Below are 273670 nucleotides of genomic sequence, written 5' to 3' on the forward strand. Positions count from 1 at the left end.
AGTCTCTTGGACTCTGTGGGAGAGTGAGAGGGTAGGATGATTTGGGAGAATGGCATTGAAACATGTATAACATCATATATGAAATGAATCGCCAGTCCAGGTTGGATACATGATACAGGATGCTTGGGGCTGGTGCACTGGGATGACCCAGAGAGATGGTATGGGGAGGGAGGTGGGAGGGGGATTCAGGATGGGGAACATGTGTACACTCATGGCAGATTCATGTTGATGTATGGCAAAACCAATACAATATTGTAAAGTAATTAGACACCAATTAAAATAAATAAATTTATACTAAAAAAAGAAGAAAAAAAAAGTCCTAGAACTCTCTTGATTCCTGAGACTCAGAGTCTTAATTCGCAAAATAAAGAACATTCTTGTGCTTTGCAACTGCACCTGTTTTTAAATTTAAAAAAAAAAAAACCCTCAACATTCAAAAAACTAAGGTCATGGCATCTGGTCCCATCATTTCATGGCAAATAGATGGAGAAACAATGAAAACAGTGACAGACTTTATTTTCTTACACTCCAAAATCACTGTAGATGGTGACTGCAGCCATGAAATTAAAAGACATTTGCTCCTTGAAAGAAAAGTTATGACAAACCTAGACAGCACATTAAAAGGCAGAGACATCACTTAGCTGACAAAGGTCCTTATAGTCAAAGCTATGGTTTTCCCAGCAGTCATGTACCAATGTGAGAGTTGGACCATAAAGAAGGCTGAGCACCAAAGAATTGATGCTTCACACTGTGGTGGAGAAGGCCTTTGAGAGTCCCTTGGAAGACAAGGAGATCAGATCAGTCAATCCTAAAGGAAATCAACCCTGTATATTCATTGGAAGGACTGATGCTGAAGCTGAGGTTCCAATACTTTAGCCACCTAATGGGAAGAGCTGACTCACTGAAAAAGACCCTGATGCTGGGAAAGATTGAAGGCAGGAGGAGAAGGGGATGACAGAGGATGAAATGACTGGATGGCATCACTGACTCAATGGACGTGAATTTGAGCACACTCCAGGAGATGGTAAAGGACAGGAAAGCCTGGCATGCTGCAGTCCAAAGGCCGCAAAGAGTTGGACTGAGCAACAGAACAACGACAAGTGGAGGAGGGAATGGAGTCCCCTTTAAGAGTGGATAAGAGATTCAAGGATGAAAAGAAGAGGATCCAACTACCAATTTATAAGAAATAAAGAAGACAAAGGAACATCTTAAACTGCAGAAATACAATCAACAAAATAAAAATTGCAGGAAACTATATCAGAGTTTTGTCAACAACATGAATTATAAGAAAATTTAAAAGGGGAAAGGAAAGCTATAGATTAAATGAGACTTAAAAAGTACATCAATCTACTGTAGTGTGTAAACCTTATCTGGATACTGATTCAGGCAAACAAACTGTAAGAAAAAATTATAACACTTTACAGACAATTGGAAATGTGAACTCAGACAAGATAGTTTCAAATTTTGGTTTGCAAAATAATACCAATTTTGTAATTTAAATATTTTTATATTTAAAAAATTATAAAAATATTTTATAGTTAAAATATTAATAATTTTTGTTCACCTAAATTAGTAAATATAGATAATGGTATTATGATTATGCTCTCTGAATGACTCATCTTTTAGAGAAACATTCTGGTATATTTACAGATGAAATAATATAATCTTTAGTATTTGCCTCAAATAAAAAAGCCTCTTGATGAAAGTGAAAGAGGAAAGTGAAAAAGTTGGCTTAAAGTTCAACATTCAGAAAACTAAGCTCATGGCATCTGGTCCCATCACTTCATGGCAAATAGATGGGGAGACAGTGGAAAGTGTCTAGACTTTATTTTGGGAGGCTCCAAAATCACTGCAGATGGTGACTGCAGCCATAAAATTAAAAGACACTTACTCCTTGGAAGGAAAGTTATGACCAACCTAGACAGCATATTGAAAAGCAGAGATATTCCCTTGCCAACAAAGGTCCGTCTAGTCAAGGCTATGGTTTCTCCAGTGGTCATGTATGGATATGAGAGTTGGACTGTGAAGAAAGCTGAGCGCTGAAGAATTGATGATTTTGAACTGTGGTGTTGGAGAATACTCTTTAGAGTCCCTTGGACTGCAAGGAGATCCAACCAGTCCATCCTAAAGGAGATCAGTCCTGGGTGTTCTTTGGAAGGAATGATGCTGAAGCTGAAACTCCAATACTTTGTCCACCTCATGCAAAGAGTTGACTCATTGGAAAAGACCCTGGTGCTGGGAGGGACTGAGGGCAGGAGGAGAAGGGGACAACAGAGGATGAGATGGCTGGATGGAATCACCAACTCGATGGACATGAGTTTGAGTGAACTCCGGGAGTTGGTGATGAACAGGGAGGCCTGGCATGCTGCTATTCATGGGGTCGCAAAGAGTCAGACACGACTGAGAACCTGAACTGAACTGAACTTAATACAGTAGAGGGTAGGAGAGTAGAAATACAGATGAAATAATATTGATAATGAATAGGTAACTGAAGAGGCTGATTAATATATGTTTACATTTTCTATTATAAAAGAATTAAAAAATTTTAAGACATAAAATTGAGATACAAGATCTAAATCTGCCTCTGACATCATTCTGCTCTACACCTACAGACCAATCTCTTCTCTCTAAGCTTTAATTTTCTCTGCAAAATATGAAATGTAAAACCCATTCCAATATACTTTCAATATATCCATTTATGAGCTATGTAACATTAGAAAGTTCTTTAATCTTTTTACACCTCAGTTTCCATATCTGTAAAAAGTGATGAAAATAAGTAGCTGGTGTTTGGGACTACTGTGTTAGTTAAATTACTCTGTTAACGCCCACATCATGGTGCTTGGCACAAAGTAAGCACTGAATAAATATTATCTATCATTATTATTATTACCATCTATTGTTGCATGTAAGAAATACCAATAGACAAGTTCTATTTTTTTAATGACAGGACTTTATAGTTTACTATTCCCTTATCCTTTCCTTCTCTCTGTCTCCTTTCTTTGGGACAAAGGCAGGAAAATCTGAAACTTCCCCTCAAAAATCTTTGCAACAATCTGTCCTCTATCACAAGCCAGGAAAGAAAGAGTTTGGCTCTCCTTCTCAGAGTCACTGCTCTGGGTCTGGAAAAACAGAAGCGTCACTTTCATCATTTTCAGAATATAGTATGCAGCTGTTCTTCTGGTATGCCACACATCCTGAGGTTGCTCCCAAGGGCTAAAAACAGAGCTCAGGCGATTAGCCCAGTGCAGCCAACATCATTCTTTTTCAAGGTGGCTCCATTTCAAATATAATGAGCACTTTGAATGTACCCCTTTTTTAACCAACAGTTGGTCTTCCCCACCAGACTGTGAGCTCCTTGAGGGCAGGACTGTGTCTAATTTATAGCTTATGCTCCTAGCATAACACCTGGGACAGAGGAAGTACTCAACAACATTTGCTGAATGAAGGGATTAACTGTTTATTCTTTAGCGTGGGGCAGGAATGGGAAAGAAAAATTGATAAGCACACAGAGAAATAACTGTTGGAAAAATCCGTTTTTGTCAGGGTGTACAAAGTTGTTCACAACTTTGAATTTTTTTCTTCTCCCTTTTTCCCACTACTTCCCACTATGTATCTTTTTAAACTTTCCTCTACTCCCATAAACTACCAAATACACCCTGAATATTCTTCCTCCAGAGCAATTTTCATGCTGTTCCCTCCCTCTGTTAATCTCTCTCTCTCTTTCCATCTTTTTCTCTCATTCTAATCTTAATATAATATATACGTCCTTCAAGACTTGGCTCCATATCTCTCCTTCCAAGAGGCTTTTCTAAATCACTATAGCTTAAAGGGGTATCTTCTTGACTTCCTTTAACACTTCAGATTTAGCTTCAGGCACTTGTGATATTATATCATATGCTGTGGTTAGCTGTATAGGTTTCATAACATTTACAAGATTGAGGGAAGGAGTCATCTTGGAATTTCTTCAGCATCTAACACAGTGCTTTGTACACAGCAGGTATCTGATGAGCATTTAGTGCCTTTACTGGTTAAACTTTGCAGAATAAGTAATATGATCATTTGACCCAATTTAAAGTATAAAACAAGTGAAACTTAAAGTAAGCCTTTTATCTATAATATCTTTTTCCAAACAACTTAGCACATTGTTTTTGGAAGTTTGGGTACTCTATTATTATCTGTTTTATTAGGCAATATCCTCTGTTTTTAGAAACCAAAGGAAAAGTGTCATGTAGCATATATTTTTAATCAAGTGATTTTTTAAAATTTCACATTATTAAAAAATAATAATTTCACATTTTCTTCAAATCACAGGATAAGGTAGTATCAAAAACTCAAGATTGAGAATCATTAAACAACTATAGAGTGCCTGATGAACTATGGAATGAGGTTCATGACATTGTACAGGAGACAGGGATCAAGACCATCCCCATGGAAAAGAAATGCAAAAAGGCAAAATGGCTGTCTGGGGAGGCCTTACAAATAGCTGTGAAAAGAAGAGAGGCAAAAGGCAAAGGAGCTAAGGAAAGATAAAAGTGTCTGAATGCAAAGTTCCAAAGAATATCAAGAAGAGATAAGAAAACCTTCCTCAAAGAAATAGAGGAAAACAACAGAATGGGAAAGACTAGAGATCTCTTCAAGAAAATTAGAGATACCAAGGGAGCATTTCATGCAAAGATGGGCTCGATAAAGGACAGAAATGGTCTGGACCTAACAGAAGCAGAAGATATTAAGAAGAGGTGGCAAGAATACATGGAAGAACTGTACAAAAAGGATCTTCATGACCAAGATAATCACGATGGTGTGATCACTCACCTAGAGCCAGACATCTTGGAATCTGAAGTCAAGTGGGCCTTAGAAAGCATCACTATGAACAAAGCTAGTGGAAGTGATGGAATTCCAGTTGAGCTCTTTCAAATCCTGAAAGATGATGCTGTGAAAGTGCTGCACTCAATATGCCAGCAAATTTGGAAAACTCAGCAGTGGCCACAGGACTGGAAAAGGTCAGTTTTCATCCCAATTCCAAAGGAAGGCAATGCCAAAGAATGCTCAAACTACCGCACAATTGCACTCATCTCACATGCTAGTAAAGTAATGCTCAAAATTCTCCAAGCCAGGCTTCAGCAATACGTGAACCGTGAACTCCCTGATGTTCAAGCTGGTTTTAGAAAAGGCAGAGGAACCAGAGATCAAATTGCCAATATCCACTGGATCATGGAAAAAGCAAGAGAGTTCCAGGAAAACATCTATTTCTGCTTTATTGACTATGCCAAAGCCTTTGACTGTGTGGATCACAATACACTGTGGAAAATTCTGAAAGAGATGGGAATATCAGACCACCTAACCTGCCTCTTGAGAAATCTGTATGCAGGCCAGGAAGCAATAGTTAGAACTGGACATGGAACAACAGACTGGTTCCAAATAGGAAAAGAAGTATGTCAAGGCTGTATATTGTCACCCTGCTTTTTTAACTTATATGCAGAGTACATCATGAGAAAAGCTGGACTGGAAGAAACACAAGCTGGAATCAAGATTGCCGGGAGAGATATCAATAACCTCAGATATACAGATGACACCACCCTTATGGCAGAAAGTGAAGAGGAGCTAAAAAGCCTCTTGATGAAAGTGAAAGAGGAGAGCAAAAAAGTTGGCTTAAAGCTCAACATTCAGAAAACGAAGATCCGGCCCCATCACTTCATGGCAAATAGATGGGGAAACAGTGGAAATAGTGTCAGACTTTATCTCTTTGGTCTCCAAAATCACTGCAGATGGTAATTGCAGCCATGAAATTAAAAGACACTTACTCCTTGGAAGAAAAGTTATGACCAACCTAGATAGTATATTCAAAAGCAGAGACATTACTTTGCCGACTAAGGTCTGTCTAGTCAAGGCTATGGTTTTTCCTGTGATCATGTATGGATGCGAGAGTTGAACTGTGAAGAAAGCTGAGCACTGAAGAATTGATGCTTTTGAACTGTGGTGTTGGAGAAGACTCTTGAGACTCCCTTGGACTGCAAGGAGATCCAACCAGTCCATTCTGAAGGAGATCAACCCTGGGATTTCTTTGGAAGGAATGATGCTAAAGCTGAAACTCCAGTACTTTGGCCACCTCATGAGAAGGGTTGACTCATTGGAAAAGACTCTGATGCTGGGAGGGATTGGGGGCAGGAGAAGAAAGGGATGACCGAGGATGAGATGGCTGGATGGCATCACAGACTCGATTGACATGAGTCTGAGTCAACTCTGGGAGATGGTGCTGGACAGGGAGGCCTGGCCTGCTGTGATTCATGGGGTCGCAAAGAGTCGGACACGACTGTGCGACTGAACTGAACTGAACTGAAACAACTGTATAAACCTGGCTAGGCCCTTGGTTTTCCCAACTATCATCCCCAATCTTCTGCTGTCATTCAGTCACTAAGTCGTGTCCAACTCTTTGTGACATCATGGACTACAGCACTCCAGGTTCCTCTGTCCTCCACTATCTCTCAGAGTTTGCTCAAATTCACTCCACTGAGTTGGTGATGCTATCTAACCATCTTATCTTCTGTTGCCCCCTTCTCCTTTTGCCTTCAATCTTTCCCAGCATCAAGTCTTTTCCAATGAGTTGGCTCTCTACATCAGGTGGCCAAAGTATTGAAGCTTCAGCATCAGTCCTTCCAATGAATATTCAGGGTTAATTTCCTTTAGAATTGACCGGTTTGATCTCCTTGCAGTTCAAGGACCAAGCTACTTCGCAGCAAAGTTATAAGACACAAAGGAAACGAAAGCATTGAGAAGCTATATAAAATACTGAATATCTGTAGGCTATGATGCTTCTCAGCAGTGGCCACAGGACTGGAAAAGGTCACTTTTCATTCCAACCCCAAAGAAAGGCAATGCCAAAGATTGTTCAAAATACTGCACAATTGCACTCATCTCACATGCTAGCAAAGTAACACTCAGAATTCTCCAAACCAGGCTTCAGCATTATGTGAACAAAGAACTTTCAGATGTTCAAGCTGGATTTAGAAAAGGCAGAGGAAACAGAGATCAAATGGCCAACATCTGTTGGATCATAGAAAAAGCAAGACAGTTCCAGAAAAACATCTACTTCTGCTTTATTGACTATACCAAAACCTTAGACTGTGTGGATCACAACAAACTGTGGAAAATTCTTCAAGATATGGGAATAAGAGACCACCTTACCTACCTCCTGAGAAATCTGTATGCAGGTCAAGAAGCAACAGTTAGAATTGGACATGGAACAATGGACTGGTTCAAAATTGGGAAAGGAGTATGCCAAGGCTATATATTGTCACCCTGCTTATTTAACTTAAATGCAGAATACATCATATGAAATGCTGGGCTGGGTAAAGCTCAAGCTGGAATCAAGATTGCCAAGAGATGTATCAATAACCTCAGATATGCAGATGACACCACCCTAATGTAGAAAGTGAACAGGAACTAAAGAGCCTCTTGATGAAAGTGAAAGAGGAGAGTGAAAAAGTTGGCTTAAAACTCAACATTCAAAAAACCAAGACCATGGCATCCAGTCCCATCACTTCATGGCAAATAGATGAGGAAACAATGGAAACAGTGAGAAACTTTATTTTCTTGGGCTCCAAAATCACTGCAGATGGTGACTGCAGCCATGAAATTAAAAGACACTTGCTCCTTGGAAGAAAATCCATGAAAAACCTAGACAGCATATTAAAAAGCAGGGACATTACTTTGCCGACAAAGGTCAATGTAGTCAAAACTATGGTTTTTCTAGTAGTCATGTACTGATGTGAGAGTTGGACCATAAAGAAAGATGAGCACCGAAGAATTGATGTTTTTGAACTGTGATGTTGGAGAAGACTCTTGAGAGTCCCTGGAATAGCAAGGAGATCAAACCAGTCAGTCCCAAAGGAAACTAACCATGAATATTCATTGGAAAGACTGATGCTAAAGCTGAAGTTCTAATACTTTGGCCACCTGATGCAAAGAATGGACTCATTGGAAAAGACCCTGATGCTGGGAAAGATTGAAGGAGGCAGGAGAAGGGGATGACAGAGGATGAGATGGTTGGATGGCATCACCAACTCAATGGACATGAGTTTGAGCAAGCTCCAGGAGTTGGTGATGGACAAGGAAGTCTGGAATGCTGCAGTCCAAGGGGTAGAAAAGAGCAGGACATGAGTGAATGACTGAACTGAACTGAACTCATGATGTTTCTCAAAGGTAAGGGTTAAGACAGAATCCTATCTTAAAGGGTAAACTGAGGCTTCCTTGTTACTTGGATAGTTGCCTTATTTTCTCTTCTAGATGATACACTCTGCCACTGCCATCATACATCTATCACCTTGTTGCCCTTTCCCTTTTTCACTCCTTGTTGATTAAAGACTAAGATATATACACCAGTTACATTCCCCACTACCCCATCCTCAGCAAACGAGTTCATTGTTGCCTTATCAGTGCCATTTCTTAAAGTTATCATAGTTTATTGCAGGAGTACACTTAGATTATCTAGTTCCATTTTTCACATGAGGAATCCAAAATCTAGGAAGAGTATATAATTTATTCAAGTGAGTGTCAAAATCCAAAATAGAATCTCATTTTCTTAATCCCCAGTTCTCAACATTACACCCAACAAATGTCTGAGCACACAGATGGCTATTAATAAATATCTTCTTGAACTGAAATGAATTATTGCTTCCTCTCTGTTTGACAAAAATACCTGGCCACCCTGTAGAATGTGGAAGGAAGAGGTGAAAGTGGGGCTCTGATTACTATGGCTTAAAAGGCAACTTGCTATAGATTCTGGAGTGGGCTGCCTGAGTTCTGATTTAGGCTCCACCACTGTCCAACCTAGATAGCTTGTTAAAAAGCAGAGATATTACTTTGCCAACAAAGGACCTAGTCAAGGCTATGGTTTTTCCAGTGGTCATGTATGGATGTGAGAGTTGGACAAAGAATTGATGCTTTTGAACTGTGGTGTTGGAGAAGACTCTTGAGAGTCCCTTAGACTACAAGGAGATCCAACCAGTCCATCCTAAAGGAGATCAGTGCTGGGTGTTCATTGGAAGGACTAATGCTGAGGCTGAAACTCCAATACTCTGGCCACCTCATGTGAAGAGCTGACTCATTGGAAAAGACCCTGTTGCTGGGAGGGATTAGGGGCAGGAGGAGAAGGGGATGATGGAGAATGAGATGGCTGGATGGCATCACCAACTTGATGCACATGAGTTTGGGTGAACTCCGGGAGTTGGTGATAGACAGGGAGGCCTTGCATGCTGCGATTCATGGGGTTTCAAGGAGTCAGACATGGCTGGGCAACTGAACTGCCCATCTGTATGATCTTGGGGAAACTGCTTTACATTTCTTAGTCTCAGCCTCCTCATTTGTAAAATGAAGTAATCACAGAAACTACCTCAAAGGATTGTTTATTAATTCAGTGATATTTGTTGAAAACCTGCTCTGTAATAGGTACTCTGTTAGATGCTCTTAGAAGCATGGACAAGAAAAATGAGAATCAACTCTTAGAAGCTAATAGTCCACCAGGATTAAGTGATATAATCTACATAAAATGCCTAGTAGAGAGTCTGGTATCCAATAAATAGTCAACAAATGTTAGTCATTGTTATGGTTATTATTTGAAATATACTACTTGCTGCTAAGTCACTTCAGTCGTGTCCGACTCTGTGTGACCCCACAGACGGCAGCCCACCAGGCTCCCCCATCCCTGGGATTCTCCAGGCAAGAACACTGGAGTGGGTTGCCATTTCCTTCTCCAATGCATGAAAGTGAAAAGTGAAAGTGAAGTCACTCAGTCGTGTCCAACTCTTAGCGACCCCATGGGCTGCAGCCTACCAGGCTCCTCCATCCATGGGATTTTCCAGGCGAGAGTACTGGAGTGGGGTGCCACTGCCTTCTCCAAAAATATACTACTTACCCACATTTTAAAAGCAAATTAGCAAATAAATCTTACAAAGAGATGGCTCCAAGCAACACTTTAATGGATGAAACAGCTCACATGGTGGTATTTCACAAGGACAGATATTATCACCATGGCAACATTTCTCTGAGTTCCTGAAGAGCTCTTGCTTGGTACTGTGAAGGTTCAGGTATGGTCTGTGAAAACACCCTATAAAGAGCATCATGTGGGGAGCAGAAAAAAATCCTCTCTAATTTTGTGTAAAAATGATAACTTTGTCTATAGAATCATTTAATAAACTCACTGTATAAAATCTTAAATTAAAAAAATATAAATTAAGGGATAATTACTTACATTGCAATGGGAGTTATCAAAGCTTTCTTTTTAATAGCCAGCTTACCTAGCATATTCAAAACATGATGCTGTTCAAAATTAACAAGAACATGAAAAGATATGCATTATCTTTGGTCATTAGGGAAATCAAACTCAAAACCACAATGAGATACCACTTCATACCCAGTAGGGTGGCAATGATTTTAAAAATGGAAAATAACAAGGGCCTTTGAGCATGTGGGGAAATTGGAACTTTCATACAATGCTGGTAGGAATGTAAAATAGTTCAGTCTCCATGGAAAACAATTTGGAGGCTCCTCAAAAAGCTAAACACAGAATTACCTATGAAGTTACACTGTTGCTCCATGATACATACCCAAAAGAATTAAAAACAGATGCTTAAACAAGTAGATGGTCATGAATGTTCACAGAACCTCTATTCACAATAGACAAAAGCACAGAAATAGCCTCAGTCAGTTCAGTTCAGTCGCTCAGTCATGTCCGACTCTTTGCGACCCCATGAATCACAGCATGCCAGGCCTCCCTGTCCATCACCATCTCCCAGAGTTGACTCAGACTCACGTTCATCGAGTCAGTGATACCATCCAGCCATCTCATCCTCTGTCATCCCCTTCTCCTCCTGCCCCCAATCCCTCCCAGCATCAGAGTCTTTTCCAGTGAGTCAACTCTTCGCATGAGGTGGCCAAAGTACTGGAGTTTCAGCTTTAGCATCATTCCTTCCAAAGAAATCCCAGGGTTGATCTCCTTCAGAATGGACTGGTTGGATCTCCTTGCAGTCCAAGGGAGTCTCAAGAGTCTTCTCCAACACCACAGTTCAAAATCATCAATTCTTCGGCGCTCAGCTTTCTTCACAGTTCAACTCTCACATCCATACATGATCACAGGAAAAACTATAGCCTTGACTAGACAGACCTTAGTCGGCAAAGTAATGTCTCTGCTTTTGAATATACTATCTAGGTTGGTCATAACTTTTCTTCCAAGGAGTAAGCGTCTTTTAATTTCATGGCTGCAATTACCATCTGCAGTGATTTTGGAGGCCCAAAAAATAAAGTCTGACACTATTTCCACTGTTTCCCCATCTATTCACCATGAAATGATGGGGCCGGATGCCGTGATCTTCGTTTTCTGAATGTTGAGCTTTAAGCCAACTTTTTTGCTCTCCTCTTTCACTTTCATCAAGAGGCTTTTTAGCTCCTCTTCACTTTCTGCCATAAGGGTGGTGTCATCTGCATATCTGAGGTTAGTGATATTTCTCCCAGCAATCTTGATTCCAGCTTGTGCTTCTTCCAGTCCAGCGTTTCTCATGATGTACTCTGCATATAAGTTAAAAAAGCAGGGTGACAATATACAGCCTTGACATACTTCTTTTCCTATCTGGAACCAGTCTGTTGTTCCATGTCCAGTTCTAACTATTGCTTCCTGGCCTGCATACAGATTTCTCAAGAGGCAGGTTAGGTGGTCTGGTATTCCCATCCCTTTCAGAATTTTCCACAGTGTATGGTGATCCACACAGTCAAAGGCTTTGGCATAGACAATAAAGCAGAAATAGATGTTTTCCTGGAACTCTCTTACTTTTTCCATGATCCAGTGGATATTGGCAATTTGATCTCTGGTTCCTCTGCCTTTTCTAAAACCAGCTTGAACATCAGGGAGTTCACGGTTCACGTATTGCTGAAGCCTGGCTTGGAGAATTTTGAGCATTACTTTACTAGCATGTGAGATGAGTGCAATTGTGCGGTAGTTTGAGCATTCTTTGGCATTGCCTTCCTTTGGAATTGGGATGAAAACTGACCTTTTCCAGTCCTGTGGCCACTGCTGAGTTTTCCAAATTTGCTGGCATATTGAGTGCAGCACTTTCACAGCATCATCTTTCAGGATTTGAAAGAGCTCAACTGGAATTCCATCACTTCCACTAGCTTTGTTCATAGTGATGCTTTCTAAGGCCCACTTGACTTCAGATTCCAAGATGTCTGGCTCTAGATTAGTGATCACATCATCATGATTATCTTGGTCATAAAGATCTTTTTTGTACAGTTCTTCCATGTATTCTTGCCACCTCTTCTTAGAAATAGCCTAGATGTTTATCAATAAACATATGGACAAACAAACTGTGGTATATTCATACAATGGGATGTTATTCAGTCATAAAAAGGAATGGATTATAGATATATGCTACAACATGGATTGCTGCTCCTGCTCAGTCGCTAAGTCATGTCTGATTCTGCAACCCCATGGACTGCAGCACACCTTCTTTACTGTCTCCTAGAATTTGTTCTAACTCAGGTCTATTGAGTCAGTGATGCTATCCAACCATCCATCTCATCCTCTGTCTCCTCCTTCTCCTCCTGCCCTCTATCTTTCCTAACATAGGGTCTTTTCCAATGAGTTGGCTGTTCACATCAGGTGGCCAAAGTACTGAAGCTTCAGCATCAGTCCTTCCAATGAATATTCAGGATTGATTTTCTTTAGGATCAATTGGTTTGATCTCCTTGCTATCCAGCAGACTCTTAAGAATCTTCTCCAGCACCACAATTTGAAATCATCAATTCTTCAGCGCTCAGCCAACTCTCACATCCATACGTGACTACTGGAAAAACCATAACTTTTATTATATGGATAGTGTGGATAGATTTCCAGAATATTATGCTAAGTAAAAGAAGTCAGATACAAAAGGTCACATAATGTATGATTATGCTCATATTAAATATATACAATGGATAAATCCATAGACACAGAATGCAGATTTGTAGTTTCCAAGGGAAAACAGTTTAATAGATAAGGCGTTCTATCAATACTTGGAGTGATGGAAATGTTGTGGAACTAGATAGAGGTGTGGCTGTACAACACTGTAAACGTCACTGAATTGTTCACTTGTAAATGGTAGTGTTATAACAAACTTTCTAAAAAAGAAAATAAAGTTATATTTATGTTACATGAAATTCATCTCAGTGAGGTTTTTAAAGATGTTATCCAAGTGGCCTTTAAACATAAAAATGTGACCCAAAAAAATTTATAAAGTGATAGCTTGGCCATCTCAGAAACCCATGTAAACAGGGCCTACATCTATTCACAGGAAAGGAACAGAGAGCCCTTACTAAAATCCTAGTTCCTTCCTATTAAAGGATAATTATAAGGTAAAATTATTACTTTCAGATAAATGTAAAAGTAATATATATCAATGATTTTATTTAACTAATTAATTAAAGACAATCAGAAAATGTAAAAAACTGGTTCTAGAGATAGCCAGAAATGCTGAAATTAACTTGTTAATTAGCAAAACTAGCCTGTTGGAGGGAGTGGTCAACTACACCTCCACAAAGCACAATTGGTTTACTTTTTTATAAACAAGAATAATTTGCATTACCCTTAGTTTTCTACAACTTCATAGAGTTTAAAACAGTTCAAAGACATTGAAAAGTATAAATCACTACAGGATCAAATAACCTGGAAGAAGGTACAGTCAATGCATAGCATTCTAAAAGATTCTCAGTAATTTTTTTTTCTTAATTTCACAATTTTTCCTGACATTCTTCTGGCATTTAAGGTAATTCACTACTTTGGCAAATGGTTTCTCTTCTTTGGACTTGAGGTCCTTGTCTGTTTTTCAAAAGTTTTTTAAAGAGGAGTTGGCTTGGATGACCTGAAGCTTGCCTTGATCTTTGATAGCCTGTTAAGAACCAGTTTCCAGGGGCCAGATGCTGAGTCACATATTCCTACAGCTAACAGAGCCCTTTAAGCCATCAGCACTCGTGATTACATCACATAAATTGCTTCCCTTCTAATGGGACATGCCATCCCTTGATGAGGGAGACCATATTTCTAATGAATCATCCCAAAACAATTTGCCTTTTTACACTACTACTGGAAATAGGATTATACTGAATTTCTCCAGCTTCTGTCAACCAAAAAGCATCATTTAATTTTTAAACAACTTAATAAAACTAGACAGAGAAGTAGTCTAGAGCTATGAAAAGAAAAGAAGGTAGTTGACCTACATGAGATGCTCAAAAAAATACTGGCTGAATTGAACGGCTTTGGAAATTTTATACCCTGCATGTGGAGCTGCGATCAACTGCACTTGCTAGTTTACTGTATTGTACTATAGTACTGTTGCATCATTTACTTTTGGATTACTTACTCGGACACTAAGGACTGAACTTGGGATTCCCTTAGTTTACTGTAAATGTAGCATGACATCTATATTTCTTCCTTTTGTTAGCTCTTCCATAGCATTCTTTAGCCGCTCAGTACTGGGCACACAGCAGCTCCTCAAGAAAGCTTGCTGCTTAATCGTAATTTATGACAGAGTGAAAGTCTATACTTATCACAGAGATCTTCAGCTTATTCATGATAACAAGAAGTTTCCCCATTTATTGGATCTAAACTCTTTATATTGTATTTTAGGTGTATTGATCAATTCAGCACAATCAAAAGCGTATCTACAAACGGCATGTAAAGCAGAAGTCAAGCTTCAAAGAAAAAATGTGCTGTTTTACATACCACCTCAAAAAGATCTACAACCCCTGCATAGATCCTCCATCAAAGTCAATACTGAGATTAATATTACATTTCTGAAATCAGTAAAATTGTAATCCTGACCCAAGCAACTGTGAGCTATCTCCTGTCTTCTGGATTGAGAGGAAGGGCAGTTTGAATTTCCTTGAAATGCCAATACCAAAATTCTTTACATTCCAGCTAAAAATGCTTCACTCACCATGAGACTCTGGCTTCTGCCCTGTCTTTTATACCCCAGTTTCCATTTAGATTTGATGTATAACTATCAGTGGTTAATTCAGGGTCACATATCCCTCAGTCTTCTGTTGTAAGGATGGGTACTCCCCAACTGTGATTAATAGAAATACAGTGGAATAGGGAGACCCTTCCACAGTCCTTCCAGTTGATACCCTAGCCTCTCTTCTGACAGCTGTCATTCCAGTTTATGCCCCTCCTTGCCAGAGAGCAGGGATCTACCTCAAACAAACCCAGCCGCGAGGGGCTCTTCCTGTGAGGACAACAGGAGCAGAAAAGCAGACAGACAACGTGGAGGCTGTGAGTACCTTTGAAACCAAGGCTGCTGGTTGGCTGGGTTTTCTCATATCATAGTGATCCTACAGATGAGGAAAGTCAAATATTCTAATTCCTTGGGCTCAGGACATGGGGAATATAATCCCCATGCTTTTAATTTATAGGAAGTCAGTACAGTGACTTCCCACCTCAACTCACGGGACCAAATATATTCACTCACTCACTCACTCACTCACTCATACACTTGTCAAAGAACACTTGCCTAAAATCTATTATTAAAGCACTAAGAAAAACACAAGAGAGGGTTCAAAGATATACTGGAACTCAACATTTCCTGGCTCCAAACATCTGGAGCTGCTATAGTCCCTGCACTTTCCAGCAGTCCTCTTGGTCAGATGTACCTTTTCAGTGCCAGGTCAAGGGCATGGCATACCAGAGAAAGAACAGCCCTTTCATTGCATCAGTGTTACCTGGCCCTTTACTCTACTCTGAAGAAGCCAGGCAGAATTTGAAGAAAGGTCTGCAAAAATGTTGCTGGTGACTTTAAGACTGGAAATTACAACTAGCAGGGGGAAAGATGAAGAGAGGTTGTACTGACACAGCCAGAGGAAAGGAAGAGGGTTTTGTGGAGGAAAGAAAAAAAAAAAAGAATAATGAAAGGACAACAGTGAATAGCTGGTCTCTACCTGAGATGGCACTTTTTAAAGCTCAGTTCAAAATGTTTAGCACAAACACCTGCCTGCAAAGGATCCTTGGAGGTAGCTTAACTAAAATGTCTATAATATATATTATGCTAAATGCAGGGAAATGGGTAGATAGATATCAGCATTACTGAATATCTACTTCATCTCGCCTTCCAGCCCACAGATTTAGTCAAAAAACCTAAGGAAACCAAAGGAATTTGTTTTTGTGTACTTGGGTGTGTGGCTGATTTTTTTCTCTCACTTTTCTGCCATATTTTTCAAGTTTTCTAAAATTAAAATGCATTTTTATAGAAACATTTAAATATGTTATTTTATAAAAATAGAAAAAATCTCCAGGCTCGGAGAAAGGGCCCTGGGTCAATCTGCACATTGCTGAGTAGACCAAGAAATTCCAGAGCTCCCAGGACTCTTAATACCAATCATTGCCAGTGTCTCAATCTGTTGGCTTTTCTAAGTCTAGCAGTTAATAAGGGGATAATAACATCAGTCTTCCTTAAAGACTTGTTCTGAAGGTCACAAGACAAATGTGTGAAAGTGTTTCTTGAGTATCAAGTACTTAATGAGTGTGAGACAGTATTATTCCAGTATTACTCCAAAGAGACAACTTTCTATAAAATGAAAAGAGAATAGGGATAAATATAAAGAAGGTAGTGATTTCCATGAATTTCCCCTCCATTTGAGTTCAAACAAAATCCACAGAGTAATTCTGACCAGCGAAAGTTCTCTCCTAAGACATCTGAAGCAACAACAGAAAGAGAAATTCAGCATCAAGAATCTATTCCATGTCAGGTAACTTGGTGATTGTGAAACCTTCAAGTCCTAGAATTAGAGAGGTCTTCCCACTTTTCAACCCTGGTGGACTCTGATCCCTTGGGGGAAACACTGAATCCCAACTGACATGGAAGAGACCTAGCAAAGTTATATTTGAAACTGGAAGAGATTGAGTGATTTCCCCTGAGACTGGCCCTGTGTTTGTTTCGAGTTCTCACCCTGAGGTATTTAGCTCTCTCCCACATGAGTTGGAGAAACTAATTAGTTAAGTCTGACAAGAAGCAGCAGTAAGTACAGGGCTACAGACTTTTACTGACACTAGTCCATGGCCAAATATGTTTCTCACTCTGACTCCTATTTTCAGTGCACATTAGAATAGATGATGTCAACACCAGCCGAGAAGACAAGTTATCTCAATACTCAAACCCTGGCAGGAGAATCTGTGCCCTGACTTATTTTTAGTGCTTTTCTACCTTAGTAATCCAGTCAGCTAAAGAAAAGCTAGCAACGGGACTGTTCTCTGAGCTCACCACCCTTATTTATCCCTTAGCAATTAGCAAGACATTTAATCACCTGGGGAGAATCTATTAGGAGTTTGGGGTCCCATCACTCACAGATTTTGAGAGGCCACAGAGGATCATTATCCTAACCCATGTGGGCCTCACTATCTCACTGGTAGCAATATTTTACTTGGAGGAGAAAGACACGAAAGAAAGGTAGCTAACAAAAACAGATATGGATAGCCTATCATTTTTATCAGCAGGGTGGAGGATGGCATGAAAAGAAAGAATTGTGTTTTACCTTTTATGAAATGTTAGAACTTCAACTAGTGCACACATTCTCCCTGTCTTAAATTTCAAACTGGACTGTTGCTAGGAGTTCACAGTGAATAGTTAGTGCCTGTTTACCAAGATGCAGAAAGTGAAGCATCAAAGATTAATCAGTACTTTCCACGTTTTTCCATTTGGATTTAACCCCAAATATTTAACTTTATTTCAATCTCATACAGCTTGTGAGGACAGATTTATCCAACACCAGCTGTCCTCATATTTAAAAGCTGCTCCACAAAGATAAATTTAGAATCAAGGATCATATTCCTCAGCAAGAATTCTGCTCTGTGCCCTACTGATGCCCTGAGCCACAAATGACAAACCAAATACCAGCATTATTGTTGTTTTTCTTGGACATTTCTTTAGAAGCCACAGTGTGGCAGAAACAGCATACACCACACCAGGCATTAGCCCTAAACTCAGAATTGCACACACAGGTATAAATTTATTCCCAAGGTTATTTCTCACCAAAGTGGGAGGAAGGTATGTATTGTTTTGACAGAGCAGGGAATGAAGTCACCTATCACACATATCCATCCCCTTACTTTTTCTTTTCTTTTCTTCTTCTTCTTTTTTTTTTTTTTTTTTTGAGCTTTCCACTCCAGGAATTTTCCAAACTTGCACAAGGCTCAAATTAGATTGAAGTCTGGGTAAGATACAACTGTTCATTAAATCAAACAGAAAGACTAAATGTCATCATCTTAACATTGGATATTTAGTATGATAACATATTGCATTAAAAAAATAATGAAAAATAATCTCAAGAATCTAAAAGATTATTAAATATTCTCTTTGAATGAAGTCTAACTGTAAAAGTATAGTTGTAAAAACACATCATTAATGTTTTATGTGCAATTTGAATGTCTCATGTCTCTCAGTTGTGCCCGACTCTTTGCTGCCCCATAGACTGCAGCCTGCCAGGCTCCTCTATCCTTGGGGATTCTCCAGGCAAGAATACTGGAGCAGGTTGCCATGCCCTCCTCCAGGGGATCTTCCCAACTCAGGGATCGAACCCACATCTCCCACACTGCAAGCGGATTCTTTACCGATTGAGTCACCAGGGAAGTCCATGTGCAGTTTGGAAGATCATATTTCTCAACAGGCATTTTTCAAGAGTAGAAAGCAAAAGTGACTAATAAACACACAAAAGATATACAACCTCATTCAAGATTAAAGAAATGCAGGTTTACAAAATGATAATATGTCAAATTATAAGGACTGTAAGGAATGATTCTCAAATAACTACTGAGAATGTATCATTTTAGAAAAGGGGAATTTGGCCCTAACTATTAAACTTCAAAATGCATATTTTTCCCCTGTAATTCCACTGCTATAGATAAACTTACAAAAGCATTCAAAGGTGTATTTATAAAGATGCTCACTTAAGTATTGTTTTTAATAATCCAGATATTCTGCAACAGGAAAATGACTACATTATTATAAACCATATAAAAATTCTATGTAGGAATTCAGAAGAATGAATTAGATTTTTGTGTGCTATTATCAAATGATGACCCAGACATATTAAGTGGAAAGGCAAAGTGTAGAATACTATAAATAGTATGATTGTATTTATGAAAAAATAAAATGAAATTATATATATATATATATAGCTGTATGAATGTATAATTACATATATAAGTGGCTCAGACAGTAAAAAATCCACCTGCAATGCAGGAGGCCTGGGTTTGATCCCCGGGTTGGGGAGATCCCCTGGAGGAGGGCATGAGAACCCACTCTGGTGTTCTTGCCTGGGAATCCCCATGGACAAAGGAGTCTATCAGGCTACAGTCCATGGAGCCACAAAGAGTCAGACATGATTAAGCATAGCACAGCACATAAAGGATATTAAAAACTGTTAAAAATAGAAATTAGAAACTAGAAGGGATAAGCTTTTTTAATTTTTTTATTGAAATATATGTGATTTATAATATTTCAGGTATACAGCAAAGTGATTCAGCTTCTTTTTCAGATTCTTTTCCATTGTAGGTCAGTATAAGATATTGAATATAGTTCCCTGCGCTATACAGTAGGTCCTTGTTGTTTATTTATTTTATGTCTAATAGAGTGTATCTATTAATCACAAATTCCACATTTATCCCTCCCCCCACTTTCCCCTTTGGCAACCATAAGTTTGTTTTCCATGTCTGTGAGTCTATTTCTCTTTTATAAATAAGTTCATTTGGATTACTATTTTAGATTTCACATATAAATGATATCACATGATATTTGTCTTTCTCTGTCTTACTTCTCTTAGTGGACTTACTTCACTTAGTATGATAATCTGTAGATCTATTCATGTTCCTGCACATGGCATTATTTTGTTCTTTAATGACTGAGTAATAGTTAGTTATATTTACACACACCACATCTTTTTCCATTCCTCTGTTGACACTTTGGTTGCTTCCATGTCTTGGCTGCTGCAAGTAGAGATGCAATGAACACTGGAGTGCATGTACCTTTCTAATTAGAGTTTTATCTTTTCTGGATATACGCCCAAGAGTGGGATTACTGGATCATATGGCAGTTCTATTTTTTTTTTTTTTTTTTTGAGGAACCTCCATACTGTTTTCCATAGTGGATGCACCAACTAACATTCCCACCAAGAGTGTAGGAGGGTTTGCTTTTCTCCACACCCTTTCCAGCATTTATCTGTAGACTTTTTGATGATGGCCTTTCTGATTGGTATGATACCTCATTGTGATTTTGATTTGCATTTCTCTAATAATTAGCAGTGTTAAACATCTTTTCATGTGCCTTTTGGCCATCTGTATGTCTTCTTTGGAGAAATGTCTATTTGGATCTTCTGCCCATTTTTTAATTGAGCTGTTTGGTTTTTTATATTGAGTTGCATGAGCTGTTTGTATATTTTGGAAATTAATCCCTTGTTAGTTGCATTACTTGCAAATATGTTCTCTCATTCTGTAGGTCGTCTTTTTATACTGTTATGGTTTCCTTTGCTGTGCTGAAGCCTGTAAGTTCAATTAGGTCCCATTTGGTTATTTTTGGTTTTGTTTCCATTACTCTAGGAGATGTATCCAAAAAATATATATTGCTGTGATTTATGTCAAAGAATGTCCTGTCCGAGTTTTTCTCTAGAAGTTTTACAGTATCCAGTATTACATTTAGGTATTTTACCCGTTTTTGAGTTTATTTTTGTATATGGTGTTAGCTGCTGTTGCTATTCCGTCACATCCAACTCTTTGCAACTCCATGGACTACAGCACAACAGGCTTCCCTGTCCTTTTCCATCTCCCAGAGTTTGTTCAAACTCATGTCCATTGAGTCAGTGATGCCATCTAATCATCTCATTCTCTGTCGTTCCCTTCTCCTCCTGCCTTCAATCTTTCCCAGCATCAGGGTTTTTTTCACTGAATCAGCACTTCGCATCAGGTGGCCAAAATACTGGAGCTTCACCTTCAGCATCAGTCCTTCTAATGAATATTCAGGGCTGATTTCCTCAAGGATTGACTGGCTTGATCTCCTTGCAGTCTCCTTGAGACTCTGGGACTCTCAAGAGTCTTCTCAAACACCACAGTTCAAAAGCATCAATTCTTCAGTGCTCAGCTTTCTTAATGGTCCAACTCTCACATCCATACATGACTACTAGAAAAACCATAGTTTTGACTAGATGGACCTGTGTTGGCAAAGTAATGTCTCTGTTTTTTAACATGCTGTCTAGGTTGGTCATAACTTTTCTTCCCAGGAGTAAGCATCTTTTAACTTCATGGCTGCAGTCATCACCTGCAGTGATTTTGGAGCCCAAAAATATAAAGTCTGTCACTGTTTACATTCCCCATCTCCTCTGCCATGAAATGATAGGGCTGGATGTAATTTTCACAATATTGATTTTTCTTATCCAGGAACATGGTATCTCTCTCCATCTGTTTATGTCATCTTTGATTTCTTTCATTAGTGTCTTATAATTTTCTGTATACAGTTCTTTTGTCTTCTTAGGTAAGTTTATTCCTAGATATTTAATTCTTTTTGTTGCAATGGTGAAGGGGATTGATTCCTTAACTTCTCTTTCTGATTTTTCATTGTTGGTATATAGAAATGCAAGTGATTTCTGTGTATTGATTTTGTATCCCACAACTTTGCTAAATTCACTAATTAGCTCTAGTAATTTTCTCATACTATCTTTAGGGTTTTCTGTGTACAGTATGTCATCTGCAAACAGTGACAGCTTTACTTCTTCTTTTCCAATTTGGATTCCTCTTATTTCTTTTTCTTCTCTAATTTACTGTAGCTAGGACTTCCAGAACTATGTTGAATAACAGTGGTGAAAGTGGACAGCCTTGTGTTGTTCCTGATCTTAGGGGGAATGCTTTCAGTTTTTCACCATTGAGAATAATGTTTGCAGTAAGCTTATCATATATGGCCTTTACTATGTTGAGGTAGGTTCCTTCTATTCCCAGTTTTTGAAGTTTTAATCATAAATGGGTGATGAGTTTTGTCAAATGCTTTTTCTGCATCTATTGAGATTATCAAATGGTTTTTATCTTTCAATTTTTTAATATGGTGTATCACATTCATTGATTTGCATATATTGAAGAATTCTTGCATCCCCAGAATAAACTCAGCTTGATCATGGTGTATGAGCTTTTTGATGTGTTGCTGAATTCTGTTTGCTAAATTTTTTTTGAGGATTTTTGCATCTATGTTCATCAGTGATATTGGCCTGTAGTTTGTGTGTGTGTGTGTGTGTGTGTGTGTGTGTTTTGTCTTTGTCTGGTTTTGGTATCAAGGTGATGAGACCACCTTTTCTTCATTGTATATTCTTGCCTCCTTCGCCACAGATTTATTGACCAAGAATGCATGGGTCCTTTTCCATCCTGTTCCATTGATCTATATGTCTGCTTTTGTGCCAGTACCATTCTGTTTTAATTATTGCAGTTTCAAGCATCAGTTCTTTGGTGCTCAGCCTTCTTTATGATCTAACTCTTATATCCTGTACATGACTACTGGAAAAACCATAGGGTACCTGATCCCTCCAGGTCCATTCTTTCTCAAGATTGTTTTCAGCTATCAGGGGTCTTTTGTGTTTTCATACAAATTTTAAAAATTTTTGTTCCAGTTCTGTGAAAAACACCATTGGTAATTTGATAGGGATTGTGCTGAATCTGTGGACTGCCTTTGGTAGAATGGTCATTTTAACAGTACTGAATCTTCCAATCCAAGAACACGGTATACCCTTCCATCTGTTTGTGTGGTCTTCAGTTTCTTTCATCAGCATCTTATAGTTTTCAGAGTACAGATCTTTTGCTTCCTTAGGTAGGTTTAGTCCTAAATATTTTATCCTCTTTGATTCAGTGATAAATGGGATTGTTTCTTTAATTTCTCTTTCTGATATTTTGCTGTTAGAGTACAGATATGCAACAGATTTCTGTATATTAATTCTGTATTCAGCAACTTTACCAAATTAATTGATGATAGTTTGTTTTCTGGTGGTGCTTTCGGATTTTCTATGTATAGTATCATGTCATCTGCAAAGACTGACAGTTTTACTTCTTCCTTTCCAATCTGGATTCCTTTTATTTCCTTTTCTTCCCTGATTGCTGTGGCTAAGACTTCCAAAACTATGTTGAATAGAAGTATCAAGAGTGGGCATTCTTCTCTTGTTCCTGATCTTAGAGGGAATTCTTTCAGCTTTTCATCACTGAATATGCTGTGAGATTATCACATATGGGTTTTATTATGTTGAGTCAGGTATCTTCTATGCCCACTATCTAGAGTTTTTCTTTTTAATCATAAATGAATATAGAATTTTATCCAAAGGTTCTTCTTAATCTACTGAGATGATCACATGGTTTTTATTCTTCAGTTTGTTAATGTGATATATCACATTGATTAATTTCTGGATACTGAAAATCCCTCACATCCCTGTGATAAATCCCACTTGATCATGGTGTTTAATCCTTTTACTGTATTGTTGGAATCGGTTTGCTAGTATTTTGTTGAGGATTTTTGGCATCTATATTCATCAGTGATACTGACCTATAATTTTCTTTTTTGTGATAGCTTTGTCTGGTTTTGGTATCAGAGCGATGGTGGCCTCATAGAATTAGTTTGGAAGTGTTCCTTCCTCTGAAATTTTTTGGAATATTTTTAGAAGGATAGGTATTAACTCTTGTCTAAATGTTTGTTAGAATTCACCTGTGAAACCATCTGGCCTGGACTTCTATTTGCTGTGAGGTTTTAAGTTACTGGTTCAACTTCAGTACTAGTGATTGGTCTGTTCATATTTTCTATTTCTTTCTGATTCAATCTTGGGAGACTGAAACTTTCTAAGAATTTGCCCATTACTTCTAGGATGTCCATTTTATTGGCATACAGTTGATCACAGAAGTCATTTATGATTCTTTGTATTTCTGTGGTGACAGTTATAACTTCTCCTTTTTCATTTCTGCTTTTATTGATTTGGCTTCTCTCCTTTTTTTTCATAATGTCTCATTAAGGTTTATCAATTTTGTTTATTTTTTCAAAGAATCAGCTTTTAGTTTCATTGATCTTTTCTATTGTTTTTTCAATCTCTATTTCATTTATTTCTGCTCTTATCTTTTTTGAGTTCTTTCCTTCTAATAACTTTGGGTTTTGTTTGTTCTTCTTCCTCTAGTAGGTTTAAGGAGGAAAGGATCAACTTTTGTTTTTCATTTTATACCTTCCGTACTCTGAATTTTTAGAGTTTTTGCCCTAAGCATCTACTGCTTTTATCATTTTAAATCTTTTGGCACTCACAGGTTTGTTTCAATTCTCTGAAAGATTCAGTTGCATAGAAGTCCCAAGTTCCTAAATATATTTTAGGAATCAAAAGCATTAAGTTATACTCAGGGTAGTTTTGGAAAATTCAGCAGTGGCCACAGGAAAGGAAAAGCTCAGTTTTCATTCCCATTCCAAAGAAAGGCAATGCCAAAGAATGCTCAAACTACTGCACATTTGCACTCATCTCACATGCTAGTAAAGTAATGCTCAATATTCTCCAAGCCAGGCTTCAGCAATACGTGAACTGTGAACTTCCAGATGTTCAAGCTGGTTTTAGAAAAGGCAGAGGAACCAAAGATCAAATTGCCAACATCCACTGGATCATCGAAAAAGCAAGGGAGTTTCAGAAAACACTTATTTCTGCTTTATTGACTACGTCAAAGCCTTTGACTGTGTGGATCACAATAAACTGTGGAAAATTGTAAAAGAGATGGGAACACCAGACCACCTGACCTGCCTCTTGAGAAAACTGTATACAGGTCAGGAAGCAACAGTTAGAACTGGACATGGAACAACAGACTGGTTCCAAATAGGGAAAGGAGTACGTCAAAGCTGTATATTGTCACCCTGCTTATTTAACTTATATGCAGAGTACATCATGAGAAATGCTGGGCTGGAGGAAGCACAAGCTGGAATCAAGACTGCCAGGAGAAAAATCACTAACCTCAGATATGCAGATGATACCACCCTTATGGCAGAAAGTGAAGAAGAACTAAAGAGCCTCTTGATGAAAGTGTAAGAGGAGAGTGAAAAAGTTGGCTTAAAGCCCAACATTCAGAAAACTAAGATCATGGCATCTGGTCCCATTACTTCACGGCAGATAGATGGGGAAACAGTGGAAACAGTGGTTGATTTTATTTTTCTGGGCTCCAAAACCATTGCAGATGGTGAGTGCAGCCATGAAATTAAAAGACACTTACTCCTTGGAAGGAAAGTTATGAGCAACCTAGACAGCATATTAAAAAGCAGAGACATTACTTTGCCAACAAAGGTCCATCTAGTCAAGACTATGGTTTTTCTAATAGTCATGTATGGATGTGACAGTTGGACTGTGAAGAAGGCTGAGTGCTGAAGAATTGATGCTCTTGAACTGTGGTGCTGGAGAAGACTCTTGAGAGTCCCTTGGACTGCAAGGAGATCCAACCAGTCCATCCTAAAGGAGATCAGTCCTTTAGGTGTTCATTGGAAGGACTGATATTGAAGCTGAAACTCCAATACTTTGGCCACCTGAGGCGAAGAGCTGACTCATTTGAAAAGACCCTGATGCTGGGAAAGATTGAGGGCAGGAGGAGAAGGAGACGACAGAGGATGAGATGGTTGGATGGCATCACCAACTCAATGGACATGGGTTTGGGTAGACTCCGGCAGTTGGTGATGGATAGGGAGGCCTGGCGTGCTGTGGTTCATGGGGTCGCAAAGAGTCGGACACGACTGAGCGACTGAACTAAACTGAACAGGGTAGTTTTAGGACCTGGGCTTCCCAGGTAGCTCAGTGGTAAAGAATCCACCTGCCAATGCAGATGCGTGTTGGATCCCTGGGTCAGGAATATCCCCTGGAGAAGGAAATGGCAATCTACTCCAAGATTCTTGCCTGAGAAATCCCATAGACAGAGGAGCCTGGTAGATACAGTCCATGAGTCACAAAGAGTTGGACATGACTTAGAGACTAAAACAACAAACATTTTAGTGTATCCTACTTCTCTGAAAATTGGTTATTCCTATAGCTTGGTAGAATTGGCCAAAATTTCATTCACTTTCTAAGACAGATAACAAAGAGGGAATTGTGTTCATATAGCTCTTATATTCTGAAAATGGATTTGACCCTCCAGGTTATATTTATGCCTTGTTGTCATTTCAATGATTAGGAAAGATTTAGTATCACACAATCTAATTTCAGGAGAATATTAAGTATAACAATACTCTGAGCATACTAAATCACCAAAGACATTCATAAAGGGACCTATGATCTCAGGTTCAAGAATCCAAAGAGGTAACTCTGAGTAAACGGCAGGAAAGCATGTTCTGATGTGGGAGAGCACTCTGCAGATTATAAAATGTAATAGAGATTTAGATAGTAGAATGTCAGAATACTTTGTTGGGGCTGCTGCCTAACCTGATTTCACCAAGCCTTAGGCTGGACATAGGATAATTACTCAAATGTTACTGCAGAGAAAATCCCACCACAGATGTAGGCTGATGTGGTGATTTTAATTTCTTTTTGGAAGACCCTATAGGATGGATTCTCCATATTTCTTTTCAGTATATATGTATGTGTGTGTGTGTGGTTTTTTAACAGACATCAGGTACATAACACATAATAACTCATATTTTGAAATTATGAATTAACATACATGGTACTCTTCCACTTTATCTTATTTACTGGTTCATTTGCTTAATGTTATAAACCCTTTACTCAACCCAAGAACTGAAACAAAACCAATAACTTACAATATCTATGTGCTTCTCCCCTATCTCTTCCCTTCACTGTTCCTCAATTGTTATCACTATCATATTTTTGTGTGTATTACATCTTTACTTTTTAAACAGTCTTATCAAGGTATATTACTGTACCTTAAAATAGGAAAATTAGACAGAATAAATTCATTCATCCATTAATAGTACAATGAATTTGATGAAGGGCAGGACTCTGCATTAGACATTATGAGAGATATACAAACACCGGAGATAGCAAAGCACTGTACCTAGCACTCAATATATTTTTCACTGAATTGGATCAAGCAAAAAATTTATCAAGTACATATAACATGGCTGCATTCTTAAGTAAAGGGATTGGCAGGGATCTCTTGGAATTTGGACAAAGAAATCGATGATCCAAACAACTTCCCAGGGCCAGTTTTTATCCTTGGGTTGCCAATCTCCTCCATTTTCCTTTCTGCAATCTTTTTCATTTAGCATTAAAGGGCCAGGAGTTGAGTCTCTGCTACTTGATACCCATAAGAAACTTTTACCCCATCTGTTCTATACATGATGACAGATAAATCTCCCTTAAGTTCCTATCAGATCACTCTATACCCAGTACAGACCTGCAATGATTCCTTAGCTCATTATATGATCTAAAACCTTACCCTGACATTCAAGGCTCTGAGGGATTTGATACTAACCAAACCTTCCAACTTTCTGTCTTCTGTCAAAATGACTTACTTATACTTCTTATGAATGCCTCACACTTTAAACAATGTTAAGATGCTTTGCCCTGCTATTTGTCGAAATGTGCTCTATGGATCAACAGAATCAGTTTTATCTGAGAGCTTGTGAGAAAAGCACCATTTCAGGTCCTTACCCAAACCTACTCAATTTGAATCTGCATTTTAGCAAGATTTTCAAGTGATGCATATGCATATTAAACTTTGAGAACCACAGTAAAATTATAAAGTGCTTTTCTCTGGTGCTTAGGGAACTGTTATCATCATTATTTATTTCCCTACAGAACATGTATGCACCTAGAAAGCAAAGGGTTATCCAAATTATGTTATCCAATTATGCTGTCCAGCCCTCAGAAACAAAGGACTACACTGGATTAACTAATTTGGTGTCAGTTCTGCAGCTAAAAAGGTAACTAGAATCATCTTCCTTCACTCTATTGTCTGACAAACCAGACCCAACATAAATAACACACCGACACAAACACACAAGAACATACACACACAAGGTCTTCTGTTAATATGATTTTTAGCAGGAGAGGAAACTGCGAAAGAAAGGAATGTCAGGGACTTCCCTGGTGGTTGAGTGGCTGGGAATGTGCTCCCAATGTGGGGGGGTTGGGTTTGTTCCCTGGTCAGGGAACTAGATCCCATATTCCACAATTAAGACTGGCACAGCCAAATAAATAAATAATTTTTTTAAAAAAAGAAAGAAAGGTGTGTTAAAGCCTGACATGCATATCAAAATTGTTTGAGATCAATTAGACAGTCACTGTAAGTCCCCTTTAAACTAAAACTGAGTGGCTAGATTTACTTGATGTACTCCCAGGTCATGGTCAATGGTCTATGATTCCAGGGAACAACACTTTTGCAGTCCCAGAAGTGACTGTAGGGACCAAGGACAGCCCTGAGATTAAGTCTGAAGCTGCAAAGCCTGATTTCCTTTCTCGGTCATCTCTAAACCCCAGCTTCTTTATAACCTCCTCTAAAATTTCTGCTCTACACGTGTCTACTATCTTGACACTTTCATCTCCTGACATTTCTAACTGCCCTTGCCTCCATGAGCTTGTCACTGTCAACACTTTTTTCTCCTACTTTCTGCTCAACTTCTTGGTCTTTTACAGGGTTCAATATTGCCAAGGTGACAACAAGCTAATTAAACTGTGCTAAAATAAGGAAGTTAGGGAAGAAATATGTCCTGATTAACCTATGCTAATCACCTTCACCCCTTCCCCTTGTGCATTCTTTGGTAACTTTCTTTGTTTTTATTTTTTACTGAAGCATAATTTAATCAAATGTTGTGTTAATTACTGTTGTACAGCAAAGTGACTCAGATATACATATATATATATATACATATATATATATATATATATATATATATATATATATATATATATATGCTGCAGCTAAGTCGCTTCAGTCATGTCCGACTCCGTGTGACCCCACAGACGGCAGCCCATGAGGCTCCCCTGTCCCTGGGATTCTCCAGGCAAGAACACTGGAGTGGGTTGCCATTTCCTCCTCCAATGCATGAAAGTGAAAAGAGAAAGTGAAGTGGCTCATTCGTGTCCAACTCTTAACGGCTCCATGGACTGTAGCCCACCAGGCTCCTCCGTCCATGGGATTTTCCAGACAAGAGTACTGGAGTGGGGTGCCATTGTCTTCCCATATATATATATATATATATATATATATATATATATATATATATACACACATATATACACACACATTCTTTTTAATATTCTTTCCATTATGGTTGATTACCAGACATTGAATATAGTTTCCTTTGCTATACAATAGGACCTTGTTGTTAATCTATTACATATATACCAGTTTTTATCAGCTAATCCCAAACTCCAAGCCCAAACTTCTCTTACTCCTCTCCCCTTTGGCAACCACCAGTCTATTCCCTATGTTTCTGATTCTGTTTCTGTTTTGTAGATAGGTTCATTTGTGTCATATTTTAAATTCCACACATAAGTGATATCATATGGTATTTCTCTTTCTTACTTCACTAAGTATGATAATCTCTAGTTGCATTGATGTTGCTGCAAATGGCACTATCTTGTTCTTTTTATGGCTGAATAGTATTTCACTGTATATATGTACAACATCTTTTTTTACTTCAAAAGATTTCATATTAATTGCACAACATCTTCTTTATCCATGCATCTGTCAATGAACATTTATAATAGGTTGTTTTCATGTCTTGGCTATTGTGAAAAATGCTGCTATGAACATGGGATGCAACTGTCTTTTTAGATTAGAGTTTTGTCTAGATATATGCGCAGGAGTGGGATTCATATGGTAATTCTATTTTCCGTTTTCTGAGGAGCCTCCATACTGTTTTCCACAATGGCTGCATCAACTTACATTCCCATCAGCAGTGTAGGAGGGTTCCTTTTTCTTCACATCCACGTTTAATGATGGCCATTCTGATCGGCCTGAGGTGGTACCTCACTGTAGTTTTAATTTGCATTTCTCTAATAATTAGCAATGTTGAGTATCTTTTCATGTTCCTATTGGCCATCTACATTTCTTCTTTGGAGAAATGTCTCTTTAGTGCTTCTGCCCAATTTTTGATTGGGTCGTTTTTTTGTTGCTGAGTTGTATCTGTTTGTATATTTTGGAAATTAAGCCTTTTCAGTTGCATTGTTTGCAAATATTTTTGATAACTTTCTGGAAAGAACTGACCTGGGGTATCATTATACCATATTCTGGGGCAGGGGCTGGACCTAGTGAGAATTTGTCCTTTGGGTCTCAATATTTTTATTTATTGAACACACTTTCAGCTCTGCCTCTCCCAAGCTCTCTGATATGGGTCTTTGGAGATTTGACCCAAAGCTATTTCATATCTCCCAAATGAAATCAATACAGTTACCACACATCTTTCTAATACTTTGGAATCAGCTTTTTATACACCACTCAGTTGATTAATCTCAACACCACATCTAATTTCTTATATATCTAAGCATATATATATATATATCTTATGTATCTAAGATTTCTTATATATCTTGTTTATTCTAATGAACAAGACCACTGTCAGAGTTAAGTTTCTGACCCAGTGTCCTGTATATGAGAAGATTATTAATGGAAATCTCTGTTCATATGCTTATAAGGTCCCTCCTAAACCCAAAGCTATATAGATACAGTAAGAAAGACAGTGGGGCTATCAGAAGAGACACAGAAACACAGAAGAGAAAATCATGAAATAGATTCATACAAGTAAAACAAACCTGAATTTTGACAAAGGCTAGGCTTTTCATTGGAACCTAGGTCCCCTTTCCTCCTATTTCTCAAAAAGTACACAGGTCAAGAAAGTATAGTTCATATAGTAGAAGTTAAAAGCTCACTGCTCTAGAAAAAGACTGTGTTGATTTTATTCTTGACTTCACCGTTTATCAGCTATGTGGGTTTGGGCAATGTGTATAACCTCTTTAACCTTATGTTTCCCAATATATAAAATGGAATAATATGTCTATATCTTGGAATTTTTGTAGGAGTGAATGACATAATGTATATAATGTGATTAGTACAGTGCTAGTGATCAATCTCATTTTAAGTTGTTAAAATCAAGCTCAGAGAGGACTACTGTACATGCTGGTTTGGTCGGCTGGTTTTTTTTTTTTTTCCTCTAATTTGCAAAGCCTGCTTAATGCTACAGATTCCCCTCTCTAGGACTCTTTTAGTTACACACAGCTCTAGCACATGCCGCTGTCCATGTGGTGGGTAATCTGACTCCCAGCTAAGGACAGTATGTGGTCTTAACTGTCCTGGTGCACACAACATTCCTCTTGGCAATAACTCTGCATGTGTGTGATGAGGGCAAACAGAAATGGAAGAGCCGTTTTTAAAAACCGAGCATGATCTTATAACATAAAAACTTATGTACTTAAGCCAATGGTATCAAAAAGGACAAACATCCTCTTTCTATTTTAGGCTAAATATCAAAGGAAATAAAAATTTTAGCATTAAATATCAGTCTCTTATGAATTTAGCAGGATGTGAAAGACATTAGAAGGAATCTAATCTCCTCCACCTCTAAGATGACTCGACAACTGGCCTGTCTGCTTCAGAGTGCCACCACTGGAAAGGGTATCATTTGTGTTAAAGTAATGGCTCTTTCTGTTTAAAGACAAATGGAGGACTGGAACGTCTTCACAGAGAAATCTGTGTCTTTGTCTGAACAAGTCTATCAAAGGATTGGTATAAAACAAGTCAGTGTTGATGTGCCTTGATGGTATGATAACTTTGGAAGTCTAAAGGAAAAAAACATTATAAAGTGTGTACAAGAAAGGGTTCTACTCTCTGACATAAATCACAGCAAGATCCTCTATGACCCACCTCCCAGAGTAATGGAAATAAAAGCAAAAATAAACAAATGAGACCTAATTAAACTTAAAAGCTGTTGCACAATGAAGGAAACTATAAGCAAGGTGGAACAAGGCAGCCTTCAGAATGGGAGAAAATAATAGCAAACAAAGCAACTGACAAAGAATTAATTTCCAATATATATAAGCAGCTCATATAACTCAATTCCAGAAAAATAAATGACCCAATCAAAAAGTGGGCCAAAGAACTAAAAAGACATTTCTCCAAAGAAGACATACGGATGGCTAACAAACACATGAAAAGATGCTCAACATCACTCATCATCAGAGAAATGCAAATCAAAACCACAGTGAGGTACCATCTCATGCCAGTCAGAATGGCTGCTATCAAAAAGTCTATAAACAATAAATGTTGGAGAGGGTGTGGAGAAAAGGGAACCCTCTTACACTGTTGGTGGGAATGCAAACTAGTACAGCCACTATGGAGAACAGTGTGGAGATTCCTTAAAAACTGGAAATAGGACTGCCTTATGACCCAGCAATCCCACTGCTGGGCAAACACACTGAGGAAACCAGAACTGAAAGAGAAACATGTACCCCAATGTTCATCACAGCACTGTTTATAACAGCCAGGACATGGAAGCAACCTAGATGTCCATCAGCAGATGAATGGATAAGGAAGTTGTGGCACATATACACAATGGAGTATAACTCAGCTATAAAAAAAAATGCATTTGAATCAGTTCTAATGAAGTGGATGAAAGTAGACTCTCTTATACAGAGTGAAGTAAGTCAGAAAGAGAAACACCATTACAGTATATTAATGCAAATATATGGAGTTAGAAAGACATTTATATAATGACAACCCTATATGCAAGACACAAATGTAAAGAACATTAGATTTAAAGAGACACAGATGTAAAGAACAGACTTTTGGACTATGTGGGAGAAGGTGAGGGTGGGATTATTTGAGAGAATAGCACTGAAACAAGTACATTACCATACGTAAAACAGATGACCAGTGCAAATTCGATGCATGAAGCAGGGCACTCAAAGCCAGTGCTCTGGGACAACCCCAACCAGAGGTATGGGGTGGGAGGGAGGGGGGAGGGGGGTTCAGGATGGGAGGACACATGTACACCCATGGCTGATTCATGTTGATGTATGGCAAAAACCACCACAATATTGTAAAGTAATTAGCCTCCAATTAAAATAAATTTTTTTAAAAAAAGAAAGGGTTCTGGGGGTGAGGAGAGTTTGCAAAATACAAATTTTGTCAATCTGTCAAAGCTGGATTGAAAGTTGCTGTTTACAAGACAGTAGGACTCTTAACTCTCGGCAACAATCTCTGTCCAGCAGTCACTGCAGGTGCTGGAGAATGAGACCAGAAGTATTGCAAATTATTCTCCTGGAGTCTAGGTTTCTGCCACCACTGAAAACTTGTTTCAGTATTTTATCCTCAAATAAGAGAAAAAATGTCAAGTCCAATCTTTAGCTAAATTTGAAAATTTTCTAACAAAGTAAAAAGTGGTTTGCCATATAATTCAAACCAAATATCTGTTTATCTTAGTATTTGAGCCTTAAGGTCTGAATTTTTTGTATAGAAGAACTCTATAAACTGGGCCTTTTAAAACTGGTTCCTATACCACCATATATAAGGGTCCAAGAAATAAAAACAAAACCAATTTTTTCTTTTAAAGAGAGATATTCTTGGAATACTTGCTCTTAGAGCCCTAAGCCTCCATGTGAGAAATCCAACTACCCTGAGGTCACTATGCTATGAAAAGACCAAGCCGTACAGAAAGGCCCAGCCCAAGAGGAAAAGATATCACGTGGAAAGAGAGAGAGAGGCCAACTATCACCAAGATGCCAGACTTGTGAGTGAAGGAACCATCTTGGATAAATGTACTCTCAAGGCCCAGCTGCCCTAGTTGAAAACACATGGATCAGAGATGAACTGCCCAGTTGATGCTTCTTGAATTCCTGACCTAAAACATCAAGTCACAGTAGAGAGATCATATGCCCCAAAAGAACACCTCAGTGAGCAAGAGTTTCAAGATAAGTCCCAGTTGTTTCCAAGCCCATTTAGGTTCTCAGCATCAGGGGGAGGAAGTAGTAACATTCCTAATACATGATCAAGCATCCTATTCTTTGATGGAGAAGCAGTCTGAGAAAGGTCATGAACAATGTGGACCTTGACAATAGGAAAACAAGTATGGTGCAGATATCCAAATAGAAATCTGGATGCTAGTTATGTATGCTAGTTGGGATCTTCCCAACCTAGAAATCGAATCTACGTCTCTTATATCTCCTGCACTGGCAGGTAGATTCTTTACCACTGCGCCACCTGGTAAGTATAGCTAGCATGTTACAGTTATCCTTTAAAACAGGTTTATATCAAAATACCATTTAGCTACTGGAGAAACCATGAGAACCAGGACAGTGAGTATTTTACTTTAACATGAAAAAAACGTAATTGATAATCTCTTTGGCACTGCATAAAATAGAGAAATTTGACAAAACATTAGGAAAAGGTAAAACAATGAGTGTGATTAAGTAAAATTTCCAGTCATCTAGAAAATAATCCTACCCTTAACATTAGTGTGTTGAAAATAAAAATAAGAGATTTATTTTTCTAAAAAGCAAGAGAGGGGTAATTTCCTACTGATCTAGTGGTTAGGACTCAGTACTTTCATTGCCATGACCCTGTTGCCCTGGTGGGGGAACTAAGCTCCTGCAAATCATGTGGTGCAGCCAAAATAAACAAGCAAACAAATACATAAAAATAAATACAAAGGACTCTTTCCTGGTGGCACAGTGGAAAAGAATCCAATGCAAGGGACATGGATTTGATCCCTGGTCTGGGAAGATCCCACATGCAGTGGAGCAACTAAACCTGTGTACCACAACTACTGAGCCAGTGCTCTAGAGCCCATGAGCCACAACTACTGAGCGTGCATGCTGCAACTACTAAAGCCCTAGCACCTAGAGACGGCTCTGCAACGAGAAGCCACCACATGAGAAGCCTGCTCACCACAACCAAGAGCAGCCCCCACCTGCAACTAGAGAAAGCCCACACTCAGCAATGAAGACCCAGCACAGCCAAAATTAATAAATACAATTTAAAAATACATACATACAAACAAAGCAAGAAAGAGAGAATAAAAGACAAAGAAACAGCCAAGCACAAAGACAGTATGATAAATGATCAAGAGATCTGGAAAAATAGAACCCATTGTTACTGAGGAATGGTCTAGATAAACTGGGGAAGAAATGATAAGGAATTTCTAGAATTTTTAGAATTTCCTATGTACCTCATCAGAGCAGCCAGAACAGCCATCATAAAAAAATCCACAAACAATAAATGCTGGAGAGGATGTGGAGAAAAGAGAATTGTCCTACACTGTTGATGGGAATGTAAATTGGTACAGCCACTATGGAGAACAGTATGGAGGCTCCTTAAAAAACTAAAAATAGAGCTACCATATGACCCTGCAATCCCATTCCTGGGTATATATCCAGAGGAAAACATGATCCAAAAAGAAATATGCAACCCAGTGTTCATTGTAGCACTGTTTACAATAGCTAAGACATGGGAGCAACCTAAATGTCCGTCAACAGACGAATGAATAAAAAAGATGTGGTACATATATATAATGGAATATTACTCAGCCATAAAAAAGGATGAAATAATGTCATTTGCAGCAACATGGATGGACCAAGAGAGTGTCACATTGAGTAAGTCAGACAGAGAAGGAGAAATATCATTACTAATATGACATCCCTTATATGGGGAATCTAAAAAGAAATAATACAAATGAACTTGCTTACAAAAGATAACAGACTCACAGACTTCGAGAACAAGCTTATGGTTGCCAGGGGAAAGGATAGGGAGAATGGATAGTTAGGGAGTTTGGGATGGTCATGTACACGCTACAACATTTTAAATGGATAACTAACAAGTACCTACTGTATAGCACAAAGAACTCTGCTCAGTGTTATATGGGAGCCTAGATGGGAGCAGGATTTAGGGGAGATTGGATACATGGGGAGATTGGATACATGTATATATATATGGCTGAGTCCCTTCACTGTTCACCTGAAACTATCATAGCATTGTTTGTTAATCAGCTACACATCCATATAAAATTAAAAGGTTTTAAAAAAGAATTTCCTGTGTACCAAAATATCCTCAGGAACTTTTCAAAACCATCACCAAAATAGTCAGTTTATGTCAAATACTAACCTCTCTTCAAACAGCTTAAATATGTTCACATGCCAAATTCATTTTTGCAGAGACTAACAGTGGGCCACAGAGTATAGAAGCTCTAGACTTGTTCAAAAATGGCAGAAATCATTAAACACACACAATTCACAACACCTCTTCTGACTTAACTCATGTATCTCCTTCCTCAACTATTTTGCCTCCCTCACCGTGCATGAAAAATACATGTCTTCCACAATAGCTGTTCCTTTGTGGACAATTCATATTAATTATCATTCTGTAAATAAAGGTAACTTATTGTTTAAAATACATACTAAATCATACAATAGGCAAACAAAAAAACTGGAAATTCAAACTCATCCATCAAATAATTTAAATAACATTTAAAAAGAATGCACCAAATTTAGCTTATTGTGTGAATTTTCACTAAATATTCCCACTAAGGTAACACTTTGAAACATTTTATGTTGCTAACCTACCTGACCTCCCTTCTCTTTCCCCAATTTTTGCCTAATTGTAGCTACTATCAGATTCTTTCACTGTGTACTTTTAAACAAACCTGATGTTCTACTTCTCAGACCACTGAACTTATATTACATCCATGAAGCTAGTCTAACTCTGCAGACATCCTATTCAGGCAGTGTTATGAGAGCCTCATCATTGTTCCTGGTCTCTATGTATCTTGTCATCTTTCCAGAGTAAGACTGCCAAAGTCTTGGACTCTTCATTTGGTGGAGTCTAATTCTGTTCTCTTTACAAAGAGCTAGGGTTACACTCAGCAAAGGTTACCATTTACGTGAGACGTGAAGCCTGCTAGCATAACTCATCACCAAAGTGAAATCCCTAGCTATTTTTTCTCTCAAGGACATCCTCAGTGCTACCTAAAATCAAGAAGGAACACTTCAGGACAGGTCACACATAGGGCCCACACATATTCTGAATCCACCATATCATTTTGATAACTCTAGAGTATAGCATTATTTCACAGCAGTTGAGCAAAAGGGTTTTTCTTCCTGAAAACCTCCTTTTCTGTCTCCTAGAGGAAAATACATGAGTATGAAATGTAATGACTACAGTGGCTTTAGCAAGAGAAGAGTGAGCTTTCTTTTAGAAATATTCTTTTTCTGGAAGGAAGAGGGGTGGTTCTCATGCTTGGTTTGGTTTTATAACTTACCCAAATGAGTTCTGAAAGGTTTACTTGCATAAATAAATCACATCTTAAGCTGTTACCTAAAGCACAGCTCATCTTTCAAACTTCTGCATTCTGGAATGGCAGTCTAAATCCCAGTCCTAAGTGCTGACTGCTTTTGCCTTTAGTGCCAATATTCATTTTTCTTTCCCTCATCCTCTGATGGAATTTCATCTATTCCAATAAATATGAAAATCAGAGATTTTAAAAGAGAAAAATTTTTTTAATAAATTATTTTAATTGGAGGCTAATTACTTTACAATATTGTAATGGGTTTTGCCATACATTGATATGAATCAGCCATGGGTTTACATGTGTTCCCCATCCTGAACCATCCCTCCCCATCCCATCCCTCTGGGTCATCCCAGTGCACCAGCCCTGAGCTCCCTGTCTCATGCATGGAACCTGGACTGGTGATCTATTTCACACATGGTAATATACATGTTTCAATGCTATTCTCTCAAAACATCCCACCCTCGCCTTCTCCCACACAGTCCAAAAGACTGTTCTTTACATCTGTGTCTCTCATCATTATCATCTTTCTAAATTCCATATATATGCGTTAATATACTGTATTGGTGTTTTTCTTTCTGACTTACTTCACTCTGTATAACAGGCTCCAGTTTTATCCACCTCATTACAACTGATTCAAATGCATTCTTTTTAATAGCTGAGTAATATTCCATTGTGTATAAGTACCACAGCTTTCTTATCCATTCATCTACGTTGCTTCCATGTCCTAGCTATTGTAAACAGCACTGCAATGAACATTGGGGTACATGTGTCTCTTTCAGCTCTGGTTTCCTTGGTATGTATACCCAGCAGTGGGATTGCTGGGTTGTATGGCAGTTCTGTTTCCAGTTTTTAAGGAATCTCCACACTGTTTTCCATAGTGGCTGTACTAGTTTGCATTCCCACCAACAGTGTAAGAGAGTTCCCTTTTCTCCACACTCTCTCCAGCATTTATTGTTTGTAGACTTTTTGATAGCAGCCATTCTGACCGACATGAGATGGTACCTCACTGTGGTTTTGATTTGCATTTCTCTGATAATGAGTGATGTTGAGCATCTTTTCATGTGTTTGTTAGCCATCCGTATGTCTTCTTTGGAGAAATGTCTTCTTAGTTCTTTGGCCCACTTTTTGATTGGGTTGTTTGTTTTTCTGGAATTGAGCTGCATGACCTGCTTGTATATATTGGAGATTAAGTCTTTGTCAGTTGCTTTGTTTGCTATTATTTTCTCCCATTCTGAAGGCTGCCTTGTTCCACCTTGCTTATAGTTTCCTTTATTGTGCAAAAGCTTTTACAGTTAATTAGGTCCCATTTGTTTATTTTTGCTTTTATTTCCATTACTCTGGGAGGTGGGTCATAGAAGATCCTGCTGTGATCAAATTTTTAAAATATTTTGAAAATGCAAACAGACCTAGAAGAAACCTTCTCACTTCTTATTAGATATGTGATAACCAAGACTCCAAAGGGTCTTGGCGTAGGAAATGGCAACCCACTCCAGTATCCTTGCCTGGAAAATCCCATGGACAGAGGAGCCTGGTGGGCTACAGTCTATGGGATCGAAAGAGGCGGACACAACTGAGGGCACATGCACATGCACACACCAAAGAGTTTTGTCCAAGGCGTGTAGCTAATCAATGACAGATCCAGAGCCAAAATCCAGATTTCCTCAATCCTGAACTAGTGCTCTCTCTCCCACACTATCTGGTGTCTCTATATTTTTATCCATTTCTATATCATCTTCAGACACAAATGGTTTAATTCACACTAACCAGCAGTATATCCCAAAGTAAGATTCAGGACATCTCATGGTTCTATTAGTTATCACTGTCTCCTTTTATCAGCTGGAAGATCATGGACAGAAGATGGGAAATACTGCCTGGCCTCTTCATGCCACTGATGAAATGACAGCACCGGCTGTCTAGCGCCTTGTGCATGAAGTGTCATTGTTCATGCTTAGAACAAGAAGCATCTGAGATGTTGAGTACGGTGGAGGGGCTTCCCTTTATAAGAATTGGATTTCCTCTTTTTTTCTCATTAGCCAGTGAGCATAGGACAATTTGAAGGTGGGCAAAAACTTGAATTTCACTCACCACCAAAACTACTTTGCTGATGTTTTCTAGCTTCTCCTTCAAAATATGCCAAGAGGCTTGAATGAAATTCTAGCCTCTTGGACCAAATGACCTTTTATTTATAAGGTATGTTTCTTCCAAGAAATTCCAAATGTTTCTTACACTTTCGGTTAACTCTTCTCTTCCCATGAGGGGAAGCATTTCATTTTTATCTTCCTGCCATAGCCAGAGTTTCCCTGCTGTCTCCAGGGTTTCTTTCCAGGGTCTGATACTTAAAGGTTAGAATCTCCAGAAGTCACAAACATTCTCAACTGACATCTCAGCCAAGATTGCTAACAAAAGTATTCATTCAACAAATATTTATTGAGTATCTCCTATGTGCCCGGCACTATTGTAGGCACTAGGGATACAAGAGGAAACAAAACAGACCTTTGAGAAGCTAACACACAAATTAAAAAGATGGTTTCCATTACCCAGTGAATTCCGAACCACAAAAATGCTCTATTCTGATAAAAAAAAATTTTTTTAATCACTACCGTCTCAACTACTCAGACTAATATCCACAGTTTTACATTTATCCGGTGATACAGAGTTCATTTGCTACAGGCCTATATGGATTGCATTAGAAAACATGAAATTTGGATTCTAATCCTGACTCTTCCACCAACAGATAGCATGACCTTCAGCAAATACATAACCTCTATGACCCTTAGAGTTTTGTTCTCTGAAGATGTTAGACAAGATTTCCCATGTCTTAGTCTGCAATTCTGTGATTGGTTAACTTCACCTAAGATGGCTATATTCCTTTTTTTTTTAAACTGGAATATAGTTGATTTACAATGTTGTACTAGTTTCTGCTGTACAGCAAAGTGTCAGTTATATGCAAACACATACCCACTCTTTTTAGATTCTATTTCCATATAGGTCATTACAGAGTATTTAATAGAATTCCATGTGCTACACAATAAGTTCTTATTAGTTATCTATTTTATATATAATAGTACATATATGTCAATCCCAGCCTCCCAATGTATTCCTTCCTCCCCCCTTCTCCTTGGTAACCGTAAGGTTTATCAAAATCTGTGACTCAATACTGTTATATAATAGGTTCATTTGTACCACATTCTTAGATTCCACAATAAGTGACATTATATGATATCTGTCTTTCTCTGACTTACTTCACTCAATATGAAAATCTCTAGGGCCCATCTATGTCTCACAAATGGCATTAGTTCATTCTGTTTTATGACTGAGTAATATTCTATTGTGTATATGTACCACATATTTATCTATTCCTACATCAATGGACATTTAGGTCACTTCCTTGTCCTAGCTATTGTGAATGGTGCTGCTATGAACACAAGGGTGCATGTATCCTTTCAAAGTATGGTTTTTTCTGGATACATGCCCAGCAGTGGGATTGTTGGATATGGTAGCTCTATTTTTAGTTTACTAAGGAATCTCCATACTGCTCTCCATAGTGGCTATACTAATTTATATTCCCACCAACAGTACAGAGGTTTCCCTTTTCCGGAAGAGGTGGAATCTTTCTATATCAACTGCTTTTATTTGTGGAGTGGTATTGAGGGAAATAACACAAACTAACACACACCTCCTAGGACAACTGTTAACAGCATCTGCTCATGCAATAATCTATAAAATCAATCAGCTCCATGCCTATAATGTCTTTAACACTGGACTAGATACTTTGGGGATGGGAGACACACAGAAAGATGCCTGATCGTAAGGAACCTGATGTAAGATGAAGTACACAACAGTAAAGAATTGGAAACAAAAGTGTATTATAGGAGTTCCCTTGTGGCCTACTGGCTAGGATTCTAGGTTTTCACTGCTGTTGCCCCAGTTTAATCCCTGGTTGGGAACTGAGATGCCATCAAATGGCATGACGAAAAAAAAAAAATCAGAAGTGCACTATTAATATAAGGACTGTAAGTTCGCAAGAGAAGAAAAATCAAAGACAACTAGATTTGAACCCTCTGAGGAAAGGTGGAACTCTCCCTGGATCTACATATAGCAATCACCATCACAATAATGATGATGTCCAACACATGGACATCACCAGATGGTCAACACCGAAATCAGATTGATTATATTCTTTGCAGCCAAAGATGGAGAAGCTCTATACGGTCAGCAAAAATAAGACCAGGAGCTGACTGTGCCTCGGATCATGAACTCCTTATTGCCAAATTCAGACTTAAATTCAAGAAAGTGGAGAAAACCACTAAACCATTCAGGTATGACCTAAATCAAATCCTTTATGACTATACAGTGGAAGTGAAAAAATAGACTTAAGGGACTAGATCTGATAGACAGAGTGCCTGATGAACTATGGATGGAAGTTTATGACAGTGTACAGGAGACAGGAATCACGACCATCCCCAAGAAAAAGAAATGTAAAAAAGAAATGAGGAAGCCTTACAAATAGCTATGAAAAGACAGGAAGCAAAAAGCAAAGGAGAAAAGGAAAGATATACCCATTTGAATGCAGCGTTCCAAAGAATAGCAAGAAGAGATAAGACTTCTTCAGTGATCAATGCAAAGAAATAGAGGAAAACAACAGAATGGAAGAGACTACAGATCTCTTCAAGAAAATTAGAGATACCAAGGGAACATTTCATGCAAAGATGGGCTCGATAAAGGACAGGAATAGTAGGGACCTAACAGAAGTAGAAGATATTAAGAAGAGGTGGCAAGAATACACAGAAGAACTGTACAAAAAAGATCTTCATGATCCAGATAATCACGATGATGTGATCACTCACCTAGAGCCAGACATCCTGGAATGTGAAGTCAAGTGGACCTTAGGAAGCATCACTACAAGCAAAGCTAGTAGAGGTGATGCAATTCCAGTTGAGCTATTTCAAATCCTGAATGATGACGCTGTGAAAGTGCAGCACTCAATATGCCAGCAAGTATGGAAAAGTCAGCAGTGGCCACAGGACTGGAAAAGGTCAGTTTTCATTCCAATCCCAAAGAAAGGCAATGCCAAAGAATGCTCAAACTACCGCACAATTGCACTCATCTCACATGCTAGTAAAGTAATGCTCAAAATTCTCCAAGCCAGGCTTTAGCAATATGTGAACCATGAACTTCCAGATGTTCAAGCTGATTTTAAAAAAGTCAGAGGAACAAGAGATCAAATTGCCAACATCCGCTGGATCATCGAAAAAGCAAGAGAGTTCCAGAAAAACATCTATTTCTGCTTTCTTGACTATGCCAAAGCCTTTGACTGTGTGGATCACAATAAACTGTGGAAAATTCTGAAAGAGATGGGAATACCAGACCACCGGACCTGCCTCTTGAGAAACCTGTATACAGGTCAGGAAGCAACAGTTAGAACTGGACATGAAACAACAGACTGGTTCCAAATAGGAAAAGGAGTATGTCAAGACTATATATTGTCACCCTGCTTTTTTAACTTATATGCAGAGTATATCATGAGAAACGCTGGACTGGAGGAAGCAGAAGCTGGAATCAAGAATGCTGGGAGAAACATCAATAACCTCAGATATGCAGATGATAACACCCTTATGGCAGAAAGTGAAGAACTAAAGAGCCTCTTGATGAAAGTGAAAGAGGAGAGAGAAAAAGTTGGCTTAAAGCTCAACATTCAGAAAATTAAAATCATGGCATCTGGTCCTATCACTTCATGGCAGATAGATGGGGAAAACAGTGGAAACCATGGCTGACTTTATTTTTCTGGGCTCCAAAATCACTCTAGATGGTGATTGGAGCCATGAAATTAAAAGACGCTTACTCCTTGGAAGGAAAGTTATGACCAAGCTAGACAGCATATTAAAAAGCAGAGACATTCCTTTGCCAACAAAGGTCCATCTAGTCAAGGCTATGGTTTTTCCAGTGGTCATGTATGGATGTGAGAGTTGGACTATAAAGAAAGCTGAGCACAGAAGAACTGATGCTTTTGAACTGTGGTGTTGGAAAAGACTCTTGGGAGTCCTTTGGACTGCAAGGAGATCCAACCAGTCCATCCTAAAGGAAATCAGTCCTGGGTGGTCATTGGAAGAACTGATGTTGAAGCTGAAACTTCAATACTTTGGCCACCTGATGCAAAGAGCTGACTCATTGGAAGAAACCCTGATGCTGGGAAAGATTGAGGGCAGGAAGAGAAGGGGACAACAGAGGATGAGACAGTTGGATGGCATCATCGACTCGATGGACATGGGTTTGGGTGGACTCTGGGAGTTGGTGATGGACAGGGAGGCTTGGCGTGCTGCGGTTCATGGGGTTGCAAAGAGTAGGACTCAACTGAGCGACTGAACTGAATAGCATCTAACATTTATTGAGTGATTGATCTGTGGCACAAATACGAGTTAAGTGCTTTTGTAGGCTATCTCATTTTTCCTCAAAACAACCCTAGAAATAAACACTATTTTGTGCCTGATTTACAGATTGGGAAACTGAGGCTTATAGAGGTAATAGAGGTAAACCTAATATACCTAATAAATGGTAAATACAGGCAATCTGATCCTACAGCATTCCATATCACTGAATGGATTTCCAACACAGGAGATAAAGAGAAAAGGACAGTACTGGCACAACAGTTCAGTTCAGTTACTTAGTCATGTCTGACTCTTTGCAACCCCATGGACTGCAGCACACCAGGTCTCCCTGTCCATCACCAACTCTCGGAGTTTACTCATACTCATGTCCATTGAGTCAGTGATGCCATCCAACCATCTCATCCTCTGTCGTCCCCTTCTCCTCCTGCCCTCAATCTTTCCCAGCATCAGAGTCTTTTCAAATGAGTCAGTTCTTCGCATCAGGTGGCCAAAGTATTGGAGTTTCAGCTTCAGTATCAGTCCTTCCAATGAATATTCAGGACTGATTTTCCTTTAGGATGGACTGGTTGGATCTCTGTGCTGTCCAAGGAACTCCCAAGAGTCTTCTCCAGCACCACAGTCCAAAAGCATCAATTCTTTAGCACTCAGCTTTCCCTATAGTCCAACTCACATCCATACATGACTACTGGAAAAACCATAGCATTGACTAGATGAACCTTAGTTGGCAAAGTAATGTCTCTACTTTTTAATATGCTGTCTAGGTTGGTTGTAACTTTTCTTCCAAGGAGCAGGCATTTTTTAATTTCATGGCTGCAGTCACCATCTGCAGTGATTTTGGAGCCCAGAAAAATAAAGTCTCTCACTGTTTCCACTGTTTCCCCATATATTTGCCATGAAGTGATGGGACCAGATGCCATGATCTTAGTTTTCTCAATGTTGAGCTTTAAGCCAACTTTTTCTCTCTCCTCTTTCACTTTCATCAAGAGGCTTTTTAGTTCCTCTTCACTTTCTGTCATAAGGGTGGTGTCATCTGCATATCTGAGGTTATTGATATTTATTCCAGCAATCTTGATTCCTGCTTGTGCTTCTTCCCATCCAGAGTTTCTCATGATGTACTCTGCATATAAGTTTAAAAAGCAGGGTGACAATATACGGCTTTGATGTACTCCTTTCCTGATTTGGAACCAGTCTGTTGTTCCATGTCCAGTTCTAACTGTTGCTTCCTGACCTGCATACAGATTATTCAAGAGGCAGGTCAGGTAGTCTGGTATTCCCATCTCTGGAAGAATTTTCCAGTTTGTTGAGATCCACACAGTCAAAGGCTTTGGCATAGTCAAAAAAGCAGAAGTAGATGTTTTACTATAACTCTCTTGCTTTTTCGATGATCCAACAGATGTTGGAAATTTGATCTCTTGTTCCTCTGACTTTTCTAAATCCAGCTTGAACATCAGGAAGTTCATGGTTCATGTACTGCTGAAGCCTGGCTTGGAGAATTTTGAGCATTACTTTACTAGCATGTGAGGTGAGTGCAAGTGTGCAGTAGTTTGAGCATTCTTTGGCATTGCCTTTCTTGGGGATTGGAATGAAAACTGACCTTTTCCAGTCCTGTGGCCACTGCTGCCTTTTCCAAATTTGCTGGTATATTGAGTGCAGCACTTTCACAGCATCATCTTTTAAGATTTGAAACAGCTCTACTGGAATTTCATCACCTCCACTAGCTTTGCTTGTAGTGATGCTTCCTAAGGTCCACTTGACTTCACATGCCAGCATGTCTGGCTTTAGGTGAGTGATCACACAATTGTGATTATCTGGATCATGAAGATCTTTTTTGTATAGCTCTTCTGTGTATTCTTGCCACCTCTTCTTAACATCTTCTGCTTCTGTTAGATCCATACCATTTCTGTTCTTTATTGAGCCCATCTTTGCTTGTAATGTTCCCTTTGTATCTTTAATTTTCTTGAAGAAATCTCTAGTCTTTCCCATTCTATTGCTTTCCTCTATTTCTTTGCATTGATCACTGAGAAAGGCTTTCTTATCTCCTGCTATTCTTTGGAACTCTGCATTCAAATAGGTATATCTTTCCTTTTCTCCTTTGCCTTTAGCTTCTCATCTTTTCACAGCTATTCGTAAGGCCTATTCAGACAACCATTTTGCTTTTTTGCATTTCTTTTTCTTGGGGATGGTCGTGATCCCTGCCACCTGTACAATGTCACATACCTCCGTCCATAGTTCATCAGGCACTCTGTCTATCAGATCTAGTCCCTTGAATCTACTTCTCACTTTCACTGTATAATCATAAGGGATTTGATTTAAGTCATACCTGCATGGTCCAGTGGTTTTCCCTACTTTCTTCAATTTCAGTCTGAATTTTACAATATAGAGTTCTTGATTATACCAGTCAAGCTCCTGTCTCCTTTGAAGTCATAGCACTTATTACTAGCAGCCTGTGGGGTGATTACACGCTGTCTTGTGGTGTCACTGGCATTGTTAAATGTCTTCCGACATTAGTGTTTTTGATGTCTTGTGGTATTACTAAGATGTTGTTGCTGTTGTTCAGTTGCTAAGTCATGCCGAACTCTTTGCAACACCATGGACTGTAGCACAGCAGGCTCCTCTGTCCTCCACTATCTCCCAGAGTTTGCACAAATTCATGCCCAGTGAGTTAGTGATGCTATCTAACCATCTCAACCTCTGCCACCCGCTTCTTTTGCTTTCAATCTTTCCCAGCATCAGGGTCTTTTCCAATGAGTTGGCTCTTTGCATCAGGTGGCCAAAGTATTGGAGCTTTAGTAACAGTCCTTCCAGTGAATATTCAAGGTTAATTTCCCTTAGGATTGACTGGTTTGATTATCTTGCAGTCCAAGACAAAAGTCTTCCCCAGCACCACAATTCAAAAGCATCAATTCTTCAGCTCTCAGCCTTCTTTATGTTCTACCTCCCACATTCGTACATGACTATGGATAGAAAAACCATAGCTTTGATTATATGGACCTTTGTCAGCAAAATGATGTCTCTGTTTTTTCATACATTGTCTAGGTTTGTCACAGCTTTCTTTCCAAGGAGCAAGCATCTTTTAATTTCATGGCTGCAGTCACAGTCCACAGCAATTCTAGAGCCCAAGAAAATAAAATCTGTCACGGCTTCCACTTTTCTCCTTCTATTTGCCATGAAGTGATGGGACTGGATGTCATGATCTTAGTTTTTTGAATTCTGAGTTTCAAGCCAGCTTTTTCACTCTCCTCTTTTACCCTCATCAAGAGGCTCTTTACTTCCTCTTCTGCCATCAGCATATTATCATCTACATATCTGAGGTTGATGTCATTTCTCCTGGCAATCTTGATTCCAGCTTGTGATTCATCCAGCCTGAGATTTTATATGATGTACTCTGCATATAAGTTAAATAAATTACTAAGACAGCACCTATATTATTATTACCATGTATCTTTTGCAGTATTGAGCTTTTCATATACTTTTATTGTGCCAGCTAACTCTAAACTCCTTTGTATTGCTCCTGGGGTCTTGGCTAATTCAAAAGTTTGAGTGTTTGCGAAGCTTTCATTCATTAGAAAAATTATCCAAATCAAACAAATACAGCTAACACTGTTTGATTCTACCCTATTTAGAGAGTCTATAAGTATAGACTCTTTTTGTGCCCAGTTTTGGGCATAAAGGTAATCTGTGTGTGTTTGTAACCCCTTCAGCCCTTATACACTCATAGAGTTAAAGCTATCTTCTGAACAACCAAAGAAAAATTCTATCTGTTCTTTGAAAATTAAAAAACAACTAACTAACTCAGTTAAAAAGTAGTTCCAGTTTGCAGGTTTATTTTGTTTTACAAATTTATAATATAAATAAATAGAAAGGAATTTATTATATATAAATAGAAAGGAATAGACATAATATATATGTAATTTTTAAATAATAATAAAATGCATACTCTGAAGCCATTATCCACCATAGGAAATAAAACATGAAAGAGTAAAAGATATAAAAGATTTATATCATCAAAATTTTTAAGTAAATTAACTCTAAAATGATTATAAAACTTTAAGATGATAAAGGGGGTTTTAAGACTTAAAAAAGACACCAACTATTACATTATTATATGGTGAGATCAGAAAGAGATTACAGGTAGCTCAGTGGTAAAGAATCTGCCTGCCAATGCAGGAGACATGGGTTCAATCCCTGGTCTGGGAAGATCCCGCATGTCAGAGAGAAACTAAGTTTGTGTGCCTCAACTATTGAGCCTGTGTTCTTGAGCCTGGGAGCCACAATTACTAAGCCACAACTTTTGAAGCCCACACACTCTAGAGCCCAACAAGAGAAGCTACCACAATGATAAGCCCACACACCTCAACCAGAGGGTAGCCCCTGCTCTCCGCAACTAGAGAAAAGCCAGCGCAGCAACAAAGACTCAGCATGGCCAAAAGTAAATAAATGAATAATGATTTTCAAAAGGAGATTAGATAAATCTAGCCCTAATGATGATATCAAATACTTCTGCTAAAGATTTTGTAAGTGGGAACTATTTTATGTCCATTAAAGAATTGTAGTGTAAAGTGACTATATAGCCTGGATTTGTGGAATAATTATAATTTCACCCCATTTCCATAAACCAATGGCTTTCTGGAAATTACAATATTTTTTATTCAAGCTAGTCTACATCTTCCAACGTACCTCTTCTATCAAGAAATAAAGGTTCTTGTGGGGTCATGCAATCTATGCTGATGTGGGTAAATAATCAACATAGATAAAATGAAAAAAAGAAAAGCATCAGGTTAGAGATTTAGAAGATTCTGACTCTAGTCACTGTTGAATTACTGGCTTTCATGAAGTGAGCATTAGACTTTCAGGTAGCTAATACAGAGGGAAATATAACCAATATTAAGATCCACAATATCTATAAGGGAAAACTAAACCAGTTGCACAGGAGAAGCCCATTATTCCTGATTCTAAGAACTGAGATGTATTTCTCTACTAAATCTTCACAGAAATAATATGATCGTTTACATCCCTTCCTTATAGTAAACACAGCAACGTGTTTCAAAGGGTTTTGCTTTCAATTGAGTTACAAGTGATGTAGAATATTATATAAGTTACATGGCAACCCACTCCAGTATTCTTGCCTGGAGAATCCCATGGACAGAGGAGCCTAGAAGGCTACAGTCTATGAGGTCACAAAAGCTGGATACAACTTAGCGACTAAACTACTACAGGTGTACAATATAGTGACTCACAATTTTTAAAGCTTATACTCCATTAAGGAGACGGCAATGGCACCCCACTCCAGTACTCTTGCCTGGAAAACCCCATGGACGGAGGAGCCTGGTAGGCTGCAGTCCATGAGGTCGCTAAGAGTCGGACACAACTGAGCGACTTCACTTTCGCTTTTCACTTTCATGCATTGAAGAAGGAAATGGCAACCCACTCCAGTATTCTTGCTTGGAGAATCCCAGGGATGGGGGAGCCTGGTGGGCTGCCGTCTATGGGGTCGCACAGAGTCGGACAGGACTGAAGCGACTTAGCAGCAGCAGCAGCAGCAGCATACTCCATTAATTGTTATTGTAAACATTGACTATATTCTTTGTGTTGTACTATACATTCTTATAGCTTATTTTATACATAATAGTTTGTATCTCTTAATTCCCTATTATTATATTGCCCCTCCCCCCTTCCCTCTCTTCACTGGCAATCACTAGTTTGGTCTCTATGAGTCTGCTTCCTTTTTGTAATATTCACTAGTTTTCTGTAGCTTTTAAATTCCACGTATAAGTGATACCATACAGTATTTGTCTTTCTCTGTCTGAACTTATTTCACTTAGCACAATACCCTTCGAGTCCATCCATGTTGTTGCAAATGGCAAAATTTCATTCCTTTTTATAGCTGACTATTCCAGGAAATGGTAACCCACTCCAGCCAGTATTCTTGCCTGGAAAATCCCATGGACAGAGGAGCCTGGTAGACTATAGTCAGTCCGTGGGGTCGCAAAGAGTCGGACACGACTGAGCAACTTCACTTTCACATTCACTTTCATTCCGTGTATATATATCATTATCCATTCATCCACTGATGGACACTGATTGCTTACATATCTTGGCAACTGTAAATAATGCTGCTGTGAACACTGGGGTGCATGTATCTTTCCAAATTAGTGTTTCTGTTTTTTCCAAATACCTATCCAGCAGTGGATATTCCTGAGTCATATAGTAGTTGTATTTTTAGTTTTTTGAGGAATCTCCATACTATTTTCCATAGTATACCTTGCCAACAAGGTATAAAGATTCCCTTTGCTTCACATCCTTGCCAACATTTGTTACTTGGGTTCTTTTGATGATAACGATCCTGACAGGTATGAAATGATATCTCATCGTGGTTTTGATTTGCATTGCCCTGATGATTAGCAATATTGAGCATCTTTTCATGTGTCTGTTGGCCATCTGGGTTTCCTCTTTGGAAAAATATCTATTCAGATCTTCTGCTAATTTTTTAATCGAGTTGTTTTATTGATGAGCTGTATGAGCTTCTTATATATTTTGAATATTAACCCTATCAGTCATATATTTGCAACCATTTTCTCCCATTTAGTAGGTTGTCTTTTTGTTTCACCAATCATTTTCTTTGCTGTGTGAAAGCTTTTAAGTATAATTAGGTTCAATGGATTTCTTATCATAACAAATATGCTGAGGACCTCAAACCAAAATGCAAATTCAGAGATACTAATATATGCCCTCTGAAATGGCATTTTTGGGAAATAAGTCAGCAGTTCTTCTGGGTACAAGCACATAACTTCATAAAGGTAAACATCTGGAATTTTTACACTGCAAATATTAAAATAGTTCCATCCTTAGTCAAGAATTCAGATGTTTTGGATTGATCTGCGATTTGTAATTAATTTGCTGGTCCTAGTATGAATATAATATACTTGAACTACATTTCATTAAATTCCCATCAGATTTAGATAGAACTTCTTTTTTTCCTTTTTTATAGGTAAGTACCCAGAAAAGTAAGAAAACATTTTTTCTCTGGGATTATGCTTGGCATATGTGACAGAAATGTCAGAGTAAGTACAAAATGTGAATGTGCATTTGTCATGTATGACTATAGGGGGAATTCTACTTTTTAAAATATATACCAATCAATTTATCAACTTTCCAAAGTACAATTTGATTATTTGCTTTGGAAGTTTTTTCTTCTGCAATTTTAAGTGTTCAGTAAGAGCCACTGATTATGGGCTGGAGGAAAGGACAAAGGAAATCTAAACCAAAATGACGAGGAGTCATAATCTACTAATACTTGCTCAAAGAGAAAACACTTGAATTATTATGCAAACCAAAAGAAAAATAAGAATTAAAGGTAAAATTTTCATATATTCAGTATATACTCATATTCAGTGAGGCATTTGTATCAAAGCCACCTCTAATCTTTCTTTAACTGGATTGTGTTTGGTTTTGTTTCCCCTACAGGATAAAGAAGAAAACCACTAGAGTGTCTCTGACTATCAACTCTCCTGTTAATGAAACCTCTAACATCAGATCAAGTTATTCTACCTTAGTTCAACCACTGTGTATTGACCCCCAGAGGGTAGGTTCAACTTTAAAAGCTTTCTGAGGGGTTTCAGTAATGGAGACACAGGCCCAGAGAAGAAGGAATCAATGCAATTTTCTTGAAAAGTATACACAGGAAAAGCTTCCAGCTGCATGACCTCAGAAGGAACAAGAAAGAAATCTATGGGTCTCAGAAATAACTCCATGGTAGTTCTGTGGGTTGGCCATTTGTCTGTGTGCCAGACCATAAGGGACAGTTGGTTTCCAGGAGCTCAGTCCCATAATAGAATATTCCAACTATCCAAGGAATGAATTCCCTTGTAATTAAAAAAGGAGAGACAGATGTTTTTCAAAAACCTAAAAGATACAAGAACAACTGTAAGGAAGAAGGAAAAAAATCTAGTCAGTAAAATTTAGAAGTTATTTAAACCTTTAGTGTACAGTCTCTAAATAATCACCAATACTCATTTCTCAAATGTAATCACCTAGTGTTGTATTTCATCATCTCAACTAACGGAATGCTGGAGGAGAGAGGAAAAAGAGGTGGCATTGGAGTAGATATCCAAACTGACATTTAATTTAGGAATATCACCTCTTTCATAAAGTAAATTTATAGTGTGGGTAGTCACAGCTAGCCCATGGCCACCATTCAACTAAGGTTTCAGAGCCTTGACAATGTGGATGACAGTGTCTCTTCTGTTTCTTAACCAGATGCAGAGTCCCTGCAGCAGCCTGTTGGGATCCACTTGTGTTGTAGCCCCTGTGTTCACCAAGGTAATCTATGCACAGTGTATAATGGAGTTTGCATTTTATAGACAAATTGTAGGGTTTATCAAAGGTGTAGGAAGAAGAAAAGAGAAAACTAGAAAGGACCTCAGGGATTATAATTCTTTATATATGAGAAAACTGAGTCCCAGAAAACATGAAATTATTGTTCAGGGTCACAGGGCAATTCATGGTTCATCCTATGCTCTTTAGACTTTTGCTCTGTGTCAATCCTCCAGCGCTGGAAGGCAATACCTAGACGGTTCTCTCCAAGCAGACAATGCTCTGCCTGACCTCAAGGTCCAATTCATCACATTAACTGGCCACAAGATGCCCTCTGAAGAAGTCAACAAGCAAAACCATATCTATTTCTGGCTTGGGTCACAGTCAGAGATCAGGATTTAGACGCCTCCTCTATCATTCACTGGAAACAGCAGGATTCAATCAACTAAGTCAAACCAAGCTAAGGCTGCTATCTTCTGCAGGCTCTCTGTCTCCCAGTTTTCAAATCTAACAGAACTGGAACTATTGCCCCTGCTGGCCTAAGGTATGAGAAGTACAGCTGGAACTTACCCAGATACAGGATGGGAGACACAGGAAACAGTGTCATTATGAGTAAGGAGCATTGCTATCAATTCTGGAAGCCCACTTTCAGTAGCTGCTATCAGGCACAAGTCTTCTCTCCTGCTGCATTCCTTCCTTATAACATGCAGCCCTGGACATCAGGCTCAAGGCCTGGGCTGGTGATCATTATGTCTTACCTACATCTCACCAGGCAGAAGGACCTCAGGTCCTTTCTCTTTGGTCTGAGGGCCAAGTTATAATCTGAAATGTGATTCCAGATTCCAGAGGACCCTGGAGCTGAGAATAGGAGAGGAGGGAGATTAGAACTTAAGGGGTAAATTTACCACAAATGTCACTTGTTCATGTATGAATTGTGAGACTGTACTAGCTGTTGTTAATACTTTTATATATCAATATAACTCTTCATTCTTTAAAGAAAGTTTTCAGATTATGTCTCCGAAATGACCCTCAAAACCTCAAGTATGCTGAGCATTTTGCTACCCCTATTTCACAGACAAAGAACAGGAGTTCCACAAAAGAGTTCCACATAGTCTTCCAAGTTCCTACGATGAGCTTCAACCCCCTAGTGGAAAAGTTGTGATTTTGGCCTGGTTCCTCTAAGTCATGATTCAGAATCATTAACAAATTACAATACTTCCCATAAATCTGTGATTTCATAGGTACTAAACAAAAAAAAAAACACAAAAAAGCGAAGACTTCTGAACTAACTGGTTTTCTATTTTGAAAAGCGGTTCTTGGGAAAAAGAGTAAAAGCTTTCTCATTAAACACAACTCCACGAAATTGAGATAAAAACTTACAGCTGACTATAAAGCACAAAAGATGCCCAGCAAGCTCCTTATTTTGATTAAGGTATAATCAGTTGTCAATAATTATGATGAAAAGCACGCACACTTACTGCAACTGACACCCCAAATCACTGCATATGGTGAAACAGTTTCTTCCATTCTGTGAATTCTGTGTTTGTTCTTCAGCATCTTCAAGATATCTCTACAACCAGAGGTCAGTTTGTCGTGTTTGAATGCCGAGTCCAGGCCACAGCCGCAGTTCAAGTTCACTGGTACAGAGAGAAAGAGCAGATAGCCGACTCAGATGACTTCCGAATTCTGAGAAAAAGTACAGTGATAAGCTTTATAATTTACTTTTAATTCCAATTTACCTTGAAATCTAATTCATGTTTTAACGTTTAATAACTGATTTGTTACAGGTTCAGAGATCGCTACTGCTAAACAATTACTTAAATACAAATAATTCCTCAGCATAAACAACCAAAAAAGAAAAGACAGCTGTTTTGTTCTGATGAAATAATAATTTTAATAGTTGTAAAAAGACTAGTCTGTTTTCACAGATTAATCTAAATTATCTTCCCAATGAGCTTTTGGCATACAAACAAGAAAATAAATGCGAGAATAAACATACCTTTTAAAGAGTAACACAAATGAAAACTGATGCATAGCTTTCTAAAACTTTATAGTTTAAGTTTACTGTGTGTACATGCTAAGTCACTTCAGTCATGTCTGACATGCTAAATGCTGTTTATAAATAATTTCTAATTTAATCCTCACATCAATATTTTGAAGTATGTGTTATCATCTCCATTTTATAAGCAAGAAAACTGAAATTAGAAATGCTAAACATCTTGCTGAAGGTCACAAGGCTAGTAAGTGCTATAGTCAAGGTTCAAGCCCAAGATATTTCTTGCACTATGTGAAGAAAATATACTCACTTAAATATGAATTTAAAACAACTGCACATTTGCACATCACCTTTAGAAAGAAACATCTCTATTATGCCACATGGTATTTCTTTTAAAAGTCACATTTATTGCACTTTTGAAAGTAATAAAATTTATTACAATAAATATAAAAAATATATAAAACCTAGAAGAAATGTAAAGTTACATTCTTACCACCCAGAGAAAACTATTATTAATCTTTTGTGTATTTTTCTGCAGTAATACTACAGTATTTTTATAATATTCAACTTTAATTAGAGAGAGTAAAAGAAAAGGATTTTCTTGGAAGAAAAAGGCCACCTCAGGATTAGTGTTTCAGCAACAGTTTACATTCAGAGAAGAGATATAGCTGTTCCTAGCTCACATTAGAGATGAATAACTAAGGCCCAGAGAAGTAATTTTCACAAAGTCACAGAGCAAGCTAGTTGTAGAACAGGACTGAAATATGGTTTTTCTAGCTTTAGCACCCTGCCAAGTATTTATTCCATATCTTTTCTGAGTTTCTACAGAATTTGCAGTCTGTGATGCAAGATTTCAGTCAATGTTGTACTTGTTTCAAGTTATTTCTTGTATACACATGGCACCTTCTCTCAACTAAACTGCCATCATTTAAATTCTCTATTCTCTTGTTTTTTCTTTCAGAAGCTTGTTTATCACCCATTCCTGGTAAGCACAATTTTTCAACATCTTGATAATAAATAATTAAACCAAATAAGCATCAGAAGACTTTGTCTCCTAAACCACTATTGCCTTCAGAAACAGTTTTGAGGCTACCTTATGCCAACTCCTCTACAATGGAAGAAGCAAGAAAACTGGGATTTATCAGTATATCTGCTCGTTTATTCATTCACTCAACATTTACTAGATACAGGCAATGGCCAGGTTCCGTTCATGGCACTGTGGAATCCCTGACCTCACAGGGCATGAATTCTTCCTCTAATTCCATTTGATGTCCTCTTATTCCATGTTTGCCTCGTGAGCAACACACAGAGGCAGAAAGAAGGTGTCCTGACATCAAACATCTAAATTGCTGGCTGTCCAAGAAGTACATGTGATGGCCACCACACAGTGGCCATCACTATCCTACCATCAAGTCTAGTTACCACAGCAATAACAACGTTTAGGTCAGTTCAGAAAATCGTCCTTATAGGACCTCTATGCTAAGCACTAAGGCTACAGAAATCTAAAATTCAAAAGGTAAAGTGTAATCCTTGCTTTTAAGAAGCTGATAGTCTAGTAGAGAAAACAGATGTGTCTAAGAAGTAGGTGTTAGGGACCACACTGGGGTTACTTTAGGGTGCATTTTTAGGATTTATCTTCATGAGCCCACTCAAAGACAAAAATCTAATCAGAGGGATTATTTTTTTAATCTCAGGGATACACTATTTATTCCCAATACCTACTCTCTCTAATATCCTCCCACACTGTTAATTTGGGGTACCTAAATACTCTGCTCAAGATGAATCTCTCCCCTTTCCAGAGGAAGTGTGCACCTTAATTATCACAGAAGCATTTCCTGAAGATTCTGGAGACTTCAAGTGCATTGCAGAAAATGAGGCTGGGACTGCAGTCTCCACAGCAAGACTCTTTGTTTCTCCAGGTAATTACTCCTCAGGATCACCCTGCTTAAATTCAGCCCTGAGCCAAGAGGAAGACTCTCACTGTTTCTATCTGAACTTTGGTGACTAATTCTATTTTTCAGAAGGAAAAGTGGAGAAATCAGAAGGTTCTCGAAAGTCACCCACAAGAAAATTCCCTCCAAAACTGGTCTCCTTTCCCTGGAGCAGTGACCACCACACAAAGGATAAAAATCCAGACAATACTCCAATAAACCTTATGCCAACTATTCCTGAAACAGCCAGTCACAATGAACATGAGATCCAGGTTCCAAAGGAGGAGTGCTGCACCATCAATGAAAATTCCTCTGAGCTACAACCACAATGGTAAGGGCAGACAGACCTAACATTCACGCATCCAACAAACATTCTTGGCTCTATATAGAGAACAGTGAACATGACAAAGCTCCTGCCCTCAGCAAGCTTGCATGGATGAATCACTTTACCTTGCATGGATGAATCATTTCTCCATCATGCATTTCACCAAGGCTGAAACAGTAAGTCATGTAAGTTGTAGAAATAGTAAGAAATAATAAGTCTTAGATATATATTTAAGGGTTTGCTACAGAGACTTGTTGGGAGAAAACAACAACACTGAAATGGCAAAAGTTTCTGAAGAATGGAGTCTTTTCCCAAATTAAAATTCAATGTCCTATCTCAATACAAATAGGTAAAACATTTTGTGATACAGATTTCTACACGGTTAGTCTTAGAATTGGAGAAGGCAATGGCCAGCCACTCCAGTACTCTTGCCTAGAAAATCCCATGGACGGAGGACCCTGGTAGGCTGCAGTCCATGGGGTCACTATGAGTCAGACACGACTGAGCAACTTCACTTTCACTTTTCACTTTCATACATTAGAGAAGGCAATGGCAACCCACTCCAGTGTTCTTGCCTAGAGAATCCCAGGGACGGAGAAGCCTGGTGGGCTGCTGTCTACAGGGTCACACAGAGTCTACTGAAGCGACTTAGCAGCAGCAGCAGTCTTAGAATACAGACACAACTGTCCTTGCATATAAAGGACAAAAGTACAAATGGAAAGATATATCAGTATGTGAATTTGCCAAGCAGGCTGTACTTTTAAAACAACACAATCCACCACCATCCCCAGCCCCCAAACACAAACATCAAACCAAAATACTGATTTTTTACAAACCTAAAAACTGATACTTAAAAGTCATTGGAGACTAACAGACCTGAAACAATGTGTGAAATACATAGTAAGAATTCAATAAATAGGAACTATTACTTCACTGCATTGTCTTTAAACCAAGGTCAGTGTTATCTCCAGTAACTGTGAATTCTCAGTTGGTCTCCTGGAATCCCTTTAGCTTAATGGGATCACTAGTCTTCTGGGCAGTAGCTACCCCTATAAATAGATTCCTCACGGGATCAAGGAAGAATAGGTGTGTGGAAAAATAAATAAGACCACAATTTATTCAACAAACAGTTATTAAGCACACCGTATGTGTTTGTCAGTTTCTGTGCCTTGGTAAAATGGACAATACTCACATCCACAGTTCTTCTCCATAAGTACCTGTGTTTATCAGTGAGACTTTAGGACTTAAAAAGGCCTTGAATTTACTATTAGTATCTTTCATATAAGACTACTATCTTTTTCATTAATAAAATCATTTGTGGGGATAATTATCAGGTAAAAGTTCCATGAATGTTAGCAGATTTTTCCTGAATGTCTACCAAGAGCTACACTCTCCTAGACAAGATAAATAAGTAATAAGGAGTTCCTTCCTCAGAAAAAAACCTAGTTGAAGAGACACATTATACCACAAAATAGTCCACCATAGGATTTCTTGTTTCATTTGAGTCTCTGCAACACTGATTTAGTAAAATAGATACTATCATTGTTTTTCACTTAATTATTAAAGTTCAGAGATAGACAGTAGAGTGAGTACTTATACTCAGGTCTCCAAAATAGATAATAAAAAGGTTAATGTGTCTAGAAAGCTGCAGAGCATTAACCAAATTAATACTATCATTTGTACTGACTCCAAATCCAGTGGAGTATCCATCATTATTTATTGAGAAGAATAAGACTGAGTCCACTGCTCCAAAGTGATTCCCTTTTGCTACATGTCTATGCAGAACTTCAAAAATCAGTGATTAATGCATAACCTGAAAATGAATAAAACATTCTTCATTCTTTTGTCCTTTCATCTTCAATATGACATTTTCCTTCTCAGTTGATATAGCTGAGAAGGATAGAAATTAACCTCATCACACACATCTGACCTCTGAAGAAGGTCAGAAGTTTAAAGCACCATTTTTACAATCACATATATACTTCACATTTTAAAATACAAGAGATGAAATGAGTGACAGTTAAACAGCTACCCACTGATGATGAGGCAAGAAGGAATTTCCTGGACATGTAGCAGGAAATATTTCAGTAGAAAACACCTGCAACAGTAGGAAGTTACATACATCTTGTGAGATATTAGAATGATTTACTAGAGGCCCTTACTGATAATTTAGAGACAGAAATGGGAAAGTTGTCTTTAGTGGGTAGGCTGGAATATGGTTCACCCTCCAGACATCTTAATTCTTTCAGTTTTAGGATGATTTTTCTCAAATAAGCACCAAATCATTCAAACAGCCATATTTGTGAGGAAAACATAAAACACCATTTTAAAAAGCACACCAAATATTTAAAGGCAGAAGAACAGATTCATGGTAAATTACTGAATATAGACCCTTAACTTTTGAGAATGGTGTTCTAAAACATCTTATCTACTTTTCCAAAATCATCTCTTGATCCCCTAATTGTAGCAAGAACCTTAGCCTCAATGTACCGTGGAGCTACCACACTGTAATGAAAGTTTATCTTACAAAGGTCAAGGGAAAAGAAGAGGAAAAGTGTAAATGATAAAGAATAAATAAAAACTAAAATCCTTCCTCAACTACGGAACATTTAGAATCTGCTCCTGGTGAAAGTGGGAATCTAAGTTTGTCCTGAGCATCTATCGCACTTGGCTGGTAGGGCATATCTCAATCAAACTCTGTTCCTGGGAAGAATCAAGTCTCAGTCACAGGTATCACATTTAAAGTGCCTAGGACAGGGTCTTGCTCAAACTAAAGGCTGTATGTGTCTGTTATTCTTGCACTTACATTTTAAGTCTAATTTGGATTGAAGGCTTTGCCCATATTAATGTAAACTGAAATATCAGTGAGCAGAAGTGGAGAAGTATTTTGGGTGACTGCTTATAATAAGACAGTAAGTAAGCAAATGCCTATTCATCAAGTCCAGCATGCTTTTTCTACTAAGTAATGCTCTTTCTACTAAGGTGGCAGTCATCAAACTTTCTCTGAACACCAAAGGAAGGTACACCTACATGGTCAGCTGTGAATAATTTTAAGTGGCTCATTTGTGCTCAATTATCTATTTGTTGGACCCTGATGTACATAGCAATTACATCAAGGCTGGAGTATCCATGAGGGTTGTTGTTCAGTCACTCAGTCATGTCCAACACTTTGTGACCCCACGGACTGCAGCACGCCAGGCTTCCCTGTCCATCACCATCTCCCAGAGCATGTTCAAACTCATGTCCATTGAATCAGTGACGCCAACCAACTATCTCATCCTCTGTTGTCCCCTTCTCCTACTGCCCTGTCTTTCCCAGCATCAGGGCCTTTTCTAAGACCATGAGGGAGGGGAATAAATAATTATGTTTTAAACAACAGAATCATACCAGAGCTAAAGCCACTAAATATGGATAATTCCAATTGATTAGCCTGATCCTCATGTCACCTACCCCTCTCTACCACCTCTTGTTGATCTGAAGCTTTCTTCCTAATTTTATACTTCTCTGCATACACACACACACACACACACACACACACACACACACACAAATGGAAACATAAAAGGCTAAGATGGTCTCCTTGGTGAAAAGAGAAAGGAAACTGTGTTACTATAAGGAGTAAGGAAGATAAAGAGAGCTAGAGGACAGGGCCCTAATTGTAAACACTGCTTGATGGGTAGTTTCTTAAGTGTTTCAACTCTTTTAGAATAAAAGTATAAAGGTATAAGGTCAATAAAAGTATAAGGTCAAGGATCTGTATGCCATACAGATTCAGAGAACTTGCTATACAGACCAAATCGTGTTTTTCCACTTCCCCACCTTCCCAGTGACATGACACCATCATTCTGCTCTTGCCTTTGCCTAGACACACTCCCTCTCTTGAAACAAACTGCTTGAATCCCACTCCACCTCTCCTTCCATTTGGCAAGAGAGGAAAAAAAGAGGTCTTCATATGAATAGCTATCTAACAGAAATCAATTTGAAGCCCATCCATCAGTGGTCTTATTTCTGGAGAAGTCTTAGTAGTCAGGTGTCAGTCTTAGAATACTATTTCCCTTTCAGTCCTTTTTTCAACAAGGAAGATCAAAGCCCCCATCACAAAAAAAAATGAGTTTTCTCTACACCTTTTCCCATTTCTCAGTTCTTTGCTGTCCCCCCTACATGTGCTTGCTAAAGCTCCTAGTCAAAGTTCACATCTAAAATAAAGAGGCTTGCAAGAGAAGCTCATGTAATCCCACTCCTTAAATATCACTAAGACATCTGAGATATTGTTTATCGTGGACTCTTACTTTGACATGCCAGCATAGGTAGATGGACAGGCAAGCACATCAGATGTCACTGCTTGGCAGCTGATAAAAGTCAGTGGTGCTATAATACTAAGCACAGAGCCACTAGATTAGTCTGCGAAGGAAGGGGATGCCTCTTCCTTCCCTTTAGTAGTAGGTTTAACCCAGCTGGCACTCTCTGGACTCGGGTAAGTCCCTTCTTTATTCCTGCTTCAGTTTTGGGTTTTGTTTTTGTCTTTTGTCCAAATCAGAACAGTATGTAAAAGGTGATTTTCAGATAAAAAGTTCAAAAGCCACAAGATCATAATGGCATTATACAAAGATTTGAAAAGAATGAGACCTGTTCATTCCACTGAAACTATAAGGCATTAAAAAAGGTAGAAGGAAAGATAGTTGTGTGTCATTATTTTTCAATCATCAGTTTTCTTTGAAAAAGGACACCTGGCCTAACTGTAACTGTGCAATGTTCTATAGCTTCAAAATATCCTCAGTTTTCTGTTTAAGTTTGTGGTATATTAGAGATAGGGGGAAAAGTTAAGATTTTTCTAAACAGGAGAGTTAATAGAACTTTATTTATTAATAAAATCTCTGAAATTTATTTAACATTATTTGGAATAAAATGATACTGTCATAAAACAAGGATTATAGAACTGATTGTTGAACAGTAACTACAAACACAAAGAAAAACCTTCCAGAGTTATCTGCATGAACATCTGTACAAAATTTTCTTCAGACATGAAAATGAAACATTTGAAAGAACATATTTTAATTGAATTTTTTTAAAAATAACAGTAATTGTTAACTATGTAAGCTGATATCAAAATGTACAAGACAGTTGACATTCTAAAAATACACGTAAAGTAAAACAGGGAACTTTCTGGAAAATATCTACTGGCTATTTGTTTAACAGTTTATTCCCTGCTATTTGAAATTAATCTGAATGATCTGTCAGCCCAAAAAGGAATTTAGAATCAAACACTGGATTCAATTCTGCAATGGAGTAAACCCATAGTATAAAACTACTTGCCTTCAAATAGTCTCTTTTTTTAAGAGTATCTAATTAAAGCCTCCTTTTGGATGTTTTTCTCCAGTAATTTCAAGGCTTAATAATAGTTAATTACTAAAATGCACCCTAGTTGAATGTGCTTGTGTTCATAAATTCAAAATTAAGAAATATATGACTTTTCAAGTGCCTTTTTCAATAGAATCTTTCTCTTGGCTGTTTAGTTGCATTTTTTGTTCTTTCCTAAAACTGTTTAACTCTAAACTATACATACAACCTGAAAATCAAGTTGATGGGTTTAGAAATTTTTCACTAAAAATGATACTTTATTCAAGAGAGGACATTAAATAATTATAAGACTATGATTCAATGATGACAATTTGGTAATTTTACTAGCTAAAAGTTTGATTTATCATTACCTCAGTGTTGGTTTATACTATATGAAGCAAACTAAACATATTCTGAACTAAATTACTTGATATTTTGAATAATAACAGAATCCATGTTAAAACAATTTATGGGGCTAGTCTTTTTGTGTGAAGTATATATATAGTCCTTCCCAGATTTACCATACTAATGGAAAAAATCAGGTGAAAATATGTCTTTGAGGCTGATTTTAGTGGCAAATGATCCATCAAAGGAAAAATGGGGACCTACTGTCAAAAGTCAGGAGTGCCAATGCACTGTTAAGTAAGAAAAATGGCAACCACCTTTTCCTGGAAAAGTATAGGCTAGCTTCAAAGCTGCCTTAATTCCTTCTGTACATCCTGTTTGCCACTTCACAAGAAAAAAATAATACAGGAATGAAAGCAATTTCAAAATTTAGTCTAAAATACATACTAAACACAAAAATAATTTAAAGTGAAACCAAATAATCAAGAGAACAGCAAGACCAATAACTAGATAATAAAATCAAAAAATAACAAAAACTACAAAGGGTTCTGGAATACAGTAACTTATATACATACAGAGATACTTGAAAGCAGTCACTCCTTAATTATCATCTAGTTTGGTACTATGGTCAATTGGGAATCAAAGGGAGAAAAAGAGGCAGTGAATTATAAGGTAAAACGAAATCCACTCATGGTTGACAACAGTGAAGTACAGGCGTTTGCTGTACTTTGTGAAATTGTAAAAGGATGAAGGAGCAAATATGAACAGTAATGTTCTTTAGAAAAGCAGCACACTGCTCGCCTGGATTCACCATGTGATTCATCACAGATCACCAAGGCATGAATTAATGGTGCATCAGAAGAGCTGTTCATTGGTATTGATGAGCAATGGGAAGAATTCAAACTGAATAGAAGCTAATATATTTAACTGTTAATAATTTTAAATCAGTAACTCTCTGTGGCTAATGAAACTGCAGGCTTTTGTCAAAAGCTAAATATGAAATAAAATTATCACACTGAGCAACATCACAAATTTTTTTTTCATCAACAAACACTTGGCGAACTCAAAATCAAAACTTTTCCTACATCTTGAAGCCCCCAGGTGTGCTTGAAGAATCACCCAGAGGCAAACAAACACTAATGAATTATTTTTTCTTATTCCCAAGTGGAAGTCATTTGTGCAAAGGCAACGCATAAAGGAATGGAAAGTCTATAAGCCAGAAAAGTTCCACCTTGAGATGACTTTGAAAGTACATAAGCTTTAAGAAAAAAAAGCACATAAACTCCTAAAGATCTTAAACAGTACCATTTTTATGTAAATACTGTAACTGAATCACTTTCTTCTTTTGAAGGAACAATATTCTTCAAGAGAAGGCCACTCCATCAAAGCCAGGAGCACTGTATTCCCAGGATCTCAACAAGGAGGCACAGACCAAGGTCGCTTCTGATTCACTGCAACCTTCTGTAATTCCAGGCTTGCAGACCCAGATTCAAGACCCCACCCCTTCAGGAGCAAGTCATTACAATAATAAGTTGCCTTCAACTTCCATAAACCAGCTAAGCATGTTTAACTACGAACGTCCAAAACACTTCATCCAATCCCAAAATCCATGTGGCTCCAGACTTCAGCCTCCCGGACCGGAAATCTCCAGCTACTCTAGCCAGACCAAACAGTCTTCCATTACCATCCAACCCCGCCAGTGCACAGAGCAAAGATATTCTGCCTCCTCAACAGTGAGCTCTCACATCACTATGTCCTCCTCTGCTTTCCCTGCTTCTCCTCAGCAGCTTGCTGGCTCCAACCCAAGCCAAAGGGTTACAGCTACTTATAACCAGTCTCCAGCCAGCTTCCTCAGCTCCATATTACCATCACAGCCTGATTACAGCAGCAGTAAAATCCCTTCCACGGTGGACTCCAAGTAAGTGAGCTTAAAAGAAAAAAAAAAAAATATATATATATATATATACACACACACACACATAGAGAGAGAAAGAGAGAGACACAGTTAGATTGAACTGTGAATCCTGGGAGCTAGTAACTGGGGGAGAAGAGGGATGGGTTATGTACGTCATTCTTCAGTATCGAAAAAGTCAATGTGACCTCATGGTCTCATTCCATATTTCTCCTGGAACACCTTGAACCAGGGTACTGGCAATAAGTCATCTGATCCATTCTCCAGTGTCCAGGTTGAGTTAAACCCAAATCACCTATTACTTCATATTATACAATTACTTACCTATTATTTTCTGTCTTCAAAAAAGATTTCTAACATACCCAAGATCAGTGAACTATTTCCCCAGCTTTAAGTTCCTCATGCTGTAAATTTGATCACTCTGGTTCTAAGCTTAGCTGAGGTGAACACCTGTCTGCTCTTCTTCAGATAGGATTTCCTCTCACATAAGCAGAGGCTATTAAGTTTCTTCTCAGTTTTAGTCTTTTCTTACTATCCGTCTTCCTCTCTGATCCTGAATATCCACTTAGCTAAAAAGAAAATATGGGATTCAGACACTAAAGTATGTGAATTTTTCCAATGATCAGAAAAAACGGCTTGAATAGATAAAGGTTCGTGACCTTAAAGTTTCAAAGATCATTAAAACCACACTTTGTTCCAACTGGTCAGACCAATCTAAATACAGGGAAGAATACCTGCAGACTTATGCAAGCATGTACTATTTCCACAGCCCTAAAACTGTCCGAGGAGAAACTGATATGAAGAAGGACACAGTGGTTGTGCTTTTTTTAAAACATGAAGTAAATACTTTGTGCTTATGCAAACTTTGGGCTATCAGTTTTCCTATTCCTCGGCTGGCTAGAACGTCAAGAGAATTAAATCAGAGGCATCTGAAAAACTGATGGAATATGTTTTGTTGGTTACAGGCTTATCAACAGATATGCTGAAATTCTTGCTAATTTCTCTCAGTTTTCTCTAGAGGCTAATTTTTCAAGAGATTCCAATTGTTAGTGGTCTAACCACAGCAAATCAACTTGCAAAGAAAATTTTTCAATATTTTTAAAAATAAAAACCAAGAAAGCCAAACACATTTGTTAGAATCCTATAGATATTAGGTAGAACCATCTGAAATGGCTGATAAAAATTTTGACCTACAAAAAGGCATTCTCACAGGTTTGGCCTAAAAATTGTAAAAGATACCTTCAGGAATTAAGAGCCCTCTTCTCCTCTTCCATCCCAAATTCCCATTATACCCATTATCACACACTCCCATTATACCCATTATCACACACTGTAGATTTTTCTTAGTTACATTTTACCCAGATAATCTTTTTCCATCTAGCTTTCAATTATTTCTAAATTTCCTGTATAAGCATATTTAAATCTAAAATAACCTTTTCTGACTACTATATTCTTCTTAGTAAAGTCTTTAATCCTATTCCAAACTCCTGTCCAGAAAAGAAGGGCATCAAATAAATACTAGCGAGCCATGACCATGTACTTAGTTCCGTGCATAGAACTAAAGAGAGGAAAAAAGGATGAAATGGAGAGGATGAGAAATAAAGCACAGAAGGACCCCAAACTAAAGATCAAAGATCCAGCTTTAGCTGTTCCATTTTCAGCAATCATAGATAACTCTTTTAATCTTCCCACAGCCACTTGATACCCATTCAGTGTCCAGCTGTACAGGGTGGAAAGCTCTGGCCCTTTGAACATTTGTGCACAACTCCCTCATTGTGATGGGCTTAAGTTTGCCCTGTCTTCTAACGTAATTCCTTGGATTCTGACCTAGAGAAGCTTGAAAGCTTTAGTTAGCTTTTCATCAGTAAGGAACCCTTAAGCAAACGTTTCATACATTTGCTCGAACCAACAGACTGGAAATTTAGAGGAACTCTTTAAGTACTCCTTTCAAAAAGCTTGCTGTGTGACATTCAGCATGACTACCTTACCTGCTAGGTGATTCAGTATGTTGATCTATAACGAAAGTTAAGGATTTGAGTGATTAATGTTAGGGGGAGAAAACCCTATAAAGCACTGTGCAAGTATAACGTTAGTTTCTAATTATGAACAGATAGCAAGTCTTAACCCTTAAACCATATAAAATGGTAATAATGCAGGTTTTCAGTGAACAAAGTGACTGAAGTTACATAAATACATATAAGTAACTCTCAGCCTTGGTTTTAACAGTCCTTTAGGATTTCTCAGACACATTACACTATAATATGGCAACGTGACAAAATTATTATTTAATGCTAACTCACTTTACCAAACCTTTTAAAAAATGGTAGGCTAGCTCAAAAAAAAAAAAAAGGCAGACTATTCTAACTTCATACATTTGAAGAAATAGTAGATCTATTCCCTATTCCAAGGGAATTTTAACACTTTGACCTGGGAATTTAATCTTAAAACAAAACCACCTTATTATTTACTTAAACACTTTGTTTGGCTATTTACTTCACCGAACAAATCAGACTTTAGCTGAGGATTGATATATGCAATCCTGAATATCTGGAATACAACAAGGGAAAACGTATATATTCAACTTTCAATAGAGTATCTTGAATACAATGAAAAATATTCATTCATTGAACTAATAGTATCACTTCACTATTTTGAAAGCCTTGGGTTAGTAAATATAAACAATACAACAATGAGTAACATAACATCTTTTTTCCCTCAGTATATTTACAATCTAGAGATTGCTAACCAAGTCCCCAAAGTCTGCAAAAATTAAAACCCTGGCTCCACTCAGAGGAAATATATTTCCCCTTAGCTTACAAGTTCTTTAATGATCCTTGGGAATTTTTGAACACTAACATATCAGAGAACAGACCAAGGCTTCCTCATCTGGATATATGTAGAATGTTTATTATGATAATGGCAAAATATTCAGAGGGCAGTGGCCCATTTTCCCATATAATATCTATTATACTAAATGGGTATAAGCTAGCACCTGCAGTACCCTAAGTAAATAAACTAGGTAAAATATGAATAAATTTTGTTAAAAGCATGAGCTATCTAACAGATCTAAAAATACAGGACTCCCTAAACACCACCCCTGCCCTCTATCAGAATCAGCAGGGAAACTCTGAGGGGTGCAAGGATGTCTTAGAATAAAATTTAGGATTGGAATTTGAAATAAGGATTTAAACCAAGCTCCTCAAATGCCATTCAAACTTTTTTCCAGACCCCCTTTTTTCTCAGTTTACATTTCTTTCTCCTTCCTCCTCTAATCATCTCTTTCTCTAAAAATCACTTTAGCAACATTAAAGAAACTATTACTTTAGAAGTTGTTATATAGTGCCATACTTGGATTATCTAGAATATGAAATTAATAGGAAGTAGAAATTAAAGCCAGAGATTATATAAACTGTAAATTCAATTCAAAGCAAGAGAATTTTCATTGAACACCAGTAGTCATGCTGGTAAATGTTTAACAATCAGCTCTGGAGGAAGGTGGTAATTGTGGTACTAACCAATTTCCCTAGTGTATATACTCTCACCAATCAATTTCAGACTTTCAACATGAGATCACAGTGAGTTGGGAAGAGACACTAAAAATCATTCTCTTAAGCCCATATGAGTCAGCTCCAGTACACTAATGCTTACTATCCACCCATAAATCAAACTTAGGAAATTCAACTGGAATATTGGAAGAGCCCTCATGTTGCCACTACTTTCACTTCTTTGGGGAAGATCTTCAGGGAAAAACATTCTTCTTATGTCTAATCTAAATTGCTCCTCCTGCTACTTAATTTTCATTTGCAAAGACAAAGAGGAAAGAAAAAACAGCTGGTAACCATTCCTATAAAATTCTTCTTGACTGTCATTAAGGCAATTGGTATTTTAATAACACCAGCAATACTAAGTGGTAAATTCAACCTACCTAAAGGTGACTGACAAAAAGATGCCAATTCTATTTTACCACTTCTTAAAGATCTTATTTTTTAAAAATCTTTTTTTTATTTTTAAAGCTACCAACAACCCTCAGTAGGCCAACCTGTAAATGTTAAGTCATCCCAAAATGCAAATGCTAAACTCACACCAAGGACTCCTGACCACGAAATACAAGGATCAAAAGAAGCTCTTATTCAAGATTTGGAGAGAAAGCTAAAATGCAAGGACAGCCTTCTTCACAACGGAAACCAAGTAAGCAAGATGCCTATTTTGTATAAAAAGACAATAGAACTATAAAATCTAATCTCAGTAAGAGAGTTGTTTCTGTCTCACAGAGCTATGTCCATATAATCAGCAAGGGATAGGATTATCTAAAAGGAGGGAATATTTGGATCCTATACTATATTTCTCTGCATGAAACCCCTTTTAGGAGTTCAGTAGTAAAAGAATGAAGCAAATGGAAAAAAAAAATCTGAATGACTTAATTCAAATTTTGTTTTAAGCGTTGCCCTTCCATAAAAATGTCTGATGACCAAATAACTAATGGGAAATACTGTCAACAGGACTTCTTCATGTACTTTGGTATATACAGTTGATGCAAAACAGTTACAATTCTTATTTTGCACATTGTATTATTAGTCACTGATATCTGAAACAGTGCTGTTATGTGCCTTTAATCCACTATTGGATTGGCCAAAAAAATTGTTCGGGCTTTTTGAAAGGAAAAAAACACGAGTTTGAGTAAACTCAGGAAGATAGTGAAGGACAGAGAAGCCTGGTGTGCTGCAGTTCATGGGATCGCAAAGCATCAGACATGACTTAGCAACTGAACAACAACAAAGCTTGTCTTTCCTAGGAAAAAAAAGAAAACAGAGATGAATATTTACAGATGAAGGAAGTGGAAATGCTTTGAATGAAAGAAAATGCTTTCTTAAAAATACAGTGTCTATCATTCAATAGGCATAATTATGTTTCTTTGTGGTGGTTTTAATAAAGTCATATAAACAACTTTTATTAAATCTCATTACTATCTCCTTTATGATTCTTTCTTTAAAGCGGCTAACATATGAGGAGAAGATGGCTCGCAGATTGCTAGGACCACAGAATGCAGCTGCTGTGTTTCAAGGTCAAAATGACAGTGAGGCACAAGATTCAGCACAGGTAAATTAAACTAATCTTTATCTAACTGGAGCACTTTTCTTTCATGTGATTTTTAGATGTATGCTTTTCTAAATATTTATAACTAGCATTTAAAGCAAAAGTCAATTACTTCAATGCTGCATTAGATATAAAAAGGGGCAGGCCATGACTGGTTGAATACGTACACAAAATTTTTTAACTTTACCCTATTTTCTGGTGATTCTAATATCTGCATATGAAATATTACAAAGTCAAAACACCAGAAGGCTAATGGTGTCACTTTTCATCTAGACATTTAGAGGTCAGTTAGACCCAGGACTCTCCCTACAACATCTACATGGACAGAAAATTTATGAGTTGTAAATCTTTAACAGGATGGAAGTTAAAACTCTAAAGAAAGTAATTGCAACCTTTTCTCATAAGCTGTTTATCATTTCAAAGTTTTAAAATAAACTCGTGTACTAATGAAACATCTAATTCCTTTGACATGTTCCATGTATTTTGAAATGCTTATTAAAAACAAAACAGACAACAAAAACCTTATGAATAATGGCTCCAGGATTAACAAAAGCATCCTTTCCAAGAAGGGATTAACTTTATGGAGAACATAAAGTGAATATTCCAACTCAGGGATCAAACCCCAGATCTCCCACATTGCAGGTAGACTATTCACGCAGGAGATCCAGGTTCAATCCCTAGATCGGGACGATCCCCTGGAGAAGGGAATGGCTACCTGTTCTAGTATTCTTGCCTGGAGAATTCCATGGACAGAGGAGCCTGGTGGGTTACAGTCCATGGGGTCACAAAGAGTCAGACAGTACTGGGTAACTAATACTTTCACTTTTTCACCAAATGTGACTAGATCTACTAAAAAGGATACAGTGGGGTCTATCTAGCACAGTAAGTAACTAGAACCTGAAAAGAGAACTTAAATCTCTCCTAGCTACTGAACAGTTCACATGCTCATTTATTCAACTAATTTATATGAACCATCTACTGTGTGTTGGGCTCTGGAGTTGGAATAGGAGATTAAAGCAAGAATAAGATATAAATATATCTCTATAAGAAGAAATAACTCAAAGTAACATCATATTGATGATGGTTTATCTTACAAATTCAATGTATGATTTCAAGGGCAAGGATGTATTGTTTTTCTCATTAGTTCTTCAAAAACTTTAAAATGAAGATGATAGTACCAAGAAAAGAGATAGCAGCAAAATACATTATGAAATCAGAAAAGAAAAATCTTACATTTCAAATAGTCTACTTAAATAACAAAATGTCATCAAACTATTGGGTTGGCCAGAAAGTTCAGTTGGGTTTTCCCTAAGAAGTTATGAAAAAACCTGAATGAACTTTTTGGCCGATGCAATACATATAAGCAAAAACATCATACCTATGAATACAAATCTATATATATATATATTCAAACCACTATAGGAAAAAGTAAAAAACTTAATTTGGATACTATGATTTTAAGTGGATTTTTTTACTAAAAAATTTATTGATTGCTCTTTTTTATATTTTATTTATTCCTAATTGGAGGAAAATTCCTTTATAATATTGTGTTGCTTTCTGCCATACTGATTGTTCTTTTGACATTTTGCTTAGAGAAACTCAAAGCCTCACCAACAATTATTGCAGTTATAAGAATTTTGTTTTAGAATGACAAAATACAAACAAAATTAAAGTTCATCCCAAAATAAATTATCTGTATTTATTTGCTATGTTGCTAGATAGATGTTTTTCATATGTCCAGGTAAGGACTATATTTTCTGCTTCTTTGTATCTCTCACTATATCAAGTACAATGAAATATGAGAAAGAGGCACACAATATCTTACCAATTAAAAGCATCCTTTCCAAGAAGGGATTAACTTTATGGAGAACATAAAGTGAATATTCCAACTCAGGGATCAAACCCCAGATCTCCCACATTGCAGGTAGACTATTCACGCAGGAGATCCAGATTCATCAATTCCTGATTTCATCCTCAAATATGAATAACTTGCTAGTGCTCAGATATAAATCCTGAAAGATGGTTGCTTAAATTAAATACATCATTATTAAGCAGGAAGTAATATTGTTTTCCAAAGGCTATTCATAGCTTCCAGAGTATCCATCAGGATTTTGCGCCCTGAGCCAAAAAGAAAAGTATTTTCCAGTCTAATACGTGTTTATTGCTGTTGGTGCCACATATGAGTAATAAGCATAATGCCCTGTTATCTACTGCCAGTACGAGTGACTTCATGACTATTACTGTTTTACCAAAGGACAATCTGTACTATGTGCTCCCATTTCAAATACACCAGGGGGATTCATCATCCTTTGACATAAAAACAGTCATTTGAAAAATGAACCACCATCAATCCAAAGTTTAGTTAATTTTCATAAACCATATCTACTGAATAGTCTTAATTCTATAGACTTCTTGCTAGAATACTAGAAGGTTAGTATACCATATTTTAAATGCTTAACAGCTAAATATATAGAACTATCTATGACAATACAAACACAACCACAACAGAAATGTTCCTTTCAACTACAACTACTAAATTCTGCTTAATTTCAAGCTAACAGTGGCATGTTAACATTATCACTTTGTTTTAATTTCAAGCAGCACAATATAGAACATGCGCGACTGCAAGTTCCTACATCACAAGTAAGGTAAAAAAAATGTTTTTAATTTTAAAGAAGTGTGTATTTTGCTATCTAAAATGTGTTCATATTTTTTTAATGTAATATTTACAAAATCCTGAAGTTTCTTACAAACCTTTTATAGAAAACAGTGTCACCAGAGGGGATAGTGGGTTGGCGGGTGGATAAATTAGGAATTTAGGATAACATACACACACTTCTAGGTACAAAATAGATAAACAAAAATGACCTATTGTACAGCACAGGGAACTATATTCAATGTCTTGTAATAACCTATAATGGAAAAGAATCTGAAAAAGATATATCTGTATATAGCTGAATCACTTTGCTATACACCTGAAGCTAACACACTATAAATTAACTATGCTTCGGTGGTAAAGAAACTGCCCACAGTGCGAGAAACCCAAGTTCGACCCCTGGGTTGGGAAGATCCCCTGGAGAAGGGAATGGCAATCCATTCCAGTACTCCTGACTGGAGAATCCCATGGACAGAGGAGACAGGCGAGCTACAGTTCATGGGGTCACAGAGTCAGACACAACTGAGCGACTAACACACACACAGAAAAGTATGGCTATAAAAAAGAAAATAATGTTTATACTGCTTTGGAACCAATAGAGAAAAACAATGTGAATTTTCTAACGTCCAAGATGACAATAAAAATTTTTATCTGTTATTTATCACAACTGTCTCAGAGGAAATTTTTTAAATGTCTTGGTCAAATAAGCCAGGACCATGTTTCCATACCAAACTTTCTCATAATGAAAACCCAATCCTAATTTTACAGTCTTTGCATGTTACTAGAATCGTCCATGCATTTTAATAGATTAGTTTCTTCATCAATTCATGGCACTGAAAAAAAGAAACAAAGACGTATCATTTGTACCAGATGTTTCTAAATTGCTACCATTTCTAATAGTCATCAAATATGCCACAGATAAATACAGCTCTGCAGCCTCTCTCCATTGTTACTACACTATCAGATCAAACAACATAGCCTCTGGGGTTTCAAATGTGATGGCTAAATTATATTTGCATGAAAGGAAGAGTAATGACAATTCTTCTGCATAGTGATTATTAAAATGTTTTTGTAGAAGCAGATCATCTTCAAGGGGAGACATGAGTGATCAGGATGCAATCCAGGAGAAATTTTACCCACCTCGTTTCATTCAAGTGCCAGAGAACATGTCAATTGAAGAAGGAAGATTCTGCAGAATGGACTTCAAAGTAAGAAAAAAGTTCAAAAATATTGGAGAAAAATTAAATGGGATACTAGGTTTTGAAAAATGTCTCCTCCTCTTCATAGCTCTCTACACAGCCTGACAAGTAGTATGTATGTATGTGTGTGTGTTAGTCACTCAACCGTGTTTGACTCTTTGCCACCCCATGGGCTGTAACCCACCAGGTTCCTCTGTCCATGGAATTCTCCAGGCAAGAATACTAGAGTGGGTAGCCATTCCCTTCTCCACAGGATCTTCCTGACCCAGGGATCGAACCTGAGTCTCCAGCATTGCAGGCAGATTTTTTACTGTCTGAACCACCAAGGAAGCCCAAGGAGTATGTATAGTGGATAAGAACACTATACATAAGTTTACCTGGGTTAGAATCCTGGCCCTGCCATTTTCCAGCTGTGTAACCTGAGACAATTTAATATCACTACCCTTTTGTTTTCCCTGTAAAATGGGAATAAAAATTGTACCAATGTCATAAAGCTATTTGAAGATAAACTGAGTAAATAGGTATAAGGTACTTACAATAGTGCCAAACACCTAATACCCTATATAAGTGAAGCTTTCATAACAACAGGATTTCCTAAGTAAAATGCCTCTTCAAGAAATTCAAGCTGCCCTGCCCTCTCTTGGCCTAGAAGAATTCTTCAGGCTAAAATAACTTATTAGAAAGGCCTACATTTTTATTATCATCATTTTGGAGAACTTTTTCATCATAAAATATTTTACCAGATTCCTTATGAGTGAAATTCAGTGTACAGATTTGACTGTTAAGGCATATATGAAAACACTTAACAAAATGTCATTCATACACCAGAACTATAGCTCAAGAACACTCTGTTTTGGAAAGGTCATGAATTAGATTAGCAAGATTCATATACATGTGTCTCTAGGACTTCATTTGCATTTGCCATTAGCCAGAAAATCCATGACTTCCATATTCCTTGTGGAAACCAATATAACATAAATTATTGTCCTTAATATAGTAATTAAGAGATCTTAAGGAGCCTGAGGCTGTATATGAAAGAGCTAGATGTGGTTTGAGATAGTCTGAAAATACTATATTAATTTCAAGGATTATCATTTTTACTATTTTGTTAAAAATTATTGAAAGAAAATCTTTTAAGATCGTACTCTGCATTTTTAATCACAAACCCACTCAGATACTGAATTGTTAAAATTCATAAATGGACAAAGGGGTTCCAGTGATCTGTAACTTAAAATTCTATCATCTTGTTCCTTTCTAGGTGAGTGGACTACCAGCTCCTGATGTGTCATGGTATCTAAATGGACGACCAGTTCAATCAGATGATTTTCACAAAATGATAGTGTCTGAGAAGGGTTTTCATTCACTCATCTTTGAAGTGGTCAGAACTTCAGATGCAGGGGCTTATGCATGTGTTGCCAAGAACAGAGCAGGAGAAGCCACCTTTACTGTGCAGCTGGACGTCCTGGGTAAGCTTTCAAAGAGATACCAGAGAGCTCCTTAAAAACATGTCAAATCAAAAAAGAAACTGTTGAAAAAGACTTTACATTTAAGGTTAATGTCTATACTATAGACTCTAGTAGAACATCAATTTTTATGTAAAAGCCATAGTGGGCAGAGGTTGAGGGAAACTCAAAGAAACTAGAAGAACAGATCTACCCCTAAAGTTTTTCTGGAAGAGAAATAAGGTAACATTTCAGACAGACCAAAGAAGGTAGTGTACTCTAGTTACATTTTTAGATGTACAGTATTTGTAGATTAAACATTAAAGTGAAAATTTTTAATCTAATCATATTTCTGGTCTATAGTCTAAAATAATCAATCTGATTCACATTTTCACAGGTTGTTACAATCACACATAGTTTAAAATTGAAGAGTAAATGTTAACTTTTAGCCTTAGGCTATGCACTTTTCATGCAAAGATGGGCTCGATAAAGGACAGAAATGGTATGGACCTAACAGAAGCAGAGATATTAAGAAGAGATGGCAAGAATACACAGAACTGTACAAAAAAGATCTTCATGACCCGGATAATCACGATGATGTGATCACTCACCTAGAGCCAGACATCCTGGAATGTGAAGTCAAGTGGGCCTTAGGAAGAAGCATCACTACAAACAAAGCTAGTGGAGGTGATGGAATTCCTATTGAGCTATTTCAAATCCTGAAAGATGATGCTGTGAAAGTGCTGCACTCAATATGCCAGCAAATTTGGAAAAGTCAGCAGTGGCCACAGGACTGGAAAAGGTCAGTTTTCATTCCAATCCCAAAGAAAGGCAATGCCAAAGAATGCTCAAACTACCGCACATTTGCACTCATCTCACATGCTAGTAAAGTAATGCTCATAATTCTCCAAGCCAGGCTTCAGCAATACGTGAACCGTGAACTTCCTGATGTTCAAGCTGGTTTTAGAAAAGGCAGAGGAACCAGAGATCAAATTGCCAACATCCGCTGGATCATGGAAAAAGCAAGGGAGTTCCAGAAAAACATCTACTTCTGCTTTATTGACTATGCCAAAGCCTTTGACTGTGTGGATCACAATAAACTGTGGAAAATTCTGAAATAGTTGGGAATACCAGACCACCTGACCTGCCTCTTGAGAAATCTGTATGCAGGTCAGGAAGCAACAGTTAGAACTGGACATGGAACAACAGGCTGGTTCCAAATAAGAAAAGGAGTACGTCAAGGCTGTATATTGTCACCCTGCTTATTTAACTTATATGCAGAGTACATCATGAGAAATGCTGGACTGGAAGAAACACAAGCTGGATTCAAGATTTCCGGGAGAAATATCAATAACCTCAGATATGCAGATGATACCACCCTTATGGCAGAAAGTGAAGAGGAACTAAAAAGCCTCTTGATGAAAGTGAAAGAGAGTGAAAAAGTTGGCTTTAAGCTCAATATTCAGAAAACGAAGATCATGGCATCTGGTCCCATCACTTCATGGCAAATAGATGGAGAAACAGTGGAAACAGTGTCAGACTTTATTTTGAGGGGCTCCAAAATCACTGCAGATGGTGACTGCAGCCATGAAATTAAAAGACGCTTACTCCTCGGAAGAAAAATTATGACCAACCTAGATAGCATATTCAAAAGCAGAGACATCACTTTGCCGACTAAGGTCCGTCCAGTCAAGGCTGTGGTTTTTCCAGTAGTCATGTATGGATGTGAGAGTTGGACTGTAAAGAAGGCTGAGCACCGAAGAATTAATGCTTTTGAACTGTGGTGTTGGAGAAGACTCTTGAGAGTCCCTTGGAATGCAAGGAGATCCAACCAGTCCATTCTGAAGGAGATCAACCCTGGGATTTCTTTGGAAGGAATGATGCTAAAGCTGAAGCTCCAGTACTTTGGCCACCTCATGCAAAGAGTTGACTCACTGGAAAAGACTCTGATGCTGGGAGGGATTGGGGGCAGGAGAAGAAGGGGACGACCGAGGATGAGATGGCTGGATGGCATCACTGACTCGATGGACGTGAATCTGAGTGAACTCCAGGAGTTGGTGATAGACAGGGAGGCCTGGCGTGCTGCGATTCATGGGGTCGCAAAGAGTCAGACACGACTGAGCAACTGAACTGAACTGAATACACTTTTTACAAGAAACTAGTCTTTAATTAAAATATTACAATTTAACTGCTTTAAATATATCAATTTGTAATGACTTAAGATATACTGCATCAGAGATATTTTGCTGTAATTCACTGTTTATTATATAAAAGCTTGATCAAGTTAAAGGATGGGCAATCCTGAATTTGTATTCTATCCAGATGAATGAAAAAGCTGTAAGATTATTATATGATATAATAAAGGACCTCAGACTAAGGGAAAAACTAGTGATCTAGAAATTTTAAACACACACATACCACACACAGAATTCAAGGGATTATGCTTAGGGCAAAACCTTTCTATGCCAGTAGCTCCAAAAATACTATAATGTTAGAGCTGAAAAAGACTTCAGCTGGCATTCATCCAATCTCCTCATTTCTCCTTCAGAAAAGCTAGGGTTATAGTATTATAGTACCAATTATTCTTCCCTCAGATATTTGAAGAAAAGTAAAGACATAATAATTACTGGCATTTGTATATTATTTTATAATTTACAAAGTGCTTCTTCATTCATAACCGCAACTGATCCTCACATAACTTTGTTCAGTGTGGGCAGAGCAGTCACTATTACTTGGGTATCACTTTATAATAAATAAAATTTAGTCTCAGAAAAACTAAACAAAATTTTCCCCAATGTGCATGGCTGGTAGGGAAAACAGAATCTGGACCCAAGTTGTTGGTTCTCTTTCCACCACTCAGTCTGTCTCCCTATAGGTAAGATGATGACAACATAACTTAAATTATTCAAATGAAATGTGATTATAAAGTCAATTCATCATTACATTACTGTTTTAGAATTATAAATAGTATACAACAGTACTGCATATTATTTTAACTAAAGCTGAAACATAAACCTTCTATTCCTGTTGTTAGTACTTTCTAAAACTTTTATATCAGCATACAGACTTCATAATACTTTGGTTTTACTTAATATTTTTATAATATTTCAAATACATGAATTTTTTATTAATATGTAGCAAAAGAACACAGAAGAGCACCAATGTTCATCTACAAACCACAGAGTAAAAAAGTTTTTGAAGGAGAATCAGTGAAGCTAGAATGCCAAATCTCAGCCATACCTCCACCAAAGCTTTTTTGGAAAAGAAATAATGAAATGGTACAATTCAACACTGATCGAATAAGGTAGGATAAGTATTTTGTATAGTTACTATACACTAACTATAGTATACTTGGGTGAATCCAGTTATCCTTTGAAATGCATTATAAGTGGCATGCATTTGTGACTTCAATTTGTCTAATTTTAAATATATATATATAAATGAAACTAACAACCATACTGTAAATCAACTATACTTCAATTTTTAAAAATATATAGAAATATATTTAAATATATTTTAAAATATATAGAAAATATATAGAAATATAAGCCTCACTAAACTAGATTCCACTAATCAGAAATTCAGCAGGTAAAGTAGGCTAGGATTTACCTGTTTACTAACAATAAAAGAAGATGACTCAAGGAAATAGATGATACAAACAAGATTAGGGGGATGTTTAATTCAAGAAAAGCAGTAGTTATGCAATGACTGGCTACAGACTCAGAATTTCCAAAGTCTTTTTTTCTTCTTACTAGTCTGATTCTGTAGGTCACAGACATCATAAGTAAAATCTCACAGAAAAACTAATTCCTTTACTTGCAACTTGTAATTATCTCTTTCCAGTTTATATCATGATAACTCTGGAAGAGTTACTTTATTGATAAAAGATGTAAACAAGAAAGATGCTGGATGGTATACTGTGTCTGCAGTTAATGAAGCTGGAGTGACCACATGTAACACAAGATTAGATGTTACAGGTATGTCACACTCTTATAAAGTGCTATGTCAAGTGTTACAGAGAACTTAACTGAGATTTAGTTAAGAAACACAAATTCCAGCATAGTATAAAATCTGAGGGATTCTTCTCATACATAGTCAGTTTTCTATTTTTTCTTTTCCTGTCTCATAACGAAAACCTAGTGCAACCCACGTGTTTAGAACAACTTTTCTAAATTAACTTTTATTTGATCTATTTCAGCCCGTCCAAACCAAACTCTTCCAGCTCCTAAACAGTTACGTGTCCGACCAACTTTCAGCAAATATTTAGCACTTAACGGGAAAGGTCTGAATGTGAAACAAGCTTTTAACCCTGAAGGAGAGTTTCAGCGGCTGGCAGCTCAATCTGGACTCTATGAAAGTGAAGAACTTTAACCACTCTACCAACACTGGAAAACACAACAACTACACTATCAATAATATATTCAATTAAATTTTTGAAATAAATCCATAGCTGTATTAACAGATTATGGCTTTAATTAGGTAACACAACTAATATATATTTATAATACATTTATCCTTTGATTCCTGCACATTCTATTTACCTCTCTGGTTTGTGAAGCCTACAGAAAATCTGGATTTGTAATTGTAGAAGATCTTTAACAAATGTGAGATTTTAACATTTAAGTCATACACACACCTATGGGTTATAAATTAATATCAACATTTTAAACACATCTAATGCTTAATAAGATTTACTGATACTGCTTTCTAAATAGTTTTATCTGTTTTTTCTGATGGGAATACTAACATGGTATAGATTATCTGAGTGTTCCTTAGTTTTACAGAATAAAATTTAAAATATTTAAAACAGACTGTCTCCTCTTCACAAAAGTCTAGATCTTTAAGATAAAACTTCTGGTTTATGACCCTCAGCAAAACCTATGAATAAGCTCCAGAAGGGCAACAATACTATATCCTAGAACAGTTTATCTTGGTGAAGCTCACGGCTCAGTTTATTCCTCCTGATACAAAGCTAGACTTTTTATGTTTGCACCTCAAAGGCAACCACAATAACTTAAAGCATGATATTATCTCTCCTGAAATTGTGGTTTTGTTTTAACCAAATAGGTTTCTAATTTTTCAAGATCACTGAGCTCAATGGATTAAAAATAGTCTGCAGTCCTCTGCCTAATTCTTATAGTTCATGTAAATTGGAATACTTATATGGGAGAGGGGTTTCCTCCTCCATTTCCAGTTCAGATAACCTATTACTTTAGGAAACATAATTTTGCCGGCCTCTGAGAGTCCCAGTACAGGAAAGGGCAAATCCTGTATAAAGGTTAGGCTAGTAGCCGTCTTTTTCTCAGGTCTCTGCTCTACTGGCTGCTGGCCTGCTGCTGCTGCTGCTACTCCTCTTATCATTGATATAGTCATTGACCCCTGCTGCTGTGTGGCCTAGTTTTCCTTTTTACCTGACATGAAACAGCATTTATCAACAGTATTCTATATCTCTTTCAGAGGAATAACAAAAAGTGGCTTTACTTTTTACTTTCAAAACAGCTTGACGGGTTTCTCAGCTGGCTAATCTGGGGCTTTTCAGTTTATCCCTTTTTATTTTCGTTTTCACCAACATGAGAATCCCCTCCAGTCTCACATTCTGGCAAGCTAGTGGATGCCTTAATTTACAGTCAAATTTGGTTTTTTCTATCTACAGCTAGTTTACAAATTTCATCTTTGCAAAGCTTCTGTGTCAGATATGAGTCTGGGCTCCCAAGAACTACTGTTTCGGCCTATCCTTTTACATCATCACTGCTAAACAGATTTTTTCCCCCCAATATATGTATTTCAACATTCTCTTCAGCCATATTGGGTGGAAAGCGGGGTGGAAGCTATTTCTAGCAACAGCTCTCAATTAGTAATAATCTGTTTCTTAAAGCTGCAGCGGCGGAGTGGGGTCTCCGTTACAATTTCGGGCATCGGCGTTGAGCAATCCTTGCCTCAATGCGACTTTGGTAATTTATTCTCCTCAGTCTCTTCAAGTCAATACAAGGACAAAACACCTACCTTTCAGGAAGGGGCAGTATGAAGACCAAACAAGCCAACAGATATTAAAGAGTCAAGAAAAAGTAGCCCATTATAATTAGTTACTACGATTTTTATGATTATGCCCAGGCCTAACGCCAGGTTTGCCCTAGAAATCGACAACACGCAGGAGACAAACGCCGCCATGCGTACACCGGTCTCTTGCCTCACGCCAAGCCATTCCACGCAGCCCTCAGTGCGCACGCGCTTTCGCATCTTCAAGCCCGCATGCGCCCGTTGTCAGAGGACTCTCAGGCACGCAAGCTAGGGGCGCACGTGCACGAGAGTATTGCGCAGGCTCTGAAGCCCTAGGAAGGCGAAACGGGCGTCGTGGTCCAAGTCGGCAATGGCTGAGGCTTCCCGGTGGCACCTAGGCGGTGAGTGGCGCTCCTAGGGAGTGGGTGGGGAAGGGCGGAACTGGCAATTCGAAATACCCTGCAAGAAAGTTTGTAACCCCGCATGATTTCTGATGAGAGATATAATCTCCAGATCGGTTACCCTTCACAGCCTCTTCTTGAGAATCAGAAGAGGCTCATTGTGTGTGACAGGAAAAGAGAAGCCTCGAAGAGACATCTCATCCCTTGCCCTTGCATGAAGCTGGATCTGGGTGCAGCCGCTTGCTGTACACTGGCCTTCGCTGAGCCAGCCTTAGAAAGCCTTTGTTGATCGAGGGAGTAGCAACCTTAGCAGAATCCCAGGCAGAGTCCTTTTTCCTCCTCAAACAGGAGCCAGCCATCCCAAGCAATGTTGACGGATGGTGAAAAACGATTAGGGACAGATGAGGGGATTTTGTTTGGTTTGTATTTTGCTTTTTCAGTTTAAAATAAGACTGGTGAGGAAACATCCGGGTTATAAAATTCATTATGAACAGTCATAAAATGATTGCCCACTATCACCATGGGAAAATGTTACTAATTATTCCTTCTTCATAAAGTGAGAGTAAAAACATAACCAGAAGCTATTGGAGCTTTCCTTCACAGTGTAAACAGCTAAAATTGCCTGTGCTTTTCCATCCCTATGATTTACATACATTATAAATTAAGGAAATTTTTTGTTTTATGTCTCACAGGAACTCCGAAACATAAACTGCATTACAGAGAGGACGTAGAAATTAGAACCACACTTCAGGAGTTGTTACTCTACTCTATTTTTTTAATAAACTTATGTATATGTAAGTACACAGATGTAGATGAAGACATAACTAAAGTTATCTGCAGATGAAAAATAAAACATGGGTTTTATGTTTAAAAATAGGCTTTCAGACTACTGAAACCTCTCAAAACATAGTGACACATTTTAAACACGTTAAATTCATTTATATCAACACTATGACCATTTCTTTAGGGGCACAACTTTAAGTCACAGATGTAATAAAAAGCTTTCATACTCAACTTTGGTTGAATCAATTATTCCTGTTGGCAGTTCTATCTTGAATATAATTATTCCCTTGAGTTGCCAATTCTTGATTTCTTTTAGAGCCATACAGATATATCAGCTTCACCCTAGTCAGACTACAAATGGGTCAGACAACAAATAAGGCCTAAGAAGTTAGTCTTGATGTCTACTTTGATCTTTTCCCTAGCATGTTACACAGTTAATAGTAAAATATGCTAGTTCTGAGTTACAGGAGATAGAAATCAGTGCAAATCTTTAGGGAGGACCAGGAAAACATCTCAACCTACATTCCTCCTATCTGTGAGTTAATAGCATGATCAGTATTAAAGAGCATTTTGTCTTTATAGGACCCAGTATACAATATATGTAAGCCGGACTTATGTTGGTATGGCAGTTATTGGGCTGGCAAAAAAAGTTCATTCAGGTATTTCTGTAAGATGGTATGGAAAAACCCATACAAACTTTTTGGCCAACCCAGTATTTATCAGTTAAGTAATTGATTGGTATGTGGGAGTGAGCTTGAGTCAGATATTGATTAAAAAACAGCTTTAACCATCTCATAAGTTATCTTAGATTAGTTTTTAAATGCTTATTACATAACATTTGGGGAGTGGAAAATATTTAAAATCACTCAATCACATTATTCAGGAATTTTAAAAAAAAAACACCTTTTTATAATTAGGAAGAATGGGAAACAAAATCTCCAAAAGAGGATTTTTTAAATATTTTGGTGTATATAATGACATAATATGCAACATTAAAGAATGGCACAGGTTCATGTTTGCCATGGAATAATGTTGAAGATGTATTATTACTAAAAATAAAGGTCTTCTAGCAAAAAAGAAAGACATATTTAGTCTATGCTGCTGCTGCTGCTAAGTCACTTCAGTCGTGTCTGACTCTGTGCGACCCCACAGACAGCAGCCCACCAGGCTCCCCCGTCCCTGGGATTCTCCAGGCAAGAACACTGGAGTGGGTTGCCATTTCCTTCTCCAATGCATGAAAGTGAAAAGTGAAAGTGAAAAGTGAAAGTGAAGTCGTTCAGTCGTGTCTAACTCTTCCCGACCCCATGGACTGCAGCCTACCAGGCCCCTCCGCCCGTGGGATTTTCCAGGCTCTATACCCTGATCTAATAGTCCATGGGATGGCAAAGAGTCGGACATAACTGAGCGACTAACGCTTTCACAGATCTAAAACCTATTCACCTACCCTAAAAAGAGTGAGAAAGAATACTAGTTAATGTTCTTTTCAATCTTATCATGTGCCAAACATAGTTTTAAGTGTTCCACATGAACTATCTCACTTCTCAAAACGTTAGAAGATATCCCTATGTTGGGACTCAAACCATTCTGTTTGATTTTAAAGTTCATATCCTTAACTACTCACTATATTGTGTTGCATACTCCCAGTGTTGGAAAAAAGCCAATTTGCATGATAGTATGAAAAATGTAGTCTCAGTTTTGTAAAAATAAAGTTGTCTTCTCTATACTGTGTATGCATTTAGAAAAATCTGAAGAATATATGCCAAACCTAACTCTTAAGTAGTGGGTTAAAGGAAAGTTCTTCATGTTTTGTATTTTTCTATTTTATTTTTTTATTATTGCTTTTATAGTTAGCAAAATAAAATTGAAATTTCAAAACGAAATTAGGAACAAATTACAAGTACATTTTTATCCTGATAAAAACTTGAGTTTTTTTAACATAAATTTTAAAATAAAAAATTCTTTTCCTTAGTGACTTTTGGGATGGTAAACCCACATATGTATTACTTAAACAAAGTTATGTCATCTCTATTTTTGGACACATCTGTGGCTGGTGAAGAAAGAACCAACTTTAAGTCTATTCGCAGCATAACTGACTTTTGGAAGGTAAGGTGTGATTGGATGAAATAGTTGTAGGTATTGCATAAAAAAGCCTTTGGCACACATCATAGGGACTTGATACTTATTTATTGAAGGAATGAATAAAAATAAATGTCACTTCTTGAAACTTATAATCAACCAGTGTTTATTGAGAACCTGTGTTCTCAGTGTGATATAGTTCTTACAACTTTAAAATTGTATATGGTGAAAAATACTGTTAAAAATTCCTTGAATTGCCAATAAATTCTTTGCCCATGTTGTGGCAAAGGGTTTTCAGTATACCCCTCAGAGAAGAAAGGTTATAGAAATGAGTTAATACTTGTTAAGTGCTTAGAACAGTACATAGAAAGTACTCAGTAAATGTTAACCATCTTCATTATAATCATCATCTACCATTACCATCACTAATGGTGGCTTGGCTAGTAATTTTCATACGTGTCCTCAAAATCACTGATTTTTATATTCTTATGGATAACATTATGAATGTAGATTCTGTTCACAGTTGATATGAAAATATTTTTCCCATAACATGTATTTTTCTATATGAAGTTTATGGAAGGACCCCTTTTGGATGGTCTGTACTGGGACTCATGGTACAATAATGAGAATCTGTATGATTTAAAGAACAGCAGTCGCATCTACTATGAGAACATACTTTTAGGACTCCCCAGAGTCCGTCAACTAAAAGTCCGCAATGGCACATGCAAGGTCCATGCATTCTTTCGGTCTTTGATGGATGAATGTTATGACAAATACACTTCTAAAAATGAAGATATGGCTGATTTTGGCCTTAAACAGCATACTGAGTAAGTAGTGTAAAATTACACATAACTTTTGTAGCACTTAGCATTGTATCTTCAAACAACTGTGAAAACATATTTATTTTCTAAATGATACCAACAGAGAGCTGGCAGGTAAGGAGACTCTTTCAATAATAGTATCAAAGGAAGACTCAGAGATGCAGTGTTGACAAAAGGAAGAGTAAACCTGTTAATTTTTTGTTTACCATAAGATACAAAGTGGGTTTTCCCTCCCCTCAGCTGCGGTAGATGAAGTGTTCAGTTCAGTCGCTCAGTAGTGTCCGACTCTTTGCAACCCCATGAACCACAGCACTCCAGGCCCCCCTATTCATCACCAACTCCCGGAGTCCACCCAAACCCATGTCCATCGAGCCAGTGATGCCATCCAACCATCCCATCCTCTGTCGTCCCCTTCTCCTCCTGCCCTCAATCTTTCCCTGCATCAGGGTCTTTTCAAATGAGTCAACTCTTCACATCAGGTGGCCAGACTATTGGAGTTTCAGCTTCAACATCAGTCCTTCCAATGAACACCCAGGACTGATCTCCTTTAGAATGAACTGGTTGGATCTCCTTGCAGTCCAAGAGACTCTCAAGAGTCTCCTCCAACACCACAGTTCAAAAGCATCAATTCTTTGGCGCTCAGCTTGCTTTATAGTCCAACTTTCACATCCATACATGACCACTGGAAAAACCATAGCCTTCACTAGATGGACCTTTGTGGCAAAGTAATGTCTCTGCTTTTTAATATGCTGTCTAGCTTGGTCATAACTTTCCTTCTAAGTAGTAAGCATCTTGTAATTTCATGGCTGCAATCACCATCTGCAGTGATTTTGGAGCTCAGAAAAATAAAGTCAGCCACTGTTTTCACTGTTTCCCCATCTATTTGCCATGAAGTGATGGGACCAGATGCCATGAGCTTAGTTTTCTGAATGTTGAGCTTTAAGCCAACTTTTTCACTCTCCTTTTTCACTTTCATCAAGAGGCTCTTTAGTTCTTCTTCACTTTCTGCCATAAGGGTGATGTCATCTGCGTATCTGAGGTTATTGATATTTCTCCGAGCAGTCTTAATTCCAGCTTGTGCTTCCTCCAGCCCAGCATTTGTACTCTGCATATAAGCTAAATAAGCAGGGTGACAGTATTCAGCCTTGACATACTCCTTTTCCTATTTGGAACAAGTCTGTTGGTCCATGTCCAGTTCTAACTGTTGCTTCCTGACCTGCATACAGGTTTCTCAAGAGACAGGTCAGATGGTCTGGTATTCCCATCTCTTTCAGAAATGTCCACAGTTTATTGTGATCCACAGTCAAAGGCTTTGGCATAGTCAATAAAGCAGAAATAGATATTTTTCTGAAACTCATATTGAATACAAGGCAAAGTGCCCATTTTTGCTTTTATAATACTCAATCAGCTTCTCTGGCTCTAGCAAGATGCCCTCATACACATCCTAAATGCTTTTTGGGATTCCTAGGGAGTGTTTCTGAAGTATTCTGCTGCTTTCTCACTCTGGCTTACTTCAGTGATATCTTGTATTGTTGCCAGTAGGGCTTCCCTGGTAGCTCAGCTGGTTAAGAATCCACCTGCAATGCAGCAGACCCTGGTTCAATTCCTGGGTCAGGCAGATCTACTGGAGAAGGGACAGGCTACCCACTCCAGTATTCTTGGACTTCCCTAGTGGCTCAGCTGGTAAAGAATCCACCTGCAATGCAGGAGACCTGGTTCAATCCCTGGGTTGGGAAGATCCCCTGGAGGAGGGCATGGCAACCCACTCTAGTACTTTTCCCATGGATAGAGGGGCCTGACAGGCTACAGTCCATGACATCGCAAAGAATCGGACAGAACTGAGCAACTCAGCACAGTATAGCATCTTGAAAAGGGGCAGTTAGGTTTACAGACACTGCATCGGATGATCCCTGCCAACGATATTTTGGCCATTGTTCCCCAAAGTGGCTGTGGTTAATACTAGTATAGACTCACGTCTACACTTTATATTGAAAATGTAAAAGCCCAATGCCACTGACACTACCTACCATTAACATGGAAGGTGCTGGTATCATTGCATTTAAGGTCATATGAAATCATAGAGGCAAAGTATCTTTTTTAGAATTTTATATTTATCAAAGTGATGCAAACATTTACAAAGGTCCACACTTTCCTGCTCATAATTTCCATTCCACAAGCAACCACTTTTAGTTGTTTCTTCTTGTATATACTTCATATTTCTAAACAGTATGCATATACTGCTATTACTTGGCTTTATAGTTTTGTATATGTCATCTCTATTATAGAAAGTGCGTGTCATATATCCTCCTTATACCACTCCCTCCTCCAACAAACTTCCTTATTCCTCTTAGCCTATGGTTATATCATAATCTTTGTTAATCATTAGTCAGTGTTTATTTTAATTTATATAAATATAAATACAGTGACTACATTTCCCTTCTTGAGTAGTTTCCCCAGTATCCCTAGGACTGATCATTGCTTTGTGGGTTTGTTAACTTATTTTCTCTTTGTATGAGTTTTGGCGTTCTTGAGGACCACAATGTGCTTGTATAATTCTCTTGTTTTGTATATTAAGTTCTTAAGTACAGTGACACATTCTCTTAAATTTTATACTGCTATAATAGTACTACACACTATTTCCCTTTCAGTAAAAAATGAGATGTCAATTATTTAATTACACATTTTAATTTGATCTCAAGACTAATCTGTTAGGTAGTCTAACATTCCAAATTATAACAACTACAAATAATTTACATTCCAAAATTAACATGGATTTAGACTTTTAATATGTGTCATTTCCTAACAACCAAAATACAAATCAATTTGTTTGTCTTTCTAAAATGTAATATTCATTATTAAAACCAGTATTAAAAATTGGAAGTAGAAGAGGGTTAGCATAACAAACATTCTTGTTTCATTTTAACAATCATGTGGAAAACATGCAAACATGCAACTATGGAATTTTCATTAAATGAGTATTTTTTTTTAGTGTTATAATTTTTATCTTCTCTGGTGAAAGGAAACATGGTATTACTAATAGGAAAACAAGTTTAAGCAGAGCATCTTTGGATAATTGTTCAAATCTGTTTGGGGAGACTAAATAGGAACTGAAATGAATCAAAGCTTAATTTTTTGATATCCCATAACTAAGTTCGCTGAGCTTCCTGAATTGCTCAGGGGGTAAAGAGTCTGCCTGCAATGCAGGAGACACAGGAGACACGGGTTCAATCCCTGAGACAGGAAGATACCCTGGAGGAGGAAATGGCAACCCAATCCAGTATTCTTGCCTAGAGAATTCCATGGACAGAGGAGCCTGACAGGCTATAGTCCAAAGGGTCATAGAGTCGGACACAACTGAACACACACAGGCACACACAAACAACTAAGTTAAAAGTAGAAAGAATGGGAATTACTTTGTGTACTTTCATTAAAATGAGGTACCTATATAACAACACAGACATGTAATAAAGTTTTTATTTATTGGACATTTGTAAATGGTATATGATTGTTAGAAGACAAACTGTAAAGCATCTTTTTCCCCACACTGAGACAGATATCTGAATGAAAACCCTGGATACTCTTGTCCTCCTCAAAGACTGAAGATCTGATAAGACAACAGGGACTCGTTAATGAAAAAAATTCATCATTTTATTATAGATTCCAAGTTCCCTGAGGCAACAGATTAAAATTTTTTTTCTTAAGCACTTGTATTGTCCATAATAAGCACTAAAAAATGAAAACATATACAACCTTAATCCTTTTAGCTTAATCCTTAACTCACCACATTGCTTCAAAATTACTGTAATGCTTATGAACTTAGTACTACTTTTTTTAAACTATTTTTGAACCAAAAGTTAACTTAAAATCTTATTCTTGGTCAAGCTTTCTCATCTCTCCATTATTCTTTTTATGTCTAACAGATGGAAGTACTCTTCTCCTCATACGAACTCCCTTTGGCACTGGGGATTTGTTGGTGTTTACCGAGATGGGGGGTATATTTTCACTTTATCAAAATCAAAATCTGAAACCCTAAACAAGTTCATTAACCTCCGAATGAACAGCTGGATCACAAGAGGGACTAGAGTTATTTTTATTGATTTTTCAGTATACAATGCTAATGTAAATCTATTTTGCATTATCAGGTGAGTGACTCAAGACCTCTTATTAGTATATTGAATTTAAAAGGCATCCAGAGCCCTCGTGAGAGTTTCCAGTTTGTGCATGTTTGTACTGAGATTAAAATCATAAGCTCCAATATAAATATAATGTAGTTCCTCCAATAATGATGAAGAAAAAGCAACATTATATTCACTGTTTTACTCTTTCAGGATATATTGCAGAACATGAAGAATTACATACAGTAGGTTAGTTTTATATTACTTAAGAATATATAGCCTTATTTCTTGTCATTCTGCAGCTGGACAAATCTAACATTTAGCCCTAACGATTTCTTCCTTTAAATCAGATCACTCAAATCTGTTGATTTCCTTTCACAATGAGCTTCTTTATTAAGTTATTAATTTTTGTCTCAAGAATGAACAATTTAAGATTCAAACAATATATAACAACAGCCAACATCCTAGACATGATTATAGCCGATGGTGATTTGCAAATGGCCCCAGTCCTTCACATCTTTGCCATGTAAACTTGTAGTACCCTGTCACCCAGGGCAGGGTGCAGAACCCCAGAACTAGATACTAGGCTCAACTATGTGACTTTCTTTGGTCAATGGAATGTCAGCATATATGATAAAAGCAAGGGCTTCCTAGGTGGCACTAGTGGTAAAGAACCCACCTGCCAATGCAGGACACATAAGAGACAGGGGTTTGATCCCTGGGTTGGGAAGATCTGCTGGAGGAAGGTATAGCAACCCACTCCAGTATCCTTGCCTGGAGAATCCCATGGACAGAGGAACCTGGCAGGCTACAGTCCATACGGTCACAAAGAGTTTGACACAACTGAAGTGACTTAGCATGCACACACGCATGATACAAGCAGAAATTTGAAAGGGGTTTGTACATTAAAACTTGCTCTCTTGCACATCTGCTATTGCATGAGAATAACAGGCCAGGGCTAACCCGTTGGACCCAAGGAAATGATGAAAGACATCCCCTCTCACGAGGAGGAGGAGGAAACAGCCGATAAGAAAAAAATTATTTCTGTAGGTCTGATTATCTTAGATAATCTGCCTAACCTGGACCATACTATCTGGCTTAGGCCTAAGGACTGGCAAAGCAAATAGCATTACTGTGATTGAATCTGCCTGAGGATTGAATTGGCTTCTAAGCCATCTGGGAATGGGTGAATGCCTGACACAATTAAGGTTCTGTTAGAAAGGAGAGATAGGATAATGAATACTGGACAGGTAAACACTAGTGTCCATTGAGTCTTAGTAAGCCACTTTTTTCTCTTGAGTTTTACATTTTTCTTCTGAATGGAATATGGAATCAGCCTTTAGTCTGATTGGGGAACTTGGCCCTTGTACAACAGTGATGGTGAAAGATAGTCACAGCCTTTAAAATGTATCAAAATGAAAGCAAATGAATTACTCTCAGCAGCATGTTATTGTATCTTCTTTCAGGGAATCAGCTTCTTACCAACATTATTCACCTTTCCCGATAGTCCTGGTAGGGATAAAGTAAAGAATACAAATCACTCCAATGTCCTAAACAAGAATGGAAACATTGGGGTAATTGGCTTACAGTCATACAAAGAACTCCTTGTAATACTACATTAAGTCCATATTTTCTGTTTCTAGGTTTCATGCTTATTTTATTTATCTTTTAAATGTTTTTTAGAAATTTCAGCAGATTTTGAAACTTTTAACTGGTAGTATAATCAATAGTTGTATGGGAGCATATTGCTTACATTATGACCTTATCCACTTATTTTCCTTTTGTACACATATCTGGCAAACTAAATGCCCATCATTTTTTGCTTTTTGTTTACTAGTCTACACTTCAGGTCAAAATACTGTTTCTTTCACTTCACTCACTTGCTCAAATTTGTGCACCGACTATATGCAAGGTGGAAAAAATTCCTGTTTTCTATTTGTTAACTGGAGGTTTTGTTCTTGATTTTGGTGAGGTATTTTTGGGGTTAAGGGGGGGAGCACCTATTCCAGTACCAATTTGCTAACACCTTCAGGTAGGAATAATTACATTGTGAATTTGTGATAGAGATCCTGGCTCCTTAAATTACTGCCAATTCTTAATTACCTGCAGTTATGGAAAAAACTAGGAATACAGGGAATTACCTAAAAATCTTTTTATATTTGGTACTAGAGTAACTTTTATATTTCTACTTGCATATAGATCTTTGTATCCAAAATCCAGTGCCTAAAGTTAAACAGAAAACGTTGGCTTTAGTATAGTATGTTATCTTGAGATTTAGAAGCAAGAAGTATCTCTGATAAGCTAAAGGGGGAGAGTGTATTTCCCTCCTCTGAAATATTTGGGGAGTCCTGAATAATAACAGTAACAGTACAGCATGTTCTTGAGCATCACCCCTCATTCTGTGGGGATAAATTAGCAGCCGAGTTATGAATGCACAATCAAAACATAGAGTAAAATAAATGTAAAGTTACATCTTTCTTTCTTTCTCATTTACACTGGTCTTTGACCACTATGAATTTTCAGAGCACCAAAAAAAGTGGAGTATTAAAAAAGAAGTATTTCCACAAGAATTTTTTGAGCCTGTTACCCTGAGAAAACATATTTTGTACAAAATAACTATTAAAGTATACAACATCACTGACTGGAAATTTCAATCGAGTTAGGTACTGAAATAAATTCTTGAAATGCAGTTACTTTCACAAACCTCATTTTACAGATTGGTGGCAGAATTCCCTGCAACTGGAGGAATACTTACTTCATGGCAGTTTTACTCTGTGAAGCTCCTCAGATACGTTAGCTTCTATGATTATTTTATTGCTTCCTGTGAAATTATATTTTGTATTTTTATTATTGTCTTCACAATACAAGAAATCAAAAAACTGAAAGAATTTAAATTTGCCTATTTCAAAAGTATTTGGAACTGGCTAGAATTATTACTTTTGGTGGTAAGTATATTTTCACAGATATGGTTGATAAAAATCACATCTGAACTCACAAATGAGGGAGCTGTAAAAAAAAAAAAAGGTAGAATTTTCTATTCATCTGGGATTTATTCTAAAAGCTGTATCAACCATAAAATGAACTGTCAAAGTAGATATTAATGGTGTGCCTCCAAAAGGTAGAAGTCCTTTTCTTCCTCTGATTTGGTTCTTGTGACTAGCATAAACCTAGAGGAATAGGTGATTTCATAGGTATTATGATTTAATTGGCACAGTTAAGTCTCCCTCAGTTCAGTTCAGTTCAGTCGCGTCCGACTCTTTGCGACCCCATGAATCACAGCACGCCAGGCCTCCCTGTCCATCACCAACTCCCAGAGTTCACTCAGATTCACATCCATCGAGTCAGTGATGCCATCCAGCCATCTCATCCTCAGTCGTTCCCTTCTTCTCCTGCCCCCAATCCCTCCCAGCATCAGAGTCTTTTCCAATAAGTCAACTCTTCGCATGAGGTGGCCAGGTACTGGAGCTTCAGCTTTAGCATCATTCCTTCCAAAGAAATCCCAGGCTGATCTCCTTCAGAATGGACTGGTTGGATCTCCTTGCACTCCAAGGGACTCTCAAGAGTCTTCTCTGACACCACAGTTCAAAAGCATCAGTTCTTCAGCCCTCAGCCTTCTTCACAGTCCAACTCTCACTTGGGGGCAAGGTCCCTCAAAATGTATTCTTCTACATTGCCTAAATATGCTATCCTGAATTTTTAAATAGGTAAAAGACAAGCCTAGGCAGAATGCTGAAGGTGTGGATAAGATTTGAGAAGCCAGAGGGGGTAGCTTGTAGGCACAGAGGCACCACCAGGATTGGGGGAACAGTCCTTGAAAGAAGCTCCAACGACTGCCAGTTCTTAACTAGAAAATACTAAAATAAATGGAGAGGGCAGAGCGAGACAAACTGTTGGATTTTAGTTTTAGGAACAATGAGCAAATATTCGGGCTTATACAATCTGATCTCTCACTCTTGTTGGCCCTTAGTTATAGCCAATTGAGTGTGTGTGTCTGTGTATTTGTGTGTATATATATTTATATTATATATAAATATAGATTTATATATTTTAGCCTGACAGTGACAAGACAGGTCCAGGTCACCTGTTCCCAATAGCAGAACTTTACAGACTTGCCAGGCCTCCTACCTGTTGTATGTGTATATGTGTGTGTGTGTATACATATATATAAAATTTGTTTCCCAAAACCAAATTGAAAGTTTTTCTGGTACCCCCCCCCCAGTAATGCTTAACATAGGGCATAAGGCTTAAATGTTTAACTGAGTATTTTAGGGAAAAGAAGTCAAAGGAAAATTTTCATAATAGTTATAATAGTCACATAGCTTTATAATAATAATAGATAAATAATAGATAGAAGATAATCTGGTCCTAAAATCCTCTCCTAAAAGAATTGTTAGACACAGCCGCCAGCCCAGAGCTGGATCACGTAAGTGCAGTTGCACACCCCCTGCTCCAGAATCCTCCAGAGTCAGGTGGAGTGTCCTGCATGGGGTATTTGTAAACTCTGGGATAAAGCCAGGCAGAAAGAATTGGATCGCGATGTCCCAGCATGGCCCTTCACTATTCGGCCCCAACACACACCTCTTTACCTGGATTGGACCTGGAAAGAGCTGCAACCAAATCTGCCTTCCTCCAGTCCTACCTGGTGGTCTCCAACCTGCCCAGACCTGCCGTAAACCACTGAATCCCAAATGATGACAGCATTCTTCCATGTTCCATTATTTCAGAACTAGTTTGGAGAAATCAAGCCCTGAGCCTTTGGAGTGGGAGCACTGACTCCAAGATCCTAGACTACCAGAGAACTAACTCTAGGGAGTATCAAATAGTGAGAACTCACACAAAGGAAACCACTTGAATACAAGACCCAGCACCCTCAAAGCACCAGTAGCACCCCGTGCAGGACGCCTCATCTAAACAACAAACAAAAAAAAATACAAACCTAATCATCAGCAGACAAGATTACCAACTCACTCAGCCTTGCCCATCAGACAAAAAACAAAACAAACAAAAAAACTCAGCACAAATCCCACCCTATATGAAACTTACACAAACCACTGGACCAAACTTGGGAGGGCCAAACCAAAAGGAAGAAAGAATTCAACCCTGAAGCCTGGGAAAAGGAGACCTCAAACACAGTAAGTTAAAAAATAATAATACTGAAAAGGCAGAGAAATACTATACAAAAGAAGGAACAAACTAGAAACACAGAAGTCCAAATAAATGAAGAGGAAATAGGCAAACTACCTGAAAAAGAATTCAGAATAATAATAGTAAAGATGATCAAAAACCTTGAAAACAAAATGAAGAAAATGCAAGAATCAACAAAGACCTAGAAGAATTAAAGCAAAAATATACAGAGACAACACAATGATTGAAATTAAAAATACTCTAGAAGGAATCAATAGCAGAGTATCTGAAGCAGAATAATGAATCAGTGAGCTGAAGATAAAATAGTGGAAATAACTTCTGAAGAGCAGAATAAAGTAAAAAGAATAAAAAGAACTGAGAATAGTCTCAGAGACCTCTGGGACAATACCAAATGCACGAACATTCAAATTATAGGGGTCCCAGAAGAAGAAGAGAAAAAGAAAGGGTATGAGAAAATTTTTGAAGAAATTATAGTTGAAAATCTCCCCAACATGGAAAAGGAAATAAGTCCAAGAGGCACAAAGAGTCCCATACAGGATAAACCCAAGGAGAAACAGGCCAAGACACATACTAATCAAACTAACAAAGACTAAACACACAAAGAATATTAAAAGCAGCAAGGGAAAAGCAACAAGTAACATACAAGGGAAACCCCATACGCTTAACAGAAACCCTATATGCTTTCAGCAGAAACTCTGCAGGCCTGAAAGGAAAGGCAGGATATATTTAAAGTACTGAAAGAGAAAAATCTACAACCAAGATTACTATACCCGGCAAGGATCTCATTCAAAAATTGATGGAGAAATAAAAAGCTTTTCAGACAAGCAAAAGTTGCAAGAATTCAGTACCACCAAACCAGCTTTACAACAAATATTAAAGGGACTTATATACTCAAGAAATACAAGAGAAGGAAAAAGATCTACAAAATCAACCCCAAACAATTAAGATACCCAGAGAGATGTTATGGGGAGGGAGGTGGGAGGGGGGTTCATGTTTGGGAACGCATGTAAGAATTAAAGATTTTAAAATTTTAAAAATAAAAAACTAAAAAAAAAAAAAGAAAATAGCAGTAGGAATGTATATATTAATAATTGCTTTAAATGTAAATGGATTAAATGCTATAACCAAAAGACAGAGACTGGCTGAACGGATACAAAAAATGGATACAAAAGACCCATATATATGCTGTCTACAAGAAACCCACTTCAGACCTAAAGACACATATAGACTGAAAGTAGCGAGAGGATGGAAAAATATAGTCCATGCAAATGGAAGCAAAAGAAAGCTGGAGTAGCAATCCTCATATCAGACAAAATAGACCTTAAAATAAAGATTACAAGAGATAAGGAAGGACACTACATAATGATCAAGGGATCAATCCAAGAGGAAGACATAACAACTGTAAATATCTATGCACCCAACATAGGAGCACCTCAATACATAAGACAATCACTAACAAAATAAAAGGAGAAACTGACAGTAACACAATAATAGTAGGAGACTTTGAACACCCCACTCACACCAATGGACAGAGCATCAAAACATAAAATTATTAAGGAAAGACAAGTCTTAAATGATACATTAGAGGAGATGGATCTCACTGATATCTTCAGAACATTCCATCCAAACGCAGAAGAATACACTTTCTTCTCAAGCACACATGGAACACTCTCCAGGATAGACCACATCTTGGGTCACAAATCAAACCTCAGTGAATTTAAGAAAATTGAAATCATATCAAGCATCTTCTCTGACCACAATGCTATGAGATTAGATATTAATTATAAGAAAAAAAACTGTAAGAAACACAAACCCATGGAGATTAAACATGTTTCTAAATAACCAACAGGTTACTGAAGAAATAAAAAGGGAAGTTAAAAAATTCTAGAAACAAATGACAATGAAAATATGACAACTCAAAACCTATGGGATGTAGCAAAAGCAGTTCTAAGAGGGAAGTTTATAGCAATACAATCCTACCTCATAAAACAAGAAAAACATTGAAAAGACAACCTAACTTTATACTTAAAACAACTGGAAAAAAAATCAGCAAAAGGAAATAAATCATAAAGATATGAGCAGAAGTAAATGAAAAAAAAGTGAAAGAAACAATAGTAAAGATTAATAAAACTAAAAGCTGGTTCTTTGAGAAACAAAATTGACAAACCTTTAGCCAGATTCATCAAGAACAAAAGAGAGAAGAATCAAATCAACAAAATTAGAGATGAAAAAGGAGAAATTACAACAGACAATGCAGAAATACAAAAGATTATAAGAGACTATGATGAACAACTATATGGCAATAAAATGGATAATCTGGAAGAAATGCACAGATTCTTAGAAAAGTTCAATCTTCCAAGACTGAACCAGGGAGAAGTTATGAACAACCCAATTACAAGCACTGAAATTGAAGCTGTGATCAAAAATTTCCCAGAAAACAAAAGCCTAGGACCAGACGGCTTCAGAGGAGAATTCTGTCAAATATTTAAAGAAGAGTTAATGCCTATCCTTCTAAAAATCCTTCAAAAAATTGCAGAGGAGGGAACACTTCCAAACTCATTCTATGAAGCCACCATCACCCTGATACCAAAACCAGACAAAGACAACACAAAAAAAGAAAACTACAGGCCAATATCACTGATGAACATAAATGCAAATATCCTCAAGAAAATTTTAGCAAACAGAATTCAGCAACACATCAAAAAGCTGATACACCATGATCAAGTTAGGTTTATTCCAGGGATGCAAGGATTCTTCAATATATACAAATCTATGTGCATATATGTGATATACCATATTAACGAACTGAAAGATTAAAAAACATATGATAATCTTAAAAGATGCAGAAAAAGCCTTTCACAAAATTCATCACCCATTTATGATTAAAACTCTTCAAATAATGGGCATAGAAGGAAACTACCTCAACATACTAAAGGCCATATATATGATAATGAAATCGCTCAGTCATGTCTGACTCTTTGCGACTCCATGGACTGTAGCCTACCAGGCTTCTCAGTCCATGGGATTTTCCAGGCAATAGTAATGGAGTGGATTGCCATTTCCTTCTCCAGGGGATCTTCCCGACCCAGGGCTCGAAGCCGGGTCTCCCACGTTGTAGACAGACGCTTAACCATCTGAGCCACCAGGGAAGTCTATGATAAGCCTACAGAAAACATTATTCTCCATGATGAGAAACTGACATCATTCCCCCTAAGATCAGGAACAATACAGGGTGTCCACTTTCACCACTATTATTCAACATAGTTCTGGAAGTCCTAGCTACAGCAATCAGAGAAGAAAAAGAAATAAAAGGGATCCAGATCAGAAAAGAAGAAGTAAAGCTCTCAGTGCTTGCAGATGACATACGGTACACAGAAAACCCTAAAGATAGTATCAGAAAATCACTAGACCTAATCAGTGGATTTAGCAAAGTTGCAGGATACAAAATCAATACACAGAAATCACTTGCATTTCTACATACCAACAATGAAAAATCAGAAAGAGAAATTAAGGAGTCCATCCCATTCACCATTGCAACAAAAATAATTAAATATCTAGGAATAAACTTACCTAAGGAGACAAAAGAACTATACACAGAAAAATATAAGACACTAATGGAAGAAATCAAAGATGACATAAACAGATGGAGAGATATTCCATGTTCCTGGGTAGGAAGAATCAATGCTGTGAAAATGACTACACTACCAAATGCAAACTACAGATTCAATGTGATCCCTATCAATTTACCAACATTTTTCACAGAACTAGAACAAAAAATTTTACAATTCATATGGAAACACAAAGATCCCAAGTAGCCAAAGCAGTCTTGAAAAAGAAGAATGGAGCTAGAGGAATCAACATTCCTGACCTCAGATTATACTACAAAGCTACAGTCATCAAGACAGTATGGTACTGGCACAAAAACAGAAATATAGACCAATGGAACAAGATAGAAAGCCCAGAAATAAAACCATGCACCTATGGGTACCTTAGTTTTGAGAAGGGAGGCAAGAATATACAATGGGGCAAAGAGCCTCTTCAATAAATGGTGCTGGGAAAGCTGGACAGCTACATGTAAAAGAATGAAATTAGAACACTTCCTAACGTCATACACAAAGATAAACTCAAAATGGATTAAAGACCTAAATGTAAGACTAGAAACTATAAAACTCTTAGAGGAAAACATAGGCAGAACAGTCAACGACATAAATCAAAGCAAGATCCTCTATGACCCACCTCCTAGAGTAATGGAAATAAAAACAAAAGTAAACAAGTGGGACCTGATTAAACTTAAAAGCTTTTACACAGCAAAGGAAACTATAAGCAAGGTGAAAAGACAATCCTCAGAATGGGAAAAAAAATAAGAGCAAATGAAACAACTGACAAAGGATTAATTTCCAAAATATACAAGCAGCTCATACAACACAATGCCAGAAGAACAACCCACCCAATCAAAAAGTGGGAGAAAGACATAAACAGACATTTCTCCAAAGAAGACATACAGATGGCTAACAAACACATGAAAAGATGCTCAACATCACTCATTATTAGAGAAATGCAAATCAAAACTACAATGAGATATCACCCCACACCAGTCAGAATAGCCATCACCAAAAAGTCTACAAACAGTAAATGCTGGAGAGGGTGTGGAGAAAAGGGAACACTCTTGCACTGTTGGTGGGAATGTAAACTGATACAGCCACCATGGAAGACGGTATGGAGATTCCTTAAAAAGCTAGGAATAAAACCACCATATGACCCAGCAATCCCACTCCTAGGCATATACCCTGAGGAAGCCAAAATTGAAAAAGAAACATGCGTCCCATTGTTCATTGCAGCACTATTTACAATAGGTAGAACATGGAAGCAACCTAGATGTCCATCGACAGATGAACAGATGGAGAAGTTTTGGTACATATACACAATGGAATCTTACTTAGCCATAAAAAGGAATGCATTTGAGTCAGTTCTAATGAGGTGAATGAACCAAGAACCTATTATACAGAGTGAAGTAGTCAGAAGGGGAAAGATAAATATTGAATTCTAACACATATATACAGAATCTAGAAAATGGTACTGAAGAATTTATTTACAGGGTAGCAAAGGAGAAACAGACATAGAGAATAGATTTATAGACATAGGGAGAGGGGAAGAGAGGGTGAGATGTATGGAGAGAGTAATATGGAAACTTACATTACCATATGTAAATTAAATAGCCAACAAGAATTTGCTGTATGACTAAGGAAACTCAAACAGGGGCTCTGTATTAACCTAGAGGGGTGAGATGGGGAGAGAGGTGGGAGGGAGTTTCAAAAGGTTTATATGTATACCACTGGAGAATGGAATGACAAACCACTTCAGTATTCTTGCCATGAAAACCCCATGAACAGTAGGAAAAGGCAAAAAGATAGGACACTGAAAGATGAACTCCCCAGGTCAGCAGGTGCCCAATATGCTACTGGAGATCAGTGGAGAAATAACTCCAGAAAGAATGAACGGAGCCAAAGCAGAAACAACACGCAGTTGTGGATGTGACTAGTGATGGAGGTAAAGTCCCATGCTGTAAAGAGCAATATTGCATAGGAACCTGGAATGTTAGGTCCATGAATCAAGGCAAATTGGAAGTGGTCAAACAGGACATGGTAAGAGTGAACATCGACATTTTAGGAATCAGCACACTAAAATGGACTGGAATGGGTGAATTCAACTCAGATGACCATTATATCTACTACTGTGGGCAAGAATCCCTTAGAAGAAATGGAGGAGCCATCATAGTCAACAAAAGAGTCTGAAATGCAGTACTTGGATGCAATCTCAAAAACGACAGAATGATCTCTGTTCATTTCCAAGGCAAACCATTCAATAATCACAGTAATCCAAGTCTATGCCCTGACCAGTAGTGCTGAAGAAACTGAAGCTGAACGGTTCTATGAAGACCTACAAGACCTTCTAGAACTTATACCCAAAAAAGATGTCCTTTTCATTATAGGGAACTGGAATGCAAAAGTAGGAAGTCAAGAGATACCTGGAGTAAAAGGCAAATTTGGCCTTGGGAGTACAGAATGAAGCAGGTCAAAGACTAAAGGAGTTTTGCCAAGACAACGCACTGGTCATAGCAAACACCCTCTTCCAACAACACAAGAGGACTCTACACATGGATATCACCAGATGGTCAATATCAAAATCAGATTGATTATATTCTTTGTAGCCAAAGAAGCAGCTCAATAGTCAGCAAAAACAAGACCAGGAGCTGACTGTGGCTCAGATCATGAACTCTTTATTGCCAAATTCAGACTTAAATTCAAGAAAGTAGGGAAAACCATTAGACCATTCAGTTATGACCTATTCAAATCCCTTATGATTATACAGCAGAAGTGAAAAATAGATTCAAGGGATTAGATCTGACAGAATGCCTGAAGAACTATGGATGGAGGCTTGTGACATTATACAGGAGACAGGGATCAAGACCATCCCAAAGAAAAAGAAATGCAAAAAGGCAAATGGTTGTCTGAGGAGGTCTTACATATAGCTGTGAAAAGAAGAAAAGTGAAAGGCAAAGGAAAAAAGGAAATCTATACCCATTTGAATGAAAAGTTCCAAAGAATAGCAAGGAGAGATAAGAAAGCCTTCCTCAGTGATCAATGAAAAGAAATTGAGAAAAACAATTGAATGGGAAAGACTAGAGATCTCTTCAAGAAAATTAGAGATTTGAAGGGAATATTTCATGCAAAGATAGGCACAATAAAGGACAGAAATGGTACAAAACTAACAGAAGCAGAAAATATTAACAAGAGGAGGCAAGAATACACAGAACTACACAAAAAAGATGTTCACGATCCAGATAATCAAGATGGTGTGGTCACTCACCTAGAGCCAGACGTCCTGGAATGCGAAGTCAAGTGGGCCTTAGGAAGCATCACTATGAACAAAGCTAGTGGAGGTGATGGATTTCCAGTTGAGCTATTTCAAATCCTAAAAGATGATGCTGTAAACATGCTGCACTCAATATGCCAGCAAATTTGGAAATCTCAGCAGTGGCCACAGGACTGGAAAAGGTCAGTTTTCATTCCAATCCCAAAGAAAGGCAATGCCAAAGAATGCTCAAACTACCGCACACTTGCACTCATCTCATATGCTAGTAAAGTAATGCTCAAAATTCTCCAAGCCAGGCTTCAGCAATACGTGAACCGTGAACTTCCTGATTTTCAAGCTGGTTTTAGAAAAGGCAGAGGAAACAGAGATCAAACTGCCAACATCTGTTGGATCATTGAAAAAGCAAGAGTTCCTGAAAAACATTTACTTCTGCTTTATTGACTGCGTCAAAGCCTTTGACTGTATGGATCACAACAAACTGTGAGAAATTCTTCAAGAGATGGGAATATCAGACCACCTGACCTGCCTCCTGAGAAATCTATATGCAGGTCAAGAAGCAACAGTTAGAACTGGACATGAAACAACAGACTGGTTCAAAATCAGGAAAGGAGTACATCAAGGCTGTATACTGTCACCATGTTTATTTAACTTATATGCAGAGTACATCATGAAAAATGCTGGGCTGGATGAAGCACAAGCTGGAATCAAGATAGCTGGGAAAAATGTCAATAACCTCAGATATGCAGATGATATCACACTTATTGCAGAAAGCGAAGAACTAAAGAGCCTCTTGATCAAAGAGGAAAGTGAAAAAGTTGGCATAAAACTCAACATTCAAAAAACTAAGATCACGGCATCTGGTCCCATCACTTCATGGCAAATAAATGGGGAAGCAATGGAAAGAGTGAGTGACTTTATTTTGGGGGGGCTCCAAAATCACTGCAGATGGTGACTGCAGCCATGAAATTAAAAGACGCTTGCTCCTTGGAAGAAAAGTTATGACCTAGACAGCATATTAAAAAGTAGACATTACTTTGCCAACAAAAGTCCATCTAGTCAGAGCTATAGTTTTTCCAGTAGTCATGTATGAATGTGAGAGTTGGACTGTAGAGAAAGCTGAGCACCAAAGAATTGTTGCTTTTGAACTGTGGTGCTGGAGAAGACTCTTGAGAGTCCCTTGGACTGCAAGGAGATCCAACCAGTCCATCCTAAAGGAAATCAGTCCTGAATATTCATTGGAAGGACTGATCCTGAAGCTGAAGCTCCAATACTTTGACCACCTGAAGCGAAGAACTGACTCATTTGAAAAGACCCTGATGCTAGGAAAGACTGAAGGCGGAAGGAGAAGGGGACAACAGAGGATGAGATTGTTGGATGGCATCACTGACTCGATGTACATTAGTTTGAGTAAACTCCAGGAGTTGGTAATGGGCAGGGAGGCCTGGCGTGCTGCAGTCCATGGGGTCGCAAAGAGTCGGACACAACTGAGGGACTGAACTGAACTGATATGTATACCTATGGCTGATTCTTTTTGAGGTTTGACAGAAAACAACAAAAGTCTGTAAAGCAATTATCCTTCAATAAAAACTTAATTTTTAAAAACTAGTTGTTAAAGAGTCCTAAAGGGGGTTATTTTTTTGGAACTGTAAAAAAATTTCTTAAGAGTGAAAAATATTAAACTCTTAGGTAACATGTAGTTAAATGGAGCAAAAACTCTTATAGCCTAGTCAGAATTATATAGTCATTTTATATATTTGTGTTTTATGCCTCAAAGAAACAAAAAAGCATGTAGATTTGCCAATATATATAGCCAATATTTTGTTACTTTTATGATAATTATGCTACCTTAAAGTTCTATAAATTGAGGCTTACTTTATATAAAATCCTATGTCTTATCCCTTCCTTTTGGTTGAACTTCTGATGAAGTTTTTCATGTATTTGCTTATAGGCTACACATTTAGAGGTAGAAATTATATCTAACTCTTCTTATTTTCCCATTTAGTTATGTTTTTTGACTGTTTTCTTCAGCTTATACTCTAATATGAAAATTTATCACATGCTTGGACAACTGTTAAGAAATACTGAAAAATATTCAGACTTCTATTTTCTTGCATACTGGCACATTTATTACAATAACATAATTGCCATAACCATCTTCTTTGCATGGATAAAGGTATTTGTATTTTATCAGATATAACAGATTAGATATGTTTTATTACATAACGACCTTCCCTGGTGGCTCAGATGGTAAAGAGTATGCCTGCAGTGTGGGAGACCTGGGTTCAATCCCTGGCTTGGGAAGATCCCCTGGAGAAGGAAATGGCAACCCACTCCAGTATTCTTTCCTGGAAAATCCCATGGATGGAGGAGCCTGGCAGCTAGTCCGTGGGGTTGCAAAGAGTTGGACATGACTGAAAGACTTCACTTTATTACATTAGATAAGAACTCAAACTACAAAGTTATGAAAAAAAAAAAACAAAAAGATACTCTTAACTATAATTTTTAAAGTAGTTTGGCTTTGTGATGATTGCCAGCAAATCCTCAAACATCCTTAACTATCATTAAGCATTTTTTTTAATTTGAAGCAGATTACTTCTGAAATTAACCTACTCTAAGTATAATTTTTAGTATTCTATTTCAATTAATTTTGTTCTTTTTCAGATATTCAAATTCATAAGCTTTAATAAGACAATGTCTCAGCTGTCATCAACCTTGTCACGATGTATCAAAGACATAATAGGATTTGCTATCATGTTTTTTATAATATTCTTTGCTTATGCTCAGTTAGGATTTCTTGTTTTTGGATCACAGGTTGACGACTTTTCCACTTTTCAAAATGCCATGTAAGCTCTTAGTATAAATGTAATTATTTTTTCCAGTTTATAACTAAAAATCATGAAAATACCTATAAGTAGCAACATAAGCTTTAATAAATTTTAAAATGGTTTGATATTCTCACTGATGGCTAAATATCTGTTATATTCAAAGTGCAGTTAGGCATTGAAAGATCCAAATTGATGGTGTTATCCACTCTTCACATGTTACTAGGTCAAGTTAGAAAAATAATTTTTTACTACTCTAGAAGTGAAATTTTTATTAAAGTTAAAAAATATTGGCTCCATTTCTCCATAGTATCTATTCTCTGGGCAAAAGAAGTGTTTTCTTTCGAGGGCATCCTTAGAATCCTTTCACTGATATTGACTTGATTGTCCTTTGCTGATCTGGCAAAGCTGAATTTTAAAAATAGCTTTATATACATAAAGCAATTAGCAGATAACTAACTTATTATTATGTAGAATGCCTAGAAAAGTATTCAGGCTCTTCTTTAGAAGTCAGTAATTTTAATAAATTGACTTCCATTTTTGAGTACGTAAAACAAGTTATCTGTATAAAAATAATTATATATATATATATAATATATATATGATTGTCTAAAACAGGGGTCCCCAACCTCTGATCTGAGGTGGAGCTGATGTAATTAATAACAGAAACAAAGTGCACAATAAATGCAATGTGCTTAAATCATCTTGAAGCCATCCCTGCTTCTGCAGTCCGTGGAAGAATTCTCTTGCACGAAACTGGTCCCTGGTGCCAAATACTTTGGGGTCTGCTGGTCTAAAATATCAGGTCTCAAAAATGTGTTCTGTATAATCTAGACTAAGATTGTCTGGGGGAAACAGTTTCATATTTAAGAAAGTTTAGGAAATTTTCCATCACTCTTGGAAATTTGTAGTCCATGGTAACATATGGCTCTGAGAAAAACTGTACTCCTTTCTTCAGTTCAGAATTCCTCAAACTGTCCATGGTCCTTTGACTCAACTGGGGGTAAATTTTAGTGCATTCCATGGGATCACAAAGAGTCAGACATGACTGAGTGACTGAACTGACTTAATCGGAAAAATCTCATTATCTGCATGTAAACAAATGAAGTACCACTGTTTGAAATTTAATAACATTTTTTCTGAAATAATCCTTTACTAAACAAGAGAATAGAATTCTACTTTCTACCTCTGCCACTAGCTATTTAATTTTTCTAGATCTTAATTTATCTGTAAATGAGTGGGCTGAACTAAATCACTCCCAGAGGTCCCTTCCAACTACAAATGAGAAGTCTAATTAGTTTACCCTGAGTCAATGTTTGCAGTTTCAACAACTTCTTGGTCCCTTCCTAGGATCTTAAGTGTAGTAGTAAAACTAATTAATACTGGACATTAAATATGAATGTAATAATCTACAGAACCTTGAAAATGTGTCTTACCTCGGATAATGGGAGGAAAGAAAGTTTAAGACACAAATTAAGCAGACAGAAAAGTTCAGAATGGATTGAGGGAACTTCTGCTCCTGGTAATGATGTGCAAGGCTATTCAAATCAATCTCTTCACAACTTATGAGTGTCCAAAATTAGAAAGCAAGAACCCAGAGAAGTAGCTCTAGCATCCAAAGCTATTCTTCCCTGAAGGCTTTTTTAAAGCTGATAAAGATTTTAAAATGTTATAAAATTTAACATCTTAACCACTTTTAAAACCATTTCTAAGAGTGAGGTACATTCGTATTGCTCAATCATCACCATCATTCACCTCCAGAAATCTATCTTGCAAAACTGAAACTCTCATATTCATTAAACAGGAATTCTCCATTTCTCCCCCTACTCCAGCCCCTGCAACCATCATTGTACTTTTTGTCTCTGATTTTGATTACTTGAGGTCATTCTCATAGAATCATACAGTATTTGTCCATTTCTGACTAATTTATTCCACTTAGCATAATATCATCAACAATGTTGCAGGATGTGTCAGGATTTCCTTCCTTTTTAAGGCTGAATAATATTCCACTGTGTGTTACACACATACACATTACATTTTGCTTTCCATTAATCTGTCAATGACACTTGAGCTGCTTCCATGTTTCCATTTTTCTGAATGCTACAGTGAGAACAAGGTGCACAAATTGCTTTGAGATCCTACTTCGAATTCTTTTGGGTATATACCCAGAAGTAGAATTGTTGGATCATATGGTAATTCTATTTTGAATTTTCTGAGGTACTGCTATACTGTTGTCCACAGTGCACACTGCATTTTACATTTCTTCTAACAGTTTATAGATGTTTCAATTTCTCCAGTCTTTTATCAAAAATTTTGTTTTGATGGTAGCCATCCTAATGGGTGTGAGGTATGGTATCTCATTGTTTTGCATTTGGATTTCTCTACTGATTAGCAATACTGAGCATCTTTTCATATGCCTATGCATATGTTGGTCCACTTGATGATGTCTCGTAAGTCGCTTAAGGCTCTGCTCACTTTTTCTGTAAACTCTTCTCTTTCTGTTCCTCAGACTCAGTAATTTCAATGGCCCTATCTTCAAATTCACTAATTTTTTTTTCTGCCTGCAAATCTACCTTTGAATCCGTCTAATGAATTTTCATTTCAGTTATTGTACTTTGCACCTCTAGAATTTCTTTTTGGTTTGAGGTTTTTTCCTGAGATTTCCATTTTGTTCATACTTACTTTTCTTGATTTTCTCCAACTTCTTTTAGTTCTTTGAGAATCTTTAAAATGGTTAGGTCTAGGAGATCTACCATGTGGTCTTACTCAGGGGTAGTTTTTGTTGATTCGCTTTTTCCCTTTGAATAGGTCATATTCCCATTTCTTTGTATGCCTTGTCATTTTTTGTTGAAAACTAGATAATCACGATGGTGAGATCACTCACCTAGAGCCAGACATCCTGGAATGTGAAGTCAAGTGGGCCTTACAAAGCATCACTACGAACAAAGCTAGTGGAGGTGATGGATTTCCAGTTGGATTTTCCATATTTCAAATCCTGAAAGAGGATGCTGTGAAAGTGCTGCACTCAATATGCCAGCAAATTTGGAAAATTCAGCAGTGGCCACAGGACTGGAAAAGATCAGTTTTCATTCCAATCCCAAAGAAAGGCAATGCCAAAGAATGCTCAAACTACCGCACAATTGCACTCATCTCACACACTAGTAAAGTAATGCTCAAAATTCTCCAAGCCAGGATTCAGCAGTATGTGAACCATGAACTTCCTGGTGATCAAGCTGGCTTTAGAAAAGGCAGAGCAACCAGAGATCAAATTGCCAACATCCACCGGATCATTAAAAAAGCAAGAGAGTTCCAGAAAAACATCTATTTCTGCTTTATTGACTATGCCAAAGCCTTTCACTGTGTGGATCACAAGAAACTGTGGAAAATTCTGAGAGATGGGAATACCAGACCACCTGACCTGCCTCTTGAGAAACCTATATGCAGATCAGGAAGCCACAGTTAGAACTGGACATGGAACAACAGATTGGTTCCAAATAGGAAAAGGAGTATGTCGAGGCTGTATATTGTCACTCTGCTTATTTATCTTATACACAGAGTACATCATAAGAAACGCTGGGCTGGAAGAAGCACAAGCTGGAATCAGGATTGCCGGGAGAAATACCAATACTCTCAGATATGCAGATGACACCATCCTTATGGGAGAAAATGAAGAGGAACTAAAGAGCCTCGTGAGGAAAGTTAAAGAGGAGAGAGAAAAAGTTGGCTTAAAGCTCAAGATTCAGAAAACTAAGATCATGGCATCTGGTCCCATCACTTCATGGCCAATAGGGAAACAGTGAAAACAGTGTCAGACTTTATTTTGGGGGGCTCCAAAATCACTGCAGATGGTGACTGCAGCCATGAAAGTAAAAGATGCTTACTCCTTGGAAGGAAAATTATGACCAACCTAGATAGCATATTAAAAAGCAGATACTACTTTGCCAACAAAGGTCCGTCTAGTCAAGGCTATGGTTTTTGCAGTGGTCATGTATGTGAGAGTTGGACTGTGAAGAAAGCTGAGTGCCGAAGAATTGATGCTTTTGAACTGTGGCACTGGAGAAGACTCTTGAGAGTCCCTTGGACTGCAAGGAGATCCAACCAGTCCATTCTGAAGATTGGTCATGGGTGTTCATTGGAAGGACTGATACTGAAGCTGAAACTCCAATACTTTGGCCACCTCATGCAAAGAGTTGACTCATTGGAAAAGACCCTGATGCTGGGAGGGATTGGGGGCAGAAGAAGAAGGGGACGACAGAGGATGAGATGGCTGGATGGCATCACCGACTCGATGGACAGGAGTTTGAGTGAACTCTGAGAGTTGGTGATGGACAGGGAGGCCTGGTGTGCTGCAATTCATGGGGTCACAAAGAGACGAACATGACTGAAAGACTGAACTGAACTGAACTGAGACATTTAAGTGTAACAGTGTGATAATTGTGGAAGTCAGCTAATTTTCCCTCCCCAGGGCCTGCTGTTTTCTGCTGTTTTTTTTTATTATTGACTGTCTCCATGCTGAGGATCAGCCTGAGGTGTAAATTTAAAGGTCTTCTCAGGTCTTTTCTGAACCTGTGCCATTCCTTGGGCATGCATGGTGATTTTCTAATTTCCTCCACATATGCAGGGTTTTTTTGTTTATTTGTTTTTTCAGTATCCTAGTCTTTAATGTCTATTTCCCAAAGGGAAGAAAGAAAAAAATGAAGAAGGAAAGGGCATTGGGCCTCCCAATCCCAAGGACATTGCTTCGGCCAGAGAGAGAGGGACTTGAAACCAATGTAGTGAGATACCTGCCTCGTCATCAGCAGCAGCAATCAGAACACAGACCCCTGATGTTTGGACAACCCAATCCTTCTTGCCCACCCTGGCTCCCACAAGCCATGCACAAGCTGCTCCAGGAATACATGCAGGGCCACCTGCCATGGGCTGAGGGATTGGAAGTGCATGTGCACGCACACAGATGCTCACTCAGTCACTCAGTCACGTCCAACTCTTTACGATCCCATGGACTACAGTCCATGGCTATACATCAGGCTCCTCTGTCCATGGAATTTTTCTGGCAAGAATGATGGAGTGGGTTGCCAATTCCTCCCCCAGGGTTATCTTCCCAACTCAGGAATCAAACCAGAGTCTCCTGCATTGGGAGATGGATTCTCTACCACTGAGTCACGTGGGAAGCCCAGGAGATGGGTAGCTGCTGTCAAACTGAAAGTTTAAATTCACCCAAATTGTCCAGTCCTTTCCTAGATGTTGCAAGCCTTCAGCAGACTTTAGAGTTCATTTCAAATGTTACATCAGATTGTGCCAGTGACTGTTAAAGTGGTGAGACAGATTCCTAGTGCTCCTTTACTCCATCTTCCCCAAAATCTCCACTGTGAAGGCATTTTTGCTGATCCAGAGGAAACAGTTAAGAAATTGTGTTCCTAGTTACTTCTCAAGGAGGAAACAGAAGAGAAACCCAGAGCCTTTGTGTGTGTGTTGGAAAGTGGGGTAGGGGGAGAAGAGCAGTGTCTGATAACCTTGCCACACATAAAGCAGGGATCTGAAGTGCTACAGCCTTAAGTTAAAAATAAATCCCTCAGTGACTTGAAGTCAGGGTTTAATCACCTAGGTATCCAGGGAACCTCATTGTCTTGAACTTGGTTTAAGATAGCCCCAAGCTCGAATGTCCATATACACCTGCAGACACATATACAAATCTCTCTGGAGAACAGTATCTTCATCCCAAGTCCTTCAAGTATAATTTTCTGCTCATGGTCACAGATAACCTCGTATAAAAGGAGGAAAAAATCGTAAGAACTAACAGATACAACGGACAACAGAAACAGACTCAAAGACTTCAAATATAGTAATAGTAATATATTTAGAGAAATAAAACACAAGTCAGAAAATATCTTTAGAGAACAGGATAGTGTAAAAAGTGACGTATTTGCAAAAGTATCAGATACTTATCGTTTCTTAAATACAACCTAAACATAAAAAAAAATCATATTAAAAACACTTAAACAAAATCTCATATTCTCCTATGCCAGAGAGAAATGTTTGATTTGCTGAGAAACTTTGGTCTCCTAATTCAGCATTTCTCTGTTGTATGTAAAAAGCATTTCAATCCAGTATTAGAAACTAGATAAATACTTTACATATGATTTAGTCAGGTATCAGGTACCAAGGATGAAATTCCAGAAAACTCTTGAGTCCTAGCACTCCAAATAGCTCATTTCTTTGAATACATTTTCTTCCTTTATTGTACACGGTGCTATGGTTCCCTTCATGTGACTGGCTCAAAAAACAAGAAACATTCTTTTTCAGTCAGTCCTTTGACTGAAAAAACCATGCAAAGTGTCTGTTGTTCAGTCACTAAGTTTTGTCCAACTCTTTGGAACCCCATGGACTATAGCACTCCAAGCTTCCCTGTCTTTCACTGTCTCTTGGAGTTTACTCAAACTCATGTTCACTGAGTCAGTGATGCAATCCAAATATCTCATCCTCTGTCGTCCCTTCTCTTCCTCCCTTCAATCTTTCCCAGCATCAGGGTCTTTTGTAATGAGCTGGTTCTTCGCATTAGGTGGCCAAAGTATTGGAGCTTCAACTTCAGTCCTTCCAATGAATATTCAGGGTTGATTTCCTTTAGGATTGACTGGTTTGATCTCCTTGCAGTCCAAGGGACTGTCTAGAGTCTTCTCCAGCACCACAATTGGAAAGCATCAATCCTTTGGCCTTCTTTATGGTCCAACTCTCGCATCTGTACATGACTACTGAAAAAACGATAGTCAAGTGTCTACATACTAGTAAAAACTCCTTTCCAGGTTTCCCCTTAAAATATATATATGAATATATTCATATATACATTTTTCTAATTTTCTCTGGTATGTCTGACAATACCACTGCAAATCAATGAGAAAATAAGACTTCAGATTATGAGATCCTAATTCTACCTCTCCTACCACTATGTTCATTTGAAGCCTTAATTTCTTAATTTTTCCATCTATAAAATTAATGAAGCTTTATAATATTTTCAATGCTATTTCACATCAAAGCCAAGTTTTTATATTTATTGGAGAAAACAAAACAAATCTCAGGTTCATGTTTGATGATCATTATCAGCACTTGCTTGAAACTTGACAAGTGATAAATTGTTGGCATCCTTATACTTCAGTAGAGGAGAAGCAGAAATTAAGCATATCATTGATAAAAGAAGTTGTAGCGTTCTTGAGTCTATTTCCAAGATGAAAGTCACTTTTTGGAAAGGTCAAAGTATCCTAAGTTTTATAAGGGCACAGGAACAGCTAAGGAGATAACTGTCAAGACAAGCTGGTGAGCAGGAATCTCAAGGTTCAAAACTTGGAGGTGAACACTGGGTTCACATTGGTTAAATAAATTGAAGCCCATCATTTCCTAAACTATCTGTTCAGCTAGTAAGTCTTGCCTTCAGGGGAATTTTCTACATCTGGTTGTATGCTAACAAAACTAAAGCCAGAAAGCACATACCATATGCAGTTAGCTATTTTTCCTAGACACATTAGTAACCATTAGTTGTCATGTATGTATGAAGAGATATAATATTTTCTAATGCTTTTCTTTATCCCCATAAAAGATTCACGCAATTTCGTATCGTTCTTGGAGATTTTAATTTTGCTGGCATTCAGCAAGCCAATCGTATCTTGGGACCCATTTACTTCATCACTTTCATCTTTTTCGTGTTCTTTGTCCTGCTGGTAAGAAAGATCGAATATACTCCCTTTTTTTTGCTTATAGAAAAATAGAAAATATAATTACTAATTTAGAAGAAATTACAGTATCACTGCTTAGCTGTCAGAACACTTACATTTATTAAGAACAGTGTAGATTTCTAGTAATCCAGCAAGTCTAAGTGATTCTAAGTTGTCCAATGGAGGATGTGACCATAATAGTTACCATCTGAGTGTTTACTGTGTGCCAAGAGTTGCTAAATCTTTTACACATATAACTTGAATGCCCCAGGTCTCTCCAGCCTGGGATATTTCACACCAGTAAGTATGAATCAGGTCATTTATATTCTGCCCATCACAACAGCTTTTGGCCCTTAGGGCTGAAAGCTCACACCTGTCGTTTTTATGAGCCGCCAGAATTCATGAGTCTCTCACATGTGCTCGGGACAAACATATTTGGCCTTCCTAATCAAGGAACTTGCTTTTCTACTCAAAGCAGTGCTACTGTCCTCCATGAAAACTTTTTTTTGGTCATGCACAGCAGTTATACCCTGATGGTAGGCAGGAGTCCTCAAAGCAACAGATCTGGGCCACAGTGAAATGTGGAGAGGTGGGCTTGAGATTAAGAACACTCTCTCCACAATTCTGTTTGTGTTAATCTGGACACTGGTAGTTTTAAGAGCCCTAGTAAAATTATGCATTTAAACAACTCTACAGAATTTTAAAGGAAAAAAAAAACCCCTATGAACACATATTATTCTAAGTTTTCTTCTGATATCTAACATTAATAAATTTCTATATATTAACCAGTTTATATGCACTATTTTACATTCTGCTTTTCCCATTTACCATAAACATACTTGCCCATATCCACACACTAAATATTTCCCATTCCACTACATTTTTTTAATATATAGTCTGCATAGCCATCTCTCTCTTACTGAGCACGTGTTACTTTTAAAATTTAAATCTAATTTTACAAATCCTAGCACTTGTCAAAGCCATTATTTTAAACTAAATACTTCTTTTGACTACTTCTCCTCAGAACATGTTCTTGGCAATAATTAATGATACCTATTCTGAAGTGAAAGCAGACTATTCAATAGGCAGAGGGCCAGATTTTCAACTTGGTAAAATGATTAAAAAGGTACGTATGTCAAATTCTCCTACTCAGAATTCTGAGGCCAATCTAGTTGGGTTTATACCCCAAGTGGTAGTGCAGGGAGGGGTTCTAGGTTTTTGCTTTGGTCTAGCGTTATTCATATTTGTACTGTTTCACTACCAGGAGAAATGTTCTCTGGTTTTAAAAATGTGACCAAAAAGTATTTCAGAGTTCAGTATATCAAAAAGCTATTGAGCACTCAATGCAAAGTGCTATTTTCTGTATGGTAATATCTTATCTGTTCTAGCCTCTTTCCTTGCCAGCCCAGTTTGGATCATATCACTTCTCTGCTCAAAATTCTTCAAAGTTGCCCTGGGCTTGTCAAAATTAAGTCCAAATTCTTTATTCGAACATTCAAGGGCCTTCTCTAGTCTCCAAGTGTCAATGGATCTTTATTCATTATCATTTAAGTATACAACTTTTACTTTCTGTGCTTCCATTTACAGCGCTGCATGCACCAGCTAATATTCTGAGCACATGCTTGCTCTCATTGTGTCCTCTGGGCCTCTGCTCATGTCATTCCCCGACTCTGCAGGAATATTCCCTCTGCTCTCTCACTGACACTCTATTCTCCCTGTCAGAGAGGAATCTTCCTTGTCCTCTCAACATGTATTATGAATTGTAGCAGAGTCATGTGTGTACCATTCTGTTTATCTCTGCACATCCTCAGCTCTAACCACAGCATTTCACATAGAAAAAGTCCTATTAGCTGTGGGGTTAAGGGGCACTTAAGAACTCTGTCCAAGAACTTATCTGTGAAAGTAATCTATTAATATGTTCCCCAATGAGATTCCCATGAGGCTCAGCTGGTAAAGAATCACCTGCAATGCAGGAGACCTGGGTTCAATCCCTGGGTTGGGAACATCCCCTGGAGAAGGGAAAGGCTACCCACTCCAGTATTCTGGCCTAGAGAATTCCATGGACTATAGTCCATGGGATGGCAAAGAGTCAAACATGACTGAGCAACTTCCACTTCACTTCACTTCATTTCAGTGAGCTTCACTGTGGGGTTATCATCTTTTATCTCTTGATTATGATGTTGGTTATGTGCATTAAAGTATTAATATCATCAATGCAATAAACAATAGTGTTTTTAAAGATTTTCCCCAAAATTCAAGTGTGACGCCAACTTTTTCACCAGCGGCAGAAACTCTAAGTAGTGACAAGGTGAAAGAAGGATAACCATAGTATTTGCCTCTGCATTTCTTAGGGCAGCAAGCCCCTAAAGGCAAGCATTCCCTCCTTCCTTTACCTTAGTCAAAAATTAAAACTACAGAATATATTTCTTATGAACTTTTAAACTATTTTAAATTATGCCCAGAGTTACAACAATGCTCTCGAAAAACTCAAACTAAAAAAACCTGGAACAGATGAAGACAAGAAACGGTAAGATGACTTTTCTTCAATTTTTAACTTACCATTTTAAAGCTCTATATTAGAAACTTACAGTGAGAGTAAGGTTTTGATTATACAACCACCACCATTCGATTCGATATGCTGATTCTAAATAAGTTGTCAAGACACCCAGTGGCACCTCATAAGTTCTGAGTGTCATGAAACTCTAAACTAATTTAAAATTAATATAAGGCATGCCATGCCACTCAGAGAAAGCGTTAACAGATAGTAACAGGATTTAACAGCTTTAATAGGAAAGTAATGTTCCCCTTAAAAAGGTAAGAAATTATTTTAGTACATGCACATTAATACATGTTTTTAGCTACTGAAGTAAAGAAATTTTTACACAAAATATTTAATATACTTACATTTATTGCATCATTTTGGTGTCAAAATGCTTCCCAAATACAGATCTCTGGAAGTGGGACATAATATAAACATGTTTTTACAGCTAGAGATATGATACTCTAGAGAACTTATTAATGACAACACTGTCTAAATAATTCATGTTATCAGAAAGAACAGAAATGCAATTCATGACCTTAATAGATCTGGTAGTATTTTATACTGTCATTTTGCTTTTTACTATCATATGCCTCTGTTTTTTATTTCATATTCTCAGTACGGAAAACAAAGATTTGGCTGAAAAAGCCAGAAGAGAAGGTTTTGATGAAAAAGTAAGATTTTAATTTTCTCATAAAGGAGTGATAGCTTTATTAGAAAAAGTTCTTATGAAGAACTGAATGATTTGCTTTCTTCAGAGCAGGAGTTGCTACCTCCAGATTTTCCCCAGGATCTAGATCCTTTTTTTATTTAGGACAAATTGTTTGGATTCCAGATATTCCTTCTCCCTATCGGTGCTCTTTGCCAGATGCCCTCATCCTATAGCTGTCCCCTTCACTATGGGATTAGCACACAGAGTTTAGTGAGTATATTCTATTGAGATGATTAATCATTCTCTTGGAATCATTAATGTGATGAATCACTTCAATGATTTTTCCTGTATTTCAAAGTTGTAACATACATATTCAACAGATGACTAAACATATGTATGTTTACTAAATAATTATTAAGCCAATCTTCACATACCACTACCATCCAAGTGAAAAAATAGAACACTGCTCTACTTCTGGATGCTTCCCACTCTCCAACATACTGAGAAACAGAACAGCAAGATTGAGAGATTAGAATAAACAAACAGGTATGTATACTGCTCGAATGAGGGTTCTCATTAGCAGATAATGGAATTGCATAAACGAAAAGGTTGAAGGTTAAAATGAATGTTGTGTTGGATTAGAATTGCAGCAGTGTCTGTGTTTCAAAGTATCTTCTAGTTCTGTACATTGAGAAAGCTGGAGTGACATCCTAGTAGCAATGACGCAAGTGTCGAGACCTTGGGTTTCCAAATACCATGCTCTTCTAAAAGGAACCAGTGCTCCTTGGAAATACAGTTAATTCCACAACTGGAAAGTACAGGTGCTTTATACTATATCCTCCACACAGAATGATGGAGATTTCATAAAAGGACACAAAAAGTCAACATGAATGGGGCTCCCACTGGCCAAGTCTGGGACTACTTAAGTACTGTAATGAATAAAAGAGGATTCCATGAGTCCACACTGATCTAAATATTTACATGAATAAAAGTCTGAGGAAGAACAATCCATTTCCATACCTCTCCACAAAATACTTACTACCAAAAGAAAAGGAATAACATTAGGGTAGAGAAGTCTGGAATCAGTACCATTAACAGTACCAGAACTAAACTAAAAGCACATGCCACCTGACGCAACACTGAGAGAAAACACAATCTCTTCTGCAAAATTTTAAGATGCATAACATGACAAAACACTACACAGAAGAAACTGAGGGACATTTCTACAGAACACTGGCCTATATTCTTCAGAAGTGTCAAGGTCATGAAAGTCAAGGCAAAGCCGAGGATCTACACCAGACTGAGACTAAAAAATAGGTAAATACAATGCATAATCATGGACTGGATCCTTTTACTCTAAAGGGCATCATCGGAACAACTGGTGAATTTGAATGGGGAACTGGTGATTTAGATGGTAATAATCCATCACTATTAATTTTCTGATTCTGATGATTATACTGTGCGTATAAAGGAGAATGTCCTTATATGAGGAAAATACACACTGAAGTATTCAGAGACAATAAGGCATTCGTGTTGGCAATGTTAAATACTTCAAAGGATAAAAAGTATTTGTGCTGTTCTCACAACTTTTCTGTAAGTTTGATATTCTTTTAAAAAACAAAACTATAATTCAATAAGCCATTTTGGAAATAAAAGACAATATAAACTTTTAAAAGACATCTACTGTGTACCTGGGAGAAATTACCTAAAATGAACATAAGACTTGCCCAAGTAAAACTTAGATTTATTTAGAAATCTAAGAAAATTAGATTAGCACATCATTCAGCACCATAAATCAACAAAACACCTACAATATATGGTAGGAAAGAAAATGTAAGCCAAGGTTTTTTATATCCAGCAAAGCTGTGCTTCAAGTAGAAAGGCTCAAACAGTTTTGAAATGTAAAAACTTGGGGAATACCACTGTATTCCTGAGGATTCTATGCGAGGATCATCTTCAGCCAAAGAAGAGATGTTTGAGATATTTTAGAAAAGGAAGGGAGAAGATACAACATAGAAAAAGCTGACTACTTATTTCATATGTAATAGCTAAAACACTGAAGAATTATCATTTAGAGTTAATAACCAAAAAGAAGAAGCTTTACATATTTAAGAGTACAGTAGTAAATATGATATTGTTTTATTAATTTTAAAACATTTTTCCATATTTTCATATCTCTGAAATTAAGATGTACCTTATAATTGATAATGAAACATTTTTCCATATTTTAATATCTCTGAAATTAAGATGTACCTTATAATTGATAATGTGCCATATTTTAGCTGGTAGCAATATTTTTTCTAAATAGCACATAGAATGGTGTAACAGGTTTTACGATAGACTCCATCTCTTAGATACAACAAAATATGGTAATAGGATTAAATATGCCTGGGAAGTAGAGAGGAAAGAAATGAAGAGGAAGAAATTACAACTCAATTTTTGTTGAACTTCTTTGGTTCTTGTGGAGGGAACCAAAACAAGAAAGGGATGACCTAGGATGTATGAAAAGAAACATGACCACAAAAACAAAAATACATACATTCCTAAAAGGAAGCAGTACCAAACCTGAAGATATATCACATGGTAAGACTTTAAATATACCTTAAAACAATATAACTGTGACCAGATATATCTGATATATCAGTAAAGACAAATAAGCTTAATTTACTTTAAAAGAAAATGTTTTCAGATTGAATCACAGAGCAACACTTGATTCTATGTTATAGCCTAAAATATATACCTAAAACAAAGTGACTTAGAAAAGTTAAGTATAAAAGCATGAGCCAAGGTAAAAAGGCAAGCAAAATTATCAGCAGATATAACTTAATATAAGTCAAGGTAGAATTCTAAACCAAGAGTTCTAAATGAGACAAGGGGCACTTTATAAGGCTAAGATCAACTTTAATAGTCATGATTATCTATGCACCAAATAATATGGCATCAACTTCCATAAAGACTACTAGACTTAAGAAAATGGAAAACACTTAAGAATGCACTAAAAGCAGAGAATAGATCAAGAAAAAAAAAATGAAAGCATTAAAAAATATGTCTGTAATGAATAAAGCGATTGTACAGTTATGTATTAACCTGCGTACTCTCAAAAGATATACCTGGTTTTTCAAAAATCCACTCATGAAAATAGATACTTTGGGGCCATAGAGAAAACCTCAATAAATTGAAAATAATATTTATCAAAACTGAGCCCAAAAGAGACTTTTAAATCCATTCTATGGAAGAAATAACGTCATCAAAGAACTACTTCTAAAGAAATTCAGGCCCAGATGGTTTCACAAGGGAATTTTACCAAATTTTTAAGGAATAAATAATTTCAAGCTATTTGAATTGTTCCAGAGCGAAGAGAAAACTGAAAACTTCTAAATTATTTTTATAAAGCAACTATATAGTGATTCTAAGAACTGGTAAAGGTTGTATTCTTCAAAAACCAAAACAGAAAAAGAAAATATTACATATATCATAAAGCAAAAATCCTAGATAAAGTATTAGCAAACAGAATCCAACAGAATACAACATGACTCAGATAGGGTTTATTCTAAGAATGTAAAGATGATTTTAAACTATATAATCAACTAATTAACATAATTCATTCTATTTATAAATCAAAACAGGAAAATTACATTATTATTTTCCATAGATGCTAGGTATAAGATTCGATTTTGAGGGGGAAAACAAAACAGGAATCAACGGACTCTTACTTGACATGATAAAAACAAATTTACCTCACCCCAAAGCTAGCACCTTACCTAACAGGGAAACACTGGACATGTCAAGGACAAGACAAAGATGTATTAAAAGGATCAGTCAAAAGAATTAAGCAGGACAATTACACAAGGAATACAAGAGTTGAAAAGGAAAAAGTAAAAACTACCTCTATTTGAGATATGATTCTCTTTTTCAGGTATACAATGAAATGAAAAATTATGACAAAAACATTAAGTAGTAGGAAAAAATAATTTACATAAATACAGTCATCATGTCATACATGCAAACATCAATCAGTTCATTAAATATTGTAATAGGAGAATCTATAATAGCAACAAAATAGAAAATGCCCAGGGATTAATTTTTAAACATTTCAAACCAAGGTAAGGAAAAACTGAAAACATTCCTTAAAAACAAAAATACAGCTGACCAAATGACATACTACATGTCATACTACACTCATACATGTATGAGTGAGGACCTAGTCAGGAAAATGGAAAATGATACTATGTATTTCAAACAGAGAAAATTACAGAGAATTGGTTTCACAGGTATTGGAAGAGAGAAACAGTAAAAACACTGAAGCAACTCACAAATAACAACTGTAGGAGGATACTACCACTCCCAGGGCTAAGGTTACAAAAAGTGGGTTTATCAGAACCTAAGACACTTAAGAAGGGGCCTGGAGCTGTTGCTCAGACCTCTGGGGTCACCTCCATCCCACCTCTGCTGCTCCTGATAGTTCTTAGGGAGTGTGATGAATCTGCTTCTGGGGAAGCCAAAAGAAGCTGGACCATCGCAGCCTGGAGCCAAACACTGCTGGAGATAACTATCACTTGCAGAAGCAATGCTGATAGAAAGAAAACCAGAACCTTCTCCTTGCCATCATCCAATAAGGCAGAACCTAATAAATCTGGAAGCAAGAGAGTCTGGCGAATGAGGTTTGCAAAGCATGAGACCCAGCATCAAAGCGTATAAAAGAGCATATGTAAGAGTATAAGAGGGCAAATTTTCAGTTGAGAGATATTAAATAAATGGTCAGCCCAATTCACCCCTTCAGCAATTTAGTACACACTTGAACTTCCATAAAATGACAATATTTCTAGTTTCCATCTAATAAGATGGAACTATCCTATATACAAATGAAAGCACTCTTATTTTTCCCCCAGAAGGGGAGAACCAAAGTACCAAGAGTAACTGTGGCCATCTCTGGATGACATTAAGATCTTTTCAACTTGGATCACAATTCCTTAAGAACTCAATGTGTAAACTAAACGAGTTTATTTTTAGACATGGAATTATTAAGAGGCACTGCTCAAAGAATTCCCTGGCTTCCAAACATAGCCCTCTCCGAGCCCATTTTGTAGCAACACCAATTTCTCCTTGGTAACTGGGATGAGTCACCTCAGTCACTTCTTTGCCTGCTCATTCAGTAGCCTGAGGAATCCCAAATAGCCAGGTGGTGATCTAAAGCTCAAGTCAACTGTGTCCCTTGGTGGAGGTTACACTATCTACAAGGGTCTGTTTCTTTGGACCTTCTCGGTTACCAAGCATCAGTTAGGGTCCAGTCCGAAAAACAGAAATATGTTAGGTAGTTCAAATAGGGGGGTTACATCACAGAATTCATTTCTGAGCATGAAAGGACAGCAAGAACCACTGCAGAATGCCAAATTAATCCACAAACAATTTTAAGAAGCAGTTACCACCTACAGGGAAGAGGTGGAGTGACTAGAACCTAGGAGCTTGTGCAAATGCCCCCACCTAGTTGCTGCTCCATGAGGAAATGTATTATTTATCTATGAATGTCAAGGAAAGCTTCATAGAAAAGTGATGGTTGAGATGGGTTTCTTGAAGGATTTATATTTCACCAGGAAGTGAAATGGGAATAAGCCAATAATATTCATAATTTTAAAAACCCCTAACCCTGCTAAACAGTTTTAACACCAAGTTCTCTTCGTGACTCTGCTTATGCATAAACCTCAAACCAGGCAGGGCAAAAAGCCAGAGCGGCTCAAAAATCACAGCCCTGGAGAGTAAAGTTTAAGATTCTCAACCCTGTGATGCTTATGTGCCATAGGCCTGAAATAGAGAAAAATATAAAAGTTGCAGATACACTTTTCCTCTAACTTTACAGGAGATTCAAAGTGCAGAGCAGATGAAAAAATGGAAAGAGAGGCTTGAGAAAAAGTATTATTCGACAGAAATTCAAGATGACTACCAGACTGTCACTCAACAAGAATTCCGAGAGTAAGCATTTGTTCTAACCAGGGTACTATGGAATATCATGATATGAGGACTGGGGACATCCCACAGTTTTCCTGAACCCAGAATCTTATTCTATTAAGATGCCACATTTTTTCCCCCATTTTTTAACCCAATTTTAAAGTAAGAGAGAAAGCATAAGTCTCCATTTATTTAAATGGAAGGTGAGAGTAAAACCAATTGCTTTTGTCCTTACATCTCTAAATAACAGGAAATGCCATTTATACTTGACATGCATAGTAAATACTGTGCTCCACACAGCTTTAGAATATTAGATCTGTAACTGGCCATACTAGGCATGTTTTGAGACCTTAAAATACTATCATCCCACTCAAAGTATTTCACAATAGACGCTAATAACCTACTGTCTCCTTAGGTACAAAAATGTTACTAATTCTCTATCTCCTTCTAAATTATCCTCTAGCCTCTTTTTATATGCTGTGGAGCTGGAGAAAGAATTACACTATGTCAGTTTAAAACTAAACCGAGTGATGAGGAAGGTTTCAGCTCTACAATACTGAAAAAAAGTGAAGGTGAGAATCTGTGATACAATCATGGCACATTTCTAACAATTTATTCCTGAACTGAGTTAGTTCCTAAATTTGTCCCCATTTCAGGTATATTTTAAAAGCATAAAACCAGCCACCATCAAACTGTCATCAGGGTCAATGATAATCATCAGATTATTTCTAGGAATGGGACACAATATACCTTCTATGCACATTACAACATGCCTCCAGAATACATACACACAGGTACAGGTAAAGGCTTTTATAGTGAGATTATTAAATTCTAGGAATGAAAATGCAAAATATAAAATAATACTGCTTGGGGCAGTATTCTTGGGGCAGGTCTCTAAGTAAATGGTTAAGTAAGTAAAGACACTTTTCACAGTGTTACACAGAGTATAAGAACTGCTGGTATTCTCATCACACACCATGTTCTAACTTCATGGGCCAATAAACGTTTAGAATCCTAGAAAACCATTATATAAGACCCCAGGTAAAATAATCTCACTTCCATTCTTCCTAGTTGGAAGTCTCCTGGAAAAAGGCAAAGTGCAGAACAAACTTCCCAACCACCTACAGAAATTTCACTAACATCTCCAAATGATAAATTCATCTAGATAGTTTCTAAAGTAACACATTTGAAATTTCTCAAAGGTGCTTCCTCAATTACTTTATAAAGCAAAATATCCTTGAAAAAGAAAATAAAAGAGCAAAGCAGGGGCTTTAGGGTTATAAAAATGCAAGTTATGTTTGGAAAGTATAAATAAGGGTGCTGCAAAAGCCCTGTTTGGATGGTTGGGAAATTGTGAATGGCTGGCATTTGGGGAACTACAAGGAAACTTTTCTAATAGAGGTTACATAAGCCCTCCTAGAAGAGCCACATGTTCTCTTAACCTAAGCAACATTATTTGACCATAGACTCCCACATGTGCTCAACAGTCCCTGGACTGTAAAACTCAAATAAAGGAACTGTTCAATATACTCACCTTCCTCAAACCAAGCTCTTCTCTTAAACACTGTATTTCAAATTTTCTTAATAAGATAACTGACTGCAACAAGAAACGAAGACTATTCTCTCTGCACCTTCTCCCTAGATTTCCAAAGAGAATCAACAACATGGCTCTTCTCTGTCTTACCACTCCTTAGAGCTATAGCCAGTCACATGGTTTAGTAACTCTGCAGTCTCTCCACATGGTCTCTGGTTGGGATAATTCAAACAGAGCCTAAGAACATTACGGCAAGGGAATACTTGAGGTTTCTATTTTTTCTTTTTTAACATCTAGTGAAAAAAACAAAAAACATTTACAGAGACTTAGAACACTGAAGTTCTTTTATTACAAAAGTCTATACAATGAGGTGCCAGACACAGCAATGCAATGATACTTACAGTCATATATATCTATATATTATTTGTATATAGATATACAGTTTTTACTTGTACCAAAGTAAAATTATCACAAACTGTCTAATTCTACCACTTACTGCTGAACTATGACACACAATACTGTCACAGAGCATGCGTGCTGCTATGCTACTTTTTATCTATTCTACTCACAGCCAAACATTAACAGTGAATAACCAACATCATGAAGCAGCTGTTAATTCTAAAATGAAACCAGTCAGGCCAATGACTTATAAAAATATGGTACTAATATAGATTTAGCATTATAAAGAAGGAATATATTATTTAAAACATTTAAATAGTGCATATGGACATTTTTGCATGTGGTATATAAAATAAAACATTCATATAAAACAATACACAGTGCACATTAAATAAGATGTTTGGATATACTCCTGTCTGGAGACTAAAAGACATTAACTAAATGCACACTGCATGATGAATTCAAAATGAAAGTGATAACATCTTCTGGTATTTTCAATTTCACGATTCTAGGTGTACATTATGAATAACCAAGCTGTATCAAAAGGAAACCACATGAAAAGGGCTGGATTTAGTGCTTTATTCCCCAACGTGTTCACTACCAAGGACCGTTCCCTCCCCCCAAAAAAGGCATTGCACACACAGGTGAAATGTGAAGTACTAGAAATGCTACTTGTTATCAAGCTACTTCATGTGCTATGTAATAGTGCCAGAAGTCTGAGGTTCATGCTTCCCTCACCTTATTAAAGGATGTTGCAAAAGTCTGTTTTTGTATGAAACAAATCATGAATATTAGCTAGTTAAGAAAACCATGCATGAGTCACTGCATGCAAAACATGGGCACAAAGTGAGACACACATCAATCCAAAAAAGCACCAGGAAAAAAATTAACAAGTAGATCAAGCCTGATCAGAATATGCTGTAAATGACTATTACATTGTTAGCACAAATAAAGTCACTATTCTGTGAAATTAATTAGCAGAATTATATCAGGAAAGAACCTGAAGAAAAGCCATGCAAACCCAAAGAAAAAAAGATATGCTTAGAGTGTATGACAAGGGGCATACCACAATAATCACATAGCCAGGTGCTTTAAATAGCATGTGACTGAGCAAATCCCTTTAGAGGATGTTTTCTTTATGGATTTTGCTAATTAACAAAGAAAAAGAAATAAAGATGCACCCCCCCAAAGGTACAAGAAAAAATGCAGTGGTATAGCCCTTGTTAAGAATAGATTCACTTCAGGCATAATGATTCTTTTGCCAATTTAAGCCCATTTGATTGAACAACACAAATCTGAGCACCATCAGTTCCTACATGCTGACATGGCTATTTTCTCACATTATCTGGAGGTGGGTAGGGGGAAAAAACGCAGGATCTAATCCAGACAAATCACATCATCACCAACTGATAAACTGCAAGTGAGGAAACAAAGAGTAACTTAAGTCCCAAAGGCAGCATGTGATATAATTCAGTTCTGTGTGTGATGTGTGGTGTGTATTTTCACTACACTAATAAGCAAGGTCACTTTTTGGTCTAGCCATTGTTATCTTCATCCAGGAGCTGTGTGACCACTGAACTGCAAAATTCTGCTAACATACTATGGATGAGAAAGCGTCACTTTGGGCATTTAACAGAAATATGTTCCATTGTAGGACTTGAAATTTCAGCTGATTTTGGTTTTTTAAGAAAACATAGAACATAGTTGCATATGTGCACATTTATAGGCTTTTCTTTCAAATTTTCAGTCATTCTGTAAGAAAAAGGCAACCGAAGAAGAATTCAATGTGAAGATTTTCCTCTCAATTTTCTTGAGTAATGAGAAACAAAATAATAAAGTTGGTAATAACAAAAAGCTTCTATCTTCAAAGTTCTTAAAGTTGAAAAGATAAAATATTAGTCTTTTAATAACACGATGTATCTGCAGTACAAAACAATGAAGAAAAGTGGATGTTTGCTAAAGGTAGAGAGGACAGTCTGTGGTTAATACGGAACATCGCACTCCCTAGATAAGGTCTACTTACCCTCCCATCATTTCTCTAGTGGCACCACCAGCAAGTATAAAATGAAACTCTCTTGAGTGCCTGACAGAATGAACTTAAGTACCAGCCAAGAACACACGATGACAGCTTCAGGGAATACAACTGATTTTATGATGTTTTCAAGGACCATATTTTATATGGATTTTGAAGAATCTTGTTTGCTGATAAGAACTTCAAGAAGCCTAAGCTTGGCTTTAATTTTCTTGTACTCCCTGTACTCCTCAAGCACTGGAACACGATCCTCTTTCTGAGCATTCCTAAGGGAGAAAATAAAACTTTGAGATCATCTGGAAAATAAAATCCCAGAAGTAGTCATAATGTGAGACAGAATATTACCCAATATAAGCTCAAATAAAAAACTGCTCCGCAAGAAAAAAAGATTATTGGACTATTTCCCTTCAACCCAACAGAATATTCCTAAAACACTTCAAATTCTGATCATTGATACTGATAATATCCATTAATGTGTTTGGATATAATGTATTGACACATTAATGGATATTATTAGTATCAACGGTAATTGGAGGTTATTGGAGATAATCAAATATTTTAATAAGACATACATTGCTAGACTCTGTCAGGTCTGTAAGTGTATTTTAAGTTCTAGAGAAGTACAGTGAGTCATTTCATATACTACTTAACTCTGGCTTCAGTGAATTAAGATGTAAAACATCTTACTGGTAGCAAAAAAGTCGTCTTTCTCACTTTATATTAGGGATCCAATGCAATTCAGTTTAATAATCAGGTAAAACATTGAACTACACTAATTATAAGCAAAGGTTTTTTCACCAATAAGACAAAGAATTAGAAAGCACTTGAAAAATGCACTTGAGATTTTTTTTTTAACCATATATGCCACCCTACACAGAAGTGTCTCATATACAGTAGTTTCCTCTTATTCATGGGGATACATTCCAAGACTCCTGTGGATGCCTGAAACCAAATCCTATATATACTTTACATTCATACCTATAATAAATTTTAATTTATAAATTAAGACACAGTAAGAAATGAACAATAACTAATAATAAAACAGAATAACTATAACAATACACTCTAATAAAAGTTATGCCAATGTGGTCTCTCTCAAACATCTTATTGTACAAATTTAATGCCTTTTTCATATTATTAATAACTAAACATCTATCATGCATTGGGCCATAACTTTTAATAATAGCAAAATTAGTATGAATTTCTTTTTCCTTCTTCACAATTTCATGGATAGATTTGTTCTTATTATAGTTCTTAGCAACCTCAGCATATGATTTTTTCTTCCTTGACTGATTAAGAATTTTCTTTTTCTTTCCCTCTTTCCACCCCTCTTTTCACCCTTCTTTTCACTTGAAGTACTCTATGGCTTCTCTTTGGCATATCCGAATTGCTAACATATCTACTCTTGTGCTTTAGGACACATTAAGTTAAATAAGGATTAATTGAATACAAGAACTGAGATACTGTGATGGCTAATCTGATAAACGATATGGATACTGAGTGACTAAGGGGCAGGATATCCTGGTCAAAAGGATGATTCACGTCTTGGGTAGGACAACACAAGATTTCATCACACTACTCAGAACAGTTCACAATTTACAGTTTATGAATTGTTCATTTCTAGAACATTCCATTTAATATTTCTGGACCACAGTTAATCATGGTATAACTGAAACAGACAAAAAACTGACGTGGGAGAACTACTATAGAGTTAATGGCTTGGTAAGATCATCTGGTAACATGGAAAAACTCTTCTGAGGCCTGAGATAAATTAATTGTCACTTCTGGCCACAATCTGAATTAGAATGTATTTCCCTTACTTTTAAAAAAGTCCCACTGGGTCAACTGTGCATTACTCAGTTAGATAAAGGCACTGGCCATATTGTATTATAGGAGCCACAAGACTGCCACAGTAATACACACCTTAGAAGTATGTGTCCTAGAATGAGACAACACAGCCTAAGCAGCCATGGTCTCAGTAGAAGAATCCAAACTAATTGAGAATAACAGGCACATTTGGGACCCTTTCTAAAAGGAGATCTCATTCACAAACACTTCCAAAAGGGTAAAGATACTGAATTAAGAAACTTAAAAAACTGCCACTCAACCACACCTCTCCAGGACAATAGTGATTTATTTTGTCAGATGTTGTTTACTCCAGCTCTACCTTTTTCTTTTCATTAACAGCAGGGCCACAAGGAAAAAAGGAAGGTTTTCTACTTTTATTTTCAATGCTAGCATCCTTAAATGCACAATTTATTTCTATTCTTATTTATTTATTTCAACATATGGGCAGGACATGTGACTTAAGAAGAAATAGGATTAAATTTTGTGATGCTCAAACAAACCTTCCATTTTGTTGATAAAATGCTTCTTCAAAGTCCCGTAATGTTTTACGTAGTTTCTTTTTTTCAGCCCTGGCTTTCCAAAGTTGTTCCAGCAATTCGGGCCTAAAATTGAAACAGGAAGAAAACATCTGAAAGGGTACTTTAAATTCATCATGCTCTTAACAGTGTTTCTAATCCTGGCTGCAAAATCAACTCAGCTGGTGAGCTTCTGGAATAACCAATGTCTAAGATTCACCTGGAGCAATTAATAGGGCTTAGCATAAGTACTTAAAACAAACACAAAACAACTGCCCACATGATCCTAAAGTGATGCCAGAGCTAAGAATTAGAATCCAAGTCCACATCAGATAAAGAAGCTGACAGAGCATAAACGAACAGATAACTCTCAGCTGGTTCCAGCACTTTGTCATACAGCAAATGTAGGACTTTAGTTTCTTTTAATTTTTATCAAACACTAATTTTCAATTCAGAAAATGTGAATGACAACACATTTTGTAAAGCACACTTTCTAAAATCATTTTTTTTCTTGAGCACTGTATTCATTCTCTCCAAGTATCAATTATTTAACACTGAAATTTCTTTAGCATCTAAATTTTTGAGTATTTCTTACATAAATAGGCTAAAATCACAAACTAGCACACATACATAGAAGCTGCTCGAGTACTTGACAATCGGAGATCTAGAGCCAGTTTTTCCTGATTTTCTTCAACATCAGATTCTGAGTTTTCCAATGACTGTGCCTGTACAGCAGTTTTCAAGATATCACTTAACTCAGAGGACAGACAAACACCATCTTCTTCTTCTTCCTAAAATATATATGCAAACAGAGAATCAAACATGCCATGGTTTCAACTTTTCCTTTAGGAAAAAGATCACAGAATGATTTCTGTTAAGGATTACCTTGATTTCTTCAAAAAAATGTGCAGTTTCTCCCTCTATGATTGGCTGTAACATCTGACCTCTTCGCTTGGTGGATGGAGATCCCTGTGACAATAAACATACAAATGGGTCACATTTTTATTATTCAAGGGAGATTCACTTCACTATTACAGATAAAGTATAACAGATCTTAAACTTTATTTTAACAGATCTTAAACTTTATTTTCAAAATCCTAACCATATGCTTTAAAATTGTTAGGAATTTCTGGCTATATTTTTGCTTTTTACTTGTTATATATGCATAAGAGTGATAAATGATAATTTATGTCTAGGTCATTCTAAAGAACTCATTCAATAAATGCTTTTAAAATTCTAACTAATGAAGTGTCACTGATAATTTAATTGGGAGCATTTTTTCTTTTTAACAAAGTGGACAACTTCCTTGGTCTGAGGACCCCTTCATATTTCTTTTTAAAAAAATAACAGTTCATTAACATGTAATTCATATACCATAAAATTCACTCTTTTACAGTATACAATTTAGTGGTTTTCGGTATATTCACAAAGTTGTGCAACCATCACCACTATCTGTTTCTAGAACATTTCATCACCTTAAAAGGAAACTGTACTCATTAGCCCTCTCTCCCTAGCCCATGGCAAACAACAATCTATTTTCTGTCTCAATGGACTGGACTATTCTAGATATTTCATACAAATGGAATCATATACTAAGTGGCCTTTGTGTCCAGCTTTTTTCACTTAACCTAAGTGTTTTTCAAGATTTATCCATGTAATAGAGTGTACCAGTACTTCATCCCTTTGCAGAGCAAATATTCCACCATACAGATACACCCCATCATGTTTATCTATCAGTTGGCTGTATATCTGGATAGTTTTTTACACTTTAGCTATTATGAATGATGCTACTTCTAAGATATGCCTACAAATTTTTATGTGGACAAATGTTTTCAATTCTCCTGGGTACATCCAAGGAAGAGAACTGCTATGTTACCTAGTAACTCAATGTTTAAACTTTTGAGGAACTGCCAGCACCATTTGTTGGAAAACCGATTCTCTCCTATTCTCTTGGCTTAACTTTTAGACTCCAAACTTCTCTTTATCATAGTCAAATTTAGGAGTCCATAAGATCTAGAAATGCTTCCTATAGACTCAGTTTTTAAAGACAAACCTGTGGAATTCTAAGGTGATTTTCATAAATAAATTCAAAGACTACTTATACTATTATGGAATTATGAAAACATCAGTGACACACAGAAACACTTTTGTAATCAAAAGACAAAATCAGTATTAAATAAACTAGCTATGTGTGAAAACAGTATAAACTGTACATGATTCACTGTTCTAAGAAAACTGCTTATATCTAAATAAAGTTCTGTTGAATGACAGCCAACTAAAAAATGGCCAGTTTAAAAAAGAATGTTTTTGTAAGGGCTAAATGTAAAAGCCTAAAGGGAGCCCCTATTCAAGAGGAGTTTAAGCAAACTATAAGCTCCAAAGAATGAATTCGCTGATGCAGAATGGGCTACATGCTATCTTCTATTTGAGCCTGAGACACAGCTAGAGCCCTACCATCTAATGGTTAACTTGGAGATAGCACTCAATATGCACGTAAGTTATTAAAAGTTTTCTTTTTTAAAAAAAATGCACATATATATGAATATATAGTATTATTTTAATAGACTTTTTCATTTAAAAGGATGAAAAATAGGTTTATATTATTCTGCAATTAAGGGAACTGATGGCCATCACAAGAGTGATGTATTTTCAAAGACTTGAATTTAAATGGAAAGAAATTAGGCAACGGTCTGAAACATGAGTTTTTAATTCTATAAGTAGATGACCCTGGGCACATCACTCCCGAGTCTCAATTTCATCACCTGTGAAATGAGGCTACCATCCTCTATCTGTGGTAACTTAACTTGTCAGGACTTAATAACATAATCATAGATTAAAATGCCTGTAAGAGTGCCTGGGAGATAGTATTAGGCACTTATTAATTTCCTATTATTTTAAAAGCAGTAACCTCACCTTACATACACAATCCTTGTTATCTTGGCTGTGTATTTCTCCAATATACTACCGTATGGATTTTTTTGGAAAAAGTGGGTCTTGGTAAAATGAACTAGATAAATACTCGCATGTTTTACTTACAAGGACAGGAGTGATGCTAGCTCTTGTCAGCATCTGTTTTACAAGTCTGTATCTATCATAGAGAGGTTTAACAATATGCCTTTCTTCCCTGGTCACCTGAAGCAAGAAAAACGGAAATCACCTAGTTATCTGAAATCTAAAATTTCTAAAATATTAGGCAATATGACTTTCCCTCCAATTTTTAAAAAGATATTTTAAATATGCAGGTAATCATCTAAATGTAGGAAACAAGGCTCTATGAAACAGCTCAAAGATGTGGGCCACAAAAGTGATTCATGTTCTCTAAGACAGAAAATCAAATCTTTTCATCAAGAGAAACATTACCGGCCTTCCATGTTGACTTTCATAATAAAGAAGACTTTTCTGGAGAGAAGTTTTCTCTTCTACCAGATGATCTTTTGTCATTTTCTAGAATAAAAAAAAACAAAAACAAAAAAACCCTCCCATTAGCTACATCATTCCCTTCAGCAATGTAAGTAATTTGGTTAAAAGGATCAGCCCATTACTCTAGCTTAGGTTAGTTAAGAACACATCTTTTGCTTATGGATTTGTAGGCAACGTTTTTCAGCCTCCTAGAGAATCTGGTCTTCTAGTAACTAGGTACCAATTCCCTTTGGTGGTTTGATTTATATTTTATCTGAATAAGTTATGAACACAAGAGCTTAGTGACTTGGGTTAGTTACCTTCTTTTTGTTCAATATCCTAATCTGTAAATGGGGATAACATCACCTATCTCATAGGGCTTCCCTTGTGGCTCAGCTGATGAAGAAACTGCCTGCAATGTGGGAGACCTGGGTTCAATCCCTGGGTTGAGAATATACCCTGGAAAAGGGAAAGGCTATCCACTCCAGTATTCTGGCCTGGAGAATTCCATGGACTATAGCCCATGGGGTTTCCAAGAGTCGGACACAACTGAGCGACTTTCACTTTCGCCTACCTCACAGAATTCTAATGAGGACTAAACAAGTTAATACATTGTAAAGGCATTTACAATGCCTTCTCAGCACACAATAAACAAAATAAATGCCTGTTATCTTAATTTTGCACATAATCTATTAGAATTATAATTTTTGTGTGTTTGAGCACATATTCAAAATGCATGCATACACAACTATAGATCTTGTAACTTGGTATTTCTCCTAAACTATTAAGAAAATCTGGTACTAGTATAGTGGAAAGCCCCTGAAAAGAGCTCAACAATATCAATTTGTGACCCCAGACTTCTACGCTATGATTTCTGCTCCCCTTCACCTGGCATTTAATACTGAAAATAAGATACTCTTCTGACATCTTTTAGTACTCCAATGGTAGTAGGCAGGAGCCCCAAATTTATTTGCCCATAACCCCCTTTCCCTCTGTTTGACAGCATGACCTTTAACATACCAATGAACCAATGTTCCACAGACTATACTTTAATCCAAACAAACTCTCCAGTTACTCTCTGTTGTTGTTTAGCCACTAAGCCATGTCTGACTCTCTTGTGACCCATGGACTGTAGCCCACCAGGCTCCTCTGTCTATGGGATTTTCCAGGCAAGAATACTGGAGTGGGTTTCTATAACAAGTTTTTTATATTAAGTACATTCAGTAGTGTAAACTTTGTAAAACACTGATTTCAACCTCAAGTTCGAATCTTAAACCTAGGAGAATGAATGTGAATAAAGCTGCTGCTGCTACTGCTAAGTCGCTTCAGTCGTATCCGACTCTGTGCGACCCCATAGATGGCAGCCCACCAGGCTCCCCCATCCCTGGGATTCTCCAGGCAAGAACCCAGGACTGGGTTGACATTTCCTTCTCCAATCAAAATCATTTATAGGAAAGGGAGTGGGGAGGAGAGGAGGTTAGTATAACATAAAAGCAAAACCAAGAAAAACTGGGGAGGGCAGCTATTAGAATTTCTAAGCCAGCTCTGTTTGAAGGGAAAAAGACTCTAATACTGAGACCATGAGGTGTACTCTGTTGTCAAGAGGGGTGCACATCAGGAATCATCACTAAAAGTTCACCTGAAGCAATCTACCTCTGCCCTCTTTCAGCAAACTTCATCTAATAAATGATCTTGGGTGCCAAGTACCTTGACCAGGACTGCCTAGGCATAGGTTATACTGAGTAATGGTTCATCACAAAAACGCATTGTTAGTCCTCATAGCCATACTGTGTTATTTTAATGGACATAATCACAGTCACATGGCTACTGAAGGGATTCACTGGAAGAATGCACAGTCAGGAACTGGCATAAGCTAAGAGTTTAATACATGCAACTACTAAGATACAAGGCCAAGATTCAAACTCAGGTATGTCAAACACACTCATCTTGCTAACTGCTTCCAATGTAAGTGAACAGATCACATTCAAGTTTTTTTAGTTTTATTCTTGTGACTCAGGCACTTCTGTTGTGCTGATAAAAACATTTTTCTTAACTGCAAACTTGTTGACTCAGGGCAGCAGACTACCTAGACATCATTATGCCTCTACCGTAATTATTTTATTTCAGTGATTCTAAAGGCTAGTCTGGGCAAAACCACAGCTCAAGATTACTTTGATATCTTCTGGAAGACACCTCTCGACACGTTTTTCTTTGAGTCTTTTCAGAATAAGTTCAAGTGTTGCTTCCTTAGATGGCTTCTTCTCCTTGTGAATGACCTTGGAGTCATCTTCATTCTCTTCATCTTCATGGTCTAGAGAAGAGCCAAAGCTTTTTGGAAGAGTGTTACTACGTGGACGTGTCTGAGGTACAAATTCTCCATCGGAGGTTTTGTGTTTTGCATCTACATTTTAAAATCAAGAGGATAAATCAGTACCACTGATTTTAGCTAAAATGCAACTAAATCAAAAGAGATGAAAGACATACAAGAGGAAAGTATACATCGACAACACACAGGCTCAGGAATTTCAAGGTCACATGAAATATTTAAATTATATATATACCAGGAGAACTGTATGATTTTTCTTTCAACCAATATTCACAGAATGCCTACTAGAGTAAGATGCTCTGATGAGTAAACAAACAGACATGGTCTCTGTTGTCATATATTCAGGAAGTAAAAAATAAAAACTAAGTAATTAGATTCATAAAATAATTTCAATGAGTGCTAAGTGCTATAAAGAAGATAAAACAGAATGATGTCACAATGTTAAAGAGACATGCTTTTTGAAAGAGCAACTCCTTTGGATGGAACTGACAAAGAAGGCCTTTCTGAAATGGTGACATTCTAGCTGAACATGGAATAAAAAGGGACTAACCTAATATAGAAGAACATGGAATTAAAAAGGGACTGACCTAGTATAGAAGATTTAGGGGAAGAACATTTCTGCTCCGTTGAGGCAACAGTCAAGCCAATGTTCTTAAACCATGACATATTTTTTTAAAAAAAACAGAAAATAAGGAAAAGTGATAAAATGGGGGAAAGGGCAGACTACAAAAAGCCTGGAAAGCCAGCAAAGGGTTTGAACTTTGTTCTAAGTGGAAAAGGAAGCCCACTAAAGAGCTACAAATAAGACAGTACATAGTTTTTTAATAAAAAATAATTCTGGATGCAGAGAATGCACTTACTGTAGGACAGTAAGAGTGAAAGAAAACTGGGAAATTAGGAGGCTAATAATTTAATGACACTCATTAGTAATACATTCAAAGTAGTGATTTTCATTGATGCTTGGAAACTGGTGTTAAATGAGAAAATTTTTTACAGAATTGTAAAGGAAAATTCTAAATAAGTAGAACTTAATTAACCGTAAGAATGTAAATAAACTCAAATGACAACAGGGACTCTGTCTTGTTCACTGCTACAACCTCAGATGTCTTCAAGTACTTGGTACTTACAGACATTAAAATTTTTGTTTTATAAATTCAAATGAGTAAACCAAATGTGATGCTCCACCTTATACACACATACTTGGTACAGATAATTCTTTAAGTATTAACAATCATTAAAAAGCATGTTCACTAAATACCCACAAAGTAAATGTATCTTAGCAACTGCTATACTGGGCTGACACCCAGTAACACAAGAACCAGTTTTTGATTCAACACAACTTACAATTTAGTCTTTGTAGTATAAATGATTGATGATTAGATATTCTCAATCTTAGATGAAATACCCATCAAAAATTCTTAATACCTACCCAAACTCAAAACTGCTTAATATTTGAAATACTCATATAAACTTCACAATACAATACAATACCATCTAGAGCACCTATCAAAAGACTATTACTAATAAAAGAGGAAAGGCATTTGGAAGAATACAATATACTATTTCAACTTTGATTATAACTAATAAAAGAACAAGAGAACTTTTATTTTGCCAGTGTTCAAGATTTAAAGTTATCAAAAATTATAACTATAATGCTCAGATATTATTATAAAGAATACTTTAAAATGCAATTATACTGAAAAATGGCCCATTTTATACCTTTAATTTGCTTTCGCAGTTTGGTGAGCTCTGTCATCCATTTTAATACCTTTGGATTGGCTGCTATATCACTGTAGGAGGGCTGAAAAATTAGAAAAACAGAATCACAGATTATGTACTCATCAACCCCTATCTGTGCTAAGTCCGTCTCTGGGAATTGCCTTTGCCCACATGAGCTGCCTGGCCCAAGGTTACAACCCCCTCCTCCAGAGCAGCTCACATCCATGACTGGTTATATAGGATTAAAAAGGCCTGGCTTCTTCATCTTAATTCAGTCAATCCTGAATCATCTTAATTCAGCCATCCTAGCTGGAAACACTGGAATCAGGCTGAGGCCATTAATGCAACTATATCCCAGGTCTACATTCTCCTCTCAACCATAATGCCTTACTCCTTACAGCTTTAATTCTCCCTAAACACTCCCTTGGAAACGGTATGCACTGAAATCTCTGTCTCAGAATGCTTCCCAGATAATCCAACCTACAACAACTCTACAACTAAAAATCTACTCATAGACTGCCACTGTTCCTTCATAAAGATAATGTTTTAAAGAAATCTGTTAATACCTCAGTAAAATTAATAAATGAGATTCTAAAAAAAATAGGAAACAATCATTAAAATCTTTGTGGGTGTGCAACGTGGGGTTTTTTGTTATTATTGTTGTTGGGGTGTTTTTGGGGGGTTTTTTTGCAGCATGCAGTGTGGCATGCAGAATCTTAGTCCTCTTACCAGGAATGGAGCCCTCACCCCCCTACATGGAAGTATGGAGTCTTAACCACTGGACTGCCAGGGAAATCCCAAAGGTTATTTTAATTTCTGCTCAAATAGTATTTGACAGTGTTCACAGCAGAGAGTTCACTCAATCTTCATTTATCTTACTTTAAGTAGACAGGGCAAGATAATTAAGTAAAGTTCTCTCAGAAAAGGTCTAGCAACTGGCAGAAAGCAGATCTAACTAAACGTCTTCTGACTTCAAGTATAAGACTTTTCCTACTTCACATGTTCTAACGATTAAATATCTCACCCCTTCACCCCCACCTCCCCTGGCTACCTGTGGTTTTAAGGGAGCAGAAATAGCATTAATATAATCTGTCAACGTAAAGTATTTGCCTTAAAATTTGACAAACTCTTTTCCAACAGAAATACAAAAATTCAGTGGTACAATGGCAAGAATACTAGTCCGGACTCAGAATGCTAAGGAACTATATAATCTCAGATCTATATGAGTGCTATTTTTCTGGACATCTTAGATTAGTTCTTTCTTCCAGGAAAGAGATGGGAGAATGTCCTCTAAGTTCCAATAGATCTACTTTACAATGGACAGTGCTACAAACTTACCTTGCCATTTCTTTCCCTTTCAAATTGTTCCTCAAATTGTCTGATTTTTTTCTGAAGTTTCTTGACTAATTGATATGGTGTTCTGTCCTCTCTTTTTTCATCTTTTGAACTAAAGGATGATCTTCGAATCCTGAATTAAAACAAGAGGTAAACACTGTTAGTTAAATTTTCAAGTTATCAACACCATCTCTCCTATCACCCTGATAAAACATCATACTATTATCAAGAAGTAAATTTTTTCAGTGCAATTAAACCCCTAACACTGAAGGGCAGGTGGTAAAAAGAAACTTGAACTACGCTGGAGACCACAAAAAGCTAACACAGTAGCAATGAAAACAATCTGGAATTATTCAAAAGGCGTTTGGGCAAATGCAGAAAAAAAACAAAGACACCAAGCAGCTTAGAGCTCTTTTGGTGTCCAAACTGCAAAGGAAACGTTTTAACTTTCAGGATCAATTTCAGTCATGAATGAATAAATAAGTACATCACGGAAAGATGTCTATCAGAAAGCAAACCTTAATAGACACTCAATGAACTCAGAATTTGAAGGCACTCAAAATAATAAACCACAAAAGCAGGCTTCATGAAATTGGGAAGAAAGCTTTCAACTATAGGCCTAGAGGATTAAAATCTCTCAAAGGACCTGGGTATGTGATAGGATTCACTGCCCATAAGAAAATAAAAATCATTTACCTAGCAAAAGAAAGTGCTTTAGATGAGGACATTTCTGGATCATGTAGGAAACGCTGGCTTTGCCCAAAATCTAAACTTCGATGTGATAACACTGGAGGACAGTCTTCTTCCAGAGGGTGATGATTCATTCTTCCAGCTTGTGGAGACAGCTGAGCTTCTCCAGACTCAGAGTCTTCCTGCCAAGACTTAAAAGCAGGAAATGGCTCTGGAAAACAAACACAAAGAATAGTACCATGGGTCTCTTGGTTCTGTATGAAAAAAAGTCACACAGTATCAGCTATACGTTCTTTAAACCATATCACTCTGTAGTGGTTCACGTAATATTTATGGGATCCTAGGATCTTCATATAGCCTACTACAGTTTAAAGTTGTCTGAGCTTCACTTTTTACTTCAGTTCTAATTTCACATAAGGAGTTACACTTTAAATTTCTGAAACTAGTCACAAAGCAAGAAGGGACACTGTCAAGCTCTTCAAAATTATACTAAATGCTATTTTTCCAGTAGGGAAAAGTCTTCATTTAGAAACAGTAAACATTTAACAGTCCTTAATTGGGAATTTAACTAAGCCAAATGCTGCCAGATGAATAAATTGTCCCTCACTATCAAGTGACTATGTTAAGAAGTGGAAGCTATTCCCCATGCTATTCAGAATACTCAGCAAATGGAGCTCTTGGACTCCAACAAAAGAACTGTTACATTTATAAACAAGCAGCTAATTCACCTGACAATACCTGGACTCTAACATTAAACAGAGGTGGTTATTTTCTGCTACAGGATTCCTGTGTATAATACTTATGTTAATAATTAAACCCAAAAGTATTAACAAGACAAAATTTAATAGCAGTACTCCTTCTTAAGCACATTTATTTCATCAGAGTTATCCTATAAGTTCTCAAATGAAGCCGTGTTGAGGTATCTGATGTCTCTGCACAAATAAGGCTTGATTACATACAGAACACATACAGATAAACACACAACCCACAAATATACTCCAAATACAAAATTATCTTCAAGTATCCCTTGATTTGGGGAGGGGGTCAGGACTTTTCCATCTACACATTAACTTAATATAGACTATAGTGTAAATTTTTGATGCTATGGCTTTTAATAGCAAAAATGAAGTGTTTTAGAATGCAAAAATTGGCTTGACAGTGTCAAAAAGCAAGAATGACATTTTTTTTTCGCACAATACCTATGAACTGCTACTAATTTAGTTTAACTTTATGCATTAGCAATTTAAAGCATTACATTTTTTTAGGATAATAAGAACATAATCAACTTAGTTTTTAAAGCCCAGATCAATCTGATAACTAAAAATTGGGTACATAGCGTGCAATCCCATAATAAACCCAGCAATAAAGTGATTTTCAAAGCAACCCTTGTACCTGCTTCCCAGAAAATAAGTAAGTGGAAATAAACATTTTATGAGATATCTCCTGTTTTAAGAAAAGAGGGAACTAACAAAAAACAGTATTTTCTGGGTATCATTTTTAACCCAGAACAGTTTTCCTAATATTTGGGGACAGCAGGAGAAGGGCTAATAAAAAGGCAAACAAAGTGAACCATAAAAAGGCAAAAAAGCTAAACTATGGTGAACCATACTTACCCTCCCCATCTCTCTGCAGATGCATTGTTTTGAAATCAATGAGGGGAAAAGTGATAGGGCATGACGCTAATAAAATGGAAAAAATGGCAAAAAATACTAAAGTGAACACACAGCACAGTCAGAACAAACCATACACATAACTAACACAAAGCCAAAGATACCAAAAACATTTCCCTAAAACCAGTTAGGCATTCTGCTCAAAAACTTTATTCAAAGAAATTACTACTAACCAAACTTTAAAAACAAACACAAACATACATTTCCATGTCAGCAAGCAAGGCAAGAAAATTAAAGTAGTGCTGTTCTATTAAAACTCAAACATAAAACTGAAGAAATGGAAACTTAATCAGGTACTGTGAAAGCTTTTCAGTATAAACAATTTGACAGAAAAATATTTCCCTTAGTTTGCTCTGCAAAAAGATTCTACTGTTACCTCATACAAGAGTAAGCAGGAAAGAATCTGAAGTAAAGATGCCCACTTCCATTAAAAACCAAGACCTCTGGATGGCTACAAATGCATACTGGTGGCAGACATGTGCTACCCACTCACTAACTGCATTTTGCTGACTACCCTTGGAACAATACAAAAACCCAAGACCCACATACTTAGGAAGAATGAGATGGTCCTCCATTTGAAGTCACCCTACTTCTCTGTTGAGTCATTTCAAACGGGGTACATCTTTTATTCCAAGGTATGCAGATCTAAAGTAATTTGGTTTCTTGAGGAAGACTATTATTTTAGAATATCCTAAACTCCCAGTTAGAGAAAATATGTCTCTGTATTGTGGGCACAAGTGGAAAGAGCAACATGGTCTGCTAACAGCCACTCTCCCAAGCACATGCAGAGTTCATGGCTGAGAAGTTCACTCAGGTGTTGACTACTGTTGGCTCTCTGAAAGTCAGTGACCCGTATTCCTGGAAAAGACAGGAGGAGGTCTATGTGGACTTGTCACAGCTGTTGAGCCAGGGCAGCTCAGACACTGAAAATCAGGGATCAGGAGTACATAGTGACCTTCCCTTCCCTACCATCACAATCTGTAAACGGTGGATTCCGAACAAGGCAACAAAAGACAGCCTAGCATCAGGCTCTCTTTAGGGAAGCCCTCAGAAAGCTGAAGCTGGACAGAGAATGTCCTATCTTCTCAGACAATGGAAAACAAATGGCCTTCTATTCTTAAAACTTAAGATCAGGACCCTCAGGCCAAGGACTATAAAGGGCTATTTATCTGCATCCTCCAAAAAGCAGCAGCATTAAATACTGTGCCAGAAGCCCAGCTTCATCTTTCAGAGACTCCTTTCCTAACTTTCAGCTCAAAGGATGCTCTGATGACCACCACTCCTTCTCAGTAACCACGCCAGGATGAGTAACTTAAAGGGACATTTGATCTTCATTGCCACCAGAATGCTAATATATCCCTAACCCTGGGGAGCATCTTCATAAATCCCAGACATCCTGAATAACCCAGAACAAAGTAAATGGAAGATAACTTCCTGATTTAGTCTAAGTTATGACACATAACACACCGCTGGGCATGCCAAACATCTAGGCCAAAAAGGGAGGAGTGGGGTTGAAAGACAACAGTAAAGATTGGCAGAATGACTTGGTTGGGGCTTTTAAAATATTGGCTATACCTTAAAAATAAATAAAAATGCTCCAACTGTGACCAGGTGTGTAGACTTGAGGTGGCAAAAGGAGTACATGATATTGGCGTTGCAATTCCTTGTTACTGCCACTGTATGTCATTAGCTAACTTGCCAAAGGTGAGATTACGAAGGGATCTTCATTCAAGTGAACAAATATGTAACTTTACAATTTCTGAGCGGTCTCCTTATCTCTTTACATAGGAAAGGATATGATCCAGAAGCCCCCCTGGATCCAAATATGCTTCTTATTTCTACTCCTCAACTGCAACATTTTATTTGAACGTTTACAAATACACAGCAAAGTTTTTAGAGAATTTTACAAAGGACATCCATATACCAATCCCCTAGATTCTACTACTAACATTTCACTATACTTGCTTCATAACATTTCCATTCCATTAACCACCTTGTTTTCTTCATGGATTTCAAAGTAAACAGTAGATATCCATATACTCTTCCATAAACCCTTCTGCATGCTGATCATTCACTGAAGTTTGGTATTTATTTCTAGTTTTTGCTCCTTTTGATTAAAAAAAAAACTAAGGTCTTAAATACACTTCTGCTGAGTTTTAACCCGTGTGGTTTTGCCTTTTTAGTTAAAATTAAAATTTCTCTCCTTTGTGAAACTTGTTAGGACCCTCCTCCCACACCTTCAAAACCTAACAGAGATACAGGGACATAGTACAATATTTGCTTACAAATACCTCTGAAAATAATCTCTTTTAAATGTATTTCTGATGATTATAAAGAAAAGGTAGCTGTATTCTAGGCTCTTTGTTTAAAGTGGTGAGATCCCTAACCACTAACATACTGGACTTTCAAAAACAGAGATAGCACCTGGTTTGGTGTAACAATTAACAAAAGCCTACCCTTGATTTTATTTTCTTTATGTTTTAACATCCATCCTCAGAGCTAATGGATCAGATAAGAATTAATTCAAATAAGATAACTGCCCCATAATTTCATTAGTGCATTTGAGTAAAAATAATCACTCACTCTTATATGAACCAAATAAAAATGAATAAGGTTGCTCAGAAAAGAGCAGTAATCTCATTATTGCCTTGGGTAATTTCAGTTACAAATAACATTATCAGGAAAATAATGTGTGTGGGTAAAATTACCTTCCCATTTATCACCATCAGAAACATTCTTCAGATCTAAAAGTGGAATTTGGACACATGCTGCTTCCCCTTGAACACCAACACTTTGACTTCCTGGCACTTCTGATTCAGTGTTGGCATTCAAATCACATATCTTGCTACTAGAATCCTGTATTTTAAAATAAAGAATACATTTCACAAACAAGAAGCTTTCCACGCCCTATTTAAAAACAACCAGCTTATGTTCTTATACGGTCCTCATTAGTTTACTGTGCCTACTTAGGCAACTGTCCCAGTCCCACCATTCAAGACAAAGTCTGGATCCCAAACTGAGAAAATTGTTTTCATAACCAAGTTTCTTGCGATCAAAAGTGGCAAATTAGAAAACAAAAGCAAAAACAAACCAAAAACCAAAAGTGGCAAACAAGTGGCTGCTTGATTGTAAAACAACTGGTAGGAGTATTTGCATTTAAATCTCCTTTAAACCTATTAAACCCAAGAGTCAAAGGCTAGATACAATAACTGGTAGATTAAACCTAGTCAAACTTTAAAGAACCATAAAGAAAAGTAATTCTTACCAGAATCAAGTGTGACAATTTATCACTGTCAAGTGACAAATATTCATTCCTAAAAATCAAGTAAAGTTATTAGTCTTTTAAGAATAAATTGGTTATTATCACTACATATTTCTTATCTAGATTCCTCTCTTTCTCATAGAGTTAGCATTTACAGTGTGAGAAAAGAAAATGACAACTGCACATATGCCCATTCTTTGGAGCCCTATATCTGGAAAACACACACTACTGAAAATATGCAGAGAATCAGTTCATGTTCAGAAAAATTATGTACATTCACCACTCCCTTACACATCTACTCCCCAAAACGAAAAACACTTTAAAAGGAAAAATATAATTCACAATAATTAAAAAACAAAAGAAATGAATATATAATGAAAAAGGTTTTATAAAATAAGTAATAGTTTTAACCAATTGACTTCATTCTTCCATATTCTGGAACATCTTTTTCCATTTAAAGATATTTTTAAAGGTAAAGCTATGTCCTAAATTTTAAATCTGATGGTATTCTATTACAATCAAAACAAAGTTACTACTTCTAAACCTCTCCTTCTTCAAAACATAATGGTAATAACATAAAAAGGAAATTTTATAAAATTTCAATTCATTTATTTCCCTATAAAAACTAATCCCTATCTAGAACAAGTGTTAAAGCAAGCTGTCACAAATCATCTCTACCTACTTGACCTCAACAGAATATCTAGTATCGCAGTAAGTTATCAACATGCTGACTGTAGGAATGTCCTCCTCCCCAAAGACACTGTGGCAATGCAATCTACAGTGATACTCATAGGTGCTGCTCCTCCCCTGCCATAAAAGTGTGCACAGGTCTTGATCTAAATGTGGCAAGTCAGCTCCTCATATATATATAATTACCTTGTCTGCTGAACATGGAAAACAAACTAAATTCCCTGGCAAGCAAAGGCCCTCTTTTGCTTAGAGTGGGAACAAATGGGGGAATGAGTTAAATTCTAGCCCTAACAGATCTAAATTTGAGAAACATGAGGGTTAAACAAGCAAAATGTAATCTACCTAACCAAGAAAATCTTTTGGTCTAAAAAGCAGCTTGCTAATCTATACGTAAGTTGAAGAGGAAAGAGCTTTCTCAAAAAAGCTTGAGTCCTCACTAGATGGATCCTTATTGTTCTATCAAATCCAGATGTCATCATTTTGGGGATGCCTGTTAATGCTGTTAATCTTTTATCTTCAGCCCATAGCTCCAATATTCCCTGGGCTGGAAGAGGATCATTCCTGCCTCCTGAAAGGAAGCACAAGGAGCTGCTGTAAGCAGGAAATCTGTGGACCTTCAGTGTAGGGGGATGCTCCAGAGACATGGCTCCAAAGAATTTACCTCCCCTAAGAGAACAGGTTTTCTACTCACAATTAAGAGACATAACAACATTAATGCAAGTTTACCCTTGCCAACAGGCTACCACCAAATCAGTAATGTTGTACGGGATTTCTCAGTATTTACAGTCTAGTCTGCAACTTCATTACTGATGTGTTTTCAGAAGATCAAACCGTCATTAAGAAAATTATCCACATTTTTTAGCAATGTCTTAACAAATCATAAAAAGAGTAACGACATCCAAAACTTTAAAACATTCTAGAAAGCTTCTGTTCAAAGGGACTCTATCAAGCATCTATGGGGACTACACATAGTTCAAAGACTTATTGCCTAGGGAATGCCCCCTTCCATTACTGCAAGCCAAGGACATAAATAAGGACTAACTGCGTAGGACTGTACTGGGACACACAGAAGAACTGGAATAGGAGCAAAAACATCCCTATATGTTTGTTCAGGCAAATATGTTACAATCTTTCAGTTAGTTGTCCACAGTTTCAAGACTTCTGAATTAACTCACTGAAGCATGTATTCAGAGTATCAATAAACTCCTCAAGTGAAGTCGCTCAGTCCTGTCTGACTCTTTGCGACCCCATGGACTGTAGCCTACCAGATTCCACCATCCATGGGATTTTCCAGGTAAGAATGGAACCCACTGGAGTGGGTTGCCATTTCCTTCTCCAGGAGATCTTCCTGACCCAAGGATTGAACCCGGGTCTCCCACATGGTAGGCACTGTAGGCAGACGCTTTACCATCTGAGCCACCAGGGAAGATGCAATAAACTCCCAAACTGTTCTACAAATCAAGTGAAAAGTTTGAAGTGTTTCCAAGAAGGCAGTGTTCTAATTTCTGAATGTTTTCTAATTTATAACACCAGTCTTAACCTGTATCTACTCTGAATATTTATGGACATTTAATATGCCTTATGCTGCTGCTGCTGCTCAGGAGCTCAGTCATATCTGAATCTTTGTGACCCCATGGACTGTAGCCCACTAGGCTCCTCTGTCCACGGGATTTCCCAGGCAAGAATACTGGAGTGGGTTGCCATTTCCTTCTTCAGGGGATTTTCCCAACCCAGGGGTCCCATCAGTATCCTGCTTTGGCAGGTGGATTCTTTACCACTGAGCCATCTGGGAAGCTCCAATATGCTTTATACTTATCATCAAAATCAGATGTTTGGTTTTGTTTGCTCACCTAAAATATACATTGTAACAGAAAGCTTCATCTAAAAAATTCACCCCAGAATCTGTAAAGAACTCCAATTTTCAAAATGAATAGTTAATTAGCAACAACAAGAAAAAATGCTTACCTCTCAAGACAGTCATCTTCACCATCACCATGGTCACTGCACGGCTCTAACAATATGCCTACACACTGACAAAAAGAGCACCACTTATTAATGGAGTTCCCATCCCCTTAAAGTGGAGAGGTTTCCAATCTAAATTAGGATATTAGATTATACGTTAGTCAAATGCCCCTCTTTTAACTACTACTGATAATAGTCTGTAGGTGTTAACGTCCCTTTTCAGAGAGTAATTTGCCTTCCTCAAAACTTGAGTTGTGTGTATGGGGTGCGTGTGTATAAAATGAGGACCCGGTATTTCTTGCTACCCTACTGGGCAGTAGCTACTGCTACTACTATCACATTCTTTTTCCTTCCTTAGAATTTTCTCCTCTAAAAACGATGGTCTGCTACTTCTCTTTCTCGTCAGCAGTGAACATACAAGTTGGTTAACTTCCTAGCAGGTAACAGAGGAGTCACATAGTTCACCAGATCCCTTTATGACATACATTTGAAATAACAACTCTGAAACTCAAAAGCACATGAGAATGCTCCCTAATTTTCCAACGGGCTTTGAGATACCATTCCATGCCTACTCCTCCTTAAAATAAATACCTATCAAGTCTAGTACAAATGTCCTGTGCATTATTACTTCAAACTATGTAAACCTTTTAATGTTTTTGATGATCACCTCAGAAATCAACAAGATTTGATCTTCCTAGATTCTTAAAGAAACTGCTACTTGTGCAGTTTTGTTTAATGTAAAAGACTGCAAAAAGTTATTAAAATACTCTCTCTTTTTGAACTATGTATCTCTGTGAAGCTAACTAGCCTCATGCACTTGAAACAAAAGAATCTATAGCAACAGAGGGAATGCAGAAGCACATATGAGAATCCAGCTGACTTCTAACTCAGAAAGTAGCAAGATCTTTCAGTATGTATAACAATGACATGCCTCAAAATAACTTCTTTTAAAAATAGCTGCTTTTTATTAAGAAAAAAAAGCAATCTTATTTATGTTACCTTGAGTGAGTTTATTATGTTAAGTGAATAAATATTTTAATTGCTTGATTTTAATTTCTAATATACTAAATACTAATAGACATACCTAGGTACACAAAATTTTTTGGGACTCTCAATAATTTTCTAGAGTATACAGATGTCCTTGGGACCCAAAGTGTATAGAACCACTGATCTATAAATCAGACTTCAACAACCTCCATGCTCTGGAATATAGCTTTACATTCTTAAATATGAGGGTTTCAGGAACCATGAAAAACCATAATATAGATTCAATATTTAAAACAAGCCTTTTTGCTTTACTCCACCAAATTCAAGTCCCAGTTCTTTCCTTCTGATGAAAAACAAGACAAATAACAATCACTTATGTGCCTACCTTATGGCTGTTGTCAGAGAATCAAAAGAAAGAGCTTATAGGAAAAACTATAAAGCTCTATTATAAAGCATACTATTATATGATCAACCCTAACTTAACCTATAATTCTTTTTACTATGAAATAACTGAAATAAAATATGACCACTGATATAACTAATATTCACATATCCTCCACCCAGATTTAGGCAACATAATTCTTAAATAGTGAAAAGTATTAAACAAGATCTCAATTAGGGATAATATAAAAAAATGCAGTGACAGCAGCAAAAGCTGACAGCCCAGCAGTGGAGAAGACAGATGAAATTCAGAGTCGAGTGCAGAACTGTGCTATACACAGTATCTCAGGACAAAGAAAAATAAAAGTTATTAGTCATGTTAGGATACAGCCAGACTTCATTTAACATACAGAGAATATGCAATACTTTCCTTAGAAACTAAAATATACTTCATCACTTAGAAAAATTTTACTTTCTCAGAATGCATTCCAGATAAAATATTCAATCCTTTATACACAAGAAGAAAAAAGCTCTTTTTTCTAAAATATCAGATGACAAAGCAGCCTGTGCTGTCTTCCCTCCCTTCTCCATAAACATCAGGGTCCTCATAAAGGACATCTAAGGCATGCTGGTCTCAATTCAGGAAAGCTAGAGCCCTTTGGTGCAAAAAGGTGGCGGCAATGGCAGCAACAGTGGGAGCAGCAGCTACAGCACCATCATATTGCCAAGGTGTCAGGGGCTGTCAGGACTTACTGACAGGAGCTAATTAAAGACCAGGAATTTCCTTGGTCTCCATCCATTCCTTGGCCATCCACAACGGATACTTCCACACAGCTTAGTCCTCATCCTTCCATCTCCACTGGCCTAGTTTTGCTCAAGTATGGCAGCTACTTCTTTTAGATAAGCTAACTATCCCTGCTTTATTCTATACATTTCATCTGCTTATAAAGAAAACTTACTAAAGCATTTTCAACCACCAGATGGCAGAAATAAAGCTACAGAACTTTAGAATCTAAAGATTTGGATTATCCAGAAAAACTTAAAACTGTAGTCTCCAACTTGATTTTATAGTTGAACAGATATAAAAACACATTGGAGCAAAATTCTGCTATGCGTTAAGCAGAAAAAAACTTCTTGATTAACAACAACTTTCCATTTAAATGAGCTGCCAACTCATTATATTTTTCTGTCAGTTAAATTAAATGTGAAAGGTATGTGCTCAGTCATGTCCAGTTTTTTGCAACCTCGTGGACTGTAACCCACCAGGCTCTTCTGCCCATAGAATTTCCCAGGCAAGAGTACTGGAGTGGGTTGCCATTTCCTCCTCCAGGGGATCTTCCTAACTCAGAGATCAAACGTGTGTCTCTTATGTCTCCTGCATTGACAGGCAGATTCTTTACCACTGTGCCACCTGGGAAGCCCCATCAGTTAGGTTATGGAGACTTAAAAAAATGTTTTAATTGAGGTAGTTTATATACAATATTATATAAGTTTCATATATACATCATAATGATTCACAATTTGTAAAGGTTATATAAAAATATATTAAATATTCTTCAATCTAGCCCAATCTCTTTCACTGAATTAATGTGGTCAAAACTGATGAGGTCTCCACAGCGGATGAACCATCAACAAAATGAAAAAATAACCTACAGAATGGCAGAAAATACTTGCAAAATCATGTATTTGGATAAGGAGTTAATCTCCAAAATATATAAAGAACTCATAAAACTCAATAGCAAAACACAAATAATACAATTTCAAAATGGGCATAACATTTAAATAGACATTTTCCCAAATACAAAGTACAGATGGCCAACAAGTACATGAAAAGGTGCTCAACATCACTAACCATCAGAAAAATGCAAATCAAACCCACACTAAGGTACTACCTCACACCCATTAGAATGGCTATCATCAAAAAGACAACACAAAGTGCCGGTGAGGATGTAGATAAAAAGGAAGCCTCGTGTTTAGGAGATGGAAATGTAAATAGGTACAGCCGCTAAGGAAAATGGTATGGAGGCCCCTCAAAGAATCAAAAATAGAACTGCCATGTTTACTACAATTCCATTTCTGGATATTTATGTGAAGGAAAGAAAAATGCTGCCTCAGAAAGATAGGTGTACCCCCATGTTTACTGCAGGATTATTTACAATAGTCAAGATACAGAAACAACCTAAGTGTCCCTCAATAGATAAACAGCTGAATAATTTTCTACTGTGTGGGTGTGTATACATATAACATACACACACACACAAACACATATACACACACACAATGGAATATTATTCAGCCATTAAAAAAAAAAGCATCCTGCCACTTGCAATAACATGGACAGACCTTGAAGGCATTATGACTAAGTGAAATAAGCTAGACAAAGACAAATACCATATGATCTCACTTTTATGTGGAATTTTAAGATAAAGCCAAACATCTATATAGAAAACATATTTGGTGGTTGCCAGAAGTAAGGGTTGGTAGTGGGGAAAATGGATGAAGGTAGTCAAAAGGTATAATTTTCCAGTTATAAAATAAATAAGATACACAACTATAATATAGGTCATCATAACTATAGTCAATAATACTATATCGTAATCCTGAAAGCTGTGGAGAGTAGATCTTAAAAGACTCATCACAAGAAAAAAAAATTTAACTGTGTGGTAACAAATACTAATAACTAGACTTGTGATCATTTCACAATATATACATGTACTGAATGTTATGCACTTGAAACTAATGTAATATGCCAACTATACCTCAATTTTTTTAATTTTAAAAGAGAGACTGATTTAAAAAACAACACATTATTGAATGGTTGTTGCCTGTCAGAGGTATTGAATATTTCTGTTTAAAAAAAGAAAGTGGAGTCTCATAACAATTCAAGTCAAATTGATAGCTATTTCTTCCTCTTGGTTGTCTGCTAGAGCTTCCCAAATACTTCTGGCCTTCACTTCTGAAAGGAGGTACTTAAATTCCAGCAATTTCTCAGGGTTCAAAAGACATAAATAATTGCAAATTTGGCAGGGTGCCAGCCATGAAGGTCTGCTAATCCGGAAATGAACTGATTTTATGAGAAATCTGGGCTTCCCCAGTGGCTCACCAGTAAAGAATTTGCCTATGCTGTGGTAGCCACAGGAGATGTGGGTTCAATCCCTGGGTCAGGAACATCCTCTGCATGGAGACCCACTCCAGTATTCCTGCCTGGAAAATCCCATGGACAGAGGAGCCTGGTAGGCTACAGTCCACAGGGTCTCAAAGAGTCAGATATGGCTGAAGCATCTTGGCACAGCACAATGTAAGAAATTTACTGATAACATCAGATATTTTGATATGAATTCAAATCAGGCTACTGATTTACCGACAGTTTCCACCCTCAAACAATATAAATTACTATACAACTTGTTATAACTAAAAACTTAACAGATCAATCTCATCATATCAATACAAAAATCCTTAAGATTTTCTACAGAAGTCATTGGTACATTTTAAAAAAATAGTAATTTGCAAAAGACCTGATATTTTATATCTGATAAGAGACTTACTCAAAATAATAACGAACTTTTAAAACTCAGAAAACAACTCGATCAAAAAATGAAAAAGAGACCTGAATTCAGCCAAGATATTCAGATGGTAAAATAAGCATATGAAAAGAAGCTGAACACTATGTCATGAGGAACTGTAAACTGTATCAACAAGGTAACACTAGATACCTATTAGCCATGGCCAAAATCCTAAACACTGGCAAGGAAGTAGAGCAACAGAAACTCTCATTCATGATGAAAGAGAGAGAAACAGCCAAATTTATGAAATCATTTACTTTATAATAAAATTTATGCAAGCATTTAGCTTATAATAAGGTGTAGATTTTTTTTTTAAAAAAAAACCTTGCCATGTAGCTTGTTAAGCATGTTAAGATGCTTATAAAATGTTTATGTTTATCAGGGCTTCCCTGGTGGTCCAGTGGTCCCTGGTGGTCCAGATTCAATCCCTGCTCCAAGAAGAGGCTACATGCTTCAGAGCAACTGAGCCCATGAGTCCAGACTCTAGAGTCTGAGAGCCACAACTACTGAGTCCACACATGGCAACTACTGGAGCCTGTGCGCCCTAGGATCCATGCACTGAGAAGCCTACACACCACAACTGGAGAGCAGTCCCCGCTTGCCATAACTAGAGAAAAGCCTGCACAGCAACAAAGACCCAGTACAGCCAAAAATAAATAAATCAATGAGTCTTTAAAAAAATGTTTTAAAATGTTTCATCAAGATGTGAAGATATTCAAGATTGCCAGGAAAAATATCAACAACCTCAGATACAGAGATACCACTTTAATGGCAGAACGTAAAGAGGATTAAACAGTCTCTTGATGAAGGCGAGAGGTGAAAAAGATGGCTTAAAACTCAACATTGAAAAAGCGAAGATCACGGCATTCAGTCCCATTGCTTCCTGGCAAATAGATGGAGGAAAAGTAGAAATGGTGACAGATTTCATTTTCTTCAGGTTCAAAATCACTGCAGATGATGACTGCAGCCACAAAATTAAAAGACACTTGCTCCTTTGAAGGAAAGGTATGACAAACCTAGACAGCATATTAAAAAGCAGAGATATCACTTTGCTAATAAAGGTCCATATAGTCAGAGCTATGATTTTTCCAGTAGTCACATACAGATGTGAGAAGTGGACGATAAAGAAGGCTGAGCGCTGAAGAACTGATACTTTTGAATTGTGGTGTTAAAAAAGACTCTCAACAGTCTCCTTGTGGACTGCAAGGAGATTCAACCAGTCCATCCTAAAGGAAATCAACCCTGAATATTCATTGGAAGGACTGATGCTGAAGGTAAAGCTCCAATACTTTGGCCACCTGATATGAAAAGCCAACTCATCTGAAAAGACCCTGATGCTGGGAAAAGATTGAGGGCAAGAGGAGACGGGGACAACAGAGGATGAGATGATTGAATGACATCACTGACTCAATGGACGTGAATCTGAACAAACTCAGGGAGACAGTGAAGGACAGGAAGCCTGGTGTGCTGCAGTCCATAGGGTTGTAAAGAGTTGGGCACAACTTAGTGACTGAACAACAACAAATATATTCAACCTTAAGCAGAGCTTCCAGGTATAGGAATCTAAAGTTAAGAGAAAGATCTGGACTAGAGTATAAACTTGGGAGCCTTTAGCTGAGAGATAGTATTTAAAACCATTAGACTAAATGAGATTACCAATGGAGTAAATGAAAATTAGTGACTTGAGAAAACTGGGCCCTGGGCCATACTAAATTTCAGAACACAAAAAGCAATCAGCAAAGGGATACAACAGCCAGTCAAGGAGGAATAAAAACAACAGAGGAATGAGATATTCTGAAAGCTAAGTGAAGTAAGTGTATCAGTGGAGCAAAGAGACAAGAACAGAATCAATAACCATGAACAGATGAAAAGAGATTAACCTAATATGCCAGTGAAAGAAAGTTAAGAATATTAGTTACATATGAGTCCAATAAAACTAAGTCTAGGAGCAGCTTAAATTCTGTGAAATGTTTCCCACTTCATAAAATAGGTTTGTACTTTTACTTCTTTGGATATTTATAACAATCCTCTAGAATGGGTATTACCTCCCACTTATACAAAGGAAAAAAAAAAAACTCAGAAAAGTTAGGCAACTAGTCAAAGTTATACTGCTATTAAGAGGCAAAGCCTAAACACAAATCTTTGACTCCTTAATATATGTATGTTAGCATATGATTTAGAATGAAAACATCCTGAAGAAAATTTCCTCATCCATTAAGTATCTTATTTTAAAAAGTGTTAACAAAACTTTGAAACACATCTTAGAAAAATCCTTTGTACACTCACTGAAATTATTTTTAAATGTTATTACTAAAAATTGTTGACAGTGAAAATAATTTACTTCTTAAATGATGTTCATGGGTTTTCCGTAATTATGAAAAGATTCCATGTTCTTCAGAAAATATCTGGGACATACACGGCTTTTAAAAAGAAAAAAATTCAACCATAAAATCACCAATCACCCCAGGTGACACTGTAATTTGTTTCCTTCCAGAGAAGTATTTAAAAATAAAGTATTCTGCATCTACTTCTCTATTCAATGATGGTTCCTGATCTCCACTGAAAGAATGTATGTTCTTGGAACTTGGAATCAAGACAAACACATGTATCAGCAAAAACAGTGAACTATGGCTTCTGGTATCAAAGGAACACATGAAGCAATCAGAATTGTAATGTAGTACATACATGGGTCCCCACCCCCTGGGCCACAGTCTATTAGGATCCTGGCCTGTGAGGATCACCTCACAGCAGAGGTGAGAGGCAGGCAGGCAAGTGAGCAATGCTTCACCTGCCACTGCTCTCATTACCACCTGAACCAGCACCCCCCACCAAATCCATGGAAAAACTGTCTTCCGTGAAACTAGTCCCTAGTGCCAAAAAGGTGGCGGACTGTTGATCTAGTACACTTAACACAGAGATTTTTAAGTGTCTACATTTCTTACCTGGTTATTTTCTTCATCCTCAAATACAAAATCTTGCTGCATAACTTCATTGTCTAAATTAGTGCTAGCCACAGGTTCTGAACAGTCTCTGTTATGTTCACTGGCATTAATAATACCATCAGCAATATCAACCCTAGTAATGAAGATTAAAAAGTCAGATCAGGCCACATGTTGAATATGTAATGCCCTTAAAATAAATAAATAAAAGTAACAATCTGACACTTTTCCTTGTGGTAGAAAATGTATCTTTTTCATAAAGATCCAGTTTATTTAGCATGTCAAGTTAGATTATAAACAGTTCAAAGTTTATTTCTCTCCATCCATGGGATCTTATAAGGAAGTACCTTATTTATTATCCACTTTGAATATTTTCACAAGCAAATGAATGGCTTTAAAAATAATTTACGTGCCAAAACAGTGATCTCCCTTACAAATGCACACGCTAAATCATAATAATGACCTGTTTGCAGATTAAAACCCAAGTCTAGCACTGGGCAACAGTGCTCAACATCTTTTCAAGTACAACAAGAATAGTTTCCTACTGCAGACTTTTCATCTTACATAATTTAGAATATGTAAAACACTGCAGGTTGTTTATAAAGATGACACCCAACCAGACAACATGAGAATTCTACCATGAGAATATGAGTTATTTCTATAATAATATCTGAGCATAGACACAGGTTTTCAGGATCTCTAGCTAAGCCAAAAGGGCAAACTCCAAGAAATCTGCTTTTATTATATCCTTTGAAACATTTTTCTACTATTTCTACCATTTAGATACTGCTTCTTTCCTTCATATTCAACTCAAATACTTCCTCTACAGATCCACCTATATAGTTCAAATAATGCCTTCAAAGCATACAAATCAGGACCATCACATCACTGCATGGGCTGGTGGTAATGCCATCCATGCAGATTATATGGCACACCTGTGGTTGTACAATCCGGTATTCCATAAACGTGGTCCCAGCATTGGTATTTATATCTATTAATTTCTCAGTTTCATTCCATATGTGATAGCTAGTCTGGTGTATTTGACACATGTGGCCTTTTAAAAATCTAATTCTTAACACACAAAAAAAATTCTACCTAGTCATCACTTTTTTTTTTTGCCTTCCTATGAATTCTCCAAATTTGGGAATGTCTTTCTTAAGATCATGATCTATGCTGCCCTATAGATCTGTCCCCAAAACAAAAACTGACCAATGCAAACTATAAAAATCATCTGTGGACTCAGAAGAAAGCACCTCTAGGGCTGAGGTAACAGGAAAGGATATGAAGCCTTCGTCACTTAAAGATAACAAGTCAGATGAAGAGTGGAATAACATCACACACCACACAGTACATGGGGTACTTTTAACTTGTACAAATCCAATTATTAACAGCTTATCTAAAACAACAGAGTGTAGGGAAGGCAAAGCCTGGAGACAGGATAACAAGTTAAATAGCAAAGGATGATTCTATTCACCAAGTCATTCAATGACCATGTGCACTAGGAGTGATGTCCATCTGCTGTCCCAGTACCTACCTATCTAGAAAACTACATGCCATGGTGTGACCATCTGGAAAACAGAATATAGGTCTACTCTTTTTAAAGTTATTTTTCACATAACATAGATCCTAAAAGTATGTCTGCTACTTCATCTGGTGTTCAGACTTTGCTGGACTCAATGTCTATCTTAACAGAAGACTTCTGAGATTTTTAATGTGAAAAAGTATATACAATTTATAAGCAAGTATATACAAAGTCACTTTTCACACTGACTTTCAGAAATGGTCAAGTAAGATCAGACACTATCATTGAAGAAAAAAGTGTTTTTTAAAAGGTGAAACAATTTTATAATTCAATAAAAAATAGTCAAATGTTTTAAAAGTTTCTTACTGGTTATTAGATCCTTCCCCATCACAATTAACACTTCCTGCTTCATTATTACACACGAGACTTTGCTGCTGTAAGTTCTTAAGATCATGATCTATGCTGCTCTGCAGATCAAAAAGGTGCTGTTCCACAGCTGCTCTAATTGTTCTTTCTAAAATGCTATAAAACAGAACACATTTTAGTGAGAAGCAGTCACCCTAACTAGATTATTTGGTCATATAAACACAAACTTTAAAACGTACAACCAGTTAAAAAAAATATACAGTGGTATTCAAATGAATAGGCTAGAGTGGAAAAAGAAATACAGAAAAGGAATACATGATAATTGCTTAAATTTTAAAGTGAAATTTGCCCAAATAGACATTACACAAATCAATCATGTCAATATTACTACTGACGCAGGAATGATCACTTGTCCCAGTAATTCATTCCTCCCTACAACATAAAAAGCCATTTAAAAAGACTTCTCAGGGAATTCCCCAGTGGTCCAGTGGTTAGGACTCTGCATTTCCACTGCAGGGGGCACAGGTTCAATCCCTGGTTGGAGAACTAAGATTCCACATGCCATGCACCATAGCCAACATAAATGAAGCAGCCATTTGGGGCGAAGCGGGTGGGGCACGGAACCTTTGCTAAAAAAAAGCTCTATTGGCGTTGTTCAGTCATTTCAGAAGATTAAAAAAAATCATCTGAAAAAAGTTCATCTTTGTATATCAGTGCAATGCATTCCTTCTTCATTTCTTCTGACTGAAGTACATAAAATACTAGCCAGTTTCACTACATTATGTACGATCTCTCCTCTAAAGTATTTACAATAAATACGTGCTTTTAATTTCTATAGCTTATTAATATTTTTTAAAGCTTTTTTAGCTGTTTTCTATAAGTATACTACTTACTCTGCAGAGGCTGGTAAGATGCTGATGGGTGATGTATGGGCACTGTAATCAAAGAAAAAAATTAGCTGTAAAATTTTCAATACTTAATGAATACAAAATGTGGTATAAAAAAAAAAAAAAACTCCACATTTACACTACCTTGATATACCCAGGAAAGCGTGCACTTTTATTTTTCTAATTTTCCAAAGAAACTCTTTTTCACAGAAGACCCTTAAAATACTTATTGTCTGTGTGTGTTGGTTCATCTGTGTTGGGGGGCAGGGGGGGAGGGAGGGGAGGGGCATGCAACTACTTCATCTGGTGCTTACCTGGAAGAACACTAACCAATTCTAAGCCTGAAGGGAAAAAAAAACTGACTTCTGGGCCAAACAAAAGTATCCACCTAGGACAGTGTGGAGGCCTCAATGCTGGCCTGTGCTCCATGCCAAAAGTAATAGTACAAACTACTGCTCAGAGGATATTCTCAAGCTACAAAATGAAAAGGCAAATTAGAAACAAAAATTCAGGCCACATCATTCACTGTGCTGGTAAGAGATCTTCCTTAGCAAATTTTATACCACAGTATCTACTGATAGCTATAAAAACATAGATAATAGACTCATTACCACAGCTATCAAACATACAACTTAAAACTCACAATGATATATATATACTACTAAAATACTGAAAATTAAAGTGTAGGTAAGGATGTGAAGCAAATAGAACATTCACATAATGCTCATGGGAATGTAAAATGTTCCATCCACCCTGGAAGCCAGTTGGGCAGCTTTCTTATAAAACCTACTATGTACACAATAACCCAAAACCTATGGGACTCAGTAAAAGCAGTGCTAAGGGGAAGGTTCATAGCAATACAAGCTTACCTCAAGAAACAAGAGAAAAGTCAAATAAATAACCTAACTCTACACCTGAAGCAACTAGAAAAGGAAGAAATGAAGAACCCCATGGTTAGTAGAAGGAAAGAAATCATAAAAATTAGGGCAGGAATAAATGAAAAAGAAACAAAGGAGACCATAGTAAAAATCAACAAAGCTCAAAGCTGGTTCTTTGAGAAGATAAATAAACAAACCATTAGCCAGACTCATCAAGAAAAAAAGGAAGAAGAATCAAATCAACAAAATTAGAAATGAAAATGGAGAAATCACAACAGACAACACAGAAATACAATGGATCATAAGAGACTACTATCAGCAACTATATGCCAACAAAATGGGCAACCTGGAAGAAATGGACAATTCCTAGAAAAGTATAACTTTCCAAAACTGAACCAGGAAGAAATAGAAAATCTTAACAAACCCACCACAAGCACAGAAATCAAAACTGTAATCAGGAATCTTCCAGCAAACAAAAGCCCAAGACCAGAGAGCTTCACAGCTGCATTCTACCAAAAATTTAAAGAAGAGCTAACACCTATCCTACTCAAACTCTTCCAGAAAATGGCAGAGGAAGGTAAACTTCCAAACTCATTTTATGAGGCCACCATCAACCTAATACCAACACCAGACAAAGATGCTACAAAAAAAGAAAACTACAAGCCAATATCACTGATGAACACAGATGCAAAAATCCTTAACAAAATTCTAGCAATCAGAATCCAACAACATATTAAAAAGATCATACATCATGACCAAGTGGGCTTTACCCCAGGGATGCAAGAATTCTTTAATATCTGCAAACTGATCAATGGGATACACCACAATAACAAACTGAAAGATAAAAACTGTATCATTATCTCAATAGATGCAGAGAAAGCCTTTGACAAAATTCAACATCCATTTATGATAAAAACCCTCCAGAAAGCAGGAATAGAAGGAACATACCTCAACATAATAGAAGCCAAATATGATAAACCCACAGCAAACATTATCCTCAAAGGTGAAAAACTGAAAGCATTTCCCCTAAAGTCAGGAACAAGACAAGGGTGCCCAATCTCACCACTACTACTCAACATAGTTTTGGAAGTTTTAGCCACAGAAATCAGAGAAGAAAAAGAAATAAAAGGAATCTAGATTGGAAAAGAAGAACTAAAACTCTCACTGTTTGCAGATGACATGATCCTTTACATAGAAAACCCTAAAGACTCGACCAAAAAATTACTAGAGCTAATCAATGAATATAGTAAACTTGCAGGATATAAAATTAACACACAGAAATCCTTTGCATTCCTATACACTAACAATGAGAAAACAGAAAGAGAAATTAAGGAAACAATTCCATTCACCACTGCAATGAAAAGAATAAAATATTTAGGAATAAACCTACCTAAACAAAAGACCTATATATAGAAAACTATAAAACACTGATGAAAGAAATCAAAAAGGACACAAATAAATGGAGAAATATACCATGTTCATGGATCAGAAGAATCAATATAGTGAAAATGAGTATACTACCCAAAGCAATCTATAGATTCAATGCAATCCCTATCAAGCTACCAATGGTATTTTTCACAGAACTAGAACAAATAATTTCACAATTTGTATGGAAATACAAAAAAATTGAATAGCCAAAGCAATCTTGAGAAAGAAGAATGGAACTGGAGGAATCAACCTGCCTATTCTATACATATATAGTTTATGTACATACTATACTATGCCTATACAACCAAACTATACTACAAAGCTACAGCAATCAAGACAGTATGGTACTGGCACAAAGACAGAAATACAGATCAATGGAACAAAACAGAAAGCCCAGAGATAAATCCACGCACCTACAGACACCTTATCTTTGACAAAAGAGGCAAGAATATACAATGGGGAAAAGACAATCTCTTTAACAAGTGGTGCTGGGAAAACTGGTCAACCACTTGTAAAAGAATGAAACTAGAACTCTTTCTTACACCATACACAAAAATAAACTTAAAATGGATTAAAGATCTAAATGTAAGAACAAAAACTATAAAACTCCTAGAGGAAAACATAAGCAAAACACTCTCTGACATAAATCACAGCAGGATCTTCTATGACCCACCTCCCAGAGTAATGGAAATAAAAGCAAAAATAAACAAATGGGACCTAATCAAACTTAAAAGCTTTTGCACAACAAAGGAAACTATAAGCAAGGTGAAAAGACAGCCTTCTGAATGGGAGAAAATAATAGCAAATGAAGCAACAGACAAAGAATTAATCTCAAAAATATACGAGCAGTTCATGTAGCTCAATTCCAGAAAAATAAATGATCCAATCAAAAAATGGGCCAAAGAACTAAATAGACATTTCTCCAAAGAAGACATACACATGGCTAACAAACACATGAAAAGATGCTCAACATCACTCATCATCAGAGAAATGCAAATCAAAACCACAATGAGGTACCATTTCACGCCAGTCAGAATGGCTGCGATCCAAAAGTCTACAAGCAATAAATGCTGGAGAGGGTGTGGAGAAAAGGGAACCCTCTTATACTGTTGGTGGGAATGCAAACTAGTATAGCCACTATGGAGAACAGTGTGGAGATTCCTTAAAAATTGGAAATAGAACTGCCTTATGACCCAGCAATCACACTGCTGGGCATACACACCAAAGAAACCAGAATTGAAAGAGACACGTGTACCCTAATGTTCATCGCAGTGCTGTTTAAAACAGCCAGGACATGGAAGCAACCTAGATGTCCATCAGCAGATGAATGGATAAGAAAGCTGTGGTACATATACACAATGGAATATTACTCAGCCATTAAAAAGAATGCATGTTCTAATGAGGTGGATGAAACTGGAGCCTACTATACAGAGTGAAGTAAGCCAGAAAGAAAAGCACCAATACAGTATACTAACGTATATATATGGAATTTAGAAAGATGGTAACAATAACCCTGTATGCGAGACAGCAAAAGAGACACAGATGTATAGAACAGTCTTTTGGACTCTGTAAGAGAGGGAGAGGGTGGGATAGTTTGGGAGAATGGCATTGAAATCTGTATATCACATAAGAAACAAATCGCCAGTCCAGGTTCAATGCAGGATACAGGATGCTTGGGGCTGGTGCACTGGGATGACCCAGAGGGATGGTACGGGGAGGGAGGTGGGATGGGGGTTCAGGATGGGGAGCATGTGTATACCCGTGGCCGATTCATGTTGATGTATGGCAAACCAATACAATATTGTAAAGTAATTAATCTCCAATTAAAATAAATAAATTTAATTTTTTTAAAAAAAGATTTTCTACCTTAAAAAGAAAAAAGAACAGTCTTTTGGACTCTGTGGGAGAAGGCCAGGGTGGGATCATTTGAGAGGGTAGCATTGAAACATGTATATTATCATATTGTGAGGTGGATCGCTGGTCCAGGTTCAATGCATGAGACAGGGTGCTCAAGGCTGGTACACGTGGATGACCCTGGGGGATGGGATGGGGAGGGAGGTGGGAGGTTCTGGATGGGGAACACTTGCATGCCCGTGGCTGGCTGATTCATGTCAATGTTTGGCAAAAACCACTACAATATTGTAAAGTAATTAGCCTCCAATTAAAATTAATTAATTAACTAAAAAAACAAAAAACCACCTACTATGTGACCCAGCAACTGTACTTTTGGGTATTTACTCAAAAGAAATGAAAGTTTAAGTCCACACAAAGACTTCTACAAGCATAGCAGCTTTATTCAAAAGAGCCAAAAATAGTCATCAGTCCCACTATAGGTTGATTGCATAAACAACCTATAGGTAAATGCATAAACAAAGTGTGGAATATCCCTACAATGGAAAATACTTAGAATTTTTTTTAATTCTAGTCTTGAATGACTGACACATGCATTAACATGAATCTCAAAAAACATTATACAAAGCAAAAAGAGGCAGACACAAGAGTACCTACTCTATGAGATTCCATTTGTCTGAAATTCTAAAACAGGCAAAATTCATCTATGTAGTGACAGAATTCAGATCAGTGATAGAATGCAGATCTTGCCTGGGGCCAGAAATTGCAGGGAGCAGGGGAGAGCTATTATAAAGAAGCAAGGGAAGAGACAGAAACAGTCTCTATCTTGAATGCTATGGCTGTTAATAGATACATCAATGACACATATGGTAAAGAATCTGCCTACAAAGCAAAAGATCCGGGCTTGATCCCTGGGTCGAGAAGATCCAAGATCCAAGATCCTCTGGTGAAGGGAATGGCTTCTTCTTGCCTGGAGAATTCCACGGACAGAGGAGTCTAGTGAGCTACAGTTCACGGGATCACAAAGAGTCAGACATGACTGAGGGACTATCAGGACTTATAAAATGAATACATTTTATTGTGTGAAAAATACATCTCAGTAAAGTCAATTTTCTAAAGAAAAAAGTCAATAAGAGGAAAAAAACTAATGTACAATAATTAAAGTTAGATAGTGGCTACTATGAGAGAAGAGAGAGATTGGTAGCACTTGAGAAAGGACAGAAGCAAGAACCCATGCTATGATTATACAAGTTGAGTTCATTCTGGTAATTCAATGACCTTATGATTTGCGAACTTTTCTGTATGCATGTGATTCCTTAATGAAAAGAATCATTTTTAGAAGTAAATTTAAATGAGTTTTATGAAAATACTCTGTAAAACGTGCCAACACAAACTCTAACCAACATGAGGAAGAAAGAAGGTCTATCAGGTTAATATTATCAGGAATGTCTGTAGGAAACGAAATGAACACCACTTACCATTCATCCAATAATCTTCATGTTTCCCTCAAACACATCAGTAGCAAATAGCACAAATGCTTTATCAGACAACACTAACCATCCTGGTTTGGCACACATAACCTCTCTAGTTTAAAACAAGGGTTTTTTTAACTGCCAATATTATGCTACTTTTCATGAATGAATTCAGTTCAGTTCAGTTGATCAGCCATGTCTGACTCTTTGTGACCCCATGGACTACAGCACACCAGGCTTTCCTGTTCTTCGCCATCTCCCAGACCCTGTTCAAACTCATGTCCATCGAGTGAGTGATGCCATCCAACCACCTCATCCTCTGTTGTCCCCTTCTTCTCCTGCCTTCAATCTTGCCCAGCATCAGGGTCTTTTCTAATGAAACTTCACATTAGGTGGCCAAAGTACTGGAGTTTCAGCATCAGTCCTTCCAATGAATATTCAGGATTGCTCCCCTTTAGCATTGATTGGTTGGATCTCCGTGAAATCCAAGGGACTCTCAAGAGTTTTCTCCAACATCACAGTTCAAAAGAAACAATTCTTCGGTGCTCAGCCTTCTTTATGGTACAACTCTCATATTACATTTCTAGTACATGATTACTAGAAAAACCATAGCTTTGACTACACAGACCTTTGTTGGCAAAGTAATATCTCTGCTTTTTAAAATGCTGCCTAGGTTTGTCATAGGTCTTCTTCCAAGGAGCAAGTGTCTTTTAATTTTATGGCTGCAGTCACCATCTGCAGTGATTCTGGAGCCCAAAAAATTAAAGTCTCTCACTGTTTCCACATCAATTTGCCATGAAGTGATGGGATCAGATGCCATGATCTTCGTTTTTTTAATGTTCAGTTTTAAGCCAGCTTTTTCACTCTCCTCTTTCACTTTCATCAAGAGGCTCTTCAGTTCCTCTTCACTTTCTGCCATAAGGACGGTGTCACCTGCATATCTGAGGTTATTCTTATTTCTCCTGGCAATCTTGATTCCAGATTATGCTTCTTCCAGCCCAGCATTTCACATGATGTACTCTGCATATAAATTAAATATGACCAGTGACATTGTACAGCCTTGACGTACTCCTTTTCCAATTTTGAACCAGCCCACTATTCCATGTCCAGTTCTAACTATTGCTTCTTGACCTGCATACAGATTTCTCAGAAGGCAGGTAAGGTGGACTGGTATTCTCATCTCTTTCAGAATTTTCCTGTTTGCTGTGATCTACACCGTCAAAGGCTTTCACATAGTCAATAAAACAGAAGTAAATGCTTTTCTGGAACTCTCTTGCTCTTTCAATGATCCAGTAGATGTTGGCAATTTGATCTCTGGTTCCTCTGCCTTTTTTAAATCCAGCTTGAACATCTCGAAGCTCTTGGTTCACGTATTGTTGAAGCCTGGCTTGGAGAATTTTGAGCATTACTTTACTAGCATGTGAGATGAGTGCAACTGTGTCGTAGTTTGAACATTCTTTGGCATTGCCTTTCTTTCGGATTGGAACGAAAACTGACATTTTCCAGTCCTGTGGCCACTGCTGAGTTTTCCAAATATGCTGGCATATTGAGTGCAGCACTTTCACAGCATCATCTTTTAGGATTTGAAATAGCTCAACCAGAATTCCTTCACCTCCACTAGCTTTGTTCATAGTGATACTTCCTAAGGCCCACTTGACTTCACATTCCAGGATGTCTGGCTCTAGGTGAGTGATCACACCATCATGGTTATTTGGGTCATGAAGATCTTTTTTATATAGTTCTTCTGTGTATTCTTGCCACCTCTTAACTCTTCTGCTTCTGTTAGGTCCATACCATTTCTGTCCTTTATCAAGCCCATCTTTACATGAAATGTTCCCTTGGTATCTCTAATTTTCTTGAGATTTCTACTCTTTCCCATTCTATTGTTTTCCTCTATTTCTTTGCATTGGTCACTTATAGGAAGACTTTCTTATCTCTCCTTGATATCCTTTGGAACTCTGCATTCAGATGGGTATATCTTCCCTTTTCTCCTTTCCCTTTCACTTTTCTTTTCTCAGCTAATTGTAAGGCCTCCTCAGACAACTTTTTGCCTTTTTGCATTTCTTTTTCTTGGGGACGGTTTTGGTCTCTGCCTCCTGTACAGTGTCACGAACCTTCATCCATTATTCTTTAGGCACTCTGTCTATCAGATCTAATCCCTTGAATCTATTATTCATGAATGAATTATTTTTAGCAAAATGCTTTCATGCTGATACCCTCAAGTAAAGTACCTGGGTTTTTTTAATATTTAAATGAAATAATTTCATCATTTTCATTTCTGAAATCAGGAAAAGCTGGACTGGGGGGCAGGAATCACATATATGTGCACAAAGAACAGTGTATCCATCAGTTTCTTCCTAGCAGTTTCAGATGAGCTGAAAGTTGGCGACTTTTGCAAAAAAAAAAAAAAGGAAATCAAGCTTTCCCCAAAGAGTGTTTAAACGTCAACTAGGATATCAGATACTTTTCTGATATTCCACTACAATGTGTTGATTTTTCATTGATTATGAGTTGCTGTTTCATTATAAAAGTTAAATCTGGTATATTTTCCTCAGTAAGATGAGCAGTCTCTAAGTTTAGTAAATTTTTGACCTATTTAGAAACATTCATTTTACTTTTAATACCTGTTATCCGCTGACATGTTGATGTATGTTGATGTAAAGAAAACTTATAAATCTAACATCATTCTTGTTGCCATTTAATTTGTGATTTCTGGTGAGCTCCTTCTTTATCTTACAACAAATTCTCAAAAAGTTCTAATTCTCAACTAGTTACTCCATCAATCTGTTACTAAAGCATTGTGCCATGTTTTAATTTTTCATAGGGCTTACATTCCTGTATTTTTCCAAATTTGCCATTGTTAGCTATCTACTCATCCTCCCAGAAAGATTTTCTTCCTCTTTTTTATTAAGTCAGGTTATCAGTGGAATACTAGTGGATATGTGCACAACAGACACTTCACAAAGAATCAAATAAAAGATAAATAATCACTAAATAAAATATCACTAATCATCAGGGAAATGCAAATCAAAACCACAAAGAGAAACCTCATACCTGTCAGTATGGCTATCATCAAAAAGAATACAAATTAATTATCCTTCACTAAAAAATAATTTACAAAACAAGAATACAAATTAACAAATGTTGGTGAGGATGTGGAGAAAAAGGAACCCAAGTATACTATTAGGGCTTCCCTGGTGGCTCAGCAGTAAAGAATCTGCCTGTCAATGCAGGAGATGTGGGTTCGATTCCTGTGTTGGGAAGATCCTCTGAAGAAGGAAATGGCAACCCACTGCAATATTCCTGCCTGGGAAATCCCATAGACAGAAGAGCCTGGCAGGATACAGTCTATGAGAATGCAGAAGAGTTGGACACAACTAAGTGATTAAGCAACAACAGCACACTGCTGGTGGGAATGTAAATTGGTGCAGCCACTATGGAAAACAGTATGGAGGCTTCCAAAAAAACTAAAAGTCAGAACTACCATATGACCCAGCAATTCCACTCCTGGGTACATATCCAAAAAAAAAAAAAACCACTAATCTGAAAAGATACACGAACCCCAATATTCATAATAGCATTATCTACAATTGCCAAGTTATGGAAGAAACCTAAAGGTTCATGAACAGATGAATGGCTAAAGAATGGCTAAAGATACATGTATACATACATACACACATATATATAATGGAATCCTACTTAGCCATAAAAAAAGAACAGAATTTTGTCATTTGCAGCACATGGATAGATTAGGAGGGCATTATGCTAAGTGAAATAAGTCATACTGACAAAGACAAATATTATTATGATAACACTTATATGTGGAATATAAAATATAACACAAAAGAATATATATATAAAATAAAAACAGACTCACAGACAGAACACAAACTTATGGTTATGAAAGGGGAGAGGGGGAGAACGGAGGGATAAATTAGGAGTATGGGATTAACAGATATACAACCCTACATATAAAACAGACAACAAGGATTTACTGTATAACAGAGAGAACTATATTCAATATCTTGTAATAACCAGGAAAAAATCTGGACAAAAATATATATACATATAACTGAATCACTTTGCTGTACACTTGAAACACCATATTATAAATCAACTATATGTCAGTAAAAAAACTTTTTAAAATTTTACTATATTTGCATTTTTAAGAAATATCAGCAAATAAATATATAAAATGGAATAGGCTACACAAAGTCAATGTATCATGTTTAAACTACTAATGTTCATAAAATTTGGAAACATGAGAAAGTACATAAATTATGTGTGCAATCATGTATCAAAATGCTTATATTTAATAAATGCTTTTATAATTATAATTATTTATAATTATACACATACACTAATAAAAGATTAAACTAGAATATGGAAGCTTTCTTACTACCCCTTAAACAGGGAGATAATCCATGGACCTCTTATATCAGACTCTCCTGAAGTGACAATGTTATTTTATTGGAGATTTGGACCCTATTCTAGACTTCAAATAACCACAAAACCAAAGTAAGTAAGATAGTACAGTACTGGCACAAGAACAGACATATGGAATAGAAACAGACTCATGCCTGATTTAGAACAAAGGTGCCACTACAGAAAGCAGGGAAAACACACTTTTCAGAAATGAGTACTGCAACAATTTGGTGTCTAGAATGACAAAGGTGACGTGGCGTCTGTCACACACTGCAGACAAATCAATCCCAGGAAGATTTCAGACCTAAACAAGGAAGGTGACAGATACAACTTCTACAAGACAGGAGTATATAGCTAGGAAGAGACTTCTTAAACAGGGCACAGAAAGCATTCACTACAAAGGGAAAAGAATGGATAAAGAAGATGTGGTACGTGTATACATACATACACACACATATATATAATGGAATCCTACTTAGCCATAAAATAAAGAACAGAATTCTGCCAGAATTTTTTATCTACAATTGTAATTGGGAATTATTCATCAGAAGGCACAATATGAGAAGGAAAAGGTATAACACAATGAGAAAAACACAACACTTATTTTTTAAGGGCTCCTAAAAAGGGCTCCTTTTTCAGTAAGAAAGAAAAACCAATAAAAAACAGGAAACAGTCGTGACCAGGCACCTCACAAATATGAAAAGGGGATTAATCTTATTAAAATGACAATGAAATACTCAATGTGAAGAAATGGGAATGTTCACACACTGTTAATGAGAATGTGAACTGGAGAAGCACCATGAAAAACAATTCAGCAATAGTAACTCAAATTTAGAGACACTGAATGTGCATGCATGTGAGTACCAGAAGACGTGTACAACAATGTACATAGCATGTTACTCACAATTGTCAAAAATAAAAATAATCTAATTGCCCAGCAACAGTAAATTGAATCACTGCGGTGTAATCATATAATAGAATACTTTACAGTAATGAAATGAATAAACCACAGTGACATGTGACCACATAGAGAAATCTCTCATAAAATGTTCAGTGAAGAGGCTGAATCGAGAAAACATATATAGCAAGACATAATTTTCGTGAAGCTCCAAAATATATAAAAAAGTGACTGCCATAAAAGTAAGGCGATCAGGATTGTGAGAGCTATTGGGGTGCTTTCAGTGTTTTTTTCCAACTCTAGAATATTTGAATACTTGCTTTTTACATATACATTTGTTTTACACCCATTTCTGTAAGTTTGATTTCTTTCTCAGTTAAAAAAAAAAAAAGAAAGCTTTAAGAAAGGAGAGTCCTCACTTCCTCTCCAAACCTGAGGTAGGATCTCAGAGTTCACATTTTTAAGAAGCATCAGTGATGATTCTTATCCATACTAATAAATATGAGAAACACTGGCCAAGAGCTATCTAGGCTCCCAAAAGATTAAACTTTAATCGTATTTTCTACCTATCCAAAGAAGTCAAACAGAAGAAAAGTTCTAATGGTCTTAAATTTGGAGGGTAGTCAGAGGATCTGATCTTTCAGTTTCCTATCCTTTTTAAAAATGCTATTGGAATTAAAATATATGTAAAAATATTCATCAGCAAGCCAGATTATTAGAATGAAAGTAAAGATTTTTTGGCCCTGAAGAACAGGCTAGAACAATCAAATAAATAGGTATTTTCAATAGGAATCTTCTCCCTATGCCAAAAAGCTACAGTAAACAAATCAAATACATAGATTTTGTACTGAATGAGTCAGATTGAGGCTACAAAGTTGACTGTAAAACTGTTCTCAAAATTCCTGAAGGGCAAAAGACTTAGTTTTCATATTTTGAAGAATTTAATTATTCTTTATTTTCATATTTTTGCCACATTCTGTGGGGAATAAAACACTTATGTACAAACCAAAGCTAATACAAACCTATGGCTTAAAAAAAAAAAGATTTATCAATATGGCTATGCATCTGCAGCAGAAGCAAAATAATGTTAAGTAGGTGAATTCTGATTAATAAAGATATACAAAGAATAAATGCTGACAAATTCAAGGTCAAGTTACTCAGGTACTATAGACAGATGCCATAAAGACCACTTAAAAATCTCTTTTCACTAAACCACCAGACAAGGAATATCAGACAAAAAGGACAAACAATAAATCACAAGGGTCACATGTTATTTCAGGCTACAACTAAGTGTAACGCTGAAGACTGTAGTGATTCTCTGACCTTATTCTCCCTTCTGCTGTGAACTATATTTTAAAATCTGCCTAGAAATGCAGAACCTTCTTGAGAATATAAAATCAATCTTGCAGCCATTTATTCCAATTATTAATTTTTATAATCAAATACAATTATCATAGGGAACTACTACTATTTTCATTTCCCAACTGTAAATATTTAATATTACAAATAATACTTCAATAAAAGTATTGAAGCTCTGTTTCAATTAAATCTGATAAAAGATCACTTTACCTGTGTAACAGAGCCTTGCAAGCCATTCTGAACACTGTGGCATCTCCTAACAAAAACATCAAGTAAAGCGACTTCAAATACCATAAACGATGGTGATGGGCTTACAAAAATTGCTGAGCAATCAGAGCTGCAGTCTAAACGGAAGCAGGCTGCAACATGAGGTCACTACTGACAAGGACCCAATCAACAGTCCACAAATTTTTTCCTAAGTACTATGCAACTCGGTGGGAGGTAGGGAAAGGGGGACAAAATTCTGAATCTGGCTTATTCTATAAAAATATTTAAGCATAACCTACTATAAAGCAGGGGGAAAAGTCTTTTTGTTTTCATTAATCACTACTATATCAAGAGCTATAAATTATGTACAAATATGACATTGCCAAAACAGATGAATGATAGAGAACTATTACTACTCATTATCCAAATCAGAAAGGCATTAATGGTTAATTTTCACAATCTAAAATTAGGATGATTTCCAGATAATTTATGCCAGAGCCCCCCTAAATGACTATTTCAAAAACTATAGTTTTGGAAAGTAAATATATAAAACAAAACAAAAGCCACATATTCCTTTCCAGTCAAAAGCAAAATCCATTTCTTCACTTTCCCCATCAATTTGGGAATACCCTATACCTAAAATTGAAAAGATTCCTCACTATTAGAAAGTTAGTAAGTTATAACAACCACAAGTCTTTAAAATACCAAATATATCATTTTCAGGAAGGAGGAAGAGAACCTGTCTGGTTCTTATTATGCTCTGGAACTTCAAAAAATGTTTTAATAATTTATCTTACTGACCCAAAGCATAAATTTTACTTTTTTCCACCCAACATTTCTGATACTCCCACCCAAGTACATTTTCTTCCTCTTTTCGCTTTTAAGTGGAACCTAGCTAGCAAAAATGTGGTGAAATGATTACCAATTGAAATATTCTGCAAATTGCTTATTTACTGGGCTTAAAGGAAAAAGTAACTACTACATTTCTTGTGCACCTATAATCAGCTGAAGGGACATTTCTTCAACAATAGAAAAGTGTTAGTTGCTAAGTTGTGTTCGACTTTTGCGACCCTATGTACTGTAACCTGCCAGGCTCCTCTGCCATGGGATTTCAACATATAAGGTATCCACAGAATGAAGTGCAAACCAGTCTCAAATTCCTCAACTTGGAATTCTTCCTTAACCACTGCATCTTCTTTCCTGCATTACACCTAAAATCAAACCATCATAAACTAATGAGCTCACAAAAATGAAGCCCTAGCAGCAACAACACATGAAAAAGAGCATCAAACTTTTTATTCTTTATAAATTCCAAGTTTTAGCAAGGCATTAAAAGTACAATTTTAAATGAACTTTATAATAATGCCAATTAGCTGGGTTTTTGATTTGTAATTCTAGAAGCAATATAAATTAAAAGTTAACTAACCTCAAGCCAAAATAAACCTTTTCAATACAGTCTAGGAAATAGACTGTGAAAAGCACAGTGAAAATAAAGAACTCTTTCAGAACTCTCTATTTTCTCTCTATTAAAAGGTTAAGATTCCTTTAACATTTGTGTATCTAAATAAAGCCAAGTAGTACATAAACATGTGAATATAAAGCAATCATTTTTCATCTACAGATACAACACACTTTAGAAACAAGCTTGGGATTTCTTTGTGCTTCATGAGTAAGACTGAGCCTCAGAAGTAACCAAAACTTCTGCTTTTTGTGTAACCTACGTTACCCATACCCTGAATCCCACCATTTTTTCCACTTTGTACTTGGCTCAATCTTAACAAAATATGACTAATGGCAAACAATGTATAGAAATAACAGATGCATAAATAAGTCACTCAGTACAACCCATACACAAATATTTAAACCAAGTAGTAGATAATATTTAAACTGGTTCTGTAACAGTGGTCTGTGAACTAAAGATCGAAACTGTTTTTTCATAACATTTCACTGGGCTGATATTTGCATGATGATGCAAAATCAATGGTAGAAAAACACTGCTTTGGGTCTTAGCATAAGTTCAGGCAAGTGATAGCAAACAAACCATGCCCAGTGCATTCCTCATCACTACTCAGTTGCAATCTTTTCTTAAAAGGAGCAAGTCCTTGATGAAGAAGTAATACATATTATTAAATTATCTCAGCCCTTGAATATACTTCTTTTTAATATGTGGTATGACAAATAGGAAGTACACACTAAGCAAATTCTGCTGCACAGCTCAGAACGATGCTTGTCTTGTTTGAGTTGAGAGCTTAACTTTTAGCATGGAACATTCATTTTTACTTGAAAGATAGACTGACAGATTATAGTCATTCCAACTTGAATATCTGGTAGAAATTTTCTCAAAAATGAGCAAGACTAACAGAACTAATTTGGGTTTTCCAGCAAAAATTAGAATTCTGGAAAATCTGCATCCTCCACCAGAGGCTTAATAGCATACTAATACTTAAAGATACTTTTGATGTAATTAGTGGTGATATTAAAGGATATATATTTTGATATAATACAACAAATATATATATATATATATATATATATATATCACTGTTTGGAAGCTCTGAATGACTCAGTAAGGCAGTATTTTTCAAAATATTAATATACCATATTACAAAATCAAGCATGGCTAAAAGATTCTCTCAAAGTACAAGAGAGACCAATGGATCAGAGTATGAAAAATTCAGATATGCTTTTGGGTTCCACATTACAAATAACCTTTAATAAACTATAACTTATTGAGTTTTGGTGTACTGTCAAAGAATATCCACAATTATCCAAAAAGACTATAAAAATTCTCTACCTTTTCCCAGCTACCTACTTATATAATGCTAGATTTTCTTCACATACTTCAACCAAAATAACAGATGGCAACAAATTAAATACCAAAGAAAATGTGAGAATCTAGCTACTGTCTATCAACTTAGACATGAAAAAGATTTGTAAAAATGTAAACTATGCCACTAAAAAAATTTCTCACTAAAGATTCTTGGAAGATTCTAAAAAAGCTACTTTTGATTAAAAATTTTTACATTAACATGTAACGAGTTCATTACTACTTTAAGAAATTTCTCAGTTTTGGTTCCCAAAAGAGTAAATGCCAATAGCTATCACCCACAGTAACAAGTATTTGTGGTCCACAAACTAAACTAAAAAGTCTGAGAATCAATGACTTAAAACTAACAAAGGAGGAGAAATCTATCAACAACAACAACAAAACCTGTTAGATCATAAACAGCTGTATTTCAGCTACAAATACTAAGCATCTTTCAAAGTACAACTCAATAAAGAACACACTCAGCAGTTTATGTTATTTTAATTTATAATATGGTAACTATCCAAAGGTATAAAATCAACATTAACAAAAGGCTTTGGAGTCCTTAATGATTTGTAACAGTATAACATCTGAGACCAAAATGTTTAACAGTTGCTCAACTGTCACTTAATGTTTATTCCCCTGAGGTTTCTAACATATCTTCCCACAGAAATACAAAGTAGGCTATCTAATACTTCCATAAAATATGTGTAAGCTACCTCAGAGGAAAACTCAAAGAGACAAAACTTTAACGGGCTTCACTGGTGGTCTACTGGTTAAGAATCCGTCTGTCAATGCGGGGGACACGGGTTTGATGCCTGGTCCAGGAAGATCTCAAATGCCATGGAGCAACTAAGCCCATGGGCCACAACTACTGAGCCAGTGCTCTAGAGCCCTCAAACCACTACTACTGAGCCCACGGACCTCAACTACTGAGCCCACATGCCTAGAGTCCGTGCCCTGCATAAGAGAAGCCACTGCAATGAGAAGACTACACATCGCAGTAAAGAGTAGCCCCTACTCACAACTAGAGAAAGCCCATCTGCAGCAACAGAGACCCAGCAAAGTCAAAATACAAAAATCTTAAGAAAAAAAAGACACAAGACATTTAGTTAGCAAAAGTTCAATCACTAGTTTCATGCAACACAGTATCCATTAATTCCCTAAAATGAATTTATTAAGAGCTCCCTATTTTCTAGGTCCTGCGCATTCTAGGATATATCTTGCCTACCTTTCTTTCATCAAAGGTGAATGTATTTTTGTATATGTATGGCTGTGTCCCTTCGCTGTTCACCTGTAACTATCACAATATTGTTAATCGACTATACCCCAACACAAAATTTAAAAAAAAAAATTTTAAGGTGAATGTATTCTTTGCCTTTATGCTCTCAATCAGCCAAAACTAAAATATTAATGTATAAATACTAACTGAAATTTATAGGGATCAGCACTAAATCTAGAAGACCACTGTGACAGACACATCCATTTGTGTTGCCTGATACCCCTACCCCTTTCTTTTGGTATTAGCCCCATTTTTCTGTGGCAAACTAGTTCTTCCCTCCAACCAATGTTCTTGATACATGCATAAATTACAACGACTCACCTCTACCCTGGTTGGGGAATGGACACATGATCCAATTTATGCCAGATCCTCTCCCCTGCTACCCGACAGCAATCTGATCTTGAGCAGAATGATAGGTGGAAGGAAGCAGTTTGAACTCCCACAGCAACACCCACACACTGAAGAGATTCTTCCATGACCCTTTCATACTAAATTCTCTAGAGCTCTCATGTTCTTCTCTCTGCTTCTCCTTTCAAATGTGGCACCTATCCAGCATTCTTCTAATAAATTATCTTTTTTCTTTCCATTAGCCAAGATCTGTTTTATGACTTGCAATTAAGGAATCCTGACTACCCTCAAATCTCCAATGACTCCATCTAAAAGTGGCTGTGTTGGAGGGAAGGAGGATCCTCTACAAAGCTAGACAGATGATCCAAAAAAAGAAACTATTAGCAGCATGCATTTCAAACAATATTTAACCTTGCTGGTAAACAAATAATGTGCCTAACAAATTTACCTTTCTAAATGAGCACTATCCAGAAGAAATTTTTACAGTGACAGAACTGCTCTATATCTGCACTGTCCATTATGGTAGCCACTCATCACATATGGCTACTGAGCACTTGAAATGTGACTAGCACAACTGTGGAAATTTTTTAAATTTCATTTAATTAAGTTTAAATTTAAATAGCCACATGTAGCTAGTGGTTACATTATTGGTGAGCATAACTCTAAGGAAATAAAGAACACCAGTTTAAATCTATTGTTTTCAGGTGCTCAAGAAAATATTGCTAATGGTAATGAAAACTGAGACAAGTATTTTAAGCAGTCTGGAAATACTTATCAAAAGTCACAGAAAAATTTTCTCTTTGAGCCTAATGAATTTTCCAAATTTATTTGGAAAAAGTCAAAAGAAGGAGAAAAGGACCTAAGAACAAAAGCTGTAGAGTAAGCTGGAATAACTCAAAGATCAGAAAAAAGAATTAAATACATAATTAAGACACAGCTAAATAACATATAGCTTATAAGTATTTTCATATATATCAAACATAGAATTAAGAATATCATGTAAGCAGAAAAGTACAAACAAAAAATACCAGGGGCAAAAAGGTGAACTGGAGGAGAAAATGGCAACCTACTCCAGTATTCTTGCCTGAGAAATTCCAAATTCCAAGGACAGATGAGCTTGACGGGCTACATAGAGTCCATGAGGTCTTAAGAGTTGGACACGACTTAGTAACTAAACCACCACCAAAAAGGTGAATAAACATGTTAATATGCCAAAATTATCTTCATGTCTGAAGAAACTATAACTAATATAAAAATATAGAGTCCCAAAGAGACATTTAATAGCAGTATTTAGAAGTATGGGCTTCCCTGGTGGCTCAGTAGTAAAGAATCTCCCTGTAATACAGGAGACGTGGACTCTATCCCTGGGTTGGGAAGATCCCCTAGAGAAGGAAATGGCAACTTGCTCCAGTATTCTTGCCTGGGAAATATCATGGACAGAGAAGCCTGACAGGCTACAGTCTACGGGATCACAAGAGTCAAACATGACCTAGCAACTAAACAGAAGCTTAGAAGTATACACTTTAAACTACTTTATAATTTTTCTAGATGACACTGAATAGTTCTTTCATTAAATTACTAGTTATTTTTAAATGATATTTTGTTGTCTCTTAAATTACTACTTAATTGAATTAATAATTAAATATTTGTTTAATCAAATTATTATTTTCTCTCCTTTTTAAATCACTATTTTATTGAGCACAAATTTAATGAAAAATATCTAGAGGCCTAAACAAGTAACCATCCCCCTAATTAGAAAACCATGGAGCTTTACAGAGAACTAGGATGGAATTTAGCAAACTTAGAGCTATGTATGGGGCATTCTTGAATTCTCTAATGCTTCCTAAACATTGTGTCCGATGATCCTACCTATGTGCTACGATAGTGCCTCCAGCCTACCATCTTTAATAGCACTTTATACATGAAAGGATTGGAAAGCACCATCTTAAAGAATCACAGAGTCCTCTCCTCAAAGCCTAGTTCAGTCTACTGCCTAGGAGCTGGAAATATAGTCAACTCAACCACTATATGTTTCTCTAGCAATTCTATTTTCAAAGGTTCTAAATTTTACCCAACCCAACTAATACACTAATAATACAAAAACAAATAAACTTTAAGAGAAAATATACATAAGAGGTTATTTTTTAGAAGGTATTAATAGCTGAAAACTCCTTAACCAGTTTATTTCTTTAAAACATTCTTATTGTTTTTTTTCATATACAAACTAATCTTTCATATATCGTTATAATCTGTGTAATTTAGTGCTTGAGTGAGTTTACAACCAGAATGAAGTGCTCAAAAACTAGTCCTTTCAAATGAAACACTACCTTGTTGATGCTGTAACACTATTTGGTTCCAGGATGTTTTTAGTCATCCTTAATTGTACCACCTCTGGCATGTCATCTGATTTTCCTGCACCCTCTTCTGGAAGTTCTTCTATATGTTCCAGCTTTTCATCTTCTTCTTCCTCAGAAAGTTCATTAACCTATATAAATAAGAGGAAACTGAGAATTAAAATTTAATGAAACTGTTAACTGATATCTAAAACATACTATTCTAAGAAAAATTTAAACACAACTCATTTTCAGCTTCATTTCCTAAGACCAATTTCCCTTACAAAGTATCTGCCAACTTCTCCACATTAGAGTAAAATTTCAAACCAAACATAATATTTTAAAGCAGAAGGTAATGATTATATTAGTATATCACTAGGAATATAAATAAGACTGCAAACTATGAAAAAGCATGCACACTATAGTTAATTAACATTTATTTAAAAAGCTTCATTTCCTAACCAACCAGATTTGTAAATCTAAGAGCTACAACAAAGACTTCAATTGACCTCTCCAATTTCCAAGTGCACTGTACAAGTGATTTTAATACAGAATAAGTGTGGGAAAAAAGGGCACAGAAATTTTTCCTTAAGGTCTTAACTATGTTTTAGAAAATGACGGCTAACTTCTAAATGGTTCAGACTCAACTCTTCATGTAGAAACTGGACCTTACAACAAGGAAGAATTCACTATTTTTACCATGAAGCACAAGTCAAGGTTATAATTCTCTTTCTGGCAGGGGCTATAAAACATTTTCTATCATCAAATTGGCTATATAAGTAAATAATCATTCTAATTAAAAAGAAACAAATATCTGAGAAGGAAAACCAACAAAATATTTTCAAATGAAAAACATTTATTAAGCTATCCCACAGAAGAAACTAGCCATAAAGTCATACCATTTTTTATAAATTAATACTAGTCATTAAAAACGTTAAACAGTAAACATAAATAGTTCTGTCCACTCTAGCCAAATGGGCTGACAATACCTAGAATAAGTTCACTGCTACATGTAATACTGGTGTTTTTCCTGACAGGCAAATACATTTGCTACAAGACTCTCAGAAACGAAAACTTAATTCAGAAAGTAATTATACTTTGATACTCTACCAACTCCTAATCAACAAGTACTGAAAATCGTTGGCCTAAATGGTTATTGGAAAAGGGCATGGCAACCCACTCCAGTATTCTTGCCTGGAGAATCCCTTGGACAAAGGAGCCTAGTGGGCTACAGTCCATGGGGTCGCAAAGAGTCGGACACGACTGAGCGACTAACACACACACAGAAATGGTTAACTGAGAAGTTAGATTTATACAGAAAGGTGAAAATTTCAAATGACAGGTCAGTTTTTAAACTGGATGAAATGGAAAGTTACTCTCTTTCTTTATCCATGTATTTAATAAATTACTTAAAATCAAGAATGTATTTAATTAATATCTACTTGATAATCCAGGGAAGAAAAAAACTGGCAAGAAAATACTGTTCTCAGGTTTGAGTAAAAGAGTAGAAGGCTGCAAAAAAAAAAAGTAAGGTGACTATTTAAACTGAGGATAGATAACTATTCAGTACACACATTTTTGGTTCAGAAGTACTGCAATTTTAATGTTACATCACCGATTTTAGAAATCAGTTTGTCTACAGTCAATAGCTCTTTCCATTAAAACTTCACACTGAATTATAATAAATATATATTTGATTCAATAAGCTTTATGTAAATTAATAGGTATTTCCTAACATTTTCACCAGTAACCATCAACTAAGACAGGGCATGAACACAATCTATTGCCTATGGGTTTTTCTTCTCATTCCCCCACCCCTCACCCCAGGCCTTCTAGTGTAATTTCTTGCAGTAAAAATTCATTAAATTGGTTTGCGTAAGAGTAAAAATTAGATTAAAATGCTCCATCACCCCATAACTTAGCTTCAAAAGTTCTTCTTGATCCTCTTCTTATCAATTTGACCTTCTGCTTATCAATACTCTATTCTGTTCATAAGTTATTCTGAACCTACCCTATACAGGCACCTGACTCAACTTCACTTATGGAAAACCCTCAGCCATACTTACATCTCTTCCTTCTTTGACTGCTGTAATTCCCTTCTCTAGGACCTCGTGAAATGCCTGCTCTCCAGACTCCAGCTTGTGGAGAACGCTGCTACCTGCCTTCTCAAATGTATAAAGAAACATAATTATCACCTACATCTTCAAACCACTCTACTGGATTTGCAATCATTTAAGGATCCCATACACAGAATCTGTTCTCTGACTCTGGGTCATTACTCAAACACTCCTTATTCAACATCTCCAATCAGATGAGACCTCTCATACTATTTAAAAAAAAAAAAAATTACTACCTTGAAAAAGACCTAATGGCCAAATATTTGCATTAATGGGATGAAACTGTAAAAGTAGAGAGTGCTAAATAAGCTTTGCTTTCCTCATATATCAAAATCAGGGGGAAAATCAATGCACTGCCAGGACAGGCCAGGTCTGCGCACCTCTTTATGTATGTGGATAACAAATTAGCAGCATTTAAGTTATAACAACTTTAAAATGCAACCAAACGGTGCTGAGTTTGAGGAGATTTTACTTTCACTCAGATCTGTTCAATTCAGCTTCACAAGTCAAATATGAAAAATATGAAATCTACCTTAAAAAAGAAACTTCAGAAATCTGTACTATTGAAATCCAGTTATAATTCAAACTGTGAGAAAAATAGACAAGACAATAGATTCTGGTGATTAGCAACATGAGCCAAGATAAGTGATATACCTTGTTGTCTCTCAGGACTCACTACGCTACCCTGTTTACTGAGCATATTCTGTTCAATATGCTAATATCCTTTTTTCTATTCACAGTCAAATCTGCAGAATTCAACATTATTTCCAGGTGTTAACTGACCACAACTATTTAACATAAAACACAATATATTTTGAGTCAGTTTTTACAGTGCTTAAAAAAATACAGAAATATAAATGCAATATATGTGAGCTATGAATATATTTCAGTTTACGTAAGAAAGCTGCAGGATAATAGAAATATCAGAGAATTATACCACAATGTAAAACGTAATCAAGATATACCCTGCAGACTTTAGAAGAGTCAAGATATAAACTTTAAATCAAATTGGTATCATCAGTTTCTTATAAATCAAATCATCTCAGAAAAGCAGAAAATGAGTAACACAAATATATGTATGTTGTTTCATTTTCAGCAGCCATTAACTTTATTTTAAAAAATTAACTGCTGAACTAAAATGAAAAGAAAGGTGGCACACCGAATCCCCCAAAGATGAGTTCATATGGATATCAAAAAGCATTAAACATTTAAGGCACATATATTCATTTGTCCTCTTCTTGTCATTTTCTTTTCAGCAAAAATAATTTTGAACAGCTGTGTTAGTTCTTTATTTTAATTAAGTTTCTTAAGTCACATACTGTATAGTTGGAAACCTTCAAAAAAATATGCCAAAAGTTCCATGGAGCACTGTTTCAGGCTACAAATTCTACTGACTTGATTTATCTCACAAATACATATATAACATATATACATATATATGTGTGTGTAAACATATGTATTCATCCTTAGTTTATACATGGTAAATTATAATTTGACATCTTTTACTGTTTTCTTAACAGTTTCTGATACTGGAAAAGAGAGAGGAGAGTAAGAAAGGAAAGGAAGGAAGAAGAAGAGGGAAGGAAAGTCAGACAATGGTAAAAATGGTTACATGAAGAAAATATTAATAATTTAAGGAACCGACCTACAGCTAACTAATCAATGACCAAGAAGACAAGACTAAACAATGGAGAAATGGCAAATTCTCCAATAAGTGGTGTTGAGAAAATCAGACAGCTACATGTAAAAGAATGAAATTAGAACATTCTCTAACACCACACACAAAAATAAACTCAAAATGGATTAAAGACCTAAATATAAGACTGGATACTATAAAACTCTTAGAGGAAAGCATAGGCAGACACTCTCTGACACATATTGTAACAATATCTTTTTGGCTTCATTTCTGAGAGTAAAAACAAAAATAAATGAGACCTAATTAAACTTACCATAAACAAAACAAAAAGACAACCTACAGAATGGGGGGAAAAATACTTACAACCAATGCAACTCACAAGGGATTAATTTCCAAAATATACAAACAGCCCACACAGTACAATTAAAAAAAAAAACCAATGGGCAGAAGATCTAAACAGACATCTCTCCAGAGAGGACATATGATGGCCAAAAGGCACATGAAAAACTGTTCAAAATCACTAATTATTAGAGAAATGCAAATCAAAACCACAAGGAGGTATTAACCTCACTCCAGTCAGAATGGTCACCATCAAAAAGTCTACAAAAAATAAATGCTGGAGAGGGTATGGAGAAAAAGCAACCCTCCTACACTCTTGGTGGGAATGTAAATTGGGGCAGCCACTATGGAAAACAGTATGGAGGTTCCTTACAAAACTAACAATAGAGTCGCATGTGATCCAGCAGTCCCACTCTTGGGCATGTATCTGAAAAAGACAAAAATTCTAATTTGAAAAAATACATGCACCCCAGTATTCCCAGCAGCACTATTTACAACAGCCAAAATATGGAAGCAATCTAAATGTTCACTGACAGATGAATGGATAAAGAAGATACGATTGATACATATATACACACGTGACTGATACATATACACACACAATGGAATATTACTCAGCAATAAAAAAGAATGAAATAATACCATTTGCAGTAATATGGATGGACTTAAAAGATCATACTAAGGGAAGTAAGCCAGAAAGAGAAAGACAAGTATCATGTGATATCACTTATATGTGGAATCTTAAAAAAAATAGATATTTATAAAATAGATCCATAGACATAGAAAACAAACTTCCAAAGGTGGTGGTGGGGCAGATACATTAGGAGTTTGGGATAATTGTGTACCACTACTATATAGCACAGGAAACTATACTCAATACTTCGTAATGATTTATGAGAGAAAAGAACCTGAAAAAGGATAGCTACATAACTGAATGTGTAATATGTATAACTGAATCACTATGTTATACATCCGAAACTAACACAAACCTAAGGAAAGTATAATTCACAATTACTGAAAAGACTTATCTATAAAAGTTCACAACAGTATAGAAACCCTTTTAAATAAAAGCTGGGCTACCTAGGATATAAAACTCCTAACTCAACATAATCAAAGCCAACACCTATAAGAATGAATGAAAATCTGTATGATAAACATTCAAGAGATGCTGCTTTATAGTTTAAGAACAAATGAAGGGAAGTAATCCACTGTCCATCAATAAATAGCATAACTATATAATTTATCATCTAAACTTGGATACATTTGAAAGTGAAAAGGGAAGCTACTAAAATAACAATAATTTATCATTTTATTATATTCTTTTATTGTAATTTTTATTATTTCTAAAAATTACATTAGAAAGCAAATATAAACTACGATGCCTCTGAGAAAACCAGGATGTGCTATCACCATTTCAAGTGGATACAGATACTATGAATCAGATAAATCATATGCTACATTCATACAACAGAGAACTTATACAGATATTAAAAAAAAAAGACTATGTTCTTTACATTTCAATAAAAGATCTCCAAGATACATTGTCAAATGATTAAAAAAGAACAACGTGTAGAATAGTATGTAAAGTATGCTACTTTCCATAAAAAATAAAATATTAAATTAAAAATATAAAAATACTAAGAAGGAATATTTACTTACATTTGCATAAAGAAATTCTGGAAAAACACATTAAAAAACCACTGAGAGGGAGAGGATGGGCAAAGGTAAAAATAGGACATTTTACTATATATTTTACCTTATTTATTTTTAACCAGGTGAATTATTAGTTATTTTTAAAAAGGTAGCAGCCCTACCCACACTCAAAACATAAATAACTCAAAATATAAATAGGTTTTAATATAAAAGTTTGCTTGACAAATCATTTCACTTAAGTACACAAGAAAGAATTCCAGACAAACCTAAAGCATGAATTCTAAACCTGAGAAGTCTGGATTAATGTGGCTTTATAGTCAATAACAATTACTCAGAATCAATATTCTCACTTCATAAAGAAAAAATGAATGAGGACCCTTTTGTAGTCTCAACCATTAAGGCATAATGGTAACAACAAAATATACTGTTGAGAAATGGGTTTTAATATTCAAGAGCCACAAAATTTAAAACATCTACAACCTAAACTATTACTCTCCTGATGCTTCCCTAATGGGAATTAATATGATAATGGTTACATTGCTGCACTGACTTGCTACTTCAATCAAATAAACATTTTTAAAAGTTTGTGTCAACTTTATATACCACCTTTCCCTCTACCTTCTAATTCTCAACCTTTGCCTACATTCCTCTATGCTAGCAATTTCTTTGCAAAAACAAAAACACACTACTCTTACAAAATAAACAATGCTTAATTTAACAAAAGAAAAACACAAGAAAATCCACAAAAGCTCTAGCGTATCTCTGGTTTCGATTCCTTTTCCATATCCCAAATTGACAAGAAGTTGTTCAGAAAAAAAATCACATTCATATACTACATAGAAATATCACCTATGATAATGTATAATAACCAAGAAAATTATGTCCAGTTTAGTACTTAAAAATTCCACCTAAGTTTGGGCCAAGCCTTTAAGAGCATATTCTTTCGCAAATGAAAAAAACCTCCCTCCAAGTAGAATATTTAAAATATTCTCACCTGTTCAGTAATTGAACTCAAATCATTAGATGAAAAATCTTCCTCTTCATTCTCAAAAAACTCATAGTAATTTTCCAGAAGTCCAGCCATTATCCTGCTTACTATTTCTTGTTCTTTCAGATCTTCCACATCTGTGTAAATACTAAATGAAAAGTCCAAATTGAATTGAGAGTCCTTAAATCCATCACAGATAAAGTCTGAAGAAACCGAGCCACTGTATAGACCTGAGTGATTCATGACACCATTCTGTGCCTCGGTTTTCCCATCTGTAAAGCCAACCTAATTTGTACCTTGTTCACAGAAATGCTGGGAGGATTAAACAGCTCTACTATAAAAAATAATGGTTCATCAAGCAACCTATGACCCTTGGGAGACAGTATAATGATTCTATTTCACAAATATGTTTTTTAATCAAACAAAAATTTGTGAAAAACTTACTGGAAGACATCTGGACCAAAGACAGCAGCCAAAGAGTTTGCTGACCAGATTTCTTCATGGTGTGATGCTACATTGGCTAAAAATCTACACAGGAACTTTAACAAACTGTAATTAACAGGTGGAAGCTGTTGCAAGAGGAACCTCAACTTTCTTCCAAACTCATCTTCATTATTATAATCTATAAAACATAATGACAGGGTTTTTTCTTAATGAAGTAAAAGCAAAGCTCAGATATTCTGCCAGATTCACATTACTCCACCTACATCACCAGTTTACTATAACAATTCAAAACCTCTTCACTTCCTCTACTAGAGGCCAAATGCCTTAGGGCTTTGCATTTCATTTATTAAGTGGAAGAAGTGGAGAAGGAATGCAACCCCTCAACTGTTGGAGGATGTTTTCTTCATCTATTATTCACTGGCTCCAATCCTAGAGCTTATTTTAATTTTCAACATACTGTCTTTTGCATGACTGTACATGTGTTTCCAAATTAGTGCCAACTCTAAGAAGTCAAAATGTACTCGTCAATATCAGTCAACACCAACCACTAGTCAGCAAAAATGAGAAGCAATTTAACCAGCTAACAGTATCAGAATGAAAGAAAAAACAAGGAAGAAACAGAGTAAAAAACAGAATTCTTCTAACATTCTGCAAAGGACAATTAAATACATTCTGAAAAGGACAATTAAATTCAACAATATCAACAGAACTATCAATAAATTTAGGATGCATTCCAGGACTTCCCTGGCAATGGAGTGGTTAAGACTCTCGGCTTCCAATGCAAGGGGTTTGATCTCTGGTCACGGAACTAAGATCCTACAAGCTGCATAATGCAGCCAAAAAAAACACAAATTATTCTTCTCGGTTTACCAAGTGAATTTTCAACTACCACAAGACAGGTCCTGTGTTTAGGTCAATGAGTTTTCATTAACAGAAATTAGGTCTGTATCAACCCACTGACTGGTGAGGGTCCCAACGAGGAGAAGAAATTTCTCAGAGGTACCTCAAAATGTAATTAATTGGTCTAATAGGGAAAATTAACCCAATTATCTTTCATTCTGTATTTTTCTTGAGGTCCTTAAAATTAATTTAAAAATAATTATTGGAAAAACTATTGGTAAAAGGTTATGATCATGATATTGGTCATCTCTACAAAATAACACAACACTAAGAAGTTAATAGAAACAGCTATGGTCATATGAGCTTCACTTAAAATTTAAAATGCAACCAGTAACAATTCTTCTACATTTCATGATATTATCAACTGCCCAGGTACTCTGTCTTTATAACTGGTTGGAACAGTCCCTGAATGAATGTTTTTTTGAATATTTGTGACTATGAAAGTGTGAAAGTGTTAGTCTGTTAGTTGCTCAGTTGCATCTAACTCTTTGAGACCCCATGGACTGCAGCCTGCCAAGCTCCTCTGTCCATGAAATTCTCCAGGCAAGAATACTGCACTGGGCAGCCATTCCCTTCTCCAAGGGGTCTTCCTGACCCAGGAATCAAACCCACATCTCCCACACTGAAGGCAGATTCTTTACCATCTGGGCCACCGAAATTTTTAACAACCTAAATGTAGCAGAAAAGGATTATTTAAGAAAAACCATGTATATCAACTCAAAAATATATGCATCAATTAATATTATTAATACGATGACTACATCAACACTGACAAATTCTACATAACATTCTCTTTAGCTATGTAACATACTCTTGTATTTATTTTATCATTTAACTCTCCTTATGCCCCTTCAGAATTTTAGCTCTATGAAGACAGTTTTGTTCACTTCTGCATTCCCAGAATCTAAAACGGTGCCTGGCACACAGTAGGGGGTTCAATAAAAATTAGTTGAAGAAGCTGAATAAATACACAGTAACTGAAACAAGATGTTGCACTACTAAAACATTTGATTTGACGGGGTCATAAGATTGTGGGCTACACTGCTTTTGCCTGAAATACTGTTTAAAATGCTGCTTTATTAGTGAACATTTCCAGTATTCAAAAAAGTACTCAAAAATATTTACATCTACCAGGTTGCTTCTAAAGTCTTCAAACAAGGCAGAGCAGCGTGTGTGTGTATGTATTAAAAACATATCTGCTTAAACTATTTTTCCTTTTGAGCCTACTTCCTAGTTAAATGTGTATGTGTATGTGTCAAAAACATATCTGCTTTAACTTTTTTTTTCCTTTTAAGCCTGCTGCTGCTGCTGCTAAGTTGCTTCAGTCGTGTCTGACTCTGTGCGACCCCAAAGACAGCAGCCCACCAGGCTCCCCCATGCCTGCGATACTCCAGGCAAGAACACTGGAGTGGGTTGCCATTTCCTTCTCAAATGCATGAAAGTGAAAAGTGAAAGTGAAAGTGAAGTCGTGTCTGACTCTTAGCGATCCCATGGACTGCAGCCTACCAGGCTCCTCCATCCATGGGATTTTCCAAGCAAGAGTACCGGATTGGGTTGCCATTTTAAGCCTACTTCCTAGTTAAATCATAACCAGGAAAAATATATGTACATATCAAAGAAGATTCCCCTGACTAGGAAATCTTTTAAGCATTGTTAACAGGTTTTTTTTTAAATGTAACAACAAATTCACAGAACTGTGAATTGTGTTTTCTACCAAAATATGATGTATAAACAACTGGACAAACTATCATGAGCTAAACCAATGGTTGATAACATTGACAATGAATGGAATGACTGTCATAACCTGGGGGAAAGAGGTACCAGTGGACAGAGTCCAGGGATTCTACTGAATATCTCAAAATTCAAGGATAGCCCCTATACTAAAGAATAACCTAGCCCAAAGTATCAGGAGTACCAAGGTTGTGAAATATTGGTCTAAATTAAAGATCAAACCACATCACACCACACCACACCACACCACACCACACCACATCACTTTGCAATGTCCAGCTGCCACAGAAAATGAAAACCACTCTTTAAAAAACAAAAAAACACCAACTCAAATGCAACCGGAAAAATGCTCCCTCCGTGACCTTAAAAGCACTAATTTCATCTATTTGTGAACATCAATTAAAATATTAATGTAAGAGTTACCTATGATAAACGGAGAGAATTTTGTCCAGAGACCCAGACAACTTCCCAAATGATTAAAGGATGAACGAATAGATTTTATTACAACAGAAATACAAGTATCACCTCAAGTACCACACCTATCTGCATAGCTATTAAAAAGATGGGTGTCTTATATGGGTGTGTGTACATGCATGTGTGTGTATATGGGTGTGTGCTAATGGTTATGTACATGTGCAACAGAGGAGAAAGGTGGTTTTCTGAAAACAGGCCAAAAGCATTTCTGCACGTCTTAAGTTCCTTCACAAGTGAATACTGACATAGAATAATTAGTAAGATATACACTGTAACTCCATAAGTAACACAGTACATGATACTGTCATCCTGTTAAACGAGTAAATGTAGGAGTGAAAATGACAATCTCACTGACAGAACAGCTTCTGACTGATAGCATCAATGAGAGGCAGTAACTTTATTATCACTAAATCTTATTCCACTTATTCATTTATAAATTTTCAGTCAAAACTGAAAGATTATCAGATTCTTAGAACTTTAAAAGACCTGTCTACAATTCTATAACACAGGGAAAATGGAATCCTATCATTATAAAAACAAAATGAATGCCTCTAAGACATAAAAAGAGCTCAAAAAACTCTTAACACATCAGTTTCATTATATATATTTAATGGGTACAAAAATGCTTATTAGGTGACTCAATATAAGCATTTGAAAAAATACCTACTTCCAAGAAAAGAAATTTGAAATACATTCAGAAATTCAAAACAAAAATAATATTTCTTGGGACAAAAAAAGAAAATTACACTTTGAAAAAAGGTGACAATATTGATACTTAATTCTGAAACCTATTCTTTGATCCAGGTGGCATAATAAAGAAACAAAACTGAATCAGGCTAACCATTCCTGAATAAATCAAGTATAAAATGAGCTCTATCATCTAGCTGTATAGAGAAAAACATACATAAGAGGATCATAAATTATCTTTGTATTGACTTTTAACACATATATAAGAGCCATCTATTAACTTAGGCTTGCTTTTAAATTAAAAAAAAATAGTAATAAATTTAAGAAAAAATAAAATGGAAAAATACTCTCAAAAGGAAATCCTCTTCTTCTAACCATACACAACTTACGGATATATACAAACAAAATATCCAGCTCTCACAGCAAGTAGGGATTAAGTAAGCAGTTATAATTTCTTACTATCACTGAATTTCTCTAGAAGTTCCATTTCAAAAAATTTAAGAGATTCCACAATACAAAGAAAAGCCAGAAAAAATATACAGAGTGAAGTAAGTCAGAAAGAAAAACACCAATACAGTATACTAACACATACATATGGAATTTAGAAAGATGGTTAACGATAACCCTATATGCGAGACAGCAAAAGAGACACAGATGTATAGAACAGTCTTTTGGACTCTGTGGGAGAAGGTAAGGGTGGGATGATTTGAGAGAATAGCACTGAAACATGTATATTATCATATGTGAAATAGATCACCAGTCCAGGTTCAATGCATGAGACAGGGTACTCAGGGCTGATGCACTGGGATGACCTAGAGGGATGGGATGGGGAGGGATGTGGGAGGGGGGCTCAGGATGGGGAACACATGTATACCCATGGTTGGTTCATATCGATGTATGGCAAAAACCACTACAATACTGTAAAGTAATTAGCCTCCAACTAAAATTAATAAATTAAAAAAAAATACAAAGAAATGGATAATACAGTTGATCCCTAAACAATACAGGGGTTGGGGTGCCAACCCTCCACACCATTGAAAAGTCATGTATAACATTACAGCAGGTCCACCAAGTCCACGGTTCCCCATGTGTCGACTCAACCAACTGTAGGTCATGTAGTACCATAGTACAAATTTATTGAAAAAACATGTAAGTTCAAACCCATGTTGTTCAAGAGTCAACTGTATTACATGTCAACTTCATAAATTTTCCTATGTAATGAAACACATCACACTATTATATACACATGAACACCATTTGGCTCAAGAAACAGAAGCATCTCATCGCTTCTTGGTTCTTTTACCTTTCTGCATACCTCTAGGTTTATTTTTCTTGTCCGTCCCAGATAAGCCCTATTTTTAGTCACCACCAAAAAACTAACCCAACAGAGACAAATGAATTTCTTTATCTGGTTTGCAATCTGATGTCCAATTTGATATTTTATCATGGGGTAGCAAAGAATTGGACACAACTGAGAGACTTTCACTTTCCTTCAGGCATCCAAGAACAAGTTTTAGGTATAGTCCAAACTTAGAATCAAAGCTGTCTTCTGGTTTTTGCTGCTGCTGCTGCTGCTGCTGCTGCTAAGTCACTTCAGTCATGTCCAACTCTGTGCGACCCCATAGACGGCAGCCCACCAGGCTCCACCATCCCTGGGATTCTCCAGGCAAGAACACTGGAGTGGGTTGCCATTCCCTTCTCCAATGCATGAAAGTGAAAAGGGAAAGTAAAGTCGCTCAGTCGTGTCTGACCCTCAGCAACCCCATGGACTGCAGCCTTCCAGGCTCCTCCATCCATGGGATTTTCCAGGCAAGAGTACTGGAGTGGGGTGCCACTGCCTTCTCCGGGTTTTTGCTAGAATATTCAATCAAGCCAAGGATAAGCATAGGAACATCGCCACTAACCAACATCACTGGCCATTATGGGGCCTTCTGCCACACATCTTTTTTTGTCGTTGTTCCTTCCTTTCTCTCTCTCTGTTCTTGTCTCCTGCTTTTCCTCCTTCTCATCTTATATTTAAGGCTCACTAAAACCTATCATAAAAAGTTAATAGCACCACAGGAATCTAAGAGGTTGCCATTCCTTTAACTAGACAATACAGCCCCAAAGAGCATGTGTATTCAAATGGGAACTTAAGAAATTATTCTCAGAATTACTATAATTACTGCTTACATGTCAAGATTTCTAAAAGATAAAAGATTTCGAAATTAAATGTTAAGTGATTGATTGGTAAGATTCAGATTATGTTACCTTGAGAAAGTTGCATCAAGTGAATATGCAAACTGCCAGGGATAACAGGTTCAGGAAGTTCTTGAAGGAAAAACCTAAGAAGACTAATAGCTGAGGGAACATCTGCTTCCTTAACCAAATCCACCTCTTCTCCACTGTCGTATCTCTGCCGAAGCCACTCCACTGTCTCAGCATTTCCATTGACTTGAAAAAGTCCTTGTTGCTCCAGACCTCCTACATTAGTTCAAGGCAAAAATTAAGTAAGTTTCAACTACCATATATATTCATTCTCCAGTGAACTTAAAATATTCGTACTTTCAGAAAGCCATTCTTGTATCCCCTGATAGGGCTGAACAGCTTCAAATCACACATCTAAAATCACACACTGTCTCTGTCTTGAAGGATACTGTACTTTATTCCACCCTCTTATATTCGTTAAAAAATATTCTTATCATCCCTCCCACTAAAATATGCTCTAAATCAGGCATATCTGAATATATGACTTTAAGTGAAAGACACACTTAAAAAAAAGAATTTCCATCAGTTTTCCCCACAATATTTTAGACACTGAGTACTGAGGAAAAAAATAATCCAAGGTCAAAATGGGATAAGTTGTGTCTATTAAAACAAAGGCTAGCCCTCAAAGTAAGGAAATATATACCATGTTCCTCAATATAGTCCACTACATGGCGGACTATGAACGGAACCTCATTGTCTGGATGTCCTCCCTGCTGCAGCTCATCAAGTGGAATTCCAAATATTTTGTTAGCAAGAACGGAGTTGCAGTTACTCAAGGAAGGGGAGGAGCTCTTCCTCATATCTTTTTTGCAGCCAGAAATCAAAGCTGTCTTTTCTGCCAAATGAAAGGGGAAAAAAAAAAAAAAGACTATAATGATTAACTGGTGGCAATATGACTAAATACATTAAAGAAGAAGGCTTTACACCTAAAGGTGTTCTTATCTATTAAATATCTTCCAGTTACCAGGCCCATAGTGTGTTCTACAATTAAAGCTCAATACAATCATCTAAACATTTTCTCTACTATGTGAAGTCAGTTCTGAATGCTCCCTTTAGTGAATGTTGCTCAGTCGTGTCCGACTCTTTGCGATTCCATACAGTCCATGGAATTCTCCAGGCCAAAATACTGGGGTGGGTAGCCTTTCCCTTCTCCAGGGGATCCGCCCAACCTAGGGATCGAATCCAGGTCTCTCACATTGCAGGCAGATTCTTTACCAGCTGAGTCACCAGGGTAGCCCAAGAATACTGGCGTGGGTACCCTACCCCTTCTCCAGCAGATCTTCCCAACCTAGGAATCAAACTGGGATCTCATGCACTGCAGGCAGATTCTTTACCAGCTGAGCCACCAGGGAAGCCAATACTAATGCCATGCCATGACTGCCTATTTATCAAACAATGGCAAAACTGATCACTGAACTTCGCAATGGATATTAATGTCTCAAAGACAAATTAAGGGGCAAATTTTGCACCAATAAGACCTTACTGACCAAGCTTAATAATGACACAAGTAAAAGGTCAAACCTAATCATTTCTGGACTCTGGTATATGAAGCTCATCTAACCACTCAATTCATAAGCAACCTAACAGGAGAGAATCTTTTTTTTTATATGATAGGCTAGTAAGAACAAGATTAACTAGTTCTTATTTCTACATGACAGAGCAGCCATAAACATTTCCTTTATAAACAAAGGAAATTCTTCAGCTCTAGGCATCTACCTTTAATGAGAATGTTCTTTTATCAATCCTGCTGCTTCATAGTTATTCAAAAGAAAAACTTCCACAGTCTGTCTAGTTCAGTAGAAATAAATTATTCATCTTAACTCTGTAGGACTTGTGATCAATAAAAAATCAGTGGGCAAAAACAATGTTTCCAATTTCTGAATCATCAAAGAACAAATAATCTCAATAAATGTTCATTTTCTAAAATATTCATTTATGGGAATTCCCTGGTGGTCCAGTGGTTACGACTCTGTGCTTTCATTGCTGAGGGCATGGTTTCAATCCTTGGTCCGGAAACTAAGATCCCACAACCCACGTAGCATGGCCAAAGGAATAAAAAATAAAAACGAAATAAAAATTTATTACTTTATATGGATAAAGGAAAGAAAAACTTTTTTCAAAAGTTGATAATCAACAAAAAGACACCAACTGAGCTTTTTTCATCACCCCAGAAACACAATGCCTTTCACACTACAAGAGAAAGATAAGAGCAAAACAAAAAAAAAAGCTCAATATTCTAAAAGTTTACACAAATAAATGTATATGTATATGTCCATATGTATAAAAGGTAAACCCAGGAGAACAAATGAAACTTATAGAAATAGTAAAAATTAACTTAGGGACAGCAAAATGCCATAAATGTAAACAGTTTCAGACAAGCAAAATCCATTCTTTACCACATCTGATGTCAGCTAATAACTACAAAACCTGAACTTAACAATTCAATAGCAGCAATAGGAAATTAATTCTAAAATCTCTGTGGATATATAAGCATGGGATAATTACTATTGTGAAAACTTACCTTTGAGTACTTAAACACCTAAGTTTAAAAAATGGTTTCTGCACCAGCTACCCTCACTGAGCAAGCATTCTTTTGTCATTTATGGCTGTTTGAGATTATGGCAGAAGATCAGCCTATAGTTCCTCATTGAAGAAACGCAGAACTCGATCAGTACTTCAGCAGTTAATCTAGAAGAGAAAACAAAAAAAAAAATTCTTTTAATTTCCTATAACATCTTTAACTGTGAGAAGAGACTAGAATAAGCAGTGAATCTATTCAGGAAGGACACTGAAAGAAAAAAAGCATTCTTCTGCCTAGAAAAAAATCTGCCTGAAAGGGATTTCCCTGGTAGTCCAGTGGCTAAGACTGCAAGCTCCCAATGCAGGGAGCCTGGATACAGTCCCTGGTCAGGGAATTAGATACCACATGCCACAACTAAGACCTGATGCAACCACATAGATAAATAATTTTTTTAAAAAATCTGTCTGAGAACAAGAGGCAAAATCTTACACAAAGTTTCAAATTATGATGGCTAACCTGGGTATGAATCTTTCTGCTAAAGATAAACAAATGCATTGCACAGGATAATCTTTGACAGCACACACCTTCAGGGATTACACCATTCTCATAATACATTTTTCCTCAATGGACCCTTCATTTGTGCACACACCCACACGCGCATCCCACCCAGTCCTATTCCATCCTTACTCATACACTCAGAGCTAAACATGGAAGCACTTTTAGATCAGAGTGAGACATGAGTTTATACTTGGTATCACACTTACATACTTTACTTTGTATACAAGGAACATTCTGTTATCCAGAATACAGTAGTACACACCTTCTAATTTGAAGAGGCAATAGCGCATGTTGGAAAAGAGGAGTTTCCCAACTAGAACTAGAAAGTGCATATGCAACGTGTATACACAGCACTAGAAAGGTGCATATTCAAGTATCAGCTCTGTAAATGTGATCCTGAACAGCTTCCATGTCGCTAAGCCTAGGTTTCCTTATATAAAAAAATACCTACATGTTACATTTTACTGAGAAAATCCATGCATGCCTTAGAAAGAAACTCAATTTCTTTCTCTTCTTTACATACTGTTAAAAGGCCAGCAAAAGAGGCTGTGGAGAGACAGAAGGACAGGGAAAACCTGCTGGCAAGGTGTTTAATATTTGGTCTCATCATCTTCTGTAAATTCTAATAATCTATGTAAAATCTTCTAATAAGCTCAGTACACTACAGGTCCCTGCTCAAGAGGGGTTCAGGTAAGCAGAAGAGTATTATCATATAGTGTGGTTTTCAAAAATGTGTTAACAGTAACATATACCTCCAGGAGGAACATTAAAAACGGAGGGGAAGGAAAACCACATTCCCACAACAAATGTTTAGTAGATGATTACTTCCAAAACTTCCTGAAATGCCTGCTAAAACATGTAGTCTCTTCCATGAAAAACAACTTCAAAGTTATATAAGATCTTTTAGAGAGATTAACTTCAGGGACAAGACGTCTAATAACCAACCAACCCTCCTCTGTGATTTCATAAAACTACAATGAGCAATGAAATCAAGTGTATTTTGTATAACCACACTTGCTAAATCATGGTGCTAGATGCAACACATATATTTTACCAACTGCAACCACTAAACAAAACATTTCACCTTAAGACAGCTCATTTACCCCTCTTTTTTATTCAAAGTATTCACGTAAAAACTGGTTGCCCCTAGAGAAAATCTATTAGTAAATAGCCTGATTAATTCTGAGTAACTCTCAAAAAGGTTTCATGGCCACAGTCAACTATTTTATAACCTACATAATTTCAAACTTTTAAATCAGAAGAAAAGTAATACAGACAAAGGGAGATAAAATCCCCTGTGACTAAGTCCCCTCACCTATTCTCCTTACCGATATCCTCAATACTCAAATCTAACCTGAATTTCCTGCACAAAATTCCTCAACTGTTTTCCAATGCCTAGAGCCCTGGGCTCCAAATTTTTCAATCAGGAAAAAGATTACGACCATACCTCTCAAACGTGTATATCTAAAGTAAAATATTGAATACACTAAGATATGATGAACATAATAAACATACACTCTAATAACATTTTTAAAGGTAATTCTCTGGCATTTTAGTAGTCAGGGCTCTGCACTTCCACCCAAGAGGCACTAGCTTAACTCCTGATCAGGGAACTAAAATTCTACTTGCAGCAAGACTCAGCAAAAGAAAAAAAAATTAACATTAAAAATAAACAGAAAAGTAAATTGTATTCCTCCACCTCCACAAACATGGTGGCTCAGATGGTAAAGCATCTGTCTACAACGTAGGAGACCTGGGTTCAATCCCTGGGTCGGGAAGATCCCCTGGGGAAGGAAATGGCAATCCACTCCAGTACTATTGCCTGGAAAATCCCATGGACAGAGGAGCCTGGTGGGCTACAGTCCATGGGGTCACAGAGAATCGGACACGACTGAGCGACTTCACTTTACTGCCCATTCCAAGTGCCAGCACCTCACTTTTGAGACCAGCGACCTACAGCACTGGTTTCCTAACTTCATCTGGGGATGGGGAAGGGTTTGTTCAATATACAGATATTCAGTATACAGCCACAACCCCAATCTAGCATCCATGAGAACCTGGCCAGGGCCTCTGTATGTTTAATCAGCTCTTCGAGTGACTGTAATACATACAAAGTTTTATGAACCTCTGACATACACCGCAGACTTCACCTAAAATCTCCTTTCCTGACATCCCTCCACCTCACTCTACTCTCCAACAATATTTAAATACCTGAAATTCACAACCCACACCTCCCAAGCTGTGCATGCATTCTGTTTTCTGTCTTGGAGCCCTAACTCAACACCATGACAAATTCCATCTTGTACATCAAACTTCCAATCCACCATCAAGTCTCAACTTTACTTCCTCTGTCAAACCCTCCGTGACTTCCTGAGGCAACAGTTCTCCTTCTCTTTTACTCCTATTATGTTTCTTACCTTTTTAGCAATGATCCCATAGAATCTAAAAATATGTCTGTCTCTTTTTTTCAAGAGAGGACCTTGTAGGTAGCGACCCTGTCATTTCATCTTTGTATAGCCCCATACAATCCCTAACACATAATATAAAGTTTAAAATATATGTTGAATAAAGACATAAATAAGAATAACATTGGCTATTCAAGGTTAAGAAGATAAATAAGAAGTGAACATCTCCTTAAGTGATTAAAAACTAAACAAAACATCAAAAGTGGCTGCCATATCTCCTTCCAGCAATAATCAAAGATAATCAAAGCAAGAAAGAAAACCACTTTATAATAATTTTAGAGTATAATATATAAAAATACAACAATCACTATGTTGTATATCTGAAACTAATAATAGTGTAAATCAGTTATAATTTTTTAAAAGAAACTCTGATTTATATCTATAAGCACTTCATAAGTTATTTCTCATACCTAAAAAAATGCTATTTTTTTAATATAAAAGGCATTATTCCCCTTTTACAGGTATTGAGCCTCAAGGCACTGAGCTAAACTTCAAAATTTGTAAAAGATGCTAGAATGTGCTGCCGGATCTAACTCCAAATCTAATAGAAGTAATTTAAGTCTTAAGAAACTAGAACACTAAAATCAGCAGTATTATGCAGGCAAAAAGATATACTCTCACATCTACTTGGAAATAAGCCACAAATCTGATTCAAAAGCCAGGGAAACCATAAGGTAACTAAAGTTAGTCTCCAAGATAGATGAAGAAACTTCCTCAAAGGATGACCTTTTAAGATATTTATCAGTAGTCAGATCTTGAGTTTTATAAAGTTCACATAACAGTGCATGAAAAACAGGTTAGAGTGCTGGAGTGATGTTTAACCCTAAAGTATGAGAAAATGTGACACTTTAAATGATGTCTCCTCATGAAAGGGTTTAACTGTTGTGCGCTAGAGCAAGCTGGCTCCCAAAAAATTCCTTTACGTTCACTCCAAGGTCACCGGTTACTACTTTAGCATGATTTTCTACTAAGTCAAAGTGAGTAAATGTTAAATTAGTTCTTCTGACTAAGTACCAACATGACTGAGCCTTTCAGAAAAAAAACAAATAGCTCTAACAATTTAGAAGATGACACAAAATATCTGAGAAAACATATATGCACTAAAGAGAACCCATCCTAGTCAATTACATCATGGGTATGATCTCAACAGTGACAAATGTTGACTCTTCAAGACTCCTCTGTTTAGTAACTTTTCACCCCTCCCGTTCCTCCACTGAAAACATGCTCACCTTGGGCCTACTAATGAGTATGATCTTAAGACTAGCATATCATTTCTTGCTGCTCTTTAATAACAATCTACAAAACACTTCTTTAAAAAAAAAAAAAAAAAAAAACCATTGGAAGTAATTCCACAACTTGTTCTAACCAAATGGATCCCTTGAGAGCAGAACATTTCTCTCTTTTTGCACAGACCTGTGTAAAAATTGCTGGCGAGGTATGGGGCAAGAGTGACATACAAACAAAAAAGTACTGATTATACTTATTTTTTGTATATGTCTTTTCCACTTAATTATGAACTTTGAAAGGAAAAAAAAAAAGATTTCAATTTTGTTTCCCAGGTTGTGAATATTATACAACAGCAGAACTCTAATATCTGAAATGATGCTATCATTTCTGATAAACTTGCCAGTTCACTATCCAACTGAATCTTCACAACCACTCCCTGTGAAATAAGCATAGTAGATTACCATTTTCTTTCTCAAAAGAATAACAAAAAAAATTTCAGAGCTGAAGAAACTGGTTTAAATTTAGTCACTTGACTAGTGTGTAGGTCACTAAAATAGTAAAACTCTAGTCTGCTGCCTTTTAGTTAACACTCTTTTAGACAACAATGACTGCAGCCAACACTGAAAATACTGTCTGAAGTTTTACTGAAATATATGAAATGATACTTCATAAAGGTAATTCATAAAGCAAACATTCTGTACTTGCTATTCAAAAATTATTATGCCAACACCTGTATATATATCTTTTGAAATAATTAGTTTCAAAAGTGGTTCTACAATGAACCACAATATAGTCTGCTTTTAACATAAAAACATTTTCTTATCTGATCCTTAATTTGAGCTCCTACTGGCTCAGACAGTTAAGCATCTGTCTACAATGCGGGAGACCTGGGTTAGATCTCTGAATCAGGAAGATCCCTTGGAGAAGGAAATGGCAATCCACTCCAGTACTATTGCCTGGAAAATCCCATGGACAGAAGAGTCTGGTAGGCTACAGTCCATGGGGTCGCAAAGAGTTGGACACAACTGAGCGACTTCACTTTCACTTTTCCAAACTTTTAATCCATTGCGTGTGTGTGGTGCTCAGTCATGTCCAACTCTTTGTGATCGCATGGACTGTAGCCCACCAGGCTCCTCTGTCCGTGGAATTTTCCAGGCAAGAAAACTGGATCGGGTTGCCATTTCCTCCTCCAGAGGATCTTCTGACTCAAAAGATCAAACCACATCTCCTGAGTCTCCTGCACTGGCAGGCGATTGACTGGTATCCAAAAGACCTCACCCTAGTCTTCCCCCAAAATATGAAGCACCTACTATGTCAATCAGCAAGTGATATGAGCTTTATTTTCACTTTTCCTTTTCAATTACAAGGAACAGCAGCCTGATACACAAAAAAAAAAATACGTATTTTAAGTAAACAATTCAAGTTTTTCTATTTTTCCATTTCAGAAAAGGGCAATAATAGATAGAAACCAGACATGCACTTCTCTGAAAAATGCTTAAAACCAAAGAGAATAGAACTATTACACATCATATACAAAAGAAAAAATATACTGAAGTGAGGTAAAAACCCAACCAAAAAGATTTAGGGTATTTCCTTCTCTAGTAGAAATCTAATAAATTTCATTAAATTATCTTGTCAACCCACTGCATATCCCTCAACCTAAGACTTTTGTACATGCTGGTTCATTTACCCCAAACACTGTCCCTTACTTCCTCTTTCTCATCTTCCACTCTTACTCAAGTCTCATTCTTGGAGGGGGTTCTCCAACCCATCTAACCTAATGATATCCCAGGTTAATTTTCTTAGGGCACGTTATTCCTCGGCTCCAAAACATTCATCATGTTTTATTACACATCCCCTTCTGTGTCTGTTTAAAGTCTCTTTCCCCCAAGAGAATATATAAGTTCCTTAAAGTCTGCTGGTGGGTTGCTTTAAAAAAAAAAAAAACAGCTTTATTAAGGTATAATCTCAGTTCAGTTCAGTCGCTCAGTCGTGTCCAACTCTTTGCGACCCCATGAATCGCAGCACGCCAGGCCTCCCTGTCCATCATCAACTCCCGGAGTTCACTCAGACTCACGTCCATCGAGTCAGTGATGCCATCCAGCCATCTCATCCTCTGTCAGCCCCTTCTCCTCCTGCCCGCAATCCCTCCCAGCATCAGAGTCTTTTCCAATGAGTCAACTCTTTTCATGAGGTGGCCAAAGTACTGGAGTTTCAGCTTTAGCATCATTCCCTCCAAAGAACACCCAGGGCTGATCTCCTTCAGAATGGACTGGATGGATCTCCTTCCAGTACAAGGGACTCTCAAGAGTCTTCTCCAACACCACAGTTCAAAAGCATCAATTCTTCAGCACTCAGCCTTCTTCACAGTCCAACTCTCACATCCATACATGACCACTTGAAAAACCATAGCCTTGACTAGACAGACCTCTGTTAGCAAAGTAATGTCTCTGCTTTTCAATATGCTATCTAAGTTGGTCCTAACTTTTCTTCTGAGGAGTACGTGTCTTTTAATTTCATAGCTGCAGTCACCATCTGCAGTGATTTTGGAGCCCCCCAAAATCAAGTCTGACACTGTTTCCCCATCTATTTCCCATGAAGTGATGGGACTGGATGCCATGATCTTAGTTTTCTGAATGTTGAGCTTTAAGCCAACTTTTTCACTCTCCTCTTATCAAGAGGCTTTTTAGTCCCTCTTCACTTTCTGCCATAAGGGTGGTGTCATCTGCATATCTGAGGTTATTGATATTTCTCCCGACAATCTTGATTCCAGTTTGTGCTTCTTCCAGCCCAGCATTTCTCATGATGTACTCTGCATATAAATTAAATAAGCAAGGTGACAATATACAGCCTTGATGTACTCCTTTTCCTATTTGGAACCAGTCTGTTGGTCCATGTCCAGCTCTAACTGTTGCTTCCTGACCTGCATATAGGTTTCTCAAGAGGCACATCAGGTGGTCTGGTATTCCCGTATCTTTCAGAATTTTCCACAGTGTATTGTGATCCACAAAGTCAAAGGTATAATTTACATATCATAAAATTCACTCTTTTCAAGTGCATAATTCAATGTCTAATAGATGTACGGTTATACAACTATCATCAAGCAAATGCTCTGGTTTTGCTCCTTCGTGTATCTTACGTTTAGAAAAAGAAAAATAAATATCCAGTGAGTGAATAAATAAATCTGATAATGAATTATCCTTCACACCATTACAATTCATATCTATCTAGTGTACCATATGATTAGGAGTTGGTGCATTAAACCCACCTTTATTACATTCTGTGTTTAAAATCCTTCATTATTCCCATTTCCAATCAAAGTCAGCTCTTCTATAAGGTCCCAAAGTAAACCACCCCATATACAAGCCTACTGCATCACCTGGAGAACATTGTTTCAGGTCAAGTTCATGTGTACATACTATACTTTATTTTTCTCCATCCAGTAACCCCTTCCTCTGCTCCTAGCTGTGTTAACAAAATATAACGAAAGTTTAAGAGCATTAACCCTACTCATTGGAGAGGCTAGGATCTTCGTTTAATGCATCACTTTTGTAATGCTGAGGTTATACAAGTAAGTTCTCCATCTTGATATATACCTAATTGAGATCTTTTTAATGCAGTGTGACTTACTAAAGTATTGGAAACCTTTTTCAGATGAAAAATCTCTTCCCTGTTTATCCATCTGTAAACAGAAATTCTGCCCCCCTCCTTTTTTTGGCCATGCCTTGTGGCATGTAGGATGTTAGTTTCCCAACCAGGAATGGAACCAATGCTTCCTGCAGTGGAAGCACAGAGTCCTAATCACTGGACCACCAGGGTATTCCCCAATTTCAATTTTTTTTAATTTCAGTACTTCATTCATTTTTAAGAACCACTGAAGTTTTCAGATAAAAGATTTGAATCACTTACAAAATGACTTTTTGAAAGTAACTCAACAACAAAGAAACGAATTCAATTTAAGAAACTGAGCAAAGGGCTTAAACATATTTCTCCAAAGATACACAGAAGAAAAAATGTTCAGCATCAGTCTTAGGGACATGCAAATCAAAACCACAATGAGATACCTGTTCACCCCCATTAGGATGGCTATTACCAAATAAACCAACAAAGGGAAGTAACAACTGCTGAAGAGATGGAGAGAAATTGGAACCCTTGTGCATTGCTAAATGAGAATGTAAAATGGTGCAAGCAGTCCTGGAAAACAGTTCAGACTTTCCTCAAAAAGTTAAACATAGAATTATCAGCAACTTCACTCCTCGGTATATACCTAAATGAATCAAATGCAAGAACTTAAACAGATACTTGTACACCAATGTTCACAGCAGCATTACTCACTAAAGCCAAAAAGTAGCAACAATCCAAATACTCATCAAGAGATGAATGGATAAACGAAATGCTGTATATACACACGATGGAATATATTATCCAATCTGAAAAGGGAAGGAAATTCTGATACACACGACAATATGAATGAACCTTGAAAAACATACTAAACGAAATATGCCAAACACAAAAATAGGACAAATGCTATTTGATTGCACCTATATAAGGTACCAAGGACAGGCAAATTATAGAAACAGAAAGAAGAACAGCAGTTACCAGGGGCTAGAAGGAAGCAGGAATGGGGAATTACTGCCTACACAGTTTGTTTGGAATGGTGAAAAAGCACTAGAAATGGAAACTAACAATGGTTGCACAAGGGCTTCCCCAGTGGCTCAGCCTACAATGTAAAGAATCAGCCTTCAATGCGGAAGACGCAGGTTCAATCCCTGGGTTTAAAAGATCCCCTGGAGGAGGAAACCCACTCCAGGATTCCTGTCAGGAAAATCCCATGAACAAAGGAGCCTGTAGGGCTACAGGCCATGGGGTCACAAACAACTGGACACAACTGAGCACCCATGAAGGCAATGGTTGTACAACACTGAGAATGTACTTAATGCCACTGAATTGTACACTTAAAAAGGGTTAAAATGGTAAATTTTACATCATACACATTTATCACAATTTGTTTCAAAATATAGCTACAATTTATATTATGTTCTCCAATATTAAAGTCAGGGTACAACAAAGAGGGAGGGGCTTTGGCAACCCACTCCAGTATTCCTGCCTAGGAAATCCCAAGGACAGAAGAGCCTGGTGGGCTACAGTCCATAGGGTCAAAAAAGAGTCAGACATGACTTAGCAACTCAACAAGGGAAGCCATGCACAGACTGAGGTTATTCATAGATGATAATAAAAATAGCTGTTTTATTGGTGGGGGGAAACTGACATGGCACAATACATTCATTTTAGTCATTATCTCTGTCCTAAAACAAACAGCATTCTAATAAAAACAATAAAGAGTAAGGAAAACTGTGTTCAGGAGGAAAGAGACATATAGCAAAATTGTACTTTATGATCATTTTTTTGTGAACCTAAAACTTCTCTAAAAATAGCCTACTAATTTTTTAAATAAATAAAATTTTAAAGACATAGAAAATACGAGAATTCTATACTCATATTAATACCAAAAAATAAAACAGTATACATGTAGTTTAAAACACATATACAACGTAACATTTACTTCACCTAAGGAAGAATTTTAAGACACTGATAAACCTTTCTACATCTTTCCCAGGATTTAAGAAGTGTCCCAGATCCCTAACCGGTAACACAATTAAATTGTTGAAAATAGGGCCCAAATTTTAAAAGGAGCAGAGATTAAAAAAGTAAGAAGCTACCGACAGATATACAAATGAGAAGCAGTTCATTAATTCCATTCAACAAGTACCGGCATAAAAGCACAGTACCTGAGAGACACCCAGGCCATCAAGTATTGCATGCAAGGTTACAAAAACGAAAGCTGAAGACACAGCCCCACATTAACCCAGAAAGTCAGTAATTCAACACCACCCTTTAATGTCCACCTTTTAAGGTAAGTGCACCCCAGTTATTTAACCTTCATAATCTGCATTACTGAGGTCCCAATTGCCATTTTTAGATTATCATCAACTTGAAAATAAGGTAAGTGCCCAATCTTAGGTACTTTTTTCATTGATTAGGCGGCATAATGGGGAGCCGAATGAAATGTCAGTTTGGTTTTAAATCGACTTTTAATTGAAGTATACCAACTTCCCACTGGGCAAGTGTGTCAACTGATTGAATTTCCCATTACCTTATCTAGGAAACCAGGCGCCCTGAGACAGTGCTATACCCTAGCCTGGTCTATGCAGGGTGCATTCTAGACAAGTCCCCAGTGCACCAACAGCCCAATTTTGGCTATATTCTCTGAACGATTTAAGGAAGTAAGCAACCACTCATCTCACGTGATCTTAAAAAGGGGCGCAGTAGAGCCCGGATTAAACCACACTTTTTTTTTTTTTTTTTTTGCATCAACTTCACTGCCCAGCACGAAGGAAAAGGGCAGGGAGGCGGTGTAGGTCCGGTGTGCAGGGGAGGCTAGCAAACAAGCGCAGGCAGCTGTGCCTTCCACTTAGGGGGAGCTAGGAGGTGAGAACGCACACCCGCTCACGCGCACTGCAGCGGCTGAAAATATCGAAGACTGCCACACCCCCTGGAAGCCAGGGGCACAGCTTCACCGTATTTTGCTTGAGGAGAAAGGGGACCCTCTCTACCGAATGACGCACCTTTAGGGCTCTGCCCGGTCTCCCACGCACCAAGAGGGGCAAAGCCCTAGAAGCCAGCGCGAGTGGGACACGGCGCCGGGGGGCGGCAGAGGGGTGAGGGCCGCGGCTATGTGACCGGCGCATGCGCAGATAGGGGTACCCGCCCGTTCACCTACCCTTGGAACCGCGACGCCCCGTTCCCCGGCCGCTGCCGCTTCTCCAGGACCCGCGGCGACTGCAAGAGGGCGAGAACTGAGGCCCCAAGTGACTCCGCGACCGGCGAGCCTCTTCCTGTGGCGGCCACTGGCGGGAGGCTGAGGCGACGACTGTGGCTCGGGGCCAGCCCGGTAGGCGACCCCCGGATGCCCCCGGCCGTGGCGGCGGCGGAGACGCGGAAGACGGGGCGGGAGCAGCCACGGAGGCAGCGACTGAGGCGCAGAGCCTCCCTAACAGCGAGCGGAGGAGAGCGGAGGGCGGAGGGCGAAGGGCGGGCTGGGGCCGGGCCGGACGTGACGTGCGTGGGAGGGGCGGGGCGGGCCCGCGGGCGGGGGCGGGGCGAGTGCGCAGTGAGAGCTGGGGACCCCTCACAGACGCTGAGAGCAGATGTGAAGTCTGTGCACTTGAGAGTCCGGGTTGGGGGTGACGGAGGGTCCGTCACTCCAAATTTGGGCCCCCGAGTTAGAGTTGAGAAGCAGGGCGCGGACCCGAGGGAGGTGTCTGGGGGTCCTCAGTCTGGAGAGGTTGGAAAAAAAGAGGAAAGTGGGGAGGGGACGTAGGAGTCATGAAGGGCAAATCCCGCAGCCCGAGGTCACTCCTGGTCTCTGCAGAGGGAACATGCCACTTTGCAGGAAACCAGAAAAACCCGGGTACCCTTATCTAGGTGAGGAGCGCGGAGGCTTGAACAGAAAACCTCCGGGCAGATTGAAGCGGTGACTCACGTTCTCTTTCTCAGCGATGGAGATTAAACTGGGGACTGTCCGCCCGCACCCTTTCTCTTCACCTAAGGACACGACCTAGAGTCCAGAGATAATATAGATGCCTTTGGTGCCGAAAGCATCCGGGAATATGAAAGTCGAGAGACCATATGCTTACATAGAGTTTCCGATACTGCCCCAGAATTTGAGAGGCAAAGCTGAAAGGCAGAAAGAATGAGGAGCTCTCTGAGCCTAGGGAATCTGGACTTGCTTGCAAAGCCAGACCGACCGTGAAGTTCCTTCCTTCACACCGCCTTCATAAAGGTATGAATATTCAGCCAGTCTCTCTCTCTTTTTGTTTTTGTTTTTGTTTTTGTTTTGCTTTAGTCTGTTAAGGGCTTTGTGTAAAACGCAGTTTTCTGCCTTTAGATTCCTTGATAGCAGGTAGGTAGATCCACGCCCGCACAAAGAACTCTGGGTGTCAGTAAAAATGTTAAGTCGCTAAGTCGTGTCCAACTCTGTGACCCCATGCACTGTAGCCCACCAGGCTCCTCTGTCCATGGGATTTCCCAGGCAAGAATACTGGAGTGGGTTGCCATTTCTTTCTCCAGGGGATCTTCCTGATCCAGGGATCAAACCTGCATCTCCTGCATTGGTAGGTTGATTCTTTACCACTGAGCCATCTGGGAGGCCCCTGTGAAAATATAAACCACTACAATTCAGTTTTACCCTACCTGCCTGGGCTGGAAGTCAGAAACCCAGAAAATGTAAGAGAAGAAACCTCTTAGAACTTGGAACAAGATTGACCAAGAAAAAAAAAGAATGGAGGAAAAGAAAAGACACTCTATGAGATGATCTGTAAATGTGTTACGAAGAACAGGGTGGCCCCCAAATGTCATTAGAGTAAAATAAACCATCTGTCACCTAAGTGTCACATGCCCAGTTGATGCTGTCATAAGAGAGGGGTGGGGTCCATAAAGAGTCTAGAACCTGCAGAATCTGGATAAGAATGTATTGTGGGCTCTCTGTCTAGGAGAGAGGCTATGATTCTAATGACCAGGACCAATAACCCATCCATTAACAGAACAGTTTAAAAAAACTTAGGTCAGATTCAGTCTCTCATTCGACAAATACTGAATGCTTATTATATTCTAGTCTCTTAGAATACATCAGAAAATAAGAGCCCTGTCATTGAGTTTATATCCTAATAAACAAGTTAAAGCTAGCCTTTAAGAACACACAAAGACCCATGCTCTGATTCCACACTCATCAGGTAATCTTCCCATCACTCAGGAAATCTCAACTAAATCAACAAAGCCAGTAAGAAGCAATTGTCCAAAGCACATGACTGATACTAGTGATACTAGCAATACAGTTTTTCTCAGTATATTCACATTATGGTTCATAAATCAACTTCCATCCATTGGGTTGAATTACAAAGTTGTCTTATCCAAATTAAATTCTCAGAACCTAATTAAGCCTGAGTAAAGTTAAATGTAAGTGTCTGAATCTGCCAAACTGAGGACCAGGCAGATTCTGGTTTCAAAGCAGCCCAATCAAGATGCAGCCTATATGTATTCAGTCTTTCATCTTTCTTTAAATATCTTAAATGGAAACTTTACCTGTGATTCCATGCTTGAAGAACAGGGGCAACATGATTGCTTCTAAAGCTTAATCATAAGTGAGTAAAAAATTCATAGGAGAGGAAATCATTAGAGTAAAAACCCTCCTGAACCTGCTCTGCCTATGCAACACAGGCTCTTGTTGACATAACTGACATTAATAGTTACATTGCTCTGAGTATGAAACCCAAGACTGCAAGCTCCCAGATGACAGAGAGTCCCTTGCATTCATGTGCCCTACTCCCAAAGTATGGGCTCTCAACAAATGAACTGATTCAAAGACCATTTTTCCCATAAAACTCAAGAGCATGTCCTTGGAAGATATCTTTTCCAGATCCTACTTTACAATAAGTAATCAATATGTTCAACATACAGAGTTTAGGGGTATAACTTTAAAAAACAGAACAAAAAAAAACTTTATTTTTTAAATTTCATCATCCCTTTAAACCTGTGCAGTGGAGTCGATCTGTCATATACCTGACTCAGGTTCCATGAGTTCTGTGGTTCCTATTAGGAATAGAAAGTCCCATGGTCATTGAGTCACAAAAGAGTGAATCTTTTCCGTCTTAGGACAGCTGGCTCACTGCTTGCCCTGCAGAGGCATTATACCTGGTCTTTCTTGTTCTCTCACAGCTTACCAACCAAGAAAGGGAAGAAGAGAGAGGAAAAGATCGGGGAGCAGGAAAATGTGTGACTTGTACTTCCATGTGGTGGTTTCACACTCTGGGCCTGGCAGGTGATTAAAGCTGCCTTTTTTTCTAATGGATGCTTGACAGTTTTCAGAAACCACTACCATCTCCATTCTTTGGTGGTTATCATAGCAACCTTGATCTGAACACAAGTGTTTTATTCTGGCAGTTCTTTACTCTCTCTTTCCATCCCTAAGAATCTGGTAAAAGTGAATGTTAGTCACTCAGTCGTGTCTGACTCTTTGGACCCCATGCACTGTAGTCCACCAGACTCCTCTGTCCATGGAATTCTCCAGGCAAGAATACTGGAGTGGGTAGCCATTCTCCTCTCCAAGGGATCTTCCTGACCCAGCAAGCGAACCTGGATCTCCACATTGCAGGCAGATTCTTTACCATCTGAGCCACCGTGGAAACCCACCTCCAACTTCTTGTCTCTTGAAACTTTTTCTCAGTTAGGACCCTGTCAGATAGGATCTAAGGTAGCTCTTATACTGGCCCATTTGTAAGTGGCTCTGGGACAAGGTTATACACTTTTTGTATATTTATTTTGACAGTTTTCCAGTAGGTGGCAGTAAAGTGTTAGTCCAAACTAAATTAGTGGGAGTATTTTCCATTCAAATAGAAGTAAAGTGTCTGGAGGAGGGGGAGCTTTTTTTCTGACGGTTTAGGCTAGTCCAACTTTGTATGGTCCACACCTGGTCCACATGAAGCTCTCATGCACTTCTTGCCCAAACAAACTTGGAAATAGAGGCTAATTCCAGAGCAGTTTCAGCGTTCCTCTTTGCTGCCAGAACAGCTGCCAGCCCAGCTGTCAGCCCAGCCTGTCTCTTGTCCTCTATTTTTCAGGCAGGAGACAACCACAAGTCTACCATGCTTCCTTTAACTGCTAGAGACACAGCTCAAGTACTTTGAGTAGTTCCACTGAAGCCCTCTCACTTAGCTTGAGGTAAGAGGCAGGCAGGCATCTATGCTAAGAATCATAGCATATCAGCAACAGTCTCCAAAACAATACTCAGTCATTCTCACCTGACCTTTTATAACTTGTGAGTTTTTAGATTCATCTCGTAATTTTGTCTGAATCCTCTCATTTCTAGGGATAGTCCATTTCAGTATTCACTTTATAGAGTTTTTTTGGAGGGAGAGGAAGGAGGTTTCTTTTCCTGCAATACCTTGGTGCAAGCATGCTCAGTCATGCCTGATTCCTTGCCACCCCATGGACTGTAACCCACCAGGCTCCTCTGTCCATGGGATTTTCCTGGCAAGAATACTGGAATGGGTTGCCATTTCCTACTCCCAAAGGATCCCAACCCAGGGATCAAACCCATGTCTCCTGAGTCTCCTGCAATGGCAGGCAGATTCTTTACCACCAGCTCCAGTGCTTTGGTTAAAGCAGTAGTTCTCAACTGGGGATAATTTTTATGGCCATGTCTGAAGATGTTTTTGGTTGTCAAAACTCAGAAGGTACTCAGACTTACTTGGTGGTAGAGTGGATAAGAATCCTCCTGCCAATGCAGGGGACACGGATTCGGTCCTGGGCCTGGGAAGATTCCACATGTTGTGAAGCAACTAAGTCCTTGCACCACAACTACTGAGCCCATGCTGTAGAGCTCATGCTCCCCAACAAGAAAAGCCACCAGAGAGAGAAGCCCATGCACCACAATAAAGAGTAGTAGCCCCCGCTCACTGCAGCCAGAGAAAGCGTGGGAGCAGCAACGAAGACCCAGCACAACCCAAAATAAATTAATAAATTATTGGGGGAAAAAAACACCTGGGAAGTACTTTTGGCATCCAGTGGATGGGGGTCAAGGATGCTGCTGAACGTCCTAACCATACACAGGACAGCCTTCTCCACAACAAAGAATCATCTGACTGATAACATAACTTCAGATTTAATATCTTGTAACAAATAGAATGTCTACATTTGCCAGTCACTAAGAGACTACTTTAAGATTATATCACTTTTTCTTCATTTCTCCTACAAATGCTTTACTGGTAGGTGTAGAGGTCACAATTTAATATATAACTAGTGTTAGAAACAGCATTTCAGATAGCTGTTTGACCAAGATAAGAAGTGACTGGTGTATTTCTAAGATTTCTCCTGAAGGTGAGGCCTGCCAGGAAAATTATTACTTGAGTTTTGTTTTTTTTTTTCCTTAATTATTTCTTTGCAAGATGACTTTTATAGCCCAAGGAAACAACCATTTTACCCAGCTGGTCTGATCAGAGCCGTTATGCTTCTCCGAAGTCAAGTCATGGATCACATCCCTATAAAAAATATATTTCCTGCAACCCCAGACCTTGTCCTAGATACTCAGGAAGACTTCAGCATGTGTGCCTCCCCCAGGGTCACCAGTGTCGCTGAGATGAGACTTGAAGTCAGGGAGTAGCTCTCTGTAGTCACTTTATAACAGATACCCTTATTATTCAAAGCGAACGCAAATGGTCTCCTTTCCTGCCCACCATTCCAACCCTACCTGGATTAGTTTGATTAAATTCGGCCCTTTTAGATGTAGCAGGATGTTGAGTCCATCTTTTGTGCTATCAATAAGGAAACGTTCATCGTTCAGGTGCCCTCCTCACCCTTACTGATCTCATCTTTGACCAAAGCTATTTGAGTACTACTAGCATATCAATTAACTTTTGTTCAGTCAAGGCTGCTATCATCTTTTTTAGTACAATGGTCTTAAGAAACTGAGCCACACTAACCAGCAAGACCCAGAGAGACATGTCTAATCATCTTCTCCCCTGCCAATGAAGTTATTTAGAAATGGACACAACAAACATTGAATACTTGCGAATGTTGGCCTTGGAATAACACCATTGAACTTGTAATAAGAAAACCTACATTTGAGTTCTAGCCCTGTCCTTACTAGTCATGTGACTCTGGTCAAGGTACTTAAACTAAATGTACGTTAGAGCCCCATTGGTAGAACAGGAAGAAGAATACTGAGATAAATTGGCATACATAAAAGTGTATACTACAGTTTTTTGACTCCTCTCTCCTATACTGTTTTCAGAGACCTAAAGAAGTGTCTGGAAATGTTTTGCCACCATATCTAGGTTTTTATTGCCAGGTATGAGGCCCTGTGTGCAAATTTTCCTTAGCAGAATTCGCTAAATACTTGTCTTTCATTTTTAAATGAAAACCACCAAGCACCACCCAAAACTCCCAAACTCTTGATACTGTTTTTACATCTTTTGTACCTTGAGAATTACAATAAATACAAGCACACCTCCTCCCTAACTAAAAGCATATTTACAGTGCCCAGTAATAGAATTAGACATACATGTAGATAAGAATGAAAAGATACTTGCAGTTTTGTGTGTGGGAACAACTTCTGCACAGGGAGATGAGGTTGTAACTACCTGACTCCCGCAGAGCAGTAAAATGCCATCAAATTCAATCAAACTTGGCCAATTCATTCTTTTGTTCTTAAAGTATTCATCTCTACTGGGAAAAAAATGGCTAAACCTCTCCCCTCCCCCCCCAAGAAAATTTAAGTCTTCTGATAAAGAAACACTCACCATTAGAGAGTGATATTGCTGGGTCGTCTAAAGAATACAGTGGAAGTCTGTGCCACTTTCCCCAGGACCACTGTGCCAGTGTGCAAGTATGCTTGTTCTTCATAAACAAAAAAAAATGTTACTAGCTGAAAAAAGAAGAAACTGTTCCAGGGTGTACGAATCCCACGCCAAATCCAAAATAATGGCAAATACTGTTCTGATCTTAGCAACCCAGAGTAACCTTTGTGCATTTATTTATTCACCACGTATTTCCTGAGCAACTATTAAGGACCAGGCACTGTGTTGCGGGATATAACCATGATCTCTGCCCTGAAAAAGGTTCCTTTTACATGTACCTGAAATAGAATGTTTTCAGAATAGAACCAAAGTTAACATGATGTTGACTTGAACTTCTGTATTCACTCACACAGCCACTGATGCCATCCAGTTTGAGGAGCTAGAACAATTGACAGTAACTCTCATCTTTGCCAAGTCCACATATTTGGCCTGACATCTCAGAGTTCAGTATATCACAGTAGTATAAGTCACTGAAATCAGCATCTATAAGACTACATTGTTTTGGCTTCTTGATTAAATTCCTATAGTCAACTAGATTTTCTTTCCATAATTGGAAATTTTATTGTTTAAAAAGGAAAAAATAAACAATATTCCTTTGTCCTCTTCCCTCTCCCTACACCCACATAAAGGAAGGAAAAAAGACTGGGGCCTTTCCAATACCAGGGGCCTTCTGCTGCCCCTTTAGCCAGAAATTCAAGTAGGAAGGTCTTCCCATACTGCATACTCTACCTCTTCCTTAGAGGCCTTACATTTTTGAGCCTTCACACCATCTGACCAGCCTGGCTCCTCAAACTCCTTTCATGAGTACACCTTCTGTGGCAAACTGACAGCCCAAATACTTGTACATTGCAATCAAACTACAACCACATTTTTGTAGTTTACACCTGACTCCTCTTTTCCATTAAAGACAAGGGAATAACGATTTGCCTTATACCCTTATTTTAGCCTTTCCTAGGGAGAGAGGAACTAAACTGTGTAAGCAGGGGAGAAGTGTTATAGTTGTTATACATATATCTTATTATCCATATTGGAGTGTAGCACTGTCTGTATCCTAAATGTGTCTTACCAAAAACAACTGTTGTAAAAATATTTGTTGAAAAGGGAATGGTCCTTGGTTTAACCAAATTTGTTATTTTTATTATTTGTTTCTTCTTACTTGGTTTATATATGTTGTTTTCCTCCAGTTGGGAAACTCTGATACTTCTTACTCATTGATACACTTAACTGTATTAATTGAGCACCTGGTGTGTGCCAAGTGCTAAGTGCTGGAGATACAGCAGTATACACATTGGACATGACTGAGTCTTGCCTTGTGGTAAGCCCTGTGTAATTCTGCCCACTGCATGGCAGATTCCCATGTACTGTTTAATAAGCCTCAGTTCAGTTTAAGTGTCCTAAGTGTCACTTTACTTAGGCAACCTCTGTGACCTCATCTAGGCCGAGTAAAAGATCCCCATTATCCAGGCCCCATCATCTCACCCTTATATCACATTGGCAACCTCCCCTAAACTAACACCTCCACAAAACTGAAGAGCTATGTCCTTGATGGGAGATTAAGGGAGAAAAACCTGACCTAGTGCGAGAGACCTGGGTTTGATCCCTGGGTTGAAAAGATCTCCTGGAGAAGGGAAAGGCTACCCACTTCAGTATTCTGGCATGGAGAATTCCATACTGTATAATCTGTGGGGTCACAAAGAGTCGGACACAATTGAGCAACTTTCACTTTCACAGAGGGAAAGGGAAAGGACACCTGACTGTCTCCACTTTAACTGTGGATGGAATAGGAAAAAAGAAAACTCTCCTCTGGATATTCCTGAACAAGTTTGCAAGCATACTGTTGCAGGAGGTGGGGGTGAGAATTTCAAACTACCTGTGTGACCCAGAAAATCACCTCCCGTTGAGGACATAGCTCTTCAGTTTTGTGGTGGTGTTAGTTTAGGAGAGGTTGCCATCGTGATGTAAGGGCAAGATGACGGGGGCCCCGGAAAATGGGGATGTGTTACTCAGCCTAGACGAGGTCAAAGAGGCTGCGAAATCCATGAAATTCTCCAGGCCAGAATACTGGAGTGGATAACCATTCTCTTCTCCAAGGGGTCTTCTCGACCCAGAGACTGAACCTGGGTCTCCTGCATTGCAGGCAGATTCTTTACTGTCTAAGCCACCAGGGAAGCCTCCATGTTATTCATAACAACTCCCTTTTCATTATCTCTGAGTTTATGCTAATTAGATGACTAACGGTGGGGCCCCTATAGCCTCAGGATGGGGCTGATGCCAGAAAGACCAAATGATTACAGTGTTGGAACTTTCAACCCTACAGCTGACCTCCTGTGAGGGAGGGGAGCTGGAAATTAAGCTCTATAAAAACTCTTGAACAAGATTTGATGAAGTTCTGGGCTGGTGGATGCATTAATGAGCTGGGATAGTGGTATACCACCAACTCCCCAGGAACAAAATCTCTTAAGTTCAAGAGCCTTCTGGATCTCACCCTATGTACCTCATTTGGCTGTTCATTTGCATCCTTTAAAATATCCTTGATAAGAAACCAGTAATAGAAAATAAACTGTTTTCCTGGTTTACGTGAGCCATTGCAGAAAATTATTAAACTTGAGAAGCGGATCATTGGAACCGTTTAGTTGTAGCCAATTCAGACAAAAGTGTGGGTAACTTGAGGAGCCACTACTTGTGACCAGAGGGAGTCACTACTTGTGATCTGAAGGGAGGTGAGCAATCTTGTGGGACTGAGCCTTTAACCTATGAAGTTGTGTTAACTCCAGGTAGTGTTAATAGGATACCCAGTTGATGTCTGCTGAGAACTGAAGAATTATTTTGTGCAGAAAACCCACATGTTTAGTGTCAAAAGTGTTAAGAGTAGAGAAAGTTTTTCCTTTATTAATATTTTTAAAGGAATTAAATGAAATAAACATAATGAGGCAATAAGAAACTATCAAACTTGATCAGGCAGATTTGAAAAAGAGCCAAATGAACCTACAGAAATTTTTTTTTTAATGGCAATTGAATCAGAAACTCAAAGGACAACTTGACTATCAGATTTAACAGCTGAAGGAAGAATCCGTTTTCTGAAAGATCACAGGCTCCAAAGGATATGTCTGAAGAATTTCAGGACATAACACAGAGAAGCGAAGAAATGGAAAATATAAGAAGTTGAGATGCGTGAAGGATAGGGTAAGATTCAGCAAATGTCTAATTAAAATTCAAAAAGGAGATAATAGAATGGAGGAAGGCAGTATTCAAAGAAATAAATGGCTGAACATTTTCCAGAATTGATGCTGCTGCTGCTGCTGCTACTAAATCACATCAGTCATGTCCGACTCTGTGCAACCCCATAGACGGCAGCCCACCAGGCTCCTGTCCCTGGGATTCTCCAGGCAAGGATACTAGAGTGGGTTGCCATTTCCTTCTCTAGTGCATGAAAGTGAAAAGTGAAAGTGAAGTTGCTCAGTCGTGTCTGACTCTTCATGACCCCATGGACTGTAGCCTACCAGGCTCCTCCGTCCATGGGATTTTCCAGGCAAGAGTACTGGAGTGGGTTGCCATTGCCTTCTCTGGAATTGATGATAAATATTCTAAATTCTGAAAGATGAAAAATTTCAATGCCAAAAAATTTAAATGAAATCTGTACTAAGTCACCTTATAGTGAAAATTCCTGATATTAGAGAAAGAGGAGATCTTAAAATTAAGCAGAAGAAAAGATAAATTAATCTTCAGAGAAATTACATTTTGGCCAACAGCTGATTTTTCAATAGTAACAGCAGAAATCAGAAGACATTGGAATGTATCTTCAAAAGATTAAGAGAAAATTGCCATCAACTCTAAATTCAGTGAAAACATTTCAAGGATGAGAGCAAAACAAAAATATTTTCAGATAAACAATGTAAGAACTGAAAAAATAATTTCAGATTTTAAAAAGAATTTACTACTAACAGATAGATGTTCATTAAAGGACATACCAAGGAAAGTAATCCCAGGAGGAAGCTAGCTCCAAAATGCAGGAAGAAATGGTGACCAAAGAAAATTGTAAAAATTCTGTAAATCCAAACACTGGCTGTACAAAATATTAATAATAGTGTAACATCTAAATTCAACTGTTATTGAATAATTGCACATATATTGGGAGGGGATGAAAGGAGTTACAGTATGTAAGGCTTTGTGTTGTCTAGAGGAGGCTAAATGTATTAAGTTCATAATTTATTGATTAAGTATGCATGTCAAAATTTCAGTGTAACCAATAAGATAAATAAAACAGTATATATAACTTCCAGGTGATTAGAGGGGATAAAATGAAATGGAGGGAAGTTAATCCAAAAAAAGGATAAGAAGTTTTAAAAGCAGGAGAAATAGTAAAAAGAATTATAGAAACAAATCCAGATATTTGAGTATTTATAATTAATGTAAATATATTAAATTTTTAATTAAAAGGAAAAAATACATAAATATATATATTGGGTTAGTCAAAAAGCACATTTGATTTTTTCCATAAAATCTTACAGAAAACCAAATGAACTTTTTAGCCAACCCAATATATACACATACCTGTAATATGTACACATGCACACAGAAATATGTATAATATATATGAGCACCGAAGAATTGATGCTTTTGAACTATGGTGTTGGAGAAGACTCTTGAGAGTCCCTTGGACTGCAAGGAGATCCAACCAGTCCATCCTAAAGGAGATCAGTCCTGGATGTTCATTGGAAGGACTAATGCTGAAGCTGAAACTTCAATACTTTGGTCACCTGATGCGAAGAGCTGACTCATTGGAAAAGACCCTGATGCTGGGAAAGATTGAGGGCAGGAGGAGAAGGGAATGACAGAGAATGATATGGTTGGATGGCATCACCGACTCGATGGACATGGGTTTGGGTGGACTACAGGAGTTGGTGATGGACAGGGAGGCCCGCGTGCTGTGATTCATGGGGTCGCAAAGAGTCGGACATGACTGAGCGACTGAACTGAACTGAACTAGTTTAATATACATGTACTCTAAACTTCATCAATGTCACTCATACCCAATAAAATATGTGCTCATAGGCATTAAAAGACATATAAAAATGTGCATATATGCATGTTTCGTAATGGCAGAAAAATGGAAACTCAAGTACCTGTCAGTGATGGAATAATGAATGATGGATTCTGGTGTATTTATACCACATGATACGATACAACAATAAAAACAAACTACAGCTACAAGCAACAACACGACGAATTCCAGAAAAATAAATGAAAAAAGCCAGATACAAACATATAGTATATGATATCATTTAAATAAATTCCAAAAGCAGCGAAAACTAAACTGTGGTTTTAAAATTTAGAATTTTGTTTAAGGAGTGAAACTTTTGGAGGAAGAAAAGAGTCAATGATGGGGAGAGGAGTCATAAGGAAATATTCTATGTCTTAATTTAGGAGGCAATTATATGAGTATATTTGCTTCAGTTCAGTTCAGTTCAGTCGCCCAGTCATGTCCAACTCTTTGCGACCCCATGAATCGCAGCACACCAGGCCTCCCTGTCCATCACCAACTCCTGGAGATCATTCAAACTCAACGTCCATCAAGTCGGTGATGCCATCAAGCCATCTCATCCTCCTTCGTCCCCTTCTCCTCCTGCCCCCAATCCCTCCCTGCATCAGAGTCTCTTCCAATGAGTCAACTCTTTGAATGAGGTGGCCAAAGTACTGGAGCTTCAGCTTTAGCATCATTCCTTCCAAAGAAATCCCAGGGCTGATCTCCTTTAGAATGGACTGGTTGGATCTCCTTGCAGTCCAAGGGATCCTCAGGAGTCTTCTCCAACACCACAGTTCAAAATTATCAATTCTTCCGCGCTCAGCTTTCTTCACAGTCCAACTCTCACATCCATACATGACTACTGGAAAAACCATAACCTTGACTAGATGGACCTTTGTTGGCAAAGTAATGTCTCTGCTTTTCAATATGCTATCTAGGTTGGTCATAACTTTTCTTCCAAGGAGTAAGCGTCTTTTAATTTCATGGCTGCAATCACCATCTGCAGTAGTTTTGGAGCCCCCAAAAATAAAGTCTGACACTGTTTCCACTGTTTCCCCATCTATTTCCCATGAAGTGATGGGACTGGATGCCATGATCTTTGTTTTCTGAATGTTGAGCTTTAAGCCAACTTTTTCACTCTCCTCTTTCACTTTCATCAAGAGGCTTTTTAGTTCCTCTTCACTTTCTGCCATAAGGGTGGTGTCATCTGCATATCTGAGGTTATTGATATTTCTCCCGGCAGTCCTGATTCCAGCTTGTGCTTCTTCCAGCCCAGCGTTTCACATGATGTACTCTGCATAAAAGTTAAATAAGCAGGGTGACAATATACAGCCTTGACGTACTCCTTTTCCTATTTGGAACCAGTTTGTTGTTAAAAGATGCTTACTCCTTGGAAGAGAAGTTATGACCAACCTAGATAGCATATTCAAAAGCAGAGACATTACCCTGCCAGCAAAGGTCCGTCTAGTCAAGGCTATGGTCTTTCCAGTAGTCATGTGTGGATGTGAGAGTTGGACTGTGAAGAAAACTGAGCGCCGAAAAACTGATGCTTTTGAACTGTGGTGTTGGAGAAGACTCTTGAGAGTCCCTTGGACTGCAGGGAGATCCAACCAGTCCATTCTAAAGGAGATCAGCCCTGGGTGTTCTTTGGAAGGAACGATGCTAAAGCTGAAACTCCAGTACTTTGGCCACCTCATTCAAAGAGTTGACTCATTGGAAAAGACTCTGATGCAGGGAGGGATTGGGGGCAGAAGAAGGGGACGACAGAGGATGAGATGGCTGGATGGCATCACTGACTGGATGGACGTAAGTCTGAGTGAACTCTGGGAGTTGGTGATGGACAGGGAGGCCTGGCGTGCTGCTATTCATGGGGTCGCAAGGAGTCGGACACGACTGAGCGACTGAACTGAACTGTTGTTCCATGTCCAGTTCTAACTGTTGCTTCCTGACCTGCACACAGATTTCTCAAAAGGCAGGTCAGGTGGTCTGGTATGCCCATCTCTTTCAGAATTTTCCACAGTTTATTGTGATCCACACAGTCAAAGGCTTTGGCATAGTCAATAAAGCAGAAATAGATGTTTTTCTGGAACTCTCTTGCTTTTTCAATGATCCAGCGGACATTGGCAATTTGATCTCTGGTTCCTCTGCCTTTTCTAAAACCAGCTTGAACATCTGGAATTTCACGGTTCTTGTATTGCTGAACCCAGGCTTGGAGAATTTTGAGCATTACTTTGTTAGCATGTGAGATGAGTACAATTGTGTGGTAGTTTGAGCATTCTTTGGCATTGCCTTTCTTTGGGATTGGAATGAAAACTGACCTTTTCCAGTCCTGTGGCCACTGCTGAGTTTTCCAAGTTTGCTGGCATATTGAGTGCAGCACTTTCACAGCATCATCTTTCAGGATTTGAAATACTTCAACTGGAATTCCATCACCTCCACTAGCTTTGTTCGTAGTGATGCTTTCTAAGGCCCACTTGACTTCACATTCCAGGATGTCTGGCTCCAGGTGAGTGATCATACCATCGTGATTATCTTGGTCATGAAGATCTTTTTTGTACAGTTTATTCAGCTGTCATGATTTTAATGCTTTTCTGTAGGTAGTTTATACTTCAAAATTTTTTAAATAAAAATTAGCTCCCTGCATTTTTAAAAATTAAAGCTAGAGGTAACTTTTTCCAAAAAGGGAAAAACAATCATCTTGTTTAAGGATACATACTAAGATGGAAAAAGCTTTTTTAAAAAAGAAGACCAGGACTTCCCTGGTGGTCTACTAGTTAAGAACTGCCTGCCAATACAGGGGACATGGGTTCAATCCCTGGTCCATGAAGATTCCACATGCTGCAGGGCAACTAAGCCCATGTGCCATAACTACTGAGCCCAAGGGCACAAACAATGAAGCCCAAGCACCCTAGTGCCCAGGCCCCACAACAAAAGAAACCACCTCAATGAGAAGCCGGCATACCACAGCTAGAGCATATCCCCCACTCGCCACAAATGCACAGCACCGAAGACCCAGCACAGCAAAAAAAAAAGGCCAAAAAGTGATTAATGTAGAAGTCATGATAGTGGCTCCTTTGGAAGGGAGGAGCAAGAATGAGTTGTCTGGGTTGTAAACAATGTTTTATTTCTCGATTTGAGTGGTAGTTACATGGGTGTTTGTAATAAATTATTATTAAGCTGTATATATCTTTGGGGCATTTTTTGTATGAATATTTCACAATAAAAACATTTAAAAACAATATTCAAAACAGATAATTATATAAGAATGTCTTCACAATTCTTTAAAGACAAATTATCTCACCATAGAGAAAGGAGTAAAAAATTCAACTACATTATATTTGACCCCATGGAAAGAGTGAAAACACAAGCCAAAGAACTGGAAAAGTTAATTACAAAGCATTCAACCCAAAAAGGAGTATTATTCCTGTTATATAAAGAACTCCTAGAAATCAAATAAATTTTAAATACAGACAATCCAATATAAAATTACACCAGAAGAAACCTTTTTTATAGGTTCTGCATATATGAGGAAATCTAAATGGCCAATAAATATGAGTAATAGTTAATGATATTAATAACCAGGGGAAAGCAAATTGAAATGAAATACAATTAGCCACAACAATAAACCCACCAGAATGGCTGAAATTAGTAAGTTTGATAATACCAAGTGTTGGCAAGGACGTGGAGCAACAGAATCTGTCATTCACTGATAGCAGGAAAACAATTTAACATTATCCACTAAAGCTGAAGACCAAAAAACTCTGGCTTAGCATTTCTACTCCTAAATGCATACCCTAGATAACTATGTGCACATAGGTACCAGAATATATATGCAAAAAATGTTCACAGCTCTAGTGATTGTGATAGCCCCAAAATGGAAACAACAGAAAATATCAGCCACAGAAGAATGGACCATCCAATGAAATACACACAGCAATGAAAAATGAATGAATCAGACTTAAACCTACAGATAACAACATGGCTGAATTCTATAACATACAAGGTAAAGAAACCAGAAAAGAAACACACAGCATGACTCTTTTATACAGTTTAAAATGAGACAAAACTCAACTACTGTATGTCGTTTGGAGGTACATACTTTTGTGGTAAAACTACAAAGAAAAGGCAATCAACTTATTACCATAAAAGTGGATAGCGGTTTATCTCTAAGAGGAGAGAAGGTGGTAAGGGATAAACAAGAATTACAAGGGGAACTTTGGGGAACAGGTGTTGTCTATGCCTTATTTCTTGAACTGGGTGCTGGCTACACGTGTTTGCTTTAGAATTCTTTTCACACTGTACATTTATGGTTTCTGCTCTTTTTAAAATTTATTTACATGTATTCATTTTGCAACTTAAAAAGTTGGAAACAACAGGGAGCTTAACTGGTAGTATCTGAATTACCTTACTTGCTTTTCAAATTCAGACTTGGTATTGATAAATGCCCAGAGTTTAACATCCAGAGAGTATATTTAATGACATTTTGTGTCCAAACACTGTCTGTATATCACAATAAGAGTATTTATTCTTTTGACTTGTTCAGAAAACAACTCAGACAAATATGGAACAAGCTATTTGTAAAAAAGAAACAAAAGAATAATAGTATTTTAGATGGTGGGCAGAACAAGCATGTGACAAAGGAGCACACAAAGATGGTTGTAGGAAGCAGAAGAACAATGCCTCAAAGGCATTCACACTTTACTCCCTGGAACCTGTGAATATGTTAGGTTACATGGCAAAGGAGAGAAAAGGTATCAAATCAACAGACTCAGAAATGTGGAGATTATCCTGGATTATCTGGGTCTTTACATTTAAATGGAAGAGGAAGGCAGAAGAGACAGGTTGGAGTGATTAGATGTGGGACTGACAATTCAACATTAGCAGCTGGCTTTGAGGAGGAAGAGGACCTTGAGCCAAGGAATCTGGGCAGCTTCTAGGAGCTAAGCAAGGCAGGGAAAATAACTCTCCTCTGCTTCTGCTTGGTTAGTTGCTGAGTCGCATCCAACTTTTTGTGACCCCATGGACTATTGTCCACCAGGCTCCACTGTCCATGGGATTCTCCAGGCAAGAATATTGAACTGGGTTGCCATGCTCTCCTCAGGGGGATCTTCCTGACCCAGGGATCGAAACGGCATCTCCTGCTTGGTAGGCAGATTCTATACCACTGAGCCACCAAAGCCCAGCTCTCCTCTAGAGACCCCTAGATTTTCCCCTAGAGTCATGATTTTAGCCCAGCATGACCCAAGTTATACTTCTGGACCCACAGAACTGTAAGATGTGTGTGTGTGAAGTCGCTCAGTCGTGTCTGACTTCATGACCCGGTAGACTGTAGCCCACCAGGCTCCTCTGTCCATGGGATTCTCCAGGCAAGAATACTGGAGTGGGTTGCCATTTCCTTCTCCTGGGGATCTTTCTGACCCAGGGATCGAACCCAGCTCTCCCGCATTGCAGGCAGACGCTTTAACCTCTGAGCCACCAGGACCCACAGAACCGTAAGTCAGTGGTTGGTTATTTTTAATTTTAGATTTACACAAAATATTACAAAGACCGAACAGAGGGTTCTCAGCTCCCTTTATGCTACTAGTCAATGCCTTTTTTAAATACATATACTCTAGGACTTCCCTGGCTGTCCAGTGGGTGAGCCTGCACACTTCCACTGCAGGGGGGCACAGACTGATCCCTGTTTGGGGAAGTTCCACATGCCATGGAACTTTAGAACAGATTTAGATTCACAGCGAAATTGAGTGGAAGGTACCGAAACATACCATATACCCCCTGCCTCCACATATAAATTGTGCATTTTTCTTGTTTTTTAATTTTTGCTATGCAGTACAGCATGCAGGATCCTGGTCCCCAGACCAGGGATCAAACCCATGCTTCCTGCATTGGGAGCAGGGAGTCTTAAATACTAGCGAATCTGGTCTGAAGTGTGTTGTTTGAAGCTACTATGCTTGTGACAATTTGTTAGAGCAATACTGAAAAATGAATACAATGGCAAATGGAATTTTCAGGGAAAAAAGTAGAGAAGTGGATGACTTAGGGATGCATACACCTATGCGTGTCTGCTAAATCACTTCAGTCATGTCCCACTCTTTGAGACCCTATTGACCATAGCCCACCAGGCTCCTCTGTCCATGGAATTCTCCAGGCAAGAATCCTGGAGTGGGTTGCCATGCCCTCCTCCAGGGGATCTTCCCAACCCAGGGATGGAACCCTCATCTCTTCTGTCTGCTCCATTGGTAGGTGGGTTCTTTACCACCAGCACCACCTGGGAATTCCCACATACATCTGATAAAATGCTAAAGAAAAACAAGAGAATAACTGCTCCGAAATTCAGTATAACTGTTGCTTCTAGTAGAGGATATGGAGCACACAGGTGGAACATCCCCCAGAACAGGGCTGCAGAAGCCTGCAAGTGGTCTCTATGGGAACTAGAAAAAGGATCATTCTCTGTGGGCCCATAGCCTAGCAGCAGCAGAGCCTTTATACCCACCTTGGCAAAGACCTCTGTGCAGTGCTGTTTGTACCACAGTGCTGGCAGCCCCACCATGGACCCTCCCAACTTTTATAATATTCTACTTCTCAAGCTGCGTGAAGGTTTGTTGTTGTTCACTCAGTCGTGTCCAACTCTTTGCAACCCCATGAACCGCAGCACGCCAGGCTTCCCTGTCCTTCACTGTTTCCTGAAGTTGGCTCAAACTCATGTTCATTGAGTCGGTGATGCCATCCAACCATCTCATCCTCTGTTGCCCCCTTCCCCTCCTGTCCTCAATCTTTCCCAGCATCAGGGTCTGTTCTAGTGAGTTGGCTCAGTGGTTATAGTGCATGGACTTAGTTGCTCCATGTGGGTTCTTCCCGGATCGGGGATCTAACCCATGTCTCCTACATTGTAAGGTGGATTCTTTAACACTGAGCCACCAGGGAAACCCCTCCTATCCCTATTTTAAATAAGATGTTTCATCCATTTTCTCACCCAGGTATTATACACAGTGGTAGGAACTAAATGTGCAACCACAGTGAAATTGGTGGGCTCCAGTAATCCAAGAAAGCTCCCTAAGACCTGAAGAAAAATTTCATCATTAAGGAACTGGCATGCCTGACATGCTGACCAGTGAGGAAGCAGAAAGACAGATGAACTTGGAAGGTTCTGTGCCAGCCCAGGGGTCTTGGACTCTGAGGGGCTGAAGCTCTTCCAAAGAAGCCCAAGACCTTTCTTTGTTTGTTTTTTTTTTTTAATCTTTTCTTTTTTTAATAGAGCACTTTGAGTAGGACACAAGTTTCCTGAAACATGTCTCCTCACTCCCATGCAGTCCTACTGTCTTCAGAAAGGGTCACGGATTCAGTGATTCAACAATTCAAACCCCAAACCATAAAGAGGAGGTTTTTAAACACAAGTTCTGCCCACCCTTCCAAATCTAAGAAGTGCTTGACTCTACCCAGCTCTAAAGTTGGATCTAAACAAGTACTCAAGGGGGAAATGTAATGAAAATATACTACTAAAGATAGCTTGCTCATGTGTTTTTAAATGGATGATAATAGGTACAAATTCATATTATATTTAGATTATCCTGGATAAATTTTTAAAGTGCTGTAATAGTTTAATTTTACATGTGATGCTTGTACTTTTCGCAGTTATTTAATCTTCTGACAGGTTGCTCTCAATTTCTGAGGTGGTCTGCTTTCTGTCTACACATTGTGTATCTCTAAATAAACTTGCTCTCTCTTTTGACAAAAAAATAAATAAATAAGCAAGTACTCGCCATGGGGCTGAGGGATGGTCTAATTCACACCACTGCCCTTTTTAAAGATTATTTTTTCAAATAAAAAATAATATATAGTCATTGGGAAAATTCAAAATATTTAGAAGAATAGAAAGTAAAATTTTTTCTTTGTTCCCTAATCTTACTTCCTTCCCTGAAGGTAAACCTTATGAAGTATATCCTCCCAGACCTATTTTTACACATTTATTAAATACACACATTCCTTTTTCCTTACATAAATAAGATCATACTATAATGTTCTATAATACATTTTATATATAAATATTTGCACATAATATTTCATAGAAATCTGTCCATATTAGTAAATTTAAGCTGTTCCAGTTTTCTCTATTAAAAACAATAGTGCAATAAAGATTTGTATACTCACATGTATATTTGTGTATAACAGATACCAAGAAACAAACTTGCTGAGATGAAGAGTAATGCATTTAGGTTTTGATAGATATTACCGAAAGTACCTCAGAAGAGGTTCTATGAACATATAGGAAAATGCTTATTTGCTTAAAATTTCACCAACAATGGATATTACATATATTCTTATTTTGTTCAATTTGATGAGCAAAAACAGTACTAGTGAGATTGAAGTACTATATGCTTCCTGCCCAGTTGTATTTCTTATTGAGTGAATTACCTATCCATTTCCATCTCCTATTTTTCTGCTTGCAGCTTCCTCATTTTGATCATAAGAGTACATACTGAGTATATATATATATAAGTGTATATGTACATATACACTTATATATATATGTATATAAGAGTATATATTGAGTATGTATTGAGTACTTGGCTATGTACCAGCCACTGTACTAGGTACTTTCAAATAAATTTTTTTCTTGAAATAACCCATTTTACAGATGAAGAGTATGAAAAACATGAAGAGGAAATTCAAACACTGGTCTCTTTTACTCTAAAGGCTGCACATTCTGCACTCTATCCCTATACCAAAAAGCCTCATTTTACTGAAACATAGAAACCCCTAAGGGAAGCAACTTACCCAACACTCACAGTCTTGTAGCTTGGATGATCACCTCAGTTCAGATCACTGGTGGGCTGTTTTCTGGTCTTCCTGGAAAATTAAGTTGAAGACTGCCAAAAGGCTGTTCAAGCAAACATGTTAGACTCAGCAGCCTGTTATCTGTGTCCTTAAGGATAAAGAACCCACAGGACAAGGGCTGAAGATAAATAAAATAGAAACACTAAGAAACATGGAGACCTTGGCCCCATTCCATCCATATCACAGTCAAAGCAGAGAGCTGATTGCCCTACAAGTCAGCCCTGGTATAATTTTCAGTCACCTCCCATGCCAAAACATTTTTAAAACTCTGAAGCTGGATGAACTGTTAATCATAAGCATGAGTAGCAGGTAGTTTGAGGTTCTGTGCTTTATAAAATCAAGATGTTTATTTTTTAATCCTTTAATCAAATAACCTAGAATGAAAAGTATCCCTAAGACTTTTGCCCCTTTTTTTCTTAGATGTGATTAATATAATGAGAACTACTATAGGAAATATGATTTTCCGATATTACTGTTCATACTGATACTGACCATAATCTTCTAAAGAAAAGAAGGATGAGGTAAATTAAATCTAAGAAATTTCAACAATCCCTTCCTTCAAAAAACATTAATTAAATGTTTATCTAATGAATTGGTAACAGTTTGAAACTGACCACAGAGAGATGCAGTAAACCATTCTGTCTCACTTTGTGTAACTAAAAGTTTGCAATATTAAAAAAATTTTAAAGAAAAAAAACCTGCGTCAGACGTTGGGCTGGGCACTGAATATTTAGCAGTGAATAGAGCATAGCTCCTATTCTTCTGAGAGAGTAATCCATTCCATTACCATGGTAACTTTCATATGTGTTAGCTGCTTTATTCTGTAAACATACCATAATTGCAAATTGAACCTAGAAGTCTCCTACTTTTTATACTTCCTTTTCTTCCTGGTCTTTGTTCTCTGGGATAAATCTAATCTAGAGGGTCCAGTCTCTAACAAGATGGATAGTGGCTGGGGGCGGGAGGGGTGAGCAAGATAAGGAAAAGACCTTTATCCTGTGGATAAGGATGTGGGTGGAGTTAGTTTCAGGGTGTTTCAGAGAATATTATCAGAATCTTAAGTGCCGTCTCCACCCTTTTAAACACTTAGGGTAAACCTTTCACTCAAAAAAATCTTCCCTTGAATTCAGGTTGATACTCCTTTTTGAAGACTGTTAAGATGGGTCACAGAAAAAGAGCTACTTTCCCAGGATTAGATAACAAAATGGAGTAAAATTTCATTCTGTCTGACTCTAGAATCTTATTCCATGAAGCTCAAACACAAAGGGCAGAGGACTGATGCTTACATCAAAATTATGTTTCAAATCAGATTGATTACCCTCTCCACAGAGCTCCCCAAGTAATACATTTACCTTCAGAATGCTGTCATCCTCAGTTCTGAAAGTCCACAGGATGTGTTCTGATTCAATTCTCTTTTAAAAGTTTCTCCCCACTAATTTCTCCCCATGTGGTTTTAGGGCCCTATTCATATGTATAGATGTCCTCCTCTTAACCAGTTAGCCCTGAAAAATTTCAGAGAGCTTAGCCATACTTGATACGTGCACCATAGTCGCTCAGTCATATCCGACTCTTTCTGACCCCAAGGACTGTGGCCCACCAGGCCCCACTGTCCATGTAATACTCCAGGATACTGGAGTGAGCTGCCATTCCCTTCCCTAGGAGATCTTCCCCACCCAGGGATCGAACCCAGGTCTCCTGCATTGCAGGTAGATGTTTTACCATCTGAGCCATCAGGGAAACCCAAGACTGGTCTGTTTCTGGAGCTAAACATAGTAAAAAGCAATAGACAGAGGTAAGATGGCTGGAAAGAAGCCCCAGTTCCCCTAATCTCACCCCTTCAGCATTGTGGGGGAGCTAAAGAGGCAATCAGCCTGACTCACAGACAGCACTACTGCTCCCAAGCCAAAGAGCATTAAGAAGTGAAGCACTGCTGGGCTCCACAGTTGGTGTGTAACAAGCATTATGGGATATATTTATCCCAGGACAGGCTGACTTTTCTCTCAGCTCCTCACAGTCTAGCATCAGCCTCATCTCACATTCTCATTGTTGAGAACTCTAGTCACTGACAAGATGGGGATAAAGGGTCAGACTAGAAGACACTTCTGTAGCCCCAGGTAAAAGAGCTAGCTCAAATTGCAGGATATCTAATTGCTTGAGAAGGGGAACCTGAGATTTTCCCCAGTGGCTCTAAGCATTTCTATAAGCACCACCTGTTTTCAGCAGCTCCCTGCACCAGCCATGCTACAGAAGGATTTAGTGGAGCTGAGTGAATGGCCAGAGAAAAAAGCTCACATTATTCCTAAAACAAACCAGCTTCACTTTTCAGCCTCTGGGAGTACACCAAGTAAGAAAGAGAGCAACCAATCAAGTGTGTGTTGAAAGCATTACCTCATCAGGGTGAGCTCCCATTGGCTGAAATTACTATTGGCAAAGCTTTCACGGGAGTAAATTAACCCTTGTCAAGAACTCATACCCCACTGGGAGACCCTTTTCCTTCCCTATTGCTTCTTATTTTTAAATTAAGAAAAAGGGTAGATGGGGAACAGACCTTTGCCTAACATGTTTCATAAGCATACATAGTTATTCAGTGGTTATGAGAAGGTTTAGATCTTCTCTCCCTCAAAATTATTATTCAGTGCCTTTTGGACACACAAAAAGGAGAGGGGAGGGGGGCGGTGGGCACCTGCAACAGATTGGTAAGAGAGCCTGGGAGAGGAGGCGGCAAAGAGAGTGAATTATCAGTCATGTTCTGAACCTGAAAGGGAGCTGTCAGAGGGGCAAAGAAACAAAAAGAATAATAAAAATTAAAACACCTTGGAGCAGACTGACAAGACACTGACTTGTTTTGCAGCTTATTTTAAAAGTTATACTCATAGCTACAATTTTCATTTTTAATGAAAACTGCCAAAAGTTATCCTGGTTTTTTTTGTTGTTGTTGTTAAATAAATATTAGTAGCGAAAGTTCTAGTTTGTGATTTAAATCCAGTAATAAATAAACCTCTCAGTAGACCTGTCTTCCCACTATCAAAATCCCATATTCGACAGAACCAGGAACAAAAGTTTGTTTTATGTGTGCTTCAGAAACTGTTTGCATTTAGTGGTTAAAGGGAAAGGAAGGCATATCTAAGATTTGTTTCTATCACATAAAAGTTAGCTGTCACCTAAGAACTGATCTACAAAGAATGCCATGAAAACAAGTCTAATTTCGAATATTGAGAGTTGACTATTTGAGAAGGGAGTTCTGTTCCCATATTATTGCTGCGTGTGTGTGTTCAGTCATGTCCGATTCGGCAACCTCTATGGAGTGTAGCCCACCAGGCTTCTCTGCCCATGGGATTTCCCAGGCAAGAAAACTGGAATGGGTTACCATTTCCTCCTCCAGGGCATCTTCCCCACCCAGGGATCGAACTCTGGATGTTGCCTGCATTGCAGGCTGAGCCGCTGGGGAAGCTCTTAGGCAGACTGTTTGGGAACATAATTAAATCTTTTATTCTAAATTGATTTAAACTTAAAATTGATGGACGGTAAGGGGCAGATTTGCTGTGGTTTCCTGGGGGCTTTAAAACAGCTATTTTTCAGTGAAGTAGTACAAACCAGTGACTAGTTTACCATACCTATGATGTAATTCCTTCTCCAAGGAGAAGGGAATGGCAACCCACTCCAGTGTTCTTGCCTGGAGAATCCCAGGGACGGGGGAGCCTGGTGGGCTGCCGTCTGTGGGGTTGCACAGAGTCAGGCACGACTGAAGAGACTTAGTAGTAGTAGTAGTAGTAGTAGTAGTATGATGTAATTCACACTCAAGATTTCTTCTGCTTTGTAGCCAGTCCCACTTTGAGCCCAGACCAGACTGTAATCAGCAGGTTCCAAACATGTTGAAATCTGTGGCAAAGTCTTCACACTGGAATTCTATAGCAGCAATTTAACAATGTTTAAAATGGGACTAAAGACCAAAATCCTCTGGAGAGAATGGATTCTGATTCAGGGAAAAATTATTCAAGTATAGGCCATGAGGAGGACACAAAAGGACTCTGGAAAAAATGGTTATTCTCTTTGATAGTCATGTCTCAGGTGCCTTGTAAAACCTTTTATCTTTGACATCTTCACTCATTCGGCTGACCTTTAATCAGTGCCTTCTATGTGCTATGATCATAAAAATGTGTCAACTCCTCTTAATTCAAGTTTGGCTCCCATCACCACTACATAAACTATAAAAGACGACTCAGCATTCCTTTATGCAAGATTCCTTAATAATTTCTACTATCTATTGAGCACCTACTGTGTACCAAATACTTTTCCATACATCAGTTCAGTTCAGTCGCTCAGTCATGTCCGACTCTTTGTGATCCCATGAATCGCAGCACATCAGGCCTCCCTGTCCATCACAAACTCCCGGAGTCCACTCAGACTCATGTCCATCGAGTCGGTGATGCCATCCAGCCATCTCATCCTCTGTCGTCCCCTTCTCCTCCTGCCCCTAATCCCTCCTAGCGTCAGAGTCTTTTCCAATGAGTCAACTCTTTGCATGAGGTGGCCAAAGTATTGGAGCTTCAGCTTCAGCATCAGTCCTTCCAATGAACACCCAGGACTGATCTCCTTTAGGATGGACTGGTTGGATCTCCTTGCAGTCCAAGGGACTCTCAAGAGTCTTCTCCAACACCACGGTTCAAAAGCATCAATTCTTTGGGAATAATATAAATTGTCGGAAATTATTTTATGGGAGTAGGTACATAAATAAATTAATAAATGTATGATTGATACCAAAATCTGCTCAAGAATAAGATGAAGAAAAATAAAAAGGGAGAAACTGGCCATCACAACAAAGACACACTCCCATAAGTAAGCTAGTATAGAGTCATTACTACTTAATTAGCCTTGCTTTTCTCATTAAATTTGATATATACCAATTTTGATTCTTTAAAAATTATTCATTTGGGTGAATTTCTAAAGATAAGAATGTGGTTGTAAAAACTGTGTGTTTTTGAAGTATTATCAAGAGATACTGTGAACTGCTTTGAGAATGTATAGTTACATTATTATATATAAACATTATATTGCTTTTTATGAATGTATATCATTCACTGAGAATAATGCTCAGAGGTCCCCAAACTTTCTCTTTTCCCAGAGCCAACAGTGTTTCAGGAAGCTTTCCACCATTTCCTTAGGCCAAAAGAAATACCTAATAGCTCCATTTACTAAATAATTCAATCAAAAGAAGCAAAGAAGCATTTATATATGAATAATTAAGAAGTTGTTTGAAAAAATGATCCATGAAAATTGAAAGAAACTGTTGTATATATTTTCTTCTTGAATAACTACATCTAGTTACTAATGAGATGTGTGCACCTATTTCACACTGTTCAACTTCTTCATCAGATGATTTTTACATGGCACTTGATTTTTATCACACTGAAAACCCAGCTTTGTGAGGGTGCAACATAAGACATCATAGAAGGTAGCCAATCTAATTTTTAAACTCTTTCTTCTGGTGCCCAACATATATCACGGTGTTTCCCTTCATTTTTTTTTTTTTAATGAAAACATCCATTTTATTATATTCAATGCTTCTTTGAGCTAGGAGTTTGGACAGGACGTAGCAGGGAAGGCCTGCCTCTGCTCTATGAGGTCTGGGACCTTAGCTATGAAAACTGGAACAGCTGGGTGCTGGAGTCATCCGGCAAGATCATCATTCACAGGCCTGGCTCCTGGAGTAACTGTGAAGTGGGTTCATGCAGCAGTGTCAATCAGCAGCGTTCACATGGTCTCCTCCCAAGGCTCCAGCTTCCTCACAGTGTGGTGGCCTCGGAGGAGTCAGACTTCTTACGTGGCTCCAAAAGCAGATGTTCCTCTTTCTGTTGGTTTACTTGCTCTGAATTTCCATCTGTTCTAGAAGTAGCCAATGATACTTCCACCTCCATCCCATCTTCACCAGCTCTGTTTCTGTAAGAAATGAGAATCTCCTTTCCATTAAAGAGAGTGCGCTGATCCGGCCGTGTGCTTCTTTCAGCTTGCCATTTTTCAGAAACTGAATTTTGGAGGGCAGAGGCAGCCGACCTTGAGTTGTAGGGATAGGTATTCACTGAGCACATTGATGTTGATATAAATAAAGGCTCTCCTGTGCTGGGTCCTGTGTTAGGTACTTTCTGGGGTTGCTCATGTCATCCTCAGTAACTTCGGAGTCCTGGACCACCAGTTCGCAGGGGCTGACTGCAGCTCCTTTACCTCCAGCTCCCTTCCCTTCATTTTTTAAATATCCAGTGGCGGTATCCATGTAAGTTCACTGCATTGCCTTAGGGTGCTTCAACATATAGTTTGGAAACAATGGACATACACCATTTCACTTCATCTTCACATTTCTGCACTGCAGGTACTATTTCACTTTTATAGATCTGGGAGTTGAGGCTGATTTACAAAGTTCACATAAGTAGTAGATGGTGGCACTGGGATCTAAACCTAGGTCTGCCTGACTCAAAACTCACATGCTCTTCCTGTTAGCTATGCTACCTCTCTCCTCTTTCACTACCTTTAAAGGATATTACAATCACAGACTATCAGAGCTGGAAGGAATCTCAGGGTTGACCTAGTCCCAGAACTCTGGCTTTACAGATGACGAAGACACATACTGCCTGAGCTGGAGCCCAGACCCCCAGACTCTTGATGGAGAGCTCTCTCTATCCCATCAGCCTGATTCCCTAATAGATGAGTGTAAGAGGAGGCGACAGTGAGTCCAAGATACATCTGCCCCATGAGAAGTTTGCATGTCGGGGTTCACATTTGGTCAGAGGCAAAGGACGTGCCCACCAAAGTTCAGAGGCTGTTGTTGGGAAAACAGGATGTAACTCTTCCCATCCTCCTGTCCATTTGACAGCTGTAGAAGAAGCAGGGGAAATAGGAAATATCTTAATTTTGTCTCTGCTGCTGCTGCTGCTGCTAAGTCACTTCAGTCGTGTCCAACTCTGTGTGACCCCATAGAAGGCAGCCTACCAGGTTCCCCCGTCCCTGGTATTCTCCAGGCAAGAACACTGGAGTGGGTTGCCATTTCCTTCTCCAATGCATGAAAGTGAAAAGTGAAAAATGAAAGGGAATTCGCTCAGTCGTGTCCGACTCTTCGCAACCCCATGGACTGCAGCCTGCCAGGATCCTCTGTCCATGGGATTTTCCAGGCAAGAGTACTGGAGTGGGGTGCCATCGCCTTCTTCATTTGTCTCTGCTAGTGATACATTTTCAGAACAGGAAGCCCTGGATTCAATTTCTTTGTTAGTGCAAACATCAAACTATTTCCTGGCCAAGTGTTAATCGTCCCCTCTTTTGCATGCTCTTCTGGAATACATCTCACACCCTTATAGAAACCAAAAACTGAAAGTATTTGTTCAGGAATGGATAGCAGGATCATGATGATGATAATGATGATATTCAGCTCACACTTACTGGACTTGTACTATGTGCTCGAGGCCAGGAACAGAGCTCCAACAGGAACTGTGTTGAGGGCTACCCTTATTATTTATCTTCTTCTAATATTTTAAAACAATTTGCTGTAAAATATATACATAGAAAATGGCATAAAACACACACATATATATGTATATATATATATATATACAGTTATACCACTGCTAATAAAGCAAATATAACCATATCACCATCACCTAGATCAAAAAACGAAACATCACCACTTGAAAGCCCTTCTTCCCCTCACTTTCCTTTCTAGAGGTGAACTCTATCTTGACTTTTATAATCATCATTTCTTTATTTTTCTCCACAGATTTACCAACTGTTGACAGTCATAAGTAAAATGTGGTTTTGACTACTAACAGCTTCCCTCCAGGGCCCAGCCTCCCACTCCAGGCTCCCCTGTTGTCTCTAGGCTGCGGCTCAACACTTCTACTCAGACTGCCCTTCAAATCTTCTTGGAAGATCCTCTTCTTCCTGAATCCCTTATTCAATTCCATCTTAAGGAACAGCACATGGGAAGTCAAAAGTCAAAACTGCATGTCTGAAATGTCTTTATTGTATCCTCAAATTTGATAGTTTGGCTCAGAATTGAATTCTAGTTTAGGAACTGATTTCTATGCAGTATCTGAAGGCATTTCTCTATTGCCTCTTCTAATGTGCTTTTAAGACTTCTGATGTCATTCTTATTCTTGTCCCTTTGTGGATGCCCTGTGTTTCCCATCTAGAAGCTTTCAGGATCTTTTCTTTATGCCTGGTTCTGGAGTTTGGAAGTGATGGAAGCTGGGTAGCACTAACCAGATGCCCCTTCAGGAATACAGTTATTGCCCCAATTTCTGGGAATGCTGCCATGATCCTCAGCTTTCAGCCCTCTTTAGAGAATGCCTTGGCTGAAGAAAATGTCCAGGACCAGACTGTATCAAATAACTGACAACACGGTCAGGGGAAAGGTGAAGGTCCAGCTTTCTCACCTCAACTGGCAACAATTCTGCACACCCATCCCAGCTGTGGAGCTCCCTGTGAGAGGTCAGCTGGGGTCTTCACTGGGCCTGAACTACCCAACTTCTTCCTCTGCCCTCTCCTTCCGCTTCCTTCCACAGATTATGATCCCAAGAGCACTCTCCTAAGTGTCCTGCCCTTCATCAGAGAGTTTCCTATCAGAGAACCCAACGTGCAGCTGCAACAAGCCTTGCTGTGGGTCTTGTTTGCACTCATCATGTTGAACAAATCAGTAGGCCCTGTATTCTTGCTAACATTTACCTCCACTGTATGCTGGCATGCCCATTTTAGACATGCACAGATTACAGAAGTGAAATAACTTACACAACAAGGTCACAAGTAGTACAGCAGGTAGTAAGTAGCAGAAACGGGATTTGAAACCAGGATTAGTACAAAACCACTGTGATGCTTGCTTCTGGCTTGGCTGTGGGAGTTTCAGCTATACGTGTGAGTCCCAAGCTTGTTGAGGAAGGAAAGAGAAGCAGGCAGGAGCCAAGAACACAGCATGGACATAGTTACCCTTATCCTTTCAGTGCAAGGCACTTTGTTCTCATGGGATAAAACTGATTCTGCCTGCTGCAACAGATCTTGTGCCTTCATGTACCATGGCATCCTTTCAGAGAAAAGCTGAGTGTCTCTATGTAAGATGTTCTGATAACTACTAAGACAGGAGCACCTGGTAACAAAAAGATGAAGGGGGAAAACAGAGGTTCTATCTAGTGTGTTTCTCTTATGACAAGTATTTGGTGTTTAATTTTATTGCCAGGAAAGCTCATGTGACATTGAAAAGATTCATTCTCTCTGGGCCTCAGTTGTTTTTTTTTTTTTAATCACAGGTTTAAAATAGATAAATCCCATGGACTTTAAAAAACCTCATGAATAGCCACAAGTTGAATACCTATTACCAAGATACATACTTTCATTCAACAAATTTTTACTGAGTGCTTGTTACAAGCCAAGCATACTTCTAGGCACACATAGAACACATAGTTCTGGGGATATGTAAATGAACAAAACAAATGAAAATCTCTGAACTAAAGGATCTGACGGTGCACTGGGACACTCACTTAGTGCTTACCTTGTGCCAAGAAGAGGTCTGAGCACTTGTAGATATATCAACTCATTTAATCCTCATGACAGCTCTATGAGGTAGGTACTATTAACATCATTCCCATTTTATAGCTGAAGATAGAGGTATAGAAACACCAGATTGTACTTGATACAAACCTGTGATACAAACCCAGGCATTCTGGTTTCAAGGTCTAGGCTCTTATGTTATGCCACCACTGACTCTGGAAAAGTCCAAGGTAACTATTTTCAAATTTATTGGTTTTAAAATTCTTGCCAAAAGATGATGACCTTGTAAAGCTAACATAAAAGGCTACTTTCAGAACAGTACGTACTGAGAAGATTTACAACACAGAGAAACATTTTCTGTTTTATATTAATAGAAATCAAAAGACAGAAATCATTCTTTTAGTAGCCAAGTTAAATCCTAAACAGAAATGATAAACACATTTCATTCCAGCCTGATTATATAGGGTATAATTTCAATGAACATAGTGCCAGTTGGGAGCGTTACGAAATTTCTTTTTCTTACTAAGTTTCTTATTTTTGGTTTACATATAGTTTACATTCCTTGAGAAAATCTGAAAACTGGAATAATCACCTTCACTTTATTTTGTAGGTGACAACTAACAATTATAATATGGATCTCCCTACTGAACATCATAGCTTAGCCTAGCCTACCCTAAACGTGCTCAGGACACTTAACATGAGCCTAGAGTTGGGCAAAATTATCTAACACAAAGCCGATTTTATAGTGTTGAATATCTCTTGTAATGTATTGACGACCATACTGAAAGCAAACAGAATGTATGGGTATAGAATGGTTGTAAGTTGTTTACCCTTGAGACCATGTGACTGACTCAGGGTTGTGGCTCGCTGCCACCGCCCAGCATCATGAGAAGTATTAATCAGTAGCCTGGGGAAAGAACAAAATTCAAAGTACAGTTTCCACTGAATGCATATTGCTTCCACATCATTGTAAAGTCGAAAAATCTTAAGTTGAACCAGCTGGGGATGTACAATGTATGCTGATATTAACTTATGTCACTAACAGAAGGATCTGTAGGAAAGGAGGGTCTGTATAAGAATTTGCTGTACCTGGAGCCTTCAGGTGCACCCTCTGTGGTGAGAATGTTTCTGCCCAAACTCAAGGCAGGTTCCAAGAGAAAGTCTGGATGACAAGGCAGCCTGGGCAAATTTTTGGATTCCTCCATCAGGATTGGAGGGGCTCTTTGATATCATTTTGCCCAGGTACATTACTTTACCACTTGAGGAGGAAACTGAGGCTCAGAGGGGAATGAAGTTAATGGCAGATACAAAGTTAGAGCTGAGGTCTCCTCTGACGAGATGATCAACTGTCCCAAATTTCCCCAAATGTGGGACTTCTGGTGTTAACATAGGGCAAGCTGAGGGAGAAGCAGGGTGAGTTGGTCACTCTGACTCTTATTTCTGGCTATCCACTGCTTCTTAAAATATTTTCACGATGCTGCACCATTCCTTCCTGGCCCCAACCTCAGGAAAAAACTTCGTCTGTATCCTTTGACTTCCCTTTCAAGTTTCATGCAGAATTGTTAAGGCTGTATCCTCCTACTACTGCCCATTTCTCTTCACGCCCCTCTCTCTTTTTTACTCTGGGAAAGCAGAGTTTGCAGGGCAAGTAGGGTGATGGCCATTTAGGAACTAAGAGAGAGTGATTTCATCTCTATAAATCCAAGAAAACCTGAATGGTCCAAATGATATTCAGAGAGTGAAATAGTGTCCCTCACAGCCCATGGAAGGTAAGAACTAGCCTCTGTATAGGTAGAGAGTTCCTGCAAAGGTGGGATTTCACAGCCAGTGATGACTCCCCCACTTTTATCTCCATCCACTTAGTCTATCTACCTTTCCAGTCCTGTTTCTGCCACAAGCCTTCCTGAGTACTGCAGCTCACCATGGCTCCTCCCTTGTGACACAGCTACGAATTTATCATTCAGCTGGCATTCCCCCCCTCAACTTAAATTGTCCTGGGATTCCATACTGCCCTGGTAGCCCAACCTTACTCCCTATTCGTTTTCTTGCTTCCTTTGCTGGGGTCACTTCGCTGAGAGCTGGTCCTTGGCCTCCTGCTCTTTTGTCTCAATTCCTTCCGCCTCTGTGATGCCTCACACAGTCTCACAGCTTCAGCTATTTCCTCCCCACAGATGACTCCCAAATCGAGACCTCCAAAATTCTGTACTCTCTCCCCAGCTGCTAACCAAATTTCCAACTACCAAAGAGACTTTTCCGTGGGGCTCTGCTGCCATCACCTTTCTCACTCAGTGAAGCCCTGACTGCCCAGGTTGAGACTGCCAGCCTCTCCCCAGTCACAAAGGGTGGAAAATGCTGACACTGAGGTGGGGATCAAGGATGCGGGACAAGGGTAAGTACTATCAACAACAATAAAAAATTAATAGGCAATCTAAGAAAGAAATGGAAAATTTTATTTGAGCCAAATTGAGGATTATAACCTGGGAGAGAGTTTCTCAGAGAGTTCTGAGGACTGTTTCAAAGAATAAAGGATGCGGTTAGTATGTGACGGGCAAAAGTCACCTCTAAGCAAGCACACAAGTCTTGTGGAAGACTAGGTAACAGGAACAGATATCTTAGCGGTTTTAGTACTTTTCTAAGTATGGGAAGAACCAAGAATCCAGGTTCATAAAAAATGTATCCTGAAAATATCTAACCATCTGAAGGCCTGTTATGTCACTTTTCTCGGAGCACAGAATGCCTCATCCTAATCTTCACCCTGACTTTTGGGGTTTTAACGTACGTAAGTGACTATACAGTTCAGTTCAGTTCAGTTGAGTCATTCAGTTGTGTCCAATTCTTTGCAGCCCCATGGACTGCAGCATGCCAGGCCTCCCTGTCTATCACCAATTCCCAGAGCCTACTCAAACTCATGTCCATCACACTGGTGATGCCATCCAACCATCTCATCCTCTGTCATCCCCTTCTCCTCCCACCTTCAATCTTCCCCAGCATCAGGGTCTTTTTCATTGAATCAGCTCTTCAAATCAGGTGGCCAAAGTAGTGGAGCTTCAGCTTCAGCATCAGTCCTTACAATGAACATTTTCTGTAGGATGCACTGGTTGGCTCTCCTTGCAGTCCAAGGGACTCTCAAGAGTCTTCTCCAACACCACAGCTCAAAAGCATCAGTTCTTCTGCGCTCAGCTTTCTTTATGGTCCAACTCTCACATCCATGCATGACTACAGGAAAAACCATGGCTTTGACTATGATGGCAAACTAATGTCTCTGCTTTTTAATATGCTGTCTAGGTTGGTCAAACTAACTTTTCTTCCAAGGAGTAAGGGTCTTTTAATTTCATGGCTGCAGTCACCATCTGCAGTGCTTTTGGAGCCCCAAAAAATAAAGTCTGCCACTGTTTCCATTGTTTCCCCATTTGCCATGAAGTGATGGGACCATACACCATGATCTTAGTTTTCTGAATGTTGAGCTTTAAGCCAATTTTTTGACTCTCCTCTTTCACTTTCATCAAGAGGCTCTTTAGTTCTTCTTCGCTTTCTGCCATAAGGGTGGTATCATCTGCATATCTGAGGTTATTGATATTTCTTCCAGCAATCTTGATTCCAGCTTGTGTTTCTTCCAGTCCAGCGTTTCTCATGATGTACTCTGCATATAAGTTTAGCAGGGTGACAATATACAGCCTTGAAGTACCCCTTTCCCTATTTGGAACCAGTCTAGTTCCATGTCCAGTTCTAACTGTTGCTTCCTGACATGCACACAGATTTCTCAAGAGGCAGGTCAGGTGGTCTGGTATTCCCATTTCTTGAAGAATTTTCCACAGTTTGTGGTGATCCACACAGTCAAAGGCTTTGGCATAGTCAATAAAGCAGAAGTAAATGTCTTTCTGGAACTCTCTTGCTTTTTCAATGATCCAGCAGATGTTGGCAATTTGATCTCTGGTTCCTCTGCCTTTTCTAAAACCAGCTTGAACATCTGGAAGTTCACGGTTCACGTACTGTTTAAACCTGGCTTGGAGAATTTTGAGCATTACTTGACTAGCATGCGGGATGAATGCAATTGTGTGGTAGTTTGAGCATTCTTTGGCATTGCCTTTCTTTGGGATTGGAATGAAAACTGACCTTTTCCAGTCCTGTGGCCACAGCACTTTCACAGCATCATCTTTTAGGATTTGGAACAGCTCAACTGGAATTCCATCACCTCCACTAGATTTGTTCATAGTAATACTTCCAAAGGCCCACTTGACCTCTCATTCTAGGATGTCTGGCTCTAGGTGAGTGATCATACCATCGTGATTATCTGGGTCATGAAGATCTTTTTTTATAGTTCTTCTGTGTATTCTTGCCACATCTTCTTAATATCTTCTGCTTCTGTTCGGTCCATACCGTTTCTGTCCTTTACTGAGCCCATCTTTGCATGAAATGTTCCCTTGGTATCTCTAATTTTCTTGAAGAGATCTCTAATCTTTCCCATTCTATTGTTTTCCTCTATTTCTTTGCACTGATCACTGAGGAAGGCTTTCTTATCTCTCCTTGCTATTCTTTGGAACTCTGCATTCAAATGGGTATATCTTTCCTTTTCACTTCTCTTTCCACAGCTATTTGTAAGGCCTACTCAGACAGCCATTTTGCCTTTTTGCATTTCTTTTTCTTGGAGATGGTCTTGATCCCTGTCTCCTGTACAATGTCACAAACTTCCATCCATAGTTCATCAGGCACTCTGTCTATCAGATCTAATCCCTTGAATCTATTTCTCACTTCCACTGTATAATCGTAAGGGGTTTGATTTAGGTCATACCTGAATGGTCATACCTGATGTTTTCCCTACTTTCTTAAATTTATGTCTGAATTTGGCAATAAGGAGTTCATGATCTGAGCCACAGTCAGCTCCCAGTCTTTGTTTTTGCTGACTGTATAGAGTTTCTCCACCTTTGGCTGCAACGAATATAATCAATCTGATTTCAGTATTGACCATCTATGATGCCCATGTGCAGAGTCTTCTCTTGTGTTGTTGGAAGAGGGTGTTTGCTATGACCAGTGCATTCTCTTGGCAAAACTCTATTAGCCTTTGCTCTGCTTTGTTCTGTACTCCAAGGCCAAATTGCCTGTTACTCCAGGTGTCTCTTGACTTCTTACTTTTGCATTCCAGTCCCCTATAATGAAAAGGACATCTTTTTTGGGTGTTAGTTCTAGAAGCTCTTGTAGGTCTTCATAGAACCGTTCAACATCAGTGTCATCAGCATTAGTGGTCGGGGCATAGACTTGGATTACCATGATATTGAATGGTTTGCCTTGGAAATGAACAGAGATCATTCTGTCATTTTTGAGATTGCATCCAAGTTTGCATTTCAGACTCTTTAGTTGACTATGATGGCTCCTCCATTTCTTCTAAGGGATTCTTGCCCACAGTAGTAGATATAATGGTCATCTGAGTTAAATTTACCCATTCCAGTCCATTTTAGTTTGCTGATTCCTAGAATGTCGATTTCACTCTTGCCATCTCCTGTTTGACCACTTCCAATTTGCCTTGATTCATGGACCTAACATTCCAGGTTCCTATGCACTATTGCTCTTTACAGCATCAGACTTTGCTTCTATCACCAGTCACATCCACAACTGGGTGTTGTTTTTGCTTTGGCTCCATCTCTTCATTCCTTCTGGAGTTATTTCTCCACTGATCTCCAGTGGAGATGTATGAAGCACAAGCTGGAATCAAGATTGCTAGGAGAAATATCAATAACCTCAGATATGCAGATGACACCACCCTTATGGCAGAAAGCAAAGAAGAACTAAAGAGCCTCTTGATGGAAGTAAAAGAGAGTGAAAAAGTTGGCTTAAAGCTCAACGTTCAGAAAACAAAGATCACGGCATCCCGTCCCATCACTTCATGGCAAATAGATGGAGAAACGTGGAAAGAGTCGCAGACTTTATTTTGGGGGACTTCAAAATCACTGCAGATGGTGACTGCAGCCATGAAATTAGAGGACGCTTACTTCTTAGAAGAAAAGTTATGATCAACCTAGACAGCCTATTAAAAAGCAAACATTACTTTGCCAACAAAGGTCTGTCTAGTCAAGGCTATGGTTTTTCCAGTAGTCATGTATGGATGTGAGAGTTGGACTATAAAGAAAGCTGAGCGCCAAAGAACTGATGTTTTTGAACTGTGGTGTTGGAGAAGACACTTGAGAGTCCCTTGGACTGCAAGGAGATCCAACCAGTCCATCCTAAAGGAAATGAGTCCTGAATGTTCATTGTAAAGACTGATGTTGAAGCTGAAACTCCAATAGTTTGGCCACCTGATGCGAAGAGCTGACTCATTTGAAAAGACTCTGATGCTAGGAAAGATTGAAGGCAGGAGGAGAAGGGGATGACAGAGGATGAGATGATTGGATGACATCACCTACTCAAAGGACATGAGTTTGAGTAAACTCCAGGAGTTGGTGATGGACAGGGAGGCCTGGCGTGCTGCAGTCCATGGTGTTCTCAAGGCAAGAATACTGAAATGGTTTGCCATTCCCTTCTCCAGTGGACCACATTTTGTCAGAACTCTCCACCATGACCCGTCCATCTTGAGCGGCCCCACATGGCATGACTCATAGTTTCATTGAATTAGACAAGGCTGTGGTCCATGTGATCAGATTGTTTGTTTTTCTGTTATTGTGATTTTCAGTCTGTCTTCCCTCTGATGGAGAAGGATAAGAGGCTTACGGAAGCTTCCTGATGGGAGAGACTGACCAGGGGAAAACTGGGTCTTGTTCTGATGGGCAGGACTGTGCTCAGTAAATCTTTAATCCAATTTTCTTTTGATGGGTGGAGCTGTGTTCCCTCCCTGCTATTTACCAAACTATGGTGGAGGTAATAAAGATAATGGCGACCTCCTTCAAAAGATCCCAGGCCTGTACTGCTACACTCAGTGTCCCCAGTCCTGTAGCAAGCCACCACCAACCCATGCCTCCACTGGAGTCTCCTGGACATTCACGGGCAAATCTGGGTCAGTCTATTGTAGGGTATTTTTAGGATAATAATAATACTGTTTGCTACCATAATGATGGATGCATGTCCTTATATATTTGTTTGAACCCATAGAATGAACAACATCAAGAGTGAACCCTAATGTAAACTATGGACTTTGAGTGATTACAAAGGGTCAGTGTAAGTAGAAATGTACCATTGTGGTAAGCAATACTGATAACAGGATAACTGTCCCCCCCCTGTTTATGGGGACAGGGGATATATGGGAAATCTCTGTACTTTTCTCTCAATTTTTTTATAAATCTAAAACTGCCCTAAGAAAATTAAGTCTTTAAAAAATATTACATATGTATATACATAAATGCACACAGAAATAAGATCAGTGGTTGCCAGGGACTATGATGGGGGAGGGGTTGATTATAATGAGCACAGAAGAATTTGGAGTGATGGAAATGTTCTATGTGTTGGTTGTGATGGTTACTACATAACCGTGCATATTTGTTAGAACTTTTTATATATCAATACTTAAGAAGGATAAAGTTTACTGTGTGTAAGTTATGCCTTACTAAATTTGACTTTTAAACATTCCTAAGAATGTGTATCTTTTAAAATTCATTGAACAAATATCTACTGAATGTCAACTATGTACTCAGCATTATTGTCGGCCCTGAGGATACAACAATGACTAAAATAGACAAAATTCTGTTTTGATGATGTTTATATTCTGTTAGGGGAAACAGACAGTAAAGATTAGCCTGTAAAATATCTAGCCTGTTAGTGTTGAGGTTTGCTATCAGAGTAGATGTTAGGTGTGAGGAAAAAGAGTCTAAAATTGCCCTTAACTACTGAAGGATAGAGTTGCCATTTACTGAGATGGGAAGACTTGTTAGAGGATCAGATTGAGAGTGAGGAGGAAGAGAACAGGAAGCTCTGTTTTGGACATGTCACATTTGAAATGCCTGCTCGATAGCCAATAAGGCCTTCCTGGAGGATGTCCAGTAGGCAGTTGGATATACAAGTTTAAAGGGACTTCCCTGGTGGTCCAGTGGTTAAGAATCTGCTTTCCAATGTGGGGGTTCAATCCCTGGTCAGGGAACTAACATCCCACATGGCTCGGGGCAACTAACCCATGCACCACAACTACTGAGCCCACATACCTCAGCTGGAGAGCCCACATGCCACAAACTATATGCTCTCCGGAGCCCACAGAGAGAGCCACAACCAGAGAGAAGCCCTCGCATGGCAGTGCTGCAACAAAGACCTGACACAGACAAAAATAAATAAACAAATTCTTTTTTTAAGTTTGGAGCTTAAAAAAAAAAGTTTAGAGCTTAGCTGAGGTCTCTTATAAAGCTATAACTTAGGTGAGGTATAAAGATATAACTCTGAAGTCTGGCAGGACATGCAGCAATCTCCCACTCAGGAGGTCTGCCCTAAGAATAGGGCTAACTCTTGAAGGCAAAAGGGGATAATTTAAGAAAAAAAAAAAAGATATAATTTTGGGATGGTCACCATGTGGGAGTAAATACAGATGAAAAATAGAGAATGTCCAAGGAAGGAGCCTCAAGACTTTCCAACATTAGTAGGTCAGAGAAATGAAGAGGAACAAGCAGATGGAAACAGAGTGACCAGAGATAAAAGGAAAACCAATCATCTCTGAAGTCCTGGAAGCTGCAAGAAACAGAAGTTACAAGTTGAAGAGTGAATCATCTACATCAATCTGGATTTGACAATATGGAGATCACTGGTAATCTAAAGCAGTTTCAATGGAAGGGTGAGTGTGAAAGAAAAAGTTAAGAGAAGTTTGTAAACATTTAGATGTAAGCATTGTTCACTATAATGTTAATACCAAAATATTTTATCTACTCCATTTTCCAATAGTTTCAAATATTTAAGAATGGTCCTTTCGTTATCTGCCTTGATTTGTCCTTGGTTCTACTTCCTGAGTTGGGCAGGGGGACATGAGGTCACCTGCTGGAAGATGGTGTCTGCTAAGCAACTGCAGGAATTGATTTTACTCAGTCCACCCCAGATGCAGAAAGTTTATCAGGCCACAAAAACATATTTATAGATTGAAAGAGTCCAGGAGTACTAAACACAAGAAACTAAAAAGTTCTAAACCAAAGCCACATCATTGGGAAATTCCACTGTGGTGGAGCTAAACAAAGCGTTTCTAAAAGCTTCTAAAGGGGTAGGGGGAGGGGAGAACAGGTAAGCTACAAAAGACTAGCATCCAAGACAAGATAAGATTTCTCAACAGCAACACTGGAAACTAGAAGACATTGGAACAATTACCTCAACATTCTATAGGAAAATATTTCCAATCTATAATTCTAAACTCTACCAAAATAGTAGTTTAAAGATTTTAAATATCAATCAAATGAGAGTAAATTTTTCAGGTATGTGAGTTCTCAAAAAATTTGCTTCCTATGACCCTTTCTCAGGAAGCCACCAAAATGTTATCCACCAAAATGAGGGAGTAAACAAAAATAGAAAGACACAAAATTTAAGAAACAAGATGTGCAACAAAGGGAAGAAATATACTGAACCTTCATCCTGATGGTGAAAGAAGACACTAAGGTGATAGCTATGCAATATATAGAGAAGTAACTAAGCCAGATTGGAGCAAGTCCAAGAGCTAAACAAGAGGTCTTTTAGCTAAGGGCAGAATTGGGGCCTAAAGTGCTGACACTGCATAGAAAACTAAGCAAACAACAACAAAAAATGATATTGTTAATTCCAGGGAAAACAAAAAGACATATAGAGAAAAAACAGTAAGCCTGATTTGTTACATGACTCTCCTCTAAATAGTATACACGATCGTAATGTAAATAACTCAATACTGACCTAAGTAAATTTACCTGAACTAGAAAATGACTCAGAGAGCAAAGAAACTGCTTGCAATGTAGGAGACCCAGGTTGGATTCCTGGGTCAGGAAGATCCCCTGGAGAAGGAAATGGCAACCCACTCTAGTATTCTTGCCTGGAGAATTCCATGGACAGAGGAGCCTGATGGACCACAGTAGTCCATGGGGTAAGAAAAGATGAGAAAGATGCATTTGGATTTGATAAGTGTGAAAAGAAAACAGAGGCCAATTCTCATTATCCATGGTGGGAAGACAACAAATAATACTTAAAAAAAATCAATAAATAGGACACAAATAGGTTTGTTTGTTTTTAGAAATATGGAGATAATGCTAATAGCACCAGATAAAAGAATTGAAAGTTGTAGCTTCTCGAGAGGACAATGCGGGTATGGTGGCTCAGAGAATGCCATGGACAGAGGAGCCTGGTAGGCTACACAGTTCACGGGGTCGCAAAGAATTGGACACGACTGAGCGACTTCACTTTCACTTTCAATGCTTTTCTTAACAAATCTTATAGACTACTTACTCATTATAACATGCTTAATTTTTGATTTAATATAAAAATTAAGAGAAAACAAGTTAGACTGACATGTAGTATCACAGAAAAAGGTCCATGATGTAAAAGGAAGGTTAAAAACCGGGACTTCTCTGATGGTCCACTGGTTAAGACTCTGCACTCCCAGGGCAGGGGGCCTGGATTCAATCCCTGGTCAGGGAACTAGATTGCACATGCCGTAAGGAAAGATCCCGCCTGACACAATGAAGATCGAAGATTTCACATGCTGCAACTCAGATCTGGTGCAGCCAAATAAATAAATATTAAAAAAGCTTAAAAACCAAATTGAGGAATTATAGCACCATTCTATTTTTAAATTAGGTAGGTATTTATAAACATTTGTATTTGCAGAGAAAAGAATCCATACTAAACTGTTGATAATGGTTACTCACAGGAAGTGGGACAGGGGAGACTCTCATTTTTTACATTACATGTTTCCATTTTGTTTACCTTTTTGGTAACAAGTATTAATCAGTTATATATTATTTCAAGTATATTTGTTCATGTGTGTATATCAAGTGTTATACATGTATAAAAAATGTTATTTGCGTGACAGCATTTTCAATTATACTTTATATCAACAAGCACACTGCAAATTTTTTAAAGACCAAAGTCATCTTAGAAGCAATATGCATATGTATATGCATCACACTGCCAACCACTGGGCTGGCTACCCATTAGGCAGGTGCCTCAGTAAAGGTTGAAATTGAGGTCCTATATCACCGACTCGATGGACCTGAGTTTGAGTGAACTCCAGGAGTTGATGATGGACAAGGAGGCTGGCCTGCTGCAATCCATGGGGTCGCAAAGAGTTGGACACCACTGAGCGACTGAACTGAATTGAACTGATCCCTCATCAGAGCAACAAAGCCATGTTATACCATTCATTGCCACCAGATGGCAGGTCTCTATCAGAAGTCCTTGTCTATGGCGTTAACTGATTATTCCTGCTGCTGCTGCTGCTGCTAAGTCGCTTCAGTCATGTCCAACTCTGTGCGACCGGATAGACGGTAGCCGACCAGGCTCCCCCATCCATGGGATTCTCTAGGCAAGAATACTGGAGTGGGTTGCCATTTCCTTCTCCAATGCATGAAAGTGAAAAGTGAAAGTGAATTTGCTCAGTCCTGTCCGACTTTTAGCGACCCCATGGACTGCAGCCTACCAGGCTCCTCCATCCATGGGATTTTCCAGGCAAGAGTACTGGAGTGGGGTGCCATTGCCTTCTCCAAACTGATTATCCCTACACCCCCCAAACCTTTCCAGAGTACTTTATCTCACTGTATTAGTATGAATTGTTTAAGCTCCTCTCTCTTAGACCGAACTAAGAGCTCCCCCAGGATAAAAACAAGTAATGATAATTCATCTTAGACCATAACTGTGGAATACTAGCCAGAACTAAGTAGGCAGGTATCTTTAGAATAAACAGATGGATGTATATTCTCAGAAAACTAATAAAATCCCCCAATCATCTCCATACTTTCTTCCCCAACTATCAATCAAGAAACATTAACTGAGAATTTCTGTGTCATATCCAATGTCCAGAGATGGGCATTTTGAACAGTGACATAATACAAGATACAATAAAGGGGTTTTAAGCCAACTGAAATCTCTCCTAGGATGAGCCCCTCCAATCTCAAATCTTTTCAGGCTAATCACTGCAGATGGTGACTGCAGCCATGAAATTAAAAGATACTTGCTCCTTGGAAGAAAAGTTATGACCAAACTAGACAACATATTAAAAAGCAGAGACATTACTTTACCAACAAAGGTTTGTCTAATCGAAGCTATGGTTTTTCCAGTAGTCATGTATGGATGTGAGAGTTGGACTGTACAGAAAGCTGAGTGCCGAAGAACTGATTATTTTTAACTATGGTGTTGGAGAAGACTTTTGAGAGTCCCTTGGACCGCAAGGAGGTCCAACCTGTCCATCCTAAAGGAAATCAGTCCTGAATATTCATTGTAAGGACTGATGCTGAAGCTGAAACTTCAATACTCTGGCCACCTGACACGAAGAACCAACTCATTGGAAAAGATCCGTATTCTAGAAAAGATTGAAGGCAGGAGGAGAGGGGGACGGCAAACGATGAGATGGTTGGATGGCATCACTGACTCAATGAGTTTGAATAAGCTCTGGGAGTTGGTGCCTGCGAAGCCTGGCGTGCTGCAGTCCATGGGGTCACAAAGAGTCAGACACAACTGAGCGACTGAACTGAACTGAGGTGATCCAGCTTCTGCCATCTGGGCACCTCAGTTTGACAGGAGAATGTGCTACTATCCTTGAAGAGATTCCTATATGGTTGGGATTGACAATACCAAGTCCTAAGGAGCTTCCCAAGTGATGAAAGAAATACATCTTCAGGCTAGAAACATCCAGTCATGGCTTGCAGATTTATCCTCTCTCATGTGTCCCAGCCCTCACAGGCCTATGTGTTCCAGCAACTGCTCCCATTTTCCACACAGGAAGGCCTGTTTTCTTCCCCACACCTGGAACCCGAGATCTCAAAGGGAAAATTGAAATATTCTCCTCTTCCTTCCCTGGGCATATTGTTGAGGAACTTTGCAAGTCATTGAGGCTAAACTGGGGGATCAGGAGCTAAAAAGGAGGGTCAGGAGCTCAAGCAGCTGTGGCATTTGGACTGGGAGTCACCAGGGGGTGGGAAGAGACAAGCTTCCAGAGAGAAGGGGTGGAGATCAGAGATTAAAAATGCCTGAGCTCTGCTCAGTGTCACTGCTCAGAAGAATATGCATGGAGGCTCATTCTCTCCACCCCCCATCTCCGCCCCTTATCTAATTAGCAGAGGAGTGTTAAAAGTCAGAAATCCTACCTCTTTCTCTTCTGGTATTCTCCAACCACCTCCGCCCTCTCACTCAACTCCCACACACACACCCCGCAACTTGCTCCACAGTCTAAACAGCCCCTCTAATCTCAGAGTTCTGGAAAAGGAGCCTGGAAAAGAAATGAGGGGGAACTAGGGGTTTGGGGAGTTTAGTGAGAAAGCACATTAAGAGGAAGACATACTATAGTCACCAAAGGGTGAACAACCGTCCTGGTTTACCCAAGATTGTTCTGGTTTAAGCATTGAAAGTCCCACACCACTGCAAACACCTCAATCCTGGGCAAACCAGGATGGTATCCTCAAGGTCTCTTTGCCCCAGTTCACTCTGTGACCCTGAGTAAATTCTCTCTCTTTCTCTGGGCCTCAGTTATATCCTTGTAAAAATGGGACCCTCTAGCTTAGACACTCTGTGGCTCTATAAATAGTCTCTAGATTTCCTGAAAGCTGGGCACAGCAAGGGTGACTCTGGCTTACTCATTGATTACTGCCCCCAGTGTTCCCCTGAGACTCCTGGAATCTCAACATCCTGGAACATGAGGTGGAAGGGGCCTTCAGGATTATCCTGTCCTACTCCTCTCTAGCTCTATGAATACCATTCCAGTGGAATACAGTGCATTTATTAATTGCATCCCACTTACCACTTGATGTTCTACATACAGTTAGATATGGGCTTCCCTGGAGGCTCAGTGGTAATGAACTCACCAGTCAATGCAGAAGATGCAGGTTCAATCCCTGGGTGGGGAAGAGCCCCTGGAGGAGGAAATGGCAACTCACTCCAGTGTTCTTGCTGGGAAATACCATGGACAGAGCAACCTGGAGGGCTACAGTCCATGGGGTCACAAAGAGTCAGACACAACTTAGTGATTAAACAACAACACAGACCAGAATTTTGCAAACTGCTTGTTAAACACAGTTGTTATTAAAATTAAAGTATATAAACTTACAGTTAAGCTTATAAATAAATGGGCTTTCCTTGTGGCTCAGCTGGTAAAGAATCGCCTGTAAGGTGGGAGACCTGGGCTTGATCCCTGGGCTAGGAAGATCCCCTGGAGAAGGGAAAAGCTACCAACATCAGTAGCCTGGAGAATTGTACAGTCCATGGGGTGGCAAGGAGTCAGACACAACTGAGCAATTAATTTATTTATAAAATTATTTATATAATAACATATATTTATAAATAAATTATATATTATAGGGCTTCCCTTGTAGCTCAGTCAGTAAAGAATCTGCCTGCAGTGCAGGAGACCTGGATTCGATCCCTGGGTTGGGAAGATCCCCTGGAGAAGGAAATGGCAACCCACTCCAGTATCCTTGCCTGGAAAATCTCATGGACAGAGGAGCCTGGTGGGCTGCAGTCCATGGGGTTGCAGAGTCGGGCACAACTGAGCGACTAACACTTACTTACTTATATATTATATATAATAAAAACAAATTAATTGTTTATAATTAATTTATAAATAAATTATAGTAAAAGCAAAGGGGAAAAAAGGGAATTCACTGGTAGTCTGGTGATTAGGACTCAGTTGCTCTCACTGCTGGGGCCCAGGGTTTGATCCCTGGTCAGGAAACTAAAATTCCATAAGTCACATTGCACAGCCAAAAAAACCCAAAATTTATCATTTCCTAGTTATTTTACTAGACTTCACTATTATCTATACCGTTAAGGTTATTTACATCTATTATATGTATGATAACGATAACTGTATAATAATGTGCAACTATTCATCTCTTTCCAAGTCCACATTGGCAGTTTGAAATCAGCCATGGTAGGAGTATGTACTCCATGCAAATCAGGAAGCACTACCAAGCACGGCTTCTGTCACACTGAAACTGGCTGCTGAATATCTGCCGGCACACCCCTAGTTCAGAGACACCGCTATCCTGTTTGTCCGGTCATTGTTGTTCAGTCACTAAGTTGTGTCGGACTCTTTGAGACCCCATGGACTGCAGCACACCAGGCTTCCCTGTCCTTCACTATCTTCCAGACTTTGCTCAAGCTCATGTCCATTGAGTCAGCGATGCCATCCAATCATCTCATCCTCTGTCACTCCTTCTCTTGCCCTCAATTTTCCCCAGCCTCAGGATGTTTTCCAATGAGTTGGCTCTTTGCATCAGGTGGCCAAAGCATTAGAGCTTCAGCATCAGTCCTTCCATTTAATATTCAGGGTTGATTTCCTTTAAGATTGACTGGTTTAATCTTCTTGCTGTCCAAGGGACTCTCAAGGATCTTCTCCAGCACCTCAGTTAAAAAACATCAATTCTTTGGAACCTAGCCTTCTTTATGGTCAAACTCCCACATCTGTACATGACTACTAGAAAAACCACAGCTTTGACTATATGGACCTTTTTTGGCAAAGTGATGTTTCTGCTTTTTAATACACTGTCTAGGTTTGTCAGAGTTTTCCTTCCAAGGAGCAAGTTTCTTTTAATCTCGTAGCTGTTGTCACCATCCACAGTGATTTTGGAGCCCAAGAAAATAAAATCTGTCACTGTTTCCACTTTTTCAGTTCCTGATTTCCATTCCTAAGAGAGAAACCAAGAATTGAATCATCATTTAAAAGCTAATTGGCTCAGGGGATAAGAATTCACCTGCCAGTGCAAGGGATACAGGTTTGATCCCTGGTCCAGGAAGATTCCACATGCCACAGAGCAACTAAGCTCATGTGCCGCAACTGCTGAGCCCAAGAGCTACAGCTGCTGAAGCTTGAGTGCCTACAGCCTGTGCTCTGCACCAGAGAAGCCCCTGCAGTGAGAAGCCCGTGCTCTGCAGCAAAGAGTAGCCCCACTCCCTGCAGCTGGAGAAAAGCCCATGCAAAGCAGCAAAGACCAGGGCAGGCAAAAATAAATAAGTGAATACAATATTAAAAAAGGAAAAAAAAAACTGAGGGACTTCCCTGATGGTCCAGTGGTTAAGGTTTTGCCTTTCAATGCACAGGATACGGGTTCAATTCCTGGTAGGGGAAATAGAAGCAATGTTATAACAAGTTCAATAAAGATTTTAAAAATGGTTCACATAAATAAAACAAAAGCCTAATGAGATGATAAAGCTGAGTTTAAAGAAATGGATGCACAGGTTGGCTATAAGTAGACTTCAGTGTGGAGTATCCATCTCTGGCTTTCTCTCCTTCCAGGAGACCTTCTACCACATGACTATTGGTCAGTCTAGTACAGAGGTCTTCTGTAGACAGGCTCCCAAAGGACTCTGAAGAAGACATTGGTTGCCCTCTAGGTATGCATCTTATAGGGTTATCTAGCTGGCCAACCAAAGGATTTAAAGATGTATGAGTACCATGTTGACAGAGAAGACAAGACTTTCCCATCTCTGGCGTACAATCACCTCCAAGATTAATTAATCTCGTAAATCTGAAAACTAGGATAATGGCATGGAAGAGAGCTGGTAAAATCCTTAGAGGTCATGCAACGTTCAACATCTTCCCAACTGCCCCATTTTACAGATGAAGTAACTGAGTTCACGTGATAGTCAATGGCTTGCCCAAGGTCACATAACAAGTTAGTGGCCAATGTCCAAAGTTCCTAATACCTGAAGGAAAGACCTTTTTTTAACATCCTAAAGACCCTTCTTTAACATTCCTAACATTCCATTTAGGAATTCCACTTAGAGAAATTATATGATCTTCAGAAAATGTGAGCAGGGACAAGCACAAAGTTTACACACAAAAGGCTCACCACCACCTTCCTTCCTAGAAAATTAAAGACTATTTTTATAGAGTACCAACGAAATGCCAGGTGCTATGGGGAGCACAGAAGAATACGATCCAGTGACTCATATGCAGGAAGGGAATGTGGAATCACTCCTAAAACTCTTTCAAGGGGAATGTGGAATTCCTCAGGTCTAACGTGACCCCTGTTCTGACCACATAGACAGTGGCATGGAAATCAACCTCACTGTCTTAAGTGAGAGTTACACAATAGATTCTTTTTTTTTTTTAAGTATCACTGACTTAACAATATTATATCAGTGACAGGTATGAACATTAGATTCTTGATTGGGAAAGGTAGAAAACAGGGAAGAGCCCACTGAGGCAAACTTGGTGAGCTTTTCCCAAGTGACCCAGTGTGGGACATCTCTTTTCCCCAAGGAGAGAACCCTACAAGCAAGCAAAGGAAGAGAACATGCTGGGTTAAGAGCCCAAGCTGTAGTGCATTAAGGACATTTGGCATTTGAGATATTCATACTCATCCTCCTAGAGAAATGAAATAGAAAAAAAGACAGAATAGAAGCCCAAATTTCTTATTATTAGATTTCAACATACATAAAATCACTCTGTCAAACTGCTACAAAAATCTCGAAACATTCTCATTTCTGTACTTATCTTGTCACATAAAGATAACAGTTTGCTGGCTGACACTAACCCCAGTTCATACTTTGAGTACACTGCACTAAAAAGGCCCTGGGACGTCTTGGCCCCTGGAACTCCTTTGGTGGGGGATCTTTCTTTTTTTTGGTGGGTGATTTCTGACCTCCCTTTCTCATCCAAATCCAGTCCAGGGTGCTATGAAGTGATCTGGATTATGGTCACAGAGTACTGAGTCAGGACAGTAACTTCCTGCTCGTACTTCTCTGCATCCCTTTAGCCTGCCTTCCTCAGCCTCAGGAAAGAGTTTCACCAAGCAAGGAAGATCTCCATCCCTTCATTGCAGTACCCAGCCCTACCTAATAATGGCTGTGCTTATGTCCTAGCAACAAAGTGGTATCAGAAAGAAAGGCATCAGTCTTTTCAAATATAGCCCTGGGTGGCCCAAAGGTTGATTCTTACATACACAGGCAGTTAACAAACTGGAAGACTCTTGTGTCCTTGGACTGCAAAGAGATCAAACCAGTCAATCCTAAAGGAAGTGAAGTGAAAGTTGCTCAGTCATGTCCGACTCTTTGTGAGCCCATGGACTATACAGTCCATGGAATTCTCCAGGCCAGAATACTGGAGTGGGTAGCCATTCCCATCTAAAGAAATCAACCCTGAATATCCATTGGAAGGACTGATGCTGAAGTTGAAACTGCAATACTTTGGCCACCAGATGTGAAGAGTCGACCCATTAGAAAAGACCCTGATGCTGGGAAAGATTGAAGGCAGGAAGAGAAGGGGACAGCAGAGGATGAGATGGTTGGATGGCATCACTGAATCAATGGACATGAGTTTGAGCAAGCTCCAGAAGATGGTGAACGACAGGGAAGTCTGCTGAACTGCAGTCAATGGGGTCTCAAAGAGTTGGACACAACTGAGTGACTGAACAACAATAACAAACTGGAGTTCTAACAAATACAAAATTGCAGACCTACTAGGAATGAAGGACATTTACTTGCACTTATTCTGGTAGAATATGGTAGAAGGGACTGTTGCAGAGGTGTCTGCTCCTGGGTCCTACACCACTTTACAGTCATCAGGGAGGAGGCAAGAATGGTGCACTTGTTTACTTGGGTAGAACAAGTAGGAGAGAGCTCCAGATAGAGTTCCTCTATAATTGTTAACACCCTGAAGAAAAAGGCAGGGTAAGGAGTGGGGTCTCATTAATGAGTGAGAACCCCATAACTTTGAGGGAGAGGTGACCTGTCTTCAGAATTAGCAGAGTTAATTCTGCAGAGACAAGGAAACTTGCCTTCTCTGGGCTACAAAATTCTAATTAATGAGCCCTCAAGTAGGAAGAGAAAGAAGTCTGACTTATAGAGGGTAGAAACCTCCTGAGTAGGGAAAAGTTTCAGCTCCTCTGTCAGCCTGGGAGGGCAGAAGGGTTGGCAGGGCGGGGCAGGGCGGGGTTTCCCTTGCAGGCTTTGGGCTGAATCCCTCCTCCCTGGTCCCTCATTGGGTTAGTGACTCCTGCAGCCCTGCCAGTGAGGGACAAATGAGAAGGGCTGTTGATTTTTCACCCCTTGGCCATTCAGCATTTCCCTACATAAATACTGAGAAAGACTCTGCCCTCTCCTCACTTCTCTGGACTTGGCCCTGGGCTAGACTTGGTCTTCTGGAGGTGGGAAGGGCCATGGGGGACCTACTTATGCTCAGAGTGGCTGTGGGCATATGCTATGTAACCTTCAGTGCCTCTGCTTGGTAAGTCCTTCCCTCCCACTGTTCACTCCTCACCAAGGAAGCTTCCACTGTCTCATCCCCACTCACCAACTGCCTCACTTTTTCTCTTTTTGGTAGGTCAGTGAACAATTTCCTGATAACAGGGCCCAAGGTAGGATGGTCTCCGGCTCCTGTTTTTACCCATTCATGTTCCTGAGGGAACTCTTCTGGGGAAAGAAAAGACGGGAGGGGAGACAGTGTCAGAAGTCAGACACGCAGAGGAACCTATGACCAATCATCCCCTAATGGAGAGCTAACCCATTTGATTCCTGTCTGTACCTTCTGACCCAGACGACCTGATGAGAGGCAGGGCTGAAGCTCGCACCCTTTTCCCTTTGCCAGGCCTATCTGACCTACACCACCAGTGTGGCCCTGGGCGCCCAGAGTGGCATCGAGGAGTGCAAATTCCAATTTGCTTGGGAACGTTGGAACTGCCCTGAAAATGCTCTCCAGCTCTCCACTCACAACAGGCTAAGAAGTGGTAAGTCTGTGCAACCTGTACAAGGGGGTATATGTCCATGAAGTTGGGCATGCAGTATGTATGTATGTGTAACATGTATGTGTGCAGTGAAATGAAAAAGTTATCGGTGATCTGCCACTTCCTTGTTGTGGGTTATTTCCCCTTCTCTGAACCTCAGTATTATCCTTGGGGTCAATAAGGTCAGCTGTTTAGTTCACCAGGAGTGTTGTAAGGGTTGAATGAGGTGAATACAAAGGTATTTATATACAAGTGTAATTACTCTATTTTCCAATTCATGTTGTATTTGTGTTTGTACACACTTACATATGCATGAAATGAAAATGAGGAAAAGAGTCAGTGTTCGTAGCCCCTGAGGGAATTTCAGCTGTCATAAAATCCCAACAACAGAGAAGCTGAGAGATCACACTGAGCCATGCCTCATGTGGAGTGTGTGTGGTGTGTGTGTGTGTGTGGTGTGTGTGCATGCTGTACCTGTGCAGCTGTTTATAACTATGTATAGTAGTTTGCAAGAAAGTCATTTATGTAGAAATGATTAACGAAGAGTTTCCTGAGGAAAGTTGAGGGGAATGGGGTAAAGAAAATGAGGGGAAAAGTATCTTCCTGTGGGGTATACAACAAATAGGGTGAGAAAAACATGGGACAATGTTTATAAGGCCTTAGTCAGATACGAGCTCAGTAAGTGGTAGGTATTATCATTATAATTATTACATGGCTCCAGCTCCATCTCAGAAAGAAGAAAAATGCTCTTCTCTCTTTCATAAGCCAGCCTCATAGCCCTGAATCCTTACTGTCTGAGGATCAGAAGCAATGGCTTATGAACAGAGAGGCCTGGGCTGGATTATCAGGGGAACTGGGTCCTGGTCCCAATGCCATAACTGGTGAGGAGAGTGGCCTCAATTTCATCACTTTCTTTCTGGGTTTTACTTTCCCCATCTGTAGCATGGGGATGCTCATTCCTGCCTATATGAAGTAAGGATGCTAGGAAAGCATGTACTGTTCTCTCAAGCAGAATAACATCCTCTTAATAAACCCAAAGAGGGAGGGGGATAGGAGAGAGACATGAAATGGCATTGCTTTTTGAAAGCCCCTGCTTTGGGTCATCAGGGTCCTGGTTTCTAGTTCCCTCTTTCTTTTCAAAGCTACCAGGGAGACTTCTTTCATTCACGCTATCAGCTCTGCTGGAGTCATGTACACCATTACCAAGAACTGTAGCATGGGTGACTTTGAAAACTGTGGCTGTGATGAGTCAAAAAATGGTAAAACAGGTAAGTTGTGCCTTCTGATGGGTGTGGGAAAAGGTAAGGGGTTTAGAGCTAAGCATAAGCTAAAGTCTTCCAGAGAAAGCCTGAGAGACACAGCTTCTTCAAACCCCTAAACCCCAGCAGAAATTTCCTCGGTGGGTCCTCCTAGATCAAGACTCTGCTAAGATGATTAAAGGATAAGCAAGTAGCACCAAGCTCTAAAATCAACAAGGCATGTAGGAAGGAGGAAGCCAAAGAGAGTTTAAAGCTAACCCTCGTATTTCAGGCTTAGAATGGCTTGTCCATAATCCACAGCTATCAAATTATTTGCAGATAGCCTAAGAGACTTATAGGCCTTGCCTGATGGCTCAGACAGTAAAGAGTCTGCATGCAATGCGGGAGACCTGGGTTTGATCCCTGGGTTGGGAAGATCCCCTAAAGAAGGAAATGGAAACCCACTCCAGGATTCTTGCCTGGAAAATCCTTATTCAGATTTGTCACTAATGAGGGAGGAGACAGCTCTAATAAGACTACTGTACAATAATGGCACAGAATTCTAGAATGAACAGCAATGAACCTTTGAGATCATCTGGGCCAGCCCCAGCATCTTAATTTCACTTTGGGTATGGAATTGCATTGTCTAGAGCTGGGGAGTACCTGAAGGTGGGCAGTTGACTTCAGAAATAGGACTGCCCCCTACCCCCATTCCCACCCTAAATACCTCCATTTCCCTGTTCCACTTTTTTTTTTTTTTTTTTTTTTACCATACTGCACAGCTTGTGGGGACCAGGGATTGAGCCCAGGCCATGGCAGTGAGAGCACGGAATCCTAATCACTGGACTGCCAGGGAATTCCCTCCCTGTCTCACTTTTAGCTACAGCTTTACACACTTCTACAACTCTTGGGGATGGTTTGGCTATGTCAGCTAAAATGACCGTGAGTCTTCTTCTAAGACTCAGCTGGAAGCTATACACAGAACTTACTCTTTCCTTATGTGCAGGAGGCCATGGCTGGATCTGGGGAGGTTGTAGTGACAATGTTGAATTTGGGGAAAGAATCTCCAAACTCTTTGTGGACAGCCTGGAGAAAGGGAAGGATGCCAGAGCCCTGATGAATCTTCATAACAACAGAGCAGGCAGGCTGGTACGTATAAGAGTTGACGAGGGAGCCAACAGGCTGAGCATTTACAACAGTCTCACATCGGTACAGGCCTTCACAATTTGTCAAGAGCTGTCTCAAACATGTTTCATCCCACACCACCCAGCAGGGCTAGGATAGCTACTCCTATTCTCTGGATGACAAAACCAGTTAAGGCAGAACTATCACTTGGCCAAGGCAATACAACAAATTAGCATCAGAACCAGGCAATGAACACAGATCTTCCAGTATAGTCCTTTTATCACTAAACCTTATGTGCTAACTCCTTCTTACAGGCAGGTTTCTGAGAACATAAAACAATACAGATCCAAGGCCTTGCTTCCATGGCTTAAAATTTAACCATTTCAACTGCATGTTCTAGGATATTAGCAAGGGTTTATCATACAACTTATGTCCTAATGTCTTTCTGGGTCTGGAGAGGTTGGGACTGATCTAAGCTTCTCTGGAAGATCAACTGTCCCCCAAGACTTCTGGGGTGCGTAGAAATCCTTGGAGTGTTCTGAACTCAAATCTGGATTCTAGTTGTATTTGGAGCTAAGAGGATAGAAATTTTGCTTTGAACCCATACCTAGATGTCCTGGCTGCCCAGTGTAGCGAAGAGTTTTCAAAGCGAAAATAATGGGTAATCACCTTGGGGACAGGGCTTCAGACTTCAGGTTTCCTTCCCTCTGGAAGAGAGCCCAAAAGACAAATCCAAACATCCACAAACACTCTAGCCCTCAGCTGCAACACTTAGTGCCAATTATCATATTTTTCATTTTTAGTTTACAGAGTACTTTCTTCTTCATCTTCTTTTTAAAAAAATACTTTCTTGATCATTCTTAATCTTATGGGCAGAAAGAGAAACAAGCTCACAAGCGATATAGTTGGGCCTTAAGCCTAGGTTTCCTGTTTCCAGTCACCTTCTCAACCCTTGCCTGGCTTTTTCCATAAGAATCATGCAGAAGAGCATTAAAATCACCAATATCAAAGCCTTTAAACCCCTGAACTTCCTAATTGAGAAGATCTGAGGTAGGGCCCAGGAATAAGTATTTTTCACAGGCCTCCCTCACAATTCTGATGTACTCTAAAGTTAAGAAACAGAACTCTAAAATATTCCATTAATTGCTAGCTTTTGATCTTCTCTACCCAGAGCCAATCTCCTTTTGTCCTCCCTCTCTCTTTCTCTGAAGGCAGTGAGAGCCACCATGAAGAGAACTTGCAAATGTCATGGCATCTCGGGCAGCTGTAGCATCCAGACATGCTGGCTACAGCTAGCTAACTTCAGGGAGTTGGGTAACTACCTAAAGGCCAAGTATGAACGGGCACTGAAAATTGAGATGGATAAACGGCAGCTAAGGGCTGGGAACAGTGCCGAGGGCCACTGGATACCCACTGAGGCCTTCCTTCCTAGTGCAGAAGCTGAGCTGATCTTTTTAGAGGAATCACCGGATTACTGTACCCGCAATTCCAGCTTGGGCATCTATGGCACAGAAGGTCGGGAGTGTCTGCAGAACAGCCGCAACACATCCAGATGGGAGCAACGCAGCTGTGGGCGCTTGTGCACAGAATGCGGCCTGCAGGTGGAAGAGAGAAGAACTGAGGCTATCAGCAGCTGTAACTGCAAATTCCAGTGGTGCTGCACTGTCAGGTGTGACCAGTGTAGGCATGTGGTGAGCAAGTACTACTGCACGCGCTCCCCAGGCAGTGCTTGGTCCTGGGGCAAGGGCAGCGCCTGACAGCACCCCACAGGAGCTTACTGCTCAGTTGTATGACAGTGGAGGGGACACAGCTTCTCTCTTGGAGAGAAGAGGTAAGGAAAACAATTGGAAAACCACAGGGTTGATCTGTTATCCTCTTGATATCTGCTGTACATGGGGTAGTGGAGGCCCAAGATGATACAGCATGTTCTTGACAGAGCTAAAATGGGAATCTGGGCCTCTTAATTTGGGTAGACCCCATTTCATCTTCTCTGAAAGTTACTTCCTGGTCTTCCTGCCTATAATTCTATAGCTTGCTAAAGGGGAAGTTTGATTTGGGGTCTATGTCCAGAAAGACCTTAAAAATACTTGCCCCTGGAGTTTCAGACCACATCCAATCCAGCTGTATGGCTAAGAATCAGAGGGAATGGAAGCCAAAAATGGAAGAGTTCTGTCCAGACTCCTGAAAGAGTAACTTTCCCCTACTCTGGCTAGCTCCGGAAGGGTCAGCTATAAGTTCATAGAGATAAGTGAGTCAGAGACTACACGCCTGCCTACAGGGAGGTATTCTTGGTGCTGCGTTTTTAACAGTGCACATTTTTGAAAAGTTCTCCCTACCTGTTCCTGGGGAAACCAGTACCTCATATAACCTCATACAACTTTTCCAACTCAGAAACCATTTCTGGAGCCATGGAGAAAGGATTGGCACAGTAAGTGCACAGGTGACTACAACTCATCCAGTCAAAGCCTCCCAAGAGGGATTTTTCCCCAAAGAGCTGTGGAACAACTCTCTTTTGTTATTTTCCCAAATTGGGAACTCAACTTCATTTTGCAATAAATACTTCTAGTATACATATTTGAGACTTTTTGTTTCTCTCCTTGGAAACCTTAGGACCAGAAAGGGAATGAGAAACCCCACTTCTATATTCCAATGATGTACAAATCTAAAAGAGAAACTGGAAGTACCAACCCCTTGATATTAGTGTTAGATATCAGATAATAAAATTCAGACCCAAGCACTGGCCTATAGGAAAATAATCCAGATTTCTCAATTTAGAAGGTATTATTTTAAAGCAACCTAAGCAACTTGAGGAACAAGCAAGCCCTTTGAACTTGAACCATATTCAAAGTGTGTTTGCTCTCTCAACTTAGGCTTCCTGGGGTGTCTGTACACGGAGGAGCTGGGCTCCAAGGCAAGAGACTGGGAAAGTTGTGGATTCTCCCTTCCTCATTTGCACTTCTACATCTTCCACTGGTAATCTGTGGGGGGAGAGCCCTAGGGGCTCAGCCACTGGTCTCCTAAATCTGAGCATCTCAGCCTTTAGAGTCTCCCCTCTCTGCAAAGGCCAAACACCCCACAGGGAAGAGATATTCAGCTATGTTAAATAAATAAGTAAAATGACTGATCACCAAGAGTAGGGAAACATTCTTAATGTTTTAAATTTAAAAAAACAATTTAAATGTTCAACATCAGGGCAAACTAATTGTCATGGCTGCATAATGGAACATTAGCCATTAAAATAATATTCTGGAAAAATATTTGGTAACATGAAAAACATGCATGATACAATTAAGTAAATGAAGTTCCAAAACAGCATGTTCAGAATGAATTCAATTTTGTTTTAAAAAGAGAAAAATATTAGCTATCATGTAATACCAAAATAGAGTGGTTAGTTTTCCTTTTTGTGTTTTTCTGTATTTTTATATTTGTCCACAATAAACAAATTTTTTGTCTTCAAAAAGAATTAATAGTACATTAATTTTTAATGCCAACAGGGAATAACCAATCCATCGTTTTTGTTTAAGTGAAAAAGAAGGTAAAATATTTATTAAGGAAGTTGGCATCTCAAGAAAAACCATAAGCAGGTTCTTTGCAAGTCTACCCTTATCTCTGTTTTGTTGTTGTTGTTTAGTTGCTAAGCCATGTCAGACTCTTTGTGACTCCATGGACTGCAGCACACCAGTCTTCCCCTGTCCTTACTATCTCCCAGAGTTTGCTCAAATTCATGTCCATTGAATTGGTGATGCTATCCAACCATCTCATCCTCTGTCATCCCCTTCTCCTGCCCTCAATCATTTGTGCACTTAAAACTACCAACTATCACAGATGTCAGACACCAGAGACAAGAAGAAATCCATTAAAATGTAGCCTATGTCAAGGAAATAGAAGATTTCCTCTACCTCCCTTCAAGGAAGGTAAAAACACACATACACTACAGTATCAACAAAGAAGTGTGTGTGTGTGTGTGTGTGTGTGTGTGTGTGTGAGAGAGAGAGAGAGAGAGAGACAGAGAGAGAGAGAGAGAAAGAGAGAGAGGTGGTAGTAGAAGAGGGAATGTAAGAGATATCATCTAAGTACAAAAATTGTGGTGAAGTAATAGGCAACCAAAAGAAAAGATTATTTTCCTGGGGCTCAGAGGGAATGTTATCTGACTTTGAGGTTAAACCCTCAATAAATAAAGATGCCAAATTACTCATCATGAAATCTGAGTTATGAAACTGCTAAGGAATTGAACAAACTAGACTTTTCTTTTCATCCATAACTGAATCTCCATCCAAAGACCCAGGTATCTGATGCTTTGACATTTTCCCCAGGACCTTGCTGACATTCTCAAATGGTCTTAGGGGAGATTTTCAGAAATAAAATCACTCCTGATGCCTGATGAAGTGAGTTAGCCATGTCCGACTCTTTGCAACCCCATGGATCATATAGTCCATGGAATTCTCCAGGCCAGGATACTGGAGTGGATAGCCTTTCCCTTCTCCAGGGGATCTTCCCAACCCAGGGATCAAACCAAGGTCTCCTACATTGCAGGTGGATTCTTTACCAGCTGAGCCACAAGGGAAGCCCAAGAATACTGAAGTGGGTAGCTTATCCCTTCTCCAGCAGATCTTCCCAACCCAACTATCAATCATGGAGAACATGCCTTATGTTTTCTAGGGGTTTGTATCTCAGATTTTCACTAATGAAACTGAGAATTCCATGAACAGTTTGCCTACTTCCCCTCAAAGCTCGTAGTCCTAATCCTTCCAAGCTTCTTCCAACCTCTTTCATTTTACCCTCATGGCAATCAACCACATGGACTCTGGGCAACAAACTAAAGGAATTTGGATTTCTCTGCATCCATCACGTTCCTGTCAGGGAGTCGTTCCTAGGCATTACAGTGGCATTCAGATTCAATAATTACAACCTGACACTCCTACCCTTTTGGCTCATGCTTAACAAGCTGGCTATCATTAAGGTGACAGAACAGTAAAAAATCCTCGTGTTTGATAGGTTCAGGGCCCAAGACAGGCAGGTTGGCAGTCACAATCTGATAGTGGATCTTGAAAAACTGCTGAAAAAGGAATCAACTCGATGAGGGAAACCTGTCCATGAGCCAAGCCCCATATTTCAGTAAATCCAGGCACTGCTCCACATTGCCTGGAGAATAGAAGCTTCTGTTTTCTCAGTCTAGGCTTGCCAGGCCCTTACAAAACTTTTTCTCCTCCTCCTCCTCCTTCACCTCCTCTTCCTTCTCCCTCTTCTCCCCATCTTTGCCATGAGCAGAATTAATGACTCCTAAGAACTCAATGGATAAGAGCTTGAGCAAACTCTGGGAGACAGTGAAGGACAGAGAAGCCTGACATGCTGCAGTCCACAGGGTAGCAAAGAGTCAGACATGATTTAGCAACTGAACAACAACAAGAAAACCCTAAGGCCTCTTCCCAGAGTTTCCCATGGTCTCCCGCCAATCTTCTTAGGGCTTGCTGGTGTGTGATCATAAGGGTGGAAAGGAAGTAACTGGGCATCTACTAAGTGTCAATGCTTAATATGTATCTCCAGTCCTCAGAACAACCCAGTTAGAGTTACAATTATTCCCCTTACTACTGAGGAAAGTGTGGCTCAGAGAAGTTAAGCAACCAACCTAAAATTAAACATAAGGAGGTAGATTTGAATTCAGACTTACTACCATATAAATTTATATTCTTCCTTTACACAACTTACACTCTGGGACCCCAGGAATCTCTGGCGACATTCTTAACTGTCATGACAGCTTTGTAGAAGGACTCCATTTATATGCAGTGAAAGGTGTCCTTTTCCTCCCTCTTCTACAAGTAGGAGAGTCACATTTCTCAGCCCTTCTCCAGAGAGAAGAAACCTAACTTTTGACTTGCAAAGGCCTTCCTTGGAATGATAAAGCAGATAGCCTGGCTCCCGCTGACTTGGGAGGGCAGAATCCCGGTTCTCCAGGGGGTACTCAAGGAAAAAGGCTAACCATTGTGGTCTACAGTAGAGGTCAAAGTTTCAAAGGAAAGTCAAAAGAGAGGTGTTTATTTTAGAGGCTAGAGTTAAAAAATACAGGATCCAGAGAAAGACAAATTTCTAGCCCCAGATCACAAACTACTCATATAACTGATCTCAAAATAGTGATCAGGGCCTAGATAAAGATGTTTGGGTGGGTGGGAGGGGGATAAAAACAAAGATCAGAGCAAAGACTTCTAGAAGAAGTTAAAGACCTTTGGGTGAGACTAGTGCTCTATATCCTCTAATTCTACTGCATTCCCTACCACAGGAGGAAGGGACTCCCAGGTGACACAGTGGTAAAGAACCTGCCTGCCAACGTGGAGATGCAAGAAACGCGGGTTCGATCCTTGCATCAGGAAGATCCCCTGAAGAAGGAAATGGAAACCTGCTCCAGTATTCTTGCCTGCAAAATCCTATGGACAGAGAAGCCTGGCAGGCTGCAGTCTATGGGGTCACAAAGAGTAGATACAACTGAGTGAGCACACACACACCACAGGAGGAAAGTTAGCTTTGGAGGAGGAAAGTTCCCCCTGCCTCCCAACCCCCAGTATCACCAAGCGAGATAGCTGAACATTAGATTCCAAGGCCCTGAACACTCTCCATGGCTGGTGTTCTGCCCACCCTGCCAGGCTGCCCTTTTTATCAAAAAATGAATGTATGATGACCAATGAAAGCATTGAGGAAATTAGGCCAAGGCTCTGGGAAGCTTCAGACTGCATTTGGTCAGGGAGGGAGGAGGTAGGCAGTGGGTAAGTGAGGTTGAATATGGTAGGAGATGGGTGGGATGTGGGTAATGGAAAGTTGGTACACATTCCCCTCAGATTCCCAGGTACCAGAGTATACCTATGACAGGTCTAGGGGATGGTGAGATGGTCCCTTGCCATTTCTTGGCAATCTATAAGAGATCACTTGATTCAGCTATCTGCTTCTTAACAAGAGAGCTCCCAAAGGCCTAGTGAAGAGAAGCACGTCTTACACTCTGTTTTGAAAGGGATAGAGGGAGAAGCTAATACTTCATTACCAGGATAACATACCTATCAGGACATTTGCCACCTGCCTAACCTGAATCAGCACTGCTGTGTTTTAAGTCTACCAAGTCTTCTAGGACCCCTCATCATGGATTTGGGCATTCAAACATTCCTTTTATCCAACCTAAATAACCCTAATTACTTCAGTTTTTCACTAGTTCTCTCTTACACTATTTTTTCCTTGACCTTGCCTTGGGTTTTGGTGAGGAGGTAGGTAGGGTGTAAGCAGATACACTTCTTAAACCCCAACTGCCTTTACCTTTGCCCTCAAGTATCTGAAGAATCTACCTATTCTTGGCTGTCACAGAACTTTGATTGTCTCATCAGGCCCCACTTGCATTTCTCCATGGCTCAAGTTCATTTCTAACCCCTCCACTTCAGCCAGAACCTCAATCAACAAGATCCTCCTGTCCTAGGGGCCTGCAGGCAGTGCAGGGGCAAGAACATGAAACTGACAGTCAGGACACACTTCCTTCTCTGTTCTCACCTGTGAAGCATTTAGCTACTTTAAAATACCAGTTTTATTTCTGTGCTGATGATTCCAAAATCTCCATTTCTGTGCAAGCTCCAGGCACCACAGCTCTAATATTCCACAAGCCATTTCTATTTGAGTGACAGAAATGATTCCTCTACTTCCATCAGTAACCTAACGACACTTTGAGTGACTAAGGCTTACTAATGCGTCATCCTTGATTTCTCCCTCTGCTCAACTTTTCATATTGCACCTGAATTTTGTGCTAACTCAATAACTGATATTGCGCTCAACTCTCTACCCAACACAATGCTATCATACTTTCTTACTAAGACACTACCTACATCATAACCTGACTTAAAAAGAAAACCAACAACGTCCTAGAGCAGAGGTCTCCAGCCTCTGGGCTAATGCCTGATGATCTCAGGTGGAACTGATGTAGTAATAATAAAAAATACACAATAAGTGTAATGTATTTGAATCACCCTGAAACCATCCACCCCACCCACAATCCATGGAAAAACTCTTCCACAAAACCAGTCCTTGTTGCCAGAAAGGTTGGGGACCACTATCCTAGTGAAAACAGTCCCAATTATGTGGCTTGACATCTCAAGTCTAAATTTGACACAATCTTATTGTAAATATTGAAAAAAATTTTCAATGAACATAATCTCATAAATATCCAAAAAATTTAGAAATACACAGACCAAAAAGTGAGTACTAGTAATACCTTCACTCCCTTCTCCCGCCAGCTTACCGCCCTTCCCAGAGGTAACAACACCTATTTTGCTTTTTCAATTTTATCCCTTGTTTCCTCAGTTCCAGCTAGACTAGGTTATGATAATTCTTATATACACCATTTCCATGCAACTTCCATATCTCAGTTAAAACCATTTTCCTCCTTAAGGTCTATCTGCTCTTTGAAATTGCCTGCCTTGTATTTGATACAAACTAAATTTTACCGCCTATGATATCTAGACATTATGTATTTTTCTATGCCTCAATGATAGACCTGTCAAGTCTCCTCTTTGGAAGTAGGGCCTTGTTACCTCTCTTGGTGCCTCTGCCAGCCTCTCATGACACTCTGCCTTTGGTGGGTGATTTGTACAGGATGTGGAATTTCAGAGATGAAAGAGACCTTAGCAGTCATCTCCTGTAAACCTCTCACTTCACAGAAGAGGAAAGAAATTTGCCCAAGGTCATTTGCCTAGTTAAATGTCAAGCTGAGAATAGACCTCAGGTCTTCTAATTTCAAATGTAATCAATTTCTAGGTCCTCTGCTCTTGGAGTTGGGGTTAGTGGTCCAAACTACTCTCAGGACCAATCAGCTGTGCAGTAACTTTAGACAGGTTAACTGGTGGGGGAGGGCTTGCATATGGTATGTGTGTGCTCAGTCACTCAGTCATGTATGACTCTTGGCAGTTTCATGGAATAGCCTGCCAGGCTCCTCTGTACATTATCCAGGCAAGAATACTGGAGTGTGTTGCCTCTACTCCAAAGGATCTTCCCAACCCAGGGATTGAAACTGTGCCTCTTGTATCTCCTGCTTTGGCAGGCAGATTATCATTAGTGCCACCTGGGAAGCCCCTGTATATGGTATGTGATATTTAAAAAGAAAATTTTAAGTCTAAAGAGAATGAAAGAGAACATTTGAGGTTCTCAAACATACCATTATCACTTCAGCCCAAGGCAAAGGAAAAGGTCAGCCTATTCTCCCATCTACATTAACCTTAATGGCACATACCCCTTCTCCCCTCCTTCATATTCATCTTAAATTGGCTTCACCTAAATAAAAATGTTGAAGGGCACAAAATCAGAGTCACCTTGAATGCTGACATCTCTAGAAATCCAGTGCTCTTTCTATTGTTTCATAGTTTATACCTGCTATTCCAAGTATAATTGTAATTGTGGTGCCTTTCATTCCAGAAAGTGTACTGTTTGATGGCAATCATATAGTGCTCCTATTTATATTTCACTTCATGCATTCAACAAACATTTCTTGGTCATATACTCTGTTATAGGCATAGCACTAATGCGAGGGATGAAAAAGTTCCATGACACTGACAAAGTCTCTGCCTTCATGGAACTAGCATTTTCACACATACAATGAATAAGTTAAAAAAAATAGGCTATTACAGATTGAGATAAGTGTCATGATGGAAATTGTAGGGCTCTTACAATAAGGCAGCAACATCTTAAGAAAAACTGGTCAGAGCTCTGTGAGGTTGACATTTAAACTCATACCCAAAGGAATTAATTGTAAGAGCTTCAAGAAAACATATTTCAGAGAGAAGCATTAACAAGCAGAAAAGAGCTTGGGAAATTCCAAGAAGCGATAAAAAGTTTGGTATGACTGGAGAATGCTTTGCATGTGGTGACATGAGATGAACTTAGAAAAGTAAGCAGGGTCCAGATCATCCAAGACCCGGATGGTCACAGTGAAATGTTTTTATTTTGTTCCAGAGAAATTGAAAGCCATTGAAAGATTTTAAGTTAGGGTGTGATAGGCTCCTATTTACCTTGTAAGAAAACTCATGCTGGCTACTATATGGAAAATGAACCAGAGATGGTCAAGGGTGGAAGCCTGAAGACAAGGAGGCAGATGCATTAAGCCAGGCAAGAGCTGATAGTGAAGTAGACCAAGGTAGGGATAAAGTGAACAGAGGCAAGAAGAGACATGGACAGTACAGGCAAAAGAGGTAGCACCAATAAAAGTTGCTGATGGACTGGATGTGACAGGTGAGAGAAGAAGGATCTAGGATGACCTTCAGTTTCCAAGCTTTAGTAACTGAGTGGCCGGTGGTGCCATTTACAGACACAGGCAAAACGAGGACCAGGTTAGGGATAATGGGAAGATGCAGATCAAGAGTTCCATTTCAAACATATTAACTTTAAATTTTTTCTGAGACATTCAAGTGGAAATATTAAGCAGGCAATTGGCTGGGGGAAATGGCTAAATAAACTAGAGAACAACTCTGAGAAGGAGATGCAAATTCTGGAGTCACCAATACTGAAGCCACGGGAGTAAATGAGATTTCCTAAAAGGAGTAGGAAGTGAAGGGAAGAGGACAGAGGTCCAAGTCCAAAGAAACACCACACCTCTCCCATTGTTGTCTACACGTGCCCAATGAGTAACCTGAGCAACTGAACCTCTTTTTTATTTTAGGAATAGATAGGTATAGATCTGCTGGCAGGTAGGGAAATAGAGGAGTTAATCTTTGTGGGGAGCCTCCGTCAATCTGTTCATTCAGTGAATGTCTTCTATGGACTGGGCTAGGTGCCTATGTAGGAGGTAAACAAGAAGGGACACAGTTCTTCCTGATCAAAAAGGAAAGCACACCTGTGCCCATAATAATGTGGTGTGATAAAACAATCAAATAAAAGTGTATACTGTTATTGGGGCAGTAGGAACATAGAGCTGAAAGCAAACCATCTCTGCCTGGCCCAGAACTGAAGTGAGCTCATCCAAGTAGTGAGAGGAACTGAACATTAAAAAGGTACTCTGAAGCCAGACAGACTTCCTCCCACCCTGGATGTTGGCTTGTTTCTGTTTTGCCTTAAAACAAATCTTGTACTTCCTAGAATCAAAATAAAATCACGACAGGTTGGTAGGGTTAAGAAAGGAAGTTTGGGTTGTCTGTCCTTTGGCAATAGAGAGCAATCCTTTCCAATGAGCCTTAATCAGGTGTGTTGTTGGGGGCAGGGGTTAGAGGAAAAAGTGGAAGGAGAGAGTGGTTTATGGTTGTTCATGGGGGGGAAAAAAAAGCAATAAAATACTTTACCCTGAGCTGCATAAGGGTCATAATCGGTATGATAAACTATCATTTAACATGAGGAGGAAATTGAAGTTTCATTTCCTTGCTTTTGTGGCACCCCTGGAATTGGGCTGATGACAGCATTCAGTCAGTCAGCGTGAGGCCTGCTTTACCAATTTTGTTTTGCAAAACAAAGCCAGTCACGGTCAAACTCAGTTGGTCAATTTCATAGATTAAGATGAGAGACCCCAGGAAAGCAAGACAGCTGGATTAGCTCTGGCTGGGAAACCATGGGTTAATCCCAGGCCAGCCTGGCAGGGAGCTCCATTCGATCTTTCAGGCCCCTGGCACCCTCCCACCTCTGGCCCCTCAAGAGCTTCCCACATTCACCAGTGTCCTGGGGTTGACTCTAAACAATCTCCAGAGTTTGAAGGATAGGGCTGAGCTGAGGGTATGGATGCATTTCCTCCTTGTGTCATATGCTGATTGCCATTTTCTCATCCTGATTTCTCATACCTAGACTGGGTGGCATGGTGTAACAGGAAAAAAAAAACAACAACAGGCAGGAATCTATAGGAGCACAAACTGGGAAGAATGAAATTTTCTTTAAAAATTAACAATAATACAAAATTTCTCTCAAATTCTGCGCTCCAATAGGTATACCTACTCACTCCACAACCTAAAGAAAACAGCAAGGATGAAACTTTTGTTAAAGTTCTAATGAACAGCCATACATTTTTGTTGTCTCTAGGGCTAAGACATTAGAAAAGAACTGTTGATTCTCTTAGATATGATTCCCATTCCAATTCCTCTCCACGTTCAGAAGTTGCTGAAAAATTGAGGCCACTTCAGAATACATCACATCAGGAGATTTTCAAAGTTCCTGTTTAGCTGAAATAATTCCATTTTCTCTTTTTCTGAATTCTGATATTTCTGGTGAAAAATCAATTCTACCAGTAATACATAAGGACTATCAAAAAGCCAAGAAAATCTGCGCTTGCAATGAAGTTGCCTGAATAATAACGGGGTTTGTGTTCCAAAAGAGGTTAAGGTAATGTTTAATTTTAGTTGCATGAAGGTTGCCTTACATTTTTCCAAAAGGATTTATTCCTGCAATTTTCTATGACAATCATGACAATTTGAGGTAACCAAGAGAGATAATTCATTACTGTGAGAAAGTGATGCTAATTTTGCCACAGATTTTACTGTAAAGCTATGCCACTTTCTCTGTTTCAAAATTTTTACTATAAAAAAGGAGGGAATTTGATTAGATTGCATTAGATATTCATGATTTTTTTTTTCAAATTCTAAAATTTTATTTCTAGCCTCTAAATTTCTCTATTCTGACAGTTCTGGCCTTCATAAGATGTCCCATACCAATTGCCATACAGAATAAATTAGAATCCCTTCTGGTTTCTAGAAACAGATAGGCTGTAAAATAGCAACAGTCAGATGTTCTTCATGTACATAGTCTTATGATTAGATTTTACTAATTTGAATTCTGTGCAGATGGAAGCTTCTTTGTACATTATATTTTACATTATATATTTACATATTGTCATTTACATTATATTTTAATCTTACTATTAAATTACTACCACAAATAAGACAGCAGGTGGAGGTTTTCAACTGCTTATGACAATAATATTTTCAAGTGGTTCTTCTCCAGAGGCTCTTGGTATAATGAATAGCACTCTGGGTATGAGCCAGGAACCTGGATCACCAGCCATTAGCTTCATGTGTGACCTTGGGCAGGTCTCTTAGCTGTTCTGAGCCTTGTTTGCTTCGATTATAAATAAAGGGATTGGATTAGGAGGTTTAAAATTAATTAGCAAAGGTTTTTGTTTTAAGCAGATAAACAAGAGCATGCAGTAGTTACATGTAAATAAAGGTACTAGTGCCTTAAGTATTACAGAGAATGAAAAGGAATTTGGAAGCACTTTCTGAGTGAAGAAGGAAGAGAACATATGACTGTTGGCCACAAAAAGCGATAATATAAATGGAGTAAAACCCCAAGTTCCACTTCATTTATTTATACACAATAAATCCATTAAATGAATGAACTTGGTTTGTACACACACTTGGTTCACCCTATGAGAAAAATAAGAAATTTCATGTCTATGAAAAAGCACCATTAAATAATAAAAAGGCTTTAGAGGCAAATATAATTAAGTTCAAAACCCTGGCTCTAATAATTCCCAGATATGGCCTATATATCAAATCACTTTAACCTCAAGATTGTTGTGAAAATTAAATAGGATAACATAAGTGAAAGTGCTTGGCACATAATAGATAACAATAGATAGTAATCCTTCCATTAATGATGGGAACATAGTCCATACATAAGTTTAAAAAAAAAAAAAAGACAAGGTAAAAAATAATAGCTAACTTTAACTGAGTGCTCACTCAGCATCACGAGGCACTGTTAGGTAATTTTACATATATTATCACATTTAATCCTTAAAACAATTCTGGTAAGGTAGGTACTGCATGCAGGAGACCCAGGTTAGATCCCTGGGTCAGGAAGATCCTCTGGAGAAGGAAATGGCAACCCCCTCCAGTATTCTTGCCTGGAGAATCCCATGGACAAAGGAGCCTGGCAGGCAGTCCATGTGATCTCAAGGAGTCATACATGACTGAGCAACTAACACTTTCACTTTCAATGTAGGTATTATCATTAGCCCCAGTAGAGAGATGAGGAAGCATATTCAAAGAGGTTAAGTAATTTTTCCCACAGTCACAGAGCTAGGAAGTCATGATGGAGTTATGATATAAAACTGCTTTGCTGTTTATAAAGGCCAAATGCTAAATCATTTCACCATTATGTCCAGCACATTATATCAAAGTACATTATTATGTGCCAGATAAGTCAGCAATTAAGCATGAGTAGTTTGTATGCACATGAGACAAGCACGCATTAGAGCAAAATTACAGGAAACTGTCTCCTAGGCTAGGAATCGTACAAGCCTAAAAGAACAGAAGAATCTAGTATCGTGATATAGGAGAGCAGAGTAAAGGAAGAGAATGGCTTTAGCAAATGAACAAAGTAAGTAATGAGCAATGTGAGCAAACAGATGACTGTAGCTAGAGCAGCAACCATAAGGCAGGTTCTGGGGAGACATGTTTTGAAAGATAAACACTGACCAGTCTGTGGGAGCCCTGAATGCCAGATTAACAACTATAAAATATTTTTATAGCATATTATATATACACTAGATACTCAGTATTTTCTGTCACAAAGTGAAATTTAATTTCAAACAACTACTCATGAAGTAGGAAACCTGTTTCTATATGGACAATGTGTACATCCCACTCAGGTTCCCCTGATCAATTAGAATAGGAAGAAAACTCTTACTCTGCGATGTGTTTCAGAATTTAAAAATCTTTTAAAAAATCTATAACTGACATATCAAAATCTTTATAGCAGCTTATGTAGAAGTCAGGAATACCAAACTCACTGATAAAGGTAAACGATCAAGAAAAGGCTAGTTAAAAAGATGGATCTTAAAAAGGAAAAGTATTCTAAGAAGATACAAGGGCATGGAATCCAGTGAAAAGGCCAGCTCAGATTGCATAGGAGATCCCAGAGTCAGGCCTCAGACCTAGGTAACTACTGAAGAGACAAGGACAAGTTGAGGGCATCCAGACCTACAGGAAGCTAGACAGAGGGTCTGGCTTCCTACATATAATACAGTGTTCAGATTGGGACCTACAATATGCATAACAGAAAGAGGAATATAACAATGTGATTTCATTAATGTGCCTAACAGCATCACATTTTGATTTAATTTAGCATATTATGTTTCTCACCACAAAGACTACAGTGGCTTCAAAGATTCCATTTTCTCAAACCATCCCTGAGAGGCGTGAAGGAACTCATAATGGTATGCTACTTATGTGTAGCACGTAAGTGCTGATCTTGTACCTCTGAAAGGTGCAAACAAGTTAGATGAGAACTTGGGGGTCCTAGTAGATATAGTATTTTATTTTAATTGAAACTTTGAAAAGAAAGACTAAAGCTTTAAAATCTAAAAATTTTCATCTGGGATGTTTATTCTGTAGCTAGTCATCGGATGGTTAGAAGTTTGGCATGACTAATTCTTCACAGTCCATTTGCTAAATGACACTATAAAAGCAAGTACCACTGAAAAGGATGTAATGTTTCCAAAGCTTCAACCTCATTGTAGGCTGACTGTTTTATATGGGTCCGTGGCTAACCATTTTATGGTGCAAGAGGCTCTAATCACATATATATGTTAAAGACACCTTGAAATGTTCTCACATTGTCAAGGACTAGGAAAACTATATAAAGACCAGTGAGGTTGTCATCCTGGCTCTAACATAAAGGCCACCCAGAAGGATCAGAATTTTACAATCCTGATTAAAATAAGATTAATCCCTGAGATGTTCTTATAAAATTTTTTTAATTTTATTCTAATAAAATAGCTTTACCCTCTCTATCCCCAAAATAGAAAACTTGTGGTGAAAAGCAACTGGATCTTAGTAGAACAGTTGAGAATGCTTATTAAGTAAGTTCAGTAGGGCTGCTTCTAAACTAAAGTTGAACACTGAGAGATCCAAACAATGACACAAAGTTTAAAGAAGGATCCAGAAATTCTCATTTAGAATGAGACACTGTTGGTAGCTGTGTCTTTTAAGGACTTTATCTAATTTGTCAGTCTCATTGGCATAAAGTTGTTTCTGCTGCTGCTAAAAGTTGTTTCTACTATTCCCTTATTGTTCTTTTACTACCTGTAAGGTTGTAGTGATTTGACAATACTAGGGTAACTAAGCAGAATTGTTTGAGAAAGAAAAAGGGGGGGAAATTTGAGGTTGCTTGATAGACCATGTGAAACCATAACTTTCCCAAGGAGCATTCCATCGCCACCTCAGCCAAGAAATGCAGATGAGGCAAGTAGGGGGAAAAAAGGAATTTTTTTTATGGTTCTAGTGATGGGCTGTTGGTCGGATAAGCTGCCCATTTGTCTGCAAGCTGCTTTCTCCTCCCATCCGAGCTCCCTGCCATCACAGTGCAGCTGCTGGCCAGGAAGCCTGAGGAAGGGGCTCCCTCTGGAGCTGATGGCAGTGGCACTTTGGAATGTGCTGGCAGGGGGTGGGCTATAAAAAACAATTTGGTCTGGGAACAAAAGGCATCAATCTCAGCAGTGTCATCAACCCTTGAATGAGGAGAGAGAACTTTCTGGGTCACTTTGGATGCAGGAATGGAACAGACATCATATTACTTAGTCATCTCCCCTTTCCAATGGACTAAAGAAAGCTATGCAGAACTGCTGCACAAGGATTTCTTTTTCTTTAGTCACGTCCTTCAGTGAGGTGAAAGCTATCTTCCTTATAGTCTTTATCTGAAATTGCCAGAAATCACTGGACTCTACCTTTAGAAGTAAATTTCTCTTTTAAAAGGCTCTCATAAGTCCAGGGGTTTCTAAGATTTAATTAACTTTTATAAAGCAATTATAGATCTTAAATGAAAGGCACAAAGTAGCAGTTCAGTTGCTCAGTCATGTCCAACTCTTTGTGACCCCAAGGGCTGCAGCACACCAGGCTTCCCTGTCCTTCACCAACTCCCAGAGTTTGCTCAAACTCATCTCCATCAAATCAGTGATGCCATCCAACTATCTCATCCTCTGTTGTCCCCTTCTCCTCCTGCCTTCTATCTTTCCCATTATCAGGGTCTTTTCCAATGAGTCAGTTCTTCACATCAGGTGGCCAAAGTATTAGAGTTTCAGCTTCAGCATCAGTCCTTCCCAAGGCTAGTATAGTGAATGTTAGCACAATTAGTATATATAATTAGTATATATATTAGTGAATGTTATTAGAAAGCAGACTAACAAAAATAAAGTGAAGTCACTCAGACTGTCCAACTCTTTGTGACCTTGTGCACTGTAGCCTACCAGGCTCCTCCATCCATGGGATTTTCCAGGCAAGAGTACTGGAGTGGGTTGCCATTTCCTTCTCCAGGGGATTTTCCCGACCCAGGGACCAAACCTGGGTCTCCCTCATTGTAGCCAGATGCTTTACCATCTGAGCCACCAGGGAAACTTAACAAAAATAAGGAACTCAAGAAAAAGCACTTGTAAAAGTAGCAGCAAACAAGGAAGAAAGAATGAATGAAATTCATCTCTGAATGAAAAATCAAAGCTTAACCTAAATACTTTTATATAGTTACCTACAAGAAAGAAGCGGCACTATTTCTGAGATGGGAAAGTACTTCTTGAGAGTAACTGTTCACAGTTCACAGACTTCCCTGGTGGTACAATGGATAAGAATCTGTCTGCCAATGCAGGGAATGTGGGTTTGATCCTTGGTCCCAGAAGATTCCATATGCCTCGCCACAACTACCAAGCCAGCATGCTACAACTACTGAAGCCTGTGCGCCTAGAGCCTGTCCTCCGTAACAAGAGAAACCACCAGAAAGAGAAGCCTTTGCACCGCAATGAAGAGTAGCCCCCACAGACTGCATAGAGAAAGCCCAAGCAAAGCAATAAAGACCCAGCACAGCCATAAATAAATAAAGAAAATTATACATGAAAAGTGAAAAGGTTGCGCCCAACTCTTTCTGACCCCATGGACTGTATGTAGCCCATCAGGCTCCTCTGTCCATGGAATCCTCCAGGCAAGAATACCTGAATGGATAGCCACTCTCTTCTCCAGGGATCTTCCTGACCTAGGGATCAAAACTGGGTCTCCTGCACTGTAAGCAGCTTCCTAACTAGCTGAGCCACCAGGGAAGCCCAAAATTATATATATATATATATATATGTAACCGTGACACTTTCAAATCAAGTTGAACTGTGTCACCCTTAAGCTAGGGCAGATACACTAAGCATTAGTTTACTTTTCAAAACCCTTCAGAAGCTGAGGTAGGTACACCCAGGTTAGACATGTACCATATTTCTCGGCAAAGTTTAAGAAGACCGTGAAGGGTGTATGCGTGTTGGCAGCAGGGGTTGGGTAGAGTAGGGGGAGGCACTTCTAGATGCCATCCCAGATCTAAACTGCTATTTAATCTCAAGTCATAAGAGAACTGCATGCTTGCTTGCTTGCTTGCTTGCTTTTATGGTCTTTTTGAGTCCTAGAGAAAGGAACTAAATGAAGTGGTGTATCTTGATTAATAAGAATATCACACTATCATTCAAGATAAATGCATTAAATTACTTAAATTACCATTACTTAGTAACAAATGTGTACACAGGACTTTGGTATTACCTATTACCTCGCAGGTTATGTCAGAAGGCAGTCTTCTCATTTTTCTTATTCACTCTATGTTACACTCTATGTTACACTGATCTATGAAATAATGACCTCAAACATGCCCCAAATTTAAAAATCCTATGGCTAACTACATTGTTTTCCATTTGTATGTATTTGTTTTTTCCTAAAACATGTCTCAAATTAAGTTTGTTTTCTTTTTTTCTTCCACTTAAAAACAAAACAAATGGCAGATATGGGGACTGAAGCTGACTTGCAGTATAGAATTTTCCTGCCATATACAATGCAGCCACTTTTTTGCACAAGAGGAGGCTTTTGTGGGGGAAATAACCTCCTGAAGATGGAATCTCATTGTAACAAATTATTTGCTTTTTCCTATATGCTCTTGGCCATTGTTCAAAATACAGCCATCCACTATTTATCTGTATTTTTAAGATTTTTAGCTTGTCTTTCCAACATGAATGGTAAAGGTATTTTGAAAAACAGTGGACACACCAGTTCCAGGAGGAGTATGTTCCAAAACTCATATAAACATCAGGACCGAGAACTTGTGAAGCATCTTAGTTGTACATATACCTTGAAGATAGTCTATTAGTAAAGAAGTGTTGCTAACCCTTTTAATGTTGCAACCAGTGAGGCACTTATCTTTCCAAACCCTTTTAAAAAATGACAAAAGCAGTAATATGAACATTGTAGAAAAATTTAAATATAGCTAAATAAACATAAGAAAAAAAACAGTATATTACCACCATCTAGAGATTATACAGTAACATTTGAGTGGGCATCCTTCTACAACTTAATCCATACATATGCACATATATGTATTTATCAAAATGAGACTACTCTGTACATATTGCTTTGCAATATGTTTCTTCAGTTAACAATCTTTACCTTTTGAACACGTTTTCATTTTATCTAATACTTAATCTAGATTCAAATCTTCCAGTTGTCTCAAAAATGTCCTTTGCCACTTGTCTGCCTAAATGAGGGTTCAATCTGGAAACAAGTGTTGATTCTGATTATGGATCTTACATCTCTGTTAATCTAAGAGAGTCCCATTTCTCCTAACACCAATTTGTTGAAAGACCGGGGCAGCTGTCCTACAGAACATCCTATCTTGTAAATTTTTGCTTCTTTATGGTATTCTTTAGATGACCACATTATTTCCTACTACTGTAAGAAGAAAGGTTGACCTAAAGGCTAGATAATGTTAAGGTACACATGTCTGGCTAGAACATATCATAAATGATTAGTATGTTTCATTTCTATATCTAATCAAGAGCTATATAGGATCTGAATGTTTCCCTATCAAGAATATGAAAAACTGACCACTAGATTTTGATGATAATAGATCTTTCCCCCTCAACTTCATTTGTGAATAGTTTTAAAGCACAGAAAAATGAAAAGAATAGTAAACTAAGATGCCCACCAACTAGACTGAATAATTGTTAATATTTTGCTAACTTTATCTTTACATGTATAAAAATAACTCTTGCTGAATCATGTGAAAATAAGTTGCAAATATAAAACAATTTACCCCTAAATATATCAGAATGCATTCACCTAAAGATAATGACATTCTCTTTTCATGGTCATATAATTTTGACTCTTGAAATTTGGCAATTATTTCCTAACATCACCTAATATTTCCAAATCTGCTGCTGCTGCTAAGTCACTTCAGTCGTGTCCGACTCTGTGCGACCCAGAGACGGCAGCCCACCAGGCTCCCCCGTTCCTGGGATTCTCTAGGCAAGAAAAATGGAGTGGGTTGCCATTTCCTTCTCCAATGCATGAAAGTGAAAAGTCAAAGTGAAGTCACTCAGTCGTGTCCGACTCTTCGCAACCCCATGGACTGCAGCCTACCAGGCTCCTCCGCCCATGGGATTTTCCAGGCAAGAGTACTGGAGTGGGTTGCCATTGCCTTCTTCCATTTCCAAATCTAAACCTCCTTAATTGCCCCTAAAGGTCTTTTATTGATTTTTAAAACCAGTATCCAGCCAAGATCTACTCACTGCTTTTGGTTAAGGTGTCTTCTTTGGTCGCCCTCATTTCCATCTTCAGTTTTATAATGACATTAGCTTTTAGAAGAGATGAGGCCAATTATTTACTCTTAATAACTGATAATATTTCATTTTTTGGAAACTAGTATCTCATCACAAAAACATAATTGAGAAATATTAAAGACTTTGGTAGAGGGACCAATCATTTCATTTTGCATAGGATTAAGGGGCCTCCCAGGGTGCAGGATTTTCAGTGATACAAACAGAAATGAGTTGTCACTCTATGGTCTGGTCACCCGTGGAGGGCACAGACTCACATTGAGGAAATAGTTATATATGACTGATTAAAACTATAATGGAGCTCCAACCTTTTTCATTAGGTATTCCCCTCTATTTAAAAGTTTATGTTCTTTTGTAACTCTGCTATTTAAAAATTCCTACACATATCTGCTTTCACTAATCAAAATCAATCAAAGAGGATTTTTGCTTTTATGAAAACAGGTCAAAAGGGAAATAGGGAACTCAGTATTTGTTTTGTAGTGAGCAAATTCAGAATCTCCTTTATGACTATATAGTGGAATAGTCACTATAAGATTTAAGGGACTAGATCTGATAGATAGAGTGCCTGATAAACTATGGATGGAGGTTCATGACATTGTACAGGAGATAGGGATCAAGACCATCTCCAAGAAAAAGAAATGCAAAAAACCAAAGTGGCTGTCTGAGGAGGCCTTACAAAAGCTATGAAACGAACTGAAGTGAAAAGGAAAGATATACCCATTTGAATGCAGAGTTCCAAAGAATAGCAAGGAGAGATTTTAAGAAAGCGTTCCTCAATGATCAATGCAAAGAAATAGAGGAAAACA

The 273670-nt window shown here is 38.2% G+C and overlaps 4 protein-coding genes, 1 long non-coding RNA gene and 2 other non-coding genes across 33 annotated transcripts; 5 read left to right on the forward strand and 2 right to left on the reverse strand.

Annotated features, from left to right (window-relative positions):
* Positions 1–15004: 15004 nt before the first annotated feature.
* Positions 15005–79011, forward strand: MYOT (myotilin). 14 transcript variants are annotated; one of them, XM_069592128.1, is made up of 18 exons: positions 15241–15295; positions 18182–18226; positions 50643–50715; positions 51119–51236; positions 51911–51973; positions 53522–53663; positions 54925–54948; positions 55763–55882; positions 55985–56225; positions 63253–63819; positions 67827–68001; positions 68806–68910; positions 71506–71555; positions 72639–72771; positions 74021–74228; positions 77343–77508; positions 78048–78181; positions 78403–79011. In XM_069592128.1, the coding sequence occupies exons 3-18, from the start codon at positions 50708–50710 to the stop codon at positions 78573–78575; spliced, it is 2427 nt and encodes an 808-aa protein (XP_069448229.1). In that variant the 5' UTR covers positions 15241–15295; positions 18182–18226; positions 50643–50707; the 3' UTR covers positions 78576–79011. The 14 variants fall into 14 exon arrangements, with proteins under 14 accessions (XP_069448238.1, XP_069448228.1, XP_069448231.1 ...); XM_069592131.1 differs by having other exon boundaries at positions 71509–71555; XM_069592127.1 differs by lacking the exon at positions 18182–18226 and having other exon boundaries at positions 15015–15295.
* Positions 79012–81219: 2208 nt separating this feature from the next.
* PKD2L2 (polycystin 2 like 2, transient receptor potential cation channel) lies at positions 81220–120634 on the forward strand. Its single transcript, XM_069592149.1, has 13 exons — positions 81220–81396; positions 83355–83488; positions 84032–84288; positions 88203–88424; positions 91114–91342; positions 102418–102588; positions 103077–103258; positions 110826–110946; positions 111965–112066; positions 113403–113467; positions 114099–114153; positions 119986–120098; positions 120538–120634. The coding sequence occupies exons 1-13, from the start codon at positions 81243–81245 to the stop codon at positions 120632–120634; spliced, it is 1902 nt and encodes a 633-aa protein (XP_069448250.1). The 5' UTR covers positions 81220–81242.
* FAM13B (family with sequence similarity 13 member B) lies at positions 88766–200484 on the reverse strand. Of its 14 annotated transcripts, XR_011257316.1 has the most exons (26): positions 200156–200461; positions 189125–189291; positions 187247–187438; positions 186607–186819; positions 180565–180742; positions 180127–180268; positions 173382–173539; positions 154107–154148; positions 153214–153369; positions 151329–151461; positions 143459–143523; positions 140807–140855; positions 140250–140397; positions 137485–137550; positions 135878–136082; positions 135185–135314; positions 133847–133928; positions 131973–132202; positions 129763–129846; positions 127288–127371; positions 127033–127193; positions 126388–126489; positions 124031–124305; positions 121609–121901; positions 91153–91218; positions 88766–89906 (listed from the first exon to the last, which is right to left on the reverse strand). XR_011257316.1 is itself a non-coding variant. In XM_069592115.1 (25 exons), the coding sequence occupies exons 3-25, from the start codon at positions 187401–187403 to the stop codon at positions 124182–124184; spliced, it is 2901 nt and encodes a 966-aa protein (XP_069448216.1). In that variant the 5' UTR covers positions 187404–187438; positions 189125–189291; positions 200156–200461; the 3' UTR covers positions 121935–124181. The 14 variants fall into 14 exon arrangements, 13 of the variants coding, with proteins under 13 accessions (XP_069448216.1, XP_069448214.1, XP_069448218.1 ...); XM_069592115.1 differs by lacking the exons at positions 88766–89906; positions 91153–91218; positions 121609–121901 and adding exons at positions 129439–129534; positions 175454–175549 and having other exon boundaries at positions 121935–124305; XM_069592113.1 differs by lacking the exons at positions 88766–89906; positions 91153–91218; positions 121609–121901 and adding exons at positions 129439–129534; positions 175454–175552 and having other exon boundaries at positions 121935–124305.
* Positions 153687–153759, forward strand: TRNAG-UCC (transfer RNA glycine (anticodon UCC)). Its single transcript has one exon. It is a non-coding gene; the product is annotated as a tRNA-Gly (tRNA).
* Positions 200485–238467: 37983 nt separating the features above from the next.
* LOC138441919 (small Cajal body-specific RNA 11) lies at positions 238468–238602 on the forward strand. The gene has a single exon (XR_011257487.1). It is a non-coding gene; the product is annotated as a small Cajal body-specific RNA 11 (non-coding RNA).
* A 7680-nt stretch (positions 238603–246282) lies between these two features.
* LOC138440379 (uncharacterized) lies at positions 246283–254605 on the reverse strand. The gene is made up of 3 exons (XR_011257008.1): positions 253794–254605; positions 252921–253020; positions 246283–246340 (listed from the first exon to the last, which is right to left on the reverse strand). It is a non-coding gene; the product is annotated as an uncharacterized lncRNA (long non-coding RNA).
* WNT8A (Wnt family member 8A) lies at positions 249387–254108 on the forward strand. The gene is made up of 6 exons (XM_069589799.1): positions 249387–249454; positions 249551–249584; positions 249815–249953; positions 251093–251218; positions 252195–252337; positions 253525–254108. Exons 1-6 carry the CDS (start codon positions 249387–249389, stop codon positions 254068–254070), a joined length of 1056 nt encoding a protein of 351 aa, XP_069445900.1. The 3' UTR covers positions 254071–254108.
* Positions 254606–273670: the final 19065 nt, after the last annotated feature.

This window comes from Ovis canadensis, chromosome 5 (assembly GCF_042477335.2).
Source record: "Ovis canadensis isolate MfBH-ARS-UI-01 breed Bighorn chromosome 5, ARS-UI_OviCan_v2, whole genome shotgun sequence".
Taxonomy (NCBI): domain Eukaryota; kingdom Metazoa; phylum Chordata; class Mammalia; order Artiodactyla; family Bovidae; genus Ovis; species Ovis canadensis.

What these genes read in the sequence shown, in the direction of transcription:
- WNT8A (XM_069589799.1), top strand. Translation starts at nt 249,387, where the DNA reads ATGGGGGACCTACTTATGCTCAGAGTGGCTGTGGGCATATGCTATGTA. An exon ending in TCCTGATAACAGGGCCCAAG is followed by an intron (nt 249,585 to 249,814) that starts GTAGGATGGTCT and finishes TCCCTTTGCCAG; the next exon opens with GCCTATCTGACCTACACCAC. An exon ending in TCACAACAGGCTAAGAAGTG is followed by an intron (nt 249,954 to 251,092) that starts GTAAGTCTGTGC and finishes TTCTTTTCAAAG; the next exon opens with CTACCAGGGAGACTTCTTTC.
- PKD2L2 (XM_069592149.1), top strand. Translation starts at nt 81,243, where the DNA reads ATGATTTACATACATTATAAATTAAGGAAATTTTTTGTTTTATGTCTC. An exon ending in AATCTATTTTGCATTATCAG is followed by an intron (nt 88,425 to 91,113) that starts GTGAGTGACTCA and finishes CTCATTTTACAG; the next exon opens with ATTGGTGGCAGAATTCCCTG. An exon ending in TTGGTAAAATGATTAAAAAG is followed by an intron (nt 112,067 to 113,402) that starts GTACGTATGTCA and finishes AATTATGCCCAG; the next exon opens with AGTTACAACAATGCTCTCGA.
- MYOT (XM_069592127.1), top strand. An exon ending in TTCTTCACAACGGAAACCAA is followed by an intron (nt 68,002 to 68,805) that starts GTAAGCAAGATG and finishes CTTTCTTTAAAG; the next exon opens with CGGCTAACATATGAGGAGAA. An exon ending in AGGCACAAGATTCAGCACAG is followed by an intron (nt 68,911 to 71,505) that starts GTAAATTAAACT and finishes TTTAATTTCAAG; the next exon opens with CAGCACAATATAGAACATGC.
- FAM13B (XM_069592113.1), bottom strand. Translation starts at nt 187,403, where the DNA reads ATGAGGAAGAGCTCCTCCCCTTCCTTGAGTAACTGCAACTCCGTTCTT. An exon ending in AGTGTTACAGCATCAACAAG is followed by an intron (nt 154,149 to 173,381) that starts GTAGTGTTTCAT and finishes CTTTGATTACAG; the next exon opens with TGCCCATACATCACCCATCA. An exon ending in AGTACTCGAGCAGCTTCTAT is followed by an intron (nt 126,490 to 127,032) that starts GTATGTGTGCTA and finishes TTTCAATTTTAG; the next exon opens with GCCCGAATTGCTGGAACAAC.